General features: G+C 41.7%; 5 protein-coding genes across 12 annotated transcripts; 3 read left to right on the top strand and 2 right to left on the bottom strand.

Moving 5' to 3' along the window:
* Positions 1–85,046: 85,046 nt before the first annotated feature.
* Positions 85,047–204,530, bottom strand: LOC311532528 (S-adenosyl-L-methionine-dependent tRNA 4-demethylwyosine synthase TYW1-like). Of its 3 annotated transcripts, none has more exons than XM_084651056.1 (17): positions 204,454–204,530; positions 203,155–203,452; positions 200,341–200,483; positions 199,388–199,528; positions 198,730–198,831; positions 197,809–198,003; positions 195,990–196,271; positions 194,548–194,670; positions 183,469–183,595; positions 171,880–171,932; positions 168,650–168,768; positions 158,269–158,378; positions 154,256–154,433; positions 150,246–150,381; positions 113,427–113,537; positions 101,723–101,890; positions 85,047–86,819 (listed from the first exon to the last, which is right to left on the bottom strand). In XM_084651056.1, the coding sequence occupies exons 2-17, from the start codon at positions 203,186–203,188 to the stop codon at positions 86,598–86,600; spliced, it is 2,244 nt and encodes a 747-aa protein (XP_084507182.1). In that variant the 5' UTR covers positions 203,189–203,452; positions 204,454–204,530; the 3' UTR covers positions 85,047–86,597. The 3 variants fall into 3 exon arrangements, with proteins under 3 accessions (XP_084507182.1, XP_084507180.1, XP_084507181.1); XM_084651054.1 differs by having other exon boundaries at positions 204,406–204,504; XM_084651055.1 differs by lacking the exon at positions 204,454–204,530 and adding an exon at positions 203,782–204,359.
* Positions 204,531–204,574: 44 nt separating this feature from the next.
* Positions 204,575–210,266, top strand: SBDS (SBDS ribosome maturation factor). Its single transcript, XM_084651061.1, has 5 exons — positions 204,575–204,814; positions 207,045–207,174; positions 208,340–208,540; positions 209,173–209,337; positions 210,120–210,266. Exons 1-5 carry the CDS (start codon positions 204,687–204,689, stop codon positions 210,246–210,248), a joined length of 753 nt encoding a protein of 250 aa, XP_084507187.1. The 5' UTR covers positions 204,575–204,686; the 3' UTR covers positions 210,249–210,266.
* A 136-nt stretch (positions 210,267–210,402) lies between these two features.
* On the bottom strand, positions 210,403–241,791 carry LOC311532529 (merlin-like). Of its 4 annotated transcripts, XM_084651058.1 has the most exons (18): positions 241,454–241,790; positions 236,873–236,981; positions 233,991–234,116; positions 233,471–233,593; positions 228,181–228,264; positions 226,981–227,049; positions 226,645–226,727; positions 225,346–225,421; positions 224,668–224,805; positions 222,880–222,954; positions 221,756–221,869; positions 221,182–221,304; positions 219,989–220,206; positions 218,938–219,040; positions 217,694–217,821; positions 215,930–216,080; positions 214,990–215,199; positions 210,403–213,775 (listed from the first exon to the last, which is right to left on the bottom strand). In XM_084651058.1, the coding sequence occupies exons 2-18, from the start codon at positions 236,960–236,962 to the stop codon at positions 213,740–213,742; spliced, it is 1,947 nt and encodes a 648-aa protein (XP_084507184.1). In that variant the 5' UTR covers positions 236,963–236,981; positions 241,454–241,790; the 3' UTR covers positions 210,403–213,739. The 4 variants fall into 4 exon arrangements, with proteins under 4 accessions (XP_084507184.1, XP_084507183.1, XP_084507185.1 ...); XM_084651057.1 differs by having other exon boundaries at positions 210,403–215,199; positions 241,454–241,791; XM_084651059.1 differs by having other exon boundaries at positions 210,403–215,199; positions 218,959–219,040.
* Positions 241,792–244,027: 2,236 nt separating this feature from the next.
* Positions 244,028–248,395, top strand: MRPS17 (mitochondrial ribosomal protein S17). Of its 3 annotated transcripts, none has more exons than XM_084651090.1 (4): positions 244,028–244,093; positions 244,914–245,006; positions 246,553–246,699; positions 247,964–248,395. In XM_084651090.1, exons 3-4 carry the CDS (start codon positions 246,577–246,579, stop codon positions 248,252–248,254), a joined length of 414 nt encoding a protein of 137 aa, XP_084507216.1. In that variant the 5' UTR covers positions 244,028–244,093; positions 244,914–245,006; positions 246,553–246,576; the 3' UTR covers positions 248,255–248,395. The 3 variants fall into 3 exon arrangements, with proteins under 3 accessions (XP_084507216.1, XP_084507218.1, XP_084507217.1); XM_084651092.1 differs by lacking the exon at positions 244,028–244,093 and adding an exon at positions 244,136–244,207; XM_084651091.1 differs by lacking the exon at positions 244,028–244,093 and adding an exon at positions 244,489–244,566.
* A 4,055-nt stretch (positions 248,396–252,450) lies between these two features.
* NIPSNAP2 (nipsnap homolog 2) lies at positions 252,451–276,854 on the top strand. Its single transcript, XM_084651089.1, has 10 exons — positions 252,451–252,602; positions 258,933–259,072; positions 259,158–259,203; positions 264,778–264,872; positions 267,217–267,287; positions 268,565–268,705; positions 269,962–269,993; positions 273,062–273,156; positions 274,588–274,671; positions 275,497–276,854. The coding sequence occupies exons 1-10, from the start codon at positions 252,505–252,507 to the stop codon at positions 275,559–275,561; spliced, it is 867 nt and encodes a 288-aa protein (XP_084507215.1). The 5' UTR covers positions 252,451–252,504; the 3' UTR covers positions 275,562–276,854.
* The last annotated feature ends 9,854 nt before the right edge of the window (positions 276,855–286,708 follow it).

Raw genomic sequence — 286,708 nt, 5'->3', positions numbered from 1 at the left:
AAAGAGAACGATTTTTCTGCTTGTTCTTCATTCCAGATATTCAGGTCTTGTCTATCTTAGAAGATGCTATGACAACTGGAGACTTGGAGCCAGACCCACAGCTTGTGTAAACTGATGAACTATGTAGTTTACCCCAATTGATGATCTGGCCTGTGGTAAAGGTATGATGCAGTAACAGAGAGAAAGCTGAAAGTTTGAGGGAGGAACAGGGTTGAGTTTATTTAAAACATTTTGATTGATTGCTTTTGGTAAGATCTTATGTAAGCCTACTGTGTCATGAACACTTAGCTAAGAGGATGTGTATTAAAAATTCCAAGGTCCTTCTTTTAAGAGTAGAGAGAGATCATAACAAACATTTTCAAGACCTCCAAGAAGTCCTGCATCAACACCAGGAAAAGACAAGAGTCATAATCTTGAAAAGTCTAAGGTTTAAAAAAAATCCAGACCTTCTTTATCTATCATAAAGCAGCAAAAACAGGGCACAAACAATTTAAAAATAGTTTTTGCAGGCCACCTTTAATTTAAGTGATGCCAGGTGAGTGCTTTTCTGCTTGAACGTGTGTCTTCCAATCCTCTCTAATTCCATCTGTCGTTACAGTTCATGAGCATTATTGAAGCACAGAACACAGAGTTTAATTATGAAGGTTAATACATTGAATTATACTAGCTGCTGATCTTGGCTTTTTCTTTTTTAAGAGCCGCATTTGTAGAATCAAATTAAAAATGGAAAAATCTTGTTCAGTCATCTACTCCATCGCCTGCCAGTGAAGCATTGCTCTGTATGTTAAGTTTTGTCCTGTCTAATTGTACATGTCCATAGCTAACTTCCTTTAGGGGATTATTCCACAATCCAGCATCCTCTCCCGACTGCTTGTCACTCTTACTTGGTGTATCACAACCAACATTTAGGCCTTGATTCTCCATGTGGGTGGATCCCTGTGCCTGGATGGAGCTCCTCTGTCTTCACTGGGGCCTCACACAGGATTCTGTCTAAACAAGATTCATTGATGGATTGGGGCCTTAGATTGTAAAGTAATTGGAGGAGGGGCTGTATTTCTCTTCAGCAGTGCAAAACATGCTTTGGATGCTGTAAAACACATCTCAGGGTCAGGAAGCTTTTCCCCATAGCAGGAATTGTCATTTTCTTAATTTCATACCATTACTCCTGGTTATACCACCATAAATAATTACTACCCATTCTTGGTGTTTGCACCTGTCAAAAGCTTGCAGGTTGGTGTCACATCACTAAGCCAAGCTGTTTAGCTCTTCATTCTTCCTCCCTGTAATGGGTTTTGTTGTTCATCTCTGAATTCCTTCCAGTTTGTCGGTCTTTCTGGTAGTGAGGTGCTCTGAAATTAACACCATGTTCCAGGTGAGGTCTCTCGCAATCATACAGAACGCAGAACCACCTCTCTTCTCTAGGATATGCCATCTCTGGATATGCAGCAGATGCTTTAACGCCTATCGCAACGGCGCCGGGACCAAAAGCAACATCTACAAGCAGCAATAGTTTGAGAGCCCAGCAAAGCTGCTGTTGGAGCTACTGAGTAAAATGTCAGCAGATCTGTGCGTCTTTACAAGCAAGCCTGTTTCAGTGAAAGAGTTACAGTACTTCCTAATTTAAGAGATGGAGCAGCAAGACTATAACAGGGTTCAAAAAAGAGCTAGATAAGTTCATGGAGGACAGGTCCATCAATGGCTATTAGCCAGGAAGGGCAGGAATGGTGTCCCTAGCCTCTGTTTGCCCGAAGCTGGGAATGAGCAACGGGGGATGGATCACTTAATGATGACCTGTTCTGTTCATTCCCTCTGAAGCACCTGGCACTGGCCAGTGTCGGAAGACAGGATACTGGGCTAGATGGACCTTTGGTCTGACCAGTATGGCTGTTCTTAGGGTTAAGAAATGGGAATCTGAATACACTTGTCTTTTATTATACGGCTGATTCAATTTATTTAGTACTTAACTAACATATTGGTAGATACACCTGAATGAACGAAATGTAGTTACCACCATTTTTGAACTACATATGTCAAGTTGTGTGTAGCACAGGCCAAATTGCACATTCAGTTTCTTCCCTGCAACAACGGAGTTGCATGAGTGTCAATTAGTGCTGAATTTTTTTGTGTTCATGCAGCGCATGCTGACACAGCACATGCCATGTACCCCTCTGGTGGCTCGTGTTATGGGCTTGAGGCAAAAGCCACTTGGTGAAGTTCTCTGGCCCGTGTTAAGCAGGAGGTCAGACTAGATGATCAGAATGGTCCCTTCTGGTCTCAAAAAAATCTGTTAAGCTAGTGGACATGCTTGATAACAGCCTACTATAGCTACTAGCTAACAGAGTTACTCCTTTAACTCAAGTGATAGAGATCTGCACCATGGGTCTGAAGGTACTAGAGTCAAACTCTGCTAATTACCAAGGGAAGGGAGGGGGTTACACAAGAGGCAAGAGTTTATATCTGAAAAGCCACCGGCCTGGGCCAGATCATACACACTATTTTTTTTCTAATAGAACTAAAAGGCACTTTCAGGTTTCCTTGCCAGCTTATTTACTTCTCCTCTGCAAAATGAAAACAGCAGACCTATTATCCTGGGCTTTAGTCACGAGGCCCAAGCTCCTTCATATGCTCACCAGCCGAACAAACAGTTAACACTTTACAGTCAAGTAAATCAGGGAGGACAGAGTAAATGATGAAGGAAACCAAGATTGTGGAAACCTGTTAAAAGTATAGGGCACAGAAAATGTGCATCTTCTGTAGGCTTACTCCTTTAATAGTTAATAATAGATTCTATGGTGCAGATTTCACTGTGCTCTGGCATCTTTAACTTTGGCTTGCAGAGACTGCAACCCTTCACTACATTTGTTCCTTTAACTATTCAAATCATGGCACCAGCAGCCACCTCTTGGTAGACAGAAGATATATGGTACTTGGAGTTGCATCTGTATTCTTCTTCATGCAACAGCTGTTGGTATATTACTCTACATTATATTATTCACTTTGAAGTTTCTTGCCCCTTCTTCCTCCCATGCATCTGGTACTCAACACAGTCAGAGAGATGGTACTGGTCTAGATGGACCACTGGTCTGACCTGCATGGCAATCCTTATGGTCTTATGCACTTTGATACATGCTGAATTTACAGAATTTCTTAAATGGGTGTGTTGGTTGTCATCAGATGTGGCCATAGTAAGGTATAGTTCTCTGCCCACAGATTAATGGCAGAGTTTTTCCTGCGCTAACACTCCATGTATAAACAACCTGTCTCATTATATGCTGAAACATGTGGTTAAAATTCTAGCCCTTTTCTGGGAGATTAGTGGCTGCTTTTTCAGTCCTACTTCAAGACGGTCTGTTATTTGTCAAAAGTGTTATTAAACTCAGATAGGCATCAGCGAAAATGCTTTTCTTCCGAAGCCTGTGTTCCCCTTCAGAGAGCCACACCACATAAGGGCTTCTGAGGACCCGCAGCTCACCTGGGATCTGACTGCAAAGATAAAGAGAATTGCTCATTAAGATTAAAAAATCTTAACTGTGCTCATAACCGGACTCTCAGACATAGAAATGAAGGAACATCACTGCGTAATTTAAAGAAACAGCTCTGCTGTTGGGAATGCGGGATTAAGATATCGCTCAGTAAAAAAAATCAATTGGTGAATGTGATGGGTCACTGTTAACTGTTCTCTGTACACATTGTTCTCACTAAAAGGCAATTTCTAAGACTAGATAAATCCACTATGGTTATACTCCCGAGTATATCAAACTCCAATCCAAACACAACACAGTCCTTAATAGACCTAACATTCAGCTGTTATGCTCCCAAGAAATGCTCTGCATTAAGAGTGCAATGCTCATGGAAGACTATGGCAAAACTCAGTTAGGCTGGTACTCTTAAAAAGGAAAGCAAAGAGGAGCAGAATACAAACACTGTAGTCCAGCTGGGGAAATTTACAGAGTAAGTGACAGGGAATGAGTTCTCCAGTAATTTACGAAAGAAGTGGCTCAACTTATCTTCCATTGACTGGCAGGTTATTGATTTAAGGGGCAATAAAAACTCTAGGTCATGCACTTAATTATTTTTTAAACAAAGGGGGGGAGGGGTCAAGGCATACAACTGTGCCCTAAAGGAGGACAACTCATACTCCTCTTATCATCCGTTTGTAATCAGAACAAAGCAAAGAGCCAAAAGAAATCAATTGCATTTATACCCAGAAATCAGAAACAGAAGAAAAATGGGAACACTTTCAATCTGGCTGCTAGAAGAGAGAGAAAGCATGCAACTAGCCCACTTTCAATATAAAAGTCCCCCTCCTCCCCCACAAGGCCATCAGCAAACAACATACCTACTACAGTTGCTCTCAGGTGAACAGCTTCCAAAATCCATGATATGGGGCCGGTGAATGGCTAAACTGTTCTGAAGAACCTAGAGTAACTGTAGCTATTTGGAAAGACAGAATATAGTACAAGCTGTAATTAAAAGAGTCTGAAGGCTCTTTTTAAAAAAAGTGATTTAAAGGGCTAGAATCCCAGTTTGGTGTTGTAGCTCGCTGAGGAGTGATCCTCTCTCACTTCAGTCCATCAGCTGCAGCAGCAAACCAGAGCCTGCAGATAACTTGCTGACAATACAGTAACCATGTAGCAAGCTGCAACAACAGCTACCTGGTGGCAGCAACAACAAATTGTAAATCAATACTACGAGGTCTAGGCATGGAGGCTAGCAAACCATGACGTGCAAGTAGTGATGCTGGCAACGGTGTCCACGAGGTGACCTGAATGAAGCATATTAGGAGCAGGAGGGAAAGAACGTTTGCAATCCACAAATGCTTTCCAGCTTTTTCAGTTTAACATAGGGTTTCTCTGTCCTAGTTATTAAAATGCTTGCATCTCTCCCAATACCAGGAGAGATGCGGACCCTGAGTATGGGGACAAATCCCTCACTGAAATCCGTTGGAATTTTGACCGAATAAGGACTTCAGTAAGTGGTCCAAACCGAGCGAGGGGTAAAGGACCTGCAGCTGAAACTGATGCACTTCCCTTGCTTCTGCCTGGCAACCATGTTAATACAGGGCCCTAGTCTACAACCGTCCTGGTCCCTTGTAATTTACATCTGTGCAAAGTGAACTGGAAAAGCTACCACTCTGATCTGGAATCTCTGTTTCTACCCAAGGCCGTAGGGAATCACACCCAACATATGCACTGGATTTCCAGGTGCCCAGATTGCAAAAATACTTGTTCTTCCTTTGATTTCCCAGGCTATTCCGTCAGCAGATTCATTCAGACCTCCCATTGTTCTCACAATGGATATCAGAATTCCAGTGTGCAACATTCCTTAAAGCTACAGTGTCTGCATTTTCTTAGGCATGGCAGTTATGATGGAAGCATGTTTCCTAACTTTACTGGGTTGTTTTCTCACTTTTGTCTTAGCAAACAGCGACTGAAGACTTACTATAAAGTACAGAATACTGAATCAACATACCTTGGTCCAGGCTTTGCCAAATCTTAAATAAGGGAAGGGAGAAGCAGGGAAAGAAAGACTATTCCTCCTTTTCCTCATCTTCTCTGGGCTTGCTTGAGATGGCAGCAAAATTGCAAAAAATGCTTGCGCGAATTTGAGATTGCAACCAATTCCAAGCCGTTGAGATAATTAGCAGGGTTATAAATGAATGAAGAACACTAGCAGAATGGAGGAACTAAAAGATGGGGAGAAGGGGTCACAAGTCACTTGTGGGTTTCATTCACATTCTAAAACAAATGCATCAAAGTTCGAGATGGTCCAAGCTGCATAGCTGAGATCGAGGGGCAAGGTTCTCCCTTTCTGATCCATCTTCTGGCTTTCTGTTGCTTGTTCTATGAGTTCTATGTTTGTTCTCTCATTAACATCAACAGGCGCTCCCAACAGAGAACCAGCATATTAAAACACCGCATTGTAGATGAGAGAGTTCTGCATAACGGAGAATTTAGGCCTAAATTTGGAGTCTTTCCATTCTGTTTGGATTGAAATGGCTTCCATGAATCTGCAATAGCTTCTTGACACCCATCTGGCTCAGAGAATTTGAGAGAAAGCAAATTTGGAGCCAGATTTTCAGAGGAATCAAGCATCCACAGCTTCAATTTGCATCACCTACTGACCCTTCTGAAAGCCAGTTTCTCTAAAATATCTGAGGCCTGATCCAAAGTCCAACAACTCCCCTTGACTCCAGTGGGCTTCAGATAAGAATTTTCACACAGCTCTGGAATATTGGTAACCAACATGACTGCCTCTGATTCTTCTCTCCTAATCAATTTGATAAAGAGTATACAGTAGATGTAATTTCCTGAGCTACCACTCTTCCTCTGGTTGAGGTTAACCATCAGTTGTAAGTTGCTAGTTAAATAAGCATGGTACAAAAGCACTTTGCTAAACAAAGAGGTAAAATGTTAGCAGAGACAGTCTGTCTCTGGAGACTCATGCCTCCAATCTAAGCTGGGAGATGTTGCTCTCTCTTATGAGTCTCAAAGACATTCAGTAGTAGTTATCCCTTGAATTATAAAATCTGTGTACTGACATATGTGAATTTATATGGGCTTCTAAAGGATGCTCACAAAAAATGAGAAATACACATCCACATGATTTGACTTGTCTTCATCCCATGACCAATCGCATTGTCCTTCCAGCCTAATATTAAACCCACCATAAAATACTACGCATTTCAATTAAAGTACCCATCCAGAAAGTTAAAAACTGTATCACATGCTGAAGTGTGATACACATGAAAAATCCCAGTTTGATAGAAGTGTGACAGGCCTTCATGTGCGGAATCTAATTTCCTGATAAGATCCTTTTGCTGACAATGTTATCACAGGATTCACTGGAGCCACCACGCTAATGGTTTGATCTGATAGTCAGGAATGAGCGTTATCAATTAAGTGGTTATGGAGCTGTGCTTTCAGAGGGCCCTTCAGCACTGCTTTCATTTCCAAGCTTCAACTCCAGACCTAGGTTTTTTTAAAAATGGGTCTTTCATTCAAGTCTTCCCATTTAGATTGAACGAAAAATTAAAGATGTCTCCTCCCAGAAAACTAGTTAATGGGCCTGATAAATCTCAAAGAACATCCCTGAACTTTGAGGATGTCTGAAATCCATACCGGAATTCTGCATGTGGCTGTTTTCCTTTATATTGGGCTGAACCAAAGCCATAGCAAACATCCCAACGTGTTCAAAATCGCGATTTGAAACTCGCCCCCTTGAGCCCATCCTTAGTTAAATCATATTAAAAACAGTTCTCATTTAATGTATATTTTAAGTGTCTTGATATCATTTCTATTCACGTAGGTTTTGTACAACTTTTTTTAAACAAAACCTAAATATTGTGTCCAATTCACGCAGCATTATCTCCTTCAGCAAATAAGTCTGCTGGTCTGCTTTCAAGGATGTGAGATGTTTGTTTTAATATATAGGCAGGCCCTGTGACATTGTACACATTCACTCAGAAATTCTTGTGCTATATAGCATTGGAGTGCATCACATTCCACATTAACAGATAGCAAACATAGCTGCTCACCATGTTTTCTTCAGCCAAATTTTTTACTCGTAAACATACATTGTGTTTACAGTGCTTTAGTAGCTGAAGTGAGCTACTGACATTATTCGATATTTGAGCATTTGCATGACAGATGTGCCTGGTGTTTACATAAAGATAAAAGACTTGGGATCAAATCCAGGTCCGACTGACTTCGGAGTGGTCTGGATTTCATCCATGGACCCTACCCAAACAAGGTTACATTCTCACCGATTGTAACATGGGGGAACAACAGGAGAGAGGGATAAGTAAATGCAGAATATTACAGTTGCTTGATTGGTACAGTAGCTGTTAGCGCCTAGGTTTTTTGGTGTTCTTTTTTTCTTTAATAGAAATTACATTGATTTGATTTTATTACATTGTAGCTAAAATAGAAATAGAGGATCACGAGTTAAGAGATTGTGAAGAAAGTGATTTTTGAGGCGAAGGTTGAAAGACCAGATGAGGTTGCATGTTGTATAGAGTCAGGCATCATGTAAAAAGCGTCATAGGAAGAGCCACTTGTGGGAGAACATGGGACTTGCCAGACTGGATTAGACCTATGGTCCATTTAGTCCAGTATCCTGTCACTAACAGTGTGTGAAGGGACAAAAAACCCCATAGTAGGCAGCTATGGAATTATCTACCTACAGGGCTAGTTTCTTCCTAACCTCCATTAACTAGAACAGTGGTTCTGAAACTTTTGTTTTCGTGGACCACTTGAAAATTGATGAGGGTCTCGGTGGACCACTTAAATGATCTTTCCAAATGTTGTTTGTACCATTTGCTAACTATTGTAAAGCACTTCGGATAAAAGTGCTATATAAAAAAAAACTTAATAACAATTAACTTTTTTTTGTTCTACAAATAAAAGCACACAACTCGTATTTTAATATCAGTAGTCTTACCTTTCTAATGCAATGGATGTGCCCTCTCTACCCCACAGCAGCAGCCCCCGAGCTGGGGCTGGGAAGGAGGGGGTTCTCTCCCCTGCCACAGCAGCCACAAAGCTGAGGCTGGGGAGGAGGGCTGTCTCTCCGCGGCAGCCACAGCCCTGGAGCTGGGGAAAGTCGCCTCTTTCTCTGGCCACTGCAGCCCTGCGTATCCCAAATTCCCCCCACCCCCTCTTTTCACCCCACTGCCCCCTCCTACCTACTCCCTATTCCCCCCAAGGCCACCACCTCACCTTACGTGTGTCTTCTCCAGGGTCCAGTCACCTAATTAACTGAGCCACGCCTGTGCAGCTCCACTAATTAGTGGGTGGCCTTTCATTCTCTCATGTGTGGCCATCCAGGCATGCTCACTTCATTGGATGCATACTGTGGAAAATACAGATGATGTTTGTTTTTATACACACAAATCATGAAAAAATGGGTGTTTATCACTACAAAAAGTTTTCTCTCCCCCCACCCCACTCTCCTGCTGGTAATAGCTTATGTAAAGTGATTTTGTAATCTTTACTATTGTAACTCTGGATGGGAAAGGACAAAAACGGAGCATTGAGGCAGATCTAATGGAGTACAGGGTCCAAGCAAGGAGGTGATGAGTGAGGATATTGTGAAAGCAGAATGAATTATATTTGAAATTATAATTCATTAAAGAAATGCTACTTGAAGGGTTTGTTGAAATATAGTTGTCAGGAAGAGAAACATTAAGGAGTGTGAGACAATGGGTCCTCAAACTAATTAACTTAGAGCTCCTACTGAGCTAGGAGATTGGTAAACAGTTAGTATGCAAATAAGATATGTATGTATATTTGTCAGTTTCTGCTTCCTTTTGTCTCTTATGTTAAATTGGCTTTGGCTTATTTGTATAAATAAGTTAGCTTGAGTCTCAGAGAGGGGCTCACATATCTGGGTGCACTGGCAAAGCGCTTTGCTAATAAACAGAGTGGTCTGACAAATTATGTGAGTCCTGAATCTGACTTTGACAACATGTTCAGTAGGCAGGAATAGAACTGTGCAGATTCTTGTCCAAAGCCACCACCTTATCGTCTTTTAAATCCCTCTTTAAAACTGACCCGCCATGCTGCCAGCAAATCACTGCCACTTCACGTTGGCTAGGCAAGTGGGGAGCTCAGACTTCTGCTCTTATGCTAAATCCTGTTCATTTCATGTTGTTACCTCATCTTTCCACCACACACTTTTTCTGTTACATCTTGCCTGCCATCTAAAATGTGAGCTCTCGAGGGCAAGGAGTGTCCTCTGTCTCACTTACATTGATTTTAAGGCAAGAAGGCACCACTACGATCATCTCATTTGCTGCGTAACAGAGGCCAGAGAAATGCACCAATTTTACTCATCTGTACAGTGCCTAGCGCTATGGGGCCTAATCTGTGACCCCTAAGTGCTGCCATAATATAAATAATAAATAAATAGTAACTATAATAATAAAAGGGGCTGGGGTTTGCTTTGACAGGTTGTACTTGTTTCCTACCAAACAGGAGGAGGATTAAACACAACTGCTCTGTGACGGGAGCGAAACCTTAAAATGCAGGATTATGTTAAACCAAAAAATACCAAGTATAGACATTCCCCATTTATATTTATTATATAAGTTTCATTCTGCTAGTGAAGAAAAAGCAAAGGGAATAAAACATATCAGAACACATGTCCCGTCTGGCTTTCCTGATTTCCAGCAGGAAGATTTGAACACCTTGTTTGTTTTACCCAAGTATCACAGAAGATTATTTAGGACTTCAAATGGAATTTGGAAACAAAAAATATAGTTAAACATAGATATGAGGCAATTCTTAATACACCTTTGTAAATTTGCCCCTATCCCACACTTTCCTGGCTTTGCAAATCATTCTGTCATGGGGCAAACAAATGTATCTCTGAAATCTAGATAAGTTACGAGCTCTGTTCCACCTATCTGGGTGAGTGGGTATTTAACCAATTTCCACAACAGTGCTGGTTACAATGATAAATGCTCCAGAAAAATCATAGAGGAGAAGATAAAAGAAAACAGAGGGTTTAAGAGGCAAGTTTTCTGTTGAGTGAGATATTGCAGTCACTGAACAAGAAGAAAAACTCCAGGAATTACTGTTTATATAAAATACAATCTCACCTGGAATATTGTGTTCAGTTCTAGTCACCCTATCTCAACAATGGAGTTGGGAATCAGAAATAGAGGAGGTCCAAAGACAGGCGACAAAAATGATTACAAACCTGGAAGCGCACTCATATGATGAGAGATTGAAAAGGCTGGGACCATTCACCTTTAAGGTAAGATGAGTAAGAAGGGACACAATAAAGACACACAAAATAGTAAATGGTCTATAGAGAAGGTAGGCTGGATTCTGCAATTCACTCAAGTGCACAGTCAATTAAACTAAATTTAAAACTGATAGAGAATTTTTTTTTGCACAGTTAGCCTTTGGAACTCAGTGGTACAAGATATCAATGAGGCCAAGAGCTTAGCAGCATTTATAAGAGGATTGGCCACACATATGGATAACAAGAATATCTCATAATAACAGAGGGATCTTGTTTAAAAGTGGAGGATTTTTGAAAGAATAAAAACGCTCTTGCTTCAGGACATAAATCAAATTCTAACTAATAGGCGTTTAGGAAGAAACTTTGTTCATGGGAAGGTTAATCCATAACTGCCTGCTGCAGTGTAGATTTGGTTGAAAACTTTGAAAACTAAAAAAAAAAAACCACAGGAAAATGTTTAATACCATTTTTGTTACATTTCCCCCTGCTTAAACCAGTTAGAGAGGGGGTTGTATATTTTCAAAATTTCAACACTTTTCCAACAATATCAAGAACATTTTCAATTAGTAAATTATGATTTTTCCCCAACCAGATTTGCTGCTGAGTTGAACCTTTGTCTCCAGCCTCTGATGCTGGTGACTGGTGGAGACAGGAGAGGGGATTAGATGGATCACAGATCTGATCCATTATAGCAATTCCTCTGTGCCTCTGTGATTATCATAGGGTCACTGCTACTTTATCACCTGCCCAGGGCCAAGAGTCACCAGCTACAAACAACAAAAACCTTAAAAATACAGCTTATAGAACTCCTCCCTTTATTATCCCAAAGGGAAGTTCTTGAGCTCTCACTTTTGATGACTTTTCCAGATCCCTTCCAGCCCTACCTTTCTATGATTCTTTATTCTTTTCTGCTCTGTTTCAGCATGTCTTTGAACAACCTGCTTCAACACAGGTCCCATTCTAGAGCGAGCCAAGAAGTAGGTTTCATTATAACAGCAAGACAGCTGTCAACACACAAGCTTTATGCTTTTATCACACGCACAGACCATTTCAGGAGGTTAGTGTAATTTTCGGTCCATGCTCCCTTAGGAGGAGAAAAAGGTTTCTTACGATCAGAAGGCCACTAACATATTTTTCAATCCTTTTGATTGAGAAATCCTTTTGATTGAGAAATCCTAGGGCTTGGTTTTACTACTGCATTTCTGGCTTGAGCTACTTTTTCAGTAAGGAGCTCTCACATTTGTGGACCATGTTCTACAATATTCATGCAATTGCAAATACCCAATAGTCTAATGGAGGCATGACTGCAGACTCCCAACAGTCGGTACAAAACTTCGTCCTTGATTCAGCATCCAAAGAGATTTTGCAATCATCAATTGGGTTTTATGAGCTTCTATATCTCTCTTGTTTGAGTGAATTTGAGGGGATGGGAAAGGAGGAAAAGAGTCACTTATCAATGCTTTGAAGTGTAGCAGTTATCATCAAAACATTAAGCAAGATTTAATGCTAACAAATTATGTAGCTTGAGTTCAGCCAAAAACAATATAATCAAATCATATTCTCTCTCTTATACATATATCTCACATATGATTGTGAACAGTAGATAGAGTAGGAAAGATTTCATTTCAACTCATACTTGACTGTTAACATTTCAAATGGATTCAAGGTATTTGTCTAAACTAAAAGCGATAAGTGAATCTGACAGCAAAGACTAATTGCATGTGTATAACTGTAGAAAAGCTTTCTGTGCCGGTATTTTTTACTGCATGCTGCGGATACAGTAGTACTGTGAATGAAGTCCATTACCCGCAAGATGTTGCCAAGAACAGTGTGGACTCTACCTTAGCTTTCTGTTGCCATGGTGAGCAGAGTTGCGTCATCCTTTTACAACGGAAACCCAAAACTAAGCAAGATCTGGTCTAGTTTGGGAAATGAAATGAAATGGAAATGAATCCAGCAGAGCTTCTTGTAAAATTGTCTTGGGCCCACAAACATTTAGTTAAATGCAAAGAGCTTAGTCTATGTGCTGTGGTTTCATAATGATATAGGAGCGATGATTAGTCACAGCTGGACAGGTGGTCACAGAAGGTGTGCTGAGCTGAGCAAGCTTTTGAGGAATGGCCCACAGATATCATGACAACGTGTGGCATCATAGGCAGAATGAGCCAGATCCAAAGTTGGGAAAAGTTTACCCTCTACACAGCTGAGAGGAGCAGAGAGAGAGCCAGGCACTCTATTGGACCTGGGCTTTCTAGGGGTCAAAATTGCTCTGCAGTGTAATTTACAGCAGCCCTAAGGCTTCAGCCGCCCCACAGGGACTGCCCTGTCCCTGGAAAATGTCACTCGCTTTGCCCCACTCCCAAAATTGCCCTGTCCCTGGAAGGGAGGGGAGAGAGTATCTGGCAAAAGACATATCTGGTTTCAAGACTAAGCTTGATAACTTTATGTAGGGGATGGTATGATGGGATAGCCTAATTTTGGCAATTAATTTATCTTTGACTCTTAGCGGTAAATATGCCCACTGGCCTGTGATGGGATGTTAGATGGGGTGGGATCTGAGTTACTATAGAGAATTCTTTCCTGGGTGTCTGGCTGGTGAGTCTTGCCCACAGGCTCAGGGTTCAGCTGATCACCATATTTGGGGTCGGGAAGGAATTTTCCTCCAGGGCAGATTGACAGAGGCCCTCGGGGGTTTTTGCCTTTCTCTGCAGCATGGGGCATGGGTCACTTGCTGGAAGATTCTCTGCACCTTGAAGACTTTAAACCACAATTTGAGGACTTCAGTAGCTCAGACATAGGTCAGGGGTTTGTTGCCGGAGTGGGTGGGTGAGACTCTGTGGCCTGCGTTGTGCAGGAGGTCAGACTAGACGATCATAATGGTCCCTTCTGACCTTAAAGTCTGAAGTCTAAGTCACACCCTCTGTCAGGAGAATCCAGAGCTGATATTTAGAGTACCATTCTGGTTTCTTTGCGTGGTGTAAACCAGCTGGAACCAAAGATCTGGCCTCTAGATAGGAATGCTTAAAAATACTCACCAGTTTCAGCTGGCCTCCATCTTGGGTTCAGACAACACCCAGAACCAGAACACAACTCTCACGAAGTGCAAACACCTCCAAAATTGTACTGCAACTCAAGCAAACTGAAGCGAACAGGTTGTGATGTAGATCACAAATTGCTGTGGGAACATAGTACATCAAGTCCTCCAGGAAAAGAGTAAGGCATGCAGGCCATACTATCCTTTGCAAACATCCTGGTCAAAGGCCAATGGGAATTAGGTGCCTAGTTGCCATTTGTGCCTTTGACAATATCCTCCCCGATGCTTAGTATGGAGCTTTCTCTAGGACAGAAAGAATAAGTTTGCCTTGATTTAGTATCAAATAGTAGCTATGGAGAAAGTAGGCGACAAGAACAAAGTGACGCATTGGATGCCCTGTTTATCTGGCACTCTGATATCATGAATACTTGGCAAACAGAGCCTGTCTCACTCTCATTGCTCTGCTCTTCAACAGCGGGGTTGAGAAAGTGCACAGTGACAGGCATGATAATGCTCTCTCATTTTGCACCTGTTGTGCAGAAAGATGCAGTATCAACGTTAATCTATCTCAATTCATATGCTAATATAGTCCCCAGGAAGTAAATTGTGAAAGGTGTGTGCAAGCACGTAAGAAAATCAAAGGTGATTTTTATGGGTAGATCAAGGTAAAGTCATTGCGTCCCTATCATAGGATAGGAATCTGAGGAGTCCAGTGATGCAGTGAGTAACCAAATCTATTTGGGGGAGACTAATAAGGGGCTTAATTTGGAGTCACAGAAGAAACAGAGACTTCCCAAACTAGGGTGAGGGAGACAGGGAGAAAGAGCTTATTTATGGAAGCTTTGAAAGCAGAGATGAGGGAGTTAGGGGTTGACTGATGCTCTTCAGGGACCCCCAGTGCCCAGTATTGTTTCTGATCCAGGCCCCACTCAGTGTTAATCCACTGTGTTGGTTCTGTTCAGAAGAATGATGGAGTGTAATGGCTTCCTGCTTCCCTGAATCTCTGCGGCTCTTTCCTCTGCTGCTGCAGCATACTCTTGCATCCCTTTCTAAACTATCGCAAGTGAAATCCACAGTGAGATTTATGAATCCCCTGAAACTAAACTAAAAAGAAAAAGAGTTTCCCTTGTGAAACCTTGTTCTTGGGTTAATCCTGAACTGATATTAAATGGGAGCAAATCAAATAATGGTAGGACTAGGATGTGACGACTGCTAATATCTTCATGCAGCGTTTCCCATTAACGTATGTAGGATTACATCAATTCAATTCAGTTAGCGAAGGACAAAGATTAACCATTAGTGTGACCCTTATCCCTTAATCAGGATTCTTTTCAAAACTCATCATTTGATTCCCTTCCCCTCCTCCTGCCCCCCCAGCCCTCCATGGGCTAGCTGTATGTTTTAAATAAGAAGCGCAAAGAAAACATCTTAACATGCAGGGAGAAGCGACCATTATGTTGATAAAAATTAGGAAGATGCATTGCCTTTTCAAACAGCTGCAATCACCCATGTGAATGGAACAGGGTGCTGTGGGTATATGTGAGGCTGAAGGGATGACAGAAGGAACAGAGATTAGCACCCAACTGGTCTGGACCTTGGAGTGGGTGGAGAGTGGGGGAGCAATGAGGACGTCCTCATTTACCCACTCACATGTCTGCACCTCCTGGCAAGGGCCAGAGTGTGTCACACTTCCTGCTGGGGACACAAATTACCCCTAAAGGGGGAACAAATTGCCCCCAAGCAGTTGAGGAGAAGGCAAAGGGATGGGGGAGGAAGCAGGACCCTGAGCTCATTCCCCACCACACCTGCAACCCCTAGAACAGTGTATCAATTGGAGGCCCATATTCCCTGCTTACTCAGCCAAAACTCCCTTTAACCTCTATGGAGAGTTTGCCAGAGTGAGCGCTTCAGGATTTGAACCTTAAAAAAAAACATATGGAGCTATAAGCAGAGTCAGGATGAGCTCCAACCTGACATCTGGTGGTGAGTTGTGGCAAGTTGTGGAAAAGAACTTCAGGGGCTGATCTCATTTGCATAGGCACACCCACCCCGCCTAGCATGAGCCCATAGCTGCCCAAATGGTCACTTTGGCTGCTGTGGGATCCCCAGTTTCTCTGTTATTGGGGCAGGAAGAATAAATTGTTATTATCCTGACTATGTGAATCAAGGACAGTGGAACTGTACTTGGCCTTTTGTTATAATGGAGGGACTCGCCATCAACCAAGTAGCACTCGCTAAGCAAGGGACATGGGTTCCAAAACTCAGTGAATTGAGAGAGGTTGAGGACTAGTATTAATACCTGGTGGTATGGACCCCCTAGTGAGGGCCTTACATGCTAATTGCACTTCCTCCTTTCTCCACTGTGGAATATCAGAGCTAATTTTGATTCCATTAGGAGTCTAGTTACAGGTTGCTGAGCTGAATTCACTTTGGGCCAATGGTGCACCAGCACTGAGGCTCCCCTACTACAAGCTGAAATCACAAAAAAGCTGAACTTACTAAGAGCTGAAATCACTGAATGCTGTGTTAAGTAGTGTGGGGAGCCTGAAGATATATTGCGGAGCAGTTTATGGGATGGCTGGCGGAGCAGAGCAGCTCTTGGAGCAGAGCGGTTTGCGGGACGGCTGGCAGAGCAGAGCAGCTCTTGGAGCAGAGCGGTTCGCAGGATGGCTGGAGCAGCTCATGGGAGCAGCTCATGGGGGCAGCTGGCAGAGCGAAGCAATTCGTGGGATGGCTGGTGGAGCGGAGAGGAGCCCCATGGAGAGGTTGGGGCAATCGGCTTTGGACCACGTAAGGTGCCCCTTAACCCCCCCCCCCCATCTCCACGCAGGTTGGGAGGTAAAACTCTGCAGATAAACTTTCAAACTCTGGTGCTGCACTGACCAGGGACAGAGACTTTTGGGGTGCTGGACTCAAGAACCAAAGGGAAAGGTCATGCCCCAATTTCCTTGGGGTGGGTTTTTTTTGCTCATGGGTTGTGTTATGAATCCTGTTGGTGGTGTTTCCCCAACATAATGCCACATTGTTTCTCTCTGTTATTAAAAGGCTTTTTGCTACACTCAGACTCTGTGCTTGCGAGAGGGGAAGTATTGCCTCTTGGAAGCGCCCAGCGCGGATGGCATATGTTTGTCCCAGGTCACTGGGTGGGGACTCGAGCCGGTTTTGCGCTGTGTTATTGGAATGGAACCCCTAGATACTGAACCCAGCCCTTGTTGCTGCCAACTCTGACGGGCAGAAGGGTTACAGCACGGACAGGACAGAGCTAGCACAATGACAAGCCCCAAACCACGTCTCTTCCTTACCGTCTGTTTGTATATACACTGCACTGTTCCTTTCCAGGCATTTTCCCCCCAACCGACTTTTCACACCTTCCCCTAGCATCTATGAATCTGGGGACAGCAGCAATTGTCTGACTTCCTACAAAGGTACAGTATCCTAAAAATGCAAATACAAGCCTGTACATTTTATTCAGATTGCTGGAATTATTCAGTTCAAGGAAGATAAGTAACAGCCACCTCTATTGAGGTTACCTGAGAGCTGTCTGTTCCATTCGCATAACTGTGTGCTGAAAAATGCTTACTTTTATAATAGTCACTCAATGTACAGGGAAAGCTCTGAATTAATGATGGAAATTTCAGGACAGCAGCTCTGTTCCACAATACGAAGAGTTTCTGATGAGCCTGTTCACTTCAGTTTTCATTGTATTATTGCTTTTCATTGCTTATTAACCTCCTATCAATATCACAGTCACTCAATGGTAATTTTATCATTTCATCATCCCATGCAGAGGGATTTAGGATGCTATGCATCATCAAAATGCAGATTAATAGATTCCAAGGCCAGAAGGAGCCTTTATGATCATCTACTCTGACTTCCTGCATAGCACAGGACAGAGAAGTCCATCCAATGATTCCCACATTGAGCCCAATAACTTGCGGCTCAGCCAGGCCACCTGTTACAGAAAGACAACCCATCTTGATTTAAAATACATGTAAACATGTTGAAATATAAGGCTGCCATGTAAGAAATGTAAATTCATAAAACTGATTTATGGCACATTCAAGGGAAATGGAAAAGAAAGTTTGGGGCTAAGAAATATATATATAAATCAGCCTCGGTGCTAGGTGACAGGAGGATAGCTAATGTAATGCCAATTTTTTAAAAAGGCTTCAGGGGCAATCCTGACAATTAAAGGCCAGTAAGACTAACTTCAGTACCAGGCCAATTAGTTGAAAAAACTATAGTAAAAACAGAATTCTCAGACACATAGATGATCACAGTATGCTGGGGAAGAGTCAACACAGCTTTTGTAAAGGGAAACCACGGCTCACCAATCTATTAGAAGTCTTTGAGGGTGTCAACAATCATGTGGACAAGGGCAGTCCAGCTGATACAGTGTAACTGGACTTTCAGAAACCCTTTGACAAAGTCGCTCACCAAAGGCTCTCAAGCAAAGTAAGTAGTTATGGGATAAGTGGTAAGGTCCTCTCATGGATCAGTAACTAGTTAAAAGATAGGAAACAAAGGGTAAGAATAAATGGTTAGTCTTGATGGTGGGGAAAGTAAGTAGTGGGGTCCCCCAAGAATCTGTACTGGGCCCAGTGCTGTTCAGCAAATTCATAAATAATCTGGAAAAGGCAATAAATAGTGAGGTGGCAAAGTTTGCAGATAATACTCAAGACAGCTAAGCCCAAAGCTGACTGCAAAGATTTACAAAGGGATCTCACAAAATGGCAGATGAAATTCAACATTGATAAGTGCAGTAAAATGCATATTGAAAAACGTAATCTCAACTATATATACAAAATAATAGGGTCTAAATTAGCCGTTACCACTCAGGAAAGAGATCTTAGAGTCTCTGAAAATATCTGCTCGATGTGCAACGGCAGTCAAAAAAGGTAATGTTAGAAACCATTAGGAAAGGAATAAATAAGAGAGAAAATGTCATAATGCCTTTATATAAATCCATGGTATGCCCACATCTTGAATATTGTGTGCAGTGCTGGTTGCCCCATCTCAAAAAGATATATTAGAACTGGAAAAGTAGAGAGAAGGGCAACAAAAATTATTAGGGGCATGGAACAGCTTCCATACAAGGAAAAATTAAAAAGATTGGGACTGTTCATCTTAGAAAAGAGACGACTAAGAGAGGATGTGAAAAAGGTCTATAAAATCATGACTGGTGTGGAAAGAGTGAATGAGGAAGTGTTATTTACTTCTTCACATAACAACAAGACCCAGGGGTCACCCAATGAAATTATTAGGCAGCAGGTTTAAAACAAACATAAGGAAGTACTTCTTCACACAACGTACAGTCAATCTGTGGAACTCGTTACCGAGGGAAACTATAAGGGTCAAAAGTATAACTGGATTCAAAAAAGACTTAGATAAGTTCCTGGAGGATAGGTTGATCAATGGCTATTATCCAAGAGGGTCTGGGATGAAACCCATGCTCTGTCCCAAAACCTCTGACTGCCAGATGCTGGGGACAACAGGGGATGGATCACTCAATAATTGCCCTGTTCTGTTCATTCCCTCTGAAGCATCTGGCATTGGCCACCCTTGGAAGACAGGATACTGGGCTAGATGGACCATTGTTCTGACCCAGTATGGCCATTCTTATGTTCTTAATATAAAGGCATCTAGATGCTATCATGAGGAATGCCATAAATGAGATAAATAAGTACAATGATGGGACCTCTAAGCAGTGAGCCATGCCCGAATGCAGATATCTATCAGGATGAGGCTCAAGGAGATCTCAAACTCAGCTTGGGCCTAAGTCAAACTGGCACGGTATATGTTTAATATATTCAGTTATTGGTCACAAGACAGCCTGAGTGATTAGACTCAGCTACAAATGGACATACACTTCTGGACCCAGGTGAGGGAGAGAGGTTCAAACATCAGGAGCTGACCCTAGGTCCAAACATTGAGCCTCAGCCACATCTCGGCTCTAGCCCCACAGTCAGGAGGGAAGCTTACAGAACACACATTGATTAAGTACGGATGGTGCAAGCCAACTGAACAGCTGCACCTTTATTTTCAATTTGAACTTCAGTCTTAACTCATCCTGCTTTAAATCAGTTTACAAGATCATTCTTCCAGGAGACTACATTCATCCCATCTCTGTGTAATTTACAACAGCCTCCAGTCCCTGACACCCACTGACTGGATCACAGATTGCCCAACCCAGTTGAAGAGACAGTCTGTTGAATTTGCCAACCTCACATTTGCTTCAGCTAAAATCATTTCCGTTCTCATACAGTGCTCCGTACTGTGCTAGACCTGGTCATAGTTTTCTCTTTTTGCTTCATGCCAGGGATACCAGTTTTGAACAGAAGTGGAGCCAAGCTTCAGAGCTCAAATCTGAACCCAAAATCTGCCCAAGGGTCACAGCCCTTGAAAGTTGTGTGTTCCATTTTAGGCCCATGACAGAGACAGACCTTAGCTATCAAGTTCGGATCAAGAGCTGAACACAGAGCAGAATTTCTCCAAAGTTTAGATGCAGTGGGACTGATCTCATTTGCACTGAGATAAGTAAGGAGTAACCCCATTATCATGATTTTTATATTATTTTATCCGGACCCTGGACCTTGACTATACCTTGACCAAGAAATTTGGACCTTGACAAAAAATAATTGATTACCCCTGTCCAAGGCAGAAATGGTGACATAGTTTGTTTTCAGTGCAGAAATGGCCCCTCACAAGATGCTTCTGTGCATCTCATAGCAATTTCAGACAACTGTATGGCACATCCATAGCGGGGCCAAAGTATCTGAAAAGAAGATATGAGGCTTGATCCAGTGGCATTGCTACAGTCCCAAAGCATCCTCAATATTCCTAACTGGCATATCTGAACCCTGCAAGAAATGAAGATCATGCTTAGAAACCTCTTAATTTACGTGCCACAACCACTCCAGAAGTGAAGCCACAAGGAAGTTGATAGGATGCATCTGCCAATGTAAATATCACCCATCATACATCAGTAATCCCCAGATTATCATGTTAATAATATATCATCCAGGGAGAATTCATGTCCCAATTGCCCCATCATTTATATTATGAGCAATTTCAGACCAGGAGCCATCTTCTGTGTTCAGCATGGAGCATGCTTGTGGGTGTTGTAACAGTTGCCTTCTACACACTCTCTCATATAGCATATTTGTGATGCAGCCGTTTGGAGAATGTGTGTACTGAAGGTAGCCTTGTTTTCTGTTTTACACACGTAGCGGTTGTTATCAGAACACTGGTTCAGTAGCAAATGGTGACTGTAACCGTGGTAACACCCTGTAACAATTCTCCCACAACTGCTTTTGCACGAGTCAGTTCTTTATGTTCACATGAGTACTTTCTGCATAATAGGAAAACAAATCCTGGCTGTATTAAGATTAGAGTTCTATATATATCCCAGCACATCATACAGTGCCCTCTGGTGCATGCTTAAGTGAGGAAAGTTTAGGTTTTACAAAAGGATCTTGGGTATTAAATACAATACAATTCAAAGTTCAATTCATTTTAATTAAAAAATGGCTAATCAAAGTATTTTTGTGGATACTTGATCCATTTAAGATAAATTACTTTAGAAGCTATTGAGCATTTTTAAAAAACCCTTTCATACCATTTCTCATATGCCCAATGACATTACAGCACTTGATGGAACTCTGGTAGAGCTGTCTGGAAAACAAGAAAACTGTTTTTGTAAAAAAAAATCTGTAGTTTTTGACGTTTGTTTGCTCTCCCTGTTGGAACAAAAACCAGACCTTTCCAAACTTTTCAGAAAAAGACAGACAGGCTCATCCCAGAATAGATAGCAGCCTGGTGCTAAGCGCACTCCCTTGGGATATAGGAGACCCAGGTTCAAGTCCCTTCTCCAAATAAGGCAGAGCAGGGACTTGCACAAAGGTCTACCACATCCCAGGGGAGCACCCTTATCACCAGACTCTTGACTAGTCAGGGGCGGTGCCCTCTCTCTCTCTCTCCTTCTTTCCTTCCAAAATTCCACCCTGATATAGACACGGTCTAGATGAAATTTTCATCAAAACCAATAAGTTTCTGTGGAAAGTTTTGGTTTTGACAAATCAGCATTTTCCAATTAAAAACTTTGTGTCAACAAAATTCCAAGCCAACTCTAAACATTAGCGACATCACAAATTTCCATTATTTAAATGGATGCTGCCAAGTTGAAAAACAATGATCCTGCTCTCCGATACACAGTGTAAGTCTGGAGTAGCACCGCTGGCATCAGTGAAATTACTCTGGACTTGCATTAGTGTAACTATACATTAAACATAAATCAATAAAAATTTTGTACATTAGCAACAGAGAGAGGCCTGAGTGTCAAAATCTGGATCGAGTTTTGTACTTAGAAGACAGCCGGTGCCTGGCAGATAAGCTGTCAGCATCTATCTGGGAATGGAGGTGTCAGAAAAGGTTTCCTAGTGCGACGAGGTAGGGTGACATGGGAGTCCCTCCAGATAAGAGCTGCATTGCCTGACTTAGCTGCCAGGAAATATCCCAGGACTAAAGCCCACACCTGACTTGCCTCTCAGGTGTTCTGAATGCTCACTATCAAGGTAACTTCTGGTTGAAAGCTCTGCCATGTTATAAAGGTTGAGGTGAGGTTTATGGAGGAGTCACTTCACATGAGGGCAAGATGGCTGCCTAACCTGCTGGTGAGACAAGTTGAAGAGCTAACATTAATGTACTTATTTTTTTACTAACCAAAAATACTTAAAGTGATTTGAGGCAAACGGCAGTTCTGGTTAGTGTTGTTATGGCAGACATTTTCAACTAGATGGTCTCCCCAGTAGAAACCCAGAGGTTTCATGAGAGAGGACTTCCTGCCAGGAGCCAGAATTGACCACTATTCACCGAGGGTCAACAGTGTGCAGGCTTAGAAATCCTGTTCCCTCACCTGCTGAAGTGAAGACACGTAGGAACTATTCACTGATTCTTCCTCAATTCAATTCTAGTAAGGGGGAAACTGTTCAATCCAGATGTGACATAGGTAATTACCAAAAGAGCTTCTACAATTAGAAGAGAGAACTAGCCTCATAAAGGATATGATTGCTATACTGAATAGAAACTGAGAAGAGTTCTACTCCCTGGAGAGAAATAGTCACAATCAAAATGGGGTTTCAGGAATTAGCTATGAGGCTCAAAAGAGATAGATATGCAAAAGTGACTTTTTAGTGTACTACTAATTAGGTATGTGGGAGACAGAAACCAAGTAGCAAATACTAATATAAATATTTGACTGAAGGAAAGTGCATCGGAGGAGTGACTTGATTTTGTAGAGCACGGAAGCACTCATTGCTGTGAGAAAAATAATTAGTACCTAAAATGAAAAGAAAGGAAAATTGAAAAGAGCTTGGTACAGTAAAAAGACCTAGAAAAACAAAAATAATACAGGTAGTGGAAAAGGGTAACATTTTCAAAAGCACATAAGTGACTTAGGAGTCCCATTTTCAAAAAAAAGAATGACACGCTTAGGAGCCTAATTCCCATAGGCTTTCAATGGGATTTAGGCTCCTAAGAGCCAGATTTTTAAAGGTATTTAGACACCTAAAGATTTGGCTTATTCTTTTTTATTACCTTTCTTTGTGCTTCCACACTTAGAAATGCTGACAACTCCATTAGACAAGGCATTATTTTGGCATATCATGCCAAGCTGAAAGGAAATCTCAGCACATTTACAATTTTATTATTATTATTTGTATTGCAACAGCACCCAGGAGCTCCAGTTGTTGACCAGGATCCACTGTGCTTGGCACTGTACAAATGCACAACAAAAAGACAGTCCCCTGCCTCAAATAGCTTGCATCTAAATAATTTCCAGCCTACTTTTTTGCAGAGCCAAAACGTTTGTAGAAGATGGTTTAAGCACATAATAGAATAAGGTGTTTTGTGTTCCAATTGCAGTGTCAACACCAGATCCCTCCAAATACATCTGGGCAAAATTTTCAGTCAAAACATTTTTCAGGAAAAAATGCAAGTTTGGGTGACACCAAAACATTTGAATTTTTTCAGTTCAAAACCACTTTTCGTTTAAAAAATTCCTTCACATTTATTTTAAAAATGTAAAAACATTTTGTTTGACCTGAAGCTCTTTTCTTTAACTTTTGATTTGCCAAAAATTTTGAAAAAATTCATTTTCTCTTTGTGCCAATTTTTCTCCCCCAGAATTGTCAGTGAATCAAAAAATCCATTATTCACACAGCCCTACCTCCAAGGCCTTGGGGAGCTCATGCAACATATCTGTCTGTTTCCTCATCCAGGGACTGAGCGTAGCAATATTTACCTACCTCAGAATGAAGATGAAATAGCTAATGTTTGCAAATCATATTAGAAAGGAAGGATGATGTGGTTAAGGCATTGTTTCTCAGGAGATCTGGGTTCCTGGCTCAGTCACAAATTCCTATGTGACCCTGAGCAAGTCATTTAAACTCCCAGCACCTCATTTCCCCCTCTATAAAATGGGGATAGGCCTACTTCCTTTTTCCAATTGTCTGCATGTCTTGTCTATTTAGATTCTAAACTCTTTGGGGCAGGGACACTCTTATTTTGTGTTTGTACAGTGCCTACCAAAATAGAGCCTTGATCTCAAATTGGAGCCTCTAGGCAAAACTGTAATACAAATAGATAAAATACTATAATAATCAAACTATAATATTAACACAATCCTAATAATAGTATTTTAAACACAAAAGTGTTAAGTTTGGGGTGCTTCTGTGTATTCATCTCTTCAGAACCTTTAGGAGGTAACCTATTTCTACACAGAGGATTCTTGGATTGTAAAGCAGTACCCACATCAACTTGTGAATATTCCAGTTATCCCTCATTGAGAGATTCCATTGCCCTGTTGCTGTATCATTGAAAATTATGGAGATCATACTGCGAATTCTTCTTTGGTAGGTAAAAGAAAAAGATGTCAAAACACACTCCGTGATCACGTGTAACTGTTATTAGGAATGTAAAGGAAACGATCAGATGCATGCAGGTAGTGCCAAGAATATTTTTTTTATTATCATCATAAGAGATGAAAAGATCCGTGGGAACAGCGAGCCTATTATAGGATAAAATATGAAAGTAAATTGTAGAGGAAGATAAAATAATTGAAGTAATAAGTGAAAACATGAACTCAGAAGAGAAAATACTATCATCTGATATTGGCTTTCAATGCAATAAGCTGGAAGGCGTCCATGGAAGTGAGAGTGAGGTTTATCCATTTAGGGCCTGCTACATGACACACTGGGGTTTTCTTTGAGCTTTAAAGTACATCATGGAAAAATTATAGACCAAGAAGAACTAGAATAAAAAGGATAACAGATCAGTGAGACTAGCTGAGGAAATGACAGACCTGGCACCTGGATGCACAGAATAAAAATAAACCATGTAAGAGGATAAGTTAGGGGAGCACAATCCACACAGATGCTTGTGATCTTAGGCCAGATTTATCACTGATGCAACTCCATGGATTTCATTACAGTGGAACCAGCGATCGATGTGACTCTTTGACCCTATATAGCATTAGAGCATCTTTCATCCTAATGGCTCCAAAAGTGCTTTACAAACTCCTGCTCACTTTAATGTATAAAAATAAAAAATTTGGATTTCAATGGGAGTTGGACTGGGCCCTAATTATAAGAACATATAAAGCATATAGATACCTTTTCTCTCACTAATAGAATACAGCCACCTGTGGGGTGAACAATAGCAGCTGTTTAACAATGAACACTCAAAAACAGTTCAGAACACAAAGTGAAACCATCAAGTTTTGCATTTTCTCATTTCTATTCTAGTCTGTTCTCCATAGGTTCTTGTACCTCCCTCATCACTGTACTATCTCAGTGCCTTCCAGTAGTGCAGTAAGCATGCATAAGTAATATCTGTCACATTTGGTTCAAAACTGTAAACCCCCTGAACTCTTTCCCCTCTTCAGTTTCACATTTCATTCAAAAGGCGGGACCTTTATCAGCAAGTCACTCCTTAGTATCTTTATGGAGCTTTCGCTCCGTGCTAAGTCAGATGCATTACAATCCTACTTAGAGTGTAAATTTATCGGGGTAGGGTTCATCTTTTTCCTATGTGTTTGTACAGCATCTTGCACAATGGAGCCCTAATCTCTACGGGGGCCCATAGGCATAGCTGCAGTACAAATAAATAGTAACAACAGATACAATAAATGACGTATTGTAGAAACAGAAATAGGTTTGAGCCAACGTATCTGGATCTGAACTGTCCCATGTTCGGGGAGTTTAGTGTTGTTCAAATTCAGACTTTTCATCTGGGCCCATCTCTAATTGACACGCATCATTACGATGTTTATTTTCCTTGGAGGAGGTTACAATAGCTCTAACTCTAGGCTTTGGATTTTTATATAATCTACTCTAGCTAGTTACACCCAATTCCCATCACTAGAGTACCACAGCATGACAGTAACTCTTCCTTGGCTTCCACCTAGACCTTGGAGGTCATTCAACGGTGTCTGTTTGGGGGTGGCAGAAACCTTCCTCTTGAACTTCCCTGCTTAAATGGAGGCAGAAAGTCATAGAGTTTAAGGCCAGAAGGGACCAGAACAGTTAGTCTGACTTCCTGTGTCTCACAGGCCACCAACACCACCCAGTGACAGAACCCAACAACCAAAAGTAGACCAAAGAATTACACCCCACAGCAGACAAGACTGTTATGTGTCCCAGGAGAGAACAGGAGAGACTGAGGTGCACCAGGGCCTAGGGCAGGAAAATGATTAAGTGAGATATACCCAGACAGTCCTGGCAATTGACCCGCAGTCACAAGGACAAAGGACACCAGTGTGCTCTGAGCATACTTTGTACATCTGCAGGAGGCTCTTGTATGACGCGATAAGTGATCGCATTGCTGCTGACACACACCTACACACACAGAGGCATGTTTTAAAGCAGAATTCATTGTTTAACTCTAGCTTCCCCGTTTTTCATTCCACTGACAGCAAACGATCTAGACAGACCAAATGACTGCAGCACAAACTAGAACAATTTGCTGATGAGACAAAAAGAGGAGAGTGTAACTGTGGCAAATAGGAAATGCTAAAGGAGTTGGTTTTACGATCAGGCATGTAGAAGATTGAATTTGAGATTGAAAATGGTAAATAAATTTAGATTGACTACAAATAATCCAAACGAGAATGAAAATGAACTACGGGCAAAAGGACCTTGGGTGTCCCGAGTAGCTTTTTAAATTTCATTTCCACCTTGCATAGCTATTTACCGAAAACTGACGTTCAAGAGTAGAACGCTATGGGACATACTTTATTTCCAGGGAGATTTTTAATAAAAACAGGATATTAAGTGCGGCTTTCAAAGTAGCGAGGGGTGAAGGGCCTAGGTCTCAAAAAAGGCTTGAGGTTTGGGCTTGTTACACACACACGATTAGATGCTTGTCTGAATTATCTGGACTTCTCGGCTCTGCCGAGTTAGGTTGGAGAGGCTCTCTCATGGAAAGCTCAGAACTTCTTGTGTCAGTCAGAAACCAGCCACGCTCATGGTACTTTGGTGTTATCTCTTTGAACCCCGGTTGGAACCCACAAGGGCAGAGATGTTCAAAAACTGGAGAGGAAACAAGGAGGAGTTGAGGGCCAATTCCTCCCCATCCACCAAGGCCAAGAAGCTACCCTTGCCCCAGTAGGCTTCATGAAGGGAGAAAAAACTTTCCCCATGCTTCAGACCACTGAGGGGTAACAGAGCTGCTTCAGGGATGCTACTACAGCTCTACTTTTACAGTTACACCTTTGCTCCATGAGTAGCTGGCCCTGGCCTTGTCTCATCCTCTGTCTCCCAGCTGCATGGGATATGGCGTGAGCTGGGCCCTACAGTACATGGGGCTATGCACCAAATCCTGGCTATACCAGCCCCACATCAGTTCCACTGCAGGCAGGATCCTCTTGAGGAGATGATGAGGGCAGGGGCAGAATTTGCTCCTCAATAAGCTTCGTTGACCATGAAAATAGGTTTGGTTGTAGTTCTTATGAGATTCAAGGGGAATTGCCAAGTCTCACTAACCCAGGTTCAACCATCGTCAGATAGTCATTCTCTGCATCTTCAAAATGCACAACCAGTCACAGCCAAAATCTCACAGAGGAATTATTTTCCATTCCCAATAGACTGGGAATAGTGAGGTACTTCAAAGGGGTGGGTGAATATTGCAAAGTGTTACTATGATAAGGGCTTCCTAATGCACAGCAGTTCCTTGGTTTCCTGCAGGATTCATATGAATATTCATATCTCTCACCTTCTTTGGTTTTTAAGGAGCAACAGTCACCATTGCATGTAGATATGTGTTACTCCAGAAGGTTTTACAATTGAGAAATCCCAGAAAGGTTTGCACATGTGTAACCCTTCTGCCTGTCAGAGTTGGCAGCAACAAGGGCCGGGTTCAGTATCTAGGGGTTCCATTCCAATAACACAATGCAAAACCGGCTCGAGTCCCCACCCAGTGACCTGGGACAAATATATACCACCCCCGCTGGGCGCCTCCAAGAGGCAATACTTCCCCTCTCGCAAGCAGATAGTTTGAGTGTAGCAAAAAGCCTTTTAATAACAGAGAGAAACAATGTGGCATTACGTTGGGGAAACACCACCAACAGGATTCATAACACAACCCATGAGCAAAAACCCACCCCAAGCAAATTGGGGCATGTCCTTTCCCTTTGGTTCTTGAGTCCAGCAACCCAAAATCACCCAAAGTCCTAAAAATCCAACAACCCAAAAGTCTCTGTCCCTCGTCAGGGCAGCCCCAGAGTTCAAAAGTTTATCTACAGCGTTTTACCTCCCAACCTGGGTGGAGATTAGGGGGACGGGAGGGGGGTTAAGGAGATCTTACGCGGTCCAAATCTGATGGCCCCCTCCTCTCCATGGAGCTCCACTCTGCCAGCCACCCCATGAGCTACTCTAGGCATCCAACAAACTGCTCTGCAATTAGCAGTAAGGCCCTCACCAGGGGGCCCATGCCACCAAGTATTAATACCTGTTCCCAGCCTCTCTCAATTCACAGAGTTTTGGAACCCATGTCCCTTGCCTAGTGAGTGCTACTTAGTTGATGGTGAGTCCCTCCATCATAACAAAAGGCCAAGTACAGTTCCACTGTCCTTGATTCCCATAATCAGGGTAATAACAATTTATTCTTCCTGCCCCAATAACAGAGACACTGAGGATCCCACAGCAGCCAAAGTGACCATTTGGGCAGCTATGGCCTCATTCTAGGCGGGGTGGGTGTGCCTATGCAAATGAGATCAGCCCCTGAAGTTCTTTTCCACAACTTGCCACACCTCACCACCAGATGTCAGGGTGGAGCTCATCCTGACTCTGCTTACACATGTAAGGCAAGATTTTCTTAAGTCACTAATGATTTTTGGTTCCTAAAATGTTAGCAACTTAAAGCAGCTGGATTTCAGAAAGTGTTGAGCACTCTGGAAATCAGGCCCCTGTAAAGGTTATCTAATATCCAAAATCAACAGTCACTCCTGAAACTGAAAAACTTGCCCACTGATCCCACTATTTCCAAATACCTGGAGTCAAACAGTCAGGTTCTCACAATGGGAGCAAAATATAGAAGGAAGAAATGTTGATCAATATCCCTGGTGGGTTTGGTTTGGAAGAGTATTCTTTAGAAACACTGCTGACCATTCTACGAGGTTATAGAAGACATCACTTTACCTTCAGAATAAAACTTGATAAGCAACCAGATAGTTCAACACTCTACGTTGGGAGACACAGATCGGCGTATCACCATGCCGCCTGCCAGAATCCAACCTAGGTCAGCAGTGACCTGCTGTAACCCACTGGTCAGTATGTGCTACACACGTATGCCCAATCTACAGAGCACACCAGTCTGTTACAGCTTCTCTGCTTGACAGCCTGGCTCTGTATATGTAACACACCGGTCAGTGTGTGTTACCTTTTCCCCTTTTGGTATGAGACTGGTTATAGCTCTCTGCTTGAGACACATCAAGGGCCTGAACCAGGGACCTCCAAAGCTAAAATCATAAGTCTCCACAGCTCAAGCTACAGAAACAAACTCTCTACCTGGGGACTGTACAAGATCCATATCCTCCATGGATCTGGCACAGTAGAGGACACAAAACACATTCTGAGCAGCTTGTTACGCTACCATATGTGTAATGAGTTGGGGAGGAGATGTTCAGCCCAGCTCTTAGTGGACATGCTCTCATAGTACAAAAACTCCCATGAGAGTCAAGGCCTGGATGGGCCACTGAGACAAAGCTATCCTCTCATCCCTAGATATAGTTCCTCCAGGAACGTTGGTGAGACACTAAAGGGGAAATCAGACTGCCCCTACAGCACCTGTAATTCTGTGCACCGAGAGTGAAGCAGATTCTAGGGTTGTACCTATCAGCCATGAACATCACACTCATTTTTAAAGCTAGTTTTCAAAAAAGGAGAAGATTCTTATTATCTGTTTTCATAACTAATTATTGGAATTGTGGAGGGGAAAGCACTGTGTAATAAACATTCACATCAGGTATACTGCTGCTCTGAGTAATCATGCCATGGGGACCCATGCCATTGGAATTCAGAAGAACAAGTATGTCAATGTCTATAGGTGAACTCATCAACTTACAGTTGTTCAGGTTGGTAGGTCTGTGGTCTATAGCAGTTTTGCAGCCTATCCAGAGCAGCAGCATCCTTGAACTAAAGCAGGGTTTGCTGGCACTAGTCCATTTGCAACCATTCTAGGAGTGCCAGATGGGGGCTGTGTTCCTTCAGAGAGCTCTCATTAAATTCAAGTGTCGATCAAAATCAACGTAATGCTATTCCAGGTCAACACTGCTTTATTAAACATCTGTGTGAAATTCCCCTGGCTCATACCATGATTCAACTCCACCATCAAATTTATCCCTTGGTGCATTTACTTGAGAATGCAGAAACACTATTAGGGATTGGAACGCTTCTGGATTTTAATTTAAAAATGTCTATATCCTAGCAGATGAAATTAAGCTAATTTGGGGGAGAGAGGTTTGGGACTCTGAAATGTTTCCTACAATGCACATTTGGACTTGCATAAACTCTCATCTTCAAGGTACACTCCACTGTTTAGAAGCCCAACAAAGGTCTGACTGAGAAACATTAAAAAAAGCCAAGTGTGAGCAGGTAGAGTTCCCACCCTGCTCTGAACAGAATATCAGAAGAGGGCATAAACCAATTCAATTTCACCCTCTTCCCAGAATTTTTTTTTTCAGAAAAATGTTATCCCACATTTTTCAGTTTCCAGATTTTCACTGAAGAAAACCCCTCCCAGAAAATGGCAACCAAAATGAAATTTCTCCACACTCAAAAAATTCCATTTTTGTTGAAAGCCGTTAAAAAAATAATGTGTCATCCAAACAATTCCGAGCAAGTCTGACATGTAGGTTTCTCTGTGCGTCTCTGTGCACGTGTGCAGAATGAATACTTTAACAATAACACAGCTCAGCACCTCCACTTTTCAGATGCTCAGTGACGTTTTGGACACTTGCTCTGATCTGATTCCTTTTGCCCCAACTTATCTTGTTGAGACTGTATTTTTTTGATGGCATAACCCCCCAAATATATTGTTTTAAGAGCCTGATCAAAATCCCATGGCTCATCAAAAGGCCATGGATCAAGCCCTAAAACTTCAGCAACTTTTCTTACTGAATTCAGTTTTTTCCAACTTCTGTGCGCCCCAGCAATGGAAACCCAAACCGGAAAGCAGTAATGCAGTTAACATGGTCACAATCAGGTGAGCTTTATAGTTTCCCTAGTTCCAATCAAACACAAAATGAAACTCTGAGGAAACTGCTCAGCTTTGGTCTTCACTGTTGTTATCCCTTAAAGTTTCTGCATCTACCGTCTAATGCCTAGCACCCTTTTCATAACCTCAGCTGTTGGGTAGGGTCCGTTCCAGGGACACTGCAGTTTGACAATCTATGCTGCAATGTGGCTCTTTCCCACATTGGCTGTCATAATGGAAAGCATAGAAGTACACATAGCTGGACATTTTAAAAAGTTGAGAATAACTACCCATTTTAAACGGAAACAGTAAAGTTACCCAGATCACAAGAAACCCAAATAATTTAAAGGGTAAAGAAATCTTCTAAACGGTAAAATATTGGAATTAGCGGCTTCCCTACAGCTCACCTGAACATTCTCAGCTCACCTCTCACCCCCATATTTTTAATTACTATCGGATATGTTCTGTGTATCAATTTTTAATGTGAACTGTCCACATCACTAAGCTTCTAAAGCTATAATGGTGGAATCCCAGCCAGCTGCTTTTTCAAACCACAGATTTGAATTATTTTTGCCCAAGCCTGAATGTCTACACAGCTATTTTTAGCCACACAGCGCCAGCCCTGCAAGTCTAAGTCAGTTGACCCGGGTTCTTAGACTCACTGTAATGGATCTTCTGTTACTGTGTAGACATACCCTCAAGGGCAGATCCTCGTCAGCTGGTGTTAGTTGTCATAGCTTTGATGACTTCCAGATGAGGATCTGTTTAAGTCTCAAAACTGAAGTACTGCACATAAATCATGAGGTTTATAGATCCTGGGTAAAATTTTCAAAAGTAACTCAGGCTCTGAAGTCCCATTTTCAAAAGTGACTTAAGCTCAGATGTCCAGGGGTGTTAGGTGCCTAAATAACTTGAAAAATATGGAGAGACTAATCAGAATTTTTTTTACTCTGAATTGCAAAAAGTGAGCTTTCCAGAACGAGTGAAATTTGCCAAATTGTTGGAGGAAAAACAGAGCTCTGGGGTGACATCTAACTCCTTCCATTATCATGGATATTTTATTTGTTCTTGTTTAAATTATAAAACAACCACTCTTGTTTTCTAACTAATCTGTCTCCCTAATTTTAATTTTTTTCCTCCATTATTTTCTTGCTGCATTAAATAAAGTGCTGCTTAAATAAGCTGGTCCACAGCTCTGAAAACTCACCTCAAGGCTGGGCTTTGAGAATGTCATAAAATGGATTCCAAATTAGAGCTGAATGTCATCACTTAGGGATTTGCGCATTTTAATCAAGGAATGAGGCATGCATTGGACTCAGAGGTGAAACAACAGCAGCAGCTCTCTTTCGACAAGCGATGAGCCTAGCCTACTTGCCTCTGCCGGAACCATCCTAAAGATTACCTCTCTCTTTCTCATCACTAATTCCTATAAAATGCATGTCATCAGTGTGATGTTTTGAGGTTCACCCAGGCCAGCAAGGGGTTCAGTCACCATCTGCCTTGTAACCTGGGCTCTCTTGTGGCTGTGCAGCATTAAACCAGAGCTCTGCTGGCAGCCCACAAGCTTCACCCTAGCTTTGTCCCACTTGTTTACTCCTTGCAGGCTGACCTTAGGACCCTTCCAGCCCCAAATTCATCCTACTGCAGGGACCAGTACCTCTCACTGGACCCTCAGAGAGAAAGTGCCAATTTGCTGCCTTTTCAGAACCAGCAAAACACTCCAACCTGTTAGCTTTTTGCAAGCACGCACTTTCCTGAACTTACCCAGCACTGATGATTTATAATGAAAGCAAAACAAGTTTATTAACAAAGGAATCATGGATTATGTGACGCCAAGCAAAAGAGAGAAAGGTAGAGATGGTTACAAGCAAATAAAAGGTAAACACATGCCTAAAAGTCTAAAATTTAATCTAGCAAGATACAGTCTTTGTTCAAGATGGATTCTCTCTCTCTCTCTCTCTCTCTCACACACACACGCACGCCATCTCCTCTACTGGCCAGGATCCATCACAGAAACCAGATCACTTGGTCTCTTTGTCTCCTAAGGAGAAGGATAAAGATGGAGTCTCTCTCTATTCCTTATATCCCTAAGGGATGTCTGTTTTACAAGTCAGGAAGGCCCCCTCGGGATTCAGTTTCTTGTGACTCTGGGGTACAGGAGCCATATTAATTCTCTGTCTCTCGAGTTCAGGAGTAGGAAAATTGCCCCAGTTTAGCTCGATGACTTTGTTTAATACTAATCTGTAAATCGAGGTAAACCCACATTCCTTTGTCTCGGACAGACCTGTTCATCACCTTTATCGAGGCTAGGCAGTCTGGTCTTACACAAGTACTCCTTTTCTTTTTTCATCATACAGAGAGAATTCATAACTTCACATATATGGTTAACACATGCATCTTACACTATGAATAAACAGTGTGTTATTGGCTTTCATAGGATATCTCACAGGCCTGCTGTGTACAAATGTTACTCCAGTAGCATGTAGGGTATGAATACAGAGGTGCCTAGGGTCACAAGCTGAGCAAAAATGACTCCTGGTGCCCCACACATTGCAAAGCACCCCCGTAAGCCCAAACACTACACACACAGAATCATAGAATATCAGGGTTGGAAGGGACCCCAGGAGGTCATCTAGTCCAACCCCCTGCTCAAAGCAGGACCGATCCCCAATTAAATCATCCCAGCCAGGGCTTTGTCAAGCCTGACCTTAAAAACTTCTAGGGAAGGAGATTCCACCACCTCCCTAGGTAACGCATTCCAGTGTTTCACCACCCTCCTAGTGAAAAAGTTTTTCCTAATATCCAACCTAAATCTCCCCCACTGAAACTTGAGACCATTACTCCTCGTTCTGTCATCTGCTACCACTGAGAACAGTCTAGAGCCATCCTCTTTGGAACCCCCTTTCAGGGAGTTGAAAGCAGCTATCAAATCCTCCCTCATTCTTCTCTTCCGCAGACTAAACATCCCCAGTTCCCTCAGCCTCTCCTCATAACTCATGTGTTCCAGTCCCCCAATCATTTGTGTTGCCCTCCGCTGGACGTGTTCCAATTTTTCCACATCCTTCCTGTAGTGTGGGGCCCAAAACTGGACACAGTACTCCAGATGAGGCATCAGCAATGTCGAATAGAGGAGAACGATCACGTCCCTCGATCTGCTAGCAATGCCCCTACTTATACATCCCAAAATGCCATTGGCCTTCTTGGCAACAAGGGCACACTGCTGACTCATATCCAGCTTCTCATCCACTGTCACCCCTAGGTCCTTTTCTGCAGAACTTCTGCCAAGCCATTCGGTCCCTAGTCTGTAGCGGTGCATTGGATTCTTCCATCCTAAGTGCAGGACTCTGCACTTGTCCTTGTTGAACCTCATCAGATTTCTTTTGGCCCAATCCTCCAATTTGTCTAGGTCCCTCTGTATCCTATCCTTACCCTCCAGCGTATCTACCTCTCCTCCCAGTTTAGTGTCATCTGCAAACTTGCTGAGGGTGCAATCCACACCAGCCTCCAGATCATTTATGAAGATATTGAACAAAACCAGCCCCAGGACCGACCCCTAGGGCACTCCACTTGATACCGGCTGCCAACTAGACATGGAGCCATTGATCACTACCCGTTGAGCCCGACAATCTAGCCAGCTTTCTATCCACCTTATAGTCCATTCATCCAGCCCATACTTCTTTAACTTGCTGGCAAGAATACTGTGGGAGACCGTGTCAAAAGCTTTGCTAAAGTCAAGGAACAACATGTCTACTGCTTTCCCTTCATCCACAGAGCCAGTTATCTCGTCATAGAAGGCAATTAGATTAGTCAGGCATGACTTGCCCTTGGTGAATCCATGCTGACTGTTCCTGATCACTTTCCTCTCCTCTAAGTGCTTCAGAATTGATTCCTTGAGGACCTGCTCCATGATTTTTCCAGGGACTGAGGTGAGGCTGACTGGCCTGTAGTTCCCAGGATCCTCCTTCTTCCCTTTTTTAAAGATGGGCATTACATTAGCCTTTTTCCAGTCATCTGGGACCTCTCCCAATCACCATGAGTTTTCAAAGATAATGGCCAATGGCTCTGCAATCACATCCGCCAACTCCTTTAGCACTCTCGGATGCAACGCATCCGGCCCCATGGACTTCTGCTCGTCCAGCTTTTCTAAATAATCTGTTGGACTGACCTGCACACTGGCCTGGAGTTTTCCCAACAAAAACAAAGGTATGTCATAGCATAACCGCTTCCTGAAGAAAATTTCTTCTGGTAAACTACTTTTAAAATATTTATATATTCCTCTGCAGTTCAGAATGCATGGCCAGGTCAGGTTTCTATTAGCTCCATTTCTTCCACATCATTAATATTTACAGTGAAGGAAAAGCCAAGTCCTGGGGTTTGGCTGCGTTGCACAGAATACAGGTCAGGAGGGGCTGGTATACTACGGTGACTCAAAGCTCATCTTTGTATCCCATTGATCATGGTACTTCTCTGCACACAGCCAGTTGCCCTGCACCATGTTAGAGCAGCCCAAAAGCTGCTCTACCTTAAGCCAGGTTGCAAGCACTCAGAAGAAGCAAAAAATGCAGTCTAAGATCAAAATGGCTAATCCAATCAGAGGAAAGGAGTGGGGGCATTGGTTCTCTGCCACCAGAGAGTCACCCTAATGCTGGGGTAATTTCTCTGGGTACCTTAAATTGGTTTTAGGTCACAACAAAGGTGAAGGGCAAAGCAAGAGACATCTAGCCAAAAAAGTTTGTCTGACTGGGACATATCCCCTGCCCTCCTCTAAATTGCGCAAAATGTCAATCTTTTCTGAGGCAGCAGTGGCATTAAAACTATTTATGTCTGTGTAGCGGGGTGGTCACCCGCTCCTGCCCTGAAGGGCCTAAAACAGCCCAGGAGAGGGCTGTGGCTGGGAGAAAGCAGTTCCCAGGCTAATTGGGGGAAGCAGGCTCAGCTGTGGCCATGCCCCAAACAAGGCTCAGCAGGCCCTTATAAGAGGGCAGTGGGCCAGGAGCAGAGACATTCTCTCTCAGCCTTTATAAGGAGATGGGCCTGGCTGCTGGGGCACATACCTGGTGAAGCATACTAAGGTGAACCAGGGCTGGGGAAGGCCAGAGGAGCTGGGAGGCTCCAGACTGGAAAAGTCCCAGGCTTCAAGCCTGGCAGACGGCCTAAGATAGGTAGTGGGGTTGCAGGGGGCAGCCCACGGGTAGGCAAAGGCAGCAGGTCCAAACCCCCCTTGCCTGTTATGATTGGCTTATATACTGCAGTCTGCCCCAGTGAACAGGTGACTGGGAAGTAGCCATATACTGAGGCGAGGTGGGGATAGTGGGTGGGGGTTCCCCTGGGAGGGGGAGACCCAGATCTGTGGGGGTACTGCAGGGGGCAGCACCCCAGGTAAAGGGGCACCGTGGCTCGGGACGGACACAGGGGCCAGCAGCAAGCAGGACACTGGCCTGCAGAGGGCGTGCCAGAGACTGGAAGAGCTAATTCCCAAGGACGACCAGCAGGAGGCGCCGCACGGTTGAGTCGCCGAACCGTTACAGTCAGATCCTTAGTTGGTATAAATTAACCTAGATTGACTTCAATTGGGCTGTGACAATTTACACCAGCTGAGGATCTGGGCCTTTGTGTTCATTGGAACTTTAAGGGATTAAACAAAGTACCTTTTCTTTATAAGCAAAACATATTAACATTGGTGGTGTTTACAAACTTGGTGACTGATTTTGCACAAGTGATGGGTGAACCCTAAATGGTTCAGTTCAGATAACTATCTGAAAGCTCACCCAAAGCTTCTCTGAAGTATCCAAACCTCATGAGTCTGGAAAACCAATCTGGAAATCTATAAGAAAAGGCTTTATTGTGAGATTTCATTATCTGTTCACTAATGGAAATACCTGCCAGAACAGTTTTTCTTGTGGTATCTCAAGCATTTCTAATCCCAGTCCTGGATGCAAACTGGGCATGGAATGCAAAACTTTTTCCAAACACTTCAGAAACTTGCAAAGGGTTCATTCTCAGCTTCTCCAGAGAAGAGTTATAAGGGAAGCGGGAAGAGTTATTAATATTTCTCAGTGGGTTCACACAACTGATTTCAAAAGCTTGGATCCATATCCAATATTCCAGGGCAGTTTTAGATCCAGAGTAAAGGCCCACACCTTTCAACTCTGGGATCCAATACAATTCTGATCAGAAAGATTAAATGCAATGCACTTGGTGGAAGGAATTTAACAGCCACTGGTAATGAGAATTTAGTATCAGAGTAGGACGTTAAATGGATTCTCAGCCTCAAAGGAGGAAGGAGAAAGTAGATATATACAGCCATTAATTATAGATATTTTTCCACCAACCTCTTTAAATAGTGCCATTGGGAATCAAAGAACTTCCTCCTAAAATATGTTTTTAATGTTAAGGTTTCATATAAACAGAATAATTTAATGAATACTAGGCAAGAATAAAGATCAACCGAATCAATCCAATCAGTCTGTGCAGTCAGGGGTTTTTAAAATTTCATAGGCAACACCACTTTGCAGCCCTTATGCTTGGCTTTTTGCAAATCTGTGACATTAATTGCAGTATAGAAGAAAGTAAACAATGTGAACAGCTCTTACGATCTGCAATATCTTGTACTTTATGCAAGATCAAAGGGGGAATAGACAGGAAAAGCTGTTAAAGTAGCCACCAATATCATTGTGTTGACAGTGTAGCAAAATATTAAAGAGCCCAACCCCCAAAAGGCATTTGATTAACCCTTTGGAGGCTGCATATACAACCTCCCAAGCACACAACTGTCCAGAAAACACCATCATGCTGTGGTTTATGCTGTTACATTAGATACTAAACCACATCAAACCAGTGGAAGATACAATGATGTAGTCACTCAAATCAATCAAATTATTTGAGCCAACTACATTCCTACAGTTTAAGCAACACAAACAAACTGGGGGAAAGGAGGGAAATGAAACTATAACAGCCTGGTGTGAAATGTTCTCCTGTTAGAAATGTCTCTGACTGGCTGAGATTAAGTAAAACCTGATTCCTCTTCCATTAAAGTCATTGGGCACATCTAGATAAGGAAAATAGACCATGACTAGCTAACACATTTTAACTAACATGTTTTACACTATTTTCCAAGTGTAGCCAGAGCGAATCAGAGGTTTGCGATTATGGAAGTGAGCCCTCGGTGTCCAGCAGAGAATAGAGTGAGAGCATTAAACTTATATTTACTTCTGATGTGCCCATGATTTCCACACAGATATCCAGAAAAGCTCCCTCCCTGTAATTCCACCTAACTTCCCATGGGCCTGTTAATAAGTGAGCCTCCTAAGTCAATATCTTAGACTATTGTTTTACCCCTGTAAACTCAGTTCTCGAAATTCTCATAGAATCATAGAATATCAAGGTTGGAAGGGACCTCAGGAGGTCATCCAGTCCAACCCCTGCTCAAAGCAGGACCAATCCCCAATTTTTGCCCCAGATCCCTAAATGGCCCCCTCAAGGACTGAACTCACAATCCTGGGTTTAGCAGGCCAATGCTCAAACCACTGAGCTATCCCTCCCCCCCATGGTCATCAGGCATTTTGTCACAACCTCAGGGGTTGCCCTGGGGAAGGCAGATCAGCACTGCATGTTGCTAACGCTGTTGCAAGCATCGCAAAGCATTTTGGGGAGGGTCAAATGTGTAAGTGAAGAGTGAAAGATTCTTTTGCAGGCTGCAAGAGGCCAAAGGGAGAAGAAGAAGAGAGCAGAGAACGGGTTAACTCAACATTTCAGCTAGCTCAGTCGGAAGATAAGACACTGGCCTCCGCAGCCCAAGGACACTGCTCACAGCCGAGACTTGGCTGACAGCCGAGAAAGACGGGGGCTTGAGGCTTTCCCGAGCAGCCGTGAGAAAGAAAAACCCAACTGCACAGACCTGCAAGGCAGCAAGGCCAGCAAAGAAGAAAACAAGGTCTAAGACTGCAGAGATTGAAAACACCGGCGAGATGGCAAGAGGGGGAGCCGAACCCTGCATCCTTGGAACCGGGGTGTTTTGAGAAAACTGAAGACACCATGGAAAGCTGGTTTGGACTGGCACAGAGGGCACCAGGAGCAGAGGTCCCTGAACGAAGCACCCCCCGTCCCCCTGCCCCCAAGGAGCCCGGGACTTAAAACCCTTCTGAGAGCTGGAGCAACTTGGAGATCACAGCGGACCTGGACGACCTGTGCACACAGGACAGAACTCTTGTCCACCCTTCCCCCTCTTCTTCTTACGTTACACCCAGGCCTGGCCAGCCTCGGGTAGTGCACGTGTGAGTATGAAAGTGGTTAGGGCTTGGGACACTAATGCTTCCTTCCTTCCTTCCTCTGAGTGACATGGGAAGCACCTATCACTCTCCGGTGTTATTTTATTATTTTATCAATAAAGTTTTAAAATTTAGACACTTGGTGTGTTACGTCATCTCCTCCCTTAACAATCTTGTGGCCTCAGACTGATCACCTGACACTTCAGGCAGATTAGGAACAGAAATCTGTCAGAATTTCTCATGTATCCTGAGACCCATAGCCCTGAAGATGATACACCCTCGGGGCAAGGAATTCTTAGCCTGTGCCATAATGGCCACAAATCTTGAGTAGGGGATTCTCCAGACCCCTTCTCTTCACTGCCTCTTAGAGGTTGAAAGTTGTTCTACCTCTTGAAGATGGCTTGTGGGAATTTCCCCAAACCATCTAAAATTCCTGCCTGGGTCATAATGAAACAAGAGAGAGAAATATTACAACCAAACACCATGCTCTGCCTAATAGATCCAGGGTTATATTGTCAAAAGACACTTAGAGCCGAAGTCCCATGGATTTCAATGGGATTTAGGTTGCTAAGTCACTTAGGCACTAGTGAAAATTTTACCCCCTAGTCTTAAATCTATGCAAAGGCTCCTCTAGATAGGCCCACTGTGTGTCCATACAGGGAATAAGCCATAACTTCTCGAGCATGCATCCTCTCCTCAGCTACCACTTTTGACACTTTAGCCCTGGCAACATGTCGGAGACCCGGTGTCTCATCTCATCCTCTATTTGACTCCGTGCTTTCCTGTATGTTTGATGTGCCTGGCTTTTCAGCAGAGCAAACACTTCCCACCCATCCAAATGTCACCCCACAGAGGGGATATTGCAGCCTGTCTCTCCTGCCAAGGTCAATGTCTGCTTTCTCACATCATTCGCTATTGTAATTAGGGCTCTTTGGAAAACCAGACTGGAATCCTGTCTGCCTCTCTGCCCTGCCATCCCCACTGCCTTTCTTATATCTTATTTCCAATAGGCAGCTCTCCCTTCCCTGTTTGTTCTAGCCTGACAATCATGCTTTTGCTTGTTGTCATGGCTGGAGGTATAAGCCTGAATCCAACTCATTGTCTAGCTTTAAAGAGACAGCGCTCATGTATGCATAGCCCTCCCTCTGAACTGTTTTTTTTCTGTGCTTTTTTAACCTTAACTTTTAATGAGATCAAACATGTCTTCATCTCAGCTATAATCCTGAGAGCCTCAAGCCTCTCGCTAAACCTCTCTCTCTTCCACTCCACCCTCATATCACAAGCGTAATTGAAATTAGATTTTCACAGTGCAGCTGCAGGAGGGTTAAGAGCGAACTTGTCCTACGTACAGCTTAAAACCCCAGGAGGGGCTCTTGCCAGCATACTGAGATCCTATTTAGTGATTATTTTCTTTAATACTGGAACTTAACACTCACATTTGTGTGCACAATACAACTAAAAATAATCCTAAGGAGCAGTCCAGTAGCTTCCTTGGGGTTTGCTTTAATTTTCACCATCACGTCAAACCTGCCATTAAATAACATCATTGCTGTCATGTCTCATCTGCTTTTCTCTCTTCTCTGCTTCCCCCATTTAGGCATCTCCTCTCTTTTACATTTCCCTCACTTACTTCTCAGCACTCCCCGGGCTTTTTTATCTTGCCCATCATTCTTCCAAGCTTAATGTCTTCTTCCAGCACAGACTTCTGGGAGATGCATATCTTTTTCGGTTCTTTCCTCTCTCTTTGCTCTGTGCACACATGCACACTCACTCATTCTCTCATATCTATAGCTGCCTGCATTCTCGTGGCTAATATTACAGTCATGAAAAAGCAGAGAGAAGTGGGGCAGCTCTAATGTGCGTCCCTGTGAGCCCTACAAAAACGTTAGCGGAGTCGATGGAACCTGCCTTATCTGATGTCAGGAGAAATAAAACGTTAGCCAGTCTCAACCAGCATTAATGCAAAAGGGAGAGAGTGTGGTCAAGTGGTAGTAGTATGGGAGAATTAGACTTAACGTCTTCATAGGGGTGGTTCAGATGTCTCGGTGATGTGTGTGGCATAAATGCCTGGACAGATTAGATGGCACGCCGCAAGGCTTATTTAAGTAACATTCAGGGATCCTCAAGGTGGGGGCTCCAGTACATTCTGAGCTATTCCAGTCCTGGTGAGGGTCAGCTCCACACTCTATTCCAAGTTCAGGCACTAACCCTGTAAAGTCTTACATACACGCTTGACTCTATGCATGGGGATAGCTGAGCAGGGATTACTCAAGGGCATAAATGTAAGCGTGTGTGTAAGTCTTTGAAGGATCAGAACCTTTGCGCATTATCATTAACTATGTCAATCAGTACGTAAAAAGCCTCTCCCCTCACACAATCAGAATTTTGTCCCCTTTAATAATGGATGGCTGTTTCTGAGACTAATAGAGGGGCCAGTGGCTCTAAGTTGTCCACTGCACACCAAATGTTCCAGCCCTGTGCTTTGCAACTCCAAAACGATGTTTAAGGCACTGGACCGGGACTCTCAAGAAGTAATATAGAGGGGCTCAATGCCAGTACAGAGGCTTCACATAGGTGGCCCAGGATCTGTGGGGCAGAATCCTTAGCTCCTTTGCCCCAACTGCAACAGAACCATATGGGGGAAAATCTTCACCATGGGGTTCTCTACGGGAAGGGGTTCTCTAGTTCCTGGTGAATAGGCATGAGAACTTGGGTTTCATTAAAAGGAAGCCTTTTCCCCTCCCCTCTTTCTCAGAATTTTTGGCCACTTTTATCTGCAAAAATGGTAGCATTTAATGCTCTGGAAGAAATTGGTGATAACATTTCAGCCACAGCCTCCTCACCCTCAACTCCACTTCTCTGACCTCTCTGCGGCAGGATGGAGCATCTGATCACAACAGAGCTCCCTTCATCCCAAGCAGCAACCAAATGTCAGTGTTTTATCCACTTTTCAGACCACGGTTTGCCCTCAGCACTGAACTGGCTTTCCACATGGTCAGAGAATCGAAAATCACTTGGACAGAGCTGATTCTCTTACAGGGGTACCAGCTATATCACAAGAGCCCAGGAATAAATGTGATAGGGCATTAAAATAACAATGACAGAGGTGTGTTTTGGGGGTGACACTAAAGGGTGTGTGGGTTCATTCTGAAATAAAAGCATCTCATTGTGTTGGCCTCCCAGCCACTCCTGAACCACAAACTCCGTTGACACAGAAAAAACACAAGAGGGTTTATCTAATTCATGCCCAACAACCAGACCATGCTGCATAGCTGCTAAAGGCTCATAGTCAGCAGAAGATCAATTTCTGGAAGTGAGCCAGAGCTGCTCTGCCTCAATGCAGTTCCTATTGAACCAGTCACCTGAAAATCAAGCATCGCTTTATCTTTACTCTGCATTTGAAGGATTTAATATGGGGTCAGCACTCCCAAATTGTCCCTTCCTCTTGCCCTCAGCTTTCACTAATTCCCCTAGGGTGGCACAAAATACACAGATGGCCTTTGTTTATAACCATATGTGGATGATGACTCAGATCATGTAATAAGGGAAGCATCCTGCTTGAAAGTCCACGTCAGCCGGGCTACATGGAGACAAGCATCTCAAGCTGCTCTGAAACTTGGTATCCCCAAGTATCTAGTTGAGAACCTTTCACTACGTCGCTACATGTGCATTGATACACAGATGACCATCAATATGCTCATTTTACATATACCACTATCAGAACCAAAAGTAGCATCCTGAAGGGACAACAGGAAAATCCAGCCATTTGGGTTATTCTCTGGCAAAACAGGCAGCTTGTCGATTACAGCTGACCTTTTCAGGTCAGTATTTTTCCAGAGCTACTTGATTTTTTCCAGCCTGAACAGTATTGCTACAGCTAAGTACATCCTGTTTTTTGAGGACAACAGTATTCCCTAGTGGCTAATACATATTTCCACTAATCTCATCTTTTGCATACGGCACTTTAGTTTCCGTGGCCAGATGGAACCATCAGATTTGTCTGGTGCTTTCCCCCCCCATCACAATCAGGTAGCTGTGATAGTATATCTGTGTTTGCCCGTAGGTAGACATCATGCAAACCACCCACATTCAAACCTTGCAGTGGATACCAGGTGCCATCATGTCAAGATCCCAGGTAAAGGAGGAAAGCCACCTACCTTCCTAAAGTCCCTGACACCTGCTTCTGCTCCTGATGTTTTTGCAACAACATCTCTCCCTGAATCACTCCTTCCTTGACAGGCCACTGGGTCACAGTCTTCTGCCAATTATGATAATCAGGAATGGCTTTGTATTATGGGGCAGAGCTCAGATCTTGCTAGCCCTTTAATCTGCTTCTCCAGCACAAGCATCAAGAAGAAAGATGGGCCAAAGACACCTGAGCCACTGGAAGTGCATGTGAGGAGAGAGATGGGAGCGTTCCAACGCAATAGGACCCAGGTGTGCCCCCCCCCCGAATTTCAACATGAAGAAGAAGACTCTGACCAGTAAGACTCTGCACAATCAAAGCCACCATCCAGTTTGCCCATCGTTGTCCAAAGCCTCCACAGCACACCCTGCTCAGCTCAGTCCCTGGAGAGGGGGAAGCTTCGTGCCATTCTCTGAGGTAACACGCTTGACTCCACCCATCAAGAAGCACTGATAGGCTCCAGAGGTGCGTGCTGTCATTTGCAACGAGGACAGCCACCATTAGAGCGGAGACACCATTTTCAGCTGAACCCCCCACCCCACCCCCTTTTTTTGTTTTTTGCTGAAAAATGCAGATTCGGTGACACCCAATCATTCTGCGAATTTGCTTCAGTTTCACCAAATTGTTCCTTTAGATAAAAACTCTAGAAAAATCGGGGGGAAAAAAAGCAAAACATTTTGCTTGCAATGTTCTGGATCAAAATAACATTTTGTTTCGACGTTTCCCTTAATTTTAATAACCTTCAAAACCATTCAGAAATGTTCAGAACATACTCAGTAGGGAACGAGCACGGAGATGAGCTTTTAGATGGGACTCATGCTTCCAAGTCATGCAGTCACTTCTACAAACGTTACACTCAGCATATGTGTATGCAGCCCGTGGCAGGGACCTTCCTAGCCTGCTGCAACGTACTTAGGCTAGCAGGGTTCACACAAGCACTCTAAAACCTATCAAGGCAGACAGTGCTTTGAAGTTGCGGCTCAGGCTCAGAGGCCAAGCCGTAACCTCAAAACACTGTCTACGCAGCTGTTTTCAGAGCACTAGCCCAAGTCTATCAGTCTGGGCTGGGAGGCACACTGCCACGGAGCCATTCGCCTAAGGTCCCAATGTAACCCTCTGGCAGACCGAGGAACTGAGCCCAGATGTCCTGACTCCCAGTCCAGTGCCTCAAGCACGAAGCCGCGCTCCCTGCTACAACCTCCCATAATAGCACATTCGAAGCATGGAACAATAGTACAGTAAAAGCACCAGTAAACAACATTTGAAACAATCCAGCAAAGTCAGAACTGAACGCAGCACAATTGGCTAAAGTGAAAGAATTGCCAGCAAGTTTCTAGGAGTTATGAGACTTCCCCTGTGGCAGGGAGCAATATAGAAACCTCCCTCCTGGCAATGCCTTGCCACTGTTAATTAAGGTTCCTGCAGTCTTACTGGAGCTAAAAATGTTCTGTGCATGACCCAGAGAGGCAACTCCTGCACTTCTCCATCTGGTATGCCCGACCATGAATCTCCGGCTAGCGCTGTGATTGTGGAATTCAGACCAGGCTAATGGCAGCAGAATCCATCTTGGTACTTTAAAGGCAGAGCAGGATCACCTCCCTACAGACTAAAAAGAGTGGATGAGCCAAGTAGGCCCATTAATATGTTCTCTCCCTCTCTCCCTTTAATCACTGAAAATCTATTTTCAAGGGGTGTAGCGATCAATAATGTTAACAACAGGATAGCATGATATTCGGATCAGGAAGAGAGGCTTAAAGAGGCCACTTTGTTGTCTGCATGAGATAAGAGTGATCCTGAAAGCAATCTACTAATGATGTTGAATGGAGCAAGAAGGCTATAATATAGCTCAGGGTCAAGGGCACAGGAGAGAGGTAAGCTGCATGATCCTGTGGTTAGAATTTGAAAAAGGGTATCAGGACTCTTGGGTTAAATTCCCAGATGTGTCTCTGAGAAGCACAGAACTTGGGCACATCACTCAGTGTCTCGGTTTTCTCCTCTGCAAAATGAGGATAATTTTTTTATTATGGCATGAATGTTTAAATACTGTAATAGATTAGTACTAATAGCTATTTCACAGGTGTGCCAAGAGGCTTTGTAAAGTGCTCAGAGATTTGACTGAAAATAATGTGTACTGAACCCAATTATTATAATGAGCACAATCTATTTATTGTGCTTATATGACCCCCAATACCAGAGTACCTGAGCACCTCACTGCCCCTGTTTATCTTCATGACACTCTTGTGAGGCCGGATAGTGCTATTATTCCCTTTTTACATAAAGGGAACAGTAGCACAGGGAGACTAAGTGACTTGCCCAAGGTCACAAAATCTGTAGCAGAGCATGGAATTGAACCCAGGTGTTTCAAGCCCGAGGCTAGCACCCTAGCCACTAGCCCACCCTCCTAAAAACACAGAAGGGATTCAAATCCATCCATCAGGAGAGAGGATGCTGAGACACCCATTGATTCACTGGCTCAGGATTCAACCATAAAGACATCAGGATTAGTCAAAAATATTAACTAGGGCCCCAATTCTGCAATGACCTCAGCATAAGCAGACTCCTGTACCCACATAGGAGTGGGACCCCAAAAAACAAAATTGTCAAGTCAACATCCTGCACTGCTGAGCCTCTCTCAATTCTCTTTATCAGCATTTTAAGTACAGTTTCCTTCTCAGAGGATTTCAGTAACTATTTCACATGCTGTTTAAAGAAGATTCCTCTTTTAAGCCTTTGTTTAATCACATAATCCTGAGAAACACCCTTGGGGGAGGGGCGGGGGGGAGGGGCTGCTGATTGCTTTATCCCCACGTAATTGGAAAAAATTTACTGATCTACAGTAAGTCTTCTGGAAAAGTTTACAGTTTATAGCAATAATACCAAGGCAGTTTTTGTAATAAAAGGAAGCTAACCACACGCTTTGGAGAAAACAGGTCCCATTTTGGGAAACAGCAGCACATATTCAGCAAACATACAGCTACAAGGTAGGGTGCTTTAAAAGTTAGCACTGCAGAGTGGAAGGACAGTCTGGAGAAAAGGGACACAATAGAAAACACTTCCTGCAGGAGGCAAGGGAGGGAAGCCTGCAGAATACAGATTTTGAGAATATAGAGAGGGGGGTTGATACTTCCAAATACAGGGTCTAATCTTGCAAGGTTCAAGACCTCAAATCCCCACAGGTTTCAGAGTAGCAGCCATGTTAGTCTGTATCCGCAAAAAGAACAGGAGTACTTGTGGCACTTTAAAGACTAACAAATTTATTTGAGCATAAGCTTTCGTGGGCTACAGCCCACTTCATCAGATGCATAGAATGGAATATATAGTAAGATAGATAGATAGATATATACATACACACATACAGAGAAAGTGGAAGTTGCCATGCAAACTGTAAGAGGCTAATTAATTAAGATGAGCTATTATCAGCAGAAGGGGAAAAAAACAAAAAACTTTTTGTAGTGATAATCAAGATGGCCCATTTAGACAGTTGACAAGAAGGTGTGAGGATACTTAACATGGGGAAATAGATTCAATATGTGTAATGACCCAGCCAGACCCAGTCTCTAGTCAAACCCAAGTTAATGGTATCTAGTTTGCATAATAATTGAAGCTCGGCAGTTTCTCCTTGGAGTCTGTTTTTGAAGCTTTTCTGTTGCAAAATTGCCACCCTTAAGTCTTTTACTGAGTGGCCAGAGAGGTTGAAGTGTTCTACTGGTTTTTGAAAGTTATGATTCCTGATGTCAGATCTGTGTCCATTTATTCTTTTGCATAGAGACTGTCCAGTTTAGCCAATGTACATGGCAGAGGGGCATTGCTGGCACATGATGGCATATATCACATTGGTACCAGTGGGTATTAAAGGTGCTTAGCACATGGCAGAACCAAGTCTCTAGGAACTCCAGGTGGGCCCATAACAAAAATCCCAGCAGCTCTTTGCACCCTCAGACGTTGTGTCTCAGACTCATCTTTAATAGGAACGTCCGACTTACCGAACTAAAGGGGACCACTGATACTTTGTCATCTGATAGTCTGTCTCCAGCAAGATGGTTCAGAAAAATGCTGATGCTAACAGTGTCTCTGTTCCTTTGCGCATGGAATGAGAAATTCCTTCCTGACTCCTGGAGGTGATCGGATAACATGAGATTCAATTTCCATGGTCTAAAATGAGAGTGGTCTTCTAGGTAAAGCACAGGGCTGTGTGCAGCATTTCCCCTGATCTCAGCTGGAATGTCTAGGCACTACTCTGATACAAACAGCACTAATCATGCCACTTACGCTTCCCAGCACTGCTGTGCAGTATTTCACGAATGTTAGTCACGGACATTGAGGTCCTCAGGTGGAAGATATGGAGGAAGGGCAAAGCATTTTTGTGTTAGCTGGTAAAAATGTTCAGAAACTAAAAATGTTTTTCAAAAAATAAAGCAAAGGATGTGAATTCTTGTAAAATCCAGATAGATTTCCAACCCTGCGATTACATGATCTCTTGATCTCCATCACAAAACTTGAAAAGCTTCATTTAAACTTAACATAGCACAATTTACATTGAATGCAATTTCAGCATAAACGTGTTTATAAAAGGGAGAAAAATTGTTGTCCATTCACCATGACAAGTAATCCATTACTGCCTGTGCCCCTACAGAAATAATCCCTTATACTTCAATTAAAATTTAGAACCTCATTAAGGAATTCTTCAGAGAGCGAGAAAGTGGCCTACACTGCAGTTGTTCCTTTATTTATAGAAAGTGGAGACCATAAGCAGTGATATAAATAGCTTTATTTGCATGCACGTGACTTCAGGATGTTTCTTTTATGATAATGAAAATATTGACTTAATGGACCATTATATGAGAAAATAGAAAAATAAACGTGCTGATGTATTTCATCCTAGTGTCTATTCCATATTAAAATACTGGCACTTAAACTATGGACATGGATAATGTATTGTCAGGAGCATTTTGTAAATGCGTCATGCGGAAAAACTAGTTAGAAGATTTCACAAAAGCTTCTGATCCTGTCAAAGCCTTTTCTTCTGTATTAAAGCTGTCTGGGCACTGAAGAAATTATGCTCACAACAAAATCACGTGTTTCTTGCCAGCTGCCAATATACTATTTGCAAACCAGCCACCAGAAGTACACAGTGTCAGATCATGATCTGTAATTATCACCAGAGTAGAAAACACTACAGTAAATCTACTATATGAAAATCAACAGAACAGTCACAGTATAATGGTAGTGGCATCATTTTACCAGGTGTGGTATAAACAGTGGCATGTGGACATGGGGTGCAGAGAGTTTACCTTATGGACATACATCGGATGGTTCACAGGGCCAAACCTATTAGGAAATGGAGTCTTTCACCTCTAGTGCATTAGTTCACATATGACACCAGGTAAGGACTAACTAAAGTGGATGATGTAATGACCACACCACTCCCTTTTCATTGAGAAGTACAGTCAGGCTGGACTACGGCAACTCAGACTTCCTGAGGGTCATCAGGGGAGCTATACAGAGACCACAACTAATGGGGTTGCTTCATGTGCTCATTTGCATTGTGCTACCCAGAATCCTCCTCCAGCTCACTGTGCTGTTCCAGTATCTCTGGGCTGGTATCTGAGCTCTAGAAACAAATCAAAGGTTTACTTCTCTGTCATGGTGGGTGCAAGATGCTCCCTCCTGCCTATTCTGAGAGAGTCATAATTAGGAAGGATTTTGTGCCAATGGTTTCATTCTCCATACCTCACTGTTCTTGGGTTAATAGAAAAGGAGCAAAGTGATCATTAAGTGCAACTCCAGTTGTATAAGCAGAATCTAAGAACACTGAATTTTCTTTAATCAAAGGAATCTAGATATAGCGCCGCACTCTTGTAATGTCCCACAACACTGCTTTGAAAAGACATTTAAATGAAATCTGTCTGGCATCTTAAATCAAACATCGAACAGCGCCTTTGAAGAGATCAGAACCTTACAAGTATTGTTCAAAAGTGTTCTCGGTTTAGTCTTAGGGAGGAGAAGGAGAAGGAAAAATAAGAAATAGATGTCTCTGAAGACATGAGTACAGTAGAGTGAAATAGATCTTTGGGGGGGGGAGGAGGAGGAATATCAAGGTAGCATCCAGGTAGGAATTCAGGGAAGGTACCTGATGCTACATTGTTAAGGCAATGCACTAAATTCTAAGTGATAACAAAACTGCAAAATGAGTTTACTTTCTGCGTTCCCTGCAATTAATAAAATCCATGACAAGAAATTATAATTGTGAGCTTCTTGGACAACATGGTAACAGGGGCCACATAGACACCTCAGATAGATAGACAGAAGCATAAAAAGAAATGCTAAGTGTAATGCTTATTTTTAAAACTTAACCTTTTAAAATAAGTATTTTCTAGTATTTACTGCTTTATGAGCTATGAGAACTGATTTTGTCAGCCTTTTGGCAGTTCTACCCTCAAGCCCAAGTTTTTCAAAAGTCACCAGCAATTTGGGGCACCTAACCTGAAACACCTTAGAGGGGCCTGATATCCAAAGGTGGGTGCTCAAGCACTTGTTTAAAACCAGTCCTCTTTAAGGAGTTTCACGTTACGTGTGCAAAAATTGAGGCACCCAAAATCACCACCATGTTTGAAAATCTTGGGCAAGAATCCATTCACTGTCAGATGTCTCTTATGCAGACACAGCTCTTAGTGAAGGCAAAAGCCCTTAGAAGCCACAAGAGAAGACAGAACACTTTTATAACCTGCACAAGTACGTGGCTCACTGTGACTCAAGTCAAGTTTCTGGAACCGTCTCTCTCATACTGGGAATGCTCAGAAACTTGACACTGGCATTTACATAGTCACTCCCATACTACAAACTTGCTGTCCATTCTTACATTAAGGACAGGTCCTTCCAGCAGGACTGGACCCTTAAGGGATGATGCAAATAAGTTAGACTCAACAGTGACCATCGCAAATAAAAGAGTCTAGGAAAACACTAGGTAAGTCTCAGAGTAACAGCCGTGTTAGTCTGTATTCGCAAAAAGAAAAGGAGTACTTGTGGCACCTTAGAGACTAACACATTTATTAGAGCATAAGCTTTCGTGAGCTACAGCTCACTTCCTCAGATGCATATCGTGGAAACTGCAGCAGGCTTTATATATACACAGAGAATATGAAACAATACCTCCTCCCACCCCACTGTCCTGCTGGTAATAGCTTATCTAAAGTGATCATCAGGTGGGCCATTTCCAGCACATTGTGTAAAGAGTTGTCACTTTGGATGGGCTATCACCAGCAGGAGAGTGAATTTGTGGGGGGGGGGGGGGGGGTGGAGGGTGAGAAAACCTGGATTTGTGCTGGAAATGGCCCACCTGATGATCACTTTAGATAAGCTATTACCAGCAGGACAGTGGGGTGGGAGGAGGTATTGTTTCATATTCTCTGTGTATATATAAAGCCTGCTGCAGTTTCCACGATATGCATCTGAGGAAGTGAGCTGTAGCTCACGAAAGCTTATGCTCTAATAAATTGGTTAGTCTCTAAGGTGCCACAAGTACTCCTTTTCTTTTTACTAGGTAAGTCCTCACCCTTGCAATCTTACAAACAAGATTTGACTTTCTTTACTTTACCTCACTCACAACACACTCCTCTCCAGCCTACTCCTCCACGCAAAACGTGCTGTCTTCATCTCTAACCATGCTTGTGGTTAGAAATAACATTAGATCAGTATTATACTGCAGACTTAACTGGTTGTCTCCCACCCTCTTTTATGGTTGTGTTTGGGACTTGAGAAACCCGAGCTGTTTTTAAAGAAGAATTTTGTTTGGTGGAATATATAACAGTCCCTCTCTGCTCCTACCTCATTCATTCCCTTCAGTGCAGCTATGCTTGCTACACAGCACAATCGTCCCATTATTAGACAGTTTATATAATGCTAGCTCTGCTTTAATAAGGTGACCATTGCTGCAGTTTCTGGCTCTGCTCCAGTCAACTGAGATACTGAAATTTGCACTTACACTGTGGGAACTAGCCCCCCTTAAAAAGGCGGGGGATCTAAATTTATTGTCGGGGCTGCAGTCTTTAGTTCAGATCTTCACTAACAGTCTCAGGAGAGACCTCAGCAGCTAAAAACTACAGAAAGGAGTACAAGTCTTGTAGCATGAGGATCCAGGAACAGACAGGACAATTAATGTGATTGAGGAGCGTAGTAAGAAAAAATGCTGACTTTGAAAAAAAAATATTTTGCCAAATCTCAGGGAAGTCAAAGTACACATTTGACAACTTTTATTGGAGCTGCACCTTGAACACTAGCTACATTTCCGAAGAAACAAATGGCACTGTTCTGCCTCAAACAGTGAATCCCCAATAGAGTCAAATCTTAATGGAAGCAAACAAAGAATTAAGGTAAAAAGAGGTGACAAATTATTAATTCCTCTTAAAGATCCACTTCTGCTGTACTCAGTGAACTGAGTTCACTTGTATATAAATTGCCTATTCCCTACTGCTGTTCCCTTCCCCTAACCTTTGTCTCCTTACTTATCTTTCTTAGAACGCAAGTTCCATACAGTGCGGAATCATCTTCTCTGGCGTTTGAAAATTGTCTCACACACAGTGGGCACTAGACGTGTGTGAATTATGGATTTTTCAGTTTGCTGGCAATTCAGAAAAATAGAGTTTTCGATCAACCCAAAATAAAAAAAATTCAAAATATTCAACAAATTGAAAAGTAAAAAAAATTGTTTTGATTTCAAGCATTGTTTTGTTTTATATATATGGAAATTCCTGAACAAAACGTCATTTTGAATTGAAAAGCCAAAAAGTTTCATTTTGAAAATGTCAAAACAATGTTTTGGTTATTTTCAGAATTTTTTTTTTTAAGGTTTTTTTTCCAGCTGATACAATTTGCCAAAATCTACATGAATTTGAGACATATTTTGGTTGAACTGGATCTACATTTTTCACTAAAAAAAGTTTCATTTGAGAAATTTCAGCCAGTTCTAATGGGCACTACCATGAATAAAGTGTACCTAGAAAGAAAGAAAGAAAAATAAAAATAATTAAGAGATTGTGACAAATAACAACTGCTTGTGCCTTGTCCTTATGGTCCCCTGCATAAACACAGATTGTTTCAATTGTGTACTACCTATTTATTTAAAAGTGTTCAGTGACTGTATCATTATGGAATTTGATATACAATGCTCAGGGGTGGCTCCCAAGGAGACATTCCAGTCTGCTGGGTAAACATTACACATCTTAAAACCACATATAAATGCATCTGCCTCCCACAGATCAGCCATTACAGACTACCATGTGAATATGTATTCATGGACTGATTGCCAGATTGTACCCAATCGACACGCAGACTCTCAGAACCTCTCAAGAAATAAATGAATCAGACCACTAGGCATATTCCTATTGGGGGGTGTTCCTGCAATTCTAAGGAAAATGTAAAGAGCAAAGTTGCAAGGGTAGCCTACACAGTACGGCATACTATTTATTAATTATTATTATTATTATTATAGAGACATTCCAGAAGACTGGAAAAGGGCAAATATAGTGCCCATCTATAAAAAGGGAAATTAGGACAACCCGAGGAATTACAGACCAGTCAGCTTAACTTCTATTCCCAGAAAGATAATGGAGCAAATAATTAAGAAATCAATTTGCAAACATCTAAAAGATAATGAGGAGATAAGTAACAGTCAGCATGGATTTGTCAAGAACAAATAGTGTCAAACCAACCTGATATCTTTCCTTGACAGGGTAACAAGCCTTGTGGATAGGTGGGAAGCAGTAGATGTGGTACATCTTGACTTTAGTAAGACTTTTGATACTGTCTTGCTTGACCTTCTCATAAACAAACTAGGGAAAAACAACCTAGATGGAGCTACTATAAGGTGGGTGCATCACTGTTTGGAAAACCATTCCCAGAGAGTAGTTATCAGTGGTTCACGGTCATGCTGGAAGGGCATAACGAGTGGGGTCCCGCAGAGATTGGTTCTGTTCTGTTCAATATCTTCATCAATGATTTAGATAGTGGCATAGAGAGTACACTTATAAAGTTTGCGGACGATACCAAGCTGGGAGGGGTTGAAAGTGCTTTGGAGGCTAGGATTAAAATTCAATATGATCTGGACAAACTGGAAAAATGGTCTGAAGTAAATAGGATGAAATTCAATAAGGACAAATGCAAAATACTCCACTTAGGAAGGAACAAACAGTTGCACACATACAAAATGGAAATGACTGCCTCGGAAGGAGTACTGAGGAAAGGGATCTGGGGGTCATAGTGGATCACAAGCTAAATATGAGTCAACAGTGTAACACTGTTGCAAAAAAAGCAAACATCATTCTGGGATGTATTAGCAGGAGCATTGTAAAGCAAGACCCAAGAAGTAATTCTTCTGATCTACTCCATGCTGATTAGGCCTCAACTGGAGTATTGTGTCCAGTTCTGGGCGCCACATTTCAGGAAAGATGTGGACAAATTGGAGAAAGTCCAGAGAAGAGCAACAAAAATTATTAAAGGTCTAGAAAACATGACCTACGAGGGAAGATTGAAAAAATTGGGTTTGTTGAGTCTGGAGAAAAGACTGAGAGGGGACATGATAGCAGTTTTCAAGTACATAAAAGGTTGTTACAAGGAGGAGGATAGGACAAGAAACAATGGACTTAAACTGAAGCAAGGGCAGTTTAGGTTGGACATTAGGAAAAACTTCCTAACTGTCAGAGTGGTTAAGCACCGGAATAAATTGCCTAGGGAGGTTGTGGAATCTCCATCAATGGGAATTTTTAAGAGCAGGTTGGACAAACCCCAGTCAGGGTTGGTCTAAATAATATTTAGTCCTGCCATGAGTGCAGGGGATTGGACTAGATGACCTCTCGGGTCCCTTCCAGTCCTATGATGCTATGATTGACGTTACCATCGTGCCTAGCAACCCTAGTCATACACCAGGGCTCCACTGTGCTAGGCGTTATACAAACACAAAACAAAAAAATAGTCCCTGCCCCAACGGGCTTACAATTGTATGTGTGTCCTGGACCCTGCAATCTTTACTCTCCTCTCATATAAGTAGCCCCATTGAAGTGAACAAGCTTTTAACGAAAACTTATAGGACCAGGTCCAATATTAGCTTGTCAAGGCTGAATCCCCACTCTGAGTGCAGGAAGTGGGGGCCTGCAAGGATTTTAAAAATTAATACTTGCCACTCCAGGCTTGCATTACACTCCCAAAGTTACAGCTTTTCTCTGACCTTGCCTTGGCAAACACTGTCACCACCCAAATGCAAAAAAAAAAAACCCTTTGAACCCAGGAAGTAGCACTTAGGAATTCCTCCCTTTGGGGTACCCTCAAGCCCTTTCACCCCCGCTCCAGGGAAGAGCTGAGAAAGAAAACAAAGGAAATTAGCTGTGCTACCAGTTAATCAAACAACATGCACAAACCTCTTAGGACACTAAAAATCCAATCCTGTTCGTAAAAAAAGGTAAATTTTATTAAAAACAAAAATGAAAAAAATACATCTGGAACTTAGGCTTTTTGCTAGATCTTAAAAGAAACACTTACAAAAATTAAGCTTCAAGATAGCACTCTTGAGGTTCAGCATAAAGGTTACAAGCAAAACAAAAACATTTGGGGTTAGCACAGAGGAGATCCACAAGCCAAAATAAGAAATAAACCTGATCGCGTCTAACTAAACATTCCCTAACCAAATTATTTCTTCTAGGTATGAAAGATACTTTTGCATACCTGGTTCAAACCTTACACAGCATTTCTGCTTATAGCATTGCTGCTCCGTGTCCCTGCAGCCCAGAGAACAACAGACAAAGGGAAAGTTTCTTTCCCCATTTTAAAAAGTTCTAGCCTTCCCATTGGCTCTTTTAGCCCACTTTTTTTTCTTTACCTGGGGGACGTGTTAACCCTTTACAGGTAAAGCAAGTAGAGAACAGCTACCAAGAGGAATTTTACAGCTAACTGGCCAGCTGGGTGTCCAACAAAGGGAGCTATCCCCCACTTTATTTATCACATAGCTATTTTCATATTTTTCATTTTTAAAAATGGAGTTTTTGCCTGATCTTGATCCCATTGAAAACAATGGGATCAGAAGCAGGACCTATCCACCTGATCTTCTTATGGGCTAGTGAGCACCAACAGTTCCCAGTAAAGCCAATGAGAGTTATGGGTACTCAGCATCTCTGAAGAGCAGACCAGAACTGCTTACAAATTGCCTTATTTTGGCAAATGAAGGGCTTTTTTGTTTGTGTTTTTCAGTAGGGGTTGCAAAAAAAATTTTTTAAGTAATATCTAAAATGCCGACTTCTCTCACTTTTGCAGAGAGGCCATACCCACAAGCTGAGACCTGGCAAGACAATTCTGAGCCCACTGCAAATGTTTTCAGCCAAGCCATAAAACGGCAAGCACAGGGATTTATCACAAAAACACTGACAGACGCTTAACTGTAATGTCATGAACAGGTAAACAGCAAAGATCCTACAAAAACAATTCCTGTCTCAGTCTTTGTAAGAAACAGTAAATCTGGCTACCAGTTAAAAAAGCATTAGAGGAGATTTGAAGTAGGCATATTGGCTTGGCTCCTGATTCAGCGGTATCTAGGAAAAGCAATAACTACTGATGATGGAATGCCTGGGCTTGAAGCACTAACTAGAACAAGTGTTTGAATTTATAGAGCTAGTAACTGAAAAAGCCTGCTCCTGCTCCCACTGAAGACAATAGGAAGTTTTGGCTTCAATTAGAGCAAAAGTAGGTTTTTAAAGGAAACCCTGCTAAATGGAAACGGGCAGTGTTCACATTCATTCAGGCAGCCTTGCAGGGTGCATCTTCGGTTCTGTCACTGATCTTGAAGGCCTTGACTACACCCCGAACAAACTGGACTCATCGTTTTCAACCTGTTTGCTGCCACTGGTGGGAGCATTACAACATTAACCCTACTTGGAGTGTCTCTGAGATTAGATTTCAGAGTAACAGCCGTGTTAGTCTGTATTCGCAAAAAGAAAAGGAGTACTTATGGCACCTTAGAGACTAACCAATTTATTTGAGCATGAGCTTTCGTGAGCTACAGCTCACTTCATCGGATGCATCCGATGAAGTGAGCTGTAGCTCACGAAAGCTCATGCTCAAATAAATTGGTTAGTCTCTAAGGTGCCACAAGTACTCCTTTTCTTTCTGAGATTAGAGGATGTCAGAGTCCCAAGAGCTTTATTATGCCTCCATTTACACCAGAATAACTCGGGAGTAACTCCAATGAGGATATAGCAGTAAAAAAAAAAGCTCTGGAGCCCTGTCTACACTACACTTCCCACCAACGATGGAGCTGGACTAATGGTGAATTACAGGCCTGTAGTTTGTCAAGGAAGTTGCAGCCGGATTCTGCTCTCACAACAGTTTTACACCAGTGTGATGGCTTATATGTGCAGTTATTCCTGTTTTACATTAGAGTAAATTGAGATTAGACTCAAGCTCTCAGGCTTCTGCGATCCCCCAGACTCAGACATGGATGGCCCAGCAGTTTGTAAAACCAGCTGCTAAATCTCCATACTTTTTCTCTTCTCTTGAACTGGCCCAGTATGTACACTGGCTATACCTATGGGTGCCCTGTAGGATTGTGCTGGTCATTACAAGGACATAAACAATGCCCCTAGGGAGGATAAGGATGTGTGTAATAAGCTCTAGTATTAAGGGTTGTTTCTTGCAATTGAGTACCACTGATTTAAATGAGTTTCCATTACTGTAGATGAGGCAAAGTGATTAAACGAGCCCCTTGCTATTAGCAAAGCTTGAGAAACAGAGGTGTTAGCTGTCAACCTATTATCAGCGTAAAGCAGAAAGATGGTTTAAAGAGGGAGGATGGTCTTATGGTAAAAGCATCAGACTGGAACTCAGGAGATCGGGGTAATTCCCAGCTCTACAACACACACTTCCAGGGTGACCATGGGGAAGCTACAAAGGGTAATATTTTCAAAAGCACCTAAGTGACTGAGGAGCCTATGTCCTTTTTTCAAAATTGACCTAGACACTTAGGGGCCTACATTGCGTTGACTTTCCATTAGACTTAGGCTCCGAAATTCCTTTTGAAAATTTTACCCTTAATCTCTCTGTGGCTCAGTTCCTCATTTATTAGGTGGGGATAACATCGCTTACTTACTGTCTCAGTCTCATCAAGAATGTATGGTTTTGGGGGACTATGTCTTTTGCACAGCACCTAGGACAATGGGGCCCAAATCTTGGCTGAGGCCTATAGACGCTACAAACAACAGCTACATTCACAGTTTCAAGTGGCTGAAGCTGTTTGCACACACCGAAGACCAAACACCATCATCAAATTTTATACAGAAATTACCACTGAGCTACAAAGCGTTCTTTTAGAACTAGCCCCTTCCAGCTGTAAGGACAAGGAGTCTGCCACCGTTTGCCAGCTCAGTGCAATCTGATTGGGCAAAGGGTGCTGTGCATTCAGCCAGACTCCCTCCTTGGTCTTAAAGGGATATCATTCCTTACAAAACTCAAAGCACAAGGGGCTTCCGTTCTTCCCATGTTAACCACGGGGCACGGCCAGGCTCAGCTCTTCGGAACACACGTTGGCCTTGCTACTGTGCTGTGAGGAGAGTGCAGAGGAGGCTGGACTGAGCAAGAAAATTAAGCTGTGCTCTGTCTCCATTAAATAACAGCTTAGCGTTAAATGAGAACCGCATCTGCATACTTGATCCGCTTGTGCAGCTTATTCTCAAGATGAATCCTTCACGGACATAAAACAGATTGCAACGGGATTGGCCTGGCCTTAAATGCAATTTTTTTAAAGAGAATTTAAGCAATAAACCTTTATACCTGCCATTTTAAAGGAAGCCAAAAATGCACGAGAATGAATACCCTGAATTTCCAGGCTTACTCCTTTGGGTGATGGATGGTGTCTAACAGATAGTAAATAACTCTCTTGATTTTAAGCTTGGTATCTTCATACCATACATTGCGTGACCAAATAGAGAGGTTGCCACCACATTTTGAGCATTTTCTGCTATGATATAAATTGGGATTACAGCCAAAGGACATTTTTCATGACTTTCTAGGATAAAAATGCTCAGTTTGGGGAGCCTGAAGCTGCATGTGGCCTTTATGTGCTTCCATTTGCTTTTAAGTATTACTCGGTCTTCCATCAACAATGTGGTGTGGGAATGAGACCCCACAGCACATTCCAAAAGCCAGGCATGAAAGAAAGGGCAAGTCATGATGTATGTGCTGCTTCCGTGTGACTTCTTGTTCTTAAGTTACCCGTGCCTACCTTTGTTATTTGTATTATAGCAGCACACAGGAAACCCAGTTACAGGCCCCAGGGTGGTAGGTGCTGTACAAAAAAATAAAGACAACCCTCCCTGCCCCAAAGAACTTACAGTCGAGGTGTCAATCAGAAGGTAACATCCTACTGTAAGATTCTATTTCATCCCTTTGGGAAATTAACACAATATTTCTAATTACTTTTACTTCTGGTGAAAGAAGCCAGATAGGCAACCCTGGAGAGTGAAGTCCTCTACTTTTTGATATATTAGACCAGGGGTGGCCAAACTGTGGCTCGTGAGCCACATGCAGCTCTTTTACACTTGAAGTGCGGCTCATGGAGCCCCTCATAGCCCCCCCACCCCAACCCAATTCTCCAGCTACCAGACTGGGAGAGGGGAGCTCGGAGCTTCTTCCCTGCAGCAGGGCTAGGGGCTTCTGCCCAGTGTGGAAGGGGGTCTCAGGGATTCAGTCCTACGGGAGGTGCCTGCCCAGGCTCAGGGCTTCAGCAGGAGTAGGGCTGAAGCCCCAACCACTGGCAAGTGCTTCCCGCGGGGCTGAAGCCCTGAGCCCCAGCACTATTAAAGATGGCCCCCACTCTCCACTGGTGGAAGTAAGTTCACCAAGATCTTTAAGGGTGAGAAAACTGGGGAGAAATCTGTGGGTCTCCTGAGAGACAAGCAGAGACCATCCAGAAAACAAAAAGGAATGAAATTATACATTCTTATAGAGCAGTGACAGCATGCAGGACACTACAGTGATACGAGTGCATATGCTCTAGCTGCATTTCCCATTAAAGAAGCCTGTCACAGTAACATACACTCGCTGTAATTACCTGCCTTTGACCACACTGCTTTACAATTTATAGTGTGCAGATGGGTTACTTTAGACTGTGTACTGTTCTATTACCTACTAGACAGGCTAGTAGTGGAATTCTGTCATCAAATTACCTCCAGGGCATCTGATAATGAATATTCCACCACTGGCTGAATGTTCTAACATCATGCTGGGAACATGCCCAAAGCAGGGAGGGCTTTTTGGGACTCCAGAATCTTATTTACAAAAGTAAAGTTTCCTAGAAACACAAAACTACAGGAGCTCCACCCACCCCACCCCAACTATTTCCTTAGTGCAGTTTTCCAGCTGGAATAGCTTCAAATGAATTTGGTTTTATGTGGCTGTATTTTCTCACTACTGTTTCTCAAAGGCATTTAATGTCTTGGGTAGCCTATTTGCTGAAAGGAGATGAAATGTTCTGTTCCAAGCAGATTTTAGCAGCTGAAATGGGAGGTGAACAAGGGATTAGGCTATTGCAGGGCTATCTAAACAAGACTAAATACTGTACCAGAGCAGCTTTAGTTATAATGCCATAAGCCTTCTACCAAAGAACAATATTTTATTATTAACATACTAATTTTCTGATCCACAGCAATCCTCTTGGAATCATTACCCAGTCCTCTGTATGGAAATACCACTGAGATTTATTTTTTGCAGAATTAATCTATGGAGTTGATTTCTACAATATGTGGATGATATATTGTATCATTCAGATTGTAGCCTATTGCTTGAGATTGAATCTCATTAGAATTCCCCCATGGTCCCTGGCCCTGGGTTGAAATATGCAAATGGTGTCACTCCTACATGATAATTCTGAAGCAGATTTTTATTTATTAGCTACTTTGTAAGTGTCGTGCATGCAAAATACACCAGCCCCCAGTGCAAGGAAATGTATTGTCAATACGCAGCGTTGGAAATGACAGCTCTGTCTATTGTTATGTAAATCAGCCCAACACACTCAAACAACAAGTGTGCTTTTGAAAACCCTCTCATTTGTAGATAAGATTTGACAGTGACCCAGCTGGGAATTCAGATTTAGCCTCCACACACAATAGTTTACAGCAGGAAAGTTGAGTGTTAACTGTTACAATAAAAACTGGGCCAAGGATCTACATGCCCTTTGTCCATTCTGTCCAATACAGAGGATTTTCAGAGCAGCGTCTCCTCTTCATGGTAGATACCACATAGGGGAGACAGTATGAGAAATTTCAGATCCTTCAGCAACACAGCCTGCAGCCTCCCAGCCCTTTTGCCATCACATGAACTAGGTCATCTGCCTCTGTCAGTGTGCGCATTGTGCAGGCTGCATTAGGGAAAAGGGAAGATGGGCAGCTTGGGCACCCAGTGCCATGAGCAGAAAAGAGCCAGATATATAGTATTAAAGCAGACAGCGCCCACTTCCATTTCTGAATCAGGTCCGAGTAGGAATTTGAACCCAGGTCTCCAACTTTCCAAATAAGTGCCCTAACAACTGGGCTACTGGCTATCCTGAGCTCGCTCTCTCTCTCTCTAAATTCTGCACTGCAGCAAAATGCCCCTTTTTATGACAATGGGAAAGCAGGATTTGAGGCCAATCATTTGGCCCAGAATGACAAAGGGAAATTACAAGTTAAGGCTAAACGTCTTTATATAGGGGAATGTATTTCATACTAAAAGGGGGGGTAGGGCAGGGATCTGATTTACATGAATGCCCCACAAGAAGCAAGGAAATAGGTAAACCACTACATTTCATACCTTTTAAAATATTTTTAACCTTTTTTTTTGCTGCCAATACAAAGCATTGTTCACCTTAACCTTCTCAGAGTTCTGTTTCATTGAACATCACTGTCTCATTGCTCAATAAGAAGACAGAGTAACAATGAACTGAGCAAACCCAAATTATGCCACATGGAATCACAATACAATTGACTTTTACATTATGAAAATTGAGTTTTCTCCATACCCTCTGTGTATAGAGAGGGGCTAAAATCCACATCATTTCCCCAGAGCTCTCTTTCTGGTACAAGGGAATGGAAACAGGGTCCATTACAGGAAATAAAAGGAGGACCACAGTGTCCACCTGACATTTGCATATAATGAAAACTGTACTGCAAAGTTTCTCTTTAGCAAGTTTACGACTTTCAATCAACAATTTAAAGTAAAAATAAGCAAACTATGTTCATAAAAAGAAAAGGAGTACTTGTGGCACCTTAGAGACTAACCAATTTATTTGAGCATGAGCTTTCGTGAGCTACAGCTCACTTCATCGGATGCATACCGTGGAAACTGCAGCAGACTTTATATATACACAGAGAATATGAAACAATACCTCCTCCCACCCCACTGTCCTGCTGGTAATAGCTTATCTAAAGTGATCATCAGGTTGGGCCATTTCCAGCACAAATCCAGGTTTTCTCACCCTCCACCCCCCACACAAATTCACTCTCCTGCTGAGCATTTGCTCAAGAAACTTCCTGAAAAAGCACAAGAACAAATCCGCACAGACACACCCCTGGAACCCCGACCTGGGATATTCTATCTACTACCCAAGATCCATAAACCTGGAAATCCTGGGCGCCCCATCATCTCAGGCATTGGCACCCTGACAGCAGGATTGTCTGGCTATGTAGACTCCCTCCTCAGGCCCTACGCTACCAGCACTCCCAGCTACCTTCGAGACACCACTGACTTCCTGAGGAAACTTCAATCCATTGGTGATCTTCCTGATAACACCATCCTGGCCACTATGGATGTAGAAGCCCTCTACACCAACATTCCACACAACGATGGACTACAAGCCGTCAGGAACACTATCCCCGATAATGTCACGGCTAACCTGGTGGCTGAACTTTGTGACTTTGTCCTTACCCATAACTATTTCACATTTGGGGACAATGTATACCTTCAGATCAGCGGCACTGCTATGGGTACCCGCATGGCCCCACAGTATGCCAACATTTTTATGGCTGATTTAGAACAACGCTTCCTCAGCTCTCGTCCCCTAAAGCCCCTACTCTACTTGCGCTATATTGATGACATCTTCATCATCTGGACCCATGGAAAAGAAGCCCTTGAGGAATTCCACCATGATTTCAACAATTTCCATCCCACCACCAACCTCAGCCTGGTCCAGTCCACACAAGAGATCCACTTCCTGGACACTACAGTGCTAATAAACAATGGTCACATAAACACCACCCTATACCGGAAACCTACTGACCGCTATTCCTACCTGCATGCCTCCAGCTTTCACCCTGACCACACCACACGATCCATCGTCTACAGCCAAGCTCTGCGATACAACCGCATTTGCTCCAACCCCTCAGACAGAGACAAACACCTACAAGATCTCTGTCAAGCTTTCTTACAACTACAATACCCACCTGCAGAAGTAAAGAAACAGATTGATAGAGCCAGAAGAGTTCCCAGAAGTTACCTACTACAGGACATGCCTAACAAAGAAAATAACAGAACGCCACCTTCAGCCCCCAACTAAAACCCCTCCAACGCATTATTAAGAATCTACAACCTATCCTAAAGGATGACCCAACACTCTGACAAATCTTGGGAGACAGGCCAGTCCTTGCCTACAGACAGCCCCGCAACCTGAAGCAAATACTCACCAACAACCACATACCACACAACAGAACCACTAACCCAGGAACTTATCCTTGCAACAAAGCCCGTTGCGAATTGTGCCCACACATCTATTCAGGGGACACCATCACAGGGCCTAATAACATCAGCCACACTATCAGAGACTCGTTCACCTGCACATCCACCAATGTGATATATGCCATCATGTGCCAGCAATGCCCCTCTGCCATGTACATTGGTCAAACTGGACAGTCTCTACGTAAAAGAATAAATGGACACAAATCAGATGTCAAGAATTATAACATTCATAAACCAGTCGGAAAACACTTCAATCTCTCTGGTCACGCAATCACAGACATGAAGGTCGCTATCTTAAAACAAAAAAACTTCAAATCCAGACTCCAGCGAGAAACTGCTGAATTGGAATTCATTTGCAAATTGGATACTATTAATTTAGGCTTAAATAGAGACTGGGAGTGGCTAAGTCATTATGCAAGGTAGCCTATTTCCTCTTGTTTTTTCCTACCCCCCGCCCCAGATGTTCTGGTTTAACTTGGATTTAAACTTGGAGAGTGGTCAGTTTGGATGAGCTATTACCAGCAGGAGAGTGAGTTTGTGTGTGTATGGGGGTGGGGGGGATGTGAGAAAACCTGGATTTGTGCTGGAAATGGCCCACCTTAATTATCATGCACATTGTAGGGAGAATGGTCACTTTGGATGAGCTATTACCAGCAGGATAGTGAGTTTGTGTGTGTGGTTTTTGGGAGGGGGGTGAGGGGGTGAGAGAACCTGGATTTGTGCAGGAAATGGCCCAACTTGATTATCATGCACATTGTGTAAAGAGTTGTCACTTTGGATGGGCTATCACCAGCAGGAGAGTGAATTTGTGTGTGGGGGGTGGGGGGGTGGAGGGTAAGAAAACCTGGATTTGTGCTGGAAATGGCCCAACCTGATGATCACTTTAGATAAGCTATTACCAGCAGGACAGTGGGGTGGGAGGAGGTATTGTTTCATATTCTCTGTGTATATATAAAGTCTGCTGCAGTTTCCACGGTATGCATCCGATGAAGTGAGCTGTAGCTCACGAAAGCTCATGCTCAAATAAATGTGTTAGTCTCTAAGGTGCCACAAGTACTCCTTTTCTTTTTGCGAATACAGACTAACACGGCTGTTACTCTGAAACCTGTCATTATGTTCATAAAGGCAGCTTTGCCCATACAATGATCAAATGTAACTTGAGAATGCATCTGTCAACAGAAAGAATTACAAAATGTATATTATGGTGTGGTTTATTTGAAAGCAATCAGTCAATTTGTAAATATTGCCATTTCTTGATTTGAATCGTGTTAATCATAAATATGATCTGAGGAATGAAATAAACATGGAATTCTCTAGATTATCTGCACCCATACTAAACCTAAGTGTTTCAGTAAAATAAGGTCCCTGCAGTTTTTTCCATATTTTACAGATATGGCTGGTGGTATCTATTTCTTATTTTTAAAATAATACTGAAACCCTAAAACTAATAACAGAAAAGAGACCTACAATCTGTTATTCTAGATCAGAGCATGTATTAGACAATATTTAATAAAGTACCAAAGGTTCTGATCCAACAAAGTGCTGAAACCTCTGCACCAGGCCTAGTGCCCTCAACTCTCAAAGACTTGAATGGGAGTTGGGGATGCTCAGCTCCTCCCAGAAGAGGAATCTCATAAAAGCAGGCCCAAACACAGCTACAGAACAAAAATATGAGGACAAGAAATATTGCCGATGCAATTTTAAGCCACATTCACGTTATATAGCTAACCAAATCATCTACCCTCAGGATTATATATTTCCTCACCCACCTACAAAAAAAACAAGGCACAGATAAAGAATATAGGAAAGATAAAAGATAAACCCTGCAAGGTGAGAAATATCAGTTTAGCCTTGCTAGATTTTGCAGATCAGACTCATCTTTAGCAAATCGAAGCCAATTGCAGCCCTCATGGGAACAGGAACGTTCTCCTGACTTCAGATGGGAAATGGACAGCAGGAGCAAATCAGAACAAACATCCTGTTTCCATGCTAACAATGAACACCAAGGGCCATAAAGGTAGAAAACTTAATAACCTAAATGTTTAGCAAAGTTTCTGTATGAGGCATTCAGACCTCAAAAACCTGTGTAAGCACAAAAGCTTGTCTCTCTTCCCAGACGAAATTAGCCCAATAAAAGATATTTCCTCACCCACCTTGGCTTTACCATATTAAGGAATCATTACACACTAAATATTTAGGCCAATATTTATTCCCACTTCTCAGGGCCTAATCATGGTTAAGAGACCACATAACATGTACCTGAAAAATATTTACTCTTGTCCTTGCGGAAAGGGAATGAAGTTCTCCAAGCGAAGCTAGAACCCAGATGGAGCCTCTTTCCCTCCCTCCCCCCACCATGTGGTTCCAGAGCAAAACCTGCAAAGAGGAGACAGAGATTCCAATGGGTTGGCGCAGATACAGCCAAAAAAGGGACCTTCTGGTTCCAGAGAATTTTCTATAGTTCTGACTAAATCATAGAATATAGAATATCAGGGTTGGAAGGGACCTCAGGAGGTCATCTAGTCCAACCCCCTGCTCAAAAGCAGGACCAATCCCCAATTAAATCATCCCAGCCAGGGCTTTGTCAAGCCTGACCTTAAAAACTTCTAAAGAAGGAGATTCCACCACCTCCCTAGGCAACGCATTCCAGTGTTTCACCACCCTCCTAGTGAAAAAGTTTTTCCTAATATCCAACCTAAACCTCCCCCACTGCAACTTGAGACCATTACTCCTTGTCCTGTCCTCTTCTACCACTGAGAATAGTCTAGAACCATCCTCTCTGGAACCACCTCTCAGGTAGTTGAAAGCAGCTATCAAATCCCCCCTCATTCTTCTCTTCTGCAGACTAAACAATCCCAGTTCCCTCAGCCTCTCCTCATAAGTCATGTGTTCCAGACCCCTAATCATTTTTGTTGCCCTTCGCTGGACTCTTTCCAATTTATCCACATCCTTCTTGTAGTGTGGGGCCCAAACCTGGACACAGTACTCCAGATGAGGCCTCACCAATGTCGAATAGAGGGGGATGATCATGTCCCTCGATCTGCTCGCTATGCCCCTACTTATACATCCCAAAATGCCATTGGCCTTCTTGGCACAAGGGCACACTGCTGACTCATATCCAGCTTCTCGTCCACTGTCACCCCTAGGTCCTTTTCCGCAGAAGTGCTGCCTAGCCATTCGGTCCCTAGTCTGTAGCTGTGCATTGGGTTCTTCCGTCCTAAGTGCAGGACCCTGCACTTATCCTTATTGAACCTCATCAGATTTCTTTTGGCCCAATCCTCCAATTTGTCTAGGTCCCTCTGTATCCTATCCTTACCCTCCAGCGTATCTACCTCTCCTCCCAGTTTAGTATCATCCACAAATTTGCTGAGAGTGCAATCCACACCATCCTCCAGATCATTTATGAAGATATTGAACAAAACCGGCCCCAGGACCGACCCCTGGGGCACTCCACTTGACACCGGCTGCCAACGAGACATGGAGCCATTGACATTGTTGAGCCCGACAATCTAGCCAACTTTCTACCCACCTTATAGTGCATTCATCCAGCCCGTACTTCTTTAACTTGCTGACAAGAATACTGTGGGAGACCGTGTCAAAAGCTTTGCTAAAGTCAAGAAACAATACATCCACTGCTTTCCCTTCATCCACAGAACCAGTAATCTCATCATAGAAGGCGATTAGATTAGTCAGGCATGACCTTCCCTTGGTGAATCCATGCTGACTGTTCCTGATCACTTTCTTCTCCTCTAAGTGCTGGATTATCTCTGGTCTGTGGTGACTGTCAGTTTGCGCCAACCCTCTCCCTGCCTCTTCACCTCAGCTTCACTCCACACCTACCCAGTCTCCCCTCTTCCCTATCTTCCTCACCTGCGACCCTTCAATGTCTCTTCTGCTTTTCACTTTTCTTTCTATTCAGCTGATCCCCTACTAAATAAACCGACCCCCCAACAAATCGTGACGCTAACATGCCATTTGCTGCCATCACATTGTTCACTCTGCTTGTGTTCTACCCCTTTCCCCACCCTGTGTCTGTCTTGGCTATTTAGATTGTAAATGCTTCAGGGCAGGGGACCATCCACTACTCTATATTTGTACAGTGCCTAGCACAAGGTGTCCCATTCTTGGTTGGTCCTCAGGCACTACCCAAATAAACATGACTATTAACAACCACCTAGCACAAAAACAAGTTCCATTCTGATACGTTAAGTTATAAAGTGCCAGTGAATCAAGAAAGGATCAAGGTGATACCAGAGAGCTTACAGTGGGCGAGATAATAACTTTTATTGGAACAACATCTGTTGGTGAAAGAGACAAGCTTTCCAGCTACACGGAGCTCTTCTTTGGGTCCAAGCTTGTCTTTTTCACTAACAAAAGTTGGTCCAAAAGACATTACTTCACCGACCTTCTCTCTCTAATATCCTGGGACCAACATAGCTACGCTGCTTACAAGGTTATACCAGGCGTAGATGATGTTTATCCATCATTTTAATCTACTAATTGGCAGAGGGACCCAAAATCTGCACAGTTGTCACAGATGAACAGCATGAACCCAAATATTTAAACTTGTAACTGGATTGCTCAGACAGATGAAAGATGTTTGAAAGCTACATTTAGCTAAAGAGATCCCAATTGGTTACACAATGGAGGGCCCTCAACTGTAATTTATAACTATTAAATCAGCTATGTACAACAGCATAAGAACATCAGGGCTTTGCTAAATTATTTATTTGTATTGCAGTAGTGCCTAGGAGCCCCAGTCATGGACCACAACTGCATATGCTAGGTGCTGTACAAATACAAGATAAAACCATGGTGCTTTTCAGAAGCCATGGCTTTTCATAGAATGGCAAAAAGTTAGTGAACTGAAAGTTAAGCACACTCACTGTTCTGAATGCTTAACCTACTTTAAATTGCTGAGACAGCCAAATTCTGCTTGCAAATCTGTGCTCTGGCTGTTATTTTGTATATTATACTAGCATCTAGAGGTCCCAACCACAGCTGAATCAATATAACAAGTGTGACAGGGTCGAGTCAGATGGCTATAGGAGAGTAATAGAAGGCAGATATATTAGCCCCAGGCTAAGTAGGTCCCTTTTCCCTGGGTAAGGTAACAGGGAAGGTTCCAGAACAATCAGGAACCTTCTGGAGACAATTAAGACAGGTGGATTAGAACACATGCAGCCAATCAAAAAGCTGCTAGAATCAATTAAGGCAGGCTAATCAGGGCACCTGGGTTTTAAAAAGGAGCTCACTTCAGTTTGTGGTGTGCATGTGAGGAGCTGGGAGCAAGAGGCACTAGGAGCTGAGAGTGAGAACGCGGACTGTTGGAGGACTCAGGTGTACAAGCATTATCAGATACCAGGAGGAAGGTCCTAAGGTGAGGATAAAGAAGGTGTTGGAAGGAGGCCAGCGAGTTGTAGCTGTCGCACGGCTGTTCCAGGAGGTACTCTAGACAGCTGCATTCAACAGGGCCCTGGGCTGGGACCCAGAGTAGAGGGCGGGCCCGGGTTCCCCCCAGATCCTCCCAACTCCTGGTCAGACACAGGAGTCGTCGACCTGGACTGTGGGTTCAGAAAAACGGCCAAGCTGAGGGCTGCCGTGAAGCTCCAAGGCAAGCAAATCCGCCAATAAGCGCAAGACCCACCAAGGTAGAGCGGGAACTTTGTCACACAAGCCACACTTAAAAACTAGAGGAAAGGCTTTATACCCAGTGTTGAAACCAGTAAAGGCAAGAATTTGTGCATGATACAGTTTGAAAACTTCCCTTGAACTGACTGCGGCCATGTATGGCAACTATACTGTACAGGAACAATGCACAGTCTTTCAGCTAAATGCAGCAGAGACTTTTTTCATCATGATCCTCTGTTGGAGATTTTCCATCACCTTTGAAGCCAGGAGATTTTGGGTGAGACACAAGATAACATGGAGTAACAAATGAAGCTGCCAGCACTGACCAGGAAGTGGAAGTGAGTCAGTGCAGCTGTAGGATAATGTCGACCGACCTGATAAATGTGATGCCTAAATGCATCATTTCCTCCCATATCAATGTACTGTGTAGGGGAACCTAAGGGTAATGAGCTTTATTGTCAGGCTGCACTCAAAACTATAGAGTGGAACAGGACTGCTTCCCTGAAAAATATTTCAAAGCCAAGTTCCATATTCTCAATGTAATTAGCCAGGGAAATATAGAAAAATTTCCTCCTGCAAAAGTTCAGTCCTTGTCTACTCTGGCGATATGCACAGATTTCAGCCACATATGTTACTGCATCACAGCAAACCCTTCGTGCAGACAGGGTAAAATGCTGACACTCAGACTTGCACCAGCATAGCTTGGCCTAGTCTCAAGCACTGTAAATAGTAGATATGCCTGTCTACAAAAGGGGTTCCGCACTCCAAGCAACTACACCAATGGCTGGTCATGGATGGCTGAAACTGAAGCAAAGGTGTCGTGTAGACAACACCTTAGTTTCACCTAGGTTCCCATGAGCAACCTGATTCAGAAGGAGAAATTACAAGTCGCTGACAATAGGACAACCACTCGGGGACTGCGTAAGTGCCAATAATTTTGACAAGTATCTTCTCATTTCCTGGGGCAATCCACTGAATGGGAATGGAGCATTTATTGGCTAATTATTCACGTCTGACGCTTTCTCTCTGTTTTCTAAATAACATGTATTTAGTGCTAAGATGATTTAAACAGCTGATCCAATCTGAGCCCCTGGCAAAGAGGATGAAATTTAGCATGGCAATGGCAGTTTAAACTCCCAGATGGCTGACCCAGAGGTGAGGATTACACTATTATCAGCATGCATAAAAATTCCTGGAGATAAAAGACATGTATGGCAAATCCATTAGAAGAGGGAGACGGAGAAATCGACCAAGAATACTAGCACTGTGGGGGAAAACAGTAACTAATCAAGCCTCTAAAATTTCCTACCTTTCCCATCAACTGGTTGTTTTCTCTCATATGAACAATATCATCATGGACCTGATCCCGAAAAAATTCGCCTGTTTTAACTCGATTCATGTGAGTTGACCCATTGATGTCAATTAAGTCAAGCATATGCGTAAGTCTTTGCAGGCTGGGACCCATAGCAAAAATGTTGAAACTAGCGAACAACCTTTAATGCTAGTCTATAACCAGTCATATCAACCCTTACTGGAGCTAGATATGGAGGCAAGCCAAATACAATAGGTTCACACATCAGATTTCCCAGTGCAAGAGCCCAGTCCAATTTGATCACACTCATGCAAGAAGTCCCTAAAGCGAGTTCCACCTAGGCCAGTGGTTTGATGAGAAAAAATCAAGGATCTCCTATGTGCTGTAGGAAGTATTGTTGGCTGGCTATCCAGCAGGAAGGAAGCCAAATAGGTAAGTAGTTACCTTCTGCCTACTTCCATTTCAACTGGATAAGGCAGTACTCTTTGATTCTGTCATAAGCAATTCTGTGATGCTATTGTGCAGTTAAACAGCTGCCACATTCCACCCTTGAGATGGCCACATTGCAGAGGCAAGGGAAGTGATGTCTATTTATAACTTGCATAGGAGTTTGCAAAGCTGCTATATAAATGTGAGTGATACCTACATATACATTGTATATAAGCACAGTGTGAATTCTTTTCCTCCATGGCATCAGTCAGTTTAATTATGTTCTCAAGAAAAAACATAGAAGCAAAGGAGATACAGGGTTCAGCCTACTGTCCATATTCCCAGTGATTTTACTGGGATTTCTTGAGTCAAGGTTTGACCCCAAATTAATAATAATCTGAACAGCCACCCGTATAGAATTTGTCTTCTACAGAGAGCGGACACATGTTTAAATAGATATCAGTCAATATTTCACACATTCATATTCATGAGCTGTGAAATCGGTAAGTCCTGATTGCCCTTGGATTGGAAGGTAAAAGTTTTCATATCGTGCTTAAAGAACACCGAGCTGAGATTAAATCTGTATGAGGTTGGCTTCAAATACACCAAACACCAGTGGAAACAGATGTGAAGGCTCTGATGAGCCTGATGGGGAGCCTGTGGAGAGAAGAGTGTTCAGCAGTAATGAAGTGGGAGAAAGAGAAGTACAGGTTAGGACACAAGACTTCAGCCTCCTGACATCTATCTCTACAAAGGGTGAAATGATTTGTGAAGGACTGATATTTAAAGGCATGTAAGGCTAGCTTGTGACCTGGCCTACACAGCGGCTCAGAGTAAGGGTTTCAGAGTAACAGCCGTGTTAGTCTGTATTTGCAAAAAGAAAAGGAGTACTTGTGGCACCTTAGAGACTAACCAATTTATTTGAGCATAAGTTTTCGTGAACTACAGCTCACTTCATCGGATGCATACAGAATAAGGGGGAAATGAGAATTCACATTACATGCCTGCACAGACCTTGGGAATCAGCAGGCATGCTCCCCAGAGTGGCTGGGCCGGGGAATGGTTGTACCTTTGCTCTGCCCTTTTGGTGCATCCAACCAGTGTAGCTGGGCTAGCTCGGAAGGTGCTGTAATGTACTGCTGATATAAGCTAATAACAAACAACAATCTCACCAGAGTAAAGCAGAGAGAGAAGTATTATTAGATATTTGTATTATAGTAGTGCCTAGAGATTGGAGCTCCAATGTACTATACGCTGTCAATATACACAGAAAGAGACAGTGTAAACGCCAAAGAGTACACCACCTAAACGAACAAGACATAGGGGTGAAGCGACTTGCCCAAGGTCTCGAAGCCAGTCAGTGGTAGAGCCAGGCCTAGAACCCAAGTCTCCTAACTCCCAGTCCAGTGTCCTACACACTGACTTATGCTGCCTCACAGGTGGGTGAGGTTTACGAAACATACCATGCTGAGGGCTGTGACTGAAGGCACAATGTTTAGCTTGCCGTTTTCAGGGCAAGGAGGGTGCTGTATAATCACACAGAGCAGCAGCTGCAGCAATCGGAATTTCAGCCCTTGACCAGCAAGGGCAATATCATATGGCAGCAGCATCTTACTGCAGTGGCACTTGCATCATATTGCAGCATATCATTACAGACAGCAAAATGGAAAAGGCTTCGGGCCAGAGTCTATAATCCTCCGTCTGGCATCCAGACAACAGAAACCCCCTCCTCTCTAAAACACTGGGCTTGCACAGCACACATGGCAGATGGAGTTTTTATTGAACCAGGCCCAAGAGAGAAGAAACAATTAAGATTATTCCATAGTTAAGGTATAAATGTGATACAGGAAAGGCAGGTAATCCATCTGTCAGATAATCATCCTGAAACTGTAATTAACAACTGCCCCTGTAATGAGATGTACCAGTTCTCAAATATACTCCTCTCCATTTTGTATCTAACCAGAGTAGCAAGTTAGAACAAGGGTCTAAAAATAATTTATATTTCACAATTTTTAGAAGGTTTTTTTAAATCATCCTGTTCTTACTCCTAATCCCCAAAATTGCAAATTTAAGGGCTCATCTACAGTTCACAGCAAGCTGAGGCATAAATCTACCCTACCTCACCATGTGGACACTGCTGACACACATTAAAAGTTCCCTAGTGCACTTCGATCTACCCTGCTTTGAAACAGGAATAGATCAAAGTGCACGAGGGAACTTTAAGTGCATCAGAACTTAGTCCGTGGCAGGCTAGTGCAGGGGAGGTTTACACCTCAGTTTGACATGAACTAAGTGTTTGTGTAGCCAAGCACTACAATTCATGCTACTTACATTTTTTTTTTTAATATGGCTGATGAGCTGATTCAAAAGCTTTTGTCTCTATAGCTGTATGATATTACTAACATGTGTCTGTTTGCATCAGGGTTACCTCTAGAAATATTCCCTGTCAAAAAAGAGAATTTATGATGAAAGCAATATTGCTGACTTGTGATTTTATCATAGGTTTTGCAACATTTCTTAAATTCCCAGCTCCTGGACTCTTGTGAATACATGAGAATTTCAGATCTCATTTTTTTTTAAAAATAATTTTCTAGTCCTCATGGTAGCAGAGAAAAGCTTAAAAAAAAAAAGCACATCCTAAAGATTCAAAAGTCAGACTGGTGAATAAAGAGAGAACATCCCTCCCATTAACAAGTCTCATGATTTTTATTAAGCCAATCTTGATTTTTGAACACTTAGGACTGACAATATCATTATCAAAGTGAAAACAACTGCATGCACCGACTCTCCCATCAATCCTCTATGATAGAAAAGTGTACCCATTTTATAGCTAGGAGACTCTTCGATAAAAATTGAGGGTCTGATTTTCAAAAAAGTGTTGAGCACTCCCAATTCTCACTGAAGTCAGTGGGTGCTCAGCACCTCTGAACAACGTAGCCTAAGCAACTTACCCACGGTCACGCAGCAAGTTAGCATAGTTTGAACCAGTCTCAAATAGGAATCAGGAGCCCTGAAACCCAGGAACTGCTGCGCTTGCTGTCACTTCAAATTATTCCCAGCGTGACGTCAACAACTTCTTCTCAATGAAATATTTTTAAAACCACAGGACTAAATATAACCATCCTCTACATCTGCATCTACAGGTCCCTGTTGGGTCTCCAACCTTCTTCATAATTAAAGATTTAACAAAGAGTTCTAAAATAAATCTCTTTGAGCATCAAAGATCCATCACAACCCCCATGATTAATATGTATGTTCCAAACAAAACCTATCTTCCCCCTGCCCCGTCTCCTACAAGCTGCCAATTTGCTACTTGTGTGTTTCCAGCTAGTCATTCACAGAAACATTTTACATAATAGACCACCTTCTTCTAAGCAGATTGCTGTTCCTTCCAGTTCATTGGGATCTACTACTTCAGAAGAGGGCTAGATCAAACAGTGTATGTGTCTCAGACCCTGCTGTCACAATCACATAACTCAGCTTGAAGGAGCCAGGCAAGCCAGATGAAAGCTTGTCTAGACAGCACAAGGGGAAGCTGTTAGGTCTCACGCTAATCTACAGGTTGATCTGGTGGAGCACAAATCTCTAAAGAAAAAACCAAAACCCAACTTTAGCCACAGCTCCACTTGCCACACAATTGACTCAGCTCCCGTTCTTACAATGTGCTCTGGCTGTCGCCTCCTGTTTGGTGGTTTATAGCTCTTTTAAAAACTTCTGCACTATTCCATTTCTAAAAGCAGTGGCCCAAAACATTGCATCTTCCCGTAGTACTGCTGGATTGCCTGTTGGTTACAGTGCTATCCTGGCATTTGGGCAACATGGCTTCAATTCCCTGCTCTGCCCCAGACTTCCGATGAAACCTTGGCAAGTCACCGAGTTTCTCTGTGCTTCAGTTCCTATCTGTGAAATGGGGATAATAGTAATTCCCAACCTCATGAAGTGTTGTGAGGGTAAACACATTAGAGATTCTGAGATGTTCAGATATGATGGCAATGGTGGCCAGATAAGTATCTAAGACAGCGTTTTGTGTGATTGCTGTAGAATAGCATCGTATTATTTTCCTAAAGGAGGACACGACATCTAACAGACAACCAGTGGATGTAGCAATTCTTTAGCTCCAGCATTTTAGTCAGAGTTGTCTGACTCAGCATCCAGCAGTTAAAACTTAAGGCAAAGTCATTTGTGCTGGAGCAGCTACAAGTTAAAAATTATCACACAAGTATCTACCCTGACAGGAAAATTAATTTCCCCCCTAGTTCAGGCATGAAACAGAACAATACCTACTTGTACAGCAAGACCCTTTCTGACTATATTTCTGCGGGGCATACAACCAGCAAGGACAACACAAAAATGGGAGGGTTAATAATAAATAATCTCGCTGCCTTTTAACACATCAGTGTCTGCCTGTAAAAGCCATTGAAAAAGGTGTCACATTTCAGTGTGCACTAAAGATAGTGCTTTCGAAATGTGAACTTGCTGGAACAAACACCTGTCATAGCATCTTGAGAACCTTTTTCCTTAGTATTAGCAGAGTGCAGGTGAAGAAAGTCAACCTTGGTTTAGAGGAAGACTGGATGTAATTTTAGACCAGATGATAGCAAGGCTTTCTGCAGAAGAACCCTGGATCCTTAAGAAGCTCATTATATATGTATAACCTGAATTCAGACAGCCTGGATGTTCTTGACTTACAAGTTTGCCCTAGAAAAAGAATGCACTTTTGCTTGTTTGAATGATTCCACATGATGCTCAAAGCCGTTCAGGCACAACGCAATGACAACATAGCTAATGTTAGCTGGGAGAATTTAATTCAATACAATTTGCAATTGTAAAAATGTAACTACATGTTTGTTTTATAGCTGATTGACCATATCTGAGTTTAAACATAAAGCAACTCAAACCATTCTGTATGCTCCAGCTTCTTTTTTCGTTGCAACAAACACTTGCATTTCTTGATTTTAAGAACTTTTCATGACTTTATCTTAAGAAACCATATGAATGTAAAATGAATGCACAGAAAGCCTTAAAGGCATGCATAAAATATGAAGGGGGGAGACCCCATGTGCTAGCAGCAGGAGTAGAGTAGGGACTCTAGAACATGGGTAACAAGATGGACATCTTCCCTGCGTGATTGCAAGAAAATATCTGGTATTCACAAACAGAGAAGTTAGCTAAAAAACATTAAATACTCTTTCTTGGAGTCTGCAACATAACGCTACTTTATTTCTTAGAACCCACATGACAACACACAAGAACCCCAAAAACAAAGAGACAAAGCAGGCTGCTTGCTAAGGCAGAGACACCCAACTTGCTCTAGCTCTTCACAGATGGACTGCTAAACGCCCCAGATTGAATGCTTCCAAACAGACCCCCTACCCTGTAGCAGCAGGACCAGGAAAACCCCTGAGAATTTAAACAGGTTTCAGAGTGGTAGCCATGTTAGTCTGTATCAGCAAAAAGAACGAGGAGTACTTGTGGCACCTTAGAGACTAACAAATGTATTAGGGCATAAGTTTAATTCCAGTTCTGCAGTTTCTCATTGGAGTCTGTTTCTGAAGTATTTTTGTTGAAAGAAAAAACAAAAAAACTTCAAAAACAGACTCCAGCGAGAAACTGCAGAACTGGAATTAATTTGCAAACTGGACATCATGAAATTACGCTTAAATAAAGACTGGGAGTGGATGAGTCATTACACAAACGAAAAAACTATTTCCCCATGCTAATTTTTCTCCTACTGTTACTCGCACCTCCTTCTCAACTGTTTGAAATGGGCTATCCTGATTATCACTCCAAAAGTTTTTTTTTCCTCCTGCTGATAATAGCCCACCTTAATTGATGAGTCTCATTAGAGTTGGTATGGCAACACCCATTTTTTCATGTTCTCTGTATATCTATCTTCCTACTGTATTTTCCACTACTTGCATCCGAAGAAGTGGGTTTCAGCCCACAAAAGCTTATGCCCTAATAAATTTGTTAGTCTCTAAGGTGCCAAAAGTACTCCTCATTCTTTTTGAGAATTTAAAGTGATACCTTGTCATTTTAACAGTATTCAATACACCGCAGCATTGAGCTGCACTTCGTTAGCATAGAAGTTTGGCCTTGCCCTAAGGCCAATTTGTGCTGTTGCATGAGCAAGATGGAACCCACAGCTTGGTCTCTGATCACACTGGCTTTTTCAGACTTTACTCAGGCCTTTGTAAGAGCCTCCAATAATTGCGCTCATCTCATATGTACCACCTAGTAACTCCAGACAGACTCAATTCCTTGCACTCCTGGACTAAGGATTGTTCCATTATTTGTTTGGTCTCTCTCATTGTGCTTGATGTTATCATTTCAATCCACTCTTAAACATCAGTCAGTGAATCCGAATTCCTACCTGTCCAGCTTGACAATGAGATTCTATTGGATACTCCATTGGCAAATTTATCCCACCTTTTCTAGGCACTTGGCTTTCCTCAAGGAGGCTATCCTAACTTGCCTTGTCCAAGGTGATTTTGGACTCACCTTCATAGAATTGACACAATATGGGCCTGGTTCACATGAAATAATTAGAAAGAACATAGAGATAAGCCAAGCGCATCTTGGTTGAAGAGAAGAAATGGCGGGGGGGGGGGAGAAGCATCTTTTATCTCACTATCAAGCCTTCTGTTTTGCTTCTCTGGGGCATCCAGAACTACTCCTTTTGATCGTAAAAAGACCCTGTGAGGAATCATAGCACTAATGCAAACAGCCTTTATTCATGTAAATAGTCTCCTCAAGCTAAATTGGCCCCTCACACTCTATTAAATCCCATTGGCTGGAATGGGATTTCATGGGATGAAAGTAGATGCCCAATTTGCCTCATTGATTTCAATAGGACTGCAGGATGAGGCCCTAGACCAGCACATCCTTTTCAGATTGACAAAATAAGAGGGATAAGTCAGAAAAGATCAACAATATGGGAAGGTGTGTACATGTCCAGACTGGAACCCATTTAAAATCAACCACAGTCAAAGTCAGAGACACTACAGTACAGCCCCACAGTCATTAATGTTTACATTCAACGAACCAAGGAAGAGGTGCACAGTACTTAACCCACGTGTCTCAGTCCATGTAATCCAGCCAACATACGAGATCCGCTGCAAAGCCTGCTATTTTTCTCATGCATATGGAAGCGAGGTGGTTTGACAGGAGGATGTAATGTGGTGGAGAAGTTATGGTGATCTGAGTTGAAGTTAAATTTACTGTAGACCTATAACTACATAATCTTACGTCTCCCTAATATAAAGTTGGTTTTAGTATTTGTTAAGCATAATGGGTCTCAGTGAAGCACTAGAAACCCCTTCTGCCAATGTAGGAAGCCTTTGCACTATTGCACGTTAGTGGTACAGTTGCAGGGCCACAGCTGAGCTGCCATAGCAGCTATAGTGTAGACATGCCCTACATCATATGGACTTTCAATGAGACATAAATACCCAGATGCCTGCATCCCCCCTTTTGGAAATGGGACTTAAGCACTTTTGAAATTTTTTTACCTCTACTATAGTAAATGAATCGAACCAAGTGTATATTGGTGATTGACAAAACAATAAAGAGAAACCAAAACTTATTTCATATACATCACTTTTTAAAAAAACAAATAAACAAAGCTGAAAATTCCTGCAAAGCAGGCATACAGACACAAAATTATGGGGGAAAGGAAAAGAATTCAAGTTCTCTGCTCAGCAAAGAGGAAGGAATGTGTGTCATTTTTATTGATATTTTCCCCAATATTCATTTCCTTTGCTCCATCATATTAAGTCACTTGCACAAACACCCGGTCATACTTGCCATCAGTTACTTTCACTCAGGGGCCACGACTCTGTGCCAGCTCATGAATCAGTTTGCACTGGATGAAATGAAAGAGAGCACCTTATTTAAATGAAGATGTCTCTTTTCATTTTCTCCTTATTGCATCATGCTAAATATAATATTCAAAATAATTCACAGGTGAAGCAAAGTAAAGGCAGAGCTGATGGAGAGCGACCGTTTTGGGGAAGTTTCTAATCATGATTTTGCTCTTTATGAAAAAGCTATTTCTATCCTTTGAAAAGATGAACTTTAGTGGGTCAGGGATGAAAGTGATGGTTCTTTACTCCATCCCTATCCATAACTCTACAGTGGCTGGATGTTGCAGCTACGAACATCAGCAATTGAACAAAATTGTGAAATGTCAGCCTTGATGATCATCATGAAGCTTCAAAGTTATCACTGAGATGAATTGGGATAGTTCACCCTCCTAGAGCTATTATTGCTAACCACAATCTCAGTAATATAGTGCTGCACTGGTGTTAGATTCAGGTGTGTGTCGTGGTGTGTGTCCTCCTCCCTCCTCACCAAGTACAGGGAAAGACCTTTTTAAGTGAAAGCTTAAATTCTGCAGAAAATGATGGCACCACTATATCACAAAATACCAGCTCTTCATGATCCCGGATAGGTTAACTTAGTTTACAGCATGCTCACTAAGAAGGTCTTACCAAGACAATGCAGAGGTTAAAATCCATCTTACTTTTGGATCCTGGAGTTGAACTTTCCAGGAGAAGCAGCTGGGTACTCTCAGCAAGAAAAGTCATGGTTTTGGACATTGCCCCTTGTAGTGGTGCCAGATCCTAAGTCTGGGGAGCTTCAGGCCACAAACAAAAGACTGAGCTGTTAAGTCAGACTTTTAAATGGACACGTGACCATTGCTACCAGTAACAGGCAGCAGGTTTAAATACCTAAGGAAATACTTCTTCACACAACGCAGTCAACCTGCGGAACTCATCGTCAGGGGATGTTGTTAAGGGCAAGGGTTCAAAAAAGAATTAGATAAGTTTGAGGAGGATAGGTCTACCAATGGCTATTAGCCAAGATGGTCAGGGATGCAACCCCATGCTCTAGGCATCCCCAAACCTCTGACTCGGACTGAACAATAGGGGATGGATCAATGGATCCATTGCCCTGTTCCGTTCATTCCCTCTGAACCATCTGTCACCAGCCAAAAGTCAGAAGACAGGAAACTGTGCTAGATGGACTACTGGTGTGACCCAGTGTGGCCATTTTTATGTCCTTAATGTATGGGAGGGTGGGAGTTTGATATAGTGTATCTATTCTGAATAGTATAAAGGCACACAATTGCTGAGAAAATAGGCTCTGTTACAAACTGATACATATAAAAAATAGTTTGACATTCCCTGACTAGCAGCTTATTCAGTAACGCTTATGGAAAAGTGACATCAAAATCTCCGAAGAGGATGGGCCCGAGCCTGATCACTGAGCCCTATGGGAATTCTCCCACGACCAGGCCCTTTTATAAATCTATGTCAAAAGGGAAAGGATAGAGTTTGAGAACCCTAAAGATCACACTTTTTTCTTGTGCAGGCTGGATGAATACTGTCGCAGGACAGCCCTAGCACAGAAAGGGTGTAAATCACAAGCAAAGTGAATGTATTGTCGAGAGGCGATCTATTTTAAATCTACCTTAAAATAAGCAATTTCTGAGACGGCATCAAATGTTATCGTTGATTGTTCAGAACCAAAGGACCTTTGTCCGATTAAAAAAAAAAAAGTCCAGCAAAACTAACAAACTTCAAAGTACCAAATATCTGAATCCAAATACAACAACATCTAGCCTATCTTCTTCAGATATATTAACCTAGGAGAGCACTCCATTCTGGTTGCATGGGTCTGAGTTTTAGCACATTTTAGGAACAGCACGGGATGGCAATTTATATTAAGTTTTACACTTGAAAGCTAGCTGTGTAAGAGGATTTGGTTTTGGATGTGGGCATTGAAAGACATGCATTGTGCTTAAAGTAAATCAGGTATAACTGCAAGACAAAATCCAGCTAGTTTTATTCACTTGAATAGTCCTAAAAGTGAATGGAACTACTCAAGTGAACAGCGTTTGGCCCTTAGTTTGCTCAATGTTCCTAATTTTCAAGGTTTTCACGTTTCACTCATCTCTGTAATCCCAAAGCCTTGCTCCTTAAGGCAACTAAAATATTGTACCTTGATCATGCCATTAACCATTGCCACAATCAAGGTGAGATATTCCAGCTCCAGTTATGCCTTTGCATACATGGCTGTAATTCCAGTGACTTCAATGTGAACTATGTCTGTGCATTTTAGGCTGGGATTGAGCCCTTAGCTGCACTCAGTACTAAACCCTATTCTGTTTTCCACTAAATGAAAAATGAACTTTTCGTTCTTTTTTCTCTCCACACCTTTGTACATTTCCAGTTGAAGTGGCCACCTGCTAGCGATCACAACAAATTTTCACTGTGCGCCGAGAGATTTATATTTACAAATCAGTAACCAACACCAGTCATTGAAACTCTTCCCTCAAGTTTTGCTGAATATTTTTTAAAAAGGCTCCAAAGCAATACAGGCCTGTTCAACTCCTGGGCATTTAGGTCACTTCCAAGTTAAAGACCAGGCCACACGTTATTTTGAAGATTAAACTATTCTTTTCTGACAAATTGTGAATGGTTTGTCAAAATACTTCGTTCAGGAGGGTTGGGGAGTTGGAATCGCACCTTAGCTGCTGCATTAGGAGCCTGCATTCAAATTACGCCTCAAGAAATCTCAGTGATGACACTTTCCTGATGTTAGCGAGCAAGCTCTTATGCAATGGTGCTTCTTATGCGAGTTAACCCCAACAGAAGAGCGGTGCGCAGCTGGGCTTTTGTGGGGAGAGGGACCTCTGACAAGATGGGATCAGAACAGAGAGGAAGGATGGGCCAGTGGGCACTAGCCTAGAAGTGGAACAATGTAGCTTGAAGTCTCTGCTCTTTCAGACTCCACATGTGACCTTGGGCACGTCACTTAGCCTCTCTGTGCCTCAGCTCCCGATGTGTGAATGGGGATAACAGTGCTTGCCTTCCTCACAAGGGTGTTCTAAGGAGAAATACATTAAAGATTGGGAGGTGCTCAAATACGACAGTAATAGAGAATCTTAGAGAGACTGATAGAACACATGGGAGCATTTTCTGACTCTTTAGTGCTTCATGGGAAAGGATGATCCAGCACTTAGATGTTATAGAGCATTAACTGCCTAATTATCACCATAGCCGTCAACAGCAGCACACATCCCATCAGTAAAATCCAACTCTCAGCCTTCAATGATTAAATACAAGGGGGAAGCGAAATTGAATAACTATACTGCAGTGCATGGTCTGAACAGGGAGGTTAGGGTAGATTCAGAGCCAGGGGGCCAGATGCTGGGCTGATTTATAGCTGTGTAATTCCATGGAACATCAGTGAGGTTTGGAAGTGATTGGAGTATCTGGCCCTAGGAAACCAGAACAGCTACATCACAGAAAGCCTTAAATGGAGTATTGTAAGTACATTATAGTGCATAGATGGGCCCCAGTTCTACAATTTGCACGAATAGGCATGAGCAGTCAATTGCAGTATTGAGGCCTAAGTGCTAATACTAATCTAATAGAACCTATGCAGGGCATTAGATTTCTGGCAATTATCTTGATTTGATTTACACGGGAAACTAGAAGTGGCTTTACACTATGGTGCTTCTTAGCAACACACAAAACATCCCTAATTTCAAAGAAATATGTTTTTCACCCCACTGTCCCACCCTTGAAGGAACTTCTAATAAGACATTCAGGCTGCCATGAAACATAACAGGATTGGACAAGGTCTCAGTCTACAGACATCTCCATCAGAGGGTAATTCCTCCTGGAATGTCTATGCCGAGGAGCAGTAGCATGTCAATGTTGTTTAAACTTCAGCTCTTCATGAACAAATATGCTGTGTGATGATAGCTAAACTGCAAGGGAAGCCAACTTCTATTGGAACATGTTACCTCTCATTTTAAATCCAGTGGAGCACTTCTGAGTAAGATCACTTCTTTCCCACTTCCTTACTATAACATACAAGATGACTTTCACTATGGCAAAGCAAATTTGCACACTTTGATGCAATGAAATACTTCTGACCTCCACTGTATAAACAGCTCCACACCTTAAGGATTTGACAGACAGAAGATCGTACGTTAGCATGTAACAGCCATTCCAGCCAATGAGAAAAACCTCATTCTAGAGTTGAAAAAACCCAAGGGGATTTATCCAGACCAGTTCTGGTTCTTGTTTTGCAAAACCAGAACACAGCCTCCTCTGAATTCTTGGGATTTGTAATCCGTATTTTGAGATCTGTAATCCTTATTTTAAAAAGCCCTATTCACTTGGAAGAGACAGAAACAGCAAAACTCAAGTTTTACTAGTAAAAGTGAATTTTCTTACAAAATAGCTTCTAATGACAGAAAGCTGGGCATCTCAGTTTGCAGATGGTATAAAATAATTTCCAATATTGGCATCTTGAGACAGTAATTGCTAAAATGTAGTTGAAAGGAAACAAGTGAGTAATCATAATGATGTGATTTTTTAAGATGTGATATCTTGCACTAACACCTGGATGAGAGCACTAAAAATGTTTGCAGAGCCAGTAAGCTAGTCCAAGCCCAGATCAGTGAGCAGAAAGGAAAAGCGTTGCTCCCTAGACTTTTTAACTGGGAAAAACAGTGAAAAATTGGAACTATGAAGTTGTTTTTCACACTAGGGTTTGGTAAGTATTTTGCAGAGGTGAATGGTGAAAAGAAAAAAAATCCACGTTTGATTATGGCTTTCTGACCATTACCTTAACCAAATATGCCAACTGCATTACATTATGAGTTTCCAATACCTTTAAAGGATCGATGAAATCTAATTATCTTTCCTTTACAATTCACTGAACAACATTCCTAGCATATTAGTATCAAAAGATAGATGAACTCCAGTCTCCAATTAATAGAGTAGAGATAGTCTAAAGGCCAGCATGCTGTCTTTGTGGTTGACGGTATGGGGATAACAAAAGGATGCTTACTTTTGACTTTGTAACCATGCACAAAAGCTATCAATTTTATTATACCCAATATTACAGTGAGCAAAATGTTCTAACCACTAGAAATCACTCTCTAGAGAATCATGGCTGTTTGTATTTGTCACCTTTAACCTCCATAGCATGAGAACAAACTTGAACATTTAGAAAAAAAGCTGGAGAAATTACCTATTAGGACATCTTCACACTAGCTCAGACCTCTCTCTCTCTCTCTCACACACACACTTTTTTCTAAAAGCAAACCAAAAGCTCAAACATTTAAATTCCCATTACAAAATTTTTTTTAAATGTTTCGTTCATGTCCCCATATAGAAAAAATGGTGAATGGTGCACAATCACACACAAGAGACTGCACTGAAAAGTCAAGTACTTTATTTCCTGCCTTTTCTGAATTACTTTTACAGTTTATGAATTGCACTTTTAAAAAATTACAATCCCACGAATACCAACATGTCCAAGCTATAAGGCAGGAATATAACTAATTTTGAAAATACCAGCTACTGTAACAAAGAAATTAAAAATTGCAACGACCTTCATAAAACAGCCAGGTTAGGTAGTTCGGTTTCAGTCAAGATACATTATGGCATTCTCTGGGAACCCTGAGAGAACACATCTAAAAGATGCATATATCTTAAAAACATGGCAGCAAGCATAGCTCTCTTTAACACATAGCTATAATATGCCTGAGATTGTATTTTTTAACCTGCACGAGCAAATTATACTCCTCAAAGTTTGCTGTAAATGGAAAATAGTAAAATACAACTCCATTCTATAATCATTATATGCAACAGGAGTCTAAGATCCATATAGATGGAGATTATAAATAAACCCACAATCCTCAGCTGGTCTAAGTCAACACAGCATCAATACTTCCACAGAGCTATTCCAATTTACACCAGCTGAGAATCTGACCTCAGATATTTTCACACTGAGGCTTAGTAACTTGTACATGAGCAGACAGTGACATTGCACGGGGTTTTCATGGAGCACACTCAAGCGTATTTCATAAACAGAATGGTGCAAACTGTTGGGCTACAAAAGCAATTATTTCCTCAATGGTAAACAAAAAACACCTTTATTGAAATGTGAATTCCTAGTAGCAGTTACTTTAATCTCTTAGAATATCACAAAAAGCCATCTGTGGCCCAGCCTCTCTGACAGATACATTTATAAGACGCACATCAGTTTGACCTTTACTTTTCTGTGATAAAAGACAACAGTTTTCTTGGAACAAAAATCCCAAACCTGATTCAGACTTTACTTACACCCGTTTTACACTTATAACTTGGACAAATTCACCGTTGTTACTGTATATTTACGCAGGTGTAAGGAAGTTCACAACAAGCCCCAAAGTCCACGCTCTACCATGACAATCGTAAGTTGTCACAAAAACTGAAACTGTTGAAGGGTTTAGACAACAAGTAACATTCCTGAATAAATGTACTGCTTAAAATCAAAACTGCTCTTCATTCACAACTGACAATTTTGATCAAACACACTGGCACTTAGGCTTGAAGATTAGCCACCATCACCCTCCCATACACACACACACACACTGCCAGTAATGATCTGGTTCGAGAGATTCTGTTGGTGCCTTATTCCTAGTCGTTTCAAAATATTGTTGATTGTTCAGTCTTTCTGTTCAAAGGCAGAAGTGATTCTTTAGATATTAAGACTTGATGTATTTAGGTTTTCCTACTGGTCAGGGATTCAAATTAAAATTCACTGCTGCTTACTCAAAAAAATCAAATACTGATAGCCTACCTCACTCAAAACTCGCAATCAGTAGGACATTGTGCACAAATCTGATGAGCACGATTCGGCCCAAAAGAGTTCATACAAAACTGAACTCATTTTGCTTGGAGGCACAACTATTTAGAAAATATTAAATATAAGAATCCATGAAGTTCGAAGACACTTGGGCATGTTTTAAAGGCTTGACACAACCAGCATAATTAGAGGTGTTTTATGACTTCAGTGGATATTCTCCACCTTGCTGGATCGGGCTCTAGATTTATTTGTCTTTTCTTTATAGCAACGAGTGTTTGTGATTGACATACATGTTCATAAATCTTAGGTGCTGCCAATGGCATGGGTATGGGTCCTGGTATGGGTCAGGCTTTTAAAACCAGAGCTCCCAGGTTTCAAGCCCTCAGACAACCAGACGAGGGGGACAGTTACACTGAAAAATTCAACCTCCCTATCGTTGTTATTGAAACAGAACATTTAAATGTTGAAACAGGAAGCAAACAGACACCAGCTCTCTCCACTCCAAAAAGGCCAGCAACAAAATAATAAAAGCTGTAACACTAAATTGTGTGGGTCACAGTTACTCTCTAATTGCAAGGTCTATACGCTTAGAATAAAATGTACATGGCACCATGCCAATTATAGCAAATTGTTTATATGGATCATTTGTACTAGATTAAAAAGTGTCTGATATTTTAATTCGCAGAGCTAGAAGGAACAGAAAGGAAGAGATTATGAAGGGCTTTTGCCTTCTTGTTGCTGTCAAGGGTTAGGGCTTCATGCAAATATTCTGTATGAAGGTTATGCTATATAAGTAAGAAAACCAAATAATAGCTCTATCTATCAATCAGGTTACTGATATCAACACCCCGAGATGTCCTTTGTTTTGTTCTTTCGCTGAAATCTAGTGTCCAAAGGATCAAAGCCCCTCTCTCTGGAGCCAAACACTGCCCAGTGTGGTGTTTTGGCGATGTAATCTGCTGCGGTGAAGGTCTTTGATCCCCTGCTTTCTTCATACTCCTGGACCAGCTCCTGAAAACGGTCATAATTGATCCACGTGCACCATTCTCCGCCGATCTTGAACTAGAAAAGGGAAAAAAGAATATTGTCATATCTGGGAGCAATAAAGAGTACCAAAAAAAACTTGACTATATGCTTAGCCAAGCTGATGAATTCATAGCTACATTTTAAATTGGGTTGAACTGCAGCATTCTTATTCTCTAGACACAGCGTTTCTCCCTGGGAAAAGAAGCCATCTAAAAATTAAGACATGATAACGACTGAATGTGAAAAGCCATACAGACTGCGTATTGTTCACCATCAATGGGAATCCACTTTTTCCAGTTCACATCTTGAAGCTTAACAAAATGCACACAGATGTGGAACAGTCCGTTTTCTTAAGGATCTAGTCAAAATTGAGTGTTCTCTACCGGCATATAGACTTAATTTCTTGGATGCATTACCTGCATGTCAAAAGTGAATGTCCTTCTGATCCTGTTAACACTCAGTGCTGCCTCCTCGGAAGGAATACCTCATCCTATCCTCTTTGGCTACACTCGACAGCCTATTTCGCAGCCATCTCAGCATTCACCCGAGCGTTCATTCTTATCTGAAGAATATGGTTTCAGGTGCTGGAAAAACTCTGTCTCAGCCTTGTGTGTTACAAAATGTTAGTGGGGTATCCCTGTTTTGAGGATCTTGTCCCATGACAGTGATCGACCTGTGTAACAGCCATCATCTTGACTGACACACTGGGATTACAACGGGTTCCTCCAGAGCTAAAAGCAAGAGATGCTCCCCGTTCAGCTAAATAGCCAAAACCCTGTAGCTGCGGGCTTTAACAACTCATATCCTCTGCAGATCAGCATGGATGAGGACTTGTAACACACTCTCATCAGTGGGTTACATAAGCATGCTGTAATACCGGCTAGAGGACATTAGCAACCACCGAGTGAAACGAAATCGGGTAAATAATACAGGTGTGCCTTTGTAGGAAACAGGTTTGAATTATTCTTCAAGAATAAGAGGACAGGGTCTGGGGAACAGAAAAAGGAAGAGAAGCTTAATTACATGAATTCTCCTTTTATGCAATGGGAATTTTAAGAATTGCTCATTTTGACAAGTCTATACTGCATTTGTCTAATAAGCCAGCTCTGCTAATTTAGCAACAGCCTTGACTGAATCCTCAATTAGGCGTTATCGGTGCTAAGTAAGTGCCTATTACACGCTCCATCCAAGAAAGACTGAGAATGTTCTGGCACAGAGGGGGAGGGGTTTTTAAAAATTGAATGTTATGCATTTAAATGGCATCTGACTTGATGCCCAAGAGCTAAAAGCTTTTCAAGTAGGGGGAAAAAAAAAGCTAACATCAGCAACATTTGAAATAAAACTTTGCTCCTGTTACTATATTGCTGTCCATCTAATAGTTATGAAGATGGCTTGTCTGAAGATTCCTCAGCTTAGTTCTCTTAGCCAAGAACAGGAAAATGCAGAGTCATAATTGCAGGCAATGATTTCATTGTCAAATACTTTTTATTCAATGTTTGCTCTAAATATGTGATGATACGAAGGCAGTGTTCAAACTAGGCGATGTATCTATTGTTCTACATACAGCTTGCAATAAAGCAACTTGCAATTTAAAGAGATGTTTTTGCCTAAAAGGCAGTGTGGTCTAGTGGATAGGGTAGTGCTCCCGGTGAGAGGAGAGCTGGGCTCTACATCCATTGTTGTCCCTGACACTGGGCAAGCCACTTCACCTTACCTTTGTTGCTCCCTTGCACCCTCTGTCTCTCGTCTACTCAGACTAAAAGCTCTGCAGCACAGGGACTCTCTTCTCATGTCCTACGCTCCTACCACAATGGGGCACTTCTCTTGGCTGAGACCTCCAGATGCAGTGGTGCTCAGTAGCTAGAGCTGGAGAATGGGAATCGGGACTTTTGTATTCTATTTGTAGCTCACTTTGACTCTTGTGACTTTGGGCAAGTCAGTTAACTTCTTTGTCCCTTACTCCCTAATCAGTCAACTAGCTATCATGCTCCCCCATCCTCATGGGAATGAGAGAGGCTTATTAAATGACTTAAAAGAGCTTTGAATCCCTAGAACAAAAGACATTTCAGAAAGTTCATAAAATGTACAAGGATGCCAACAAATGTTGGCATACAATGCACACGCAATATTTAAAGAGAGGAAACCAAAAAATGGATGGTCATTGCAGCCTTAAGCATGTGATACAGTGAAAGTGAACTGTTTAACGTACAGTGAATTAATTTTCATAACTACACAAGGAACTCCATAGATATGGAATGGATCAAAGCAATTTAAAGAAGCAAAGATAAAGGGCAACCTAGTGGATGGTGATCAAAGATCAAATAAAATTGTTAAAACCTGAAACTAAATCAGCAAATGAATAGTTCAACAAGCCTACTTTCTTGCAAACAAATGAGGTGCTCTTACCTTGGGGGGGGATGGGACGACAACTTTGCAATAAATTTTTTAACTGCATTCAGCAGCTGACAAACTTTGTACCCACTCCCACAATAAGAAAAACTGCTATTACCATAAGTCATCAAGTCAAGATGAAACAAAGATATAGATTAAAAACTACAGCAACAGTCCAGACAGCAGTCTACTGTACAAGCTAGATTATTAAATTGGAAACAATATGGCAATTTTGTGTATTATCTGAAGGATGAACAGAACTACCATCGAACCCATATCTGCACTGACAAGCTAATCAATAGTGATTCAGTTTCACCCGCACTCAGTAGAACATGAATGTGTGGATTACAAAGAAATTAAATTCCCGAATGGGCTAGCATTCAAGTAGTCTTCTTCACAGTGCACAGCAGCTGCTACAGATACAGAACTCCACTGCTGTCCAATTTAGTTGGGGAAAGTGGTCTCTTACAGAGATGAGACTTTAAAATGAGCTTTGGAGAAAAATTAGCTTTTTTTTTTAAATAACTACTTACTTTTCTCAGACCACAATAGTGTTCTATTTCATTGCTCTAACTGTCCAACTAAGACTACACTCATCTTTGTCAAAGCATACTAGAATAATTGGGGGATCTAAAATGGTATGTCCAGCACTAGTGTCCAATGGGCTATTTTTGTAACAAGGGGGCAGAATTCTTAAAAGTTATGCAACGTGAGCTGTCAGATTCCTGAAGAAAATGTTAACCCGCACAATCTCCTTAAGAAAATCAGAAGATATTCATGACCGAATGCAATTATGCAAAGTGTCAATCTGCTTTATCTGATATGCAGGCTCTGAAAGGTCTATTTGAGCATTTTTTACATACAAATGGCACTGGGAACCATGGGATCAAATGCAATTACTCAATAGGATCATATATATGCAAAAGAAACCAAGTGAGAACCTAAAACCAAGCCCTTATTGAAGCCCAAATAAACTGGGGTCAAACAACAAAAACTTGATAGTGCAACAAAGGGAGTGTGCAATAAACAAATAAGACCTGAATTATAGCAGGGAAACCAGTGTAGAATTCCAAATGCAACAATAATGCTTGCAGATCCATGCATGAAAAGTATGTAAAGTGCTTAAAAAGGCACGTAAGAATAAGGAGTCATTTTTAATTGGGCAACCCAAGGCACAGTGAAAGGAAGCAACTTACCCAGTCAAGGTCAATGTGAGTTGGGGGAGTTCCCACCCAGCTCCAAGCAAAAGACAGGCACTCATCATAATATCAAAAATTCACCCTTTCCGGGTTTTATTACACAAAGGAAATTCCAAAACAACATCCCAGGAAACCCAGGCTAAATCTTTTCCCAAGGACACCTTCCCTTCCGGACCCATACCAAATGTCATCATTCCCACTCTGAACTAGAGCTAGACAGCCCAAAAAGTCTAGTCAAAGATGCAGGCCGTTCTAGTTACTTATAGTTTTTGTGATGAACGCTCAACTCTTGTGGTGTCTAAATTAGATTTTAAGCAATTCAGCTACATCATCTCATGTGGATGTATACCATGTGGCACAATGGGGCCCTTAATCCCGATTGGGGTCCTTTACAGGCTTTCATAATCATCATCATCATCCAACTCCCTTAGCAACAATCAAGCTAAGATTCTATGGTATTTTGTTACAAAAACAGAAGAAATATTTAATATTTTTAATGCTGTGGTGCAATGGCAACAACACATGGATATGAAAAAGTCATCTTTAAGCACAGTGGAACATGGATTGACTTTCCTCCAAGGCAATAAAAATCAAATAAACTTTGCGGGGAGCGGGACAATGACTTCTTCAGTTGTCCACACAGATTTACTGATTGGAGTTCAACAATTTTATGAACATTCTCCAGCTAGCAAAAGATTTAAGACTTTCTATAGTATTTCAAAGTTCACACAAACAATGGAACGATAATGCTAAAAACTAGTGTTATTTCAAAGGCCAATACAGTTGGGATTTTTATTATATTTTTCACTACCTAGTTAGTCTGTTAAGGTAATAAATACAGGAACAAGGGACTACTTTTTTTTGTTAGATCAGTTAAAAAAACAAACAAACAACAACAAAAGCCACCACACAGGCTATGTGAGATTGTCTTTTCCAACCAGCTCTAAAATTAAGTCACTGAAGAGTGAAAACTCATCCCCTTTCTGGGGTTTGGCTTTATTAACAGTAAGGTCAGACATTCACCTCAGGCTTGACTGCTCTACTGGTTCCTATCTCAGGGATGCTTAGCCCACACCATAGATCTGATACAGGCATATTTACACCACCTTCATTACCATAGTGCCTGAGCACCTTCCAGTACTTACTCTAGGGAGCCACTCCCCTCCACCCTGCCTCAATGTGCACAAAAACCCACTTAATCTTTTCCCAGCAACATCTATGGGGGGCCCAATCCAAAGCCCACTGAAGTGAATGGGAGTCTTTCCATTGATGAACTCTGGATCATGCCTGAGGGAAGAGGTTGATGGGAAGTGTGTGTCATTTCAGGCCAATACTGACAGCACATCATGAGTTAATGTTGACTACTTTGTTTTTTATTTATCCCTAATGGAAGTGTATCTAACATTATTTCAAAGGGCATTATCTACTGGAATACCATTTCCACTTGAATTTCTTTATGCTGAAAATAGAGTAGCTTATTATGTAAAACTGAACATTCCTGAAGGAAAGAACAGATTAAAATGTGGAAAACAGTTAATTGCTGCAGTGCATAAGCAATTTTTAGTAACTAACATATAAAGAATTTATGTTTGAGATAATATAATTTGTAGTACAACATACTACATTCCATCAGACAGGCATAATTGCAGAGAAATAAAAGTCTCAACAGATTTATATGGAGGGATATAATACAGAAGAGAACCAAAGATTTTGACATGAAATGCTACAGTTGAAAAATGGAAGTCAGCCAAAAATCAATTAGTTTATCCTAATAAGGATGACACTATTATTCTCTTCTGAGGAACGTGCATTAAACTGAAGAATAAGGTGTCTCTTCATCCATTCACTTTGGTAGTTCTTTATATACTTATTCCCAGACAAAGAGAACGTACTCTAGGCAAAATAAGAAATTCAACCAGAGTGGTGCAGTGAAGCTTGTTGCCGTTACTATCCAGGTTTTACCCTTCTGGAGCTAATCCTGAGCTGGAAGGACATATCCTCTCATGGGAGAAGTGATAATTAGCTGCCCTGTCCACTTCATTCATTAGGGTCTTCTCCTTGCAGACTGTCAGGAAGGCTGAACTGAAAGGGCTATGAAACATGGAATTCTTTCCACTATTGACTGAATGGCAATAATCATGTTTCAGAGTAGCAGCCATGTTAGTTTGTATCCACAAAAAGAAAAGGAGTACTTGTGGCACTTTAGAGACTAACAAATTTATTTGAGCATAAGCTTTTGTGAGCTACAGCTCACTTCATTGGATGCAATCATGTTGTGTTTCATTTATGCCCCAAACTGAGGTCAAATGCAAGAGTTTAGCTACACAGCAATTCTTCTCACCACCACTATACAGGAAAAACAGGGCATTACTTTTTTCAATCAGTTATTCTTTAATAACCTCAAGGTTCATCATTTTACATGCAGAAGTTACCAAAAAATAATGGTTAAGCATAAATCATTTCTAGACTACATAAAAAAAATCACTCAGTGGAAAGAAAAAGGTGTGAATGCTTCAATGGCATTGCTTAGTGACACAAACTGCTCCAGGACTGTACTGTAGGAAATGATCCTGCATTGGCAGAATGATGGACTGGAGGATGTAATAGAGCTTTTCCATCTCTAACTTACAGAACTTTAAAATCTGGTTTCTGCAAGTGTTCAACCAACATTTTTCCAGTTTGCTAACAGCATCACATGTTAAAAGAGGGGTTTTCACCAGCAAATATTGAAGGGGAAGCTTTTTAAAGCTGACAGATGCAAGGTTTAATTCTGGTTACCATCTTCCTCCTCCTTCATCTCCCCATTTCAAAAAAACAAATGAAAATTTACTCTCTCACACCCAATTATCAGACATTCAAAAACTATTTATTAGGTTTCAACAGGAAGGACTCCAAGAGTGTTAAAACTCCAGCTTCTCAGCTGAGCATTCCAACTAGGGAACTCAGAACATAGGCTTGTTAAATTTTCCAACACACACACACACATATTGCTCTCCCCCTTGCTTTTCCAAACTGCTTCACACTCTTGTGAGCCAGTTAGGAACTAAACTTGACATGAACGATGCCTCAAAGCAACATTGTGTCTTTCTCCATTCCTGGAAGGCTCACAGAAACCAGAATTGTTAATAGAGGTTGCTTGCTTTTGCGTTTGGATCCCCCAGCCCCAGAGCAACTGGGGCTTGGGTGGGACTGGTCACACATATCCACTTGCAGAAAATCATTTTACATACTTTAGAAGTGTTCCATGTTGGGCTCGCAAACCTTAATATGTCCCTTTAACTCTATTGCACAGTACAGTCATTTGATGAAGTACTTGATCAAAAAAAGACCACCGCTTCCACATGCATTTTACTAAAATGTAAGACTTATCTTCAAAGCACAGGTTAGGGTTGCATCAGAACAACCCTCATGAGTCCCTATTTTCAGCAGCTTCCCTCAAATGATTTCTTACTGAGCTTAAACAATTCTTTTTCCATTAAACAAAAAACGTTCTTAGGAAGACGGCACAGATGTGCACACATAGCTTAGGATGCCTTTTTTTTAGTTGCAGAAACTCCTGCAACTTAAAAATGTGCTATCTTGTAAAGCCTGTAGGAACACTAGCACATCATATCAGATACTCTCATTGATGGCTTGTGGTCATCTAACATGATTGTTACCACACGAACACACACCAAAATGCTTTTCATTTTCAAAGTTGTCTCAATATATTTAGGTTTCAGAGTAGCAGACATGTTAGTCTGTATTCGCAAAAAGAAAAGGAGGACGTGTGGCACCTTAGAGACTAACACATTTATTTAGCATAAGCTTTCGTGAACTACAGCTTGCATCCGATGAAGTGAGCTGTAGCTCACTAAAGCTCATGCTCAAATAAATTGGTTAGTCTCTAAGGTGCCACAAGTCCTCCTTTTCAGTATATTTAGAGAGCCGATTTGTAAAAGCAACATGGCACTCTAACTTCCCAGAAAGAAGCACTAGATGTTACACCTGGGTCAAAATAAACCCGTATTTTGCCAACTAAGAGCAACACTCTTCTCCCAAAACACCAGCATAAAACAGATGTTTCCTTTTAGGCTAGTGTAAGTGCCACTCCATTAATTGCTCATTTGCTGGCACAGAAGGTAAGGGCTGTTGCCCATTTTCTCTCTCGCTCTCTCCCCTCCCCCCCATACATTTTCATGGAGACCAAGTGTATTAGCTCTGCAAGACTAGACAGCATTAAAATGGCTATTGACTATTGGTCTACCACAGTATATTATTCTCTGAAGCCATGGCACCAGGCTTACAAAGATTCTACATGTACCATATTTGTGCATGTAATATATTGATGTATGAAGTGTGATACGATACAATGATTGACAGAGCCAGAAGGGTACCAAAAAGTCACCTACTACAAGACAGGCCCGACAAAGAAAATAACAGAACGCCACTAGCCGTCACCTACAACCCCCACTAAAACCTCTCTAGTGCATCATCAAGGATCTACAACCTATCCTGAAGGGCGATCCCTCACTCTCACAGACCTTGGGAGACAGGCCAGTCCTTGCTTACAGATAGCCCCCCAACCTGAAGCAAATACTCACCAGCAACTACACACCACACAACAAAAACACCAACCCAGGAACCAAACTCTGCTACAAATTCCGGTGCCAACTCTGTCCACATATCTATTCAAGGGACACCATCATAAGACCTAACCATATCAGCCACACCATCAAGGGCTCATTCACCTGCACATCTACCAATGTGATATATGCCATCATGTGCCAGCAATGCCCCTCTGCCATGTACACTGGCCAAACCGGACAGTCTCTATGCAAAAGAATAAATGGACACAAATCTGACATCAGGAATCGTAACATTCAAAAACCAGTAGGAGAACACTTCAATCTCTCTGGTCACTCAACAACAGACCTAAAAGTGGCAATTCTTCAACAAAAAAAACCTTCAAAAACAGACTCCAACGTGAAGCTGCAGAACTGGAATTAATCTGAAAACTGGATACCATTAGATTAGGCCTGAATAGAGACTGGGATTGGTTGGGTCATTACAAAACCTAAACTTAACTTTCCCAATACTAATTTCTCCCTACTGTTACTCACACCTTCTTGTCAACTGTCTGTAATGGGCCACTCTCTTACCACTTCAAAAGTTATTTTTCCTCCCTTGGTATCCTGCTGTTAATTGATTTATCTTGTTAGACTGACCTCACATTTGGTGAAGCAACCCCCAATCCTTTCATGTATTTATACCTGCTCCTGTATTTTCACTCCATGCATCCGATGAAGTGGGTTCTAGCCCACAGAAGCTTATGCCCAAATAAATTTGTTAGTCTCTAAGGTGCCACAAGGACTCCTCAATGTATGGAACAGAGAGGTATGAATTGGCTACTGATTAATGCCTGGAAGCAGGAGTCAGAAGGTACTCAAATACCATGGTCATGCGGTACAGTGCAAAAACCTAGACCAACAAATATATCTGGTTCTAGTCATGGCTCTGCCACGAGCTTCAAGTTATTTCACCTTTGCATACCTCTGTTTTCCCATCTCTGAAATGGGAATATTGCTGCCACCTCCACTTTCCCTCCCTATGTTGCTTAACTCAAATGCTTAAGACATCCAAGTTCCTCAGACAGAAGGAGCTATCTAAGTGCAATGTAATATTATAGGAAGTTTCCTTTTTAAAAGTTATGACCACTATATTTACTTATCTAGGGCCCCTCAGTGCAGCAATTTATGCCATTTTCTTTGCACCATTTCAGCATAAACCACCTTTTGTTCTCATTAATGTGCGCCTTGAGGAAAATTCTTAAAATTAGGTTAGTTGGGAAAAAAATTAATCCATTTTCTCATGCAACCTTTCCAGCCTCAGTTCCTTAATTTAAGCTGATGACAGTGAGATATCTTAATAAAACAGCTTTTATACATTCACAAAGTAGCATTAAACAGATGAAACATAATGGCAGTGCACAGTATTACATTATGCAAATTTTCATAACAAGGCTATTCACACCACCTGCCAATAGAAATCTGTCTGAGTCAACGTGAATAATTCATTAAGTTATTGTGGACAGTTTCTTTACCTAACTATTTAAGGTTCTTAATATATGCTTTCTTGTATGGCAGGAGTAACTGGACTGGAGCTGATGTGAAACCAAAAGAAAGATGGCAGACAGCTGAATTCTATCAGGCTCATATCACCACTTCTAATTCAGAACTCAGCATTATTTTTAATTGCTAGCTATAACTTTAGGCTCCACGGGAAGCAACTAGGACTAGGAGATGAATCAAGTCATAAACATGTGACATGGAATGTTATAAAACTCTAACAGTGTATGGGACATCTAATTATGAGAATTTTACCACATACTATACCCTAGGGGTAAAACAAAAATCAGTATATCGGCACTGACCGCTGGGGAACAATGATACTGGTGCAGAACTATATCCTTCCAGAAATCTTAAAAACCACCATCCATGAACAATCACACTGAAGATTTCCATTTTCCCCCCAACAATCTCTCTGTCCATAAGTACCCTAGTCACATGATCAGTGATTTTTTTAAACCCTTTAACAGCATTATCACCAGTTTAGACAATCAGACCATCATCCAAATTTAGCACTGATAAAGTTTTATACATTCAATTTGTTATCGCACTTTCTAAAAGAGTAAAAGCCTTGTAAACTGTCTGTACCATCCTCGGTACAGTGGCATAATGCCATCCACACATGGGATCTCTCTTCTGTAACTTATTAGCTGCTATTTATTAAGTCTAATCTTATACAGATTATTCTACATAAAAGATGCATTATTGTAGATTTTTTTAATATATAATTCTTACCATCATTATGGAGCAGCCCATCTACCAATTAAGCCATAGATACACCCAGACAGTTTTAATTCTAATGGATGAAAAATGGATTACTTCAGAATAACCACAGTGCCCTTTTTAATAACTAAGGGATCAAGCACAGCAGAACCAACCTCATATTTTGAGAGCGACACTAAAGAAAATCACAGAAGCATCAAGTTACAATCCCATGCCTGCAATAATATTGCTGTCGAGAAGTTAGACTATTTCATGGACAGGTTAAGGAGTTACATGGGTCTCCCTGCCTGCTGTAAACACAGGGATGTTTTATATCTGGTTCAAATTTATGGCAGTGGAGGCTCAATTCTCCTCTCACCATGCAACTCTACTGTTGTCGGTACAGTTACGCTGACATCAAACTAGCATAAACACGAAGAGAATGCAGTCCAGATTTTGGATCCCAGGTTCTAGGAGGACAGAGAATACTTATACCCAAAAATTGACCTGCAAAATGTGGGACCGTTAGGGACAGGAAGGAAATAAAATGCTGTGGATCTTTCTGAGAGACAAGAATAATATCTTTTATTGGATCAGCTTCTCTTGATGAGAGAGACAAGCTTTGAAGCTTACACAGACCCATGTAGAACCCACCCGCCACCCTCTGGTGGGTCAGGACTCACCCTACTTGGACACACTGATTCTAAAGCACTGCAGCCCACAAAATCCAGTGCTGAAACCTGCAGACAATGTAGAACACAAGAGAGGGTTTGAGCTATAACCGTCACATCCAGAGCCAAACATTCCCAAAGTTTTGGGATCTCTGGATCCACCGTTTGGATTCAGATCCACCTTTACAAGGTCTGTCAATTCACAGATTTTAAGGCTAGAAGGGACCATTCAATTATCTTGACTGACTTCCTGTGTAACACAGGCCTTTGGATTTTACCTGTTTACCCCAAACTTTGATTTGTTTCTATCCTGTTTCGAACTGGGGACCTTCCACATGATAGGCACCTACACTACTGAAACCTCCTAAAGACTGATGAAGGTGGGATTCGAACCCACGCATGCACAACATAATACAGTAGTAGCCCAATGCCATGTCCAACTGGCCACCTCAAAATGCAGTCTCCTGGCAGGGAGAAAAAACCCAGGTGCCCCTTATGACAGGTGGGGATACTCATCACTACACCAACAAAGAAGAAGCTCACAAAATACTTAAATTCTTAAAAATAATCCTTCAGTGTTAAGGACTTGCCTTTAGCTGATCAAAAATGAACAGCAACAGAAGTAGAAAGCAAGAAAGGTACTACAAATACAAATAGCATTCATGAGAAACCCAGGAATGTAAAGCGACAGAGACAGCATTGATGGAAAACAAACCCATCACAAAAGCAAGGTAGGTTATTTAAAATCTGTATAATAGAATGTAATTGGCAAGCAAGGGTTTCAACACAATGGAATACATGGCAAACACCAGGGTAAAACAAATCAACAAAACAAAAAAAGAGAAGCAGACGTTTTTATTCCAGAAATTACTGCGATTGTAACTTTCATTCAAAAAGATATTTGCTGCGAGGCATCTGCAGAAGATTTTCTCCCTTATTAGTCACTCACTCTGATTGTCTCAAGGATACCATTTATTGTTACAACACAAGGAAAACCAGCTGCCTAAGTTCTCTCTCTGGAAAGGTTATTAGAATTAATTGTTAAATTAGAAAGTTGCCACTGTCTCAATATCTCCACCAATTAATTCAAAAGCACTGCAATAAATTAGATTTTTGTACTTGACTGTTCATAGGATTTGCCACAAAGCAAATGCAATTACTTGAGACTATAACAGCTATGCTGGGAAAATATAATCAGACGGGAGGGAGCCGGAATACTCTGGACACCTCGCAAGGGGAGGTGGAAGTCATCCGTTTAAGAAAAGACACAACTGGGAGGACACAGAAGAGACAAGTGGGACTGACACCTTCTGAAAGTGGCACACACTGGGCAATACAAGCAAGAAACAGATAGCTAAGGGGACTACTAATGTTGCTGCTACAGGGCTATCTACCTTCACTGAACACAATGGCACTTGCTAGCAATGGCTACTCTACACAGATAGTTTCAAGCCAACCTCAAAATAGTACAAGTATTAGCTTCTTCATCTACAGGTTAATACTGATCTATTAACCAAGTGTTTTTAATCACAGTGGCTAATGCAACACTGAAAGCCAGATTCAATTTCCACTGAAATAAACGGGAGTCTTTCAGCCAGCATCTATGGGAATTGCATTGGGCCTGAACGATAAAATTTTCAAATGTGCCCAAGTCCTATTTTCAAAAAGGATTTAGGCCCCTAAATCACATTCACTATCAATGAGTCAGCCACCCAAATGCCCAAGTCCTTTTGACAATGGGACTTAGGGTGAAATTTTCAAAAGTGCTTAAGTGATTATCCATATTTAAAGCAGTTGGTAGTCAATGCCCCTAATTTAAGACAAAACAGGTATTAAACAGCTCACTCTCTATGTGCCATTTTTAAATTTTCTTGAACATGCAGGCATTTCAATGAAGGGTTGGATTTTTTTTAATTTGAACTTAATAAAAACAGCTAGATCTTGCAAAACAGAATGAAGCAAATGAAGTTTCTTAATTATTTCTACTATCCTTTTTTCTCCACTCTTTCTTATTTTAAAAGGTTCCTTTTATGCAGCCTAATGGCTCCCATAGCTCTGGTTTTCCACAAGTAAAACATTGATGAGTTTTATTCTCTACTGGAGCTTAAAATCCAGAATTAAAAAGGAGTAGAAATAAATTTACTTTTTATTAGTTATTTTAGCTCCTGGGTATTGATTGCCTCCAACAGACTCCCTCTCCTCATGAATTTAGAAAGCAAAGTAGTTGTAGAATTCCTCACAGGTTAGTATCCATCTATTCTTGTTACTGTTAATAATGGTGTTACTTAGATTATGTATCAATGACCTAGGGGAAAATTGGTTTCCTTTCCTTAGGCCAGACTTTCACCTTGCTATGGAAGAGATTTTTCCATTGTGAATGCACTCTGGCACAGCTACCAGTTCCACCACATAAGATTTGAATTGAAAAATAAGGAAATATTATGAGGACATGGGCCAAGAAAGTAGCATGTCAGATTTTTTTAATCCTACTCCACACATACCCCCACTTGTTTTTTTAATGTGAATTTGGCACCTTTGAAAATTTCCTACTGGACATTTTCAGCCACTATAATTAGTTGCAAACACCAATTAAAAATAACTTCTGATTTTCTGCAAGTCGGTGTCTGCAAGGCACCGTACACGCAGGAGACAAGAGAACAGCCCCAAAAGGAGTTCACAATTTAAGTAAATGATCAGAGGTAACAGGTGAATACCACACAGACAGACACACACAGCATAATCTAATACCAAAATAAGAAGTAGTGATGTCATCAGCTGCCTAGCAAGTCCTTCGTTTTGCATTTTAAAATGTTTTCCTGTACAACAGAATGCCAAATAGTACAATATTTTCTGAACCCCACACGCTTAAAAATTAACCATCCTTTCAGCATTTCACATGCATTTCAAATGACTTTGATGGCATTTATAAGAAACATACATTATATATACACATACATATATGCGCCACTGAAACATGCTTTGCCTACAAAGTATTTCAGTGCCTGACAGAACTGCTGGGCTGGTGTTGCTGTTATGACAGCAGTAGTAGTTTCACAGTTGTTTATCTATCATTTATATGGATAGAGAGTGTATGAAATTATAACAGAGCTGCTTTATTGTTTGTCCTTTAAAATCAGTTTTCTAGAAATACAGTTGCGGAGACCTCTCAGATACTGCAAACCAGATACATCAAGCTGTTCTGAGGGGAAATTTTTCCATGCTTAACACCCACATATCAATTTGTCTTGTGTAGAAATTGTTTATCTCAAAGAAGAAACGCAGTCCCCAGTGCTCCTCCAACTTGGGAGTAAAAGGAATAAAGATGTCTACCGCTTTGACAGGAATTCTAATGATTAAAAATATATATATATATATATATATAACCCGAACCCCTCTAAGCTCTGGTGCCCCTTCAATGTCTAATCTGCATGAGGACACTCATTGCTGAACAGCATTATTAAAGAAGCAATAGGGGCGGGAGACAGCAACAACCAACCCATCCCCATTTAGTTTATTCCTGCTGCCAAAAAATACAAAGCAAAGACAGCAAGAGAGAGACTTTCATTTTCTTTGAGAGCCAAATGACTGACTGATATTTTCAAGATCTTGCTTGTGTCATCAAGGACAGTACTGCAGGTTGTAACAGGGCAGTCACTGAACCCATAACAATCTCCAAAACTAATCCACAGAGCTCCATGGGATAACTGCATTAAGGGATTTTTAAAAAGCTAATCTTCCAAACCTAGAAAGAAAATCCTGCTGAAGTAAAGCAATTGCTTAGACTCAGCAGCTCACAGCTTTTTGGAAGTGAGGCGTCAAATCTTTCTATGCAGTGTCTGTTTTCACCCACTAGGAGAGAGACGCCTTACCTTTTTGTGAGCTATCAGGAGGCAGTTTGAGTGTTCATGTTCACACGCGATGTCATAGTCTGGAATCAGGTCAGCCAACTCCCGGACAAAATGCACCACCTCTTCGTGCCAGGGGACATTGGCCATGGTTAAGTTGCTGGCCAAGTTTTCACCGCAGTATGTCACTCCCTGTCGAAACATGTTGAAGTAATTACCAAATGTCTTTTTAAGATGACTACAAATTTAAGGCAGCATTTACACACGCACATGTACAATTCACACTTAGCTATACTCTGTGACCTCCTTTTTGACAATTTCACCCATATTATCAGCCAAGTGTGTGTTGGATGGGGAAGGACGGTCTTGCAGCAAGGACATAGGAATAAAGAGATATTCTCACCTCTGCGGAAGGCTCTCTCTCCACCATTTTTGGTAATCCACACCTCAATTTCCCCTTCTGTAAAATAGGGACTAATCCACCCCTTCCAACTCACACACTTTAATGCATTAGGATGTGAAAAAAAACAGCAGCAGCAACATAGCAAAAGTCAATAGGGCTTGTGCTCCTATGCCATTTAGGTGCTTTTGAAAACCACACCTTTAATGTTCATAGACAACTTTGAGATCTTCGGAAGGAAGGTACTATCACAGTATAAAGTATTACTGTATGTACAGCAGCCTAACAAAATGTAAAAAGTTACAAGAGAATAATTCCTTCCATCCCCTCACAAATGAACTCTCTGTCCCAGTGGTTTTTAAATTTTGCTCCCTAGAGCAGTAGTTCTCAACCAGGGGTACACGTATTAAATTTTGTTAGGTCCTCCAGGGGGTACATCAACTCATCTCGATATTTGCCTAGTTTTACAGCAGGCTACATAAAAAGCACGAGTGAAGTCAGTACAAACTAAAATTTCATACAGACAATGACTTGTTTATACTGCTCTATACTATACAATGAAATCTAAGTAAAATGTTTCAATTCCAAATGATTTATTTTATAATTATATGGCAAAAATGAGAAAGTAAGCACTTTTTCAGTAATAGCGTGCCGTGACACTTCTGTATTTTTAGGTCTGATTTTGTAAGCAGGTAGTTTTTAAGTGAGGTGAAATTTGGGGGTACACAAGACAAACCAGACTCCTGAAAGGAGTACAGTAGTCTGGAACGGTTGAGAGCCATTGCCCTAAAGAACTGGCTCTCATTTGAAGCTTCTAAATTTATTTAAGAGACAATTGAAAATACACCCACTAACTCGCTACTATTACTTTTCAGGATACACAATTGTAGTTGCCAGAAGTGTAAAGGAGATCATAAATAAGAAAAGGGGAGATAGGCCACACAGTTATGAATGGGATGTGCAGGAGACAATTATTATTAAAATGTGGTTCAGACTATGCAATTTTTGGAAACCAGAGCCTGCCTTCCACAGAAATCTCCACAACTGGAAGCCATCTTGTGGGGCTGCTGCAAATGGTGGACTTAGCTATAGGCCAGCACAGACTGCATTTCTGCTGCTACAGGTCAGCTAGTCCACTGATAGTAATGCGCTTTGTTCTACTTCCGCAACTGATTGCATCCCAAGATCTCATAACTCACTACTGGCCATTTTAATTTCCTGCCACTGCTATTCTAAAAGGATAAAACAGCCTGCATAAAACAGACAGTAGGGAATTACAGTAAAATACACACAATGCCAACAACAAACCCATTAGATATTGTTCTGGAGGGGTTGACGAAGGTAAGAAAACTGATGGCCCACCCAAACCTCAAGGATGCACACTCCCATTCTAATTTCAAAGGAAAGAAAAAAAAGTCATACTGCAGGCATGCAAATGTTTCCTAACCCTCTGTGCAAGTGCATGAAGTGTGAAATTACTCTGACTCTTTGGAAAGCTTTGAGATCAAATCTGCTCATTTGTAAGGGGGTCAAGGAGCAGTATAAAGCAGTAAAGTGCACATGGAGAGCCCTCAGAAGGCAGGTGCTATTTGTGAATGCACAACAATGAAAGATCTGAATTTTATATCAAAAGCCTCAACTCACTGGGTCCAGTTCTCACCTCACTTACCATGACTTAAATCACAAACAACTCGGTCGAAGCACAAGGAGCTCTATTTGGGAGGTGGAGCTGTGCTCTTACCCCCACTGTACAGATGGGGAACTGAAGCACAAAGAGACCAAATGGTTTCCACAAGGTTACATAGGAAGCCTGTGAGGAACCAGAAATGGAACTCTGGTATCCCATATCCCAGGCCAGCATCCCTAACCAGTGGCCCCTTCCTTCCTTCCTTCCATCCAACACCCCCTTCCTTCCTCGTGACAACCCTGGTTTCCTTTGCTTCACTTCAGAAAGACCTTCTTTCTGTTTCTCCCTCTGTCTCACTCCCACCTCCTGACTTCTATTTCTCAACAACCCTGAGAGAAAAAAAATCTGAACTGCTCAGTAATATGAACTCAAAAAAAAAAAAAAAAAAGTGACAAAGACTCCTGTTGTAACAACTCCTCTGGCTTAAAGAAAAGTATGCTTATTTTTTTTTTCCCATTACTGTACCTAGCTCTATTTTCATGACAGTGTAACTCGGACAAATATTGGCTCCAAGATGAAAGCAGGAACATAAGGCCTCTGCCAGATGACAGGTAGATTTTTAAACAAGGTAAAGAAGATCTCCTTGGCTTTTTCAGCCATGCAAAAAGAAACAAAAGATCCTAGTTTCAGAGGCTATTTTGTAGTTCTACAATTCAAAACCTGCAGCACTATCTACACTGAAATTTTGCAGGCTATTAGTTTATGTGCACCATTTGAATATTTGGGGGAAGCCACACATTTTTCATAAATTCAGGGTTCTGAACATGCCACTTCCCTCCCTTCTAAGACCCGGTCTACACTAGGAAATTAAGTCAGTATAACTACATCACTCAAGGGTGTGAAAAATCCAGACCCCCCTCAGTGATGCAGTTAAACTGACCAAAGCCCTGGTGTAGACAGCATTAGGTTGACAGGAGAATTTTTCCATCGACCCAGCTACCGTGTCTAGGGGAGGTCAAATACCTATACCAATGGGAGAATCCCTCCCTTCAATTCCCAGTGAAGGCAGTCGAATCAAGAATGCTCAGCATTGTTCAGGAGACATCTGGCACCTTACAGGACTGGGCTCTAAATGTACAAAGTGAATAGGGAAGAAAATCACATTGCCCAGCTCTACTTAAATATTAGAAAGGAAATAAGTGTTTGAATACCATGCATTTCTTATGGATGTTAATGTCAATAAGGATCAGCATGGAAACCATTACAAACTCCCCTTGCTAGTACACAAAATGAAGGATATGGCATAGGAGATGCATTAAATTGCTCTGTTGACCCACATGCCATCTACAGGTCTGATTTACTCACACAGCTTTTGGATACTTAAAAATCCACAAGGCCATCCCTGAAGTGTATTCACTCAAGCATCTACTGTGAATTCAGCCAATTACATCATGTTAAGGCTCCATGCCATCCCTTCACACCCCTTATGGCCAAGTGCATCTCTGTGATCAAATAAAACATCCCCAAACAAGTAGCAAAGATGATACAACGGCCAATGAGAGCGTGAGGGCAAGAGGTGCTCTTGCTTTTACCGGAGTTCCTCTACTCCGGTAAAAAGTTGGCCCCGTTGGCGCCACATTCCCACTGGCCATTTTATTATCTTTGCTTCATGATTGGGGATGTTTTATTTGGTCCCAAAATGCTATCAGATATGTGCCTTTAAAAACAGAGCACATGCAATTCTATGGAGGATTATGTTTTGAAACCTTTTTTCCATGGAAAGAAACTTCGGTTTCTTTTAATCAGTATTTGCATCTCCACCAAATGTTTATGGAGCCCTGATCCTTTCCAGCATTACATTCTGAAGACCCAATCCTGCAGGTGTTATTAATGTTTATTATAGAATCAGACATATAGGACCGGAAAGAACCTAAAAAGGTCATCTAGTCTAGTTCCCTGCACTCAAGGCAGGGAGGGTTAAGTAATAAGGAGACCATTCCCAACAGGTGTTTGTCTAACCTGTTCTTTCAAACCTCCAGCGATGTCATGTGCATTACTGTAGCACCTCTCAAGCACACTCAGAGACCAGGACCCCACTGGGCCAGGAGCAGAACAAACAGATCAAAAAGACAGTCACTGTCCCAAAGAGTTTAAAATTTAGGTACTGAAGTTGAATGTGCTCAGCACTAAAAAGAGGGCCAAGTCCTTACACTGCAAAGGCTTGAAATGGGGGCAAGTGATGAGCTGTAGCTCACAAAAGCTTATGCTCAAATAAATTGGTTAGTCTCTAAGGTGCCACAAGTACTCCTTTTCTTTTTGCAAATACAGACTAACATGGCTGTTACTCTGAAACCATACAAGCAGCAGAGACTCTTAGGCTAGTGGAAACGTCCTGAAGAAGAAATGGAATAGCATTAATTAGAAACTGCACACATTTTGGAAACAATTATTTTTCACATTTTTAATTTATGGTGGGCTGCCTCCGTTAATCTACCCAAGTGAAGGATATTAAAGCAGCATACTGTAGCTCAGTACCAGTGAGGTAACAGATGCACTGTGCAAGACAGAAGAGACGCAGAGGGAGTACTGAACAGAAAAGTACATTAATTTAACCCTGCACTGGAAGTTTGAAGAGATTTTAAACGTGCCTATATAAAAGCAACCAGATACCCAAATAATGTAATGTATATCTCAAAGGCTCAGCTGTATAGAAACAGCTTTGTAGAGCAATATTTTCCCCTCATTCATTATGCAGATTATGATTGGAGCAGCATGAAAAATGTATGATTACAGAGGGGAAAAACTCCTAGGAAGCTACAACATGACTCATTCCTTTAATAAACTTCAAAGATATCATTTACAAGCAAAGAGAATGCAGTGGCAAATGGAATTACCAAGTACTTGGATGGTTGATTAATTCTCTCTCTCTCACACACACACACACGAGTGAAAATCATCTTAGCAACACACTGTACAAAAGCACATCAGCTTTCAACTTCTTAAAACTTGAGCTAATTAACAGTGCCAACAATGTCTGTAAAACATAAATGGTTGATTAGAGCAGTCCTGTTATATTTTTCACCAATACCTGAAAATAGCAATTACTAAGAAGCAAACCATTAAAAAGGAAACAGTTCTATTATACACAATAGCTTATATATAAACTTCTCCGTAGTGGAAACATCAATGACACTCTTAATTAGTCTTTAATATGCATGTTTTCAGCATGCTAATTATACTAACAGCTTTCAGACAAATACCTTGAAATCCAAACCTCTTCAAAAGTGTCTTTCATGCTCAGGCCAATTTGTGGTTTTGGTTCTGCGCATGTAAATCCAGAGTAACTCCACTGAACTGGTGTAATGGAGCTGAATTTTCACCACTGATTTTATACAATGTCTTGTGCTAGGTTGGCTGTAATTACAGTGAATGAGAAACACAAAAAGGAGTGCTGTCTGGTGCTTGCTCAGTCACCAGAGAGTTTCTTCTACTGAGATTTGGATCCTTTCCAAGGACCTGAACAATCATGAATCATTCTAATCCAAATGACTGTGGAGGGAGATTACCTGTGAACTAAAAATGAGAGAGTATTGCTTCTTTTCTAAAATAAACTGCAGGCCTTCCAATTTAATTATTATGAACAAGAGAACTCTCTTATCTTCTAAACTGCTGATTATAAGTTCATTAAACAGAGTACTGTGTGAAATGACAAAAGAATAAAGTGCTGCCATCAAAATGTGGCTGACCTACTATTAGAGAGACTGGATTACTGCTCAGAAATTGGGGCAATCTTGACCCAAGGCAAATATAACTACCTTAAACTGCCCGTTGATGGATCAAATACTCTGCAATAAAAATGCAGATTATTTGGATTTTAATATTGTCTAAAGCTATAATACACAGCTACTCCTCCCTGAAATGTGTTTTTTTATATCCATGCTCAAGTGGATTGACTAAAGGACATCAGTTTATTTGCATCAATTATATCTGCCAACCCAATAATTCAACTGTTTAGTCATGAATATAAAGACTACTTCCATGAATGTTGGTTGTACTCTAACATTTAGAAATGGACTGTATAGATATTTAAAGAAAAAAAGCAATATTAAGTTTTAAAGGACATCATGTTCCAAATCTAGCTGGTTTCTTGTTTGTTTAAACACCTGCCCATAGAGCACTTGATTAGCTGTCAGGACAACTGATCCCCAGCTAAGATACTGATTTGCTGTGTAACCTAATGCTAATCACCCTCTTTATGACTCAGTTTCCGCATCAGTAAAATAGGGATAATGATACTTATCCACCTTTACAAAGCATTCAGATCCACAGATGGAAAGCATTATATAAGTGTTATTATTTACTCCATTGGCATTAAGTGGTGACAGTGTTTAAAAATCATGGTCCAGATTTGGCTACCACCTTACGTTAGTTGTGCCATAATAATACTTTTAATGATAACAAATACTTTCAGATAGCTACATCAGTTTTCATGGTTTATATCTGCTATTTACTTTATACATTACTCTTGGCTTAGACAATGAAAATAGACGAGTCTTTCAGATTGGTTTCTGGTTATTTTCACACATTGATACAACAACACAACAATGCCGCAATGTTTGGGCTGCAAAAAGAATGTGGGGAACAATTAAATCAAAACAAAAAAGTAACCTGCTTTAATTGTTTTCTCTCTCACATCATGAAAACATGTGTAATGATGCTAAATTTTGTTAAATGACTAAATTTTCAGCCCAAAATACCTGACAGGGTGTGTCTAGAATCCGAAACGTTTAAAAAAAAAAAAATACAACCTCCTGCTAAAATGTTCACACGTCCTGAACTTGAAGTAACTGATTTGACTTCAGTGGGATGTCTGATACAATTCGAGTTAAGCACATATCTATGCAATTTGCCACTCCGGGGCCTTATCCTGAAAAAGGAATAGCAAAAAGTGCTGGCTGTATGTTTTTCCAATACAAAATTTTACTTAGCCTGGTATTCAAAGGGGCTGGGCCTTTAGTGGGAGCTCACCCTCTCTGAAAATCACACCATGCAGCGTGCAGCTTTGGCATTTCCCTTTCTCTCTGTTGAGCTCTAACTCATTTAACCTAGAGTTCTGTAGATAACGGCAAAGGTCAGCGTTTCTCAAGCATGAAAATTATACATCAGTTGTTTTTGTTTTATAGCACTCGCTAGGACACGTGACTTAACTTCATCTTCTTTCCATCTAATTGCAGAATGGAACGCTACCCAGGCTCTGAATAGCTTTTTGACAGGTGAAGGCAATCAGCTCCCGCTTCTTGCAAGTAAAAGCTCATTAAAGAAGAGTTAATTTTCCTCTGTTTTAAACACTTACATAATCTTTAACATTTAATATGATACGGGTAAGCAGAACGGGGGAGATGCTTCTGTGTGGCTCTACCCAGCCAGCCTATTAACTGGTCATTTTAATTTGATAGCAAAGCCTCTGATAGCAGTTCCAGAAAGCCCTTCCTCCTTCTGACTGACACTGGATCCACCATCCCTTATACACTAGCCCAGAATCTCTGAAGTGCTGAGCGGTGTAGCTAGACAAATGCAGCAGCAGTGGTCAGAAGACTGAATGGACAAAGGCTTTTGGAAATTATACTGGGCCTGAATCTCATTTATACTTAAGGCCCCTTTACCCTTCCAGAGCTCTTCCTTGAAGTAGCAGCATGGTGTAAAATAGCCTTTGGGTAACTGGGAATCTGGCCCAATATTTTATTTTAAGTGAAAGAAATTGGTTAAATACAAAGATGACAAAGGAAGTGGACAGATTATGGGCCCGATCCTAGAGGCTTTCCTCATTACATGAGCCTACCAAAATCAAGTGTTCTCAGGGCTGCACAATTGGGCCTTTCTTTAGTAGCGCCAGCCTGCTCTCCAGGCGAACTGTTCCTGGGTAAGTTAGTGTCTGTTTATCAATTATGTACAAAGGGCCACGCACACACAATTGCCAGGTTTACTTCACTGACTGGTGAGGGTCTGCAAAATCAGGGTCAGAGCTGCAAGAGGGTATGTACACATGAACGCTCACACACACATTGTCTGAAAGCTACTGTCAGTTTGCAGAGAGAGGTTTGAAGTAAGTGCACACAAGGGCACAGATACAATGAACAATGTTAGTGTAACAGATTTGCTGTGTAAACCAAGCCATTTAAAGGTGTATTTGTTTTCTGGGTGCTTATCTGGCTTTCATCCCCGTAGCACCACCAGAGCTTTTGTAAATAAGTTAATCTTCTGCATATGCACTTTGTTTTCCATATCTTTGGTATTAATTATTAAGGATCCAAACACTGAATCTTTTATTAAATTTCACACATGTTTCTCTAATAAGTTGTTGAGCCCAATGTAGGGGTAACCCCTGCTGAAATTTAATGGCCTATGCATACAGAACATCTGACTACATGATCTAATGCTCCCTTCTGGCTCTAAATGCTATGAATCTATGAATGCGCTTGATTTGAAAAAAAATGCAAGATACTGCGTGTTTATTAATATAAACTGGTGGCTTTCTAGGTAAAAATCTGATAAGGTAATAAGTCAGATCTCTTAATTTTGATCTCCATAAACCTCATTCTCCTGACCCAGAGGTGTTACACAAGGGTAACCACTGCCAACAACAAAATTAATGCTAGTTTCCACTAAGTGAGAGAAGAATAGGGTTCAACAGAGTTGCACCAATGTAAGATGTGTAAATGAAAGCAGAATTACATTCTAGATCTTTTGACCTTCCATTACACTCCAGAGTGTTTCTGGAGCAACAGGGGATTAGCTACATTCATTTAAAACTAACAATTTATTTCAAGTATTTAACCAGAAAAATCCCACAGATGAAGCCTCATTTTGTAGCAGATGCTCTCCAGGACCTAATTCCTTTTCCTTTTCTTGGTCTCCTTTCTTGAACCCATTGCACTAGTGTAACTAGGGCAAAAAGGACTGTGATGACTCTTGGTCTCCAATGAGTTCTTCCATCTACTTCATTCCCAAAGGATTAAAAATACCACCTTGTAAATCAAAGAAAGATCTGAGGGAAATTTCAACATCACAAGAGCTCTGTACATCCTCTCCTGGGCACTACTCTATCAAAAATATTATAGCTGCGCTAAAGGACAGACCCCTATGTCTATCAGCAGGAGTGAGATCAAGAAGTTAAATAGCACCTAAGAACTCTAAGTAATACATAAAACTGTACCCAGCAAGTGCAGAAAGAAAGAATTGGCTCTGCGATACTTAGAGCCCCTGGATCTAATCCCTTCTTAGTGCTACATGACATCCATGCTGCTAGGAGTTTAAACTTTGACTCATTGCACTTAATCCACATAGTATTGCCGAAACTGTTGGATTACGTTCCTGGGCCAAATGCATCTCCAGCAGACCTTACTGACTGCAACAAGGGGATAGTTGGAGTGGGTTTGGCTCTTATTATACTTACATACAGCATAGCTCAATGGGGCCCTGACCTCAGCTGAGGTCTCGATAGTCCTCATCCCCACACTAGGCAGCCAGAGCTCAGGTACAAATGGGGAAAATAATTTAAGTAAATAGATAAAACATCCCAAGACAAAGTCATTGCAACTGATATAAGCCATTGTTGTTAAGACAAAGATGTAGGTGTTGCCTTCCCATGTTGGCATTATTTCACTGGGGTATAAGTGGTCACAACTGTGTCTCTATCATCCTTGTTGGGATGCACAATTTCTCGATACCAGCCAAGAGGAAAGGGAGGCCAAAAAATAATAGGGAAATCAGTTTCACTCTTGAAGTAAGAAACCATGTAATCACATTCACAGAGATAGCATAGTAAGAGGAGTAAACTATTGCACCTTCCCCACTGAGCCAAACCCTCTGCACTTCAGAAATGCTGCTGTTTAGCAGAAACTGGCAAATAAAACTATGTGGAACAAATAAGGTTACTGGTTGGCCTAATGCTATATTTAGTGTGAGATGCTTTTTCCTATGCAGCACAAAATTTACCCCCTTTAAAATGTTACACCCATTTTAAAGAACTGAAAGATGAAAGAAAAACGGTTAAAAAAAAAAAGCCTTGCCCCAAAATAAAAGCACTAAAAATAAAAAATCCACTGAAAAACCCATGAGGCAGTGTTTGTCCTTCATTGACTATAAATTACAGTCCATTTAAACAAAATAATCAAGTGTCAAGCAAATCTCAGCTGCAGGAAAGTGTCAGAAAATTTCATGACATTTTAAAGAGACGGAAATGTCATCCAAATCTAAAAATGTTCCACTGATGCATAGACAGCTGTGCCATTTGGTTCAGAAAGTGATCAGATCAGTTCAGTTCTCAGGAAAAGAAAAATCCCATCTTGAATGGGCATTGCCTGCAAATGCTGTAAGTAATAGGGTGCTTCATATTTAAGCTTGCTTTTTAAGGACATATACACTGCTGCAGTTCTTATGCATTAAAATAACAGGACAGTGCATTTCAATTTAAAAGCTCTGTGATGACTCAAGTGGAGAAACGGAGGCTATTGCAGGATCTGCAATAGATGGAGGTTCACCTAGTTTGCTGATAGTCTATTTCTATCAGGTGAATATGCCAGCCAATTATTTGTGTTTTATGGTATTGAACTATCCACTTTTCTCTTCTATAACTTAGCTGCTGTCTTAATGTACAGTACCAAGTGCATTGTGAAAAAAACGCCCCTTTTTTCCATCCAAATTTAAATGAGAAAGCCAATGCACGAGTCGTTTTCATACCCTAAGAACTATACAGCTTATGTTGAAATTGTACATTGCAAAAATTTTCAGCCAGCTGTAATTGAGGGCCGTGTACAGGGGCTGACAAGAGGAATGGAGAAGCCCCAAGAAGGTTTCCCACCTCTTTCTTCCCATATGCAGAGTCTTCCATTGACAGGCAAAATGCATGCGTTCTCCCCTTAAAGGACATAAGCATGAGATACTCTGGCCCACATACCGTCTCTGTGCTGGTGGCACTGTGCCTGCAACCCTCCAAGGATACCAAATTTATGTCCACAGATATAAAGCAGATATCCATGGAGTTGCAGGACGCTAGCGACAACGAGCGAGACGAGCAGGGCCATGGCCAGTGACTAGGCCAGGAACTGCAGCAGCATGTCAGGCCACTGTTTGCAGGAGTCAGTGCCCAGCCTAGGCAGCTCCTCCGGCATGGCTGTACCGTCCCAGCCCTGCACACTGGGGCCGCCACCAAGCTCATTGGCAGCTGTCCCTGGTCGTGCTAATGCAGTAGTCGCCAGGGCCGGGAGTAGGACTGCAATTCCGGGAGCGGGGGACATGGACAGAGTTAAGGGGGCCAAGGCTGAGGCGGGGCTAGGAGCAAGGCCCGGGCACAGGGCCAGGAGCTAGGACCCCAGGCCTGGGGTCGGTAGCGGAGTGAGGTGCCAGCAACCGCACACACCCCTGAACATTCCTCTAGGCCCTCCCAAGGGGACGTGCCCCACAGTGTGGGGACCTCTGTGCTAATGTGTACAAGAGGCTTGCACGCTCCCAGACAGGAGTCCCTTCCATGCAGCGGTGTGCCTCCCCTGTCCAGGAGCGTGCGAGCCACTTGTGGTGGGAGAGCCATGCTTGTGTCATTTATTTGCTCAGTGCTCGGGTAATCTTGAATTATTGTGTTACAGAAAGTGGAGAGGAAAAAAAATAGAAGCTATGTAGTGGAAAAGCACTGATACGCAGCTCACCTTAACTTCAATGAAGTCTGGTTTACCAAGGGACACCAGCTCAGCATAAGCTTTGAGTTCATCCACGTTCCAAGCTTTCACCAGTGTCAGTCTATATACTGTGCGCTGTTGCTGAAATAGAGGAAAACTCAGTTCAGTGACACTTGCTTTGTACTCCACTTAATGAGCCGTTGATGTTTCCTACTTTCTAATTCACAGTCTTCAAACTATCACCAAAAAAAGCATTTTATTGTAGAGTTATAGTTCCAAGTACTTGTGGTGAGGGGGGGGAACTGCAGTCATTTAGATAATAAAGTGAATAACCCATGCTACATGAACTAACTTTTGATCTAGAATGACTGCATCTAACACTCTCTCTCCATATACAATTACATATGGGAGTATTTACTTATCAGGACAATCACTTGGTTCCAGCAGGAATCAAGAAAGTTTCTCCCCCTGTGGTATGATATTTCACCGTTAGTTGCAATATGGATATTTTACTTCATCAAGATGAATCATGTGACATTGCCAGTAATGGAGACGAGCAACTAGACTAGAGGGAGCCTTCACCGGTCCGGGTCTGACCGTTGCTATGGTACGCTAAATGCACTGTAGCTGTGGAAAAAGCTCCCTTGTGACAAGTAATGCATTTTATTGGAAACAAAAGTGACAATTAAAATTACTACCAAAAAATGTGTGTCCCATTCACGACCTAATCCATAAAGACTGTGCTATAAACCATTAAAAAAAAAAGTGTGCATTATTTGCAATGCTATTAAATAAACCAACATCAATCCATCAGCAACTCTGAATCTCATCAACACATCACCACCACTACTGTTTGGTTTCTACCTGCTCTCCACAAAGCTGTTCTCTTCAAAAACTGCTTTATCGAAGCACTGGGATTTCTCCTTGCACTAGCCTATTTCCTAGGATGTCCACAGTAAACACGTTCATGCATAATACTGGCCCTGTGCATCTCTTAAGAATAAAGTGATTTTGTTCAGCAGCTTCACTCTTTATAGTCATAGATTTAAGGTCAGAAGGGACCATCATGATCATCTAGTCTGATCTCCTGCGTATTGCAAGCCACAGGACCTCACCCACCCACTCCTGCAATAGACCCCTAACCTCTGGCTGAGTTACTGATGTCCTCAAATTGCGGTTTAAAGACTTCAACTTACAGAACCATTACACGGATTTAAACCTGCAAGTGCCCCATGCTACAGAGGAAGGTAAAAAAACTCCCGGAACCTCTACCAATCTGACCTGGCGGGGGGGGGGGGATTCCTTCCCGACCTCAAATATGGCAATCAATCACTTAAGACCCTGAGCATGTAGGCAAGACCCACCACACAGACACCCGGGAAAGAATTCTCTGTAGTAACTCAGAGCCCTCCCCAATTAGTGTCCTATCACCAGACATTGGAGATATTTGCTGCTAGCAGTCGCCGATGGGTCACATGTCATTGTAGACAGTCCCATCAGACCATCCCCTCCATAAACTTATCCAGTTCAGTCTAGAAGCCAGTTAGGTTTTTTACCCTCACTGCTCCCCTTGGAAGGCTGGTCCAGCGCTTCACTCCTCTGATGGTAAGAAACCTTCATCTAATTTCAAGCATAAACTTGTTGATGGCCAGTTTATATCCCTTCATTCTTGTGCCCACATTGGTGTTTAACTTAAATAACTCCTCTCCCTACATGGTACTTATCCCTCTAATGTATTTATAGAAAGCAATCACATCTTCCCTGAGCATTCCTTTGGTTAGGCTAACCAAGCCAACCTCTGAGTCTCTCACAAGGTATGTTTTCCATTCCTCGGATCATCCTAGGAGCCATTCTCTGCACCTGTTCCAGTTTGAATTAGTCTTTCTTAATACAAGAGACCAGAACTGCACCCAGTGTTCCAGAAAAGGTCTCACTAGTATCTTGTATAACAATACTAACACTTCCCTTTCTTTACTGGAAATACTTCACTCGAAGCATCTTAGGATTGCATTAGCCTTTTTTCACGGCCATATTACATTGATGGCTCATCCGGCGATCAACCAATACACCCAGGCCTTTCTCCTCCTCCGTCACTTCCAACTGATACTTCCTCAGCTTGTAGCAAAAATTCTTCTTGCTAGTCCCTTTCTTAGGGCAAGTTTGCTCAAGCAGATACTAGCAACAACCTTTCTGTAAGTAGGAAGCCACTTAACTATGGGATAAGGTGATGCTCTAGTTTTATTTTTTGAGAAAGCTCATTTGCCCCCTTATTCCCCCAGCTCCTTCATCTTTCACTATATTCCAAACAGAAGCTGGTAGAATAAAACATTATTTATAGAGCAATTTTCCAGCAAAATTGTTTTTTCAATTAACTCATTTTACATCCTTGGCAGAGAGTACATTGTAAAATGTTTCAACAGTACCAGCTTACTTCGAAAAGATAATGTAACAAATCCATGGCAACCAAAGACTTCACGGTTGTCAGTACATTGCATACCACGGCCAGAAATTCACAGCAACAGCAGGGAGAAAAATCAAATGTTTCTGGAGCAGAAGAATCAGGCCTTCACTACTTGAGTTAGAAGAGACTCTCCGCTAGCTGTCAGAATTAAAGGGCCTAGGGCAGAATTTCATAAGCCATTCTAATTCCATTCAGTATAGGTGAGTTGTACACATACACACTAACCAGTTTATTACAAAATATACTAAATATTTCCTCACTCCAGAAGTATATGCTAATAATGATACCTAGCTCTTATATTATATTCACAATAATAATGATACCTGGAGATTTTATATAGAACTTTTCATTAGTAGATCTCAATAGGCTGCACAAAGGAGGTCAGTACTGTATCATTATCCACTTTTTAAAGATAGGGAAACAGGCAGAGGGAAGGGAAGTGACTTGCCCACAGGGTGGATTTGATTTAAATCACGAGTCAGAAAGACTCGATTTAATCATGGTTTTCTACATAAAAGTGCATTCTTGTTGGTTGTTATAACTTTAATACATATTCTTCACAACTCAGAGATAGATGTAGGTTTCATTTTTAGAAGGTACACACTATACATTTTTAAACAGTGATTTATTTTGAAAACTTTTCAGATTAGTTTTACAGCTATATCAGAAAATGGATGATTGTTTGATTAGTTCATTTACCAAAAGTAATTAAAGCAGATATTTATGAAGTCATTGGGAGGGGAACTATCTCCAATTCAACAGGTTAATCATTAATATTTGGAGGATTTTCTTGCCATGCTGTGTTAGGAGGAGATCACCACCAGACAGACATTTAAATTGTTTTATTTAACTAAAACAACAATGTTAATTATTCTGGATTTTTTTCTTCAACAGCATACATAATATTTTAACAAAACAAGCATATGTCCCTCGCTTCTCACATTTATCTCCAAACTTCTTCTCCTTGTCCAGATCTATTCCGCCCCCAACAATCTTCTATTCATTGAACTTTTTGAAACTTTGCACTTTTAGAGAGAGGTAAGGGATTGACTCTGTGTACACAAAATTGCAGAGGGACAATAGAGTTGAGGTCTGTTATTTCTCACCTCTATATATTTATTTATTTAAAAACATTTTTGCTGTTAACAAGCATGTTACCTCTGGAGACTACAAATCCACAGTTTGAGAACTGCAAAACTAAGCATCTCGGATGGTATCTTTAGACTGAGCACTGAGTCCCACTGGGTAGACCAAAATAATCTATACAGAAGCCTGTGGAACCCCATAAAATTGGGTCCCTAATCCATGAACTATTGGAACTCATTTACAAAATGTTTCTTAAACATTACATGAATATATTGTCTCATACTATAGAATTAGAACTTATAATCCCTATTCCATGATGAGATATCTTTGAGCTATAGTGTATCTTAATTAAAACTATCTTTAGGTAGGTTTTTTCCTACAAAGCATTTTATCAAAAAAATCCGATTTAAATTAAAAAAATCCAATTTTTAAATTTTTTTTTTTAAAAATCATTGATTTTTATCCACCCTGCTTGACCAAAATCACCCATTAGGTCAGTGGCAGAGCCAGGAATAAAACCCAGGGCTCCTAAGTCCCAGCATGGTGCTCTATCCACTAGGCAACACTGCCTGCTGATAGCCAAAAGGTTTCAAGTACCATTCCCAACTCCCAGGAACATCACACTTCCTCAGGTCTGTATACATCTAGTTTCCATATAACATCGTTTTCCACCTGATTTTTATGAAACTTTCACCTTTAAGTAAACTAAAATATTTAGTTACAATCTACAGCATATAAAAATATATAGTGTTTATACCTATATAGATATAAATCTAGAATCCATTTTGGATCACTTACTAACAAAGGACTAGCAGACAAAACCAGACTGGGTGCCACTGCCTGAAAACAAAGGTTGAAGACTCACTGCTCCTTTAGTTAATATTTCAAAGCATCTTGGGCCAGGTTTTTAAAAGGTATTTAAGTGCCTAAAGATGCAGATAGGCACCTACCTGCAGCTGTAGGCACCTTAAAAATCCAGCCCTTTGTGCCTTAGCGTTTCTGCCCATTATGAGCAAAAAAGCCTCAGCATGTCATGGTGGTATACAAGGAAAAAGGGTAAAATTTTCAAGAGTGCCTAAAGTAACTTGGGCCCAAATCCTCCAAGGTATCTAGGCCCCTAGCTCCCATTGAAATCAAAGGCAGTTATGGGCCTAGAGACCTTTGAGGAGCTGGGTCTTAGCAGCCTAATTACTGTTCACTTTCAATCAGACTAGGGCTTGGCTACACTTGCGAGTTACAGCACAATAAAGGAGCCCCGGGCGCACTAGCTCACTACCCATCCACACTGGCAAGGCATGTAGAGCACACTGACTCCGCAGCTACAGCGCTGCTGGTACTCCACCTCGGCAAGTGGAATAACGTTTGCTGTGCCCCCGCTGGAGCGCTGCAGCGCCAGTGTGAACAAGGTGTTGCTCTACTGCGCTCTGATCAGCCTCCAGAAACGTCCCATAATCCCCTTAAGTCAAGTGGCCACTCTTCTCATTGTTGTGAAATCGGCTGCAGAAATGCGGAAATGCCCTTTCAAAGCTCTGTTCTGGAGAAGTCGGCTGCTTATCAGCTCCGAGAAAAAGCAAATATTTACTATTTGTTTGAGTGAGTCAGAGAGAGGAGGGGGGTCTGAACTTACAAGACAGCATGCTGACGCACTCTCAGCATCCCAAAAACCCACTCTCTCTCTCCCCACATACACACAACACACTCCCTGTCACACTCCACCCCACCCACCCCCGCGATTTGAAAAGCACGTTGCAGTCACTTGCATGCTGGGATAGCTGCACACAATGCACTGCTCCCAATGCCATGGCAAGTGCCTCAAATGTGGCCACGCCAGTGCGCTGTCAGTGTGGATAGACTGCAGCGCTTTCCCTACTGCGCTCTACGAAGGCGGGTTTAACCCACAGTGCTCTACATCTGCAAGTGTTGCCATGCCCTGAGGCACTTTTAAAAATTTTACTGCTAGCCTTAAAAGCTGAACCCCCGAAGTCCTTGAAGGGATACACCTCTTGTAGGACCTTGCATATAAAGAGTCAACAACAGTTGGATATGATAAACTAACACAAAAGCTTATAGAAGAGAAGAAACCTGAGATTAATATACATTTTACCGGAAACCAACAGCATCCCTCTTGAAAGTTGGTGTGCTAGCTGCCAAATTCTGGATCAGTTACAATGCGTAGAAAGCCCACCTGTAGCAGCTGAGATAATCAATGAAGACACAATAACAACATTAATTTAATTTACTTTAACGAGTGATATCACTTCTAAAAGACTCTAATCCATGTGACAAGTATCCTGGCACATCAAGAAGAGGGAATGATTTCTAAGCCCAGAGTTTGGCATGAATGAAGTATCTGTCCTCCCCCTCTGGCTCTCCATTGTTCATAACCTTGTTGCCTTCTGGGAATGGTAGGGTGAAGGCTTTTGTGATATAACTGAATTAGCAAAAGGAAAGTTCGGAGGAGAGATAACAGCAAGGTCATGAAATTGATTATTAAAGAGAGAAAGAACTATGGGAATGCTAAGGATACAGCATCTTTTACAAGGTTATTGGTGGGAAAGGAAACCAAAGATTACAAAAAATCTAAACTTCAGTAAAATCTCTTCTGCACTGCATGCCTGACCATTTTTGAAGCAATTGTGACATTACTCAGGGTACAATCTGGACTGCTGACCAGCTGTGTCCCTCAACTCTAACCTGGGGTGCCTTTTACACAGCTTTGCTGTGAGAATAACCACTCCTGATCTGCTCCCACACAGCCTCTAGCATGTAAATTACTCCCAGCTACGTTACATGAGTGTTCTAGCCCGCCAGTCATGTACTATATTATATGGCGACACCAGCAAACTTCCAGCCCCAGACATCCCCCCCCCCCCCAGAAGTGTGCATCTCGTACTGCCCAGATTTTTGCTTCTGGATAATACAAGCTCATAGAAAGTCCATCGCTTCATTAATAGAAAATGATATGCACAGACCCTGTTATCTCAGATGGAGGTTCCCAAACACTTCAATCCAAACACACTGGTTTAGATAAAACAATAAAACACGTTTACTAACTACTGAAAGAAAGATTTTAAGTGATTACAAGTAATGAGGCATAAAAGTCAGGATTGGTTACAAAGAACCTAAAAAGTAAAATCCAACTAACACCTAACTTAACGAATTTAAATAAAAATGTCTCTCACCACACACTTTTGCAGTCTCACTGGCTGAAATCCTTTCAGCCAGGACCCTACTCCTAGTTCAAAGTTTTCTCTCTCTCTCTTTCAGGTGTTGTGGCTTCATAGGCAGAGAGAAAGGCAGGAGTATTTTGGGGGAATCTCTTCTCATTTCTTATAGTTCTCTTTTCCCTTTGAAGATCATTTCCAGCTCAGTTTCAGAAGACAAGAGGTCTGGGGGACAGGAACCTCCAAGCTGTTTTCTTTGCTGCTATGTAAATGTTTTTGCTTATACTCTTCTTCCTGCCAAAGAATGGCCACGTAACAGATGATAGTCCATTTGATTTTGTTGATACCTGGCTGAGGCGTTGGCTAGCCTTTTGTCCCCGGGGAACTGGTTTGAAGCTGTTTCCCCATAGTTGGAATATGTCTTATACAGTAGAATTTTATAACTTTACAAACCGTGTTGCCACACATATTTAACCACTACTTTAATGTTCAGCGGATTATGAGTTTTCAAATGATACCTCACAGGGCATACTTGGTACAAAATTTATCATAGTCTTGTAAAAAGGGTGAACACAGGGGTAGAGATTGTCACACCAATTAAATCAGAAATTGCTCCCCAAGGGTCAGCTAGGACTGAAAAATAAATATTTGTAGCTTCAACGTAATGTTAAATAAACTAACGGCTCTTAATACAAGTTTATCGATGCAAAGGGCCAAAGTCAGAAAGAATACACTCCAAATGTAATCAGTGAGTTTTGTGCCCTGCATTAATTAAGTCTAGAGGTAACATTGGAATGTCATATAAAAATAAGAACAGGGCCCAGTGCATTTCTGCTGTGTATGCGGAAAATGCAACATGCTGATAATACACATGCACAAATCTTAGGGACTCAGAGAAGGAAGATACCGCCCTGTCAGGAGGTTAAAGCCCCAACAGAAACTTTTCATTAAAAAGTGGAAATGCCCGTTTGTATGGATTTCCATCACAGTCTCAATAATCCCCATTGGAATAGGCAGATTGAATACCAGTAAAGAAAAACTACCCACTCCATTTAGGCTACTCACAGAACCCATAGCAATTCTACCGGGTTACAATCTAAAGGAGGTTATTGACTCAAGGAAGGACACATTGAAAACACAACTACTGCCAGAAGTCAGATCTACAATAGCCCCTTTTTGGAAAAGAACAGATTACTAGCATGGAGATGGAGAAATGAAGTATGTGAAATCCATTCAATGGGGGGAAAAGATAGACAGCCTTATATCAGGATCAGCCAGATTTTATGAGATATGGTTAGCATTTTGGGGAATTTGACCAAAAATACACAGAATTTGACCAAACACAAAAACATCTTTTCAATATAACAAATACGGGCTAAGAATTACAATATTTGTTAATACATGAATGGAAAAGTCATGGTTGTTAATAATGACAAAATAAAAATGGGGAAAAAATTAGCCAAGATACAAATGGGGTGAGAATCTCTTTGCAAAATCATGGTAATTGCCACTATATGTAGCAGATAGCATGCCCCTTAGCCTAACTGAAGTGTTGACAGCTCAGGGCAGAACCAAAGATTTAAGAAACACGTGCAATTCACAAGGCACCATGCACAGCTGTAGTATCTACTTGGAATGTGTTATCCACTTGAGTACCATTGGTTTGTAGCAAGATCTCTGGGAAAAGGCCGTAAAATGTTCTCCCAAAATTTACCAACACCTCATAATACCATTAAGTGTACGTTAGAGTAAATGTAATGAATAAGCACACTTAAATTGTGTAAGTGCCCACTTGTATCAGTAAGAGGTGACAGGAGATGTTTTTAATTGAGGGTAAAGATTAAAGGAGAGCCACAGAATTCTGAAAATGGAAGGAGGATTTTACATGAAGGAAATTAAATATTTTAAAATTTAAATTGGGGAAAGTGATAAACCTATTGTGCCCATGCAGATTTCCTTCTGTAATAATGAAGTACTGTACAGATTAGTCATTTGGTTTCCTGTCATCTAGATCTCAACTGGTACTTTCAGATCGAAATTTTAGTCTGTTTTAAAAGTCTGACACACTTCACCCAACTTTGTGAAACTGAAACTGCTACAAGTATATGAATAGTATTTTTAAATGGGAGAGCTGACTGATATTTAATAACTGCAGTCAACGTATATTATCAATCACTTTAACAACCCAACTGTTACAAAAAAATATTAGCTAATCATTAGTAGCTCTGAGAGAAACAGATGAAGAACACTGAAATATTGCCCAAAGAGATAGGAAAAAAATTAGCAAGCATCAGGGATTAATACTGCAACTGAAGTAACATCCTTCCAGAGGGCAATATACTTCAAGTGTAGGCTGAGTGGGGAAGAAAAAGACTAAACTCACTCACTTTTTCATTTAAAAAAAAAAAAAGTATATAAAAATGACTAAGGGTCCAATCCCTCAATGTGTTACATGTGAGTAATCCTTATATGTAATCATCAGCACTAACCCAGCAAAAATAGCCACATATTATTAGTGTTTGTATTAGGTCAGCGTATAGGGACCCCTGCAATGGCTATTAGCCAGGATGGGCAGGGATTGTGTCCCTAGCCTCTGTTTGCCAGAAGTTGGGAATGGGCAACAGGGGATGAATCACTTGATGATTCCCTGTTCTGTTCATTCCCTCTGGGGCGCCTGGCATTAGCCACTGTCGGAAGACAGGATACTGGGCTAGATGGACCTTTGGTTTGAACAAGTATGGCTGTTCTTATGTACGGACCCCACTGTAGTAAGCACTGAACTAACATAGAATAAGACATCTTACACTTTAAGAGTTTACAAGCCAAAACACTGGAATGTTAACATTTACTGTCTAACGTTACATGCCTTATGTTCCCAGAAAAAGCAATCGGTATTTCAATTCAGACAGCTATCACAGTAACTCTAGTTAAAATGTTATGAATAATAAAAGCTGACAGACTGTTGTCCAAGTGATAATTCAGTTGAGAAGAAATTTGAGGGTGTGGAAATGCAAAAGTTTTATTTAAAAATCTACGCTCCTCATCCTTCCAAACGCAACGACACATGGAACAGCGCCACTTAACATTGCTGCTATTGGAACTAGCACGATCTGACAAAGGCTGCAAAAAACTATATGCTCTTCTTCTAAATGGGATTCCTCTGACACAGACCAAGCTAAATCAGGAAATTAAAAGTTGTAGAAATGGCATCTAGGAGGAAGATACAAACATGTCACTTTGGAAAAAGAAAACAACATATGCCAATGAATAGTTCCGACTTGCTCCAATAATACAAAACACATCTCTTCTAAAATCACCCTTCGCAGGGGGAGTTGAGGGCAGTGTATAATTCAGCTCTAGGAAAATATCCATGATTAACAACAATTAAAAGGAGCAACAAACATACGGAACATTTCTTTAACCTTGTTTAAAATATCGACCTAGACCAACAATTATCAACAGCAGCAGAAAGTGCATTCTACAGTCATGGGGCATAAATACAGAAGGGAAAAACACTAGCTCCCATCATCACAAGGTTATAATCAAGGTAGATTAGATAACCAACTGATTCAGATCTTAGTGAACAGCTGGGAGTGTAGCAGGAGAAAAGAGCAGTAAAGCACACTGAAGCAATCCATTCACAGCCATAAGAGTCAGATCAACTGTAAAATCAATATATTGAAAGAGAGCTGAGATTTCAGAAAATTACTAATAATATTTTATAATGTCTGCCTACCTAAGGACGTGAGCTGCCACATTTGAAATAAGGTGTATCCTTGATACAGTACAGTCTGGTACTCTGAGATAATATATCCTTGACTATGAGAGCATATATGAGAGCATTCATCAGCAATTATAAACCATTCTTACTGACCAATGGCTTCACAGAAGCAACTGGGTTTTACAAATTATTGGTCCATTATTCTCAAAAAACTGAACAACAAACTCCTAGAGGACTATTTTTTACACTAACAATCTCACAGAGATAATTAAGATTTTTTTAGAGGCACTTAAGGAAAACTCTTCTTTAGATTTGCTTCATTCCACTAGCAAAACCAGATGCATAAACCAAGGAGTTCCTTCTACAATAAACTAGTCTCTTTGCAGGACACCAACAGATCTATTTTGTGTTTTTATATTTCTTGACTGGGCTGTATTGAAAACTGTTAACATTATAAGCTGCCACTTAAAATTCTCAGGAGTTTTCCTTGTACTCCTTGCAGACTCTGGGCCTCTGTAAGGAAGAGTGCACTCTGGTTCTTTAGCAGTCAGCCTGCAAAGAGTTAGCCCAGAGAAAGGTGGGATGAGTTGTGAGACTCTGCATAAGGGAGCAGCCTCCTTTGTGTGTCTCTGGTTTTTGGTTCTTGCATGTTAAGATTCCTGATTCTGAGAAATAAAGGAGCATTACATTACAATCTTCCAAAAAAAAAAAAAAAATTTATGTTTATCTAACTTCTGCGTGTATGCTGTCAACATAACACTGACATACTAACGTGGCTTTTATAGATGTGTTTGGTCAGTATTCCCTAGGCAATACAGTGCAAATGTAGCTTTTTATGTCCACATACTTCATGAGTTATTTACAACATACTTAATATATTTTTGTATAGCCAGAGCAATTACAACACTTAAAAATTTTTCACTCATTATTGAATTTTACTCATGATGAACAACTAGGGTTGCCATCTGTCTAATCACACAAACCCAAACACCCTTGCTCCCACCAGCCCCTTCTCTGAGGCCCCGCCCCGCTCACTCCATCCCCCCTCCCTCCCCTCACTCACTTTCACCGGGCGAGGGTTGGGTTGAGGGAAGAATTGTAGGCTCTGGGCTGGGGCTGAGGGATTCGGAGTGTGGGAGGGGGCTCCGGGCTGAGTTGGGGTACAGGTGCAAGCTCTGGGAAGGAGTTTGGGTGCATGAGGGGGCTCCAGGCTGGGCAGGGGTTGGGGTGCTGGAGGGGGTGAGGGCTCTGAGAGGGAGTTAGGGTGCAGGGTACAGGCTCTGGGAGGGAGGTTGGGTGTGGGAGGGGGCTCAGGGCTGGGGCAGGAGGATAGGTACAGTAGCGGGTAAGGGCTTCAGCTGGGCGGCGCTTACCTCAGGCAGCTCCCAGTCAGCGGCACAGCAGGGCTAAGGCAGGCTCCCTGCCTACCCTGGCCCCGCACTGCTCCTGAAAGCAGCCGGCACGTCTCTGCGGCCCCTGGGGAGGGGGCTCCATGTGCTGCCCCTGTCTGAAAGCATCGCCCCTGCAGCTCCCAGCCAATGGGAACTGCGGAGGGCAACGGCAGTGCTCAGGGCAAGGGCAGCACGCGGAGACTCCCTTCTCTTCGCCCCCCTCCCGCGCGCCCCTCCCCGGGGCTGCAAGGACATGTTTTCGCTTCCGGGACCCGTGTGAGGTCAGGACAGGCAGGGAGCCTGCCTTAGCCCCGCTACACCACCGGACTTTTAACAGCTTAAAATCTCCTGGATTGGCTTCAGTAGCTTCCAGGAGATAAAGCCTGATTCCGGGAGACTCCTGGTGAAACCGGGAGGGTTGGCAACCCTATGAACAACAACAACAACTGTGTCTAAATGACAGACTCCAAAGTGTCTAGGTCACTTTTGAAAATGAGACTCAGGAGCTTAAGTGATGTAGGTACTTTTGAAAATTTTACCCTATGACTGTAAATGAAGTTATAGGCCCTATTTCTGATCTAACTGGCAATTGAAGAATCATCAGGTGATATTCCATGGCCTATGATTTGCAGAAGGTCAGACTAGAGAAATTTAATGATCCCTATATAAAAATAGAGCTCTGTGAAATTTTTTTATATATATAATTTTTCATTTCATTTTGGGGAAATTGTGTTAGCTCTTTTTATCTGGGGGTGGGGGAGAGTTGGGAGGCCCTGTGAGGGAGGGGAGGGGTTGCAGAGCGATCCCACCCCGCCATCAACCAACAGTGGCAGCTCCTGTCCCTTGGGACAGGGCCCTGCTCCCCACTTCAGACACTGAGACCTTGCGCATGGGACTGCAACGCCACAGCCCCTCAGTCAGAATTTTTTCTTGCTATCCTCACCGTTCTTTTTTCCTATAGAATCCTCATCGATATCAAATCAGGGCAAACTTCTGAGAGGTAGCAAATTTGCTTATGAGAGGTTTTTCTGGAGCTCATAGTGCTATTCAGTTCATTAAAATCAGCCTTAGTACAGTATTTGAGCAGGCTAGAAGCCTGTTCAATATATACCACATGGCACAACCTATTCCCGCAAAATTCTTAAACCTTTACTATACCAGGGAATACTTAAACCAGGCAAATCTAGGCATCACACCAGAGACACTCATAAGTATTCTCTACCGATCTTTTCCCCTCTGTCCACAACAAGAACGAGTTATTGGCACTGCCATACTTTTGCAGTAAACGCCAAACACACTGACTCTGGCTCTTCTACTTAAGGAAAACACATTTCAAACAACTCCATGCAATAGGAACCTTGATGAAAAACAGCATTTTCCTATTAGATTCCTGTTGCATCTGAAGAAGTGGGTTTTTACCCACGAAAGCTTATGCCCAAATAAATCTATTAGTCTTTAAGGTGCCACCAGACTCCTCATTGTATTTGTTCCTATTAAATTATTATTGTACAACTGATTCGTTTCTCGAAACATTGCATCTTCCAATTGCCAAGGAGGGGCACAAAGAACAAAAATGTAATAAAAATCCTACAATAAAAAGCTTTGGAATCCAAAATTATTATCCAGTAGACAAAGAGATAAAACCTTTTTCTCCAGAGGAGACTTTTGAATCCTGTTACCCATCAGTATGGTCAGAATTTATGTCTCACTGCTAGAGAAGCAGAGAACACAACTGACACTCACCACTGATGTTGGACACAGGCACAGAAACTTACCGGAGTTTTACCATGCAATTAAATCTCACTTTTGAACCATGTCAAGAAGTTTTCCACTCCTGTACAATTTGCAAGTGAGCGTTTGTTCTAGATACAAGCTTTGACTTTGTCCACATCGCAAAGCCAAACTATCCCATACATCTGAGCAATCAGCTAAAGCCAATATAGGAGACAGTGCTCTCTTTACTATCCATCATTCCAGAATCTGCTAATGTAGGTTTTGCATGTCAGCTTGACAAAGTGCTCCCTTCCTGCTTCATAAACCAAGAGGGATTAGTCTGTTTTGTTTTTTCTTAAGTCATCTCTTTTTAATTCCCTCCTCCTTAACATTCATCTTTTTGTAGATCAGATACAATTATTCTCCACAGAACATACCAGTTCTAATTTCAGATGGGGGGGATGTACATCACAATTGTTACTATAAATGGCCCTGCACAGGTACAGTTAGAAGAAAGAGGAAAAATTTCCCTTCAAGGAGGGAGAAGGCACAGAATCCATAACACGAGTTACAAAAGCAATGCTCAAGCTTGTGCTTGATCGTGAACATCTGCAACTGATTTCAGTAGGAGCTGTAAGTACTCAGCAGCTCAGGATCAGACCTCAGGCCTGACTCCCAATTGCCTTGCATCTTGTGCATATCTGTGCAAAGCAGGTACAAAACGCTACCAAATCAGAACTCGCCACTCCCACCAGTGAGCTGTGTTGCTAGGGAATCAAAAGCAGGGCCCACAATGGCCAATGCCAGTAGAAGCACTCTGGGCTTACACACAGTGGGCCTTGGCATTCTGCAGACCACCAAGCTCCAACAGATTTGGGGCAAACTTAGCCTTTTTCATGGGAAACCCATACCTAATGAGACACTAGGAGAGAGATGCCTGCAGATATTTCCTCCTCCCTGGGAGGGCAGGATCAGGCATGCAGTCAGGCACCGTGCTGATTTAACATCCTCCTCCATTAAAGTGTGAGAATCCTCTGGTAAAGTGAACTCAGCATGTTCATGGAGTTATAAGTCAGATTGTTACGTGTTCAATACACCCAAAATGTATGGGATTTCTATTCTACTGCTTAAAGCAAAGTCTTCTGAATAGTTATATACCTTCCTTAGACATAAGCAGACTGAAGAAGAGCTCTGTGTAAGCTTGAAAGACGGGGTCTCTCACCAACAGAAGTTGGTCCAATCAAAGATATTACCTCACCCATATTATCTCTATACTAAAATAAGAAATTTTATTCACCTGGTCTTCAAAGTAAATTCATATTCTGTGCCTAATGGGATTAAATAAGTACCGTAAGTGGTACAAACGAAATGCAAAGGTAGCTTTGCTTAAATGGGAAAAAAGACTTGTGGAAGATTAGATTACATAAATCCTTCATGAAAAGGACTATTGTCTTACTCCAACATTGCAGATACTTGGTAGGTATTAGATTATAAATAGGAAGCTACTGCAGAAACCAGCTTTTGGATTTTTCATTAGTATTTCCTGCTCTCTCTTTGACAAAGAGCCTTGACTTGCACCCTGGCCTGAGACAACATTTTAAAAGGATCTGAATTGCAAAGTACTAACCCTTATCAAAACATAGAATAGCTTAAATTCTTCCACACAGACACAACTTTAGGACCACTGTTTCATTCCTGGTGGCCATGGCAGGTGGTTTATTATAAACATGGGAGCAGTAGGCAAGGTTAACTTTTGGAGTGGCAGCCCCTCTGAAGATAGAAAAATAGTAATTTCCAGCAGCCAGATTTTGATGCCCTTTCTCGGGTTGAGGAGCATCTTACTCCAAAAGCAATCTAACTTAAGTCCTGAGTAAAGTTATCATAACCTTGGCCACAATTTATCACACAGAAACAATCACTTGTTACAGGGATTTGCTATAAAAGAAAGCTGTAGCCATGCATCAATTTACGATATGCAACGTGCATAAGACCAATAAATCCAAGACACAGCAAATAAATTCAAAGGCCATGAGGTCAACAAATCCCAGATTTCAGCCCCTAATTTTAATGCAGAAGCCTCCAAGCTTTTGTAAAGCAACCTGGTGACAGAGTTTTAGCAAACAGATTCTTGGTTCTGAGAGTAAAGTGGCCCCATCTGATTCATCCAGGCTTAACTCCCAGCCTGTGGGAGAGCTCAAACTAGCCTTTCCCTAATCACTACAACACCTGAGTTTCCAGGCTCTCAGAAGACACCATCCCAAGTGAACTATACCACCTAGTCTACTTACAAGTTTAACTCAAGTAGCACATAGCAATGAGGTTTCACTTCCTCTCTTTAGAATGTCCAACACAGTCATTCAGACAAAAACAGTACTGCCTCTTGCTGAGGTGGTTTTATTATGCCGACAGGACAGCACTCTCCCCTCAGCACAGAACATCTGCATCAGACGCACTGCAGTGACACAGCTGAATAGCTTCTAGCGTAGATTAGCCCTTGGGCTTTGTCTTCACTGGCTTGAAAAAAAGGAAAAAAAAGGCTCTCTGGCAGTAAAAAACATAGGGAGGACAAGGCACTTCAGTTTTACTGCCAGATAACCTAGGCACAGTCAGCCCCAGGCAGGTGTATAGGGCTGATCTCTGGTTAACTCTATCTTATCTCCACTGAGAATTTTGTTACCAGGCTGTAAGAAAATATCTTTTTAAGCAGTGAAGATAAGGCCAGTGTTAGTTCAGATTTGACCCCAGGTTTATAATGTCAAAGAGAACCTGAGATGTTCCTTTAAAAAGTTATAGTTTTATTTACAAAATATAGATACCCCCCTACAGTGGTTGCATTCCAAACCATTTGTGCTCTGCATCAGTGGTGGAAGTGCAAGAGAACCGAAAGTGAAATCGACTAAGTAAATGTCAAACTGATTCAGGACCGGATCCTGTAAATACTGACAGCTTCTCTACACAAGAAAGTTGTACCAGCCAGGACAAAGAGGCAAATGCAAATCAGATCTATAAAATTTTCAGATTTAATGATCAGCTATTTTTATCCTTAGGTACCAAGGCTGAAATCCATAAAACCATTTCTCATTCTTCTATAGCCTCAATATATTTCCCTGTTATCAATGCAGAGAAATCCGTTTGTCAAAATGTGTATTTGTATTAAAGACGTGCAAAATCCTGCAGTCAATTCTTCTACATTTTATATCTGGTCCTTGGATGGGAGTTCATTTAACCCAACTGTTACTGGCCAAATCTACAATCCTTCCAATGAAAGGACAGGAATAATCTACAGAGATGCTTTGGGAATATACCACTACCAATTCCCTCACCAAGACCCCCTTATCCAAAAAGCACTTAAGCATGCCAACGGAACTACTCACATGCTGAAAGTTAAGCATGTGCTTAAGTGTTTTGCTAGATTGAGGACTAAAAAAAAGTAGAGAACTAACTATGATTCATGTCTCTTGCTCACCTACCAAAATCGTACCACTAAACTTTGAGATTCTCTGTGACCCATTGTACTTCTACACCAATATTTGTAAGCTATTATCACCACTTCATTATCCCAATCATAGTCTTTGTTCTGTTTATTTGATTAAAAATCGCTGGAAATAAAACCTTAACTAAATGTTTGTGCTGAGGCCTGAAAACTGTTTTACTAAGTAGATCCAGAGACCTCACTATTTTTTCCACTTTAACATACTTATCTCTATAAATCATTTACCAAATTTCCTTTGGTGATTAAGAAAGATTTTTATTTCTAGGCTGGCTCCAGGAGACTGTCATGTAAAATTTATACTCACAGTAGAAAATCAAGTGTAATGTTCCTGAAAATAAAAGAAGAGCAGCAAACCAAATTATATCCAGCCATCAGCAAAAACATTCTTCAGATTTATTGTTAAACAGGCCGACAGGAATAATGATATTTCAGTTCCTTTTGGGAAATTAAGTAAATCCAACATTAGAGAAGACAAGTATCAGGAGCAGCATGGATACTGCGAACACATGGCCCAATCCTATAATGTTATTACGAAAACACAGGGCTTGAGCTACAGGAGAACTCTTAGGGTATGTGTACACTGCAGCTGGGAATGAGCCTTACAGCCTGGGCAGACAGACGTGAGTTAGATCTGCTCAGGCTACTGTGTTAAAAATTGGAGTGTGGCTATTGCGGCACGAATGGTTGCTTGGTCTAGTCACCCACGCTTAGATCCAGAGCTCGGTTGCCTTGGGCTCAGGAGCCTATGCCAACCTACCACCTGTGCCACAACATCCACGCTGCTATTTTAGCGTACTAGCTTGAACAGAGCTAGCACAAATCTCTCTGCCAGAGCTGGGAATCACAACTCCCAGCTGCAGTATAGACATACCCATAGGGAATAAGCACACTAGTAATAAGACCCCATTCAGCATGTGCTGAAGTGTTTTCCTGAACAGGGATGCTTTTGTGATTTCATGTCCAAGTGTTCACAAGATCAGGGCCTCTATGCATAAAGGTCTCGCTTTACCGACCAATGACATACAGCAGCAGTCACTAGGGTGGATACAGCAGCTGTTAAAACATCAGGCAACAACTATTCAGAATAGGAAATGACAACCACTATATCCAATTCAAATCGCATGGGCAATTTAGCGAGGCGGAAAGTAATAATCAGCCTTGGAATCTGGCCAGTACATGAAGGCTACCAATGTATTATCATGAAAAGAGCCACAGCAGTTTTAACAAAACTCAAGCAGTCAGCCCTCAATTTTAAATCGCATCTGTAAAACAGCATCTCCCCATATCACTGTGTTGGGACCTGGTTACAACCCCAGCTGGAATACCAACTCAGTTCTGATTCCACATGACCACTGCAACATTTTAATGAAAAAGTGACAAGTATAGTTTAAGACCATGAAAATGCTATTAAAAAACAGAAACATTAGAAATAATTGTTCCTCAGTTTCCATCTCTGTGAAGTGCTTTGAGAGCGAAAGATGAAAAGCACTGTATAACAACTAGGTATTATCATCATTACTGAAGAGCAACATTTACAGTCTATTGACAAACAACATGGGGAACTTCATACGGGGAGGAGGAGGGAGGAAAGAGAAAAGGGCATGCTACCTATGATTATCCTCTGCAACAATCTAAATGAAAACCAGGGCCAAAAGGTTTTAAAAATAATCAACAGTTAGGAATATAAATAAGCAGACTGATTACCAAAATTGCAAAGCACCCATCAGCTCCACTGGCAGCTGCTAGCCACTCAGCACTTTTGAAAGTCAGACACTTATTTACATGCCTGTAGAAGACCCAAGAAGTGGAAGGCCAAAACTAACCCCCCAAAAAATAAGTCACTTTTAAGGTGATCTGCAAACTGATTCCAGCCACCTGCAACATTCCTAGTTCTCTTGTTGGTCTAGATGGCAAGCAGGTGCTCCCCCTTTTCCTTAGGTCAAGTTGGTGAATGAGTCACTTTAACCCAGTTCAGAAGGCCCCTGACTCAGAGCCACCAAATGTATAGTCAGCAAAACAGTCTACAGGCCAGTAACCTGGGGCCTGTCCTCGGTCAGCCAGCCTGGCTTCTGGTCCCCAATCTCTTATTCAGCTTTCTTTTCCTGTTTATATAGCCCAGTCCCAAGGACAGGGCAGGGCATTCCTGGACTACACACAGGTTATCTTAGCTGTGAACTCCAGACTGTCCTGTAAAGGGGTAGTACACCCTAGCAGGGCGCCCAGCTAAAGACTTAGGAGCCTTACTGTAGGTTCCTATTGTTGAAAATCTTGGCCAAAGAAAATTACTTTTCAGCTCCAGTTGGATTTGATATGCTCTCATGCCTTTGTAATTTCTCCAGCTCTTAGGTGCTGGACTGCCAGAAGCAATAAGTCCCCCTGCTCTGAAGTCCATTGTTTGGGGGAGCTCAGCCCCTCTGGGAATCCCATGCCCACCTTGGACAGCAAAACCCTCAGTGTGAGAAGGGCAGTGAGAGAACTGCCCGCCACAGCTGTCTGCATCCTCAGACAGAGAGTCCATGGTACTGCTGCTGTTTGCAAGCAAAAATAATCACACTCCAAAGACAGAGCCCCAGCCCTGGGAACTGATCCCATCCCCATCCTGTCCAGCTCAGACGCAGCTTCCCTGAGAGGGTGTGGCTGTCTGCAAAGCAGGGGGCACGGAGTGGGGGCCTCACTGAGGTACGGATGCACCATGGACCCTGCCACAGGATCTGCTAATGTAGAGCAGCTGTAGGAAAGGGGTGGGGGAAGATGTACCACCCCCCACTAGGGCAGCTCCGGGAGATGGGAGGCAGCAAGGAGAGAAGGTTCATGGATCAGAGACACAGGAGGGGACAAGGCAAGTCAAACATGCCCCCACTTGTGCATCAGCCCAAATGCCCCTCCCCAATCATGCCTGTGTCCTGGCAACCTAAATACCCTTCCCCACACAGCTTGGTAACCCTAATGCTGCTCCTCCCCTGCACTGGTGCAGAAGGTCACAGGGAGATTTTTTCCCAGCTTGGCTTCATGGCTGATGCACTCCAGCAACTCCAGCATTCCCCAGTGTATGGGGGAGTCAGCAGGGATCCACCCCAGCGGCTCCCAGGGTGGGAGGGTTGGTTCAAACTGTCACATTAGCACAGCTACCAATCTAAAATGCAGCATCCCCATCCAGGACCCAGAGTTCCACTCCCTGCTCCGATCCGTCTGGAGCCCAGAGTCTGCCCGCCCTGTGCAGAGCCCCTTGTCCCATCCCATGTCCTTCCATCAGTTCCATGGATTAAATAGCCGGGCAGTGCCCCTCCAGCAGCCCCTCCAGTAGCAAGCCCCCCAGACCCTACTGCATGAAACACTAAGAGGCATGATGCCTACTAAAATGAAAGATTTTCACAATTTGACAAAACTTCAGCTCTGTCACAGGTATGGTTCACTGAAAGCAGCGGCCAATAACTCAGACCTAATACATTTTATGTATGATTAATGCTGTGGTACATTGGCATGCCGAATGGACTGATATATGACAAGTTAATATTATGGTTAAAAGAACAGGGCTAACACGCTAAGCATCAGGAAAGCAACAAAGAGCAGTGCAGTTGCAAGGGCTAAATAATGAAGTACAGATTAATCTGCCATAAAAATATAATTACCTTATAGAACACCTCTCAAACACTCTATGAAGCAAGAGATTTATGAGTATTTTTCTTTGGGGTTGTCTAATTTACCTTAAAAAAATAGATTTAAAAGACCTGATTTGCTGTAATTCCTGCCTATTGAATTTAACCAAAAAAACAGCACACGAAAGATACGTTTTATGTCTTGTTGATTAAGAGAGCTTTGAAGGCAGCTGCTTTTGTATGCCATTATATTACTCCAATAGTTACAATCTAAGATAATGATTAAAATAAAAGGTAAATGGGCTTTAAAAATTTTAATTGCCCATCCTATTAAAAGCATAGCTCCAGCAGAATGCTCATGGGATTTTAAAAGAACATAATTTTTATATAGTACCAATTGCATGCTTTAGAGACAAGCAAGAAGATACAATCTGGGGCCGAAGGCACTCTGATCCAGCTGACAGGGAGCTAAGCAGGGGTTGGGGAAGTGGGAATCCAACCACTGATCCACACACAGGGCACAAATCGGCTCTGCATCCATTCCATGACTGTTATTAATGGACTATAACAAGGTTCAAAAAAGAACTAGATAAGTTCATGGAGGATAGGTCCATCAATGGCTATTAGCCAGGATGGGCAGGGATGGTGTCCCTAGACTCTGTTGCCAGAAGTTGGGAATGGGCAACAGTGGATGGATCACTAGATGATTACCTGTTCTGTTCATTCCCTCTGGGGCGCCTGGCACTGGCCTCTGTTGGAAGACAGGATACTGGGCTAGATGGACCTTTGGTCTGACCCAGTATGGCCATTCTTATGTTATCAGCTGCCAATGCTTTTCTATGCAGAGCTTCTAATCTGCTGCAGCCACTTGTTTTTGGATCCAGCAACCCTTTCCCCCATCGTTCACCTCTGCATCCTGATGGTTAGAACCGAGGTGGAGTCTGCTCGCCAGCACACAGTGAGTTTGAAGGCCTTTCAGAATGGACACTCCCCATGGCTCTAACTATATAGCATTACAGGCATGAGGGTTTCACAGCACGGGGAGCCTTGTGTGAGACCTGCCAAAAGGGGAATATTGCTCATGCCAACTGCACTGATCTGGACATGGTCTTGCTCCTGCGTCTGTTGTATATCTAAACGAAGAGACATGGACATTAATTGTCTGTGTCCTAAAACTGCCAGATGGGACTCCGTCTCAAACTATGAGGAATTTTTATAAAAAGTTACCTTTGACTTTCCTGTAGGAAGACACTGCTGTTAGAAGCTAGACTGTGAAAAGCTAAGTCATTTTCATAGAGGCCATGTGCTAGAACCAGAACTATCATTTGCCCATTGCAATGCACTGAAACAATTTTGGACTTTTCTACTTCACTGTAAGGAGAGTTTCATTCCATCCAAGTTGGCTATAAGCAGATTCTCCGTACGTGACTTTACAACAAATTAAAATATTTAGAACAGGATCATGAGGAATTGCTCACTAATGTGATAGCAGGGGAGAAAATGCAAGTGGTGGGAGCACATCCAAAACAATGACTAACATTAGGACCTAATTACCAAGTTAATATTCCTGTAAAACAAATTGGGAGCAGTTTTCCCTCCAAGCCCGTTTGTATGCAAAATACAGAACCTAATAGGCCCTCTAAGCTGTTCTGTGCCACTGCTGGTACGTTACCCGATCTGTCAAGTCTCCCACATTTCGCAGTTGCAACATATCTGCCTCCTCGGGTATTTCTTTTTATTATTAATTTTATATTTTGTTGAGGTTTTTTTTCCCCCCAAAAAATAAGGGGGAAAACAGAAAAAAACCCTAAAAAGTAAAGGGAAGGAAGGTAGGAAGGAGAAAACAAAATTATATCTGTTTCTATCCACTAAGAATTAATCAGACTTCTAAAAAAGTTAGAGCAAATCCTTCCAAATTCGCCTGAGGTGCCTCGTGCCTCTTCTCTCTACCGCCACCACTCTACCGATGCTCCTGTCAGAGGGAACCATTTGAATCCTTTATAGTAACATTTTCTAAACTGGACTCAGCACAAGAGATGCACCTAGATAGTTGTGTGCCTTCTCAGGTGTCATTTTGTATTGATCAGAATCTCAAACCTGCTCAAGGCTTAGGCAAGAGATCACTAACTGGTTGTAGCCTACACAAATCATGCATGTTTCTTAGGTGTCCATCGGCTCAGCTCAATAAGTATTACACATTATTAAAACCTTTAGCCAAGGTTTTGGGTTAGTGACTCGGGGGTCCAAGATGAAACTCCTGCAAATGGAGCCTGGTTTTGAGGGTAGGTGCTTAGCACCATCTGAAAACCAGGCCCCTTCCAGGCATTTCAAATTAAGCACTCCAAAACTGAGGCAACAGTCACTACTGAGAACCTTACCTTCCCCTTGTTGTGGGCTGGGATTTCCAGAGGAGCCAAATGAGTTAGGTTAAAAGTCTATGCCTTAGGATCCTTTGAAAAAATCACAGCCCACAAAGACAAGAGCAGGTTAGTGCAACAAAGTCAAGGCACATACAGGAACAGAAAGACAAAGGCAAGTTTGTTACAAGGCTGGAAACCGTCTCTCTAGATTCCAGGCTTCGCCTTATAAGAAAATGTGATGTCTCCACATCGTATTTCAACTGCTATTCTCTTTGCTATTTGAAATTCTGGCTAAATGGATTTTACTGCAAACTACACATTCAGGAATTGTGGTTTCTCTGAGTGCTAAAATTAAAACAAAGTTCAGTCTCTTTTAAAAGAGAAACCAGGATAGACTACTGGTGTTAGCATAAAAACATAGAAGTGTAGGGCTGAAGAGGTCGTTTGCTGAGGAAGGATTAAGTATACCTAATGGATTTGCATAATGGCTTTATGCAGGATGTGTCATTATTACAAGGACACTTCCTAATTCAGATTTCATAGACTTTTTTTTATGGACTATTGGAGTTTAATTTTAAAAAAAGAATGAGAAGAGATCATTTATATTGTGCCTATTGTAAAAGCATCCATCTGATAAACATGGAGACAGCAGAGTACTCTTCTGGGAGTAATAGTGGGGAGAGAATCCATCTTGCTCACCACAACCATCATTCCTCTGGCCCAAGAGAAAGTTAAAAATGTACACAATAGATTTGTTTATTTACAGACATTTGTACTGTGGACCATTTGTGTGGGGGTGACTTCATCTGGAGAGAAATGGGTAAATAAATGTGTGCAACTTCACAGTACCCAAAGCACATGCTTTCAGCTTCAGATTCATCTGCACACTAAATGCGGCCACATTAAAAATGGCCTGTTCAGTGATTTTGGAGACTTTCCGTTCTCTGTCATAGGAAGATAACTAGGGCACTCGGCTCAGAGTCAGGAGATGTGAATTCTATTCCTTGGGCAAGTCACTTTGCCACCCGATCCCTCCATTTTCCTTCCCATTCTTCATCTATTTAACGTGTACGCTCCATGGAGCTGAGACAGGCTCAGAGCACCCAGCACACCAGGGCCCTGATCTCAGTTGGGACCTCTAGGTGGTGCTGTAATATGAAGAACAATAATTTGAAGTTATTTCTCCCCATGAATCCCCAACTAAGTTTCTAATTTTTCTTGCCAGATCCCATTTGGCTGGCAGATTTGCAGCCTTTGTGGAATATAACTTGGGGAGCAAAACGCTGACTGTGAAGAAACTCCACTCCTATCCCCAGGGGGTGACTTTAGGAGCCCAACAGAGCACATGGGGCAGCTCAGAAGCTAGAAAAGCTATGACAATGCTGTGACCCTAACAATATCCCTATGCAAGAGGACAAGGTGCACATTGGTATCTGGATTTTCACCTGGCCTGACCTGATCAGTGTACCCCAGACCACTGATGTCATAACCTGTATCTAAAAGGTGTCAGGTAAAACATTAATAGAAAGCTAACCACATTCTGCTCATTGATATTATTGTGATATATATTTACAGAGGTCAAATTCAAAATTTACAAACATGCTGGAAATTATAAATGTGTCTGCCAACCAGGACAAAAGTTACCGTATCCTAGACAAAGAAATAGGTTCTGCCATCTGGAAGGCATCACCAAGGTACATTAAGACAGAGGCTCTCTACCTTTTCCTTTGAGGCCCACCCCTCCAACATGCTATAAAAACTCCACGTCCCACCTGTTCCACAACAACCTGTTTTCTGCATCTAAAAGTCAGGGCTGAAATTAGAGTGTAGCAATCAGGGCAATTCACTGGAACCCCATGCCACGGGGTCCTCGTAAAGCTAAGTTGCTCAGGCTTCGGCTTTAGGCCCAGGTGGTGGGGCTTGGGGCCCTGGGCTACAGCCCCATGCAGCAGGACTTCAGCTTTCTGCCCCGGACCCTAGTGAGTCTAACCTCAGTCCTGCTTGGCAGACCCCCTGAAAACTTCACGTGGCCCTGGGCCCCCGGTTGAGAACTGCTGCATTAAGAGACAATGGGAATGCAAATTACATAGAAGATACACAAGACCATCAAGACAGCATGGGGAGGAGATTGCAGAAAACAGATCAATTTGCATTTTAGCAAACACCAGTCGGGGAAGAAGCAGCATGAAACTTCCTTCACCAGGAGACTCCACGTCGCCTTCCTCACAGTCTGAATGAAATTTATTTTGGGGGGTAACCTTCAGAAGAAACCATTTCAAAGCTTCATTGAACTATAAAGGGAGAGGCAAAAAAACCCAAGTTATTTTTCACCTCAGACGACAAAGGAACTGAGCCCTTTGGACATTGTGGGAGATCCTAACCAGAGGGCTTGGTCAGCCATCTTGCTGGTAGGACTATCAGTAAGGAAACTGCCTTGAACAAAGCCTGTAGCTTCTTGTGTTCAAGTCTTTGCCTCTGGAAAGTGCTTTTCACTTTTACTTGCTTGTACCCATTTTCATATCTATCCTTTGTACTTTGAACTAACTTGAAATCCTATCTCCTTTTGTTAATACACTTGTTTTACTTTTAATCTAAACCAACCCAATGCTGTGTTTGACTTAAAGTGAATGTTAATTCCAGTTAAGGTGGCAAGCTGCTTGGTATTGTGCCTTTAAAGAACAATGAACCTTAATCTCTCTCTGAATGGTCCAGGAGAGGGCTGGACATTGCAGAGCACATGATTTTTGGGAAAATTCATGTGTTGAGGTCATCTTGCCAGATGTCACCAGAGCATGGCTGAGGTGTCACAAGCAAGCTGCTGGAACCAGAATTGCTGAGTCAGAGCTGCTTAACTCACAGAAACTCAGCACAGGCTTGGATGCTGGCTGGGAGCATCCAGACAAGAGAACCACAGTAGAAGAGCATTTTGAGGCACTCAGGGTTACAGGGCAGGCACTGACAACCCCTCACTTCAGAATGTGACGAATACAAATTAGTAATAAATATTATTATTAGGAAGAATAATAATAAATATTATTATTAGGTACAAGTTACCAGCTGGTAGCTCAATGAATAAAAGGGACTTAAAAAAAAAAACAGGATTGTATGCATCATCCCTAAGATTTCCTGAAATTAAACAAATGCATAATAAAAAAATACTTGCAGCTTTTTTTTTCAGATTTTGAAACAAAATAATTACCACTAGAGAGTGGTATGCATTTCCTAAAGCTTTGTACCAATATTAAGGCAATGACTTTTAAAGCCCTGACACTTCTTTTCATTGCACAGAATGAAAAATTAAAACTGCAGAACCCATAGCTTGAAAAATTAGTGGGATTCAAAAAAAGGATTTGACATTTATATGAATAAAGAAAACATCCAGAGATTTATCACACATGATTTTAGAAATGTGTTTTTATGGGGAGTTATAAACCCTCATGCTTCAGGCCCTAAGCTGATAACTAGCTCACAGTGGTTAGGGAGAAATTTTTGCTGTGGTCAGGTACCGCCATGATGTATCCTCTGAAGCATCAGATACTGATCACCATCAGAAAAAGGACTACTGGTCTGACCCATCCTGATAATTACTATCTTCCCATTATAATGTTCACACAAGGAAGAAAGGAAAGCAGCAGAATACGGACCCTGGACTTCAGAAAAGCAGACTGACTCCCTCAGGGAACTGATGGGCAAGATCCCCTGGGAGAATAACATGAGGGGGAAAGGAGTCCAGGAGAGCTGGCTGTGTTTTAAAGACTCCTTATTGAGGTTACAGGGACAAACCATCCCGATGTGTCAAAAGAATAGTAAATATGGCAGGCGACCAGCTTGGCTTAACAGTGAAATCTTTGCTGATCTTAAATACAAAAAAGAAGCTTACAAGAAGTGGAAGATTGGACAAATGACCAGGGAGGAGTATAAAAATATTGCTCGGGCATGCAGGAGTGATATCAGGAAGGCCAAATCACACTTGGAGTTGCAGCTAGCAAGAGATGTTAAGAGTAACAAGAAGGGTTTCTTCAGGTATGTTAGCAACAAAAAGAAGTCAAGGAAAGTGTGGGCCCCTTACTGAATGAGGGAGGCAACCTAGTGACAGAGGATGTGGAAAAAGCTAATGTACTCAATGCTTTTTTTGCCTCTGTCTTCACGAACAAGGTCAGCTCCCAGACTGCTGCACTGGGCAGCACAGCATGGGGAGGAGGTGACCAGCCCTCTGTGGAGAAAGACGTGGATCGGCACTATTTAGAAAAGCTGGACGTGCACAAGTCCATGGGGCCGGATGCGTTGGCGGATGTGATTGCAGAGCCACTGGCCATTATCTTTGAAAACTTATGGCGATCGGGGGAAGTCCCCGACGACTGGAAAAAGGCTAATGTAGTGCCCATCTTTAAAAAAGGGAAGAAGGAGGATCCTGGGAACTACAGGCCAGTCAGCCTCACCTCAGTCCCTGGAAAAATCATGGAGCAGGTTCTCAAGGAATCAATTCTGAAGCACTTAGAGGAGAGGAAAGTGATCAGGAACAGTCAGCATGGATTCACCAAGGGCAAGTCATGCCTGACTAAACTAATTGCCTTCTATGACGAGATAACTGGTTCTGTGGATGAAGTGAAAGCAGTGGACGTGTTGTTCCTTGACTTTAGCAAAGCTTTTGACACTGTCTCCCACAGTATTCTTGCCAGCAAGTTAAAGAAGTATGGGCTGGAGGAATGGACTATAAGGTGGATAGAAAGCTGGCTAGATTGTCGGGCTCAATGAGTAGTGATCAATGGCTCCATGTCTAGTTGGCAGCCGGTATCAAGTGGAGTGCCCCAAGGGTCGGTCCTGGGGCCAGTTTTGTTCAATATCTTCATAAATGATCTGGAGGATGGTGTGGATTGCACCCTCAGCAAGTTTGCAGATGACACTAAACTGGGAGGAGAGGTAGATACGCTGGAGGGTAGGGATAGGATACAGAGGGACCTAGACAAATTGGAGGATTGGGCCAAAAGAAATCTGATGAGGTTCAACAAGGACAAGTGCAGAGTCCTGCACTTAGGATGGAAGAATCCAATGCACCGCTACAGACTAGGGACCGAATGGCTCGGCAGCAGTTCTGCAGAAAAGGACCTAAGGGTTACAGTGGACGAGAAGCTGGATATGAGTCAACAGTGTGCCCTTGTTGCCAAGAAGGCCAATGGCATTTTGGGATGTATAAGTAGGGGCATTGCCAGCAGATCGAGGGACGTGATCGTTCTCCTCTATTCGACATTGGTGAGGCCTCATCTGGAGTACTGTGTCCAGGTTTGGGCCCCACACTACAAGATGTGGAAAAATTGGAAAGAGTCCAGCGGAGGACAAAAAAAATGATTGGGGGACTGGAACACATGAGTTATGAGGAGAGGCTGAGGGAACTGGGGATGTTTAGTCTGCAGAAGAGAAGAATGAGGGGGGATTTGATAGCTGCTTTCAACTACCTGAAAGGGGGTTCCAAAGAGGATGGCTCTAGATTGTTCTCAGTGGTAGCAGATGACAGAACAAGGAGTAATGGTCTCAAATTGCAGTGGGGGAGATTTAGGTTGGATATTAGGAAAAACTTTTTCACTAGGAGGGCGGTGAAACACTGGAATGCGTTACCTAGGGAGGTGGTGGAATCTCCTTCCTTAGAAGTTTTTCAGGTCAGGCTTGACAAAGCCCTGGCTGGGATGATTTAATTGGGGATCAGTCCTGCTTTGAGGACCGATATTCTATGATTCTGTGATTCAATTAACTGTAATATGGTAGACGGCTTTACAAAAATCACCTCAGCCATGCTCACCACAGAAATCTCTCTTCAGCATGTTTTCAGTCTCTCAGAGCAGTTTATCTTTCATTCCATGTTCCACAACCACCAGTTTGCTTTGATGTGCATCTAACACCGTACATTCCTGATTATCGTTGCATGAAATTCAGTAAATTCCCATGGTTTCTTGTACTTAAACAGAAGATTATGCAGGCAATTAGGTGAGAAAACAGTGATGGAAAGAATGATCTAAATCCATTTGTCCTTTCAGATTTTCTGTACTTTACATGGTCCTTACATCAAAAATCAATGGTGTTAATGCTAGTCATAAAATTGACTGCTACACTATTCCCTTTCTGTATTGCTGACATTAATCAGAGCAGCTGAACCAACCCATTAAATTGAAACATAATGACAAGCCTTAATGTAAAAACAAACAAAAAAATCACCTTTAATTGGCAATTAGTTTACAGCCTTTGGTCAACCTCTAATTAAGAGATTCCAGTTCCAAAACGACTCCTCTCTGTTCAAGGTTGGTAAGCTTTCATGAGTAGGAATCCCCCAATTTAATTTTTTGGAAAACAATTCTTCAGTGTAGCAGCTTCAGAAAGGGCTCTGAAGATCGCTGTAGGGCAAGGCAAGCCTTCCAGTCCTTAGAGTGGCAAACCAAATGGGAATTTTGTCCAAGGAAGAAATGCAGCATCTGGCCCTAATGCTCAGATCCAGCAACATCAACGAGACCACAAATGGCCTGACCTGGCTGCCCTCAAAGGCTCCTAATTCCTAAAGTTGATGGATGTGGCTGGAAAGGTCAAAGGTTACCCTTCGTATAGCCATGCAGGGCTCTGAATGCTGTCCAGTACGCAACGTCCTGACAAAGCTAGGAGCAGCTTTGGTCTCATGTCCTGCTAGGTGGATGTAGAATTATAATAAAGGAACTGTTTAAGGCATATATTCCTTGCATTCATGCAAAGACCCCAAACATGGCACACTATAGGCTGCAAGAAAAAGAACCCAGCTCAAGCAAATTGGCACTCAACTCACTCACAATATAGCAACCCCAACAAAAGTGAAAGTTTAGGGCCAGATTCTGCTCTCATTTGCACTGAGATCTAGAATAGTCTAATCTAGAATAAGGCCACCAACCTGAACCTGAACACCAAAACCTGGCCCTTTGTCTTGGAATGCATATGTACTACTTCAGTGTGCTGGGGTAAATCCTTTCTAGACATGTAGAAGCAATTAGCCAAAATCTGTCCTTGGTAGCTCAGGCATAATTAAGAGCACAATTTAACCTTATATGGAAGTCACAATTACAACCCAAACAGCCTACCACATGGAACAAAGGTTACATATTCAACCTTGTTGCGGATTTCTCTTATTCCAGTAAGAGCTATCTTACTATTCCATTTTTCTTGGGTGTGGAAGGATCCACGTTTCTTTCTTTCCCTCTGTTTTTGATATGCATTAGCACACCAGTATCTATGTTCTTCACAGTACTGAATTTCTCACTTTTGTTTGTGGTGCTTTTGCATCAGTTTTACATTCGCTCTCATTGAAATGAAAATGTAAATCACCCTTGGAAATGCTTTGTCAGCTCCTCTTCTTTCATGAAATGTCAAATAAAAAAAATTCAATGGATGAAATAAATACTTTCTTATAAATCACCAAGTTAGAGCTTCTTGGTATTTGTTTAAAAACAACAGAAACATCTAACAGTTAAAAGAGGTTACATCATTTAACAGATGGGAAAACTTGAACAGACCCAGTACAAGTCCACACAGCATTTGGTCCAGCACCATTCTAAATTAAATGAGATTTAATTCTCCTTTGCTTAGCTGACACAACCAGTGATCAGTCCCCATCTTTCCCCTGCAAGCGTTCCAACGAATACATATATGCATAGAACCTTTTCAGCTAAAGATCTCTGAGTGCTTTTCAAAAGTCAGTATGAGCAGCCCCGTTTTACAGATAAAGAATAAAGAAGTTAAGGGACTTGCCCAAGGTCACACAACATGTCAGTGTCAGAACAGAACTCTGGCTTCCCAAGTCAACCCAGTGGGACACAGTGACTCTTCTAGAAGGACAGAGAATGCTCTCTTTTGGGTATTTCCCAAGTCATCAACTCTCAAGGGCAGCATGGTCTAGTGGACTGGGACTAAATAGAGCTGGATTCTATTCCCAGCTCTGGCTCTGAATTGCAGGGTGACCTTGGGCAAGTCACTTCCCCTCAGTTTGCTCATCTATAAAATAGGGAAGATGATGCTTACCTCCTCTGTAAAGCGCTTTGAGATCCACAGCTGAAAAGTGATATATAAGAGCTAGGAATTAACAACTCCTGCAGAGGAAAAAATAGAAGTCTGACACCAGGTAAGCAAAACAGGAACTGATCCTTAACCAGTCTTTTAAAATGTAATTATTTGTAATTTCAGGTCTCCAGGTATCCCAATAGAGACCAATGATGTGGAATATTAAACAGGTTTGATTTTGCAATATTATTTACAAACTTCTTCGTTCCCTTTTCCTTTCTACAAGAGATATTAGAAAGGTTAGAAAAGGCTAAGTATGTGTTTAACAAAAACATCTGGACTTTGGAAAGAATAAAGATTCATTCTGGTTATACTCGGTACGCCATGCTGAAAGAGGGCAACATATTTCAGGGAGTATCATTTAACATAAAACATTGTACCTTTGTAACTTTCATGATGTTTCAATTCACAATGATTACATCAATAAATCTTGTCAACAAAATCATTAAAGCTAGCAAACAGCTGGTGGAGAAGAGATGGTCTACTGTGCATGAGAGGCAGATTTTTCTAAATTTATAGTGACACATAATTGAATACTGATTTCAATGTCTGTTGCAAATTTTGAATTTTACAGTCTCCTTAAAAAAATATATCTTGGTTCAGAAACAAAGACCAGTCTTTCCAAACCAACTAACAGAGATTTCTCCCCTCAACCACACAAAATAATCTCCACACAAACCAAAATCTGTTGCAAGCATAAAAGCTATAATTATTGGCATATATTATGTAATAGAGCATTAGCGCCAAAGCACAACTAAGATTTTACTCTGAAGATACATATTTACAAACATCATGTATAAACACACAGAACCAAAGAGTAAGTTGCAGTAAGGATCACATTAAAAAGAAGAGCTAAGTAAACAGTACCAGACACAAGCTTGCATAATTTTGAAATCTAGATCCAGGCATCTCCATATACACTCAGATATCTATGAGGAATTACGTAGAAGTGTGTCATAAATAGAGTCAGAAAGTGGTAAACTGATGTATAAGTGCCGTTTCACATTTTGAGGCCCTGATCCTGCAAATGGGTCTGCAAACACCACCCCTTAAGGTGACTCCATGCATGGAATACAGATCTACGTGTATGTATCGCTTGGCAGGATTGGGGAATATGGCACCGTATTTAAGGGTCTCGCTGTTCAAAATGTGAAGTCCTCAGTTAAACACAGTTAAGAACATTCTTTCATACTGAAGATGAGGAACTTCTGCAGCACTGCATCTGCAAAGAGTCATGACCCTTTTCCCAATGAAATTTCAATTAACTTGAAGAAAGGAAAAGATCTGAAACTTAGGATCTAAATCCTACAAAAAGATACAATTTAGAATGAACTCTGGAAAGGCTCACCAAGGAGTTCCTTAGCTTGTTTGACCCTTTTTTAAGGGCAGGTTAATGTCCTACTTGGTCTTCAATTCTTGCAGGGCCATAATGTTATATTAACCTAGGGTTTGGACTCCCCCTGCCCAAACATTCTAATCTGTTTAAGAGAACACTGGCACCTGCACTCTGAAAGTTAAAAGAGTGCAATAATGCCTACTTGGTGTCTGGCAACACAGCAAGTACTTTGAGGTACAGTGTACTGAGCAGATTGGAAAGGATTTATGATGATTAAGTCAAGGAGATGGAGAAGTAAGAGGTACCTGGGGGGCACCTAAAGATGACAAAGAGGTGGCACCATGCGGAGGTGGAAAAGAATTCTGCAGAATGCATCAAGCTCAGAAAATTGACTTTTTCCTATACTCTGGTATTCATCAGCTCCATGAATTTTTTTTTTCTGAGCAAACACAGAACCCTGCTTAAAAATTAGCTGAACTAATTTCTCAAAGAAAAATATACGTGTGAGCACACAGGTACCACAGGATGATGAAGAATCCCAAACCCAGATCTTAACACTCTGCTGGCACCTACTTCAACTTTTCTCCAAGATAATTTTATAGTTTCTGATGTACAAATATGTAAGTCACATACCAAAAAATAAAATGTGCTCCCTTTAAAATCGGCTAAATTATTATGCCATTTTTCAACCCCCCCCAAAGTAGCTGACCAACTATGAGCCAAGTGATGCTTGAGGTCCCCATGCAAGGTCGCTCCATCACTTGTGCTAACCGCCACACCCTCTTTTTAGGAGACATATCACCGGATTTGCATTGTCCAGGCAGCACAGACAGGTGCTTAATTTTTACCAGCTGTCATCATACAGAACCTCACCCAGTAGAATTCATGGAAATCAAGTCCATAGAATCATAGATTTTAAAGGCCAAAAGGAGCCATTAGATTATCGAGTCTGACTGTGTAACACAGGACACGGAATGTCACCCAATTACTCCTGTAGAGAGCCTAATACCCTGGGTTTGGCTAAAGCATCTCTTCCAGAAAGGCATTCAGACTTGAGCTAAAGACTTCAAGAGATGGAGGATTCATCATTTCCCTCAGTAGTTTGTTCTAGTAATTCAAGACCCGCACTATTAAAAGCAACAGCTTTATTTCCTAATTTTAATCTGTCCAGCTTTACCTTCCAGCAATTGGTTCTTATTATGTCTTTCACCACTAAAATGAAAAATCCTTTAATCCCAAGCACTTTCTCCCCAGGAAGGTACTTCTCCACCGTAAATTAAGTCACCTCTTGATCGTTTTCATCACCTAAAGTCATCTGCTTTGGAAGGATGAAGGGGTGAGTGAGCTCTGCTGGGTATTTCAGACATGATGTTTGGAAAAAGCACACTTTAAATTAGATGTTAGTTTAAGCACTCAGTTGACACCTGTCCCTTACTTTTCATTGATAAACAGTGCTTAAGACATGTTCAGAATATACATTTGGATCCGAAACAAATAAAGCTTTCCGAGTACTCACCAGCTATCTAACACTAAATCACACAGATCTCTCGGGAAGAGTATTTCAGAATGGAAAATTCATCATAAAGACCGCTGCAATAAAGATTACTTTGGAGAGAGCAAGACTTATGCCCGAAAACAGCTTCTCCACATGAGCTGGGAGATACACTGTTGCTTCCACTGGAAAGTGATAGCCTGATAAGAGATGGTCAGAGATTTTCTGAAGAAACTGTTTATTCAGAAAACACCAGGTCATTGAACCAGAAATTTCTCATGAAAGCAAGACTGGTTTGACAAACTAGAGGTGAAACTCTGCCCACTAGGGTTCTGATGAAATCCTGCAGTGCCACACAGTCTGCCCTGGAGCCAGGGACCCCAGGCTCCTAGGGTTTTCAGCTCCAGGACAGTCCCGCCATGCCAGGATTTCCAGGATCTCTGCTGTGGAGTCAGGACTCTCAGCACCACGGCAGGGAGCCCTGACTGAGACACTGCTCCTGGCTCTGCAACAGGGAGCCTGGAATTCCTGTGGTCTCTCAAGGTTTCCAACCCCCTGCTGCAGAGCTGGGATCCTGAAAGTCCTGGGATGATCTCCCCGGGGCTCTGACTCCAGACAGCCCTACCACGGGGCTTTCCCTGGAGCTGGAGACCCCAGGGCTCCCAGGCTACCTGGCTTCCCAAGATGCCAGGCAGGGACTGACTCTCATACTTGCAGTACCAACCACAACAGAGCCCTGCTCTTGTCTGGGCCCTCCATGTACTACTGTGATACAAGCAACCAACCACAGGTAGGATGAGGGAGAACGAGAATACAGGAACAACTCTTGCCAAACAAAGTTGTAGCAAGCACATGAAGACATTTTATGTCAGTTTTTAGAAGCCTTTTGGTTTTTGGCAGCACAGGGGATGAAAACCCACTATAAACTCTTAATAACAATGACCTTATATCAACTACAATATCATCTTGTCTGTGTCTTGGAGGAATTATGTAAGACACGACAGCTGAATGCAACGTGCAAAACTGAGGATTTGTGTTCCGTTTCCTGATACATAGCACTGCTTTCCTCAACACAATGCATCATTGCTTCCTTATCCCAACATCCATATTGTAGTGTGAACCGTGTACCTTGAGATCATCAGAGGCAGCATCAGCTTTCCCCACACTTAATTTATCAGAGTCCTACGAAACAGTGCTTAATCTCCAACTTGGACACAAAAGCATGCACACCAAGGAGAAAACCTGGAAGGTTCTCCTTCTTAATAAGTCACTTCAGGTGTTTCTAGACACCCCCTATAACCATAGCCATGTGTAAAATTACAAAATCATCTAAAATATACAAGATTCCTAGGGGATTTTGACATTTGCATATTTTTGCCCTGGCATTATGCAAATCATACCCCATTGCTGATAAAGGATATTGTCAACCTTGGCTGCTATTAAGAGGGTGCTGTGTTGTCAGTGTTATAAGAACATCCAAATCTGTCTTTGAAGGGAAAAAAAATGCAGCTATCAGCTTGGCTTTTTTTCCCCTTTCCTCTTCACCTTGACCAAAAGTATTTTTAGCTCTATGGATATAACTGCCAATATGTTCCTCACAAAAAATGAAGGTGGAAAGATTGTGACAACAGACAGGAATTCAGCAGTGACTGTACCTTATATAACCAAGGTCAAGAGAGATATTCTGCCAAAGGCATATTTCCTAGTACATCAAAATGTCCCCCTTTTTTGTTTGGTTGGTTTTGTTTCATTTTGGTTTAATCGAGTTTGGGCGTCCCCAAGCCAAATCCTGATCCCATTAAAGTTAACGGAAATTTTGCCCCCGACTTTGCTGAAGCCAGATTTAGCCCTGAGTTTAACAAGATGATCCTGTACACAGCCACTCTACACAAGTACCTTTACCCATGTGAGTACTGCCAGCAAATGAAACGGGTGTATCCGAGTGAGAAAGCTAATTGCGTGCGTTTGCAGGACCAAACCTTCAGGCAGTTCCATTGAAGTTAATGGGTCTATTCATGTAAGTAAATCTGGCAGAAACAGGCCTAATATTTGTAGTCTCAGAACACAGCAAAGCTTATTATATACACTAAATAGCATCTCCCATCTGCTCAGTACCAGAGGCAGCATGTAAAGTTGTGCCAGAAATATAAATAAAAGATTTTTTTCTGAGTGCTGCAATAGTAAAGACAAGAAAAAATATGTACACAAAACACCTAGCTTGTTAATTCACACAGTGCCCAAGTCAGATAAGTAGGGCTCTGTCAGAGAGAAGGAAAAATATAAAGATTGTGGCCTAAACTCACAGCTGGTATAAGCAGGTCATAAGCCTGCCGTGAATTTGGCCCAGTGTTCAACTGCCTTATGCAGTACAGCAAGAAAGTTACAACCTGGAAATATCAGGAAGAGGCAGCATCCTTACATTGCCCAAGTATATACAGCCACTATCTTCAGCCCCAATCCTGCAAACAAACTTTTACACATATGCTTATTTTTAGACATCAGTAGTCCCATTGCAGTCAATGTGTAAGTGTTCACAAGACAGGGGCTTTACTGAGCTCCTGGTGAAAGCTTTGGAAACAAATGTTAGCTATCACATGTGCTTTCATGAACTCTTCTGGGCTTCCTACCTTTCTCCAACTGCCTCGTTTTGGCTGCAAGCAGTTTTGGCAGGGATTACCTCCATTTTGGACAGCAAAATAAATACATGATTCTCTTCCTGACACACATTCTACCTCTCCTCTCCTGAAATTTATTCCCACACAAAAAAACCCAGAGTCCTTTGTTAGCTTTGAGTTTGGATTGCTATACTCCTTATCCTAACACCACAAACTGTACAAAGCACAGAAATAAAGCTCTTAAGGCATTCAGCACCCCATTTCCTTCAAGCCCCACAAAACCACACCCCCCTCCTGAGCGGAAAATGGGAAGAAAGGGAAAAAAGTTAACAAAAACTGTTCTTAATTTGGTACCTTTTCAGCCAAGGCCTTTAAACTGTCTAGAAACCTTTGCCAGAAATCCTTGAAGAGGGGACGGTCAATTTTCTTCAGGCTTTCTTTGGTGCTAGCATCCACGCTGACATACAGCTGTGTTACTGGCTCAAGGTTCCTTGGCAATAAAAAGGAGAGGGGAATCATTATTTTCAGACATTACAGCTAACTGAATTTATGCTTTTTTACAGACGTATCCATAAGACATAACATGGCAGAGCAAATAACTATGCTGGACTCTGCTCTGTTCCCAGAAGCAAAAGCAGTAATGTAATATTTACAGCATACTCTCTCGAAGTTCAGCAGTGAATCTTTGCCAAATGGCTGGGGTTTCTAATAGCAACAGAAAATAGTCTTTCACCACATAATGTGCCACAAAGCAAGAAATACCACATACTAACCATTCGCGGAAGGGCCAAGCCCAGTGATAGTTCAACAATCCAATCCTCACTGAACAGCATCTTTCATCCAGGTAGAACACTAATTAAGAAAAGCCTTCCCAAGTGGCCTGTGATCAAAAGAGCCTGGAGTCTCACCTGAAGCATTTAAAAGCTTCACTTCCTATTGGAACATCTGCAGGCAAAGTGCCCTAAAATTCCACCTGTCCTACAAGAAGGCAGCCCTATTCAACAGAAATGCAGTGCTGCTCAGTGGAGTTCACCCGGCAGGGTGGGACATCTCTGAGCTAGGCAGGTGGAACTTTAAGGCTCCAAAACTGTAAGCCACATGCAAATGGGCTTTTTGCAACAAAAGAAGTATAAAAGTGGCTTTACAAATGTGCTCCTGGTACTTTGTAGAGGACCTTATTTCATGGGACCCGCTCAAAATTTTGCACTGAATCCTTTTCAGCTAGCACTACTGTAAACATGCTTGGGGCCAGAGACCTACTGTCATATGAGACATTGATTCCAAAGCATATCCTTAGTTATGATTTCCTCCCCACATTTTAACAGCCCAGGCTCCCAAGTTCCCACATTTTGAGGAGTGTTCCTCTAGTGCAAAAAGCGTGGGATATAGCTCCCACAAGGACATCAATGCCTTTGTGAAGTTGACTAAAGAGGTCATTACAGTAATCCCAGCCCACATCAGTCAAAGTGCAAAGAGCTGCAGCTTGGATTTCTGCAGGAAAGCGTATTATGCTCTAGCTCTTTTATAATTTAAGACATTACTCTTTTTACAAGTGTAATTTCCTAGTGAATGCCCCCTATGCTGATCCACAGAGGACAGGAGTTGTCACAGCCCCCAGTTAAAACACACATTCACCAGTGGGTTAACACAAGCACTGCGTAAGTGACTTCTAAAAGCTTAAACCTATTTTGCTGTCCAAGAGCCTGTGACCGATTTCATCCATGCTGGAACCCCAAGGCTAGCAAGTGTGATGCAGACACAGATAACTGGAGATGCAAAGAGCAGAATAAATAACACTGTATTCTGCTATGCAAGGAATAATGAACAAGAGTAACAAGCTGAGAGAATCAGACTTAGCAAGCTCCTTAAAATCAAGAGAAATAGACAAAGGCAATTAATTTTTATACCCTTTTGTCTCTTCTGGGGGGCTGGTGATATTTGTCAAACACCAGGCAAAAACACTCTACCACAATGCCTTCTAGATAAAGTGACAGCTTCAAAATTTTATCACACAGCTCTGTGGGTCTACTAGCCAATATCTTAGGAAATTAAGGAAGAGCCTTCCACAAATGCTGCCTGTGAAAGCTGCTAACGAGCAGGCTACAACTCCAGTCTGATCTAGTGCTTTTAAAAAAGAATCCTTCATACAGCTGTCAATCACTCCTTCTTTAAAAAAACATGAAGGTGAAAACTAAAAGTGACAAGAATTGTCTGGAATGAGACCAGAGCTGAGCTGTCAATGGTTAGAAAATCCAATTACTCGACATGAACTTGCAAAGTACCCAAGCATATACCTCCTCTCCAGATTCAGACAAGAACAGATCATTAATGGGAAACAAATCTAACAGTTTAGATTAAGAACCGGTTTACTAGTGAGCATGCTCTGAACTGACAGTCCAAGCAGCAATTGCCCAAATGGCCAAGTGTTCCAGGTATTAAGGGATTGGAATATTCAATTACAAAGAGCGTAGCCAGTCTTTTGCATGTTACATTTGCCTAATAAAATAATATAATAATAATGATAAAAAGGTATCACTGAAAACAGAGCTAGTCACTTTCAGAATGGTAACTGGAAAAGTTCCTCTTCTCCAAGGAACCAAAGCATGCCCCATCCCCAGCAGCTGCAGGCAGCCAGCAGAATTAGTACAGTTATACCACAGAAAGATGGGGACTCGATCATGAGCAGAGGTTTTACATACCCTCTTGCACTATGCTGTTCCGCTTTGCAGTGACCGACTGAGCCCCAGCACCCACAAGGGGGCATAGCTGGGTCTGAAAGTACATGAATACACTTGTCATTCTACCCCACAAGCTGTGAGAGCTGCTGTGATATTCCACGGAGCTCTGACATGGATTTAGTAGCGAACAAACAAGGGACACAACCTAATGTAGTGGATATAATTACCAGCTAAACCTGAAAATGCTTTTGTACACAGCCAGTGTCAGATCCCTAAGAGACTTACAATACCGACAAAACATGTCAATAAACTGTACAGTCTAAGTTCAGCAGCAGGAATAAGACCACTCTTATCTCAGCAAGGTTTGTGTGTTCTTAAAGCAAGTCTTATTAACTGCTGTACCATATACCAGACTCGGATTTTGCTAGTTGGGATCAATGGACATGCTGATGAGAGAGCAAAACTAGAATTTTATCATTTTAAAAAAAAAAAAAAAAAAAACCCATCATTTTCCAAGAAATATATTTTCAAAAATAGTGTTGGCTCTCTTTTTAAATTCTATGTTTAGTTTCTATCTATCAGGCTCATAATACATGGTTTGAAAAGTAACTTGATTACACAATTACCCAATCATTTGGAATGGCTTTGGAGTACCTAATTACTCACTCTAAAAAATGTGTGCCTCCAGCCCTCACATTCAGACCAAAAAAGGGAGCCAGAGAGGAAGCCAAAATATCAGAGATTACTGATGTGTAAATTATTATTTTGCAACAAATGGAATGTCCTATTCACCTGGAATTAGAAATTGTGGGAAATATAACACACCAAAGCCATCGCGGCTGTACCCTCCAGTGACACTGCTAGTGTTCCACCAGAGAGGAATTTGGGCCTATGCTGTTAACTAATGCCTTTCGAAGTGCTCTTCCTCCCTCTCCCCACCCCAAGTTGTGGGAGCTGAAGACAGGGTCTGAACATTAGCAGCAAGTTTTTCACTGCTGTTCTGATTTTTGGTTAAACAGGTGTCAAGCACTCTCAAAAGAGACAAATAATACTTTTAATTCACCCAGGACCTTTAATCAAAGTATCTGAAAATGCTTTACAAATATTAAATTTCACAACTCCCTCTGAGTGGTTAGATAAAAATGACTAATTACCTTTTGCAGGTGGGAATACTGAGAGAAGAAGTGAGTGAATTGCCCAAGGTCACAAGGAAGCGAGCAAGTGAACTGGGAATAGAACTCATGAGCTTTAATTTGCGGTCTGTTTATGAGAAACACTCCCTTCCTTTACTCAATTGCAACACCAAAAGCAAAACACAATTTGCATTTCATTTGTTTTATTCTTATAGACTTTAGGTATCTCCAGAACCTTCCGGAATGGACGTTTGGTTATACTGCCTGTATTCAAAGTAATTGCACTGAATTTAAGAGGCACAGAAAAAAAATAATAAAGTAAATGTACATTGGTGTGGAGAAGAGAAGGAAGAGGGCGGGAAACGAGCCCAGAGAGACTAAAACTATGACCCAGGCAGATTCTGAGCAATAATTTTCATGGCTATTTGTCATGCAGACTGTGGCATTGTGTATTTCCACTATGATAAAATATAAGCACACCATACAACACCAACTCTTTAGAACAAGACAAAATCCATTAAAAAAAAAACAAAACACTTCATAGGATTCTCACCTAATCTCCACAGGGAACTGTGCGTTTGTAACCAGGAAGCTGGAGATGTTGTGCTGGTGCAGCAGTTTTAAGAACGTGTTGATTTCCGGGTACATAATCGGCTCTCCCACCAGAGACAGCGCACAGTGTTTCACCACCATCCCTTCTTCGAAGCGATCTACTCTCACCCCTGGCACACCTGGAAAAAAGAGAGAGGTGGGGAGAAGAGTGCGGTGGGAAAAGAATTTACGAAATAATTCATAAAAAGAAAAGGAGTACTTGTGGCACCAAGTACTGCTTTTCTTTTTGCAGATACAGACTAACACAGCGGCTACTCTGAAAAGAATTCATGCAAAACCTACACAAACAGCACATCTTGGATATTCGTTGGAAACGGGGGAGAGAGTAAAGTGAATGATGAAAATCTGCTGTCCATCACAGGGAAAGAAGATTGGTTAATCCTTTAAAAAAACCAAAACAAAAAAAAACCAAAACCAACATTTTACCCTCCAGTAACTGAACACCAATTTGTAAGCAACCCTTCTGAACCATCATGTACTTGAGCCAATCCACCTGTGCGGCTACTCATTTTAAGATTTTCATTGTGTCAAGATCAAGAAAATGGGACTGATGACTGAAGCTACTGAGCCAGATCCGCAGGTGGTGTAAATTAACATGGCATCATTGAAGTCAATGCCCTAACATTGCTTTGCACCAACAGAGGACGCCGCTCACTGTGTATACAATGAACCTGTATAAACAACAAAAGCAATATTTTAGTACACTGTATAGAATAGTCTCTCGCCCACACATAAGTCCTCAATAAAGCACACGTGAAGGAATAGGAACAAGGGAACAAAACCAAGAACCATAAGCCTTTCTTTAAGAAGAAATGAACAAGTTATGTTCCTCCTCCCTCAGAGCTGAAAGTAGTTTGTGCATTTCACACGAAAACAAAGGCCCACATTTCATTTAACACAGCAACAATATTCCATTGCAAATCAGTATTCGTCACCAATACCATCTGCTTTAAGACATTTCCTGAGACAAAAGACCTGTTAACACACAAACATTGCCTCATCCCTGGGTTGCAAGGACCACTTCCAAGTGAGAAGGTAGCAACAATAAGGCTACCAGCTATAGCTATCCCATGGAACAGTCACCAGATATAAGTGCTTTTAGCTCCTAATAACATGAGCCAGATTCATACTAGCAATCTGGGAACGAAGAGTGCTCTATCCCATCCATTACCAGCTCCCTGAGCTTCTGCGTCTGCACGTGAACTCATTTCACTAGGAATAAGAAGCAAGCCAATTCAAATTTCTATTCTGAAGATGTCACTTTATATTGGCCTGAGGTGCCTTGATGCATTTGAATAATATACTAAGAATTTTAAAAAAGAGTTATGGCTGGAAACCACAGTCCTCACCTCACCTCATGTTGCCTAGACGCTGCAGCTCAAATGGTACAGAAAATTACCCACTAGACTGCAACGTCAAGATAAAGAAAGGCGTTTGAGGATACAGCGTCAACCTTAAACAGAGAAGTTGGTCTGTGACCAGAACCAGGAAGTTTAGTGCATTTAAAATGAGTTAGATTTAGTCCTGAGCCCATGATAGCTCTAATAATGTCTACTCACAGGGACCCTCCAGGACTCAAAATGGGAATTTTACCCCACTGGAAAGGAGAATCGCAGATTTACAATGGGACAAACAGCACTTTCTTCTGGTTCTGGAAGGAGCAAAGATATCAGACATTAAAGTCATGACATTTCCATGTCTCAAAGTTATTCTGGGATGCATTTAGCTTAATTTCCCTTCCCTTATTAACCCTACGCTATTGGATAATAGTGACCAAGGCACCAGGCTTACAGGCAGAGGGAAATAAAAAATAATCCCAACAGCACATTTTTAAATTCTCTAAAAATTTTCCTACGACAGTTATTGTCCAATATGGCATGCACTACATACAAAATGGTGGGGTATTGAGGTTTTATAAGCAATCATTTTGACCAGCATAAATGATATGCTAGTTCAGGGTTATTCCCAGTGAGTACATGGGCATGTTAAGAAGCACATGAACTCCCATACACTTAATAACTAAACATAATGACCACATTCAACTTCCCATTTCCTGTGGATGAGCTCGCTTTCAGATCTACGGTGCTCACTCTTCCACCACCTCAGCTCTTTGTGACTTTAATATCACATTCCCCTTGAGCTGCAATGCTTAGGCATAATGAACATTAGGGACCAAACTTCCCTGTTCACACTGTACCAGCATTATAGTACTGTATTAAGGATCTTGTTTAAACACATCAGAAACACCCAGATAAGCGACCTTCCCCTCCCCACCTCTAACAGCACCTAGATTTTCAGGGCACACTTCGTTACAAATCCAGGACTGCAATACCAAAGGTACCTGCTTTTCTGGAGTGGGAGAGGGTGGGAGGATTGATTGATTTAATTATTATTACTATGCAGTGTCCACCTTTGTGAAGGGCAATGGGGTTTACTAGTCACTACCTGAAAAAAGTATCCACCAAATAAATTATCCTGCCCCTGTCCCCTTCAGCAGCCAATCAATCAATAAGATCTCTCTCTCTCTCTCTCTCTCTCCCTCTCTAATTTACACAATGGAGAATTCTGTGGCTGGAAGCTATGTCAGGGTGGGGGTGGAGCAAGGAGAACCCATTCTAGCCACAGTGCCACCCTGCACCCACAATCCCCTCACTTCATTCCAGCAACAAAGACCAGCTCTTCTATCCCACTCCAGCCCCACAGCCCAGGTCCCACCATCCCTGGCCCTCTCCATTAGAATCAGGCCATGAATATCTAGTTCATCAAGATCCTAAGAAACTGTCTCGTCCAAAACATAACAGGATTTAAATCAGCAACTTAACGAAAAAGGAAGGCAGGACCGACTTTGCCTAACTCAAGCTGGGTTTACATAAGAGAGAACACCAATGAACTAGACAGGATCACTCCATACTGCTGAAAAAAGTTTCTGCCTGTCACGTTTCTCATCCATTGGGCGCGTTCCATGCTCAGCCATGATAGACAGATGGGTTACCCAATGACATCCAAGACAAAGGCTCGACTTGCACATTTTACAGATGCTTCATTTGACTCCTGACGCAGTCACAATCTAAACAGTCAATAAGAAAGAGCTTATTTCTTGTCAGAGTTTTCTTGTCAAATCGGTTGGCTTTTCTTGTGCACAAGTGTTGACCATGGCAAGGTAACTAATTTTCTGTATCTGAAAAAGGATGTGAGCTAATGAGTAGCCCATACGGGAAACAAAGCCAAGAAGATTCCAGGTTACACATTCAGGTGGGCTGATTTCCAGAGGTGCTGAGCACCTGCAGCTCCTATTGACTCCAGCTGGAGTTCTGGGTGCCAAGTACTTCAGGGGGAATCAGACCCTCAAGTGCAGAAACCAGGTACATAAACATGAGAGAAAACAGAAAAGGAGTACTTGTGGTTAGTCTCTAAGGTGCCACAAGTACTCCTTTTCTTTTTGCAAATACAGACTAACACAGCTGCTACTGTGAAACATGAGAGAAAATGCAGCCAATACCCTGCGGATCTCATTCCAATGAGGCTCTATCTATGGCACTCCTTCTGCTCAGGTTAATGGACAGCTCCTTTCCATTCTTACCTCTCCTTACCTTTTATACAGCAAGGTCAAGATTTGTAGTCACCCAGTCTGTCCCCACCCATTGTGGGGCCTCTGTCCACAAACCATATATCTTACCCCTGTTATCATATATGAGATAGCTCTTTCATGGCAGAAACTAGCAGCCCAGAGGCTGATCCTGAGTTCTAATGACGTAAACAAGACAAATCACCTGGGGAAAAACGACAATAAATAATGTGCCATAAAAATTTCACAGTTACGTACGCTTGAGGGCCCTTATTAGTCTCATCTTTTTTTTCTAGTGTTCTAGAAACTTTTTGCTCCACACATTATTAGTTAGTGTCTGTTCTGATTCCCGCTTAACAGCTTCATTAAAAAAAATACATTTAAATTACCTTTAAATTGCTTGATCAAGCTCTGGTGGTTTTCAATAGCCTCTCGCAAGATCATTTCAGGTTGGTCCATTTTCCACCGCCATTCTGTGCCCACTGGATTTGTATGATGCCTGAAGAGAGAAATATTGATTTTTTTATTGTGATTTGTAACACACAAGAATGAGCCCACCTGCCAATCTTTGCACCTCTGACATTATTAAAAAAACAAAACAAAAGCCAGCTGCAAATCCCCAATACAACTCCAACCCTCGCACAACCCAATAAATATATGGGACTTTTCTAACAAAGCAGCCAGCTCCATCAGCCCTCATTTCATGGCCGATGGGTGAACACGGTGTTGGGGGAGGCTAGTCCCTGGCTGCTCCTGCTCTGCCTGAGGTCCCCTGCCCCCTGGCTGGAGCCCAGAGCACACCCCCCCTGCGACCACCGGCCCTGCAGCGTGCTGTGCGGGCAGCACATCCGGAAAGCCCCCAGCCCCAGCGCTGGGCAACGGGAGTGTCCCCAAACCCAGCACACCGGGTGGGCGTGGCTGGAGTGCCCTCAGCCCTAGCCCCAAGCCTTGTGCACACCAGCACCAGCCTGCCTGCCCCCGCCTCTTGGCCACAGAAGAGCGGAAAGGTAACTGGAAGCAGGCAAGAGGTGGCCTGGGGGCAGAGCGTGGATGGGGCCACACCAGGCTGTTTGCAGAGGCACAGCATTCCCCTGCCTATGCTACCCACTGCCCATGCCTCAATTTCTCCTCTCCCCAGGCAGAAAGGTGGGCCTTGCAGTACATTTTGAAAGCCATAAATCTAACTATTCTGGACGATGGGCAAAAGTTTCTTCAGCAGCCAAGGGAACACTCTGCCTCCAACCATGCCTCTATTAAAATCAAGGGGATCCAGCTCTAGAATCTCCAATGGAGTGCAGCTGCGGCAGTATGACACACTCAAGGAGGCAGGTCCCAGGCCATTTAGCCGAATATTGAAGGTACAGATGCTATCCTCAACTGAAAATGAAGTGATGTGTTTCTAACACAATAGCCTTACCCTTTCTGTGAGTTCCAGTGTAAAATGGACAAGAGCAGACTTTGTTATTCAATATAAAAAAAAAAGGACAGTGCAACTTGCAATAGATCAGAGATGCATTTATGACGGATCCAGTTAATTTCCTAGGTTTATTGAGGTGAGGCCTTCTCTGGTTACTTATAAGATTTTTTTTTTTAAAGTATTGAAACCTAACAAAGTACTAGTTCTCCGCACTGAAGTAAGCGGCAAACAAAACAATCAGTCAATCATTTGAGACACAGCTGGAGTAAGACCACAGTGCAGCAGCTTGCTCAGAGTCAGGAAAGCCCAACCACCCAAAGAAAGCATTTATATCAATATCTCAGCAGCTGTACTCAGATTCGCCTGTACTGATTATTTTTCCACAGGCCAGGCACCTGCAATTATATTTCACCCTCTACCTTAGTTTTCCAGATATACTATAAATCGATCGAAACTCAACTGTGCAAAACTCCAAAGGCATCTCCCAGACTCTTAACTCCCAGACAAAAAGGTAGAACATCCCTCATGATTTCCCTTTACTACAAGTGATTCATGTTGTGCATACCAGTAACAACACAGAAAGGGGTCCTAGACAATGGGCTTGATTCTGTTCTCTGTTACAACAGTGGAGTAACTCCACTGAATTCAGTGGGGTTAACTTGGTATAAACAAAAAAAAAAAAAGAAAGAAAATACACGCGCACACACTTCTGTGCCTCTTCTAAAAATAATACAGTGTGTTTGAAAACAGAAGGCCAAAAATGGAAGTTTCTCCTCTAATCTTGTGCATTCCCCCATCTTCTGTTCATGTTTTGAACCAATCTGAAATTCACAAAGGCTGCCTGTGTATTCACAAGGCTGCCTGTTTGTTCTCTCATTTGAGCACTTGCACCATCAATTTCAGTACAGCTCTCAGAAGAAATTTAAAGCGCTGTAGAGGGAACAAAATACCCTACTGGATCTCACGCAATGGCACTGATGGATTAAAACACTGAGCAAGGAATACAGGATCACACCTTCTATCCATACAGCATTCACAGTTCCGGTTACTGTACAAAATGCTGCTCAAGGGAGAGCTGATATCAGGAGCATTTCAGACAAGTGGTTTTTGACCTGCAGAACTCAGACTCTGATATTACTCTTCTATAGTCTTCAAGGCCACGTCTTCCTCCTGTAATCTTCCAGCTACATAGAGCTCATGCCTAATATCTAATATGTGGCTAAAAGAGGGAAGGAAGAGATCGCGGGCCAGAATTAAGGGCCTGACTGAAAGCCCATTGAGTTAATCAAAAGACTTCCACCAAGTCAAAGGGATCTAAGTGAGAAAAACCCTTCAACCTCACACTTTGACTGAACCAAACTAATTGATTCTCAACCTAGCACAAGGCCAAAGTGCCTGTTTGGGCCAAATATCCTTCTCGTTCAGGTAAAGAACAAATTCATGCACTGATGCCTGAAGCATCTTTAACTTCTCACAAAGGGAAGATACATAAATAAAAGTGAATCTCAATCAAAAGCAGCTTTATTCTTCTAGAGTTTCTCCAAAAAGCATTATAAGGCATTCATACAACTCTTACATTCTATTATAAGGTATTTATTCAACTCATACATGTTTAACTCCATCACTTGTACCATGCATATTTAATAGGGTGACTTGGCAGAAAGTCAATAGATCCTTCCTTGATGGACTCTGGACACCCATAAATTATGAGCGTCTCACAGGCCTTGAATTTTTTAACACACTAACTGTTTAATAAACACACTAGGTCATGTCTACAAGTGGCTTATTTGGAGTATGGAGTTTTAATGGGGACACAAAGCATATTTCATGGCTTTGGAGATTGCATTTCCTAGTTATTGCCAAAGCCAATCATTCACTCTCACCTTTTCATTCACCAGCAGGCTATAAGGTGTCCTAGAACATGTGCCCGACTAGTTACTCAGGTCTCAAGCAGGTAATCATGGGGGACTTTCTTCCCCTTCCCACACTAACACACCATACTCAAAACAAAGGGGAAAAAATCCTATTGTATTAGAGAACTTTCACATTCAAAACATATTCATTTAAGAGACTGCTCTGCTACTCTGAAATATAAGGCATGAGTGCTATAGTGTACTGCTATGAGAAACTGATGAAAGACATCACCTGAACACAACAGGGAGTTTTCAGATCATTCTAGCGGTCCGTCAGCAAATCAGCGTGGCCTACAAGTGAACCTTATTTGTATTCTCATCAGGCCCTTGATCTACCTATATCATTTACCAATACTACCCAAAGGACCCTGGCAATTAATCATAACTTTTTCCCAGGAAGATGAATGCTCCTATGGTGTAAATATTTACGATGAAGCAATCACTAGTTTACTACCATGGGCAAGTTCCATAAGCACTATTTGCTTAAAATGGAAAAAAGGTCAGTGGATTTACTGCAAACCTTTACAGAACAAGGAGTTATTTTCCACTGTGAAAAAGTAGCCCAGTCCATTATAAAGAAACAAATAGCACACAAAAAATTGAACTGCCAGCGTCTGCCTGCCTTGGTAACTCAGATTGGGAGACCCAGCAATAGGAAGCTTCTACAGACACTATGGGGAAGTATGGTCTAGTCGTTGGGGATTGAAAGTCAAGACTCCTAGAACATATTCCTGGTTTGCTCCTAACTCTCAATGTCATTTATCCACCCTTAGCTTCTATCAGCAGCAACACTTTTACTCTGTCAGCAAAGATGGTTTTGCGGTACATATTTCCTTTTTGTTAGTTTTATTTTGGGGGCTGAGATGAGGAGGGGAAAGAGCTGGGTTTAGGAACCACGTAATTTGGTAGAACGTGCTTTTTCTAATATAGACCTTTTCAATGCATTAAGAAAACAAGTACCTCTCAGAATTTAGCCTAGTGTATCTAATATTCTTTCCCTAAGGAAATATGTATTGCAATGAACACAACAACTGCTCCCCACTTAACAAGAATGAGGAGACATGGAAGCTTCTCCTTCAAAATCAACTCAAAAGACTGTTTCTAGCATTCTGTCAAAAAAGGATTGGCAAGACTGAGTGACATTTCACCAACCACATGCAATAATTAGTGGAGGGAAGTGATCACGGTGTTTCCAATAGCTTTATTATATTGTTGTATCTTTTTGACCCGAGCGCCTAGCCATAGTTCAGGGCCCTGAGGATGTTCCAGTTGGAAGCAGACATTGATGGAGTCTGGTATTTTCTTTGGTTCAATCTTGTTTATTTACAAGGAAAGTACAGAGTCCTGCTTCTCTGAGCATAGAAGGAATCAAAAACCAAAAGAGCAATTTCTTCGCTTACAGCCCCAAACCTTTTTAAACAACAGACCCAAAAGCACTCTGTCTTTTCCCAGGGTCACACACTATGCTCAGAGGCTACTGCTCAGCTTTCTTGCTTTTTCACCTCAACGCCTCTGTCTGTTCTGCCATCCCTCACACCCACCCAAAAACAACACTCAGCAAAACCCCTCCACCCACCTAGTCCAAAACTCCTGGGCAGGGTCACCTAACCCTTTTGTCTTAGGTAGTGGCTTGTGATTGGTGGGTATGAATCCATCCTGTATTTAAGATAACTGTAAGAAAAAATCAATCTCAACAAGGTTTTTACTCAACCCATAACAATGCTTCACCAGCTCATAACAATATTCATTACTGATACCACAGTACTGTATCACAAAAGCTTTACTGTCACAGAGAACACCATGAACATAAAAGGTACGAGATATCAAACATCATGATTTTGAGATACAAGAGTGAGAGTGATGAAAAGTATGGATTTCAGTACCAGTATGCGGTTGAGACTGGGAAATTAATGTTGAGGGAAAGGTATCTCAATAATGATACCACCTAGCTTTACAAAAGTGTTTTTGTCCATACAAAGGAGGAAAGTATCATTATCCCCATTTCACAGACGGGAAAAACTGAAGCAGAGAGGTAAAGTGACTTGCCCAAGGTCATCCAGTAAGTCAGTGGCAGAGCCAAGAATAGATGCCAAGTCCCAATACAGTATCCTGTCCACTGGACCAGACTGCCTGGGTTTAGAGGACTTTTTGGATACATGTTACTGTTTACTCACTATGTGACCCTAAGCAAATTATTTCCATTTGCTGTAGCTCAGCCTCCCCTTCTATACAATAGAGATAATAATACTCCTTACTTTGCAGGGCACTCATGCGGAAAATGCTATCTAAGTGGAGAGTACTATTGTACATATAGTGAGACCTATTCCCCACCCTATATTGCCTGGACTTGACAAGGAAGGATATATTTAGGTATTTGTACCGAACTGAGCACCTCATAAAGAAGTTGCTACAAAATGGAGGTGGAAGCCACTGTACCTATGGGGCTGTGGAAGGTATTCTCTGCTCTCCATTCAAATAACCTTTTTGTTAGCATGTTTAAGTTTCCACCATTTATTGCTGGCATCAAACCCAAGCTATGTATTTTGCACACCATCCAGCTTACCCTCATGTTTGAAGTCAATTGAACTGTATCTGTGGAAGGAATCCAGAATTAGACCCTGTGACAGAATTCTCCCGGTCCCTCACCTGGCAATAGGGGAAGATAAACTAAAGCCCCATGCTACCATTCAGCCCAAGTCTCTTTCCTCAAGACGGGCTTTATTAATACATACAAATTAAAAACAAGACCAAAGCTGGTTGGAACACTCTGTCACAGCCACTACCCATCGTTCAAGACTGCAGCAAGCCGAGAGGAAAGAAATACACCCTTTCTCTGGATAGCTGCACCTCTGCTTTAGCCCCCCCCAGGTTACCCATGTGATAGGCAGGGAACCCTCTTATGCATGGGGAGTTAACAAGCACCTTTATCCATTGTCACACAGGTGCTGAAACCCTGTAGGGTCCTTATTGCTGAGCCAGTGGGACCTGCAAAGGAAGGTAGGGGCTGGGACAGTCCGGTCTTATGGAAAACAAACTAGAGGACAAATCAAGCCTGGGGAGAAGGCTAAAGCTAGGGTTTAGGTAATGCTAATTTTGAATTACCCTATTTTTGTTAACAGAACAAACCCCTACAGGAAGATGACTTCACTTATTAAAATGAGTAGGTTGTTTGGCGATGGGAGGGGCCTTCTCCAGCTTACAGGCTCCAATTCTATTTAATGTAATTCTATTACATTCCAGTGTTGCTAACTTTTGTGATTTTATCATGATATTCGATGCTTCTCTAAAAGCCCCAGCTTCTGGAGTCAAGTTATTAGATGAAAGTCTGCTTTTGGTTTTTAAAAGGTAAGTTTCTTACCCTCCCAACTGCACAGAAAACCTTGAGAACCCAAAAACTCACAATGTATCTCCTTTGAAAATTTCATTATTTCTGGGGGCCTGACTCTTGCTCTTTGAACACTGTGAGTTGGCAATACAGATATTCAAGTATTACGGTAAGGAAATCCATCCCTGAGGAGTTCAAGCCACGAAATTTCAGGTTGCTGTACTAGCGGAAGACTGAGCATTTAGACACAGCTGTAATCAATGTAGTGTTAAAGGAAGAAATAAGAGCAATTTTTCTATGGTATTTTATTCTGGTTGCCTCCTACTCAAAGACAAAATAATAAAACCTATTCATTGAAATCTTATTTAACTGCTTCATCTCTCCACAGTAATTGATTGGGTTTTAGACACTCAGCCAAAGGATATAATCAAATCAGGTTTGCTTAGTGATCTCCTAAGTAATCGTGACAGAATATGCACAGTGTCGGAAAACTCAGTCTGTACGCTTCCTCTAACTGATTAAAAGATTTGATCACTTAAATTTTTCCATTTAGACAATTAAGCTGAAGAGACACAACAAATACAGTGGACAGATTGAGAGCAATAATGGATGGTGACCAACTACCTTTTTATTTTTTTGTGGTAAAGTGAATTATTAGTTTGGGATATTTATGTATTATAATAATTAAAGGTTTGTTCCTGCTCCCATTGCCAACTCCTACTCACTTCACTAAGACATGAATAAGCCCTTAAAAAACACGCATATTATCCCTGAGCCCTGTGAAGAGACTACAGTATTAGCATATGACAACGTGTACACTGCGCTTAGGAAATCCTGGGCCAAGTTTAATCTTGCCTGTCTCTGAATGGAAGTGGTATTGAAGACAGACCACCCCTAATTGCTTCCTTTCACCAGTGCAGGGCATTATATCTACACAAGGCATAATGCCTCCACGGATGATGGAGTGAGCCAAACCACACTTTTTAAAAAAGGGACCAAAGCTGCAGAGTTTAACGTGCCAAGGGCCAAGCCATGGCCACACTCATGCATATGGGCTTTAGGATGACGAGTATCATAACCAATGCTAGCCAGCGCCCATCTTGAGTGAAGACAGCCAAACTATAGCCATGTCTTGCCAGAGGAGTGGGGGTGGGACAGTCATCATTTACTTCTATGGGTATGTCTATACCATAAAAAAAAAAAAAAAAAAACACTGCGGCAGCAAGTCTCAGAGCCCAGGTCAATTGACTCAGGCTCATACTACAGGGCTAACAATAGCAGTATAGATATTCAGGCTCAGGCTGGAACCTGGGCTCTGAAACCCAGTGAGGAGGGAGTGTGTAGAGCTAGCTGACAGGGCCAGTCAGGAGGGAAATACATATTACAAGTATTTTACTAGCATTGGATACAAAACCATTACCACATGAGTCTCCAACAGCACAGATGGTAAATGTGATGGGTTACCCTCCACTCCGGGGTGCCACCTGATGTACTGGAGTACCACTGAGCCTGCCTGTTCCACCAGTCGGGGCTCCTTGTTACCACAGTATCTGGGCACCTCACAACCTGGAATGTATCTATCCCCAAAATAGCCCTATGAGGCAGGGCAACGCCATTATCCCCATTTTACAGATGGGTAACTGAGGCACAGAAACTAAGTGACTTGCCCAAGGTCACACAGGGACTCTGTGGTGCAGTAAGGAATTAAACCTGGTCTTCCAAGTCTTAGGCTAGTGACCTAACCACTGGACTACCTAGGCTGTACCTAGGTCCCCCAAAAAACTGGTCAGAAAGAGGTAGGGATGACCCTAGATCACTGAAATTTGCTACACATCTGTTTTTTGCACCTGTATCCGTGTTTTTAACTGCACCTGACCTGACAGCTGAAGAGACACTCCTCCTGTTCATACCGAAGAGCTTACTAATTAGACCCATTTCATCCAAAGCAAATAACCTAGAATGTTTTTCAGCAGAGTCCTCTAGAAAGTGATTTCCTTGCACTCAGTTTGTCACCATTAGCAAAATCCGTTTTCCAGCATTACTATTCATTAGTGCTACTCCATTTCCAGCATTATTTTAAAAAGTGACAAATGGCTCCACAGAGCTATGAGTTAGAGTCATATGGCGGGTGTCACACTCGACGATTTATCCCAATTATCATACTTCCAAATTTACTCTCCCTTGGCGTCTCTAATTCAGCCCCATACTTCAAGACACAGACTCCTGCTGATAGAAAATACTGTAGTTGGATTGTTTTGGAGGGGAACGGTATTAAATTTTCTGTAGTAGAATATGAGGTACCAAAAAGCTCCGTTTGGGTGGTTTTATTGCTTTCTATTTTACGTTTATGATACGCCCCATCTGTGTTGGGATTGGATACACAATTACACACACATCAAAATCACTCCTAATGGCACAGTAACCATTGCAGAATTAACTGCACCATTACAAACTGAAGTCTTGAAAAGAGAAAAAAGAAAAAAACAAACCACATTTTGTTTCCTAGCTACAGAACAGTTATGACATACTGTAGAATAGAGTGGGAAAATAACACCCATTAACTATGCCATATGAAGTTCACGGTGTCCTTTCAAACCATGAGGTGTGGAGAGCCTGTTTAGGATTACAGTACCAATTAAGGCTCAAGTGTAGATTTAAATAGGATGGCCAGTACAGAATGCTTGAACTTAGCATTTACATTGTAGTTATCTTCAAAGTCCTTTTCAAAATGACATCAATCGGTCTGCACTGGGACTGTTATTTAAAATACTTTTACTCTTAAATTTACAGACTATCAGAATAGTGGAAACAACTGACACTCAGGGGGATACAGCTGTTTTCACAGGATGATCTTGAGATGTCCAGCATGCTGGCAGAATATGAAAATGAATGGTGTCTGTCTATGTGCTCTTGGGGAGAAATAATACCCAAGCTAAGTACAGTTTGAACAGTATTGAATTAGTTAATGGGATAGAAAAAGAACGAACAGTTGAGAAGTTGAAATAACTTTCAACTCCTCCTATCCATCACATTTTCACTTCAGTGTTTTTATTTATACTGAGGGTTATGTTCTTTCCCACCAGGCTTACCTGGCCCTCCCTACTCAGGCAAAAAAATTCCTGCTGAATACTATGAAATTTTTGCCTGAGTAAGGAGTGCTAGTTCAGGTATTATCTTAAATTTCAGCTTCCGACAAGCTCACGCCCCTCAAGGGACGATTAACAAGACCATCCATCTTGGGACTGGCACTTTGGCATGCGAGCGCACACAAAAGAGAGACCCAGTTTCATACAATCTAAAACATATGAACACATTTATTTAACACTTCTGTGACCCTGCACCATGGGGAAGTTCACTCATTTTTTTCAACTGAATCAGGTTCCGAGATGACTTATTAGTGCTTGGTATTTTTTCCAGTGGACTTAACATTGCAAGAAAAAACTAGCTGCAAAGTAAAGCACAGCATGTTCAGTTTCTTGGCTAGCTCCTTTATAGCTTAAATGTCATCTTTCCAGATGAAAAATTCTTTGGAAACTCAAGGATGCTTTTGAAATTATTCCCACCCTCACTATCGAAACAGCAAGAACATACACTGAATTAATCCCTCCACCAAATTCTCAGGAACTATAAAAGGATCTTTTAAAAATATCTTTTTAAAATGTCATATAAATAAATTAAAAATTAAAGAGGGCTATTAAACCACATTTATCATCATATTAATATTTTCTTACTCTGGATGCAAAATTTAGCAATCTTTGGTAATGAAACACCTTAAACTTAAAAACCTCCCATTTGCAACTGTAATAAGAAGGGCATTGAGGTACTGACCCTGCAACTGGATCTCCATGTGTAAGCACATGTCCAGTTGCAATATCTAGGCTATGTGTTACTAAGTGTGTGTACACAGCACTCAGCAGATTGTCAGCATGTAACAAATCCGATTTAATATTTGGAATTATTGTTTGAGGTTTTTTTTAAAATAGGTATGCTGAGTTCACAGAATTGCAAGCAGGTCTTTCTCTCATGCTAAGAATCCAGGAGATTATAAACACTCCAATTAATTCACCAAATGATAGAATCACAGTCCCCAAAGTAAATCATCATCAGTACTTTACCTCCAGCAAAACACACATTTGTTTGCACAAGCCAGGCTCGGTGTGGTCTCCATGCAGCGGTGACTTTCAATGCCATAAAAAGTATGTTTGTAGCAGCCTCCTCTACCTCGCAGCATAGACTAGAAACAGAAAGGGGAAAAAAGCCACATAGAAGTTTAACACACAGTTTGCAACCAAATGATGCAAAAAGCAAAATAATGTAGAAAAACAAGATTTGACAACTCTGGCCATATTTCAGCTTCCTTCATAGAAAGAAATAAGACAATGGATCAAACTTAATTCTTACTCCCATTATACAGGAGATCAAGCTAGATTATCACAATGGTTCCCTTCTGGCTTTACAACCTATGAACATATGAAAATTCCAGTGTAACTGACTTCACTAGAGACTTATACCTGTGACTAATTAGCCCAGTAACCTGAATACCAATAAGGCTGCTTAAATTAAGCTTCCTTTTGCCAAAGAATCCACAGCAAAGTCAATGCATTGGAATGGAGATCAAGTCCCCAGTGCTGTATTAACTATAATACAGCAACACCCAAACATCTTTACAGGCATTTCTTCAAGTTTTGCATCATTTTTGTTTTTAATACGGTCATATAAATGCTGTATGGTTATTTGTTCCCCTAACAGATCTGCAGTTTCAATCATCAGCCACTTTGATGTTCATTCAAATCCATCCATGGACAGATTCCACAAGCCAGGTTAAATGTATGCAGTAGGTCACAATAATGACAGATATAGTCTATTTGAGAAAATTCATGGCAAGCAGATCAGTGTACACTACAGCAGCTTATGTATGTGCCTATATAAAAAGTTTACCTCAGTGCTGGGAAATTCATGACTCTCCTTTACAGGAAGGAAACAACAAACAATTCTGTAGCTTAAACATAATTTTTTCTTGAATAGTATCATACCCCACCACATCTGTTATTAAAGCTTTTAGCCTTACAAAAATACTCACTATCAATAACCAACAGGTCAAGCCACTTAGCTGTAAACTTAAGGTAACTTTCTTGTAAAAAGTTACTACAAATAGTAACAAAAACCAATTTAAAGGCTACCTTATTAAACATCCACTTGTTTTAATTCTCCTAAAAAACTGCTTCTTTCTCAATCCTAATTTAAATAATAGAAACCCTCTTTTACACCAGGAGTCTGTTCCAGGAGGACTGCATTATCTCCTTAAGCCTGGGTTTGCAGCATCTATCCAAGCGGTTCTCAAACTGGGGGTCGTGACCCCTTTGGGAGTTGCAAGGTTATTACTTGGGGAATCGCGAGCTATCAGCCTCCACAACCCTTCTTCACCTCCAGCATTTATAGTAGTGTTAAATATTTTTTTTAAATGTGTTTTTAATTTATATGCAGGGGTTGCATTCAAAGGCTTGCTGTGTGACAGAGGTCACCAATACAAAAGTTGGAGAACCACTGTTCCCGTAGGAATTTGCAGTCTATTTAGAATGTATGTTGCTTGGGACAGAGATTGTTTTTTTTTGTTTTGTTTTGTTTTTTGGCACAACACATCAGATCAACAACAACAAATGGGAAAGGATTGCTATCACTATCAAGAGGGAGAGAGGAATATAATGGATTAACTTTTAAACCAAACCCTTTTAATCTAAAAGCCCCGGTGATTGAAATTAAAGTTTCATCCTCTTAGAGAAAAAGAAAATACAGCTAATGCCTAACCATTACAGTATAATTACGCACTTAGTGATTTTTTTAAAAAAGAGTTAAAAAAGGTGATTGTGCCCCCTGCCTTCAAACAGGTATTAAAGTACTTTTTGTATTATCGTAGCACCTAGGAGTCCTTGGAGCCCTTGCTTGGGCTTGCTGTACAGAACAACACAGAACAAAAACACAGTCCCTGCCCAATGCCATATGTATGGATTTGAGAAGATGCACATCATCTAAGAGAGCCAGATCGTGCAGATGGATATTCTGAGATGCCCAGAAATACACATTTTTCATACCTGCCAATTCTCTTCTGTAATATGGCAAAGCATAAATACGTCTAATTAGTTAAGATGGCACTGTACAGCTTGTTTTCTTTAATAAACCTTAGGCCTACTTCTGCTTTCCACTGGTTTAAATTAAAATCAATTAAGATACTGTCTGAAACTGGTAATGTAGACCAGATCTATACCACACACTTCAGAATAACTACGTACTGCCCCCATCCATTCCCAAATTGTAGTTCTATACTTTTTAATGGGTTTTATGTAATATTGCTTGAAGCGATGGCACTTTAAAACAAATCAGTTCTCTATTCTTCGCTCTCATTTGCGGCACTGACAAAATCGGAAGACTTTTTCTTTAAGTTTTTCGCTACCTGCTAGTATGTTAAAAACCACAGAAGGAACATTTTTAAAAGTAATTTTACAGGCCACTTTTTGCCATCGATGCAGTGGTCACCAAAAGCATTACCAGGATCAATATGCCTTACAAAACATTCATGACAGTACGGCAGGGTGCACTTTAAACCATTCAGAGGTGCAGATATTGTGATGTGAGACTTCTCCGTCAGGCATTTCAGTAAAAACTAGATTCAGCCACCCATGTTGGTAATCATAATTCAAAGAGTTCTTTTCAAAACAGACCACGCTAATCATGCGTCAAAAACAGACACACCAGGAACTTATCAATGCCACGACTCCAGAATTAAAGATGTGTCATCATGTTCACTAAAAGTGCTTAATCCTAGAGTTTATAATTCTGAGAAAGTTTTAGTAAAATATATCCTGAATTTGCAAAATTCATAATATTCTCTGTTAGGAGACAAGGACAAGGCAGTACAACCACAGAAAACCAGAAACATCAGTTAAAGGACAAACTGGTCTGAATACCCTGCTACAGCTATTACAATGGAAGGTGTCATCTTTGCTTTAGAAGATCTTGCCTCTGTGGTGCAAGCAATCTGCCCAATTACTTTTTCATGCTATATATTACTGCAGACAGGAGCAACAACAACAACAGGAATAAGCCGCAGAAAGTGAGACTACTAGAGAGTGGCTCCAACTTCTTGGCGTAAATCATATTTCTACTCTTCACAGCAGGGATTTAATAAATCAAAATGCAAAGTGACATTATAATAGACAGCTTAAGGTTTGGTTACAGGGAATATATTTTCAAACGGTTATTTTGGACAGAGAAGGGTCACACCTGATTTAGGTCTCTAGATGTTTATTTTTGTTAGTTTTGCAACCTTAAAAAAAAAATAAAAAGGTACCTTTGTCCACCGACAAAGCTTCACACCGGAATGGCTTCCAATCAATTTGTAACCTGGACAGAAGAAAGGGAAGAGTTAGTTCCATTGATTTTAAGCTGCAGTAAATGGCACACAAAATTAATCTAGTCTCTGAGCATTAACATCTCCCATCCCCTCTAGCCACCCCTAAAAATTAAAGGTGTTCAGATGATGGATGTGACACAATACTAGAGCTTGTCTACAGGGAGAGCTAATGAGCTGCAAGCCAGAGTGTGAATCTATAGCACACTAGCTTGCTGCACACTAACTCGCCATGTGGCCCCCACTGCAAAGTGCACTATGGAACTTTTAGTACTCTGTAGTGATGTCCACGCAGCAAACTAGTGCTTGGGGAGCTAGTGCGCGGGAGATTCACACCTTGGCTTGCTACACACTAACTCTTTATGTAGACACGCCCTACGTTAACATGGTGGAGAAACTTAACACACACATCAGCAATTCCCTGCATTAGAGTTATTTCATTGATAGCATCAGCCTTGTTTTATTCTCGCGAGCCCAGATCTCAGAGGGAAAACCACATGTCACCCAAAACTGACTCCACCTCATTCAGGATGGCTGCTGATTGTTTACAAATGATGTATTTATATTGCCCAGTCTCCCTCTGATGAAAAGATGGTGGCCCCAAGAAGGGGCCATGTAACAGAGTGGCAGACTCTAGGACAAATCACAGTGAAAGAGTCTGTGTTGAGGCATCCGCTATTTAGGCACATTGTAACTATGGCCGAGTCACAACAGCAGGCAATCCAACTAGCTCCAAACCAGTCATACAGAGGATGGTATCTCCTCTCAGACACAAAAGGAAATAGGGTCTGGAACCCCAGGGTTTTTCCTGAAGACCCCTTGTAACAGCTAACCCTGGTGGAGGAAAGCTTAGGCAGAAAGGGGTGAATCTGGACTAGCTGCATGGTGCAAAGTCCAGCTGCTCATAGGTTTCTAGGGAAGGGCTAAAGAGTATAAAGCAGACTTCAAGGTAGGAAGACCCTTCCGTCTCATAATGCATCATCTAGCCCCTCAGAAAGGTGCAGGAATCAAAAGCACAGGTTATACCAGAACAAGACTTATCACACCTCTGCTCACCTCTTCCAGAAGCTTCTCCCACACTAGTATCTCAGCCCAATTCTGAAGGGAGCACCTCAAGAGAATGACTGTTCCATCTTCATGCCCTTTCAACATAGACTCAACATAGTACCAGCAAATGGCCTATGTGAAGTGATATTTGTTCACTAAAACGCGTCAGACACCAACCCAGGGCCTCATGTAGGCCTCTAAATAGCCAGTGTATGTCATTCTCCAAATTGGCCAGACCTTAAATTAGAGGCCTAGCAGTGACTTTTCCCCTGGACAAGGGAAGGGGATCTTCTTCAGCAAAGTTGACAGACCAAGGAGAATCATAGCCAGCTCTCCTCAGTCCACTCATGCCACAACAGGGATAAGAGATGGAAATGGAAAGGAGAATGATGGGCTTGGAATGGAAAGCAGGAAGGAAGCCTCGGGATTTTAAACTGGACTCAGGATATTGTGAGCCAGATTCTCAGCTGGTGTAACTTGGGGTAACTCCATTGTCTTCAGTGGAGTTATGCTGATTTACACCAGCTAAGACTCCAACCCTATATTCTGAAGATAATGTAAATTTGACATCACTTCATGACATTACAACAGTACTGACACACATTTCTTCAAATTCATTGGGATGAGGGGATTAATTAGATGATGTTCATTAAGCTCTAAGCACTATTACCCTAAATAGCCTACGTTAGGTAATTTTCCTCTTTGGAAAAAAAAAATGCTTAGATACCCAAATGTCTGTAAGATTTAAATTCTCTACGAAATGGGCACAAAGAGATAAGTGGGATTTGGAAAGCCCACTTGCATAACTCAGACCAAATGCAGAGCTCTTTACTAATCAATGCAGACTGGACACCCACAGACCCAAAGGTTTACCTCAGCTAGCTAGTTTTTCTTGGTTAATTCCAGCAGATGTTTATGATGTTTATTCTTTTAAGGCAAATAAAAATTTATGAATCAAGTCCTCCTTCCTGCCCAGAAGCATGAGCTAGATATAAAAACCTACCATACGGCACAAGGAACCATTCGGCACACTGCCACCCAGAGCGAATCAAAGGGTGGAATTAGTGTGTTTATTTTACTTTCTTCACTTGTGAAGTTATCACACACATCTCATTGCCACCAGGCTCAGGGTGATGCTCCGTCCTGATTTACACACCCCTGCAGACTCCAATGAAGTCAGTGCAGAATTAAAATAAGAGTAAGAATCTGAGTCAGATGTACCAGTTACAAATAAAGCAGCATGATATACTGCAAGCACAGAAGGAGGCTGTGCAACTGTCTATCCATTGAGCATATACAGCACTCAACAGGCTATTCCTGTTCATAGGTGTTGAGCACCCTTCACCTCCTTTTGAAGTCAATGGGCGAAGAGAGCACTCAGCACCTCAACGGACTAGCCAAAAGCATGTTACGTACACAGAAGTTAGACAAAAATTAATTCTGAAGGACAATGAACTATTGGCTGCCAAAAATCCTATGGGCCAGAATGAATTACTTCAATGGAGAAAGACTGTGCCTACCCCAAAGAGCTTATAGTGAACAAATTGGAGAAAGTTCAGAGAAAAGCAACGAAAATGATTAAAGGTCTAGAAAACATGGCCTACGAGGGAAGATTGAAAAAATTAGGTTTGTTTAGTCTGGAGAAGCGAAGAATGAGGGGGGACATGATAACAGTCTTCAAGTACATAAAAGGCTGCTACAAGCAAGAGGAAGAAAAATTATTCTCTTTAACCTCTGAGGATAGGCCAAGAAGCAATGGGCTTAAATTGCAGCAAGGGAGGTCTAGGTTGTACATTAGAAAAAAATTCCTAACTGTCAGGGTGGTCAAGCACAGGAATAAATTGCCTAGGGAGGTTGTGGAATGTCATTGGAGATTTTTTAAGAGCAGGTTACACAGACACCATCAGGGATGGTCTAGATAATACTTAGTCCTGATGGACTGGACTAGACGACCTCTCAAGGTCCCTTCCAGTCCTATCATTCTATGAATGGAGCTATTCCATTTTATACCTGCTGAGGGTCTGTCCCCATCTTTTTAGGAAATAACACATTTTGCCAATGTATTTGGGGACCTGTGTAGCCCCCAATTAACATTTTAAATGTGGGATTTATTTTCACCAAATCTACATAGAGAAACAGAGTTTAGGGCCAGAAGCAACCAAAGATCACCTACTCTGACCTCCTGTGTATCACAGGCCACCACCATCACCCAGCACCCGCATGCTAAACCCAACAACCAAAATTAGACCAAAGTATTACACCGCTCAGGAGACTGTTATGCACCACAAGCAGAAAATAGCAGGAGCCAGATGTGCATCAGAGCCCAAGGCCCCCACAATGGCAGGGAAATATGCCCAGATAATCCTGGCAAGGGGCTTACACCCACATGCTACAGGGAAAAGCAAAAAAACCCAAGGCCATATGAGGCATGGGAGCCTGGTCTAGTGGATAGGGCACTTAACTGGGAGTCAGGAGACTTGGAGTCTATTCCTGACTCTGCCACTGCCCTGCAGTGTGACCTTGAGGAAGTCACTTCGTTTCCCTGTACCACTTCTTCCCCTCCTGTCCTGGGTCTGTCTTGTCTGTTTAGGCTGTAAGCATTTTGGGGTAGGGACCTCTTGTTAGGTTTCTACAATGCCTACCACCGTGGGGCCCTGATTTCAACTGGTGCCTGTAGGTACTACTGTCATTCATTTTCATTATTTGTCTGAGTAGAACCTACCATGCGCCTTCTTCCTCCCTTCCAAGAAGGTGCCATTGGCCACATTTGTAGCTCATGTCACTCCACAGAACTCCCATGCCCTATTTTTTTTTAAAAAAACATTTTACCCATTCATCAGGTGCCACGTGCAGCCCTCCATCGACAGTTTTAGGAGAGATTTATTTATTTTCTCCAAGACTACAACACCGAATGTCAGTAAGAAAGTCTCAATAGTATCACTTTTTTTAAAAAAAAAGAAATACTATTATATTAACGTTTTACTGAAAATAAAACCTACCTGCCCAAATCCCCTGTTGACCAGTTCATGGTAAAGAAAAAATTAGATCAATCTTAAGAGATGTTGAGACCCTGGGATCCTGAATCTACAAGGTTTATTTCCCTTGAGTAAGGGCCACTGATGCCAAATTCACTATGCCGAGCACCTGCAAACCTCCAATAAAGGCAATGGGGACGGCACATGCCCAGCACCTCCTAAGATTTTGCTCAACATTTAAGAGAGGCTGAAGCTCTCAGCCAACTTTAGCGATGAAAAGCGTCTGACTCATCTAGTTGGCCTGTGCCAGGAATTATACTATTGGAAGAAATAGCACAGAGATCTGCAGAAGTGCTTAAAAGCAACTTATGTAGCCAAGCTCTTCACCTGTTGTGTTGACTGTGTGGAAAGTTTGGTGACAATTGCCCACTCAGCCATCCTAATGGTTTCAAGGACTATAAAGTAATGGCAAAGTCCTAAGCCAAATGAAACCCATCCCCATGCAGGTTAGTGGCTAAAGTTTAACAGCTCAGTACGGCTATTTTAACGAGTAAAACCATTCCTCCAATTTCTCTGAAGCCCATTTATGTATCTCCCATTTGGTCTACCAATACCAGCACCAAGCCAGCCTAAGTAACACAGGAGAAAGGAGCACAAAGGACTGTGCACACTCATGATTAAACTATACAGGATACGATAGCACTTTTTGTGGATGCAAAGGAGACAGAATCAAACTGGGGCTCTTCTCTCTCATTATGTTGTGTGTCTGCTACCTGAACCATACATAATGAACTCTTCAGTAGCCCAGGCCAGACACCTTTTCCATCAGTGGGGCCAGGTCACCTTCACTGTTATACTTTTTTTGGTTCTGTGGTAACTCTATTGATCTTCTTTCCTGTTTGCGATGCTTACAATTGCTGTTTCAATTAAATGCAGCTACTGGTCCCATGTAAAAGCACTCAGGGCAAGCCTGTGCATAGATATTCCCAAGGACATTCTGAACATATCCAACTGTTTTTGCTAGTAGTTTCAAAGTGCTAGCAAAGAAATTTCAAGTTTCACATCTTCCCAAAACACTTATAATGAGATACAGGCTTAAGTTGAAAGTTTAGCTTCAATATACTCCAAATAAAAAAAAAATGCTTTCCAGACAGCACTCTCTCGAATCACAACTAGATGGATTTATGGTCATAGCACTGCTCAAAAGAAGTACGCATCAACACATCTTTATCATCTTTATCATCATAAGCAAGATCATAATGAAATCAACAAAAAAATTTTTACTGAAAGCACAAGGACTTCAAAACTGGGACTTTGTACCAAGTGACCCTTCTCTAGCTGATGAATTCTGAAAAAACTAGAGCTTGCCAAACAGTGAATTTCAGTAATCAAGCCTAAATGTTATAAAAGACGTGAATTATAGCCTGAAGGTCAGCTTTTGAGACAAATGAGTGTCCTCTGGCTATAATATTAAGAGGATAAAAAGAACATTTGGTAATGATCTGTTCTGACAGCCAGACTTTCAAAAGAAGAGACAGAAGCTATGTTACAACTGTCAAGCAGCAGGGTGTACACAGTGAAAAAATTTAACCACAACTCAGACCCAAGCTGCACCATTTTTATCAATGGATTTAAAAAACAAAACAAAAGACCATTGTTTGGCATCCATACAAGGATCACATCCTACATTCTCCATCACTGAGAATTAGTCACCAGTGAAATGATAGTGTGTGTTCTCCATTACAACAGCGTGTAATCCATGGGAACTGAAAACATCTCCAGGAAACTCAGATGTTCAGGCCTTGTCTGCACTAGGAAGTTTTGCCACTTTAACTATACTGGTATAATTAAAAAGGCAAAACCCTCTTACTGTAAATGCAGTTATACTGGTATGGAGTGCGAGTGCTTACCCCGGGAAAAGCTTAATATATTTCGGTAAGTGACGTACGCTATACACCAGGATGAGGTACCTTTGTATCAGTATAACTGCATCTACACTGGAAGTTGTACTGTTAACTGTATCAGTACAAAACACCACCCCTCATAAATACAGTTATACAACTATCCAGTGCCAATATAAAACCAATATACCTAAAATAGAAATAGAAAGAGTCCAGTTCTTCCCCCCACCAGTTTTACATTTGTAACTTCATCCACTTACACTGACATAAGCAAAAGGTTAATCAGGCCCACAGAATCTCGATTATTACCACTTTCTGTGCCACTAATGCTATGCATCTAGCCGAGCAAATGAATATAGTCACTTCTCCATGAGCTCTTGGCAGCTCCCACACCATGACCCTGCTCAGCCTCAGTTACTGCTGCTCTTAGGGTGTTATTTCTTTAACTGTATATTCCATATTTATTTACAGATACACAAATTCTCTAAGTAAATTTAGCACATTTAGAGCCTCGTCATCTAAAACCACTGCATTCTTCTGCATACAGGCACTTGAGTGAGAATAATTTTATTTTATGTTTTCACAACTCATGGTTAATATTTCCACAACAAACATTTGAATTCTGTTGTTCTATCTATAGCATACATTTTAGTAGCTGCGCTATTGTTACCAATACATAATCCAGCCAGAAGACTGCTAGCACTCCCTGGAGTTCAAGGGCTTTATTTTCCTCGATGCACAGGGATTTACACAAAAAGAAAAGGAGTACTTGTGGCACCTTAGAGACTAACCAATTTATTTGAGCATGAGCTTTCGTGAGCTACAGCTCACTAAGTGAGCTGTAGCTCACGAAAGCTCATGCTCAAATAAATTGGTTAGTCTCTAAGGTGCCACAAGTACTCCTTTTCTTTTTGCGAATACAGACTAACACGGCTGTTACTCTGAAACCAGGGATTTACACAGGGATTTCAGGCTTGGGTATCATCCCCAAGCCTGAAAGATGAAAATATAACTTTAAGTATGCAACCCACACAGGGGTACATCACGCTTCCTAAACCTATCAGTGACAGTTTCTATGCAGAATGCAGCATCACATTCACAGCACATTTAGCCTTTAGCCAGAAATTTCAAAAGGGCTCAGTACCCATAATCAAGTTCAGATTTTCAACAGAGCCCAGAATATTGGGTGTTGGACCCTTTTGAAAATCTGGCCATCTGAATCAACAATGGGAGCTCCTGAGTACTTTTAAAAGTCTGGCCTCAACTGTGCATGCTGAGCATTTGGAAAATGGACCCTGAGCTCTTCCTGACGTCAACACCTGCACATCCCACACACACTGAAAATCTTAGATCAAAGCACTTTACATTGACATCCTAATGGGATGAGAGAGCACCAAAGACGTTACAGGACTGAAATAGCCCCTGCTATTTCAGATAGTGCGTTCTCTTCTATTATTTCTTTCCCTTGGATTTCTCTTCTACCAAGGCCCATTAAATAAATAACCAATTTTCTATAACCTGATGATTCTTTGACATTAGAGAACAGGATGAGAGAAAGTACACATACTATTGAAATGGATATTCCAAATCATTTGGCATTTCCATTACCATTCAGCTAACAAACAGGAAATTAAGGTTATAATTAAATGCAACATCATAAAGGATGAGAAAGCAAGCCCCATGAAAGTGAGGACATTCTGGACATTATTAAGGCTCAAAATTCTGCTCTCATTTACGCTGGTGTAAACACAGAACAAATTCCATTGGACTTTCCAGCCAACAGAAGAATTTGGCCCAGGTTGCTTTGTAAGTATATAAGTAACATTACCTCAGCCACATTGTACTAAATATATACTGTGCAATACACAGTATATATACACACACATATATATACCCACACACATATATATACCCACACATATACTGTATATATACACACAGTGTGCATATATTATACACACACACACAGTGTGAAATACACATGGATAATTACCCAGGCAGCTAGCCCACACTAAAGCCAATGGTTCCACAGCTTCTTTGCGCCAGTCCCCAAGCTAGCTCGACTGAAGATAGCTCAGGTAGATCTAAACAAGCTGCAATCACATCCCATTACTAAAACGTCGACCTACCCCAAGGTAACAGAGACACGGAAGGAGTCTCATTTGGAGTTTCTCCCTGCTTGGGTTCTCAGCCTTTTTTTTTTGCATTTATATTCCCACTGGTTTAAGGTCCTCTTTACTGTGCCCTTCTTAAGCACCATAAGACTGTAGCTACAGTCCTCACTATAGACTTCAAAATGGGCACTGTGGGGGGGATCATGTTTATGGATACAAAAAAATCACTTAGAGACAAATCTGCTTACTAGACAAATGATGATTTTTTTTTTTTTTTAATTCCCAGCCCTCACCCTGGGATCTGCACGTCAAGATGCGTTCATTCTGACTTGTCTATCGCCGATAATAAGTAGTCTGCAAATCAGAAAAGTTCAAATCCCATGAATAATTCATTAACCAGAACAGAATACAGCTTCCTATGCCACAGCTGATTTTGTAAAGCTAGCAGGATAGTGTAAAAGTTTACCATGTTTTTTGCATTAGTAAAATAAGCAGACCTGACCTGGATTACACACAAGGAACAGATGTGTTGATTCAGAATGGATTACTTTAAACAGTCACTCTCTTCTGATCATAACCATAATTTAAGGGTGCCTCTAAAGCTAAAGCCACACTTAAGTTTACCTCCTCATCTGAATTCAGCCTCCAACACTTAGAAGTCATGAGAGATAAGCTTTTCTACACACAAAAATTCATCTTCAGACCAAGCATACCAGGTTTCGGCCAAGAAGGAACAGTTTTGAAAAACTATAAGCAACTAAAGAAGTTAGAATATAAGCTATGTCTCAGCTCTACGTACATACTGTTTGCTCTGGCAAACAAAGTAATATCAATGGTTGATTTCTATTTTCAGTTCATTTCCTGTCTGCCTAAATAGATGAAATCTACTATAACATTACCACTGCAAAGTAATATCACTGTAAACATAACACCCACAGTCAAATACTTGAAATAGATTCATTGCTAAGACTCTCTCTCTCAAGTTAATTATGCCTTCAGGGATAACGTTGAAAAGAAAGTGAAGTTTAACCCATAGCAATCAGTAACTGCTAAATAAATTATATGATCTTTTGAATCCTCTGCACTTTTTTTTTTTTTTTTTAAACCACCTTGTAAATATGTCTCTATAGTCTGATCTCTGGAAGAATGTTGTTTTGACTTCTGAATAGAAAGGCGGCAAATTAAACCCCTATAAAGCAGGATGCTCTGATACTAGTTTTTGTGAATATAGTGTACTCAGTGCACAGCGGGAAACTGTTTCACTGAGAGGTTTTAATTTAACAGAAATGGGCATGCTAAAATTAACTCTTTGGAGACTGCAGGTTTATTCATCCAGCTATGATTGCTGGCATTTTCCAGAAAGCAGAAAAAGTAAATGACATGTGTACCTAAAAAAAATGCAATCTGCCAACAGGAAAGTGAATTCTTCTCTGAACGTCTCAAATGATGAAAATTTCTCAGGCAGATCTGCTCTGGTGTTTAAAACTTTATTTGAAGAAAAGTGGGCTCTGTGTGCAATTTTGATCATCTAACTGAACATTTTTTATGTTGCACCAAATAGATATATCGTCAGAGCCACAAAACCAAAGCAAATTAAAGGCAATTGGAAAGGTGAAGCTGCCTGAATCACTGCAGTCACTTTGCTTCACTCTTCCGGAAGACATAATGCAGACTCACAATTGGGCAGGGCACTACAATGCAAACATGGGGCCCAATCCCACAAGATGCTGAGCGTCCTCAGCTCCCATGGTAGTTGATGGCCCCCAGCATGTCAAAGGGCCAGGGCCATAAGCAGCATTTATAATTACTTCCTATCATCAAAGTGTTTCACCAACTGAAAGAGACAGTAAAAGCCTCTCCCCTCACGTCCATGCAGTAGCAGAACAAGATTCCTCCTTAGGACTCCACAGATCACTTAGCAGGGTACCAGCTACCATGCTGCCTAGCACATCGGGGTCAATCATCCAACCCAGGGAACAGCCAGAACCCAAATTCCCAGGCAGCTAGTGCACATGCTACTATCTCCAATAGATGCTACTGCACTGCATGCCATCCATCCCACTTCAGATTCCCTCTCCACCCTACGCATCTACCAGCACCCCTGCTCCTAAGACAACAGGCTAGGACAGGATTTGACCTTAAAGTTACACAGGGGCACAAAAGTGCACCACATATTCAACTACTTTGCAGCAGTTTACATTGCACTTGTCACCAAAAGTATGGCCTTCGGCAACAAAACCAAAAAAGACTTGAGCAACCCGGATGTGTTGGAGACACTTCAGGCTTCCAAAGGTGTCAGCAAGTAGCAAGACAGATACCCACGTGGAGGCACTACAGGTTAGTGGCCAAGTTTTGCAGAACTTTATTTCTTACGAAGCCTTTGCTAGATTATTTTATTCTAACTGAGTTTTATGCATTTCCCATTTCTTTTATATCTGTTCTAAATTTAATCAAAAAAACAAAACAAAAAAGCATATGCACAAGACTGGATGGCTGGGACATGGAGCTGGGTCACGTTCACGTGACCATGTCGAAGAAGCTAGAACACACCATCAGTGACTGAAAATGTTACAGAAAGGCCACAGCTGTTTGACTTACATGAAACAAGTTCACTATCTCAGACTAGCTGTCAAGTCACACATCTGTAACACCCTTTTTCAGGAGCTTCAGGAGAGGAACTAGTGTGTGAATGGGCATGAAAACTAAACTCCTCTCTCATCTTTAGAGCTGAAGATCAAACTACGCTCTCATATGCCCTTGAGCTACATATCCATAGCGGAGCATTGTGCTACCCTTGCCCAAGCTGTACCTGTTCTGGGGATTGAGGCTTTTGGTCTGCAGGGCTGTAAATCAGGCATTTTTCATGCATTCTCACATACATGTTTTTTAAAATAATGGCCTTAAGTCCAATAACATTGTTCTGTATGGTTCTTGAAAGAAGTCATTATCTAGTTTTCCTCCAGTGGACGATTCAGATTAATTTGAATGAATTTCAGCACTAAAATCAGAGTATGAAATTGAGAAGAAAGTACTGGACTAAAATATTAGAAGTGAGGCCAATTTTCAAATGCCCTTCAAAAGCCCTCTCTTTTGGGAGCTGGATATGCACCAGGGTGTTTTCTCCCCAAAACATTAACAAACCGGCTCACGAAGAAGATTGGTGCCCACTAGACTCCAAAATTCCTGATCAGATACTACTGTTTATGACTTCAAGAGCTGCTGTGCCCTATTAAGTATTTTAGGCCTGGACTGCTTGGTTTCAGTAATCTCACTAGTGTCCTAACTTTGCAACAGGAGGGTGACACCTACAAAAAGTTTGTCCCATATCTATTATGCAGGCATCATGGAAACCAACATAAACAAAAGGCATACAATAGCTCAATCCTTTCTTCGCAATCCTTACATTGCACCCTTTCTAATAAAAATCTATACACAAACCTTTTGAAGCCTGATCCAGAATCTGGTCTCCACACCATCTTTATGGACCCTCACCTTGTTTTGTAAGTGCATCTCTAAGACCTGGAGTGATCATCTCCCTCCTTTCACTCTCTTCATTTTTCCCACTGCTCTGCTGAGATGGACCTGTCCTGCCAGCTTCTTCCCCAAGTTCACGTTCTTTCTGTTAAAAGAGAATGAATTACAATCATTTATCCGAATATGCAATATTTAGACATAGGAATATTCCTAACAACCTCAAATCACAGCTATTAAACTTGATAACAATTCTGGCACACCAAGATGAACCTGGCACTCATGCAATTCATTTGTTAAAAGCTGATCATCCATTATTTCACTCCACCTCTTCGTCATGCTGTCCAAAACACTTAAATACCTGGATTTATAAAGGAGTCTAATGGAGTTTGGCATCTAAATTCCATAGAAAGTCAATGGGATTTGAGAACCCAATTCCCATAAATTCCTTTGAAAATCCACAGCCATAGGGACTTTCATCTCCAAGCGCTTTACAACTGATCCGTATGTGCAGAGATCACATCTCCCAGCCAGTAAACCACAGCCACCTCTTGGGTAAAAAGTAGTTCCAGTAGTACTCAGCACTGCAGTTATTTAGCACAGGTCAGTGAAGAATGCCCCATAGCCGTTTTAAACCACTAAAGGGTTTTCAATAGGCAAAACAATTTACTGACTTGGAGACATGAAATGTTTCTCCTACTCTTACACTAAATACCATGGGACCTTTCCTGGCCAGTGCTTCAGACCTCTGTTTTATGTCTATCTGGAGCGTCACACACTCCAGAAACATAACTTGTCCTTTCATGCTGTGATGCTGCATCAGTTCAGGACTCTTGATGCAGACCCAACCAACTGCATTGTTTAGAAATAAGCTAATAAATCTCATCATGGAACCCAACTAAGATTAGAGCCACCATTATCAGCCACAGTATAACATGAGTATTTCAAAGTGTGTAAACAGAACACCAATCATTTGTTCCAATCTTAACTGAGTACCCAATTTGTTTTGTGTTTGGTAAATATTTAATCCAAGACATTTCTTGAAGGAAAAGCAACTTGCTGCCCTAGAAGTTGTATTTATTCATTTGCTTAATAATAAACCTTTCATGTTTGTTATTTAGGATTTGAAAGAAAAGAACAAAAGTAAACAATTTAGCACAGAGAGCAAACTTCTCAAGGGTGATTTAGCAAGAAGCACTGAAGTAAATCTAAGCCAAGTTCATTGTCTTTCTGTAACAAATCAAGCAAGTAGTGGCTACAGCCAGCTTTTCTTGCCCTTGAAATAATGTGGTTGCCAATAAAACAAGCCAAACACTCATCCTTCTGTTCTATATTCACAGGCAGCAAAAGTCCATGGACAGTGAAAACTTAGGAATTCAGATTTTTGCTACTTAAGGCCCAAATCCTGAAGCCTGCGGGAGTTTTGCTACTATACTTCATTGGGACCTAAATAAGGACAATTACACCTCATGCTTCCGGGCACAAGCTGACCTCAATCTTGGGTCAGGAAAGAAATGTATTTCTCTTTATTCTTATATGTACAGCATAACACCATCAGCTAGGCACTTTATGGAACAGGCCAGAGAAATCCACCTTCCTCTGAATGACCAAATATTAGCCATTATAAAAGGCAGAACATGGGACCAGTTGCCCGATTTAGTAGAGAACATTCTGTGTTCCTGGTTAGGATAGGAATAGAAAGCAGAACAACATTCATTATCTGCAAATTCACAGCTCAAATGTTTCAAATGCTTCTTTATATGCATTTCTTACAAATATGCCTGGAAAGCGCACACAAAACGTAAAGTTCTTTCAGCAGCGTGTGTTTATTTGGGGTCCTGCCGATATCTGCAGACATGGAGGAGGACACCTCCACAGATGGTTATAGCTGAAACTGTCAAAACTTCTCAGCTGCATTTTTGGCTTCATTATGTAGAATTCAAAATATTCAGAACACATTCTGTGGATAAAATTAGCCATTTCAATTTAAACTAAGCACACAGTTAATTTAAGTCTTTTTAACCTCCCATTAAATGTGACTCTCATCCTCAGTGGGTCACAGCTGAAGAAAATCTGTGGATATAACTCACTATACAATTCTCTACTCCAGCATGGCAGCTGCCACCAATAATGGCAGATAAAGATAAAAGATAAAACTTGACCATAGGAAACAACACTGTCCTGGCAATAATATGGACTAGATGAGCTAATATGTCTGTTCTAAATCAGACTAAACCTCAGCTGAATCAATGAACACCAGCAGCCTTCCAGGCAGTAACTGTTTGGGGTAGGATTGCCAGGTGTCCGGTTTTCGACCAGAACGCCCAGTCGAAAAGGGACCCTGGCGGCTGTGGTCAGCGCCGCTGATCACTTTAACAGTCCGGTCAGCGGTGCAGCAGGGCTATGGCAGGCTCCCTGCCTGCCGAGGCTCCGCACGGCTCCCAGAAGCAGCAGCATGTGTCCCCCATCTCCGCCCCCCCCCAGCTCCTATGCATAGGGGCAGACAGGGGGCTCCACACACTGCCCTTGCCCTAAGCGCCGGCTCTGCAGCTCCTATTGGCCGAGAACCGTGGCTAATGGGAGTTGTGGGGGCAGTGTCTGCAGACCGCATAGTGTGCAGACCTGCCTGGCCTCGCCTCTGCATAGGAACCGAAGGGCAGACATGCCACTGATTCCGGGAGCTGCTTGAGGTAAGCATCGCCCAGAGCCTGAACCCCTGACCCCCTCCCGCACCCCAGCCCCCTGCCCCAGCCCTGAGCCCCCTCCTGCCCTCCAAATCCCTCGATCCCAGCCCGGAGCCCCCTCCTATACCCTAAATCCCTCATCCCAGCCCCACCCCAGAGCCCGCACCCTCAGCCCAACACCTCTGCCCCAGCCCAGAGGCCACTCCCACACTCCAAACCCCTCAACCTTCTGCATCCCAAATCAAGTCAAGCCCAATTTGTCCTTGCCTAGAGGCCGAGCTACTTTCAACCTCACTTGAGATGGGTCGGTATCCTTGATCAACCACAGATCATTTCCTAGCCTACACATGTCACAAGTGTATACAAAAGGCCAACACTGCGCTCATCAGTAGAGTGAGATTACAATTATATAAGGTTATTGGCAGAAACAGGTTAACATTGTTTCCCTGGCTAAGACCAAGCTGTACTACGAACCAAGACAAACTCCATGGCATGGTTTTGTACCCAGAGGTTACTCCATACCAGTTTACAGGTACAGTTTAATATATCAGTTTATAGCATACTTAGGCCCTGTTTACATCTGTAAAATTGAGTCAATACTACTTCCTTTCTCCTACCCTTTGTCCATCTCGTGTATATAAACTCAGGACAGACATACTTTCGTGCTGTGTATGTACAACACCTTGCACAACAGAGTCTCAATCTCAGTTGCAGCACTAGGTGCTACTGCCACAAATGATAGAGAGGGATTTCTGTCCATCAACTCTCTGAAGTGCTCAAACAAAAATCAACCAATTTGCTGAAGGAAGCAAAGCTGTGCATCACCTTAAAATGAAGAAAGGACCTGATGGGTAACGTATTTCAGAATAACCGCACCTTTAGAGAAAAGGAGTACGCTTTGGCAAGACAGAAGACAAACTTTCAGGGTTGACTGCCATTTAGGGACTATGCCAAACACTTGGACAGTGTGGGACGGGGCGCGGGGTCCCAGCGGCGCTTACCATGGCTCCCAGGAAGTGGCCAAGTCTCTGCAGCCCCTAGGCAGAGGCGTGGCCAGGCAGCTCCGCGCACTGCCCTTATGCCTGCAGGTGCCGCCCCACAGCTCCCATTGGTTGCAGTTCCTGGCCAACGGGAGCTGCGGAGCTGGCACTCGGGCGGGGGCAGCGCACAGAGCTTCCCTTGCCCACCATGTACCATGGGGCCACAGGGACCTGGGCAGCCGCTTCTGGGAGCCACTTGGAGGTAGGGCAGTCAGAGAGCCTGCCTTAGCCCTGGACCCTGCTGTGCCGCCCTGGACCCTGCTGTGCCGCTGTCTGAACTTTTAATGGCCTGATCAGCACCACTGACCGGAGCCGCCAGGGTCCCTTTTTGACTGGGCATTCCGGTCGAAAACCAGACATCTGGCAACCCTACTCCAGTTGTGCACATACTCTTGGTTGTTAGTTGTGAAGCTTTACAGTTCAGAACAGTAAGCTCACTAAGTTAGGTTTGGATACCGACAGCAGACACCATGTTTCTTGCACAGATTTTGAACCAAAACCTGTTTCCTTACACAAGGAAAGCTCCCACCAACTTCACTCAGAGTTTTGTTTAAGTGAAGACAGTAAGATTTGGCCTTTCACAATGCTAAAACTATAAAGGCTCTCAAATAAATGTATGAACACTGAGGTTTACAAATCCCACAGGAGTTGAGTAAATATCCACCCCATTTTACAAGATGGCAAAATGAGCTAAGAGAGATCAAGTGACCTCCCCAAGAACACACAGTGAATCTGTGGCAGAACAGGAATAGTATCTAAAGTCTTTAACTCCTAGTCCCCCACTTCAATCCTATCCTGAACACATGGTTCATTTCCAACTACCCCTTTTCTTTTCTTCTCCCCGCCCTTGTATTTTAACTTTGCAACTGTATCCACACACAACATTATACTTGTTTGTTTTGGAAAACAAACCAAGAACATTAATATGAAGATGGTACAAAGAAAAACATGCATGCATGATTAGCTCTCAACAGATCAAAAAAAAAATTAGGTGATTATAAGTATGAAGGTTAATAAAGCAATTCCTTTTGGTAGGACAAATCTGTATTTCTAGTTTATCACAATCATCCAGCTGTGGCAGACACACTGTATGAAGAAACAGTATCCCTGTGATTAATGACCATAGATTTAAAGGCTAAAAATACATCCATTAAATTTCACATTTATCTGACAAACACATTTCTGGGGAGTTACTTTAGAGGACAGAGAAGGTGTACCTCATTTTTATCAATCAAAAGCAGAAGGAACTGTTAAACCTGTCACAAGCCAACACCTTCCTCTGATAAACAAAAGCTGGTTGGGGGAATAAAACCAAACCATATTCTCTGTTTGAAAAGCAACAAAATTGAAATTATAGCTAATAGCGAGAAAACATAGGAATTACCTTGCTAGGTCAGGCTGCATTCCATCTAATCTAGCATCCTGTCTCTGAGTTACCAGTACCAGATGCTTCAGAGAAAGGTGCAAGAAACTCCATGGTGGACTACTTACCGAGTAACCTCCCCATTGGGCTAATTATTCCTAACCACCCATCAGTTAGTGGTTGCCTTATGTCCTAAAGCATGGAGATTTTTAATATGCCTTGGAATTTATTTTATCCTGTCTTATGAAACTGTGGATATTTTCTCAGTGGTCACAAGCAGGTTTCAGGGGGTTCGCCAAGCAGGACCAGTGTTACACTCATTGGGGCCCCATGCATGGGGTTGAAACCCGGAACCCTGAGCCCCACCACCTGGGGCTGAAGCAGAAGCCTGAGCAACTTAAGTGAGCTGTAGCTCACGAAAGCTTATGCTCAAATAAATTGGTTAGTCTCTAAGGTGCCACAAGTCCTCCTTTTCTTTTAGCTTTGTGGAGCCCCCTGTGGTGTGGGGCCCCAGGCAATTGCCCTACTTCCTATCCCCTAACATTGGTCCTGGCTTTTATATGCAGAAAACCAGTTGTTGTGGCACAGGTGGGCCATGGAGTTTTTATAGCACACTGGGGGTGGCCTCAGAAAGAAAAAGGTTGAGAATCCCTTATCTATATGAAGATCTAATCCCTTTCTTGAATTCTATTAAGGACTTGGCTTCCATTTTAGCTTGTGGCAATGAATTCCACAAGTTAGCTCTTTGTCATGTAAAAACAGTATTTCCTTTTATCAGTTTTTAAAATCCACTTTTCCTTGCATTATGAGAAAAGGTCTGCTGCCTATATCAAATGCCCTATTTTGTATAATCCTAAGAAACTTGCAGTGTGTAAAAGGCAATACATAAAACAAAAATCTGGTCTAGATTTCCCAGCAAGTCATGTAATGGGAGATGGAATTTCATTCAGCAAAATTAAATGAAGATTAACTGCAGAGATCTGAACAAACATGCATTATTAAGATGCTGCTGTCATGACCTCGCTCATGCTGCCATAGCATAAAAATCAAGACAACAAGGATTTATGACTAGACGTCCCAGGCATTCAAATCTCTGCCACCAGTCCTTACACAGCCACATAAGAGATTAAAATTAGGTCCTAAAAATCTTCAAAAATTATCTTTTACTGCCCCCTACGCACAAAGGAAATGTGCAAGTGTACATCCCAAAGCCAGGGGAATATTAGAAGGATGAATTTGACATCATATAGTAAAGCCTGAAATATTTATAGATCAGCACTGTAAAAAAAAAAAAAAAAATCAGAAGCTAAGATACAACAACGTATTCTACAAATAGATTTTTAGGCCCCTTTCTGCTCTCACTCATCCCATTTTAAGTCAGAGTGATGTAATTCCACTGATTTCAGTAGAGTCAGTGTGAAATCAGAATCAGGCCCTGCGAATTTAAGTACTCAACACATGCAACTCAGTATTCTGTAAACTGGTTTTTAAAATTATCTTAATTTGAAAGACAAAAGCTCTCATTGCACTAATGCGCAGCAGCAGCTAAAGCAAGGACAACTCTGTAAAGAAGGTTTCAGAGTAACAGCCGTGTTAGTCTGTATTCGCAAAAAGAAAAGGAGTACTTGTGGCACCTTAGAGACTAACCAATTTATTTGAAGTGAGCTGTAGCTCACGAAAGCTCATGCTCAAATAAATTGGTTAGTCTCTAAGGTGCCACAAGTACTCCTTTTCTTTCTGTAAAGAAGGATGCTTTGGACTTAACCAACAATGGTACCTTCCATCTTGGAAATCAGACAACTCGATAATGAAGAATTAGTTTCACATTTCAAATTCTTCTGCATGTTAATATCACATCTTCAGTGTTTATTTTTATTACAGTGAATGACTGCACCTATGTGATCATTCCACAATTCAAGCATTTACACAAATTCGTTAGTAAATCAGTCTGCATATTCCCTGGGAGATTCGTCAGAGGCAAAGCCATGCATTCTCATAGCTAACGATACAGACAGACACCTATTTAGCCACTCCCATGCAGCAATATGGTCATATCCTGCCATCGTTCTGTGTATGGAGCTCCACTGAAGTCAATTGGAGTTTTACATTAAAATTAATAGCAGGATATGGCTGTAGTTAAGAAACCTATCCTTGACAAGCAATTTTTAAAAGAAGAATGAAATGCAACTTTCAGACATTAAACACACACAGCCAACACATAGCTAGAGGAAATACAAGAGAGTCTTCCCCCGGGCCTGCCTGAGGCCAGGTCTCCAACTATAAACTTACATCAGTATAGCTACATCACGACGGGGTATGAAAAATGCACAACCCTGAGCGATGCAGGTTATACCAACCTAGACAGAGCTATGTCAATGTCCTGTCAACATAGCTACTGCCCCCCACAGAGGTGGATTAAATATGCTGACAGGAGAAGCCCCCCATACCATCTTCACTGAAGCGCTGCAGCATTTTAAGTGTAGACCTGCCCTGAGGATTCTTTGGAGGTATTTAACTGCCACAGGTGAGGTTTTTAGTTGGAATATCCATGGGGGAAGAGATGAAACAAAATACTTCCCAAGTCTAAGCTTTCTGAATTAATCCAAAATCTTAGACAGCTACAGAACACACAAGAAGTAGTTTACTCTTACAAGTAGCCTCCCTGAACTCAAGTGGGTCTACTAGTGTAAGAGTTGCAGGATAGAGTCCCTAGATTGTATGGGGTAGGGGATTGCACTTCTGGGATAGCCAACCTACATAGAGTCTGCACAAAGAAACCAGTTTAGGGAGGAGGAGATTAATAAAAGACTCCAGCTCCACAGACAAAATAAGGGGAGGATGAGAGGTAGAGACAGAAAACTCCGTCTTAGATCCTACAAAGACCAAGTGTCAAGCAACAGTGAGTTTTTGTTGCCTTTCTAACTTTGGTCACTACCAATGCAGTGATCACAAAACTTTAGGAAGCAGTTGTAGTTTACTGTTGTGGTCATTTGCTTGTTCATAAACTAGACAATGGACTATGCATATTTTTATTTTACATTGTACATTCCTTGTGCTGTTGCTAGATTCTATTAGTCAGTGAAACCTTGAGGTCTAATCTCCTCTAAAAATTGTTGCAAAAATGATTATTTTTTCCCTTTAGTGGTTTCAAGTCATGTCACAAATGAAGGCTACCAAAAAGAATCTTTTTTTGGACCAACTTCTGTTGGTGAGAGACACAACCTTTCAAGCTTTAAGCCTGGAGAAGAGCTCAAGGTGGCTCAAAAGTTTGTCTCTCTTACCAACAGAAGTTGGTCCAATAATCGATATTACCTCACCCACATTGTCTCTCTCATATCCTGGGACCTCCACAGCTACAACACTGCATACACAAAGAATCTCTTTTTCTTTTCTCCAGTGACCTCTAGTGGTGAATATGTGTGACAGTGAAGCCAAAGGAGGACTGTACCCTATTGCAAATAGGATCAAAGCGTGTTAAGGGTGAGGAAGATCTAGTAAGTGGAAAATAGTTTCCCTGCAATGGAGACACAGATACTAAGCTGACACTACACTAAGGAAAGGTAGACATTCAGATACAGGTCCCCATCTTTCCCCATGACAGTTAATGAGGCAGTATGAGCTCGGGGGAGAAGCCTGCTAATCTCAGAATTTCCCCTTGAGAAAAGAGATGAAGTATCCTCAGACAGCTTCATTCTGCATTCCTTGCACTCCCATGTTTCCCACTGAAATCAATTAGAGTTTTGGGTGTTGAGGCAATAAAAGATCAGGCCTGCCAGATTTATCTGCAACTGTCTCTTAGAACTAACTGGTAACTGCCGTTACTGTTATGGACTACAAAGAAATGTGCACACCAATTATTTTCATTGCACACGCAACTGAAACTTTACAGTTATTGCCTCGGATGCCTTACTAGATAAATCCAAACAGATATGCACTATATAACAGGAATAATGAGCATGTGGCAGAGGCAGGAGGTTTGCTTGTTTGTTTTTGGTGGTGTGTTTGTGGGTTTTTTTGTGGGTCTTTTTTTTTTTTTTCTTAAAAAACACACTTAGCTACTGAGAGCATTTAATAAAACCAACATAAAATAGTAGGCCTAGTTCTGTAGTAGAAAACTCATCTTTGCACTTGGCAAAAATAACTTCTGTCCAATAACTTCTGAGGACACTTCCCATTCATCGTTCAGGAACACCACTTTTTCCTCTACGAACCCAAAGTAGAGTCAATATTTGTGCATGCACCCGTATTTCCAAAGAGAGAAACTTTGGGCCCTATCCTAGCCCCATTGCATTTCAAACCTTTATTTTTCTTCTTTTTTATTAGACATTTATGCTGCAATCACCCCTAGAGGCATCAACCAAGTCAGAGCTGCGTTACTCTACAAATAGGTCAAATATATAGCAAGTGACAGTCCCAGTGCAAAGAGCTAATTCCTGCTCTCTTAAATTCCTGAAAGACTCTCCAACTTTCTCCTTTAGTCAGGAAAGACAATTGAACCAAAACTTCATGCTAGCAAGCACTCTTGTGACAACATGAACACAGCTCACTGTCGCAGAGTGTCCCCTTGTTGCAAGACCAGGTGTTGCAGCACTTGCGCCTGAGTTTCCCCTTAACACTCTTCAGCCTACTCTTGCCAGAGAGGTGACATGGCCCTGCAGCCAAGCCACTTTAAACATTCAATCCCTTCCAGGGTAACAGAGTCCCTTAGTCTAAGTCCAATGCAACACCAAAACAAAAGAAAGTCTTCTTTACGGCGGGCTTCCAGCAGCAATGGCCTGTCTCACTATCTCACCTCCGGATCCAATCACCCCAACCATCCAGGTCAGGTCTACCCTCCTTCAAAGGGACCCTGGCAGGCCACAGCCAATTCCTAGCTCACACTCAGCTTTTTCCCTCTTTAGGAGCAACCCATCCGCTCCCACCCCAGCCAGCACTCAACTGCTGGACTTTCCTCCTCAGGTAGCTCACCTGTTCTCCTCCTTAGCCACGGGATTCTGGCCTGCTTCCACATGGAGCTCCTCTTCTTAAATCAAACACCCAGCGCAGGTGTAGCAGGGTGGGACTAACTGAACAAGGCTGACTGGCCCTTACAGGGGAAAGCCTCCCTGTTACCCAAAGCATTCAGCTGTCTAACATGACTGAAGATAGTGTCATGCCACAGTCTCTATAAAGCAGGGGTGGGCAAACTTTTTGGCGCAAGGCCCACATCAGGGTTGCGCAACTGTATGGAGGGCTGGGTAGGGAAGGCTGTGCCCCCCTCAACAGCCTGGCCCCCACCCCCTGACCGCCCCAGAACCTCTACCCCATCCAACCACTCCCTGTCCCCTGACTGCCCCCAGGGACCCCTTACCCAACCCCTGCACCACCGCACGCGTCCCCCTGCCGCCACCCCCTCACCATGCTGCTCAGAGCGGCAGGAGCTCGCAGCCCCGCTGCCCGCGCAGCGGCGTAGCTGCGGGGAAGGGGGAACAGCGGGGGAGGGGCCAAGGGCGAGCTTCCTGGCCAGGAGTTCATGGACCAGGCAGGATGGTCCCACGGGCCGTAGTTTGCCCACCTCTGCTATAAAGGCACGTCATCGTCATCTGCTTGTCCACCTAAAATGGAGTTTTATCCATTGTACCATGGCATCATGGGTGACACTAAACAAATCATATTGTTCACCCCCAACTGGAGGGAAATTTTAAAAACGAAACATCTATGCTACCAAGAGCTGTACTCTGTGCACTTTTCAATCCACATTTTTCCAGGCGTCAGTGCCCTTTATTACACTCCCGTAACTTTAAAATAAGACTATTGCTAAATCTTTTGAAGGGGGAAAAGAGCACTTCCCAACCTACCTCCAAATATTTTAAGTCACATTTTTGTTGTGTCCTTAGGTGATAGCCAACTGAGTTTACTGCTTAGTTTATAATTTACCTATATAGCTACAAGCCAGGGGCAGTACTATTTTAATCAGCTCGCCACCTTGGTGATAAGGAAACTCCAAGTACTGAGCTTGCTCTAATAGCAGTACCTTGGCCTTCTTCATGTGACCCATAATTTTGCCCAGATCTTCAACGTCAATGACAGAGTTACGGCTTCCATCTTCCTCAGCGCCCGACTCCTCCTCGCTAGTGGTTTCAAATAAATCCTCCACCTATGCAATAAAGATTGCAGAAGGAATTTTAGAAGCTTGCGTACTATATTAAATATAAACCCCTGCCTATTCGAGCCTGCTGATTCAATTACACAACATGCGGCAAAGACTTCTGGAAGGGTTAACGATGGGACATTTGACCTATACAAGGCACACAACTCCCAGCTGTAGCAATAAAAAGCCTGATGAATTGTTTTTTTCAATTAATTTAAGAGTACACAAAGCATTTGACCCTCACTCTCCTGGGAAATCTGGCTTCCAGATTCATTCCACTCTCTCTCTTTCCTGATCCGTCCATTTGCCACCATGTCATTGGCAGTTTAAATCAGAGGTTAGGACAAAGGCACCCAACTCCCATGGGATTTAGGCACCTCATTCCCTTAGGCTCCTTTGAAAAGCCACACCAGAGTGATCAATATCACAGTGAACAAGACAGGAAGGGAACTGCTGTTCAAATTGTAAACTCCTCAGGGCAGGGGGCTTGTCTTACTCCCCCGTAAAGAGCCAGGCACAGCAGCTGTCCTGTATCAATATTAACAAAGCCTATTCCTCTCGTGGTAGCCTAAGGAAGAGGCAGCCTTGCACCTTCAAACCCATCCAGGGAGAAGAGCAACTGTCTTCTGGTAAGGTCTACAGTGCACTAGAAATGATGCCCTTTGCTCGAGATAGATGATTCAAGTGTCTCAGCATCAGCAGCTGTTGCTTTCACTTTCTACAGAGCAAGAGAGATGATCCCCTAAGCAAAACCTGTTATTAACACAAACACTGTGGGAGAGAGACAAGCAGTTAGACGTGTAAGTATTCAGAGGAAGAGACAGAGCTGCCTCAGACAATGCTGCCAATCTGCAGCTGAAAAGAGACCCTGGATCAAAGCAGCCCACCTGACCAGAGACAGACTGAAATGCTAGTGGCGCTGTTAACTGCTCCTATGGCACAGTAAAGAAGAAGCTTCACCCCGGCGGTGGAGATAACGTAAGACCCCTCTGAGAAATCAACATGGCTCCCCTTTATGTTGGCTCTGGCACATCCTTGCTCCCATTTAAAGGGAAACTTCCCCGTACCATTCCCTCTAACTCCCCTTCACACACACAAGCTTCAGTTCTATTTCTTTTCTGGCCCTCTACTTGTACCCTCCCCAAGGCACAGAAGCAAGGGACAGGTGTGAGGGAATAGGTCACATAGTGGATCCAAGCCCTTAGAGCTGGGGAAGCAAAGGGAGGAGTCCAATACCACTCCAAGAGAGCCCACAGATTTCCTTAAACCAACCCAGCTAAGAGAGACTTGTCACAGAAGTAATGCCCTGTGATTTTTGGACCTACCTCAGTGTTCTCCTGCTCCGACACCCTTTGTTCATGATCTGATCCCTCCTTGCTCTGCTTCCCTTTGGATTTGCACTTGCCTTTCTTACAGTTCCCGCTACAGGGCTTCTTCTCCCCTTTGCAAAGTGCCTGGAGCCTAGCAAGGAACCTGGCCTTCCAAGCGTCGAAGTCAGCCTCGATGCTGCCATGCTTGCTTTTGGCTACATTACAGTCCCCCTCCGCACGAGTCATGACACGACTAGCACTGAGCATCCACAGCCATTTATCAATGTTTTTTCCAACCTAGGACAGGAGAGGGAAAAAAGCCCATTAACAAGGCCCAGGAACTCACAGAGACAGTAATTCAGAAAACAAATTGGACAGGAATTTAGAAAGATGTGGCTAGATGCACGGCCATAGCAGGCTGACTAAGTGATTGGGAACAAGGGATTTCTGCGCTCTAATACCAGCTCTGTTAGATGCAGAGTATGAACTTAAACCTTAGCTCTATACCTCATAGTTTCTTCATCAGTAAAACAGTATTGATATCACCACTGCGTCTGTCCAATTCAGGGTGCTAAACTGTAGGAAAGATGTGAACAAACTGGAGAGAGTCCAGAGGAGAGCAACAAAAATGATAAAAGGTTTAGAAAACCTGACCTGTGAGGAAAGGTTAAAAAAACCTGGGCATGTTTAGTCTTAAGCAAAGAAGGCTGAGAAGGGACCCGATAACAGTCGTCAAATCTGTTCAGGGCTGTCCTAAAGAGGACTGTGTTCTCCGTGTCCACTTGAGGTCGGAGAAGTAGTAAAGGGCTTAATCTGCAGCAAGGAAGATTTAGGTTAGACATTAGGAAAAACTTTCTAACTCTAAGCATAGTTAAGCTCTGGAAGACGTTTCCAAAGAAGGTTGTGGAATCTCCATCACTAGAGGATTTTAAAAACAGGTTGGACAAACACTTGTCAGAGATGGTCTAAGTTTACCTGGTCCTGCTTCAGCACAGGACGCTGGATTTGATGACTTCTTGAGGTTCATTCCAGCCCTGTATTTCTAGAATTCTATAATAGATGTGTTTTAGGGGATAGTTTTTTATTTCACAGCATTTGCTAGTAATAACTAAACCTATGTATGTAGAATACCAGGTGTTGCCATCAGGCCATCAAGCACCGTACAAGTACATTAGTCTGATAAACTACATATTTTTTCTCTTTCTGATTTAGATCATCTCAGTCAGTTCATAAGGTTAAACACCATCAGACTATCACATAGTTGGCGAATATCAAGATGTACATGATCCAGTATAGTAAATGAAATGCAGAGAAAGGAGTACTTTAAAAAAGGGAAAGAGGCAATAAGTCAGTGGTTTATTTTGCTCTTTAAAAAACATACAGAACAGCCTCTGACAAAACAAATATAACAGCTTTATCTACTAATTACTGGTTTTAAAAGCCTGGAAATTCATTTCACAATGAGAGATTTACAAAATGTATTCTGTAAATATTACAAAGGCTGGGGATCAGAGTTACTATATAGTTTTACAAGTGTCTGAATTGCCATCCTGGGGAAAACAATCCAGAGGTTAACATAGTACCAATAGGAATCATTCCTCTTCACTTTGAATGGGTGCTGCACTTGAAGGGGAGTTGGATCTGGCCTTAAATACTGCATTCTTTAAACATCTAATTTTCCAACTTCCTCTTAAAAGCAAGGAATCTCCAGAACACTAACTGCCTAACCTGAGCGGTGAAGAACACTATCAGTCTCACTGATGTCTGCAGACACCGAAGATGCTTAGCAATTCTTCAGGATCAGAAAACAAAAAGAAAATCCAGAGAAACTCACCGTGTTGTAGTGGTCCACATATAATGAATTTCCCAAGCCAAACACAGCGTATCTCATGCCTTTCAGATAGGTTTTGCCAAACCTAAAGTCATTCACAGCCTCTTCTAACCATTTGCAGAACCATGCTGCATTTTCAGTTGGCTGTCCATCAGTGTAGGTAGCAACCAGAAACACACAAATATTTTTGCTGATTGCCTGAAGACAGCATAGCAGAGGAAAAGAATATTTTAAAGGGATGATCAGTGCATTTTCTAAAACAACTTTAATATTAGAGCGTCAGGAAGAGAATGTTATTGTCTTTTTAGAAGTCTAGGTATGAAGTCTAGGGCAGAAAACCCTAGGCATGAAGCTGGTAAATTCACTTTGTATAAACCATGGATTCAATAAATTGGGAAACTGTATTAATAAACATTTTGCCCCATACAGCATTTCCATTCAAAGATCTAAAGGAACTTTATGAACATTAACTAAATAAATCTCAACACCCCAGTGAAGTAGGGAAGAACTATTACTACTCCCAGACAGGACACTGAGGCAAGGACTTGAGAAATATCTCTATCTTACTGAGAAAGCTTGCAGCAGAACCAAGAAAAGAACTCAGATCTCCCAGGATCATAGGTCTGTGTTCTAGACAGACTATCATTCTACCTTCTCTTAGAAAAGAAATAGCAAGTTGATGTCAAATAAGGGCTAATATTAAATTACTTCAAGGTGGTGTTTTAGGCTGTAAGAAGCCCAGCACTGAAGGTTCCCATTTACCCCAAAGATGCACTCTTCAACACAAATCTTATGGGATTTGCAGAGAACTGGGGGAGGTCTGCAGGGAGATGCAGAAGAGATAAGACCTCTCAACAGACCCAGGGAATTGTTACATTTATATACTTTACCTCTCTAGGAAGGGGAAGAAAGAAAAATACTAACCTCTTCGGCTAGACAATCATCTGGATCATAGTTTCTCATGTTAATGATTTCTGCAGGCAAATTAAGGGAGAGAATAGCTTCAGCAAGAATTGTTGCAAATCCCTGGAGAGAGAGACATGGAAAGGCTTTATCTGCAATAATCCAACAGAAGGAAGAGCCAAACAAATTCAAGAGAGGGTGTTAGAAACTCACAAACCTTTTAACAAGAAGCTGATATTTCATATGGCTATCACGGACAGAAATAGAACAAAGACAACTATAAAACACACATTTTCTTTTTTTAAAAGTGAAGTGCATTTGGTTTTGGAAAAAGTGAGTATTTCTACAGACACACAAAAATCACTCAACTTTAATCAGTTTTTGTCTTTGTCAGAGAAACATTATAAAGCAGAATCTCTCCACACAAGAGGAGTTTAAAGTGACACCAACAGATTAATAGAGTATATTTTAAAGGGTTCACGTAATAACCCTTAGATTTTTCGAGATGAATAATTATTTAAAAACTAATTTCCTCTTCACTTTTTTCATTGTATTGGACAACAAAAACCTAGTCAATTTCACTTTCAGGTTCTTGCACAATGCACTGTTTGCAAGCCAAAGTTACACTTCAATAACATTTTGAATTAACTTTGTCCAAGTAGAATAAAGTTACTTTTACCTTAGCAGTGCCAGTTTGAGAGCCATAGAAAACCTTCACCCCAGCAACATAAACCTCCTTCGTCTTTGGCATTGTATATCCATTTATTAGCACATCTTTTGTTACTTTAGATGGAGTTAGCTTCTGGGTGGATTTTTCATCCTACAAAACAATTGTAGTATCCCAATCTTACCCCTTTCAAACTCATCTTAAGCTAGTTTTCACATAAAATGCAAACCACCTGGTCAGATCTTCAGCATTAGGTTGGTGAGCGCTAGCAAATGTAACAGTGATCATTTTTAGAGTTACAACTGGCCCATAAAAACAATCAAACTAGCATCCTCTCATTTAAATAAGCCATGTTTCTGTAATCTTATCTCAGACTATAGGGCATGACTTGATCACAGCAGGTGTCTGAAGACATGCCTTCCTCCCATCCCACATATCTACACACTTCACCCACATACACAACTGAATATTTTATTAGGGAGTTTTTACCCTCTTAAATGGCATACTCCTGCTCCTAGTGAAATCATGGAATTTTTATGATTAACTTCAATGGGAACAGGACTTGATTCTAAAACATCAGGTGTAAGCAGCTGGCAGAGATAGGATTCTACATTTGAAAAAGTGCTGGCCCCGTCCAGAATGTCAAATCTTCACATAACAAACAGAAGCGATTATGTGAGATCAATTCACATGTCGGTTACAAAGCAGTAAAATATTCAGCAGGTATACTTTTGATATATTTCTAACACACTTCAAGTACTATGATTTTCGAGTATGCTAAGCCACATTTAAACTTTAAGAAGTTAGGACTTGCACGTGGCCTAGGACTACACTGAAATGAAATGCCACATTCCCACATCAAAGTGGGATACATTTCAGTAGTAATCAAAGGATTACTGTTGTAACACTCTGAGATACTTCCAGTTGAAAGACTATAAATGCTAGAATTGTGAAGTCTCAGTTACCTGCTTTTTGGCTTTGGTGGTAATGAACTGAAAGCAGATCCAAATACCGATGCCAAAAGCTGCACAAGAGTAGACGTAAAACCTGTTTAGCCATAAGGACATCAGATGAGTGTAGAAGAAGCTCCATGTATCCCCTGATGCATCTAAAATGAGAATAAATCATGACTGCCCTCTTCCAACTCAGCAAAAGCAGCAGTAGTTTCCTTCATCAACCATTTTAAAAAAGCAACACACGCACACACAGCATCTACCAGTCTCATGACCTTAACTATTCTCAGTCTCCAGATCACACAATGACAGGCAGAAATTGAAATGGCTTTTGACTATGGACACAACCATTATAAATGAATTAGGGACTAGCTGGCCTTTCACCCAGTAAGATACTGCTGCATAGACCGAGCATAACTACATTCTCATATGCATGCCAAAGCCTTGAACTGTTACATGACATCCTAAGTTTCAACAACATAGCTCTGGTGCGCTTAGTCTTAAACTTGTTCTATGCCATTATAAAAAAAAAAAGAGGAGTCCAGTGGCACCTTAAAGGCTAACAGATTTATTTGGGCATAAGCTTTCGTGGTTAAAAAACCACTGCAGATGAAACTGAAGAAGTGGGGTTTTTACCCACCAAAGCTTATGCCCAAAATAAATCTGTTAGTCTTTAAGGTACCCCTGGACTCCTCGTTTTTTTGTGGATACAGACTAACACGGCTATCCTTCTGATACTTGTGCCATTATAGACTCTTAAGAATTAATACAGTCTTAATGCAAAAGCCAAACTTCATCTCATTGGCCTCAGTCTTGCAACAAATCCAATGAGTGCAAAACCTTGCACCTATATAGAGCTCTGCTGACTTCAAAGAGCTCAGTGCAGGATTAGAACCATTACAAACTGCTCAAATTATACAAGTTTTAATAAACTATGCATCAAGACATGCTTAATATTTTGATTAAACTGAACATACTTTATCAGCATTATACAAGGCGCATAACCACAAGGTTTTTATTTAAAAACAGGATTAGCTTTTAAAGTATAGCATTAAGAGCAATATACGTTACAGTGTAGTAAACAGTACTACTTCCCCATTCTCTGTCTTTACTGGTTATGTGCAAAATGTTCAAAGGCTTAAAGATCATAAGCTAACAAAATAAGACTAACTCATTAAATTAATTCTTTCTGAAGAGCAGGGATTGAGCATTCACATTATTACTTCTCATGCTCCTAACTGGGCTCCAACATCATGACTCTAATAGGTACTGGAGTCTGAGATCAGGTCTGCTATCCAACAAAAGAGTGCAAGTAAGGGAAAGGAAAGTTTCTTGGAAACTGAATGCAAAATATTTGGTTTTCTCAGCAACCTCCATTGGGAATAGTCATAAGACTTCTCACACTGATTGTCAGCTCACTTGTTAATTCATTGCCCCAATTCCACGGCTGACCAGCCTTGTCTAGCATTTCAATCAGAATGAGCTACTTGAAAGGAAAGAAATGAGGAGCCACTGAGACAGCAGTCTGTAACCAGAGCCAACCCTACAAGCAGCTGCCTGTCAGAGGCCAGAGTTGTAGTACAGACAATGCTGGAGACCAGAAAATGTTTGTGAAAATCACTGTGAGCAACAGATGTTTTCCAATATTCTTGAAGCAGCAAAAACCCAAAAAGCGTGTCTAGATGGAAATTTGCACCAGTGTGACTACACAGATGTAATCACACAATTGCAAATTGCCCTAATCTAAACAAGCCCTTTAGAATCAGCTCAGTTAATAAACTAGTTTCCAAGGTCCACAACCAAACCAGGAGCGCCAGACAAATAAAAGCTTAGCCTAGCCTTCCTTGGAACAAAAATGCCTTTTTGGTAAAAGGGATATCTAAAAAAAGTATGTTTTCCTAGAAGTCTGGAGACCTCGGTACTATTCCCTGCTCTACCAGTGGCTTGATATTTCATCTGTAACAAGTCTCCTTCTCAACCTCTCTGCTCTCATTCCCACTCTTTGTAAAATGGGGATAATGTCGCTTACCCACTGAAGCAAGGCCAGAGAGGGTAACTCTTCAAACAAAAAGGTTTATTAGACGCTCAGCTTTGAATCCAAATAATCCTCTGGGTCAAGGTTTTATTGCAACAGTTTCTAATTCAATCCCACCTAAAAGCAATCTGGCCAAAATCTCTAATTACCCTCCTCCCATGCAGAAAACTCATAACCCCAAAGATAACCCCTCCCGTTCCTCACTGCTCCCAGTCACACATACCTTCCCTTTATGGAGTTTAGATACACTCAGCTGCCTGTAATTAACACCCTTAAACCCTGGCTGGAAATTAACACCCAAAAGCCAAGGCTATTAGCTGGTTCAGAGATGCTTCCCCCAGGGGCACCACCAGAGAAGGGTGCAGCAATAATTCAGGGTTACCTTCATATTATTGTTTCTTACATTTCTCTGATACTAACAGATTTCACTTTGGGTGTTTCCATCAGAGACATGTTCCAAACTCATTTCTATCTGTAAAGCCAGCCTGCACTCGGGTGGTCCCAGCAGCCCTAAGGTTTTAAGATATTGGTCACAGGGGTCACCCCTTCCAGGCTTGGCACTAATTTGACCCCCTTTTAAAAGAATAAGCAACCGAGCGTATGACGCACTCAGAACTAAAAGCGGCAAGTGAGCGAGCCCGTTCCCACCTTGCTGGGAGCAGCAGGATAACAGGCTATTCCTGATGTGTGATGGCTAAATCAGTATCATTTCAGTTTAATAGGAGATATGTCCTCTGTCAGGGCACTAGTAACAACGATCTCACCAGGTCTCTCCACACAATAGTACTTACCCATGGCAGGAGCATCAGCACAAGCAGCTGGCATAGTTAAGACCTGAAACACCAGCCAAAAATTCAGTATTCCAGAGCGTGATGTGGCAATTTGCAGCTACTCTTCTACGTCTTAGGTAACAAACTTAACTGAGACAGAGAAATCCACAGGAACGGCTGGGGGCAGCCATGTTGTTTGCAGAGGGATGCTGGGAGGTTTTTTTCTCCTTCCTCCCCACTTCACTTCATAGATTGCTACTCATGAAAAGAAAGCTACACAGAGCTCAGGGCTGGTGTGGCAGTGTTTTCTTCCTCATGCCTAGAAAACAAAAGCACAGGCGATCACAAACACTCTAAACATTTACAGTCATAGAAAAACAATCTCTCATACGCAAACCATCAGATTGGCAGTGCCACTTCACCGGGCTAAAGAAAAGGGACACTAAAATAATACAGTAAAGACAATCACGGCGGGGAGGGGGGAGAGCAGCGGATCCTACACACACCCCACACACGCGGTCGCATAGAAACCGAATGCCACGAACAGTCACAGAAACACACTGAAGCACAGAGCGACAGGCAGAAACGCAGCCCGCCCGGGAAACACGCCGTGCTACAAAAAAACACACAGAGCCAGGCCACTCTCACCCCCGTCTCCGACACAATCACGGGAACACCGTCCCCCACGCCAGCCGGCCCTCTGGAGCATTTCACTGCTGTCGAGGAACCCCACCCAGGAGCCACTGGCATCCATGCCCCAGAGAAGGGAGGCACGCGGCCAAGGCGACACGGTGATGGGCGCGCGGGCTGACTGGGTGTGAGCTCCTCCGGCGGGGCCGGTCTCTCTGCCGCCTCCGCAGCACCCTGTCCGTTGACGGCGCTCCGGCCACAACCGCGGTGCGATGCGCTCATATGAATGCACCCTCACGGCGGTGTGGTCCGCTGGGGTCTGGTGTGTGGCTCAGGGGGTGGCCCGCTGCCACGGAGGGCCCACGGCGGGATGACACTCCCTGACAGGCCGCGTCCTGCCCCCTAGGTCCGGGGGGCTGGGGGCAGGCCCGGGTGCGCCTCAGGGGAACCGTGCACGGCGGGGCCGGCTCGGGGCAATGCTTTCAAACCGCCCCTCTCCCGGGCGCCGGGGCAGGCACGATCAGACCCCCACCACCACCACCACAGCGTGCCGCGGCGCTGTGAGAGCCCCGCGCCCGGGAGCCGTGGCCCGGCGCCCTCCCGCCCCCGGGAAGACTGGGCCCCTGGGAGGGGGGAACTGACCCCACGCGCGAGGAGAAGTCACACCCGCGCGCGCGCGCGCGCACACACCCCCACACCGCGCGCTCTTCTCCCTGTGCGGCCGCTGCCCTGGAACCCTTGATTCGCGGGCTGCGTTTCCCGCCGCGGACGCCTTTCGGCGGCCCCTCGAGCCGCCTGTTTCCGGAGCTGCGCCGACGTCACAAGCGGGGGCGGTGGTTAATAGCCGTGGCGCAGCGCCGCTTGTTGACAGGCTTCCATTCCGGTCTCCGCCGCCTGACGGGCCCCGGGCCCCCTGCGCCGCCATGTCCATCTTCACCCCCACCAACCAGATCCGCCTCACCAACGTGGCCGTGGTGCGGACCCGGCGCGCTGGGAAGCGCTTCGAGATCGCCTGCTACCGCAACAAAGTCATGGGCTGGCGGAGCGGGGCGTGAGTACAGGCTGGGGCGGGGGCTACAGGGTTGTGGGGAGGAGGGAGATCTGGGGGCGGGGAGGGCTGAGGCAGGTGCAGGGCTGCTGGGGGGGGGGGAGTCCGGTGTGGGTGCAGGGCTGGGAGGCGGGTGAGGGCCCGGGGAGACGTTTGAGGTGGGACCCCCCTCGCTGGGGGGTTTCTGAAGGGGAGGAGACTCGGATGTCTGGGGCGGAGGGGGGTGGATGCCCCAGGCGGTGCTGGGAAGCGGTGCCTGCCAACATCCAGCTCCCAGTGAAATGGACCAGGTCAGGCCCTTCCCCCGGCTGGGCTGACTCACCAGTACCCTACTCCTCTAGCGGGTGCCAACGCTTACAGAGCGGGGGTGACCTGCCCTCATCCTACTCCAGGAGCGGTTCCCACCCAGGCATTGGGGGAGGGGTTCGCAGCATGCAGGGAAGCTAGGAGTTGGCTCTGCCCTGAGTTACTGAGGGGGGGTCTGAAAATACCAATTCTGTCTCCATGGGGGCTCTCTGGAATTTGAAGAGTCCATGCTCATAAGTTAAAGCATGTAGATGCTCTCATTCAGGAGTAAACACTGCCTTAATTTCCTGTAACTAAGCGTGGCCTACACTCAGGCTGTGTCTACATTACCACTTATGTCGGTATAAGTCAGCCTCTGAGTGACATAAGTTGCATGGAGCTAAGCACTGCTGTGAACAGCACTGTCGGTGGGAGAGCTTTTTCCACTGACATAGCTGCCACCGCTTGTTGTAGGTGGATTAATTAAATCCATGGGAGAGGTCTCTCCTGTCTGCTTCGAGCGGCTACACTAGAGAGTTTACAGTGGCACTCTCAAGTGTAGCCATAGCCTTAAAAGTTAGGCTGAGGTAGCTACATCAGTCAGGGGTGTGAAAAAACACACCCTTGAGTGTTGCAGTTTTGTCAAGGGAAGAATGCTTCTATCAACCTAGCTACTGTCAACAGGGGAGGTGGTGTTCCTTCATTGATTAGAAAAAAACCCTTCTGTTGGTGTAGGCTGCATGTATGCTGTGGGGTTATGCCAGCATAGTCTCCTGGATCCTCCTTGAATCCTTCCTTGCCCTTTGAAGGTATCTTCACACCTTTAGTTTATTTGCCTTTAACTTTTCTAAGTGTCCTCCTATCTTCTACATGAGGAAGTGTCCCTCCTTTGAACCTGTTGCTCCTTCTCTTCTTCTTGTGAATGTTGTTTTACTTCAGGATTTAGAAATACTCTGTTGCTACTGCCAGTTTTGACTGCTCTTATTTGGAAAATATTGATTTGTTTTGTGTGTCGCAATGTTTGTACTGAGGCTTGCAGTTGGCAGTACTTGTTTTATGTTTCTGCACCACTAATGTTGAAGAGGCAACAGCGGTTTGAGAATAAAGACCTGTCCCTGCAGTCACTATCAATCTAAAACTCTTATTTTGAATGTCTTTTTCTCTGGGATTTATATTATCCCAATCAGCATAATGTTTGAGAGCCTATTGAGAATCTTTTCTATTTCATTGTCTCAACCATGTTTTTTCTTTAGTTTCTCTGAATAGCTAAGGGTTTAACTTCAAAAAAAAATCAAAGACTAGTCCCACAAAATTAATATTTTTATGTCATATTTGGTGTCCTAAAGGAACATTAATGGCTGCACCGACTTAACTAGCCATTGCTTAACCCCAGCATCTAAATTTTTTTTTTGTGAAAACCAATTCTTAAAATCAATGTTGACATTTTTTAAAATTCCAGTGAAAATAGTTCTCTGTAAACATACATTCTGCAGTGCATGCAATACAAATGTTTCAGCATTGAGAATCAAAATGAGACCGACTTAACTGATTTTCATGGTCCCAGTTGCAAGAAGTGATGAAAGTAAACAAGCAATATAAACTAGAGGAGAAATACATTGGATGTTAAAATTCTTTCCTTTTTAACAACCAATGTGGTAATAGTAATCTAGAAAGGAAATTTGTTTCTCCTTTAAGTCACTTGCTGGTGTCCTCTTAAGAAGTTGGTAATGAATTAACCAGTCCATAAAGCTACAATTAGGTTTACCGAGGGCCCCAAACAACATTCCTCTTGGTGAGAAAGTCCAACAGCTGCCCACACTCAAGTTCCCAGCTTCCACTAATTGGTGCCCTAGCCTCAGACAGAGAGTAGCAACCACAAGACTACTCCCTGCTAGTTAATACTATGCTTGCACGTTTTCTGATTGTGAATACAATTGTTGTTTACCAGTGAAAAAGACATTGATGAAGTTCTACAGACCAATACGGTATTTGTAAACGTCTCTAAAGGTCAAGTTGCAAAGAAGGAAGATCTCCTCAAAGCTTTTGGAACTGATGACCAAACAGAAATCTGCAAGATGGTAGGTCCTCCATACATGAAAGCATAGAGTTAACACACCTTATTGTGAATCACAGAAGATTCTAGCCATCCTCCATTAAAATTTAGCGAACTGAATCTCCATCTGTCAATTGATGCTGTTAGAGATTAATGAATTTTCTAGTATATTACGTGGTGGTGGGTTTTTTGAATTATTGATCAGATTTGGGTAAACACATTCTTTCCCTTCTCTTTGGAAATAAAGTGCTTTAAATCTGTGGTCTTCAGCACTACTTTGTACTTGTCCTGTGAACAAAGCAGGGTCCTATCAGATCAGTCGACTGATAGGGGATGTCCATGCAATGCCTAGTTGCTATAGACAAGTGTGTTGCTGATTCAGTCAAGGATACATTTCTTTCAGTCGCTACTGAACCAGCTTCCTGGTGGGGAGGGAAGGGGCATTCTTCTTGATACCTGATCTTTCCAGTGAGAGATTTATAAAACTGAGTTCTGACCCTTGCACTTTTTATATAGCATCATTAGGATGCATTGTCCTCTACATACATGTCAGAAGCAAAGTCCCCGTCCCAAAGAACTTTAGACCAATTTCTACTGGAAGATAGGGATGGAGGGAGAGAGGTAATAGTTTTGTTTCACACATGTTTTGATCCAAAGGATTTTTTTAGTTATAGTGGTGTATTTATAATGTAAAAGGAATGAGTGGGGGTGAATAGTTAATCTGCATTTTTAATCAAACAAGATATTCAGTAATGCTGTTTATTTTGAAATAGTTTCAGTGTTCAAGATAAACCTGTTATGATTTTTTTTTTTGGTTCCCTTGTTGGTACACGTATATAAACTGTTAACTTCACTTATAGGATTTGACCCTTATCTTAAAAACACTAGTTTCTTTTTTATAGTTTGATGAAACAAGCATTACACTTTTGTGTTAGGGTTTTTTGTATTATGAAAAAATTCTAAAGTTATACTTGACATGCTGCAGAATAACCTAGTCAAATTAAATATATATACACTATTTTTTATTTATAATATACATATGGTATGTCTTAGCTTTGTGTGTGTGGGTGTGTAACTGTTACTTTGAAAACAAATCAATAACTTTCCCAGAGCTAGGACTTCTATTCCTCAATCAAATATGTATTATAATTATTTAATAGAATTTTTCATTCTTGATTAATCACGTCTAGATTTTAACAAAAGGGGAGTTGCAGGTGTCTGACAAAGAGCGACACACACAATTGGAGCAGATGTTTAGAGATATTGCAACTATTGTCGCTGAGAAATGTGTGAATCCTGAAACAAAGAGGCCATACACAGTAATCCTTATAGAAAGAGCCATGAAGGATATCCACTATTCTGTTAAACCAAACAAGAGTACCAAACAGCAGGTCAGTATCACTCCCCAAAAATTCTGTTTAAACTTAAAATTTTGTATGCAGTTTCATTATTAACATCCACAGGAGTCACTTGAGCCTAAATCTAAGGATGGTAGGTAAGCATTGTTTGACACAGAGGTGGCACAGGAGCTGAATGTCAGAAAGAAACATATGTTCTGAAACTTTGTAATTTGGTTTGTATCTGCCCATGAAACAAGGAAAGGGAAACAAACTACAGATTATTAAAACAGCAGCAACATTGGGTGTAAAACAAAAGCAAGAATACTCAACGCTCATGCTGTCATCTTACCTCTTGTTCAGTGGGACAGTGTGTTTATCCTTAATTTTAAATGTCCTGGCTTTTATAGTTTCGATATAACCACCTTGTTTAACATTTCCAGCTTTTCTGACACCTTAAGTCCAATGCCAGCAATACTTTAACATAAAAAGGCAGATCTTCTCAATAATCAGTTCTGATAATATACCAAATGTATTCCTGGAGAATTCCAGGGGATCGTAACAAGGAACGTTTCTGGAGCATCTATAAGCTGTTGTAAATAATGCTCAGTCTGAGTGGGATGTGGTGCTATGTAAATAACAAATGAGTATAAGTGAATTTCATTTGTAGTTAATGTCTTTTGCAGGCTTTGGAAGTGATCAGACAGTTAAAGGAGACTATGCAGATTGAGCGGGCTCACATGAGACTGCGGTTTATTCTCCCAGCAAAAGAGGGCAAGAAGCTAAAAGAGAAGCTCAAACCACTGATCAAAGTTATAGAGAGTGAAGACTTCGATGAGCAGTTAGAAATTGTAAGAATCTAGTTTCCATAGTTAATTTGTCTACACTTAGTTGCTGTCTTTTGAAAGCTACATGTAAAACCTGTGTTTGGGTTAGCTGAAATTGAACTAAAGTGCTGAAATCTGAATTAATCAGATACATAATTTAAGTGTTTTGGGTTTTGTTTTGGTATTTTAATTCTTCATGGTCTTAGTGACTGCTTTCAAGCCTTGCAAGGCTCAGGACTGTCAGAACACTTACTTGAGGAATGAGAGTTCTTAACCAGCAGGCATGACTCGGTTATCTTCCTGTACCCATATTTGTTGTAGAATTACTGCTCAAACTTAAAGTATAATGCAGCAACTTTTAGTGAGTGCTATGTTTAACATCCTCATTTTGCCAGTCCCCTATAGTTAGGATGTTAAATTTTCATTATCTTATGGTGCATGTGTTTTGCACTGTATCTTACTGCAATTCAGTTCTGACAGTACTATAATTTATTTAAAAGGTATTCCCCCAAAATAATAAAACCATGTGTAATTAGTAATACTTTGGGATACGTACAACAGACTGGGCTGCTTCTGCAATTTCACTGCTGCATTATCAGCAAGTCAAGCATCAGCAGGTGGAGTTGCAAAACTCCCTTAAAGAAAAGATGGATCTATGTGGATTGATTAAATATAGGCTTTTAGGAATGTGGAAAAGCTTTCTTCAGGCCTATTGGGTCAGTCATCTCTGTATATTAAAATGCCATTGGAGAAAAGGAAACAGTATAGGCTAAAATCTTCACTGATTGATATGTAAAATGTTTCAGGTGTGCCTCATTGACCCAGGCTGCTTCAGGGAGATAGATGAACTGATCCGGTGTGAGACTAAAGGGAAAGGCTCGCTTGAAGTACTCAATTTGAAAGATGTGGAAGAAGGAGATGAAAAGTTTGAATAAAACCCTTCATCAACCTCACTTTTGTGGTAAACACTATTAATAGGTAGACTTAAGCCACCTCATTCTGTTACTTTTGTTTTTCCAACCTACTGCTGTCACTAGTTCTATTTGAGATTTTTTCTATGCCACGTTTCCTTGCATCTGTCTGGGTAACAAGTGCCTTTTTAATAGAGGTGTTTTGAGTGTTCAATTTGCACTAAGGATAAAGCTATAGGATTTAACAGTGAAAGGCTATACTAGCTTTTGTTTTGGTGTGGGTATTGATTATCAGTAGTCACTGGTGCTATCCAGTGGGCCAAGTCCTTTTCCCTTTAATTTAGTGCTGGGGGGAAGATTGCATATATCCCAGAGAGGCTTATTGTGTATGAGGAGAAACATGCACAGGCAAGTGAATTAAATGAAGTGTCACTTAAACCAGTGCACAGAGTTAGTGTGTACAATATTAACCTTGTTTAATGGCAACATAAGTAGGTGTGACCTAGACTGCCACATGCTACTGCTAGAGAACTTTAGCTAGAGAACTTTCAGCAGACCATTCTTCTATATTATTCATGGGACACATGCAAAATATACATTCTAACTTGAGGGGAAAAAAGTGTTCCCCTAATTCATTCTTTCAACTATAAATGAATTATAATATATACTTATATTTATAGGATCTGGCACAAGTGTAGTAGTCTTCTATGCTTCTGTGAGGCTGAAGCTGTGCTTCCACAATCTGCAAAAACTCATTACTAAAATAAACCTGATCTATTCTAGATCAAGGTATCTGCTCATTGAGATTTTCCACTGCTAGAAGTTGTATGTTCCTTTTCTCATCAAAGATAAAAGCCAAAATGCTTTCAACTTCTCTAGTATTGTCATTTTAGAGCCTTTGTATGTTTTGGTGATGTCCACACACATACTTTCTATCAACTAACCTGCTGCAGAAGATATAGCACTCTAAACTATTTTCGTGCTAAAATTACAGTATAGTTTTTTCAAACTAGATAGTGTATGAATAATACAGCTAAGCAGCTCGAAGGGATGCATTCATACTTCCTAAGAGAGAATACAAAATAGAGGGAAAAGAGAATAAATGATACTAACTCACCTACCCATCCATAGATAGTTCAAGGATAAACATGGAGTTTAAATAGTGCCCCTGTAATTAAACAACTTCTGACAGAGTACAATGCAGCAAAACATGCATTAGTTGTTTGGTACAATTTCTGTTTCCTAGTTCTAGGGGATGAGCAAGTACACTGGTCACTTGCTGACTCCTAGAGCTAAGCTGCATATGTATTTTGTGATGAAGTTGCCAGCTGTCCTCTGATTTGATGCATACATTTTCTGCAAAGACTTAAATGTTCTTAGTTTATAACTACAACAAACATACTGCTAACACAAGTACCTAGCAAAGCCCCTCTATCCCCCTCTCAGGCATTTACCTTCCCTTTAGTCTTACAGCCTGAGCTTGTTCACAGTTCAGATTACAGGGGAGGCTAATAATAAATTTAGAAGTACTTAAGTTGCATTGGAGTTTAAGTCCCACTGATAGTCAATGGGATATGGGCTCTTTAGTCATTAAGCATTTTGAAAATTGAAATTACCTGTGTGATTTTGCTGCTGTGTCTCCTTATATGGACACACACTAGACTAAGTAGCTATACCTAAACTATGTTAAGACATTGATTGTGCTAATATTTGAGTACTAAAGATAATCAGTACTAATATCCCATTGAGATTAATTGGGCAATTCATTAGTTGCATTTAGTGTTTTGGGTTGCCTGCAGCTTTAGCCATCACTGCATCTATAATTAGAGCTGGTTTTTCTTTAGTGATAAAGCTTAGCTTCTGAAGAGCAAACTTGGGAGCTAGCAAGAGAATGAGATGAGTTGTAATAATTTAGTAGAAGCCAGTTCACAAACTGGTTAATAGTGGGGGAAGTCTATGAGCCTGTAAAGCCTTCTCTAGGATATGGGTGAGTTTTTTCAGGTTTTTTGCTGTAGAGGGAGTTTTTTTGATCTTTTTGTAATTTATGTACAGTTGGTTTGTTTAGTATTTATGGGTCAGGAAGAAAGGCTGACAAGTATCAAAACAAATCTTATTAAAGTTGACTATCACTTGTGGTGGTTTTCAGTTCTGCTTCAACACCTGTACTTCCTTGCACAATGTTTTCCTGAATATGGATACAATTCACATTTCAAAAAGATACATGTAGAGGTTTTACAATTCTGTCATCTTACTGTTTAGAGAATAAGCACGTTAAGTAAGGAAGTAGAGCCAAAGACTAGTAAAGGAGCACATGGTACACCTACTTGGTCTGTGCTCAGAGCTGAAAAACTTCCAGTATTTCATGCTCTGCCTTTAAAGGTAAATCCAAGCAATATATACATACACCTTTAAAAAGCAGACAGCTAGAAGAAATTGAAACTTTATTCACTATACTTTAGATATTTAACTTATAGGACTAGATGTTTATGAACATTAACATCTCTCAGTCCTGCATGTTCAACTGACGTTAGCTACAATTTTGTATTGTCTACTTCCATAGAAGTCTGTATGAAGATCTCAGTTAAATACACATTTAATACACAACATCCTCAAGTACAAATTGGTTCTGATAAAGTAGATACTCGATACCATGTTTACTCTTCATCAGAGATTAGTCCCGCTTTAGCAGATACCATTAGGTTTCTTGTCTCTAGTACTTAAATTTCTGAGACAGTATGTTATAGAGTCTTCTACAGGTGGCAGCAGTGAAGGTATTCCACATCACAAAAATCATATAGAAACAGAAGTCTTGCACTTCCAAATTAAGGTTTCATTCACATCTCCATAAGACACCAAAATAATAGATGTATTAAGACCCACAAAAAAGCCTGTCCAATCCTGAATTAAGAGCTAAACTTTCCCTAATAGAAATACAAGTCAAGTATGCAGACAGTCTTATGTTAGGGATAAGTGAAAAAATGTTCTGTGTCTGCTAACAAATATGCTGAAACAGGCTTCAGAAGTGTCACACCAGCTGCAAAGACTTAAACACAAAGTCCTGTATGCTCTATGTACATTTTTTTTATAGAAGCAGGAATCTTCCAAAACATCACTTCCTCCCAGTGTGTTCCACTGACTGTTTGCTAATCTTCACTTTAAAGGGTCCTGTACTTCAGTGGTGCTCTGTAGTTTAAAACGCACTTTAAATTTAAAATGCCTTTTCTCCTAAAGTGTTCTCACAAAGCACATATGATGTAACTTGGCTCCTATATTATTTCATGTTTGCTACTGTATGAAAGATGCTTGTCGTTTCCAGTGCTACAGGCATAGGCTGCCTGTCTGGAAACTGAGCAGCACCACACTCATGACAGGACGTGTTTTGATGCTGACATCATTGGGTAGCTAAATGTATATAGTGGTTTTGTGTAAGTAACTTTTGTGGCAGGCAAATGGATTACTCTGAAATTCTACCTTTTCACCTCTTGATGAAAGCATTACTGAATTGCCGAAACACTTCAAATGTAGATCACGTCTGAGTCATGCTGCTGAACCTACAGGCAAATCAAAGAGAAGTTATTTCCACCCACCCTAAAGTTCTGTTTAAGCATATGAGTGGGAACCAGGAATTCCTTAGCTCTAATCCTGGCTTTGATATCAACTCTGGCCTTTAAGAAGTCACATCAAAATGGCTTGACTTATTTTCCTGCCAGCCCCATGGAAGTTTTCACACTGAAAGACATCACTTTGCAGTTTGGATTTTATTTTTCTTAAAACAATTACCTGTATTATTTGTATTAGGAAGATGCTGCTTCTGTCCAACCACATTGGACTGTGTATCTTATAATTCTGTGCCCACAGTCTGCAAGTTAAGGTCAGGTGACAGTCTCTAGAGATTCTGAAAAATCTTTAGAATAAATATCTGAAGGAGGTCACGGGCACAGCTCAAGTTTATTGATCATAGAGTAGAAACTCTTGCCCTAACCTCATTCACATACATCAACATTCCTTTAAACCTCCAGTTAGTTCTCTGGCAACCAGCACAATTAGTAGTGCATAAATGAAGTTACTTGCTGGTAACTGTTAAACAACAGTTACCTGCCCTTAAAACAGTCTCACGTACAGACTGAGCTTTTATATCCCCAAATGTATTTACTCACTCACCTACCTGGAAGGAGCCAAGCATACAAGGACACAAGGTCTCCCTCATGGACCTACACAGCACTTGTAGAAACAGCTGATAGAGAGGCAGTGTTCTATTACCATTGCCATGTAAGAGCTGAATTGTAGGTGGTTTGGTCAATTTCTGTTACTAGTATCTTATTACTTACCCCTTAATGCTGGAAGTTAGGTTTTCACAGCCATAAATACTAGTACAGAAGGGAGTCATGTTTTACGTTTTAAACTGCTGATGCCAGCACTGAGGACACTTTACTTTCAAGCTTGGTCAAACTATAAAGAAAACGCAGCTATTGAATACAAATCCTCTTGTTGTCTAATGGGATTTATCTTCCATTCGTATTCCAGCTTTGACCACAGATGGAGTGGAGTCAGATGGTCTCATCTTAGCCCCCATGATGCCCATGTTATAAGCTGCATTAAATGGCATGAAACTGAAGGACTAGAGTAACTAGCAGTCCTCCACAGTTTGGGATTGAGGGGCACTGGCAGAGCTGGGTGGAAGAAGCTTGCCCAAGCTATTAATTCCTTACTTTCACAAGCAATAAATTCATCCACATTTTGGGAAAATACATATAAATCCCATTACCTTTATAATCTGTTTTCTAGTTCCTGTCCCCAAATTGCTGGCAACCAAGGTATTTGTTTGAAAAGTTGACTTTTCCACAGGCACTGTATGTTGATTCTTGTTGGTACATGGGCAGCTGCTTGTGGCATTTAATGGATAAGCTGGGAAGGGCTTTCGAAGATTCATATCTAACAAGTCTCCAGCTCCAAAGGTTTTCATCCATGAGGGAGCCTTTAAAGAACAGAATATGTGAAACAGTGTTCTCACTACATCAGCTCACATTAAGCCAAAGGCATATCAAATTCATGGACCGGAAATTATAGGAGCCTTCTCTCACCCAAGCCTCCCTTTTTTGTCTCTCACATGTTAGTCTAAGATAAATTTCTAGGTTTGAAGAAATCTGGAAGGGCTGGGGCCCTGTTACTGTTGCACTGGTCCAGAAAGGGGCTTGAAAGTTTGTTTGCTGAATCACTAGAATCTGGTGTAAAAAGCTGACTTTCACACACACAAAAATATCATCACACCTGAAGAATAAATAGCCACAAAAAGCATGCAGTAGAAAGAGACTGATAACAGTTAAATGTAGCATAGTTGTAATGAGCTTGCAAGAGCTTATTTTGCACAAAAGCTTTCAGCCTTTATGGGACTCTGCCTGGGAGCTCACAGTCTTTGACTGTTATATATTTGAGGGGATTCCTCCCATAAAAAGCTTCCAACAGAAAATGCCACTTTCAATGTCTCCAGACCCCCTTTTCACATATTATCAATAGAGATAGTGAATGGTGTGTTTCGTACCAAAATACGAAGCATACGTTTAGCATATGCTTTTAGAAACATTTTAGGGATTCCAGTGTTCCTTCGTTTATGGTGTCAACTGAACCTTCTTTATTTATTAACGTCTACTGCATAAGTAAGGTTATCTGTTATTCTTATTATAAAACCTATATTTGTGGTTACATACATTTCCTATTGAACGATCCAAGGATCCAAGAACTTCATTCCAGTGAGAGTAGAGCCCAGTTTGTTTTTCCTCTAATTTCAGCGCATGGATTTCTGACTTCAGCTCTTTCAATCGATCTTCAAATTTTTTGCTCTTTTCCAAGTAATCTAACCTGCAGCCCACACAGGGAGAGAAGAAGCCAAAAAATGAATCTAATTAGCCAGTGGTAGCTCTAACGGAGGGTTTTGTAGTTTTTACATTCATCTATTTTGTAAGGGCAATTTGTAAGAAATGTTCATTCTAAGCTTCTGGGACAAAAACCATCCCCAGTGTAAATCCACTAATCTTACATCAGAGATTAATTTGACACTAAGTTATTCAGTTGACAGTCAATAACTTCATCCAATTTGTATTTTATTTATTCTGATATTTGCTCCACATGACCTGAACCTATGTTTTCCAATTGTCTCATTACAGGGAAAGGCTTTCAGTGACCCTGACTTTTCTTTGGTTGTCATTACATTCATTCTGAATTGCTGACAGCACCTGCAACATTTAGCCCTGCTTGCTGAGGGAGGTTTTCTTTAATCAGGGAGAAGTCAAAACAAAGGGGAATGGTTACAAATGTAAGCTCAGGCTATGGGCTTCATGGGAAACCTGTGGACACACATTTACTTCCAGCTGATCACAGCAATACCTGCTCCCCCTCAACTATAAATCCAGCAGTCACACACAGAATCTCCTGTTAGGTGTTATTAAACAGTCGGAGAACCAGCTTTATATGGGAATCTGCAGAATCATAGAGGGTCCCGCAATAGGTATAGATAGGACATCTGTGGTCTCTTGTCTTCTACTTAGATGATAAGCTCTTTGGGGGCAGGGACCATCTTTTTGTTCTGTGATTGGACATTGCCTAGCACAGTGGAGTCATGGTCCATGGCTGGGGCTCCTAGGTACGACGGTAATGCAATTAATACGTGTAGTAGCTCCTTGCATTGTCAGCTAATTTACTATCAGAACATTAATGCATTTCAATCAGTCAAATACAGATACTGCTGAAGTTACAGCCCAGATACTCCCATATGGAGCCAAGTGATATACAAGAATCAGGCTAGATGACTAATGGTCTCTTCTGATGATAAACTCTATGAAAGTATAACATACATTATAGTGCATGCAGAGTGAAAAAAATTAAAACATGAGTCTTGCCACTTTATGTCCATTTGCCCAGAATGCAGCTTATAAACCATTTTTAACATTCAAGATAGCCTCAGAACCAACTTGGAACTCTCCAAGGTCTGTGTTGGCAAGCAAGTGTAATATCTAGGAATATTTTGAATAGTCTTTTGATAGATTTTAAAGCCAGTTTTCACAGGAATGTAGGAAAGACCGTAACAGAACAAAGGTTCCCCTAGTCCAGTATACAGTCTACAATGGGGCAAAGGAAAGAAAAGCCCTCTCAATGCACCAGTCAGTTGTTTCCATCCTCCTGCAGACTCATATTGAAGCAGATTGCTTTGCCCCAGACAATGCATTCCTTTAAACCCCAGGGCTCTGTATTCTTTGTGGCTAGATGCCAAGAAAACCTCTTTTCTCCTTCTAAAAAGCTAATGTGTTCTGAGCTGATGCTATTACTTCCGTATAAGGCAGTCACCCATATGTATTTTGGGGAACAATCCTCCACTGGTAGGAGGATACATCAGGAGACCTAATTGGTATTTTCCACTTCTAGTTTCTCACGTTAAGACTCCCTAGTTTATTTACATCTCAGGAGTGTTCCAGTACCTCTCTCTTTCTATCTCAAAGGACAGTCTCTTCAGATCTACATCTTTTAAATCCATCTTTACAGATCCTTTGTCAAAGCTGACATCTCTGGTGTCCGCAGGTGAATGAGGAGGATACCGGGCCACATGCTAAAAGACGCAAGATAATCAAAAAAAGAGTTTGTTCCATTAACAATACAATTAGAAGTTTTTTTTTAATTTCAAGTATATTTCTAGCTTCTACAAGAATCTCAAAAACAGTGTCTCCAAAATTGATGTCTTCCTATTGATTCTAAAGATGGCTGTAAGCATTTGTATCCCTTTCCTCCCTGGCTGGCTGGCCCTAAACAAATCTTTTTGAAATAAAATGTTAGCCTTCAATGAAATACATTACAATGCATACAGACTGCGTGCCAATGAGAGAGAAGCATCATGGCTCGAATGTTTCCCATCTAATTTTAAACTTTGTGGATATCAGAGAGAGTGCAGCATGTGCATAGATCCACTTCCCCATAAGCAGGATGAGTGGCATTTGCTCCTGGCACCTCAGGTCACAGTGGCAAATACTGCTTCTATGCAAGACCACAGCTTTACTTTAAACACAGACCGGGAGGAATAAACTTTCATCTTCTCCTGTTACACTCACAAAAATAATAATTAAAGTACTGAGGAGTCTAGACACTTTTGAAAATTGGACTCGGACACTTTTGAAAATTTTACCCTAAGTTGCTTGCCCTAGTTCACATAGTGACTCAGTGGCAGAGAATGGAATAGAACCTGACGATGCCAATCCTCGGTTTTGACAATTCAGATTCCCCCTTTTGCTATACTGGAGCATACAAAAGAAGTTTGAAGCTGCAGACAAGTTTTTGTCCACAAAGCTCCTTTGCTGATCCCTTCCTAAAGTTCTCTCAATGTCATGCAGTTTCCATATTTCATTTCTGTCAATACGACATCCAGGTATCCTTAAATTGCAAACATCTCTGGGTACTGTGTAGGCTATGTGATTAACAGTGATGGTGACAGACAGATAATTTAAGCAATATCTGTCTAATCTATCATATGTTAAAATTGTGAAGACCAAAGACTGCAAAGTACAAAGACATTATAAATACTTCAGCTTGGTAACAAAGTGTCTTGAGCAAGCTTCATGGAGAATGTGTATTTACTTGTTAGTTACATTGTATCTACATTTAAATGATGATTGGTTATTTGTCCACTCTCCAATAAAGTGCTGTCCATTAGAACCTAAACTGGGTAATTTACAGGATAATTAAGCTTCGTTACATCCAGAAGTTTCTGCTTCGCTTTTCGTTCAGCTTCCCTGGCTTCATGCAGATCCTGTTTTAGATGTTCAGCTTCTTTGGCTCTGTCAGACAAACAAACATACTGTGAATGTTAGGTGGTAGATTTCAAACACATGGCAATACACTGAGTTCATACACCTAGCTTGTTTCTGGAGAGACATCTGTTAGCCTCTGAAATAGTCTCCACAGGTGAAGGCCTAATTGCATGGGAAATTGAAAACTGGACAAAGCACAAAAAGAGGTGACTGCGGAAACAGTCCTGCATTAGCTGGCTGATTTAATAGATCTTTTCTATCTCTAATTCCTATGGGCCCAGTTCTGCACCTATTGTCTTGTAATCTCTGAGCCTTCAACCATTATCTGGCATCAAAGATACCCTCTGGGATGCTGGTTTGAAAAGTAAGTGCTCCTTGTTTTGGGGAAAATGCTGTTTAACACTATGCTAGCATAAGTAAAGTGCCCTCAGCCTACCAAGGTGATAAGTACTCTACAAATACCTATAACAACAAAGAACATGAGACACGCCCTGTATTTTAGGACAGCACTGAGCCCTGGGATTCTATACATGTGTAAACAATAGAATATACATAATCTACAACAGTGTGTATATTAAATGCACTACACTGGCTAAGAACCCCATAATAGAATCCTGCAAACCACTTATGAGTTTAAACTCCTCTAATTAGCATGGGTCTAGCATTCACAAGGCTTTAAATTTAAGTTTAGACTCTCCATTAGTAGCCCTCAGTCTTTCGATAATGCTAAGAAGGAGTTGCTGCATAGTCATGGTGAAAACTATAGCTGAAGATGCAATTTTTGCTAAACAATTTTTGGCACTAATTTCAAATACACTGGTACAAGGTGGGCATGAACAAGATGCACAAAGCTGTAAAGTGTTACCTGGGGAGTTCCTCCTTCCACACGTAAATTCTGGGAAGATAATCACACAGTATATCCACAAGTGCCAAGGCTGACAGATGTCAGCCACCAAACCCACAAGCATATCTAACCTTCGATCTGACTCTTTCACCAGTTTTACTGCGATCAGCTCTGTCTCCCGCATCTTCTGCTCCATCAGACGCTTCTCCTCCTTGGTTTTCAGTGCTGTGATCTCCAACCTCTGCCGCTCTTGCTCAGCTTCTGCAGCATTCTGGGCCAGCAGTTTGGCCTCTTCTTCTGCAATCTGAGCTTTCTCAGCCAGCAGCTCTGCTGTTTCCTGGGACCGGAGCTAAAAAGAGACATGATTTATCTTAGCTACTATGATGCAATATTTAGAAAGGAAAAATAGCTACAGTCAGCTTAGAAGCAGGAGGTCTTTCCCTTTTCCAGCAGATCATAATAATGTTAACCCTTAACATACCAAGGATCATTATATTAGTCCTTTGCCCTCTTTACTGAGGGCCTAGAGCCAAGTAAACATTTCCAGGATATCTCATCTCCCTCTGCTCCAGTATGCTTGCCTTCTTCTCTCCTTCCACCATATATGACCTCTCCTCCTTCACTCAGCACTGGACTAAGACATCATCCAAAATGGGCAGAGCCTAGGGAACTCTGCCTGCCTCCTTTCAGCTGCCAGTCCCACCTGCTGCTGGCTTCAAACAGGCTTCTCCACAGCTTCCATTCCTCATGCAGCCTGCTTTCCTCCCTCTCTGGTTCCTGGCCCGAACAAGGTGTTGGCAGAAAAATTGGGGAAGTGAGTGGTTCCCAGCAAATGGAGATTGGGGGCAGGCCTGGCTCCCTGCAAGAGTGCAAGCATACCCTGCCTCCCAGAAAGTCTCCCTCCTTTCCTTAACAATAACCCTCAGAGTAAATCTACACTGCAATAAAAGACCTGTGGCATTGCCATGGCTGGTCTGGGTCAGCCGACTCAGGCTCACGGGGCTCAGGTTGCAGAGCTAAAAATTGCAGCATCGACATTCGAACTTGGGCTGGAACCAGAGGTCCAAGACCCCATGAGGACAGAGGGTCTCAGAGCCTGGGCTCCAGCCCGAGCCCAAACAGCTACACTGCTATTTTTAGCCCTGCAGCCTGAATCCTGTGAGCCAGAATCAATTGACCCGGGCTCGGAGACTCGGTCCCATAGGTTTTTTATTGCAATACAGACATTTCCTCAGTGTCCTAGCTAACGCCACAGGAAAAGGAGCTTATAAATCTTGATGTCACCCAAGGCCAGATGACATTCACAGACTACTGTAACGCTCACCAGTGCCTCGTTGGCTTGCCGGGCTTCATCTTCCATCTGGAAGAGGCGCCTTTCCAGCTCTTCTTTGGCTCGCTCGGCTTCTTCTCTGAGCTGCTTCTCCCTGGCCAGCCTTTGAGTCTCCATCTGGAAAGATAATGAGTGATGCTCACAGACTGGGACTGCCGAGCAAACTGGGTAAATATTTCTAGAGAACTGAAAGCTGTCCAGCTGCTGCATGGCTATCTGCCACTGTCAGGGCATCTTGCAAAGTGCCAGGGCAGCTCATCCGCATTGAATCCAACAGCTGGTGAGTCTGGTTATTGAAAAGTGCTGTCCATATGGAGCACGTGTGTCATGTCTCCCTTTGTACTGCACCTTGTCATGAGCATCCCTCTACCACAGATACCACCCATACACAACACACATCTCCTCAGACATTCCAAACCTCCCATAGCTGCTCATATTCAGTCCCTCCACAGGCATCAGCACAGACACACCCACCTCTGCTTATGGTATGAACAAGTAGGGTGAGGAAGCATGTTTGTGTGATGAATGGAATAGATACTTTCAGCAACAAGAAGCAGAAGGAACCTACTTTTTGTCTAGCCTTTTCCTCCCTGGCCTGAGCTTTCATTTGCTGGATCTCGATGGAGTCAACGTTCCTCCTTCTCATGAACAGGTCGTGGTTTCCAATGCACAGCTGTAAAACCTGCAGAAAGCAAAGCAATTGCAACACAAGTAAGTTGCAGTGAGCTGGGGGAAGAGCACGGCACAGGAATGCAAACACATCTTCTACTTGGGGGCTAACTTCAGAATCATCAGGAGCTAGCAATTCCTCCAGGTTGTAGGTTTCTAGCCTAGCAAGTCAAGGTAAGGCACATCTTTAGTCAGCAAATATATGATTTGGACAGGTTGAGAGCAGGCTGAAAGTCTCTCTCCTTATTCAGTCACCGTCTCTGGCACCAATTTCTCCTCCAGTTCTGCTGGTGTAAGAGAGGTAAATGGAACTCGTCTGGGGTGAAGGCATATGAAAGAGAAAAGCAGTAGTGGCATGGCAGGTCATCTGCAGAAGACCCTGCACAGGTGCATAATAAGATTGCAGGTTGGGAAAGGATATGGTTTAGCTAGGGAGAGGACTGAGCCAGTGTCTTCCCCCATCAATCCCATAGGGATATTTCAATGAAAGATAATGCCAACCCAGTCAGCAGTATCGTATGCTGCTTCCCTTTCCTTGAGGAAAGTTGGGACAGCAACAGACTGAGAATCCACACAAGCACTGCTCCTGAGGAAGCAAAGGAGGCATCATGCCTTCCCACAATGCCCTAGCCTTAGGTCTGCAGGATTTCCCTGTGGCTCTTTGGTCTTTTACACAGTTGGTGAGTCTCCTCCCATACCCATTCTTTAAAAAAAAAAAAGTGCAAACTCACCCACAAACAGAATAATTTAGAGGAAATAGCAAGTGTTTAGACTAAGTTTTCTGGTCCCTGGGTGGTTCTCTCATGTAGGGCACAATATGGTACGCCAGTTTCTCTCATTAATTTTTACCAAATCACTGCAACACTAATTTTTATTATGGCTTCAGGCCTCTTAAGTACCAATACTCATGACACACGACCACGGCGGCTATTCTGAGAATAAGATTTCTCACTCTGATATCAATCAATGCAACTGGGATTGTTACTACATTCAGATTTTTTAAAAGAGCAGCAGCCCACTTACCAGTTTGTTCACTTTGAGCTGAGAAGAAAAGAATTTGAAAACTTCTGCTTTTTTATCAAGAGGTTTAATAGTTAGCTGGGGAAAAAAAATAAAGGGAAGCAGAAAAGTCTGGATCAATAAAAAGCTGAAAGTATTGAATACTATTTCTACAGCAGACAATAACGAACCCACACCTACAGGAAAGTATTATCCCCAGCATAGAGGGGAAACTGAGACAAGACGTTAATGATTACTCGAGACCTCAGAGAGAATCAGAGCCAGAGTTGGGATTTGACAACAAGAGAGTTCTTAGTTTCCAGTCCTGCAATCAGATTGCTAAGGGATTTTAGAAGCTGAAGCTGCCAGCAATGGGGCCAGTTAGTGCCAGCTGTGACAGTGGCTTTGTGACGAACTGGATTGAGGCCACCAAAGTCAATGGTCATCATTACTAATTACTACATGAAGTTATTACTAATCTCTAGAAGTTGTCATTTTAACAAATTTAATACTCCAAGCCTGCCCTTGTGAAGTATCCAGCACCACTGTGGTTATAAAACAAACAAAAAGGAAATACATAGCAAAAAGCCTAAAGGATAAAAACTCCTGGACATCAGGACCCATTCATGGAATTTTTGCTTCTCCATATTCAGAGTCCATCTCCCAAATTGTTTTCTGAGGAGTAAGTGAAAAAGAGCTATATTGCAAGAGGGCCAGCACAGAGTGTTTCACTTCCCATGTTCCATTCAACAGTACGATAAAAGCAGCTCCCTTCTTTTAGATCCTGGCTTTTGCTGCGACTCATGAATTAGCACTCTATTACGATTCACTCATTTGCATTTTGTTGTATAATCTCAGTGCCTATCATCTGATTTTAGATACGGTTTCACTCAGATTATAAATAACTTGTTATAGCTCATTTCACTGTGTGGGTAACAGTCATTCAAACATCTTGCCCAAAGCAAGGCTGTGTTTGAATAGCAGAAGATAATGAATGTTTTAATACATGTACACCCCTGACTTTGGATTTCCACTAGAGCAGAATTTGGACCCCAATTTGAAAGGGCTCATTGAAAAGAAAGGAACAGACTGTGTTCTGCTTTTATTGTTAATTCCTGGGGATTCCAGTGCTGATGTTTTCTCCTGATCAGTCTTCCAGTTAGCAATATTTCAGGTCTCTCTCACACCTTCCCCTCCACACTCTCCCTTCTTTGTATGGAGGATGATCTGTAATCTCTTTAAATTCAACTGAACTCTTATAAAATGTGCTGGGTTTATAGCTCTGGAGACAGAAGTCTTCTACTTATCCACAGAACAGGCAGAGTGCAGGTAGAAAATGCATAAGCCTCCCTACATTCCCTCTCTTGCCATAGTGCCTCCATCCTGACCTGGAGGGACCAGCTCTGTAAATGAAGATAAAGTTCAGTCTTCATGGACCATTCAATCCTTAGCTTCTCCACGGAGGCAACTGGAGCCAATCATGGTGGCTTTTGTAGGCCTTATCTTCTGGAAAATGAACACAAACCACCACACTTTTTTCACAGGTCAAAGAGCCATCAGACTGCAATGATGTGCTCAGTTTTCAGGGAGGGCTGAGCACCCATAGCTCCCCTTGAAACCAATGGGTGCTACAGGTACTCAGCACCTCTGGGGGGGAAATTCAGGCCCATAATTCTGAGTTTTGTTACAAATCCCCCATCCTCAGATTTTTTTTCAGCTGTTCAGATAGACAGACTGCTTCCAATCTATTACAAGAATCCCTGTGTGTGTACGCACGACCGCAAAAAGAGTAATAGGTTAGATCCAGCCTACCTCTTTCTCACTATAGGAAATGTTTCTGATACCACTCCATTCAAAAGACTTATTTGGAGAGAACCTGTTATTTATGTTGTAGACATGAATACCTTTAGCATCAACTCCAAGTAGGAGATCTGTGTCACTCTTATTTTGCTGCAAAGGAATACAATAAATTACGACCAACATCATTTTGGGTGGCATGTACAACCACACTCCAGCAACTTGTTTATTCTAAGCAATGTATTTGTATATTTTAGAGGCTAGTGTCTCCACCATATACGGGGTTTATTAGTCTACTGCCACCTCTAGCTAACAGGCGTGGTCCTTTAGCTTAGCCAGTAGAAGCCCATAGTTTTAGATCCAGAAATCCCAGGCTCAGTCACCATAGGTGACCTCACTAGGGGGTCATCACATGCAGATATCAAAGACCTTTTACAGACATTACATAATTAAGCCTAATAGTTCTATTCACAGGAACTTATTGTATTTATTTTGCAGACTAGTAAGCTGAGAGAGAGTAGTGTGTCCATGACCACATGGCCAGTCAGTGGCAGAGGTGGAAATAGAACCTATGAATCCTAGTGCTAACTCCCCTGCTTCAAGTATCAGGAAACACTGGCACTAACTGGGCTGAGGATTTAGAATCAATTAATCTATGGCAACTAAAAATACAGCTTAATAGGATACACTTACAGCAATAGGAAAGTAATTGACACCATACATCTCCAAGTCCTGAGCAATTTTCAAATAGTTCATCTTTGCTTCATCCCTAGAAAGCACAGGAGTGATTACACCTGGAAATTCAAGTAAATTCCAACCATTTTCCTCTCCTCTAATTTTACATTACTGTTTTGAAGAGAGCAATCCTAAACAGGTGACTTGATCTTTTGCTCCTTTGTCCTTTGGTTTACTTGCGCTTAAGTTTTGCTGTACAGCTTTTAAGATCTGCACTGTTAAGTTCATGATCTATTGCTGACAGCTTAACCAGTGCAGTCTACTCCAGATGACCAGAGTAAAGCTTTACCAACCCTGTTTGAGTCACATATAGTATAACCTTTACCCATTACTGGTAACTGGCTCTGATCTCATCTCTACGTGTCAGTTTTGCCTCTTTCAGATGTTCACAGATGCCACTGGCTAGAGACCTGTGTCATGGAAGACAATGTTAGAGTAGGAGTTTTCCCCTCAGGAAGTGGTTCACTGAGAAGTATTGCTGTAAGAGGCTCCATACAATATTATGCACTAAAGTCCAAGAGATACACCGAAGCGGTCCTTTGACTAACAGAGAACTTCTTCAGCCACTGATCAACATAATTGCCAATCCCCTTTCAAGGCAGGCAAAATAATAAATATTGAGGAGAGAATGTTAATGTGCATCCAGGGCAGCTAAATAAAGAAAAAATGAATTCAGACAACTTGGGCTAGATCAACTCCACATGCCTAAAACTCTTATTGAGTTTTATTTTATTGCCAGACATGTTGAGTACATCACTGTTAGTTGTATAAGCCCTGGAACATGAACATGGAACAGCACCAAGACAAACCCCATGATTCTTGCACAGGTGATGCCCCCCCTTTCCATCTTGGTTCCTAGCTAAATAGACTCGTGCCTCTATAGTCCTAGCAATTTCTCTCATTTTCTTAAGTAGGTATGAGATATATGAGGTTCATTCTCTGTAGCTTAACATGGGGCCTGGTATGGTGTGCCTCTGAAACAGGGCCTCAACCCCTCCATTGGCTTCAATGCAAGTTGAAGGCACTAAGTCTATCTCAATTGCTCAGCACCTGGTATGAGCAGGATCTTAGGACCAAAATATTGTATTTTTCCATTCAGCAATAAACGTTCCTATTAGGAATACAATGTTGATAAACCAACATAAATGGGGTCAGATACCCATCCGATGACTTATAACTGTAAAACTCCACTGAAGTCAAGTGGGTTGCACTGATGTAACAGATATGTCTATGATCTCCCAAGAGATGTTACAGTACCTGGCAATACCCCTGTGCTCTGCATACCAAGCCGATATCTTTTCTTCCCACATATCTGCTGTCATCTGATATTGCCGGAGGACCTACAGAACAGGGAAGGATTTGGTTTTCTTTTGAACATATGAAGACATGTGCTGCCAATGGCGTTTACCTCCTGCCGCTCCCAAACAACACAGTGTATAAGGGTCAACAAAATTCACAGCTGGGACTTGTTACCAAGTTCAGAGAAAACACACACACACAGTGTGAATTCCTGAGGTTACAGCCAGCCCCACGAAAACATTTGATTCTTCATGCAGCTAAAAATATTCATGTTCAGGCATGGGAAATACTTACTCTTTTGGGTAACAGCTCTTCTTGGGCAAGAAAGCCTGGCTCATGAAAATTCGGGTCATAGTCACCATACTGTCACAGGAGAAGAAAACACACTTGGTTAAATACCTGCAGAATGCTGGAGAATTTGGTAGCTGGACAACTTTTGTCTAGAATGACTGCCTCAAGGGGGAAATACAGTCCAAGTAAATGGGCTTTGTACAGGGATCCCTTAGATGGGTTTGGGGTATGGAATTTGTCGTTAGTCCATGGCCAGGGCATGTGGCTTCAACAAGCCACTGTTCTAGCCAATGGACTGAAATACTAGGCACAGCCCCTTGCAGAAGTTCCAGTCTGTGAATCCATGTAACTACAGATCCAGTGACTCCTTCCCTGTCCCATCCTCCCACATCCTTCTTCACCTCAGCTGATTCAGACACAACAAGGAGCCCACTTCAGCTGCATTCTGGAGATGTGGTGGCTTTGCCGGCTCAGCTATTCCTCCTGTACAAATACCACACATGGCTACTGCAGTCAGCAGTGCAGAGGGCTTTGTGCTGACCTTCTGCCATGGGACAATTTTGACCCCTGTGAGCATATGGTGGCCTCTGATACTTAAAGATGCTGAATGTCCTTAGTTCCCATTGATTTCAGTAGGAACTGAGGGCACCAGCCACCTGCAGGATCCATGGACATCTTTTAAAGAGCCAGGAATAATTTTACATTTTAATATAAGCTTATACCAAAGTCCTATATACAGATTTTCAGGATCAAGATATTCACATGCTCGCACTCTGCCTCTTAGTGCAATACGACAATCCAGAGAACAGGATCTAATTTTAGTCCTCTTCCTTGTTAAAAACAATGTAAAATAGCAAACAAGCCTCTCTCTCCCTAATTGCAAGTAATTATATACAATATAACTCTTCTCTTTCTGCAATACCTCCATGTCCCCAGTTGACCTACTTTCTTCACAGCAAAGTTTAAGAGTATTGTATGCAGAAAAGGAGTACTTGTGGCACCTTAGAGACTAACCAATTTATTTGAGCATAAGCTTTTGTGAGCTACAGCTCACTTCATCAGAAAAGTACTCCTTTTCTTTTTGCGAATACAGACTAACACGGCTGCTACTCTGAAACCTGTCAGTATTGTATGTGTTAGTTAAACCTATATAATCATGTTTGATAGAAATTAAATAAAAAGAAAATGCACTTGTGTACTAACCTTAGCCTGCACAGCATAAGAAGCCAATAAAACTGTAGCCTCTGGAGAGCAGTAGATTTCTTCATCCAATATCTGTTTCTTAACCTAAAGATGGAAAAACAGTACCAAGTTATGAAAGACAATCCAAAATCAGGACTTAAACTAAGCTTGAAGTGAATCAAACCAGCCCACCACAGCCTGGCACCAGAAATTAACAGTTATGAGATAACAACAGCAACAACAAACAAAAATACACTGTAGAAACACAGGATATTCAAAGTTAAGGTTAAATGTACAGGAAACCAAGACCTTTGAAAATCTGGAAGTCACAGTTAAAGTAGTTTGGCTATCCCCACAGAGATACCAGTCGTCAGCTATCTACCCTGTCTTGCAGATACTGTATTGAAAAAGTGTACTATAGAACATGAATTTTATCATTTGTTTCATGCACACATACCCAATACTAAGTGAAATAATTGCTCACCATGCTAACTTGCACACTTTTCATCGACCTGCTCTAATCTTATGATCCAGGGATATGAAGCTTTTATAGAGAAACACACTAGCTTGGGGTCTAAAGACATGTGACTAGTTGGATGACACATGAATCATAGGTGGTGAACACTCTCCGAAGATCAGGACCTTAATGAAGAGTGAGGAATGATTGCCTTCCATATGCTATTTGTCTATTCAGGAATTTGGCAGATTTCTGTGCACATGTTGTATATGACCATAGAGAAGGTCAGAAAGATGCTCAACCACTGTATGATTAAGATGAAAGTATCCTACTTTTTTAGATCAATGCTAAAATGAAGGCACTTGTTTTGGATGGATAAAGTACCATATAGTAGCACATGTTGCTTATTTTCTCAGCACTTCATTACTGGCACAGAGTTAAGGTCGTTTGGCTACTTTAACTGCAAATCTCCATGCTGCCAAGGGTTTGGGTTTCTTGTGAGTTTCATCTTAACTCTGGCCTGGTTTTCTTAAATTTGAATTTTCTCTTAACTCAAATGTTATTGAAAGGTAATGCGCATTCAAACCACTAATGTACGCCTCTAGCCTTCATTTCACTTTAACCCAGTTTTTTTCTGTGTGAAAATAAAAACGGGTCTACCTTACAGTAGATAAAAGGTGCTTTACAAGAGCAAAATATCATCAGAGATCATCTGAGAATTACTGAGATACAACATTTTCCTGGAAAACAAGTGTTCAACTAGAGATCAAGGGCCCAATTCTTATATATACAAAGCCTACTTTATACCACTCCAGCAGCACCAACAGGCCTTCATTGCCAGGCCCCTCTACGCTGCCAGAGTGGTATAAAGCTCCCTGAATGTAAATGAAAATTATGTCTTAGAAGTAAGTGTTAAAACTGAAGAAACATTTTAACAGCAGTAAGAAAACCCAATGAAAATATAATACTCAGTTTGCTTGACATCACAAATTCTTAAAATTTTAAAATGGCAAGAGCAGGTTTTTTTCCCATAAGTGCGAGAAAAATGTAAGAGAGAAGCTTTCATTACTGTGAATCTGGAATCATCAGGTTTACTCATTATGCCACATTCATATATGCAGAATGAATCACGACTCTCTCTCACCCATCTATCTGGCACTCAAGCATATATATCCAGGGGAGAAGCGATAACACATCTTGCTTTTACCATTAAAAAAAGTGAGCCAGCTCCTCAGCTACCATAAATCAGCATAACAACTTAATTGTCTTCAGAAGAGCTACCTCGATTTGCACCAGCTGGGAATCTGGCTCACTGTATCTAAAAAAGGCTCTAGCAGGTAGCTTAGGCCAAAAGGTTAAATTTTGTTTTAAAAGAGGCTTACAAAATGTAAAGTTAATAGAAATGTTCTCAAATGTAAAAAAAATAAAATAAAAAATGCTCAATTAATACAGTTCTGCAGTGCCTGAAGCTCAAACATTGCAACATTGGACTAGTGAAGGAGAACCACAATGTAAAACTGACTAGTAAAATAGTGAAACTAACAAGTGTTTTAGTTGACCAGGCAGAGCCAAGTGCAGAAAGTTCAGGAGGAAAAAACAGCATAAATGGTAAAAAGTTAAAATATCTAACATTTTTTCCATTTTAATAATCTAAGCTGATATTAGTAACACAAGTACTAACTTGAGGGGTTTTGTTTGTTTTAAATCTGATTTTACCCAATAATTTAAAGGAGAAATGCAGCATAATATTCACAAATAGCCCTCTCAAATGCAAATGAGTTTAACCTAGAAACAAGTCTTGAGGAATTTATAGCCTTAAACACTTCCAAAATGGAAGGAAGGAATGACCTGAGGTAACTCGGTTATCTTTATGAATATCCATTGGGATAGCAGATTCTGTGAACTGAAATGAATCCTCAAGGAAGGATTTTTATTATAAAAATTTATTCCTTTGGTGAGCACAATCTGTGAATGTGTGTATAGTGCAGGGGGAAACTCATTTCTAAGATGCTAAAATGGAAAGAATGAAAAGGTTTTTCTTCAAAATTGCAGCTTTCATGTTCCATGTTACAAATCACATCTTTCACAATTGAAAATGACCTTGGACAAATTCTATACACGTCTTTGGGATTTTGAAATTAAAGAATTACAAACATGAATTGTTATACTTCTTTCGACAGCAGATTGTTCATTAGAGATCAACTGAGAAAGTTATGAAGAGTTTTAGTCATGTAGTTTTATTCACACATATGGCAAAATGCTATTATGCCACATTAATATTTAGACATTTCAGTAGTCTATAAAGCTGAAATCTGTAGGCATGCGGATGTCTGTACATGTTTTTCCTATTAGTATCCAGGTGCAATCTGGTTCTTATGGCCAGGAAACTCTGCAAGTTCAAATTTGTTTTTTGCCATGTCTTTCTACTTTGGAATGAGAAGAATTACACTAATTGCATATCTGAAAGTCAAAGCTAGTCAAGGCAGGTTCAAGGGGAAAAAAAACAAAAGCAAAATGAGGATTAAAAGAAAGGCAAAGAGGAGAGTTTTTGTCCTGTCATCTCTTTCCTAAATGACTCAAGAAACCAGCTGTCAAATGGTTAAAAGAATCCAAGTGGAAGAACAGTTCCTTAGAACAATGGCATTTGTCCAACTACTTGATGAATTAATACCTGCCAGGAAACAAGTATATCTGCTGTGCTTCTATATTTAATATCATACAGCATATAGACAATCATATTCTATGCCTCCAACCTCCTTTGCACAGACATTCAAGTTCCAAAAACAAGCAGAACTGCCATGGTCCTGCTACAAAGAGGAACCCATCTGTTGAGAGGCAGATGGAGCAGTAGATAGAGCAGTGCTCTACAGTGGCTCTGTACACAATAGCAGAAACGTGGGGCTGGGGCAGGCCAAGGAACGGGCAGTGGTTCTATGAATAATTGGCCAAAACCTCCATGCATGGTGCATAAGAAGGGCTATGATAGCAGCTGTGGTGTGACAACATGGTTTCTCTATTCCAGGTTGGGGAAGGTTTTGAGCTCACTCATCTCTATGTAGGTCCCCAAGCAAAGCCTGTTAACTTAGCATGAGACACAAGAATTTGGCCCATAGTGCACAGCATCCACAGGATTACCAGAACCTTAGAAGTCTCCAAGACAAGCATAATGGAAATGACCAACCCTAGCAATTCAATCAGAAAGGCAGCTCTGCAGAGCTACGAGCTCTAATGTACAAGTAGAATTTATTTTTGTTTTTTAGCACCATCCATCCAGAGATCTCACAGCGTTTAACAAATACTAATTAAGCCTCACAGCACCACTGAGAGGGAGATAAGTATTACAATCTCAATTTTTAAGAGGGGAAACTGGGGCACAGACCAGCTAAGCAACTTGCCCAAGATCATTTAGGGTGTCAGGAGGAGAAAAGAACACCAGAGTCCTGACTTAAGAATTCTGCTCTTACAACTACTGCACTATGCTTCTGAAAACAAACAGCTCCCCTCTTAACAGTTATTGAAGTGCTGGAAATTATTCCATTCTCTCCTGGCAAAACCACAATATTACTTCCTAATGCAATCAACCCCATTGCAGGGTGTCACCATGAGTAGGGTCAATTATACTTCTGTGAGCAGTGGGATTCCATTAAATTCCCAGGGATGGGAAACACAGCTCCAGTTGGCTGGCAGAAGTTAGAAGCATGCAAGGTGCCAGAGGACTTCTGAGTATCCCTGAATTGCTATCCAGAGAAACAAATATAGTATATTGGTGCTGTTGTACAGTAAATAGGGTATATGGTTTGCTTGATTTGAAGAGTTAAACCAGTCCCAAGCTTGGCTTATCTGTAATAAATTTGCAAGAGATTTAGGTCAAAAGTATGCTGAGCCCATTGATTTGTTTATATAAATTACCTGTTTATCCCAATAAAATTTAAGAGTTTGCCAGACAGCCTGTATTTCCATGTCCAATTTTGTGCGTTTTACATGTGATTGAACATTAAATCCATAAGGGATTCCTGGAATCTTATGCTGCTGTCCCAACAGATTTTCAAAACATATATTCGGGGCAGACTTTCTAGGTATGAAAACTGACAGATACAATCAGAAGAATGAAGTTGCATTCTCAGCCCAAGGGTAGAAATCCAGGAAGCTGAGCAAAAGAGAGAGAGAGAAACAGGCAGCAGCAACAGGGACTACAGACACTGATTTGCTAAGCTGGTCTGATCTTGCCTTCAAACAATTGAGAACCCCAGAGCTCAGAAGATTTACAGACCAAAGAACTGGAGGGTCTTAAAAATTTTATGGAGCTGTTCATATTTCCTGGTTTTGCTGTGTTTCTTCCTTCTCAGCCCAGCCAAGTAAAAAGCTTCTCCAAATCTCCCTGGGTCTGCTTGAAGGTTTTACACACACACACACACACTCTCTCTCTCACCCTTGCTGAGGAAAAAATAGGTAATTAATAATGATGAATGAACCTTGAAATACTCAGAGGTTATGTTCACATGGGATTAACACCCAAAACACTGACTGCTTGATTCACATTCTGGACTGTAAGTCCCAGCAGCTGTAAATCCACCTGTAATAGGGACACAGCAACACAAGCCACCAGGAGACCCGGAGCTGGTGTAGCCCAAACAATGGGTAGGTCCAGTCTAATAAGGTGAGTGAGCCCACTGACCAGGAGAGGAGACTATTATTGATTCCAACTAGGATATCCCACAGAAACACAGCAGCTTGCCTGCTATGGGCAGCATCACACTGAGGACTAAACTACAGACACAAACAAAGAGAAGACAAATCATGAAAAGGGATGGGATGAACAGAGCAAAAGTTAACAGTTAAAAACTGCCTCCTGACCTGCAAGAAGAATAGGTGCTGGGTAATTTCCTGTAATAGCTCCTCTTCCACTTTCTCTGGATAAAATTTAGCCAAAAACCGAAAGCTAACAGGGTCTTCTTTGGGGATTTCTTGATCCAAAACCTATTTTAAAATAAGCATTAGTAGAAGCAGCAGTGAAAATGGTGCAGATATGCCTCAGAACACAATTCCAGACATCAGTTAGAAAGCAGCAAGCATTTGAACCAAAGCAACCCTTTCAGATTTGAGCACGAAGGACATTGCTGACTCTAAATTTAACACTATGCATTATGGGCCTTATGCAGCAATCAGCTGGTGAAATCCTAAGGCTTATTTTATGTAGCAGATCAGACTAGACTATCACAATGGTCCCTTCTGGCCTTAAAAATCTAGAAATCACAGGTCATCACTAAACATATGAGCCTTTACCTCTTGAGCTGAAGTAGTAGCTCCTGTAGGAGTAACCTAACTGAAAGGAGGTTGACAGTTGCTGTTTTTACAGGCTAATTGTTTTCAGTACCTTTTTATCCATCTTTAACCAGGTGTACATTCCTTTTATTGTGTATTGCAAGCCAAAGAACCAAGTTTCCCTTAGTCCTAATGCTCGGCACACCAAGTCGAACAAGTCCTTTCCCTTCCACTTCATCTAGAATGAGAATGAAGACAAAAAAAAAAGAATGGATTTGAGGTGCTCTCAGGCTGGTTTTCTAAAGCATAGGGGATTAACCAGGTCATGGTTTGCTTTCTTCCTGAGAACTGCATTTATCTCATCTTTTGCTTTTCAAATAAATGTGTCACTGTTGCCTAGTGGTCAGAGGAAAGGCTCAGAAGCAAGGCCCAAGAGCCAAGTCTTCTTGATGTCTCTTCTAAACTCTGCCAGATTCACAGTGAAGCTTTTGAGTACGTCACTCTCTATCCTGCATTTTACTTACATATAAAATGGAGATGATGCTACATTGCAAACTTTTATTAATAATTTGTAAAGTATATTTAATAATTCATGCAAATTGGAGAGATTGGGGCAGTGTGTTGAAGGGAGGCCCAAGCCTAGAAGAACAGTAATGCATAAAAATCATAGGGTAAATCCATCCTTGATGTAACTCCATTACTTCAGGGAGTTACACCACAGACAGACTTGACCCCTTAACTATACAGGCTCTGATCTTACTCCCATTCAAGTCAATGGGGTTGGCCACTGCCTTCATTGGGATAGGACTGATCCCACAATAGAGGCAAGATTTGTTGTATCCAGAAAAAAAATGTAAAAACATAGTCTAATGATAGACCTAACATAGATATATGATTAGTTAGTTTGCTAGGCTAGCTCCGTGTAGGAAGAAGGTTTTGATTAAAGGACCTGAAGTTCTCTCACACAGTCACATAGATGTGCAGCCTTTTCAGAGGAAAAAAAATAAAGCTGTTTCTCCTGTTTGGCTGGGTGTTACAAGAGTTGCTGTCTAATAATGTGGGTCAGATCCTGAGAACTTAATGGCAAAAAAAGTGAATTTATGAGTAATATTTGGATGGGGAGAAGGAAATCATCCCAACAACAAAACCAATATTTTGCAAAGGAGGGGGAAGAGAATACATTACATTGAATTTAACAAGGTTCCTGAGCTGTAAGCAATATTCCAAAATCCTTTATTTCTGTTAATCTGACAAAATTATTTTAGATCAATGTGTAACAATATATGACCTGTAACTAGGTTATTTGATCTTTGGGTGACTTCTAAAAACCAAGAATTATGTAACAATTCACACCCAGAACAGACAATCCCAAACAAGATTGCCAGCTCCCACAATGGCAAATTCATTCAGCCCATACCAGTTCTAAATTTTCACCTTTAATTTTTAAATAAAATCATTTCCCACCCTTTTTTGCTACTGTTGATTTAGTATGTGTTGACCAGCTAGCCAATCTCTGTATTTCCTCCACAGTAAACCCAAATTCAACCAGTGACTGGTCATCTAATGCATTATTCTCCTGCATGTGGTGTTCATTCACTCTCTTCTTTTGCAGCCTGTATTTCTTGATTTTGTTTACGGGGGAGTCATAACTAGCAGAAAGAAAGAACTAGCTGGTGTGTCCAGATTTGTCCCCCGCCCCCATAAAAAGCTTCCCCACGAAAAAACAAAACAAGAGCTTTGACATTCTAAAAGTCATTCTGACTAAACAAATATACTTGAGCATGGTAAACGTTTTTAAATCCAGAAAACAAGCAGGCACCTTTGAGGATAAAGTCTTAATTCCCAACTCAAATATGCATTCTGCAACTTGTAAAATAAATTACAGGCCCTGGACCTGCTCAGCACCCGCAACTCCCATTCAAGTCAGTGGGAATGGACCACAATCAGCACCTTACAGGACTATGTCATTTGTACAAAGATTATATATGTGCACCCACACTGATATTTACAAGAGGTCCTTGTATTGCACACCAGTCTGACTAGGATGAAAATCAGACTGAAATCTCTCCAGCTGGCATAATGCCACTTTAGCTGTACTGTGGTGCTACAATCAGAAATTAATTTTACTGAGGTAGTTTTAGGTTTTTATTGAGCATATGAAGTCAAGGGTGCATAACAGAACATGTTTTCTGAGACAATTAATGGCCCTCACCTTAGGTCTGATCATTTATTTCTTAAATAGCCTATTAACGGAGGACTTTAATGGATACCCATTACAGAGTGCATGCCTTGATTAATTCTTTACATGTACGACTGTCCTTTCACATGTACCATCTCAGTGTACTTTAAAAATGAACATTTAATAAGTTAATGCTACTAATCATTACCTATATATGTAGGGCAAGGTCAGTGGCAGCACAGGCTTCCTTACACTGCCCCGTCGGCATGCCTCCACCATGAAGCTGGAGGGACCTACTATAAGGTTGTGGGTAGTTCTGTCTATTCAATCCTTGGCCTCTCTGCTGAGATTCCCAAGGTGTCAACAAGTGGTTTTGTAATGTGGACACTTATCCATTGGGAACTGGACTGAGACCACCCAACTTACTTCACACAGGCCACTGAACAATCAATACATAGCAATGCCTTGCAGGCAATACTGACCTAAGCTGGGTTCAAACCAGCTCCCTACAGGTGAGAGACTATGGGTCTGATTCTCAACTGTCCTGCACCTCATGTACCCATTTACACCTGTATAAAATACACATGAAATGCTAGTAGATCAGAATCCCAGGTGTATGTGACTACATAAGGTGCAGGACAGTGGAGAGGCAGGCTCAAAATCCCATTACCAATCCCATGAGCCATCCAGTCCCCTGATTAACAATTATTTTTCCAAAGCCTGTTTGTGGTTCTATTCAGAATTGTCCAAGTCAGACCTTAGTAACATGGAGGATGTAAGTTCTCTCTCTCTCCTCCCACCTCCAGGAAACTTACCTCACAGCTGAACTCCATTTCAGCATCCATGGTTATAACTTTCACTTTAAAAGTCTTAGGTTGCTTCTTCTTCAGCCCCCTGATGGACATTTTATCAGGACAACTGCAGCTAAAATTGAACAAGAGTAACATTAACAAAAGTATACATTTAAATACACAATTTGGGGCTGCAAATCTACTTTCTGGAATAAAATAGTAAATCCCAATATAAAATAAGTCTGATCTACGGAAAGGAGGAGGAGGAGGAAATCACTCTTTATTATGAGCTGTCTCTGTATGTGATAGCATACCTGGAAACGATAGAAAATCCAGACCATAACCAAGAAAGGAGATTAAGATTTTACGGTACAGGAGCAATTATTTATATGAGTAAGTCTCCAACTTTTCCTCCAATTCGAGCAAACATTCAGTCCCACCATGGCAAGGGCCAGTTGTCTGCTTCTTATCACATGCGAGACACGCATCCCCAGATCCAGTCCCACAAGATACTGAAGTGCTTCCTTCCTCTGTTGCAGCATAAATGTCAGAGTACAACAAACTACAACATCTCACTATTGTGTTGTAATAACACAAATATGACATTTATCTTGTCCCTTTACAGACCTAGACAAAATTCTCCTTAACAAGACAGGATCTCTGTTGCATATGCCATACTCTTTGAGCACAGAACTGCTGCTGACATCAATGGAAGCTGTGTTGCAGAATATGAAACGAAAATACGCACCAAAGAGCAGAGATCCACAGCGCTGACCAGAGAGGACTATTTTATTCTTAATCATTCTCTGCCTTTTACAGAGGATGCCCTCATCTCATTGAGACATGTGCAACAACATATGCAGTGAATAAATTGCATTTTTACACTTCTCTAGGATATATATTTAAAAGATCAGTTAAGTCTCATTGATGTAAGGTAATTTAAATATTTATTTTCACGTCAGTTCTTGTGATGTGAGTTTAGTTCAGTTTTGCATAAGCCCACATAACATATATTTTAAATACAGTTGACTGAGTACTTTCTATAAAACTATATGGAAAATGTGTGCTATTTCCATAGCCGGATGGTTTTGTGGATTCTAGCCCAAGTAAACGTTGCAAGCAGTGGGCTCGGCAGTGGGACATGGATCCACACTATGCTGTCCTCAGGTGTTATAAGTGTAGGAAAGTAATCCATAAAGTTTTGTTCCATAAACTAAAAACAAGAATTAATAGCTTTGATTTGAAACATACACAGCCTAGTTAACATGTGAGGGCAATATAGGCCAAGAAGAGACCCAGAGTTCTTGGTTTCCTACAAACTAAGGCTGTTCTTATAGTGTGGCTACCTTCAAATCTTGTCTTAAAAAAATTGCTAAATAAGGTCCCAGTTTAAATTGAAAAGGCCCATTTGTCTGAACTTCCCAGTAATTTATAAAGCATCTTTGTCTCTTTTTTTCCTCTTCTACTGAGCTGTAAATTGGCAAAGATGCAAAATAAATGGAAAATAGTGTATTTCAACCAAATATCTCAAGCACATGTGCGCGTGCACACACACAGAGGCACACACACACACTCACACTCTCTCTTTTTACTGATGGAAGCACAGAAGCAAAGAGCAGGTCAGTAAGGTACCCAAGGTCACACAAAACACAATGGCAGAGTTGGGAATAGATTCTCAATGAAGAATTCATCCCTGCACCAGCACTGAGACCACTGCAGAAATCATGGGGACGTGGCTCACACTCTCCCAATCCTGAGGCTGGAGGCTGGTTTAAACTCAGGCACAGATCAGAACTGCCAAGGTGTGCCTTGGCTATAAAGCCGACTAGTGTGGTTGAGGAACAGCTGGGACGCAGCTGTGCCCTAGCCAAACCCTCTCACTCACACCTCCAGAACAATCCCTGTACTGAAAGTATTTTCCTGGAGGGGTGCAATCACTTTTCACCAGTCTAACCAATGCAAATTCTCCACAGGGCAATTGGAGCCTGCATTCTAACCACTACAGCATACTGCCTCTGTATTTAGTATACAAAGTTGTACTTCTGTCAAAGGTGACATTAACATTTTGCCAGCTCAGCCACCATCATAAGTCTCAGTAAGGATCTGAACTGAAGCTATATGAAAACAGTTTAATTACTTTGATACCTTTTTAGGCCCCAATCCACCAAGCTATTCTAGATGTGACCGTGCACATGACAGTAATAGTACCTTTGTGTGTCTAGTATATTCAAAAGGACACTCCCACACATCTTTTCCTTTTATAAAGGTAACTAATACTTCCACAAAGTACAACACATACAGAGTATTACAGAAGATGTACTTAGCACTGGTACAGGAGATGACAGTTAGATGCCAGTGGAACCAAAGTGAAACAGGGGAATGAAACCTTCTACCCCCCAATCCTGCAGAGACAGAGAATCAGTAGCTAGAGACAAGAGAGCAAGTAGTTACATAATCTGTTTTTAATGTATACTTTGAATTCACTAATCCAAGGGTTCTCAAACTTCCTTGCACCAAGAACCCCTTCTGACAACAAAAATTACTACATGGCCCCAAGTTTTGAAATGTCAGAATTTCTCACTAAATGAAATTTCCTAGTTTCAAGCAGACCTACTCTGAGGAACGTAAGAGGAGAGCTTTTCCACAATAATTAATCCAAGGACCCACTGCTGATTTTCTTCACACCAGTTTAAATCCAGAATAACTCTACTGAACCCTAATGGAGTTACACCTACTTAAAACCCTTGTAAGTGAGAGAAGAGTAGCAACAAAGAAATCTTTTTCAAATAAAAGAAACCGTGCAGGCCAGCATAATCAGGTTTTGAAATCCTTTGTGAAATACAAAATGGTAAACAGTGTCAAGTCTTCTTGCTAGTAATAACCACTTTGGACTGTGAGTCATGGGAAACTTGTATCAAGATACAATCTCCTTCATTGAGTTCCAATCATTTATTTAGGAAATTCCCAGAGAGACAGAAGCTACAAATTTTGATAAACTGAAACATGTAATAATATTTAGTAAATAACAATGCAACAAGCCACAGCAGGTACATAGAGAGGGTGAGGTGAAAAACATAGTAACTGGCTGGATAGAAAATTATTGACATTTTAGAGCCAGGGAACCATGGAGAAGTGGTGAATTTTCAGTTCTTCCTCCTCCCCCTCATAATTCATTGAGGAAAGACATAAGCTCTGCTTGAAAGGTGGAAATAGAAATGTAGTGATCTAATATAATTACTGGAACAAAATTATTATGGCCCCACCTTTCACCATGTTCACTGAGGAAAGTGGTTTGCTAAGCACTCTGAACTTTCAGAACCCAAGCAGCCACTCCTCACTGGACTGCAGTCCTCTTCCTGCCTGGTACAGTCCGTGAACAAACCCAGAAACTAGCACCTGGACCAAGGGATCAGGATGAAGAAAGATAAAGGAAAATAGCAGCAGGAAGAACTGGCAAGGCAACTCTTGCAGGAGTGTTGCAAAGATTACAGTTTATTTATACAGCACATAGGTGTGCATTGCACTTTACAGACATATAAAACAGAACATGTCCCTGCTCTGAAGAGATTATCAAAAGTGTAAACAATCCAGATAATTAGACTTATGACATCAACCTAAACCAGAATTGGAAAGAAAGTGGAATCAGTAATCCTGCTGGTCATAATATAGCTACCAGAGGTAATTAAATTACCGAAACCAGGATATCAAAAGATCTCAACCAAGGCCACTGTAATTAACCCTCCCAAGAAGCTGAGTTTTATTCAACTTCAATTTAGTACTACCAAGGTAAGTGGATTGTTCATGAGACTGTATATGGGATATAAAGGCTTTCACGTACATGGTACTTGCTTTAATCCAGCTCTGGCTAATATGGATAGTGAGTAAAAGTGTTACAGTCTGGATCACAATTTGGGAGTCTCAGTCCAAATCCCTGTGTGTGCATCACACCCCCCCAAGTGGAAGAGCATCCACATGTGTGTGTGTGTGAGATGCACACACATCTCCTTCTTTAATTGGCAACCTTGTTTTCTCATCAGATAAGCCAAGAAATGAATGAGCCAAGAAGGGTCATCTTTTAATTAGGATTACTTAATTCTTTCAGATTAGGATTCAAGCATTTTGGTGGGGCAGTGATGGTGCTGTATGTGGTCGGCAGATTACCATGAAAGTCTTCAGGCATGTCCGATAAGCTCTTTTCACAAGCACCAAATTTGTGCCTCACAGGCACCAAAATAGTGTTTAATGAATTAAGGTTTGTGAAGCACTTTGAGATCCTGCAGTAAAAGGAGCAGAGTACTTTAAAAGCACTATATCAGCAGAAACACTGTCTAATTTAAAAGGCTCTTGCCTTCATCATCACTGAAGTATTTACTGCAGCTTTTATTCACAAGTTCCACTGCCTCATCTGTTTTTCCTGTTTCCCAGGTGTCTATACTTTAAAACCAGAAATTAGTGCAAATAAACAGAATGTAGACAGTTAAGAGATAAATGGTGTTTTGTTTCTTTTAGAAATCTTTAAATTAAATGTTTGTCTCTGTGCTCCCCACTCTGATTTGCTTAAATATTATTTTTAACATGTGTGAGTGATATAAATAATTTCCTTACCTCTCAGATAACTTCTCTTGAGTCTAGGTTCTCCAGTTGGAACCAGATTTATTTCCCCGTTTCCGCTCTGAACTAAGATAGGACAAAAAAATTACTTTCAATCCCAAATTCCACATTTTGCAGCATACATCAATGTCCAGCCTCACTCCTCACTTCTGTCATTGAAATTAAGATCCAGGCTCATGTTTAATAGTTGCTTCCCTTTCCTTTGTTTCCTATGAATTGCAGCATGTTAGCGCCCTCTGACAAATCAAAGAATTGCTTTCCCAGGTGATATGAATGGCTTTTAACCATTTCCTGCCTGTGCTGGCTAAACTCCTCCCCAATTTTCCATTCACTGCAGTTTAAGCAGCAAGACCTTAAAACATAAGGAGGGCTTCAGGAAGGAGCCTGTAAATCTTGATGCACACATATGTAAAAACTGATCAGACACACTGGAAGAGTGTCACAACTCTTTTAAAGACATTTGATCGTATTATTTTGACAGTATCCCCAGTCACAAAGAGAAGCTTTACCTCAAAACTGCCAACCACCTTAAAAAAAGGAAACTGTGCTGTGTACTCTTCTTAGGTAAACACCACCCTGCCTCTTGCTACTTCCTGCTGTGGTGACATGTGAGGCGATGATAAAATCTAGAGAGTAGGACTGTGAAATGGGTAACGGCCCATATATTCACAGACCAAAACTTACCCAGAAACAAAACTGAATGCAGTTCAGCTAGCCCCAAATCTGAGGAAAAGTGAAAGAAATGGGATGGGGGTAACAGTGCCAACGAGCTGCTAAAAGCACGTTGCCCAGAATGCAGAGACTCAACTGCACTATCCTTTGCCATTTTTAGGGCTATAACTCTGCAATTGTGCCACCATAGCTTTGTAGTGTAGACATGTGATACATCAGTAAAAGGGTTTTGCCATTGCTGTAGTTAATCCACCCCTCCCAGAGATAGTAGATAGTTCCATCGACCTTGCAGGATTTAGGTCAGCTTAACTACATCTGAGGGGTGTGAATTTTTTATATTTCTGAGCAACATAGGTAGATCAACTTAAGTTTTAGTTGTTGACCAGGCCTTGGAGTTGAGCTACAGTAGAAGTCAATTTCTTAAATATCCAAATTCTACTAGGAAATGGATAAGCAAGGACAATAGGCCAAACTCCCGTATCTGTTACACCAATGTAAACTTTTACACAGGTGTAACAGCAAAATTTGGCCCACTGATCTGATTTTGGTCTGAGCATGAGCAGAGGTCCAATAAACCCCTCTGAGAAAGGCCTCTTTCATCAGATTCTGCTCTCCTGAGGTGCAAAGGACACAATTTCACGATAAAACAAAGGGTATTTTATTTAAACAGAGTTCTTAACAGGAACTCTGGTGAAATGGAACAAGGCACCTCAGTTCCTACACCTTTGCATCCTCATCTCCTTTGGGCACCTCTAATCGGAAATCCACAAAAGACACTCATAGCTGAATAATGAAAAATGTAATTATGAATAATTTGACAAAATCTTCAGCTCTGTTCATCACAATGAAGAGTTCAACCAGCTCTATTCATACCCATACGTGAGAGGGGTTTTGCAAGTGCTTGAACTTTGACTTGACATGATGCTGACCCCAACGGGAAAGCTGGCAAGGAAAGGTAGGGTTAGAATGGTCCAGTAACACAAGACTGCAGTTCTCCTCTCCGCCGTAGAAAGTAATTCCCTAGTGACAGTACTGGCCAGCGAAGGAAATGAAGAAGACACGACTTCTCTGTCTGCCATCAGGGCGGACCACATTGCAGGGGGGTGCACACACAGACTCCTCAACCACCTCTGGAGGTGGCAAAGGGCGGGTCAATGGAAAGTACTTGCCAGAAACACTCCGCAAGAGCAAGCTCATGGTTACATGATGTTCCTGGAAGGCCAGATGAACCATCTCACCTCAGCTTTTGTTACCTCTTCCTCTCTGTCCTTCGCCTCAGGCCATTCCAGCCGCCCCATTCCCACCACCCCAGTCCAGCCACCCTGCACAACCAGGCCTCCATCCTGCCCCCCCCCCCCCAAGTAGGCGCACCCCGTTGCTCAGGTGCAGGGGTTGAAGTTGAGCCCAGATTCCCCTTTATTACAAGCAACAGATGTCCCCCCCCCTGCTGACTGGGAATGGCTCCCCCTCCCCGGCCGAGGGGCTGCAGCCCAAGCTCCCCTCCCGTTCCAGCCCATTGTAGCCCCCCTGTGTGACTAAATCTCAGGGTTGGAAGGGATCTCAGGAGGTCATCTAGTCCAACCCCCTGCTCAAAGCAGGACCAATCCCCAATTTTTGGCCCAGATCCCTAAATGGCCCCCTCAAGGATTGAACTCACAACCCTGGGTTTAGCAGGCCAAGGCTCAAGCCACTGAGCTATCCCTGCCCCCAAAGGGAGGCAGGGAGCCATGCCCCTCCACGCTACTCCCCAGTGCCACAGCAGAGAGCCTCCCTTTCTCCTCCCCTGAGGAGAGGAACAACGGGGCTCCCGCCTGCACGGCCCCGATGCCTTTAAATGGCCCCGCCCCCTCCTCTTCCGCGGTTGGCCACGCCCCCTAGTCTCCCATCAGGGCCAGCCCCCTCCCTTCCGGCGTTGGCTCCGCCCCGTTCCGGCGCCGGCTCCTCCTCCTCGGCCGACGTGAGGTGAGTCCGGGGTGCAGGCGGGTGGGGAGCCGGCTTTTCGCTCCCTGCTTAGCCGGGGGAGCCGGGAGTGCTGCGCTGGCCGAGCCCGTGGGCGGAGCGCGGCCTAAGGCCGCTGTACGGTCCCGGGCCGCTGCTCGGCGCTGGGGTCGGGGGAGCGGCCCAAAGCAGGACCGCTCCCGGCCATGGGGGGCGATAGGGTCTGGGGCTGGCCTCTGCCGAGGGTGGGGGTGGGGGATGGGGCAGGGGGGGGGGGGGTCTAAGGGCGGGGGGGGGGTCGGGGTCTCTGAGTGAGGGGGACTCTGGGGGCGGGATGCTGGCAGGGAGGGAGCTCTGGGGGCTTCTCAGGGCAGGGCCACTACAGCTCCCTTGACCTGATCTTTTTCTCCGTACAGGTTACCTTTCCCGGCGAGACAGCTTCGGCCCAGCTCCTCCAAAAGCACTTAGGTGGTTGACTGCCATTGACATCAGTGAGAGTTAGGTGCCTAAATGCTTTGTGAGGATCTGGGCCTTCCTGCCTACAGCACTTCCCCTCCCAGTGCATCTCTGATGCCTTATAAACGCTAGTGATTCCTCTTTCACAGCACTCCTGTATCATTATCCCCACTGAGCTAGAGTCACGGAAAATGACTTGTTCCCTGTGTTCACTCAACAAGTTAGGGGCAGAAATAGGGCCCAGGAATCCTGACCCTCAGTCTAATGCTCCAGCCACTAGACCATGCAACTGAGAATTGATACTTTGTTTGCTTGTGAATGTGCAGGGAAGAGCTGGCTGTTAACTCCTGTGTTGAAATGTACGTTTTTGTTTTGTTTTATCTTGTAGGTATGTGGAGATCACAGTAAAAAGTAGAGAGAGAGGGAAGTGTCTCTGGGGTTTTGGAGAGACTCTTCAGCCAAGCATAACATTGCACAAAAGGTGTGTCAGAAAAGAACAATGCTATTTTCTTTCTTTGTCACATTAATTGTTTGTAGCTGGAATTTGCCAAGGTCTGTGTCAAGAAAAATTGTTCATGTTAGCGCCCTCTCGGGCTTGGGACTTCAGATATACATTTATCTACTTTTGTAGTATTTCCTTAAATGTATTATTTACTTTTCTAGCGCTGACTACTGTAGAAATAAAAGTATGCATCACCTTGTATATATGTATGTAATGTATGTACTTCTGCTTTTGTTGCTTAGTGGGAAATAACTCGCAAAACAATATGGCGGATCAAGAATTCCTTTAGTGTTGATGACTGTCTTTAGCAAAGTTTACTTGAACAAGGGGAACAGGTGTTTACTGAACTAACAATTTTAACATTGCCCTAGTTTATTTTTATTTCTGAAGACATAGTTTTCCTTTAGTGCTCATCAGGGTAATGTGCAACTGCGGAGAAACTCTTCCCCCCTTTAGAGAACATAAGAATGGCCATACTGGGTCAGACCAAAGATCCATCCAGCTCAGTATCCTGTCTACTGACAGTGGCCAATGCCAGGTGCCCCAGAGGGAGTGAACCTAACAGGTAATGATCTAGTGATCTCTCTCTTGCCATCCATCTCCACCCTCTGACAAACAGAGGCTAGGGACACTGTTCCTTACCCATCCTGGCCAATAGCCATTAATGGACTTAACCTCCATGAATTTATCCAGTTCTCTTTTAAACCCTGTTATAGTCCTAGCAAGACTGGTGTGATAGTCACACACTCTTATTTGCACAGCAGAACTAATTTTAAAAGTAGTCATCTCATGGAATGCATCTGATGTGAGAAAAAAACATTTAACTTAGTTAACCCCCAGTGCACCTTGAAAGTGTCATGACATCTTTTTCAAGTTTTAGTTTCTGAATTAATAATCATGCAATATACAGACATATGTACAATATTTTTATCCCTAAAACTGTGGAATATTTCATGTAGCAGTTTTTTTGTTTTGTTTGGGGCTTTTTGTTTGTTTGTTTGTTTCTGGGTTTTTTCTGTTCCACATCATTCTTTTCATATGATACAATGTTAGGTAAAATTGTGAGGGGGGTTATAGGGAAGATACCAAAGAAAGGTAAGACAAGAACAGTAATTTGGATATGGATTAGGTTCATATTAACCTAATTAGTTTTTCATTTCTAGGTTATGAATTTGGATCCAGCATTTTAATCGGATGGCTATTTGAGCCATGTAAAATGAACTGGGTGCAGTTCACTTTTCAGTGGACACAAGGGGTCCAAGTCTACATCCCTGAAATCACTACCTCAGTTGCTGTCTTCAAAATTTGGGTGTAGAGACTGACATACATTCACACACCTACTTGTAGGTTTTGATATAAGGCTAAGGAAGGGGAATGTGGGGAACTTGAACTGCTGCTGTCTGTGCCTTACCTCTTCTAAGGATTAAAATAGATTTTGGGTTGGGACCAGGCGCTTTGTTATTTTGGCACTGATCAGAAACCACTTAATTTTTTTTATGAAGTAACATTGCAGTTTTCTTTCCAGGCACTGGATGATCATAGCTAAATAATGTCTGGACTACGTGGAGCTGTCCATGCAAAATGGATAATAGGGAAAGTAATTGGAACTAAAATGCATAAAACTGCCAAAGTGAGAGTGACAAGGCTTGTGCTGGATCCTTATTTACTAAAGGTAAGGTCTGGTCACCAACTTATTTTGCAAGACCATTTTCATATTCAGTATCAAAAATTGTATTGATGCGTTGAAATACTAGGATTCCATTGTAAACTGTTTACATTGTTAACTAATTAAGAACATGAATATGGCTCTGAATGTGACTGCATAGAAAGTAAAACCAGTGTAAGAACATAAAATTTTCCATATCAGATTAGCTATTAAATGTATTTCCTTGAATGATTCTGTAAACACACATTTGGATCTGAGCTGGGAAAGTGGACTGCTGATTTCATGCTTTGACTTTTTGAAAAGTCCTTTTAAAATTTTTATAAGTTTCTGGGCTTTTGCTCCATTTTGAAAGCTTGAAGTTATAAAATAAGATGTTTTTGTATATGGTGATAATAAAATAATTGCTTACTATATCTTTTTTCCTAACCACTTTGTTGAATAAGTAATTGCAGAAATATTCTTTAGCATTGCAATAATTAATTAATAATAAAATAATCAGACTATTTATAAGCAAGCCTCCCTCAGTTATTATTAAAGACTAGATTCAGGAGAAACTATGCTCCCTTTATTCAATTCAATTTTATAAGATAAAAGAAGGTAGGTTAGATTTGTAATTGACTCTTTTCTGTTTTAGGGTGCATTTTCCACAACTTTTCAATCATAATTTACATAATCTTCTCAAAGGATGTAGTCTGGATCCTGATATTTTCCCCAGACAATAAGTTACTAAAATTGGACTAAAATGTGCTCATATGGGAGATATTGGTGCAACACTAATACCACAGTGATAGGGACTTGGGTGTATTGAGAAGGATGAGAATTATATAGTTTCCTGACCGCTTCCCCTTTGCAGTTTATGCAAATTATTATTAGGCTTGGAAGAGTCTTGACAACCATTTTTGCTGAATGTGATGCACTGTCATGTTGGTGCATCTTAAGCACGGGAAGGACTGAGATGATAAAGCAGAGGTAACTAGTGGTCAAGAATGGAGTTGATGAGTCAGGGATTGGTGAATAGTGACAGTACCTAGGGCAAAAGACCTATCCCGGGTGAAGAAGAGCGAATGTTACATTTGCCCAGTTCTACTGTTATAGATATGCATCTACCAGTGGCTTTGTTTGGGCAAAAACCCTGTTAGTTGTGCATACCTGCACTATCAGCCGGATAGTGAAACTTCCAATTCATTTTGCTTTTGAACATAAGTTTACTGGTCATCTTTTAGTTTCGAGTCCTAATGCCTGGGTTTCCTTTTCTCCCTCTCTCCAACAGTTCTTTAACAAGCGAAAAACTTATTTCGCTCATGATCCATTGCAGCAATGTGCCATCGGAGACATTGTTCTTCTAAAAGCTTTGCCTGAGCGGAGGACCAAAAATGTGAAACATGAACTGGCTGAGATTGTTTTCAAGGTTGGAAATGTCATAGACCCAGTGACCGGAAAGGCCTGCGCAGGAACCAGGTTCCTGGAAAGTCTAACAGACTCAGAAAGTCTAACTGAGGCAGACACTACCTATCTAAGTGAAAAGCTCCAAGAACTAAATGTTTCCTCAAAAGAGAAATAAAGGGTGGGAAGAGGCCGTAAACCGAGGGCTTTACCTCTCATCTTTACATGAGGGATTGGTTGTGCCTATTGTCTTAGGATGTAAAATCTTTTTATTGTTAGTAACAACAAATAATAAACTGAATTACTTCCAACACCAAAATGACAGATATTTTAAAATTGGGGAATTTATCAATTAGAAGTAATGTGGAGAAAACTTAAATTACAGTTAAGCTGTGTTGTCCATGGTTTATTTTCTTAACACACAGTTTTGCCCTATCTTTAGCAAGAATGTCAAAATTACCACCTCAGTCACAAAATTAAGAATGGTTCTTCTTTATTAAGATGTTTAAGAGCATAAATTTATATATAGTTTAATATTCATGGGAGGATGTTTTTCCCATGTTTGACTGTCTGTACCCTGGAACTGAATCTGTTGTGGTTTGTAGCCTTAAATTTAAAGTAACACAATTATAACTTTTTAAAAAAATTTGTAGAAATCCTATAGCCAGATGTTTATTTAATTTTATTATTAGTAATACCACACTATAGCAGTAAGCCTGTTATAACATTTCATAAACCTTCTGTATAAAATGAGTAATAGAATCGTGCATTTGAACCACCTAATTTTAATTGCTTACTGTTATAAATTTTATCTGCTTTATCACAAGACATACTAAAGGAAAGGTTCCCATGTGAAATTGATAAAAGGCTAAAATGAAACAGAGGCATAGTTTGACAAAGTGAAGGGACATAATCCAGCACCCCTTGAAGTCAAAGGGGAATGGGAAGTCAATGAGAGTTTTGCTATTGACTTTCATGAGAGAGGTTCTTAAATAGGGGTAAAATCCATATATGAAGGAGAAAAGTGGGTCCTTCATGATTCAAATAGCTTGTCAAACAAAGGAAAAGTAGATATGTATCTGTTTTAACCAAAGTGTTGTGCTGCAAATAGAAAAGTTACAAAATCTGAGTATTGGAAAAATCCCATGAATGTAATACAAGAGAGTGGAAGTAAAGATGCCTGAAGTCTTAATCCCTTAATAAGAGAATCTAATTAAGGCCACAAATCCTGCAAAGAGATGCAGGGATCAAGTCTCTAAAAGCTGTAAGACAGAACAAATAGTCCAGAGCAATTCAGGATTACAGTTGACTTGGTGCTGGGATTCTGGGCCTGTTGATACTATTTCACCCCCTTGCCATAAATTAGAGCTGTTCCAGGGGTTGCTCAGCAGTCAAATCTACAGGGACACCCTCTCCCACCCCCAAAATACAAGGTTTGCAGGGGACAGCAGAAGATCATATATGGTGCACCTGCACAGGGGCCAGGCCCAGTGCTGGGGGAAGGAATCTTCACTCACTGACTCTTCAAATGGGTGTATAGTTGTGCCTGCATCCATCACTTTGCAAGGTTAGGATTGCAGCCTAAACTTCCAGTGAATCCATCTCTGTGGATGAGGTGCTACTGATAAAGCAAGATTTTGGAAACTGAGCCCCTCTTCAGAAATATGAAATCAGTTGTGCCCCCTTCCAGTCTCCCATGTGTCCTACCCATTTTAATTTATATCCTTTCAGCCCCCAGGGGTGCTTGTGTTATACTGTGGGAAATGCTACACTAAAGGCTTAGGCTCTTGTGCTTGCGAATCTGTTCAGCAGTTGCCAAAAGCCATGCATTGCTCACCAACTCATTCATTATCCGTGTGCCCGCTGTTCTGCACTAGCAGTTATATAGCACTAGAGAAATTGGATTTTGTTTTGTTTTTTTCAAATATTGCGGAAGAAGAATATGTAAAGAGGGAATGGAATTCATGTTTCTCAGACTGCAGGTGTCTTGTGAAAAGTGCTTCACGCTGTTTGCTGGAGATTTAACATACCTATTCATTCTGCTTAAATCAAAATATGAGACCAACAAGAGAAAAAATCTGAGGTATGCTCATTTTAAAAAATTGTAAATGAGGAGTCTTAAGTCAGTGGCTACCGTTGATTTAAGATGCAACATCAGACTTCGCTAATATTGAAGGAAATTGTATGTGCAAGTTTGTATGGGTCTCCGTGCAGTGGGTGCTAATATCAAATCTTAAAGTAACTGGCCAAGTGAACTTTACTTGCCATTTAAACCAAAACTTGTAAAATTAACTATTATAAACAGTACTTGAACTCATTTTCTGTTGAACAAGTCAAACCCTCACACTACTGGAGGTTTATGGACCACCATATGTGTTAACAGAATTTATATCCTCTCTGTGCTCACCACCATAAAAACAATTGGCTGGGCAAAGTTTTTGGTAGTGCAGCATTATGTTCTGATAGGCTTTCATATAATTTTTTAGTCACTAGGGGATTTGTCTTTCTACACAAAGTAGTTTTAACAAAGATCTAATGGACACCCTTGCTAGCTGGAAGCATGTGGTGTGAAAATGTACCTGTTCAGTGAATTAATAGGGCTGTCACTGAAGTCCCTGTCAGCAGAGAACCTACGGAAGGAAGTGTCATGGAGAGATAATTACTTATTCACAACTGTCACAAGTTCTTTTAAAACACCTGTTTACTGTACCCGTTCTAGCTACTCGTGGCTGTGTACCTTAATGATTTATAAATAGAAGTCCCAAAATTCAACTACTACTTTAAAATATATTATATATTATCAACTTTTACAGTCCTCCATTTTAAAAAAAAATCTGTCTGAAATTTTTACACTTGTTAAGTTAACGCCTAAGCCTAGAGTAAGAGATGAGGGAAGGAAAATATTTTTTAGTTTTGTGTGGGGGTGAAGATCTTACATTGTTAAAGTTATGTCAAAAATCAGTTCTGTATTTGATTTGGAAAGTGGGAGTCTGGAATGCTTACATCTTTATTAATGTATTTTGCAGGACCTTGAGCTACAGCTTCTGTAATTTATCCACTGTGCTCATTAAAAGTTATTTGTTTTCTGGGTCAAGATTGAGGCACATTCACACAGTAGTTCAGAGGAGTTTTGCACTGGTGCTGGTTGGGCTGAGGATAGTAGTAGAATGGTTTCCAGGGCTGTCACACTGACCTCTTTCAGTACCCCTACATTTGCTTTAACCCTGTTAGTACTGCCTTGCTTGTCTGGTATGTATGGGAAAATACACCTTGCCTATGTAGTGTGCACTCAGCATTGTGGTATACGGATGCCGTATCTCCAATGTGAAGGTATTTTCCAGTTTTGGTTCTTTCCTCCAGCAAAAAAATCAAATTGTAACTATGAGTGACAAGTGAAACATATTGTTGTGGTAACTGAAAAAGACTTGAGTTTTTCCCATTACTTCAGTGTATTGCTGTTAATATCTGCTCCTGCAGGGTTCCAACAGGAGGGCGACAGGAAAAAGAGCATTCTAATCTCTAATAACTTGTTGGAGTGGTAAGAAGCTACAGCTAACCCTGAACACAAAATACTTCTGCATCCATCACACACTTCACGAAAGGAACAAGTGTAAAGAGCAGCCAACCATTAGACCCTTAGCTCTTCAGAGCTGGGACTTCTGCACATGGCTGGGTTTTTTGTCTTGCAGAGCAAAAACCACAGTGGCAAGCATTAGCAAGTAATACCTTAGGCTCTCAAGCCCACTAAGACTTATGCATCCTCGGGACTCCTCACAGTAGTAAAGTTAAGCATGTGCAAAATAGTATCCTTATTTTACAGAGGAGGAAACTGGCACAGAAAGGTGAAAGGGCTTGTTGCCAAGGCTAGAAGCCAGTAGCAGAGCTGGCTCCTGCACCCTGGTCTCCTTACAGAGATAATGTTTTTTGGCTGAAGTGCTGATGAGATGCAGAATTATTCTCCTGCGCCAGAGAGACTTTGTTAGTCTTTAAGGTGCCACAAGTACTCCTGTTCTTTTAACAGTAGAGGAGGAGAAGCACTGGCATGACCCCCAAGGGACTTACACGTGGTGGGTGAAGATAGGCTTTAACAGATTTGCATGGGGGCAAATGGGGCTCCACCCTAAAATCCCCTCCATCCCCTTCTACTGATGCTGCAGGTGCCTGGCTTGATGGGATGTGTTCGGGAGACGTAGAGCCACGGATACCAAGCCCAGCAGCCGAGGGGTTAACGAGTAGGGTCGTGGGGGGGGTGCAGAGATGGGGGGCTGTCCCCCTTGACCCCCTTCCCCAGCGCGCCACGCTCCCCCCCCATCTGCTCTGGGGTCTTGCTCACCCCCCGCTGTCCCCCTAGTGGCCGCCAGCGGGTACAGCAGGCCCGGGTTCTCCCGGGCCCGGGCGAGCTTGGGAGGAGGAGGAGGCCAGAGCAAGATGGCGACCCGAGTGCTGCTGCGGCGGAGCCTGGGGGGAGCCGGCGGGCTGGCCAGGGCAGGGCCTCGCCTCCCGGCCCGCGGCAGCCTGGCCCTCAGGTGAGCGCGGCGCTCCTCCAGGCGGGACCCCGGGCCTGCTGTGCGGCGCGGGGAGGCCCGGCCCCCTGGGTCCCCCTCGCGGACTCCTTCCGCACTGTGAAGGGCGCCCCCTTGGCCTGCGGGGAGGGGCCCGGGCGGCGGGACCGGGGGCAGGAGAGGGGCAGCCCCGCGTCGTCGTCCCTAGCCCGGGGTCTCCCGCAAGGTCGTGGGCCTCCCCGCTCCGCCGAGGGACAGCCCGCGCCGGGCACCCACCCCCCGCGCCTCCCCAGGCGTGTGCACCCCCCCAATGCGGGGCCCGCCCCACGGATGCACCGTCCGCCTCATACCCGCCCCGCGACCTGGATTTGGGATCATGCCCACCCAACCCCGTCCCCTCCTGGGTTTGAACCTCTCCTCCCGCCCCAACTGAGACTGGGAACCTCCTACACAATCCCCCTACACAGGCACCCCCAGAGGGAAACCCACAAGACAGTGTCTAAATATCTGATGCCCCATGCCCCAACAGGCACCGCTTGGAATGGCTTTGAAGAGTCTGGTTTATTTGTCTACTTTCCCCTTAACTTTGGTATTTGTTTCGGACAAATTGGTTCCATTTCAGTGAAGTGTTTCTTCCAAATTTTTCTCTTTCAGGGCGATGGTGTCAGGGCAAATATTTAGGATTTGTACTCAACTTGAATATAGGTTTTCGGCTAAAAGAAAACTTGATGGATAGAAATATTTTCCTGTGTGCTTTTAATCTATCGTAAGCAACTTTTTAAATAAACATTTTCCAGCGGCCTACTGTAGCACTGAGAACAGAGAGGTGAAATCGATTAGAAACTGATTAGTCTTTTACTATTTTTCAGTTGAAGGGTAATGCCAAAAGTGAAACAGTGAAAAATAAACATACATTTTCAAAATTCTAACTTTCCCTTTGTTACAAGTTACCAATGATGCTTCTTAAATAAGGAAAGTTGTTTTGTTACATTGTTTTAACCTGGTAGTGTCCATTTGAAATCTTGGGTATCAAAGATTTTTTCTTAAAAAAAAACAACACAGGAGTACTTGATTTTTTCTGTGTTTTTTTGGCTCTCTATACAAGCCAGTGTGGACACACCATTGCACACTGCATGATTGCTTACCTACCAGGTGCAGTTGTAGGCCTTGATCTTGCAAACACTTAGGCATATGCTTTACTCTGAGTACCTAGCTCGACCTAGTGACTTCACGTGCTTAAAGTTCAGAACATCCATAACTGCTTGCAGGATTGGGACCACAGCTAGCAAAATCAAGTAGTGCCTTCGTAAAAGGACTGATAATGATTCCACGATAGGTTGCGTGTAATGCTGTGAGAATTATGGCTCCCAGAAAACCAAAAATGTTATGCTGTGTTGTAAACACTGTATACCTACCCTTTATCCATGATGTAAACACATTCTTATTGGCATTAGAGAGATGATGTCAAGTAGTGTTTTCTTAAACCTGTTTTATAATCTGGTGGGACATATCAGGAAACATTCCCAGACAGTAAGGTCAGATTGGAAGTAAGGTATATATGTTTAACAATTAGAGTAATTAACCATTGGAACAATTTACAATGGGTCATGGTGGATTCTCTATCACTGACAATTTTTAGATCAAAATTGGATCTTTTTCTAAAAGATCTGCTCTAGGAATTATTTTGGGGAAATTCTATGGCCTGCATTATGCAGGAGGTCAGACTAGATGATCACGATGGTCCCTTCTGGCCTCTGAATCTGTTAGACTGTGGAGTGATCTTCCAGTGGGGAATGCCATGGCTTTGGATATTTAAAACTGAACTGTACAAAGCACTAATGTTCTACTGCAGGGAACATTTCTGAACTAGAAAAGAGATTAGACTAGATGATGACCTACTTGGGTCTTTTCTGTCTCTTTCAGAGCTCAGAATAGCAGTCAGGATATCCTTTAAAGAAAATCTATTTCTCTATAGCTGGAACATTTTTGGTGGAAAGCAGCTCATCTACGACCAACGCATATACTGGCTTTGTAGTAGTAAGACAAGGGAGACGATTCTCAAAGTTTTGCTGACATCAGTGATACTGTGCACAAGTCTATGCTGATTTTAAGATTAATTAGAAATATAGGAAAGTATCCATTTTTGTCAAACAGTGAGAATTGTTAAGGAAATAAGTCTTACTTCAAACTACTGAGAAGTAAAACTTTGGAGAGTTTAAGGGGATGCTGTCAATTTATAATTCATATTGTACGCATATTTATTATAAATTTGATTATTATTTCAAAGTATTCTAAAAATCCAAGTTCTTTTTTCCATTTATATCCTGTTATCTTTTGCATTCCACTACCACTCAACAATTAATATCAACAAAGTCAGTTTCTTTCTTGTTTATAGTCAGTTTCTCTTTGAAGTTCTTAGCACTGAAATCTTTGAATTGACAACACTGGAGGAAGATGCTTTTGTTTAAAAACAACTGTTTATATTGGAAGATGTTTAAAACAAATTAATGGAAATATACCTGTTGGATCTGAGCTTTTAAAAATTATTTCCCTCCCAAAATTCTAAATGTTGCTCATGTTTTAGTTGATAGTGTTCTTATTTAAAAATATTAAGCACTGTAGTATCCTTATAAAATACACCTAGGAAATGAGGACTTCTTCTTTATACTACCAGGATTACATCTAAGAAGTAGTAACTTTCAAAACAGAGAGATAATCATATTACTTTATAATCTTCAAATACTGTACCTACCCAGTAATATGTCATGCAAAGCTGATTTCTTATGGTTGTACATTTATTGTATTTGTTTCATTTCAAGGTTTTCATTATTGTCCCTGACAAACTCTTGAGAAGGGGACTGTTCAGCAATAATTATCAAACTGGGCCATGGTTTTAATTTACTAACTTTTATTTTTCAGTTGATCAGTCCTCTGCCGTGAAAATTCACTGTGTACCGTACTGATTACTGACATTCAAGTCTAGCCCCAGAAGCTGTAGCCCTGGTTGCATAAGACATTCATTTGAAAAAAATGCATTATTTGCTATTCAGTTACAATATGCTAAAGTTCAGATACAGTCCCGGAGCAGGAGAAAAAAGGAAATAATGTAACTTATCATGAGATTGGTCTTTAAACTGAAATGTTCTGTATAATTATGTGCTTTGCAGTATCTCTGTGGGGGGAATTAAAATAGTTTTTTTCCAATAGAACTATTGTGTTCACAATCAGTTTTGCCTTACGCTTTCGTAAGGATCTGTAGTTTGTGGGCTAAGTGCCCTTATGCAGCATTATCTATTTTTCTGACTCTTATGTTAATCAATGTGATTACTTTGCTAACTCTTCCAGCTTAAATCCATGGGAACATGACATGTCTAGTATTTTTTGTCTTATCTGAAGGTGAACACACTTATTTCAGAACAAGACTTTGTTCCTTCCAATTTTTGTAACTCTAATAGGGAATGTCATTCACATTTAAAATATATACATGTCTCTGTTTTAAAAAGGAAGGATGGGTTTGCAGTTTAAGCCCAAGACTGGCAGCCAAGAAAGTTGGGTTCAGTTTCCAGTTTTTCCCCGTAGTCAGTCTTGGCGAAACAAGGGTTACATTTCTCAATAATGGCCACTAGTTTGGGACCTACCCGTTTTTGGGTGCCCAACTTGATATACCTCAGGCAGGATTTACCAGCTGAGCGCCAATGACTTTTATGTTAATCAATGGGAGCTGCAGATGTTCAGGACAATTAAAAATCAGATCCTAGCTGTCTGAACTTGGGACACAGAATAAGTGTCCATTTTCAGAAATGTTAACTGTAACCTTTCTTTGTTACCTTATAAGTAAAATGTTGCTCATGCTATCTAGCAGGTGTATAGTAACACTTTATTAATCAATGTTCATAAAGCTCTTTGCAGTTGCATGGTACTTTGTATCCAAGAATTGCAGAGTTATTAATGTCACCATTTCATTGAGAGATTAAGAGAAAACTACCTCCTAATTTTATGTGGCAAATAACAACAAAGGCGTAAGTGTCTCCTATTAGCTGAGGAATTGGTCATCCAATAGTATCCCATAACTCTTCATGTTCTTGCTGCTGATAGTGGTAATGTTAGTGCACAAATGAGGAAGTAAATATGATTACTTAGGACTTTTATTGTCAGGATGTTTGTAGACCATCAACTTATTCTCACGACACCCTCCAGGGAAGATGAGTACATATCAACCTTATATAATAGAGAGAAGGCCTGACTTATGGATTGCATTGGCTATGTGGCACAGAAGGGCTACAGATCAACTGCATTAGCCCTATACCCCGCAATATCTCTGGCACTGGAGGTCTTTGTAAATACTTCTGTTTAGTAGTATCCTGTTTAGCTTTCTACACAATAGTGTGTGGGGATTTGATCAGAGAAAGTGAATACACTTTTCAATAAGTGGAGTGGAGCAGTGAGAGATGTTCTTGTCATTTCTTTGTGTTGAAGGTCACCTCATTCCCAGCTATTCTTTTCTTAGCTGTCACATGTCTTCTGCTTCCTTCAGCATGTTGCTTGGATAAGCAATATAAGATACCACATCACTTTATGCCTCTTTATTATTATTGGGATTAGAAGATTGTGTATTGGGGGGGGGGTTATGTGTTTTTAAAGTGAACTGCAAAGTGTTATTTTTCCAAAAACAGTTTTTTTCCAACATTTTTATTTCTGGAACATTTTCACAGTCTATTGAGAACCTTAAAGACAATATCACAGCTGAAGGTTGTAATCTGTCCTGATCTGGATCTCCCAGCCAATAAAATCCTCCAGAATAATTCAGTATAATTAAATAATTTAAAATCTTTCCACAATCCTCCAGGAAATGGGGAGAAGCTGCGAGCAAATGCTCCTAACGGGTTTGGAGGAAGGAAAATATTGTAAGATCAAGGCCACCGTTGTACATTATAAAGATGAAGCAGTAAAAAACAGAATCTTTTCTGTTTGCTGTTCACTTGAATGAAAGATTATTTGTATTGGTGTAGATAAAGCTAGTGAACATCATTTGGTGGCTCTGGTTTCTGTCTACCACTGAAAAAGGGGAAAAAATAGTCCTAATATATTCTTACTTTCAGAAGAACCATGTTGTCTGTTGTGATTTTATTGTGTACTGTATTGTTGTAAGAAGGTAGAAAGTAGCAGTTTTGCAGAGGTACTTGCAGAAACTAAATTGTTAAACTAGCTAGGCTTTCAGACACACTATCGAAGTCAACTCAGTTTTTAAGTGGGAAAAACTGTAAATATTGAACAAAGAAAATGAATTTGAACCCTGAACATTATAATGGCTAATGTTCAAAAATTAAAATCTATGCAGACTCCTTGACTTCTGCCACTGTAACCTGTTCCAAAAGTAGAGTATACTGTAACCTGTATTATTTGTTTTCTATCATGTTTTCTTGAAATCTGTTTCAGTAAACACAGGAACACGTGGCATTTACTGTGCCATTCACAGTAAACAAAGCAATGTTTGCACACGTCTTTTCTTGTGCACGTGCACTAGGGTGTTCATTTTTGACCGCAAGTTTCTGGGGGGACGTAGCTATCTTGCTTGAGCAAAGATAGTTTAAAAGAAAAAAAAATATAGTGGCTCCCATTCTCTGCTCTTACAGAGCTCTAATCCATGCAGGGGCAGGGCAGGGAAGCAAAAGTGGCTTTATGCCTCACAATGTTTTGGGGTTGGCTTAAAACCTGATATACATTAGGGTTTTTCTTTACTGGCAGCGCTTTAACGTGGTTGTGAAGTCGTGGCCCCAGTGCTGGGGGAGAGCTCTCGCAGCACTGTAAAAAAAACAAAAAAACAAAAAAAAAACCCATCTCCACGAGGGGATAGCTCCCAGCACTGGTGCATTGTCTACACTGCCACTTTACAGCGCTGAGACTTCCAGCTCTCAGGAGTGTGTTTTTTCACCCCCCTGAGCGAGAAAATTGCAGCGCTGTAAAGTGGCAGTGTAGACAAGGCCATAGAGCAGCATCAAAACTACTTACCATATGCTTGACTGCAATGGCTCCTGGGTCTGTTGCATCAGCTGGGACTAGCTGGAATGCAGAAGCATTCCAACCATGCCCTTCCTCAGTACAAGGGGTGCAAGTGGGGTAGTGTAGCTGCACCAGTTCTGTGCCATCCCAGGAAGTCTTTTCAATCGGTGTATACCTTGCTGGGTAAACATTGTACCTTTACACTGCTGGAGAGTGAGGTAATGGGAAGACTTAGCATCATTCCTTTGTATACGTTACCATATTATGTTAAACTTGATCTTGACTGACTTTCCTCCTGTCTGTGCATTTTTAATAAACATTCAGTAACTATGTAATATATTCATTGATGTGTAGGGGGCTGGCATCATCAACTAACAGAGCAGGTGAAGACAGCTGGTTAAAATCACTCTTTGTTCGCAAAGTGGATCCAAGGAAAGATGCTCACTCCAATCTACTAGCCAAAAAGGAGACCAGCAGTCTGTATAAAATACAGTGTGAGTGATATTTTTATATTTATCATTTCCTTTTATCTTCTTTTATTTTTGCGACTACATTTATCCTTGAATTTTGTTGTTTCAGTTCACAATGTAAAGCCAGAATACCTAGATGCCTACAACAAACTTTGGTAAGTTCATATATTATACTTTGTGGTTTTCAACATGTGAATCTGAGCAATGGGATTCTGTAAATTGGCTGATGTGTGATTTTTTTTATTTGGGAAGAAGAGAATTATTTTGAATAAACCATTTATTCTTGGAGACAGTTGGCACAGATGCTTCTTTCCAGTTCCCCTAGTACCGCCCTGTTCCTTGGGCTGTTCCTTCACTGAACTGCACCAGATGCTGTTTTTAGGATTCATATGAGAAGGACACAGGTGCACATTTCTTCCCTCCCCTAGTTGTCTTAAGGCTATTGCAGCCTTTTTAGGCAGATGCTGCTGTTCCAGTTTGCCCTTCATAGAATCATAGAATATCAGAGTTGGAAGAGACTTCAGGAGGCCATCTAGTCCAACCCCCTGCTCAAAGCAGGACTAATCCCCAATTTTTGCACCAGATCCCAAATGGCCCCCTCAAGGATTGAACTCACAACCTTGGGTTTAGCAGGCCAATGCTCAAACCACTGAGCTATCCCTCGCCCCCCACAGCTTCCCTCCTTCCTTCAGCTACAATGTAGGACTCTACCTGGTGGGAGTCCTGTCTGCAAACGGGAAGAAAAGAGAGATGGTCACTTGCGAGGGGCCACTAAATATCAAATATAAAACGGAAGTAAAGTTTTGAGGGAGGGGATAAAACCCCAAGCTTTGACATTCACTCACCCTGATGATTCTATGAAAAGTCACATTTTTGAGAACCGTATATTAAGAGGTATTGTGAATCCTTGTGCAGGCTTGATCTGCAGTGAATTTTACCCACAGGGCTGTTATATAGGATTTCCAAAAACTCTTTTGCTGTTTAAAAATAAGTATCAGTATTTATGTTTTTTGAATGTACTATACTAATTTAAAGACCAGTTACAGAAATGTGAATTCTCATTTGACTGTCTAGTTGCTGTATTAGAGCCATAGCCATTACACTTTGAAAGAGCTGAACACACCTTGGGAAACATGAGCCTCCCATGTTTCAAAATGGCAGTTCTTTCTCATTGACACTGATCATTTAAGAGAAGATATCAATTAAATAGAACACTGTTTTAGGATAATGATATCCTAGTGCAACCAATATTGTTTTAAGTGTGGTTTGTTGGCTAGAACGGTAGTCTGGAGGTCACAACTCCTGACTTCTGCTCTCAAGAGAGTTAATGACTCTCCATGTAACCATAAGTAGGTTACCTGACCTCTGTGTGCCTCCATTTACTCATCTCTAAAATGGGAATAATACATAGCTTCCTTATAGGGGTTCTTTTAGGCTTCATAAATTAATTTTTGTAAAGTGCTTTGGTTTGCTTTGGATAAAATCACTATTATATCTCTAATACAGTATGAATGATCCTATTGTTAAAACACCCAAAGTAGAGAGAATGTACTGGGGGAAAACTATTTTCTTCATTTAAATTAAACAAAGGTTCTTCTTTGCTACACAAGGGGGGAATCTTTAAAAAATCGTTTCCAGGGTAATCTTTTTTCCTCTCATGACTGAAAGAAGAAAAGCATACCTCGAGAGGAGCAAATCACTTTCAACCAGCTCAGTATAAATGTATATAATTATATGGGGTAGGGAAGTGGAGAAATGGCACTGCTTCATCAGATAAATAAATGTTAAGTCAAAGCAGAGATGTTTATTTTCAAGGAAAGGTACAGGGAGAGTGATTGCAATCTACTTAAAGCTATGGTATTTGATTTGATCTTTCCAAACCAAGTCAGCCTAAGTATTCAAGTAGGAAGGAGAGAATTGGGTCCATCTTAAGAATGGAGGGATGAAAACCTGAAGCTTCCCTGAGCTTCCCTCGGTATCCCCAAAAATTCATCTTGAGCAGTCTGAGTCCTCATTACATACTGCCAACTCAAGATGATAAGGATTAGCCATCATGAATCTTGGCATCCTGACCCTGGAGGCTTCACCAACAGGGTAGAATTGGTAGCAAATCCCAAGGTGGAAGGCAATTTGGGTGAAAGTGATAGTGAAATAATAGATGTCATGATTCTAAAGGAAAGGAAAGATGGGAGCAACAGAATAAGGACAAAGGACTTCAAAAACGCAGATGTTGACAAACTTAGAGAAATGGTATGTAAGGTTCAGTGGGAAGAAAATCTAAGGGTAAGAGGAGTTCAGGAAAGCTGGGAGTTTCTCAAGGAGACAATATTAAAGGCACAACTGCAAACTATCCTGATGCAAAGGGAAGATAGGAAGAGGTCAGTGTGGTTTCATCAGGAGCTCTTTAATGACCTGAAAATCACAAAGGAATCCTACAGAAAGTGGAAACATGGATGAGTTGATAAGGAGGAGTACAAAAGAACATTGCAAGCACCTAGGTACATAATCAGAAAGGCTAAGGCACAAAATGAGTTACACCTAGCAAGGGACATAAAAGGCAAGAATAAGAGGTTCTATACATACGTTAGGAGTGAGAGAAAGATGAACCAAAGTGTAAGTCCACTACTTAGTGGGAAGGAGAGTTAAGAATAGATGACATCAAAGAAAGCTGAGGTGTTTAATGCCTATTTTACTTCAGTCTTCGCTAATAAAGTTAATAGTGACCAGATACTTAACACAATATTAACAACCAGGGGTAAGGTGCACAAGCCTGCATTATGAAAGAACAGGTTAAAGAATGTTTAGACAAGTTAGGTGGATTCAAGTCACTAGGGTCTGATGAAATTCACCCTGAGGTACTTAAGGAACTAACTGAAGTAATCTCAGAACCATTAGCGATTATCTTTGAGAACTCATGGAGGATGAGTGAGGTCTCAGAGGACTGGAGAAGAGCAAACAGGGTACCTTTCTTTAGAAAGGGGAACAAAGAGGACTTGGGCAATTATAGACCAATCAGCCTAACCTCAATACGTGGAAAGATACTGGAACAAATGATTAAACAATCAGTTTGTAAGCACCTACAGGATAACAGGGTTATCAGGAATAGCCAGCAGGACTTTTTCAAGAACAAATGATGCCAAACCAACCTAATTTCCTTCCTTGACAGGGTTACTAGCCTCGTGGATAGGGGGAAGACATAGATGTGACATATCTTGATTTTAGTAAGACTTTTGACAGACTTCCACATGACATTCCCATACACAAACTAGGGAAGTACAGTCTGGATGAAATTACTGTAAGGTGGGTGTACAACAGTTTGAAAGTCCATACTCAAAGAGTAGTTATCAATGGTTTGATGTCAAGATGGGAGGGATCCTGCAGGGGTCAGTCCTGGGTCTGGTACTAGTCCATATTTTCATTAATGACTTGGATAATGGGGTGGAGAGTATGCTTATAAAATTGTGGATGACTCCAAATTGGGAGGGGTTGCAAGCACTCTGGATGACAGGATTAGAATTCAAAATGACCTTTACAAATTGGAAAATTGGTCTGAAATCAATAAAGTGAAATTCAAGGATGACAAGGGCAAAGTACTTCACTTAGGAAGGAAAAATCAAATGCACAACTACAAAATGGGGAATAACTAGCTAGGTGGTAGTGCTGCTGAAAAGGAGCTGGGGCTTTAGTGGATCACAAATTGAATTTGAGTCAACAATGTGATGCAGGCTAATATTCTGGGGTGTATTAACAGGAGTGTTGTATGTAAGACACGGGAGGTCATTGTCCCTCTCTATTCAGCTCTGGTGAAGCCTCAGCTGAAGTACGATGTCCAATTCTGGGTGCCACACTTTCAGAAAGGTGTGAACAAATTGAGAAGAATCCAGGGGAAAGCTACAAAAACGATAAAAGGTTTAGAAAACATGACTTGTGGGGAAAGGTTAAAAAAACTGGGCATCTGCAGACTTGTGAAGAGAAGACTGCGGTGGGACTTGCTTAACAGTCTTGAAATACGTTCAGGGGTGTTATAAAGAGGACTGTGATCCATTGTTCTCCATGTCTGCTCAAGATAGGACAAGAAGCAAGGGGCTTAATCTGCAGCAAGAAAGAGTTAGGGTAGGTATTAGGGAAAACTTTCTAACTATGAGGGTAGGTAAGCTCTGGAATAGGCTTCCAAGGGAGCTTGTGACGGTTTTAAAAGCAGGTTGGACAAACACCTGTCAGGAATGGTCTAGTCTAGTTTACTTGGTCCTGCCTCAGCACAGGAACCTGGACTTGATGACATCTTCCAGCCCTACTGTGTAAATTAATAGAAAAATAGTAGAACAAAGACAGATATAACACTAATTCATGAACCTTCAGAGATAGGGGGCTCCATTCTGAAGCTTTGAGAGCCAATTTGACTTCTGATAATAAAAGGCAAAAAGGTGGTGCTCATATATATGAATCAGATGAGATTCTTCCTAATCTAGAGCAAAAACTAGCTTTCAGTTTTATTGTAGTAATGATGATAATTTACCTTACTGTTGCAACTGCTATCCTAGGATCTTGTTATGCTTCACAAACATAAATTCTTAAAAATTCCCAGCTCCTCTGTGAGATCAGTGCATAGTATTATACCTGTTATGCAGATGGAGAAATTGAGGCACAAATGGTAATGAGATTTGCTCAAGGTCACATGGAAGGTCAGTGGCAGAGCTAAGAATAAAACCCAGGTTTTCTAACTCTGAATGCTGTTCCTTACACATAAGACCATTCTTCTTCCTTATTTATTATGGTACATAGAATCCGTGGCTGCTAGCCAGAATGCTAAATGTCTGACAGTTATTCAGCAATAAAAAGTAATAAAGAGAAAATTCAGCTAGTCTGAAACAAGCTTATTCATCAAAATACAGTATAGTGAAATCTGTTTTAAACAACCATGCAAGAAACCAGTGGTTGCTCAAGACCAGGTTGCATGTAGGAGATGGATTTTAGGCAGCTTTCGCTGTGTACGTTGTGCTTTAATGGATAAATTAGTTTCAGACTGGATCTGCTTTCTAATCTGTTCAGTAATGCTACAGCGTGCAACCATCACTTGACTTTACTCATGTCCATCAGACCAAGTGATTGATTATCTTCATCTGTGTGGCATAATAGAAATGTCATTGTTATAGAACTTTAGTGTCAGAGACGAATTATCCTTTCCCATCTCTGTGTCTTGCCATTGCTGCTAACAAAAGAAAACTTTTTAAGTTGTTCCTGAATCAAGTCATGCAAGTGTGTTGCACACCCTCAGACTGGGACATCTTGCTAATATATCAGGTAACCTGCCAGGTAACATTACATGTTTTATGGGTTCACATCAAAAGACCTGATGGGTCGTGCTGTGTATTAGACACACAGATTAATACACACAGTGTATTAGACACACACAGAATCATAGAATATCAGGGTTGGAAGGGACCCCAGAAGGTCATCTAGTAAACATACAGATGGTTATGTAAACATACAGATGGTTATGCTTAAGTTTACACAGAGAGAGTTGTAGTGATCAGTTTTTCCTGCATACAGCAGGCTTTTGTATTTCTGCTTTCTCTTCTGAAAAATGAAGTTTGTGAATGTTCATACCATAATGAACATGTGGTGGCATAGTTTTGAGTTAATGGTGGCATAATATGATTTGTTATGCATATCAAATGTAGCCTCCCTGAAGGAAATGCAACGTAGTGTCTGTATTCCTTGTTTTTAAGTCAAGAGGTGCTGCCAAAGATTCATGAAGAAAAACACTACCCATGTGCACTGGTGGGGACTTGGAACACGTGGTACGGAGAGCAAGATCAGGCTGGTAGGAGATAGAAGTACAACAGAATGTAAAACCGTACAAGTGAAATATGTGCTTGGCAGGTTTCTTTTTACATCATCACTGTTGTTCATAAACCTTTAACAGTGTACTTGAGGATATGTGTGCTGTTGATTACATAAAATAATTGGTTAATGATTGTTAACTTTAAAATTGCTTTGTTTTTATCACATTGAATTTGATACTGAAGTGTTGACTCATAAAATATGCTTATTCAGGTGCTCGCACTAATCTAATACTCTCTCTCAAACACATTTGTATACTTAGTTAATACACTTTTATCTCCTCTCAATGAGAGGATGACAGTACATGGTAAGCCCCTTTCTCTTGTTCCTGCATTTTTTTGCACCTGCATACAATTTGTCCCTGCATTATTTTTCAGGCATAGGATCACGCTTCTGAAAATTTAGGCTTAAAAGCCATAGTTAAAGGTGTACTGAGATAGAATTTAGCTGGTGTGAGCCAGTTTAAAAGTTTAACTTTGACTTTCCGTGTCCTATTATAATTGGTCACATGGCACTGTTATGCAACGTTGAAGTTATCACAAAATGTAATGGAACTCTTGTCTCATGGCCAGTTGGGTTCTGTACTGATACCCTAGATATTTCTTCCTTAAACGGATGGTGTCCTGTCATTCAGGATCAAAATGTAACCTCCCTTCAAATTGATGAAAATATGCTATATAACTACAAAGTGTTGTATCTGTGTTATAATCTGGTCTGGGGAGACGTCTAAATGATTTTAAATGGCTTTTAGAACAGTCCCTGGTCTCTGAGAAGTTAAAGGGATATAGCAGCAGCTCTCATGTTGTGGAAACCACATAACCAGCATGCTGTGCTCTCTTTAGTTCTACAGCAGACACACACTGTTGCCAAAGCTATCCTAATATCAGTGCTGCTGCTTCAATTACAAGAGCATATGCTAATGTGTATGTTAATGTCAGCTGTATTTGCTGAATATTATATAATTATAATATTAGCATTGGCTAAAGGTGAGAGGATATCTGTAGACAGAGATTTGTCAGCTTGTAAGAGAGTATTTTTAAAAATAAAGAAAATGTTGAGGTACGGAGCGGAATAAACCTAAAATACTGCTTGACAATCTCCTTTGCTAATTCAGAAGCATACTGACAGAGAATGTCCCTGCAATCATTTCCAAAGCCTGCCTAAGCATTTTATGGCAACCGTCCTAGCAACATAACAGAGGATTAAAGGGTTCCAGTGTATTCGATACCTGTCTCCAGTTTATTGCTAGTACTGGGTTGCTAGTACTGGGTACTAGATGTTAAGTACCAAAAGCAGCTAGCCTGGCACACAAAGGCCACAACGCACTGGATCCAAGTTTGGATCTTTGCAGAAGCAGCACACGTCTTCTGGCAAGTGGAGTGCCTTAGGTTGGTGTCTAGTCCACTCTTCTGGTAGATGCATGAAGCAGCATTAACTAGTTCAGAGCAAGGCATTCCCATCCCATCTCCATTGGAGGAAAGGTAGCTTTTGTGGGTCTTCGAGGGAAGATGGAAGAAAAGAGGGTGGGAATGGGAGTCTCAGTATTTTAACACTGCTGTTCTGAAAACTTGTAAAGAAGTCTTGTTACACAGAGCACTTAAAGGGCATTGTCAAATTTCAGTCAAAATAGGCATCCCATCTTGAAATTATTATTTGATGAGGAAATTCCTCCTGATTCTAAATATTGTAGAGGGTTTTGGTCTTGCTTGGCGCACTTTTTAAGGTTGCCTCTTATCACTGAGCAATTAAAAAATTAACAATGGCATCTGTTTTATTTATCTATCCTACAAAAAAGTTTTGTGCTCCTTCTGTTTGAGTAGTTAATTGAAATACAAGTGTCACCGCTGCCCTACTATCAGTTGAAGCTCTGCACCAAGTCATTTTTGGCATAAGACACTGGTTTAAGTTTCAGAGTAGCAGCCGTGTTAGTCTGTATTTGCAAAAAGAAAAGGAGTACTTGTGGCACCTTAGAGACTAACCAATTTATTTGAGCATAAGCTTTCATGAGCTACAGCTTTTAAGTTGAAGCTCAACTTTAATTATAGTCACATAGAAGCATCCCATCTAAGTAGTATACAGCAAAAGCGCCCTTCAAAAATCTTTGTACATTCTTGCCTTTAGGGTAAATCATCTGTTGCTAGAATAGCAAGGAAAGCCCCGTGTCAAAAAGCAAATGTCTCGACTGCATAGCACTGAGAATGCATTTTGAACATGCTAGTCAGCTTTTATTTTTGTATCATTTGTTAGTGTTAATGGCCTCATTTACATTATGGTGTTTCATGTCTTTTGTCATAAGCCTCTAAAATGGTATATTTCTATTTCAGTACATCTCTGGCGGTATGAGGGAGGCTATCCAGCTCTTACTGAGGTCATGAATAAGCTCCGACAAAATAAAGTAAGTCGGAATGAAGACTACATTTTAAACTTTGGCTAGAAATAATAAATGTTTTACTGAGAAATATTTTTCCCAATGTCACTAGAGAACATAGTCTAGCAGTCAGAGCAAAAGACTAGAAGTTTGAACTCCTACAGTCTATTTCCAGCTCTGTCAGACTAACTGTGCGACTGTGGACAAGGCACTTCATCTTTCTGTGCCTCATTGTACCTGTCTGTAAAATAGGGATCACACACCCCTCTTGGGTGCTGAGGTTGAATGTGTTAATGTTTATATAATGTTTTGAGTTCCTCAACTGTATAACGTTGTAGAAGTGCAAAGAGGTGTTAGTCATTTATATTCTGCTGTTATGAATTGGCTGTGATTCTCAGCTTTTTTGTCAGAGCCCCTTCTTGGGATGGTTTGCCAGCGGAGCATGCCCCCACCACCATGTCCCCTCACATAATGCTTCTCCTTTACTTTGTTCTCGTCTTGTCTTTTTATTTTCCCTCCTGTCTTATTCTCATTATGCTCTTTTACATGATTTTTGCAGATACTCTTTCTCTCCCCTCCCCATTTTCCCACTTATTTGAAGGTCACATGCTGGGGGCTGGAGGTATTTGTTGGTGCCAGGCTATACTTACTACAGTGGGAGCAGAAAAGTGATGCTTGAGCTGGCAGGCTGCTGTGTGAGCCTTCAGCACTGTACATGTGAGCTGCTGCCACAGCCAGTGACCTTAGGTGCTGTGTAGAAGCATGGAAGAATGTCCACTAGCTTTTAATGAGCTACCCACTTCTTTTCCTGCAAATGCATCAGCATGTTTGCTGTATATGGGGATGATGTAGATCTGGAGTCCTACATCTTTTCTCACCCACCCTAATTCTCTCCTCTGCCCCACACAGCCACTGGCACCAGCTCAGATGAATTACATTCTTCAGGATACTGTCAGTAGCCATTCAGAACACACACAATCTAATTATCAGTTAAAACATTGTTGTCATGCACCCACTCAGTACAGTCTGTGTAGAAAATCACTCCTCTGGATTTTACTTATTTAGCTTGGCATTATTAAAACAGCTCACACCCAAACTGCTCAGTACAAAAATTGTTAATATAGACTATGATGTGTAAACACACTGATTGATAGTTTCAAAGCTGCCTAAGGAATTTGGATACTATTAAATTCAATGGGAACTGGGTGTACAGATCCCCAAGGTGGTTTTGAAAATCTCAACCACTATAGAAGTGTAGAATTAATGTAACATATTAAAGTTTAATGATGACTGTTATTTTTAAGGAATTCACAGAGTTTCGCAAAGAAAGAGGTAACATGCTTCTGTCTCGCAAGAACCAGCTTCTGTTGGAGTTTAGTTTCTGGAATGAACCTGTTCCCAGGGAGGGTCCTAATATTTATGAACTGAGATCTTATCAACTTAGAGTAAGTGTCAAATATTTTGTCTTTTGTGAATGATTAAAAATTTAAAATATTCAACACACATGTACACATGTGTAAAATAAAACACAGACCTTCTTAAAAATAAACTAAGGATCTAGTCTTGTTCCTATTGAAGTCAATGGCAAAAGTGTTATTGGCTTCAATGTGTGCAGAATCCAGCGATAAACGCTGGATCCTAGAAGGTGCTAGCCATTTCCTGAGAAGTGCTGAGTACCCTTGCCTCTCGTTGACTTCAAAGGAAATGCGCGCACACTCATGCAAGAGACTGAAAGAAAATCTATAATAGCTGTACAGTGTAATTGCAAATGAATATACAGTCATAACTTTAAGCACTTAAAGGAATCAATGTATTTGATAAATGATGGTATTTTTCAAATGGAAATCCTGTGAGAATGGAAGCCTCTGTAATATCGATGACTGAATTCTCAATGTTGTATTCTCCTAACATGTACGTGCAAGATGAAAGTAGCTCAAAAAAGCATCACTGACATTTGTGGGAATGTCAATATCTTGTTTTAAGCCATTTTAGTTCCCCTTTGTCATTAGTGTGTCATAAGCACTACAATAATACAAGTAATTGATTATGATAATAATAGATTTCAGTAGCTCTTGGCTCATGCCATTGTATTTTTCATTTTTTCCTCATTTTTATTTAAAAAAAACAACACCCTTCAGATTAGTGAAAATTAAACAGTGCTCAGTTTGGCAGAAAAGACATGCTAAAAATACATTTTTGTTGGAAGCACTATTGAAAACCTGTAATAATGCCAGCAGGCAGGAGTGAGGACTTGAGCAGCTGGCATGGTCTGTCAAGCCTGAAAAATTCTATTCTAAAAATATTTGAAAAGTCACATCTCAGTTTCTTACCTTTTACATTTAAGGACCCTGCAGAGGCAGCATGCACAGCCTCTCAGGGGAAAGAAGTGCCTTCTGTCACTCAAGGTACTCCTTCAGTTGGTTAATGTGGTGTGTTAACAGACTCAAAATGGGAGCCCTATAAATCTTAACTTGCTCAGAAGATTGATGGCCATAAGGTGGTGCTTAGATCAAGCAGCAGGCATATCACTGTCAGTTTGTGAAATATGGAAGGAAGCCCCTCTTTCCCTCCCCTTTATATTTTTGCTTCATATAACTCCACATTTGTCAGATCCATTTTCAAAAATATGCCACAGAACTGTCCCAACACTCTAGTTTTCTTTAAAATACTAGACCTGAAATTTCTTTCTTTCTTCTTTCAGCCTGGAACAATGATTGAATGGGGCAACTACTGGTAGGTGTATTTCACCATGTTGTGTAGTGTAATTTAAGTTTATTAATTACGTTTCATAGTTTAAAACCATGTAGGTGGAGATGGTAGAATAATCCCCAAACCCTTCCAGATACACAGAGCTAATGAGCTGCTTCTGGTCCTACACAGCTCTGACAAATTAGTTCTTTTATTTTGTCTTTCTGGGAAGGAAAGGGAGTGGCTCCATGAACAATGCTGGGACCTCTCTTGTTTGTTGTCATTTTAAAAGCTGTCATTCTTTTGAGAAGTAAATAATACTTAACACTTCTATCATATTTTTCATCCTTTAATATTTAAATGCTTTATCTTCACAACAACTGTGTGAGGAAGGGAAGTATTATCCTAATTTTACTATTGAGGACTCCGAGGCACAGATTGGGGAAGGAATTTTCCCAAGGCCACATAGCAAGCCAATGTCAGGGCCAAGATTAAAACTAGATTATTTTGCTTGCTGTCCTATGTTCAGTCTACTTTCCCAATCAGTCTCCTCAGGGACAGTACCAATGTTACTGACTTGGTGCCTGATCCTACTGCATTGAAGTTAATGGGAATTTTGCTGTTGACTTCGATAAGAGCAGGCTCAGACTCTTGGCAAGAGTAGACTTCTGTAGAAGAGACACCACCACCTTTCTAATACACCTGGGCACTACTGGCATTGGGTTTCTTTCACAACTACAAAATGAACTACCGTCCTCTACCACTAAGAATCTCACCTATTCTCACTTGTAGATCTCTACCGGCTAAACTCTTTTGCCACTCCTGCTCATGTTTGTCCATAGTAGTGTGATCAAAACAAATAAAGACCTTTACACAAAGAGACTGTATGTGTCCCAGTTTTTGATACGTCTCTGTTTCTTGAGAACTTCTTTTGGAACACCTGAAATTTCCCAGTTTTTTACTTCGTCTATCAAAATGTTCAGGTTTCTTATCATTACAAAATATCTTATAGCAGTATATGTCCCTGCTTCGTCCTTCCCACAGTAAGTGTGTGTTACACGCTGACAGTTGTTCAAAACCAAAGCTAGTTATAACTTGTCATGTGCCAGAGTTGTAGTAATAAGGCAAATGATCCAGCCTAATTAATGCAAAACCTCTGCTCTGACCCCTTAAGAAATGGGTGGTGGTGGGAGGGAGAGCTGATGGTCTCTGTTGGTTCCCTTTTCTCTAAAATTGCCAGACTCACATGAAGGAGGGAAAACAGGTGTGGAGGAACACAGGGGGAAGAGGCAGAGCCTTTCTTTGGTTTTCCTGTTGCTCCAGATGGAACTCATCTAGCTCAGGTGGAACAAATCAAAGAAAGGCGCCAAAAGGCAGAGGACTTGCGTATTTGATGATCAGAAAAAAGGTTGTGCAAAACATGCTTGTTTTTTAGTTTGAAAATATGGTCACCTGACTCCTAACCCATTGGCCAATTCGCAAAAGTTAGCATCCATACGGTTTGACTAGTACACAATACAATATATTGGCATTGGTTAGGTGGTGGTTGTTTTAATTTACAAGGAAGGATTTTTTTCTTTTCCCAAAATATTAAGGAGTCTCAAGATTCTAATAATTTATGTGTGTTGCTGCTTCTGGAAGTCATGCATTTGAAGGATTGCCAATAGAATTGGCATACTTTTTTTTCCTCTCTGTGAGAGGCCTCTGTAGATTCCATTTAATTAGAATTAAATGTAGTCTCAGATCTTTCATTTTGCTTTATAACCTAGAGCCAACTTCTGTGGGTAGAGGGTGCCCAGACTGAGGAGCACATGCTAGAGTCTTCCACGAGCCAGGCTTCCTATGGGACACGGGCAGCCAAGGAAGCAGTGGAAAGTGCTTGGCTTCAGCAGGTTTTGGATACTGAATCACTTGCTAGTTTTGTTAGGGACAAACCTTCCCCCTTCTCACTTGGCGTTTTCTGTTCCCTATGCTGGGTGTACCCAGCTAAGGCCAGATGTCCCGTCTGCCTTCTGAGCAATGCAGTACTGTAGTGCAGAATTCATGGCAATGCATTGTTTTCTCTAGAAAGTACTGCCCTTTGAAACTCAGAGGGTTAACTACTTAACACTATGTTGATCATTCTTGGCTTCCTCAGCATCAAAGTTAGAGATACTATTTTTATAATGCCAAACCTTAGATTTTTATCTTTTTAAAATAAAGCTCATTTTAAAACCCTCCCGAGTATCACATTTCTATTTTGAGATATAGGTAAAAGTGTTTGTCTCCTCTTCAGTATATAGGCCTGATTTTTATCTTGTTTAATACCCGTATAAGTTCCTTACATTTACATTACCTACATCCAAGCAATTCTAATGAATTGCGGTTGCATGATTGTGAGTATTTACAGTTGTTTTGAATAAGAATGAAGACTTGGGTTTTCTAAGAGCATAATGTGCATCAAGATAATTTGTTTAATTTCAGTAATTTGCCAGTAATGTGGTTTCATACTATTATTGGGGTGGTACGCATTCACATACATTTGTAGGTTGGCAACAGATCCACTTCAGAAAATGTAGCAGCTTCTAGTTGAGTTAAAAGTTTAAAAATAGGCTTGGGGCATCATGTGATGCAACTGCCTAGGAAAGATGTATGTGTACAAGAACTTTGCATTCCAGTAACTTAAAATCCATGTGTGTAAGTGTGAAAGACAATACATTAACAAATACCATATCTTCCTGATATGACTAACACTCAAAATTAGTATAAAGTTGGCAGGTGTGAGGATTCACTTTCAGAAGACTCTTTTGATGAACCCTTTAGAAATTTCTTGCCGTTTTAAACCATAACAGTGATAATCATACTGGCTCCAAAATTAAAGTTGAAGACTAGAAAACGATCAGCATGCAATCTAATAAAGGTGTGTGTCTCCAAGTTTAATGTGGCTTAACAAGTTCTATTTTAATTGCTTGTTGCTGGGAATAGGGTTGTATTTTTGTTTTTTACATCTGGAGTGTGCTGCAAAATGCTTTAACATTTGCGATGGGGTTAATTCTAATTCTGCTTTCCTTCCAATCACCACTTGTTTGCTGTGCCCATCTACTGTTTCTAGAGGTTCTGTTTATCTCTTGTAGGGCTCGTGCTATTCGTTTCCGACAGGACAATAATGAAGCAGTTGGAGGATTTTTCTCACAAATCGGACAGTTATATATGGTTCATCATCTTTGGGGTAGGCTTCTTTGTTTTCTGCTATACTCGCTCCTCTATCACTATACTAAATAGGTCCTTAAAACAAGGACCTATTCCGTTCGGTGTAACTAGATATGTGGAATAGATAGAGAACCATGTGAATTGCATTTTGATTTCAACAAGGGTTTTTTACATTTATTTTCCAGTTTTAGTTGCCAAAGTTAAAAGCACAAAATAGACATTTCCTTGTCCTTTTGTAACTTCTATCAGAAGTTACAGTAAAGCATCACAAACCTTTCTTATCAGAGTCTTACTGTTTGCTTCAAGTAAAGTGGATGTAATGAGTTCAGTCCTGCCGTTTCTTCCCTCAGGCCAAATTCACACTGAAATTAGTAATCAAAGATTTAATTTCTAAGGGTCAAATCATACCTTCCTAGAGGGAAGGAAAAATCAAGTGTCTGTTCAGGTTACCACTGTCTGCTCCCCTCACATCAGAGAGAGTTGAACATTTATTTATTTGCAGTGGCACCCACTGTGTGCTAGGGGGTTTCTGGACAGTTCAGGAGGACAGGCCTCTTCAGAGAAGCTCACAGTCTAACAACTGCATTGAGGAAATGTGTGCTGCAGCCTTCAGGCATCAAGGGTATCCACAGGAAATTGGATTCCAACACCATGAATCCTAGAGCACCCATGCAGAGATCCAGCCCCTGTGTGCTGCATTATCTAATCTATTTCTAATGCAGCGATAATTATGGTATCAAGGCCCCCTCAATGCCCTTTCTGCCTCTGGCATCACTTGCCACAATTACATCTTACTTCCATTTGAAAAAAGAAAAGGAGTACTTGTGGCACCTAACCAATTTATTTGAGCCACTCCATACGGCTAATGCAGTGCCTTGCATAATGACAGGTTTCAGAGAAGCAGAAAGAAAAGGAGTACTTGTGGCACCTTAGAGACTAACCTCAAATAAATTGGTTAGTCTCTAAGGTGCCACAAGTCCTCCTTTTCTTTTTGTGAATACAGACTAACACGGCTGCTACTCTGAAACCTTCCATTTGAAAGGGGCTAGTCAGCATGGGAGTGGAGCTTAATGTTCTGATGACCTACAGTGACTTCTACCAGCCTTCCGAGCAATACTTAAGGCTGGTTGCCAGGGTTAAATGTCAGGCAGAGCAGTTGCCTGAGGATTCCACATGCAGCAAAACCAAGGGAGCACCAGCCATGTGAGAGTCACATGGAATGGTTTCCATACACGGTGTAGACTTTTTCGCTCTCTCTGCCTTCACCCTTTCCTCTGATCTTGGAGCTTTTCCTTTGTTTTAAGGGGAGCATCTGAAACTACCTTTTTCTTTTTCTTCCAAATGACTGCAGCCTCTTAACCACAGAATTAAATATTTTAAAACGTGATTGTTATGGACAGCAGGACATTGACTTAGTACTAAATTTTGTGTGTGTACTTTTTTACTCTAGCTTACAAAGACCTCCAGTCCAGAGAAGATACAAGAAATTCTGCATGGAATAAACATGGCTGGGATGAACTAGTATATTATACAGGTAAGAGCTGAACTAAATTGGAATGGGCCATGTAGTAAACATTTTTTTTTTTTAATGGACAGAGATGCCACCATGATTGTTTCAGTAAGTTACCGTGTCGTGAATCTTTTATTTTGCTGGTATGTTTGTCAGTTACAAAGTCAGTTTAAATAATCTGTTTTCAGTTTTTGTAAATGTCAGCAAATTGATGTACAGTAGTTCCTGTATCAATGTTTGTATTAAAACAGGTTTGTACTAAAGATCATCTACTAAGGGAATAGATCTGTTCAAAGATTTAATTTTCTGTGCACAAAAACTTGTATGGTAAATAGTGAAATATATCTTTAAAAGAATCCATTATATTTTCTTTGGAACAAGCTATAATGTGAAACACTGGAACCCTGTGACATAAATTCCTCTAAAGAGGGAAAGTAGACTTTGGAGCCAGGATCCAGGAGACCTTTGATAGCAGAAACAGCTTTCATAATAAATCTGGCATGTAAGCTATGCTAAATATTTCAAATGTTGTTCCGTCAGATTACAATGGAAATATTACAGTACAATTGCAAGCTAACCTTAAATCTTGCTGAAAAGCAACAAGTGTTTTTTGTCTTCAAAACCCTTAGTGCAGATTTAAAGTCTATTAAATAATTTTGTTTTTTTTTTGCTTCCTCTCAAAACTACTATTCTTGGGTGACAGAGGAAAGGGGTGGTTGGTGATTAGTAAAGATTTGACATGCACTAACTAGTAGAGTAGTTTGATGACAGCGATACTCCAAGTTGAGTATGCAGAATTACCAATGGGATCTTTATTAGTAAATGAGAGCCTATCTTTCCTTTTTTCAGTGCCACTTATTCAGGAAATGGAGTCCAGAATCATGATACCATTGAAGATCTCTCCACTTCAGTAAAGTTATTGACTTACCTGTGCCTACATGAAGTGACAAGTATTTCTTAAATTAATTTGATGGTATACATCATATATCATGGTCAAAGAAACATAAAAGTACCATATTGAGATTGTCAAAGAAACCTCTTTTCTTCAGAATCGAAAGACTTTTCGCATTTAGAAATGTACCAGGAAAAGAATAGTAGGGTTGTAGTTTAAGAACTCAAAGACATACCCCAGTTCATCTGTGACACTGGCCCCTCAAGCTGAGCCTGGCATACAGATACATGGTGTGTCTTGGGGTTGTATTGATGCCACGCTTTAGTAGCATCAAAGGGAGAGTTACACAGCTGTCATTTAAAGTCTTGAACTAATGCTGTGTTTAAATCCTGGGGAAGTTGTTACAGTTCAGGGGGCTTTTGTATAATGGAAAATGTATATTCATTTTGTAGTAATTACCGATTGAAAAATCCATGTTGGTTGGTTCCCATAAATAGGAGAGATTTAAACAAAGCTTTGTATCTGAGAAATTCATACCATTATATCAGTTTTATTGGGAATTGAACCAGTAAATAATTCTAAATTGACAAAGTAGCTGAGAATATTTAAATGATAACGTACAGTAGAATTACTGAACTACTCTCCCTTATAAACAAAGTGCAAGTATTAGTGGAAAATGAATTACAAATCAGATGATAGCTGATGAATGTACAGAAAATAGTGGATTCCATTTTGATAAGGCTCTGGAGTAGAAACAAACACTTCTATCTAGGTGTCTATAGCTGGAGTTAACTTTATGAAATTATTTAATCAATGCTTTGGGCTGTATGATCTACAGTACTAGAATCAATGTTTGCAAGGAACACAGATGTGAAATTTTACAGGCACTCACGTTTTGTTAATCGTGTATTTCTGAAAATAATTCTGAAGGCTAGGAAAAGAGGTTTTGTTTAATAAGCAATCATGACTTCGGATAGATGCTTGATCAGGTGTTTCACTATCTCCACAGTAGGTGCCTCTGAAACGATTTGTGATGATGGCGCATGTTGAGTCAATATGATTAGCATAAAGCAATGTATCGTTATGTCCAGTTCTGATTTGATTTCACTTTTAGAATAGAGCATATCTACTTTTTTAGTATCTATCATGATGTGGCCATCCTACAAGTGAAAACAATAATGTCTATTCAGATTAGTTAAAGAATCACTGTAATATATTGTATGTACAAATCACATACTGAATGTCCAGTTTGTACATTTCAATGAGTTTTCTGCAATAACATATCAGTCAATAAAATCCTTTTAATTTTCACATATTACTGGCACCATATGTCTCCATCCAGCTGCGCAGTGTTTATTATGAAAAAGGCGGGGAGGGTGGAAGTATACAGTATTTCAGTTTAGATGGCCAACATTGCCATAATATGCCCTTTTTCCAGAAGTTTATTACTTCCACAAAGACACACTGTCAGCTGATATTTACTTTACATACAATTTCCAAATAAGATACTAAGTTGCAAAAGTGTGTGGTGATGTGATGTGGAATAGGGAATTATGCCCACAGCCCTGATCCCTCAGTTAGATTTGCTGGTGTGGAGCCCTGCACCCATGTAGAGCCAGCAGATTGTCATATAGGCTACAGGGATCCATGTTGCCAGATCCGATTACAGGATCAGGACCCATGTTGGTTTGCAGAGTATGGCTTCAAACGATCCATGCTATTATTATTATCCAGTGTATTCTTTGTGTGTGTGGCTTATTTTTGCTTTTAATTACTGAACACATTCACTGCTCAGGAGAGTGAGGGATGAACAATGCCAGTTTGAGCCTGGCACTGCAAGCTTTAACATTCTTCTGATACTTCAGTCTTGACCCCTTGACCTACATCATCCTTGTTTCATTCTATTGCCAGGCCTCTCTTGAGTAGAGCTACTTAATTATGCCCGATTGTTAGATGGCTTTGCAGTGCTAGACAATGGCAACTATGCTGAATCCTGCATGTTAGCCTGTAATTTCCATCCCCTGTCTCTGATGCTCCAGTCTAGATGCCCAAACTTACTATTGATTGGCATCAGTATTTTCACCTTGGTCTCCGCAGGTGAAAAGCTAATGCACTAACCTACCCATTTTGGCCAAGATAATACAGCATTTGAAAAATGCACATGGATGTGACACACACCTGCAGGGCTGCTGGAACAATTTTTATAGTGGGGGTGCTGAGAGCCATTGAACCAAACTGTAAACCCTGTATATAATTGTCATAAATATAAAGGGAAGGGTAAACCCCTTTGAAATCCCTCCTGGCCAGGGGAAAGCTCCTCTCACCTGTAAAGGGTTAAGAAGCTAAAGGTAACCTCGCTGGCACCTGACCAAAATGACCAATGAGGAGACAAGATACTTTCAAAAGCTGGGAGGAGGGAGAGAAACAAAGGGTCTGGGTCTGTCTGTATGCTGCGCTTGCCAGGGACAGAACAGGAATGGAGTCTTAGAACTTTTAGTAAGTAATCTAGCTAGGTATGTGCTAGATTATGATTTCTTTAAATGGCTGAGAAAAGAATTGTGCTGAATAGAATAACTATTTCTGTCTGTGTATCTTTTTTGTAACTTAAGGTTTTGCCTAGAGGGGTTCTCTATGTTTTTGAATCTAATTACCCTGTAAGATATATACCATCCTGATTTTACAGGGGGGATTTCTTTATTTCTATTTACTTCTATTTTTTATTAAAAGTCTTCTTGTAAAACACTGAATGCTTTTTCATTGTTCTCAGATCCAAGGGTTTGGGTTTGTGGTCACCTATGCAAATTGGTGAGGCTTTTTATCCAACATTTCCCAGGAAAGGGGGGGTGCAAGTGTTGGGAGGATTGTTCATTGTTCTTAAGATCCAAGGGTCTGGGTCTGTAGTCACCTAGGCAAATTGGTGAGGCTTTTTACCAAACCTTGTCCAGGAAGTGGGGTGCAAGGTTTTGGAAAGTATTTTGGGGGGAAGGACGCGTCCAAACAGCTCTTCCCCAGTAACCAGTATTAGTTTGGTGGTGGTAGCGGCCATTCCAAGGATAACGGGGGTAATATTTTGTACCTTGGGGAAGTTTTGACCTAAGCTGGTAAAGATAAGCTTAGGAGGTTTTTCATGCAGGTCCCCACATCTGTACCCTAGAGTTCAGAGTGGGGGAGGAACCTTGACATGGTGGCACAGTGGTGGGATTAACCTGAAATCATTTTGAGATCCAGTTGAGATTTTTTGAACTAGAAATACAGATTTTAAAAAGGAATTTTTAGGAAGTCCAGAAAGCAGCTTTGAAACTGAAAGCAGCTTGGTTTCTCTCTGCTTTGTGGCCAAGCAGAGACAAAAGGGGATTATCTTGTGAATTGCAGGTTTTCTTTGCCTGGAGGCAGAGTACTTAACTCCTGCAGGGAAATTCACAGTCTTCCAACCCAGAGGTTTTTTTTTTTCTTTTCTTCCTAAAAGTAAATAGGGGGTGTGTGCTCTACCCATTTGCCTGGAGACAAAAGTGGCAGGGTTTTTTTTAGGATTTTGATTTTTTTTTTGTTTTACAAGGAGCACAGGTTTGAAAAGAAATTTTTTTTCTTCTTTGGGCTGGGTAAGCAGGTTTCCAAGTAGTTGGAGGTTTTTTGCTTTAATTTGGGCCCAGAGCAGAGACAAGGGAATTGTCTTTTTCTGTAGGCTGACAATCACTATCAGAGAATAGGTATTCTATTCCAGCACAGCAAAATTTTACAGCCAAGTTTTGTTTGTTTATTTCTAAACCTCGGGTGTAAAGTTAGTTAAAAACAGAGAGGTTAGAATGGCCAAATCCTCAGCTCGACTACAGCTGGAATTAGCCAAATTTCAGGCTGAGGAAAAACAAAGGGAACATGAAAGACAGATAGAACTCATGCGGCTGAAGGAGGAGGAGAAGGAAAAAGAGAGGAAGCATGTGGAGGAGATGGAGAGGATAAAGGCCCAGCAGAATATACCAACAAACCCTAGCAATCCTTCTCCAGGTACCACTTCCCATCCCAGAAAGTTCCCCACCTACAAGGCAGGTGATGATACTGAGGCCTTCTTAGAAAACTTCGAAAGGGCCTGCCTTGGGTACAACATCTCTACTGACCAATACATGGTAGAGCTGAGGCCGCAGCTCAGTGGACCCTTAGCTGAGGTGGCAGCTGAAATGCCTAAAGAACACATGAACAAGTATGAACTGTTTAAATCCAAGGCGAGAGTCAGAATGGGGATAACACCCGAGCAGTCTCGTCGGAGGTTCAGAGCCCTAAGGTGGAAACCAGACATGTCATTTACCCGACATGCCTACCACATTGTAAAACATTGGGATGCCTGGATATCAGGAGCAAGTGTTGAATCTCCAGTAAATTTGCCCTTCCTAATGCAAATGGAACAATTCTTAGAGGGTGTTCCTGAGGAAATAGAAAGATACATCCTAGATGGGAAACCCAAAACTGTAATTGAGGCAGGAGAGATTGGAGCCAGATGGGTGGAGGTGGCAGAGAAGAAGAAAACTGGTCGCAGTTGGAGCGGAGACCAGAAGGGACCACCCCAGACCACACCCTATTACCGGGGGCCGCCCAAAGCCCCACCTACCTCCCAAAGAACCCTCCAGACCCCTTATCGTCCCACCACCCCGTTCTCCAGCAACCCTCCTCGCCCCAGTGACCCGTCAGCTGGACGATGTTTTAAGTGTAACGAGCTGGGGCATGTAAAGGCCAACTGCCCCAAGAACCCCAACAGATTACAGTTCATTGCACCGGAATCACACCAGAGGTCCACAGGCCCAGATACCTCCCAGATACCCTTGGAGCGGAGGGAAACTGTGAGTGTGGGTGGGAAGAAGGTCACCGCGTGGAGGGACACCGGAGCACAAGTGTCAGCTATCCATGCTTCCTTAGTGGACCCCAATTTAATCAACCCAGAGATCCAAGTGACGATTCAACCCTTCAAGTCCAACTCTTTCAATTTGCCTACAGCCAAGTTGCCTGTCCAGTACAAGGGCTGGTCAGGAATGTGGACTTTTGCAGTCTATGATGATTATCCCATCCCCATGCTGTTGGGGGAAGACTTGGCCAATCATGTGAAGCAGGCCAAGAGGGTGGGAATGGTCACCCGCAACCAGGCTAAACAAGCCGTGAGGCCTAGCTCTGTTCCGGAAACTTCTATCAGGACCCAGTCAGAGGTGATGGACCTGGACCCCAGGCCAATGTCTGCAACAGCAGTAGTGGGTCCAGTCCCAGAGACCCAGACGGAACCAGTCCCAGAACCGGAACCAGCCGAACAACCAACACCAGACCCCGTGTCAGCACTGAATCCAGTACTTGCAACCTCAACACCAGAGGGCCCCACCGAACCTGAACTGGCAGCAGCCGATAACCCTACACAAGAGGCTCAGCCGGAGCCTGAATCCCAACATAGTACACCAGCGGAGAGCGGTTCACAGTCAACAGAAACAGCTCCACCCCCATATCGCTTCCAGAGGGACCAAGCCTAGGTCCACAATCCCATGAGGAACTGATGTCTCCAGCATCAAGGGAACAGTTCCAGACCGAACAGGAAGCAGATGACAGCCTCCAGAGAGCTTGGACGGCGGCACGGAGCAACCCACCGCCTCTCAGCTCTTCTAATCGATCCAGGTTTGTTGTAGAAAGAGGACTTTTATACAAGGAAACTCTTTCTGGGGGACACCAGGAAGACTGGCATCCTCAGAGACAGTTGGTAGTTCCAACTAAATACCGGGCCAAGCTCTTGAGCTTAGCCCATGATCACCCTAGTGGCCATGCTGGGGTGAACAGGACCAAAGACCGTTTGGGGGGGTCATTCCACTGGGAGGGAATGGGCAAGGATGTTTCTACCTATGTCCAGTCTTGTGAGGTGTGCCAAAGAGTGGGAAAACCCCAAGACCAGGTCAAAGCTCCTCTCCAGCCACTCCCCATCATTGAAGTTCCATTTCAGCGAGTAGCTGTGGATATTCTGGGTCCTTTTCCGAAAAAGACACCCAGAGGAAAGCAGTACATACTGACTTTCATGGATTTTGCCACCCGATGGCCGGAAGCAGTAGCTCTAAGCAACACCAGGGCTAAAAGTGTGTGCCAGGCACTAGCAGACATTTTTGCCAGGGTAGGTTGGCCCTCCGACATCCTCACAGATGCAGGGACTAATTTCCTGGCAGGAACTATGAAAAACCTTTGGGAAGCTCATGGGGTAAATCACTTGGTTGCCACTCCTTACCATCATCAAACAAATGGCATGGTGGAGAAGTTTAATGGAACTTTGGGGGCCATGATACGTAAATTCATAAATGAGCACTCCAATGATTGGGACCTAGTATTGCAGCAGTTGCTCTTTGCCTACAGAGCTGTACCACATCCCAGTTTAGGGTTTTCCCCATTTGAACTTGTATATGGCCGTGAGGTTAAGGGGCCATTGCAGTTGGTGAAGCAGCAATGGGAGGGATTTACACCTTCTCCAGGAACTAACGTTCTGGACTTTGTAACCAACCTACAAAACACCCTCCGAACCTCTTTAGCCCTTGCTAGAGAAAACTTACAGGATGCTCAAAAAGAGCAAAAAGCCTGGTATGATAAACATGCCAGAGAGCGTTCCTTCAAAGTAGGAGACCAGGTCATGGTCTTAAAGGCGCTCCAGGCCCATAAAATGGAAGCATCGTGGGAAGGGCCATTCGTGGTCCAGGAGCGCCTGGGAGCTGTTAATTATCTCATAGCATTCCCCACCTCCAACCGAAAGCCTAAGGTGTATCATATTAATTCTCTAAAGCCCTTTTATTCCAGAGAATTAAAGGTTTGTCAGTTTACAGCCCAGGGAGGAGACGACGCTGAGTGGCCTGAAGGTGTCTACTACGAAGGGAAATGTGCTGGTGGTGTGGAAGAGGTGAACCTCTCCATGACCCTTGGGCATATGCAGCGACAGCAGATCCAGGAGCTGTGCACTAGCTACGCGCCAACGTTCTCAGCCACCCCAGGACTGACTGAACGGGCATACCACTCCATTGACACAGGTAATGCTCACCCAATTAGGGTCCAACCTTACCGGGTGTCTCCTCAAGCTAAAACTGCTATAGAACGGGAGATCCAGGATATGTTACAGATGGGTGTAATCCGCCCCTCTGAAAGTGCATGGGCATCTCCAGTGGTTCTAGTTCCCAAACCAGATGGGGAAATACGTTTTTGCGTGGACTACCGTAAGCTAAATGCTGTAACTCGCCCAGACAACTATCCCATGCCACGCACAGATGAACTATTAGAGAAACTGGGAAGGGCCCAGTTCATCTCTACCTTGGACTTAACCAAGGGGTACTGGCAGGTACCGCTAGATGAATCTGCCAAGGAAAGGTCAGCCTTCATCACACATCTCGGGCTGTATGAATTTAATGTACTCCCTTTCGGGCTGCGAAATGCACCTGCCACTTTCCAAAGACTTGTAGATGGTCTCCTAGCGGGATTAGGAGAATATGCAGTCGCCTACCTTGACGATGTGGCCATATTTTCGGATTCCTGGGCAGACCACCTGGAACATCTACAAAAAGTCCTTGAGCGCATAAGGGAGGCAGGACTAACTGTTAAGGCTAAGAAGTGTCAAATAGGCCTAAACAGAGTGACTTACCTTGGACACCAGGTGGGTCAAGGAACTATCAGCCCCCTACAGGCCAAAGTGGATGCTATCCAAAAGTGGCCTGTCCCAAAGTCAAAGAAACAGGTTCAATCCTTCTTAGGCTTGGCCGGTTATTACAGACGATTTGTACCGCACTACAGCCAAATTGCTGCCCCACTGACAGACCTAACCAAAAAGAAACAGCCAAATGCTGTTCAGTGGACCGGAAAGTGTCAGAAGGCCTTTAACAAGCTTAAAGCGACACTCATGTCTGACCCTGTACTAAGGGCCCCAGACTTTGACAAACCGTTCCTAGTAACCACAGATGCATCCGAGCGTGGTGTGGGAGCAGTTTTAATGCAGAAAGGACCTGATCAAGAATTCCACCCTGTAGTGTTTCTCAGCAAAAAACTGTCTGAGAGGGAAAGCAACTGGTCAGTCACTGAAAAAGAATGTTATGCCATTGTCTACGCTCTGGAAAAGCTACGCCCATATGTTTGGGGACGGCGTTTCCACCTGCAAACCGACCATGCTGCACTAAAGTGGCTTCACACCGTCAAAGAAACTAACAAAAAACTTCTTCGGTGGAGTTTAGCTCTCCAAGATTTTGATTTCGACATCCAACACATCTCAGGAGCTTCTAACAAAGTGGCTGATGCACTCTCCCGTGAAAGTTTCCCAGAATCAACTGGTTAAAATCGTCCTTGAGATGTGGAAAATATTGTTAGTCTTTATGTACTTGGTAGTATATTTAGAGATGCATGTGTCTTATTAACTCTGTTTTCCTAGAGCTCCAGGAAGAAATCCCAGCCAGTGTTTCACCCTAGCTGAGATTTGGGGGGCGTGTCATAAATATAAAGGGAAGGGTAAACCCCTTTGAAATCCCTCCTGGCCAGGGGAAAGCTCCTCTCACCTGTAAAGGGTTAAGAAGCTAAAGGTAACCTCGCTGGCACCTGACCAAAATGACCAATGAGGAGACAAGATACTTTCAAAAGCTGGGAGGAGGGAGAGAAACAAAGGGTCTGGGTCTGTCTGTATGCTGCGCTTGCCAGGGACAGAACAGGAATGGAGTCTTAGAACTTTTAGTAAGTAATCTAGCTAGGTATGTGCTAGATTATGATTTCTTTAAATGGCTGAGAAAAGAATTGTGCTGAATAGAATAACTATTTCTGTCTGTGTATCTTTTTTGTAACTTAAGGTTTTGCCTAGAGGGGTTCTCTATGTTTTTGAATCTAATTACCCTGTAAGATATATACCATCCTGATTTTACAGGGGGGATTTCTTTATTTCTATTTACTTCTATTTTTTATTAAAAGTCTTCTTGTAAAACACTGAATGCTTTTTCATTGTTCTCAGATCCAAGGGTTTGGGTTTGTGGTCACCTATGCAAATTGGTGAGGCTTTTTATCCAACATTTCCCAGGAAAGGGGGGGTGCAAGTGTTGGGAGGATTGTTCATTGTTCTTAAGATCCAAGGGTCTGGGTCTGTAGTCACCTAGGCAAATTGGTGAGGCTTTTTACCAAACCTTGTCCAGGAAGTGGGGTGCAAGGTTTTGGAAAGTATTTTGGGGGGAAGGACGCGTCCAAACAGCTCTTCCCCAGTAACCAGTATTAGTTTGGTGGTGGTAGCGGCCATTCCAAGGATAACGGGGGTAATATTTTGTACCTTGGGGAAGTTTTGACCTAAGCTGGTAAAGATAAGCTTAGGAGGTTTTTCATGCAGGTCCCCACATCTGTACCCTAGAGTTCAGAGTGGGGGAGGAACCTTGACAATAATGGAAACCTCTTCAGGTCGGGTGGTGCTGCCTCCCCACACCGCACTCCTAGTTCCAGCACCTGTGCATATCTGGTCTTTCAACTTAATAGTTTCCTAACTTTTTTATTAATTTCCTAACTTTAGTATTATTTGTACTGTGGTAGCACCCAGTGTCTCCTAGGCACCGTGCAAGCAGAGTGAAAGACTGTTTGTGTGCTCAAGAGCTTACAATCTAAACACACAAGAGAGAAAGCATGGGGAAAGGAATATAATGCATGTGCTTGAGCACAGACTGAAGAACAGATTTTTCTAAGTGAACAATGGCTTTGCATGATTTTCCTACCTCTTCTGGGTCAAGTAGGGCATTTCCCTTCCCTCCTGTAACTTCCTCTACTTTCTCCTATTCCCCTCCTGTCAGGGGAGCGCCTGCCTACTTACTTACTTTACCCCTGGCACTGCCTACTTACTTTACCCCTTGCACTGTTTCCCAAAATTTTCCTGGGCTCTTTTGTGATGGATCTTGTATGCAATTGGACTGGCACCTTACCTGTGGTGTGGAAACTTTCTTGCTGCTGTTCTCACTGCTGTACTGCCTCTGATTAGCGGTCTGTAAAGCACAGAGTGCTAAAGAGGCTAGCCAGGAGAAGAGAGCTTACTGAGCTAAATAATAATTCTTGATTCCACCTAGGAAGAGGTGTGGCTTGCTGTTTGCCCAATGGAGAACGGTTTTCTTTTCAAAACAATCACACCTGAAGAAGTCCTGTGAAATGTCAGGTACAATCCACGTTTCCATTTTCCACTTGTAATCACGGTGACGGGCGTGGAGAAGAATTTCAGAAGTACACTGAGGCCTCAGTTGTACGAACCCTTCTTCATATGCTTAAGTTAATGCATTGACTTCAGTCAGGCTACCCATGCTTAACATTAAGTAGGTGTATAACTGTTTGCAGAGACAGGGCCTGAGTGAGTGCCGTAGCTGTGTATTGGACGTTAGATTTCTTAACAAAAACTCTCTCATGCCTGGAAACTCTACAGCTGCATCTCAGAGCAGAGCAGAAAACACCCTGAATAACAGCAAGAGCAACAGAGTTCTCTCGCCCTATTCAAACACTCCTACCTAAACAAAAGACTTATTGTACATGAGCTGTTCTTGGAACTTGCTGAGATTTCTTTCCAGATGAATTTAAAAGGGAGTATTTTTTGTAGGCCACTGTAGAGTCTTGTAGTAAACAGCCTGCTGTCTTGCCCATTGCTAGAGTACAGATGCAGATTTATCAAGCAGAGCAGATGTTGCCCTCTGAGTCAGCCCTCACTAATAAAGGTCTGTTTGAAAAGACATTTTCAAAAATAAATCAGCTTGTTGGGTTATCTGCTCCTTGCGTTAATCAACTAAACTTGCTAAAGAACAAACTTGGAAGGAGTGGCCAAAAAAAGAAAAACTTATGGTGATAGTGTGCTCATCTTTCCTTGGAAGAAAACCGACGCCCATGCTGTCTTCATGCAGTATTTTGGAATTTTGTACAGAAAATGACTCACTTATTACCTCCCCCTCCTTGTGTCTCAGGCATATCTTTTTCTGGAGCAAAACCCCCCCCACCTTATGCGTCTAATGTCCTGGGAGTGACACAGCTACAACTACGCTGCAAACATTTATCTCTGTCCTTTCTATACCACGATAAGTGGACATGTGAACGCTGAACTTTTGGGAGAGTTGCCAACAAGCGTTCACCCTGAGCAAGCAGTTGCACACTCTGAAACTTCTAGCCAGTGCCCCCGGTTAGTTATCCGTACATCGC

This window comes from Lepidochelys olivacea, assembly GCF_965140295.1.
Source record: "Lepidochelys olivacea isolate rLepOli2 genome assembly, chromosome: 17".
Classification (NCBI taxonomy): domain Eukaryota; kingdom Metazoa; phylum Chordata; order Testudines; family Cheloniidae; genus Lepidochelys; species Lepidochelys olivacea.
Note: the sequence above shows the minus strand (reverse complement) of the source record. Positions and strands in the feature narration are given on the sequence as shown.

Excerpts from the sequence above, each read along its gene's own strand:
- LOC311532528 (XM_084651056.1), bottom strand. The coding sequence starts at position 203,188 with ATGCCAGCTGCTTGTGCTGATGCTCCTGCCATGG. Across the intron at positions 198,004-198,729 it reads ATGATTGTCTAGCCGAAGAG|GCAATCAGCAAAAATATTTG; the intron begins GTTAGTATTTTT and ends TGCTGTCTTCAG. Across the intron at positions 101,891-113,426 it reads CAGACTTCATTGAAGTTAAG|GGAGTGACATACTGCGGTGA; the intron begins GTGAGCTGCGTA and ends ATGTTTCGACAG.
- SBDS (XM_084651061.1), top strand. The coding sequence starts at position 204,687 with ATGTCCATCTTCACCCCCACCAACCAGATCCGCCTCACCAACGTGGCC. Across the intron at positions 208,541-209,172 it reads ACAAGAGTACCAAACAGCAG|GCTTTGGAAGTGATCAGACA; the intron begins GTCAGTATCACT and ends TGTCTTTTGCAG. Across the intron at positions 209,338-210,119 it reads TCGATGAGCAGTTAGAAATT|GTGTGCCTCATTGACCCAGG; the intron begins GTAAGAATCTAG and ends AAAATGTTTCAG.
- LOC311532529 (XM_084651057.1), bottom strand. The coding sequence starts at position 236,962 with ATGTCCATCAGGGGGCTGAAGAAGAAGCAACCTAAGACTTTTAAAGTG. Across the intron at positions 227,050-228,180 it reads CTTATGCTGTGCAGGCTAAG|TATGGTGACTATGACCCGAA; the intron begins GTTAGTACACAA and ends CTCCTGTGACAG. Across the intron at positions 220,207-221,181 it reads GGCAAGCCAACGAGGCACTG|CTCCGGTCCCAGGAAACAGC; the intron begins GTGAGCGTTACA and ends GTCTCTTTTTAG.
- MRPS17 (XM_084651090.1), top strand. The coding sequence starts at position 246,577 with ATGTCTGGACTACGTGGAGCTGTCCATGCAAAATGGATAATAGGGAAA. Across the intron at positions 246,700-247,963 it reads TGGATCCTTATTTACTAAAG|TTCTTTAACAAGCGAAAAAC; the intron begins GTAAGGTCTGGT and ends TCTCTCCAACAG.
- NIPSNAP2 (XM_084651089.1), top strand. The coding sequence starts at position 252,505 with ATGGCGACCCGAGTGCTGCTGCGGCGGAGCCTGGGGGGAGCCGGCGGG. Across the intron at positions 252,603-258,932 it reads CGCGGCAGCCTGGCCCTCAG|GGGGCTGGCATCATCAACTA; the intron begins GTGAGCGCGGCG and ends ATTGATGTGTAG. Across the intron at positions 268,706-269,961 it reads TGAGATCTTATCAACTTAGA|CCTGGAACAATGATTGAATG; the intron begins GTAAGTGTCAAA and ends TTCTTCTTTCAG.